At 36.6% G+C, this 288,358-nt stretch overlaps 3 protein-coding genes across 5 annotated transcripts in view; 2 read left to right on the forward strand and 1 right to left on the reverse strand.

Annotated features, from left to right (window-relative positions):
* Positions 1–8,022: 8,022 nt before the first annotated feature.
* LOC145674938 (N-acetylneuraminate (7)9-O-acetyltransferase) lies at positions 8,023–154,758 on the forward strand. 2 transcript variants are annotated; one of them, XM_081745196.1, is made up of 15 exons: positions 8,023–8,186; positions 28,577–28,673; positions 35,999–36,260; positions 51,213–51,332; positions 58,958–59,095; positions 70,873–70,992; positions 75,867–75,982; positions 89,437–89,622; positions 96,741–96,889; positions 102,046–102,215; positions 102,667–102,732; positions 132,328–132,564; positions 136,985–137,091; positions 142,414–142,630; positions 146,859–154,758. In XM_081745196.1, exons 1-15 carry the CDS (start codon positions 8,048–8,050, stop codon positions 147,201–147,203), a joined length of 2,469 nt encoding a protein of 822 aa, XP_081601322.1. In that variant the 5' UTR covers positions 8,023–8,047; the 3' UTR covers positions 147,204–154,758. The 2 variants fall into 2 exon arrangements, with proteins under 2 accessions (XP_081601322.1, XP_081601323.1); XM_081745197.1 differs by lacking the exon at positions 102,667–102,732.
* An 18,505-nt stretch (positions 154,759–173,263) lies between these two features.
* On the reverse strand, positions 173,264–190,000 carry LOC145675985 (mpv17-like protein 2). Of its 2 annotated transcripts, none has more exons than XM_081746814.1 (3): positions 189,842–190,000; positions 180,962–181,075; positions 173,264–174,017 (listed from the first exon to the last, which is right to left on the reverse strand). In XM_081746814.1, exon 3 carries the CDS (start codon positions 174,012–174,014, stop codon positions 173,361–173,363), a length of 654 nt encoding a protein of 217 aa, XP_081602940.1. In that variant the 5' UTR covers positions 174,015–174,017; positions 180,962–181,075; positions 189,842–190,000; the 3' UTR covers positions 173,264–173,360. The 2 variants fall into 2 exon arrangements, with proteins under 2 accessions (XP_081602940.1, XP_081602941.1); XM_081746815.1 differs by having other exon boundaries at positions 189,856–189,993.
* A 44,420-nt stretch (positions 190,001–234,420) lies between these two features.
* Shab (potassium voltage-gated channel shaker cognate b) overlaps positions 234,421–288,358 on the forward strand; it is a 534,267-nt gene continuing 480,329 nt past the window's right edge. The window contains exon 1 of the mRNA XM_081746248.1: positions 234,421–234,748. The gene's annotated coding sequence lies outside the window, so the exon portion shown is untranslated. The remainder of the gene's footprint in view (positions 234,749–288,358) is intronic.

Consider the following 288,358-nt stretch of genomic DNA (forward strand, 5'->3'; position numbering starts at 1 on the left):
ACGTTTCGTCTGATCAGCACTTTTTTTTTTTAAGCGTATACATACATTGGCATCAAGATACACTGGCAACATTGTGCGGTGACGGTCACTGCCTATTTTATAACTAAGGCCCGGATTTTTATGTAGTACAAAGTACCGAAATATGTACATAAATATGTAACAAAAATCAATGAAATATGTAAGAAATATGTTAAAAATATGAAAATATGTAAAAAATATTTTTTCGTGTTTATTTTGTGTCTGTGTTATATTCTTAGCTAATAAATATACTGTAACATATTAAGTAATACAAGCTTGACAAGTGTAAATAACTTCCTACAGATACGTACAAATTTTCAGGAGAAACAAATGAAAATATGTATCAAGAAAGTAAAAAATCACATTATTGAACATATAAACATAAAAAAATATTTACAGTATTTAAACAAAAGGCACTTACTTTTGGGACGAACAATGAACCACTAAATAATTTTACACAATGGAAAAACTTTGTCACTAACTTGTCACTGATACGTTCAAATTTTCACTAAGACCAAATAAAATTGTCTCGTGGAGAAATGAAAATCACATTATTGAATATCAAAAGAGAAAAAATATTTAAGAGAAAGAATGCTTACCTTTGGAACTTTCAAATTTATAACTGCGAGTTTGAAAACTTCACTAACTTTTGATAGATACGTTCAAGCTTTAACAAGGAAAAATATACTTTGTAAACACATTATTAAAACACATTATTGTATATCAATATAGAAAAAATATCTTCAAAACAAAAAGCGCTTACCTTCTAGACGAAAAATAAACCACTAAATGTTTTATATAATGAACTGCGTATTCAAACACTTCGTGTCATTAATTTGACACAAATACGTTCAATTTTTTTTTTAAAAAAAGAATGAAATTGTCTAGTAGGGAAATGAAAATAATATTATTGAATATCGAAATAGAAAAAAAAAATATATTTAAAATAACGAGCGCTTACTTTCGAAGCGCACCTTGAACCACTAAGTATTTTAAATAATGGTATTCGAAAAATTCACAGATACTTCAAGCTTTCACTAGTAACAAATGAAATTGTCTCACAGAAAAATGAAAACCACATTATTGTATATAATGAAAAAAAATATTAGAAAAAAAGCGCTTACTTTGCTGATGCACAATAAACCACTACATACTTTTCCAGGTGTTCAGGAGTTAGAGAGAGTCGTTGGTCAGTCAGGATCCTTTTATAGGCTGAGGAAGACCTCTCCACGTCGCAGGAAGCGACAGACGCGAACTTCAACAAATGACATTTACCAGGGCTGATTTCCTCAGGGGCCTTCGTTTCTTCTCCATCCAATATCCTGCATGCAGTCCTCAATATTAGGTATCCTGTGTTCATCTTCAAAACTGACTGGAACTTCCGGGCAATTTCTGCACCTGTTTCTCTCTGCACAATGTTGAGTTTCTTCTCCACATCATCCATTGTTGTCATCGCTTCTTTCAAAGTAAGTCCTGAAGTTTCTAGTTTCTCGATAACGTTTGCAATCCACCCGAAATTATTTGCAATGTACGCTAGTGAACATTGAACAACAGGATTTTTGAACGCACTTTGAGAATCACGCACTGCTGCACGGGACTCTGCAGGAAATGTGGTGAAAACTGACTTTACAGCATGAAAAATTTTCATTGTAGAAGTTAACAGCCTGTATCCAGGTGCCCCACCGTGTCAGTACAGGCTGCAGTGGTAGCGACACATTTGGTAGCATATTGTTGTAGCACTGCACACGACCAGAGGCTTTCACAAAAACTTTCTTAGTAGAAGACACAAGCTCATTGACTTCAGGGAAGTTGATCCGCACTTCCTCTGCTACACGATGTAATCCATGGACCAAACAGCACATATGAATGAGGTTTCGGTAGAACACTTTAAGCGCATCGGCAGCTTTTAACATGTACGCCGCAGCATCAGAACACATCAGAAGCACTTTTTCTGCAGGAACATTTTCTGACCACAACACTCGCAGTCCATAAGTTACGAAACGTGCAACTGTGGAATGGTTTGTTTTGTCCAAAACTTTTGAACAGATCAGAAATGGTCGTGATGGAGAATCAGGGTCAAGCTTTCCTACCACCAGATTGGCAACGAAACGTCCTAATACGTGTGTAGTTTCACCCACCGCAAACCATATATGCAAATCACCAATTTCAGCTCGAACATGTTTGATAGTATCTTCATAGCACATATCCAAATAATTCTTGCGGATAGTAGATTCGACAGGAATGTGTCTCTTGCAATATTTTTCCAAAAAGGACGCGAACTGTGGGACTTGCAATTTGTACCACGGTATGTCTGCTGCTATGAACGCATTGGCAAGGTCTTTGTAAAATTCACTGCTGTTTTCAGATGCTGGTTTTGTTTGGGTTAAAAGTTTTTGCTTTGCGGCACGCTGTAACACCTTGTTTTTCATGTGAATAGCTGTTTTCGTGTGCTGATCCAATTGCGACTTCATTGAACAGCACACTTTCTTATCGAATACTTGACAAAAAAAAAAAAAAAAAAAAAAAAAAAAAAAAAAAAACAATTACCGTCTGTAGTATAAGCGTCATCCATAGCTATCCACGATTTCAATTTTGACGCTAAAGAGGAAGCCATCATTGAAAACAAGAAACTGACTGGGTCACAAGCGTGCACACTAACAAAACGGTCGCGAAACTGAATCCTTTTCCCCTTTGTTTGAAGGAAGAAATGGCGGAGTAGCCATCGAGTCATACAAGAGCGATTTTTTATTCGATTTATGAAACAAGTGATAAAGCCTAGCCGCTCCAATCACCTCCGTCTCACCATCACCCCCACCCATAGAGGTTGCACATACAAAAAAAGGTGAGAAAGCCAGCCAACTGTGTGAGTTTCAGTTTGTTTTGTCGGCACACATCCAAGTGGCGTCTGCTTGCAAAGGCAATAAGCACAACAAAAACCCTTATATTGTTTTCTTCCTTTATATATATATATGTAAAAAAAACAGATCTTTTTCCTTTTTTCAGGATTAAAAGCGATAACTGACGACGTTTCTTTGCATTGTAGAGTGTACGATTTGTTTTAATCCAGCTTTCCCGCAATGCAAATCGGTTGAACCAAGTGAGAAAAAAATACAGATACAGAGAAAAAAATAAAGTTTTTTTTAGTTATTGTTCAATACATAAGCCTATTTTTATTTGCGTATTATTTAAAGAAAATTAGCGAAAAGGAGCAAGGGAATTGAATTTATGTAAAAATATGTACAGTAGACGGGAAATATGTAACAGACTTCAAAATATGTAAAAATATGTAACGTGATTTTGGTTTATATGGCTCCTTACTTCGTAATTTGCGAACATTTCATATTTTCACCAGTGTACATACAAAGGAAAAAATATGTAAAAACATAAAAATCCGGGCCTTATTTATAACATCCTTGGTCACTGTAGCAGTGTTGCCACACTTGGTACAATTGTACCAAATTCAGCCCTTTTTGTCATTCATCGGCCCGTTGGTACATTTTCGACCTCTTTTGTGAAAAAGTTGGTACAATTCTACCCAATTCAGCCCTATTTAGCAAATACTTGTCACATTTTCAAAAGTGTCAGTACTATAATCCTCGTTCGGTCGTGAAATAAGCAAGAATAAGGTGCAATAATTTATATTTTAACACACGAACTCGGAGATGATTGACTTATTCCTCGTTTTATATATATTTTTTTCATATATGACTATAATACCGTTTTGGTTTATTGGTCACTTTGAAATAGAGGCGCGTTTGGTTTCTTTATAATATATACCAAAGATGGTAACTGTTTTCCCCTTTAATTCGCGGCCTCTGTTATACTTCCTACATGCGAGAAAAGTTTCATCTACTTCCACGGTTGTTCGGTGTCCTCTTATTTGACCTAATGTTTCTAAAAAGTAATTTTTGAAAGGAGTACTTTCTTGATTTTGACTCTTGGAGGGGGGGGGGGCTAGTGTTGTAGAACTTTACCTCTTTTAGTTTCGTGTTATAAAGCCATGTATTAAATGGGTATAAAATAATGAATTCAGCCCTTTTTGTTTCAATTTGGTACTATTTTTCAGCCCACTCCAGAGCTAGGACTGTGGCAACACTGCACTGCAGTGTCCCCGTACGAAGGCTACAATTTAAAGCAATACTTTTCCTCGAGTGACAGACCTGAGAGTTGCTCGAGACAGTTGAGCGAGAGGGGTCAGTGACGGTGACCGTTTTAGTGACGGCAACTGCAGTTACCTCGTACGTACGCAACAATTTGAAGGAATGCTTCACAAGCAGTTGTGTCACCGAGTTACGTCACTCAGTGACTACATACGAAGGCTCAGTTAGTTCGCTACGTGCAACACTCTTTGAATGCAAATTTAGAAGCAAAACCGGTGGACCATTTGTTATCGGTTTCAACAACTGGAGACACAACTGGCATTAATACATATAGTCGTGTAATTAATTCTTAAAAACATCTTAACATTAATCTTCAAGATATGATCGGTCAAAGCATGGACGGAGGTGGTACATAAGTTGTATGTGTGGTGTTACGCGCACAAATTTGCATTAGTTCTTAAAAAATCAGTAGATGTTTGTGCAGAAATGAAGAATATGTTTTGTTTAATAGAGGAGCTATACGTTTCCTTTTCTCATCATCTCCGACAATCCAAACTTACAGACAACTTAGAGAAGTCTGAAGAAAATACGAACAGAAGAAAGAGATTAAAAAGAGTGGATACTACTAGATGGACAAATAAAAACGATGCTCTAAGAACTGTGTTGTCCTGTTTTAATGTGACCAAACAAATTCTTTTTGAACTGAATTCATATGGCGATACTATAGCTACTTGCTCAAACAAGTTATGATATCTCTAAGATACCTAGGTATTTAAAGTTCTTAACCCTGTGGCTATTTGTCTTCAAGGCACAAAAGTTGATTATAGAATAGTTTATTCAGTGATTGATGGAATAAAAAAGAAGCTTAGTTCAGTAATGAATGATGAATCGAGGAATAATAAATATTCAGAGATTTGTTGAAAAATGTTAGGCTTTAAAATAAAATATGCTGCTTCCAAAAGGGAACCTTGTCCGTTACAATTGTCAAGAAATCGTGTCATATAAACCAAAGGTAAAAGAAAGTTCTACAACTATGCACACATTATATGTAAATAAAAGTAATCTTTAAATTAACAAAGTCAAGACATTACAATAAATGTGCACATACCCACAGTAAATTGAGAAAATTAAAATTATTTGTGATCACAGTTACTAATGTGATCTAATGGGATCAGTTACTACATCTAATCCTCTAAATGTACGCAGTGCCCTAAAAAAAAGTCTCAAAAAACATGGGCCAAAAACATGCCTCTTTTTACAGCTTTTCAGTTATGCTGAAAACGAGAAAAATCACGTTAAAACTTCTTAGGTTGAAAACTATAGGACTTATTACAAAGGGTCGAAGTAATTAGACAGGAAGAAGTATGCGTTTTATTTAAACACCTATGTTTTACGATCTTATTGTCATCCTTGATGCATTGCACATGCGAAATATTTTTCTTTTGCCTGTCTCTTACCTTCGAAAGCTTGTATATCATCTTCTCTCCCTGGTTTGTTTCCAGGTTGTTGTACAAGTCATCATAAGCTTTGCCTTTTTGGTACAAAGTCTCCTTCGTTTCCTTGTAATCCATCAGATCTAGTCGATTGCCAGAGCTCTGCTATTTTTTCTTTTTTGTATCGTTCCTTCTTTTCTTTACAGTTGCTTGTACTTCTTTATCCCACCACCATGTTTCCGTATCATTGAGGCCTCTTCCTTTTGTTTCTCCTACAAGTTTTCCTGCTATTTTTCTGAGTGCTATTGATTCTCTGATCCAATCATCTTCTACGAGCAACTCTTCTACTTTATATGAAGTACTTGGGATGTGATAATTTTCTTTAGAATCTTTTCTGCACCTGTCCCATTTAGTTTTCACCACTTCGTTCGAACAGGAACATTTTTTCTTTTTGTCAGGAACATTGTCTTTCTACTTTTTCTAGATGTGTATATTGGGTACTTCAAGGCGGTGTTGCTCCGTTAGACTTTCTCCTGGTATTACTTTGCAGTATTTTGCATCATGTGGGTTTTGTCTCCTCCATAAGATGAAGTCGATCTGAGATCTTGTTGTCCCACTTTTGTATGTAATAAGATGTTCTTTCTTTTTGTAAAAGGTATTCAGGACAGCCAGATAGTATGCTTCTGCCACTTGTAGTATGTTCTCGCCTTCCTTGTTTTTGTATTTCAATGTATATCCTCCTTGTATGTTTTTATATTCTGATCTTGATCACCCTACATGCCAATTTAGATCTCCTACTCGGACAAGATTCTCATGTAATAAACAATTCTGCAGAGTACTATTTAGTTTCATCCAAAATTCTTACTTTGTCTCTTCATCACACCAAACTTGCAGCTGCTGATTATATTCAAGGTTTCTCATTCTAGCATGAGTTTGACTATAATAATTCTGCCGCTTACACTCTTCACGTCCACCAATTTTTCCTTCAAATTCTTATCCAAGATAATTCCACGCCATTCTTTCTGTTTTTGCTCCCGTATATATAAGCTTGTATCCATTTCCTATTTCCACTGATGTTGAACCGTTTTATTTACTCTCCTGGATGATGCATGCTATGCTTTCTAGTGGTGGGCACAAAAATCGTTTTTTCGTTTTTCGTTTTTTAGAAAAACCGAAACCGGGTTTTTAAAATTTTCAAAAATCCGGTTTCGGTTTTTCACCGGATCCGGTTTTCTTCAAAACCTTTTCAGGTTTTTTCCAAAAATTAATCTATTTCTGAACAGAATAGTGTTTCGTTCTCCGGAAACCGATTCCGTTTCCACAGAAATAGTTGTATGTGTTTTTCAAAAGTTTTCACCGAAACCAGTTTCCTTGCAAACCGAACCGGTTTTGGAGAAAACCGAAATCGGTTTCGATGAAAAACCGAACCGCTTTTGGAGAAAACCGAAACCGATTTCAGTGAAAAACCGAACCGGTTTTGGAGAAAAGCGAAATGTCGGTTTTATGAGTTTCGGTTTTTCTAGAAACCGGTTTCCGGTTTTATAAAAAACCGGTTTTGCCCATCCCTAATGCTTACTCTTCTTCTTGCTAGCGTCTCTGATAACTCGTAGGTCCTCCAACCTGTCAAGATTCTAAGATTCCGCGTTCCTGCTCTAATCTTCTGATGTTACTTCTGCTCTGCTTTTTTTTTCTGTTTGTTGCAACTGAAAATGTAAACCTCCCTCTTTCTTTCAGTTTTTAAATGTTTTTTTTAAAGGGATGCATCAATACTGTCTTGCGCTCAAGACCAAAGATTTATTTTTACTGAAACACTATTTTTTAAAAACAAATCTTATTATTAAAAAATATCCGGTTTCAGAACCATACAACATATAGCACCAGCCGCCTCTTATTTTCAGGTTTATTAATCACAAATATTACTTAAGACTGAAATTAATATAGGAAAGAAAGAATGAATTCATTCATGTAACTTTTAGTTTTCTTATACACATGTTCCATAATAACTTTTTGGGGTTGTCATAAAACATTCAAGACGTTTTTCTTTTCCTTAATATTTGAAATTCACCACAATTCAGTGGCGGATCTAGGTCAAGGCCGGGGGACCTACGCCCTCAGTTTTTTTTAGTGACAAAATAATTTAAGCTATTATTTATATATTTTTGAAAGTTTATATATATACCTATCATAGTCTGGGTACTGCCTGTCCCCCCCCCCCTAGTTTTTACCTTCTAGATCCGCCACTGCCACAATTACGTGTAATTGAAACGGTCAAATATAAAGGATATAGTAGTTCACCAACTTCAAAATAAATAACTGTTTAAATTTCGTTAGCTTCAAATAACTTCAATTAAATTTCGTTAGCTTTCACTATGTATGGCGATTACATACAATATTTATTTTACATATAATATTTATTTTTCGCAATTCGTATGTTATTTGTTTCCTGTGCTGCGTAGTCTTCAGTTGTTTTCTAATTCAGAATTAAGAAATGGGAATATGTCGGAAGCGTCGTGTAAACAGGGAAGGTCGGCAGCGGAAATTATACAACAAATTAATGCTAAAAATGCTAAAATACTTGCCCTAATCCTTGTAGTTGGTTTTATTGTGTATCATGGAATGTTACATCTTAGATACGGTAAGTATTTTTACTAAATATACTCGTATGTTCTCTTTCTGTATAGTGACATGGGCGTTTACATTTTATATATACGCATTTAAAGATTTTTCACCAGGTAACAAAATTACCCTAGAGGTAAATGCTACCGCAGTGTAGTTGAGGGAGGCACCACTACATGGGTATGAATATATTTCCTTTCTGTCAAAAATTGTCAACTATTACAAATTCGTAACCTATTAATGACTTACCGTTTACGCTAGGTGTAGATAAAGCTGAGGGGAGTCACTATAGACATAGTTGGAAATAGACCGGGGTGAGCTTTACAATGCCCAATCCAGTTAGTTTGTAAGCAGAGGAGATAAGGGAAATTGCACTGGATTAATTTTTACAAAATGGATGCGAATTTCCCTAATACCAAACTAGCCCGATTCTACTGCGCCCTTTTTAAAACAGTCCTACTTCTCGATTTACAACTGAAGTCTATTTTGAAGTTCATCCGATAGTACTTTGGGGTTATGTGCAGGAGAAAGGTCTAGAAATATGAAACATAATAAAATGTATAGGAGAGAAACAGTGAGTCGTTTTTTTTTTTTTTTTTTTTTGTTTTTGTTTTTGTAAAATTCATATAAATAAAACAGGCAAGTGTGTTATTTTGACTTTAAAGCAGCATTTTGTTGGTATTATTTTAAGAAAGGCATGCTGATGTCAGACATTAGGGCACTATTCCGAAGTTGGACGTCCGCCTGGTTTTCGACAAAAGCGTAATATCAGCTAAGAAAATTTAAAGATAACGTAATGAACTTTTAGAATCGCTTTAAAAGGGTATAATAGGGCAAAGTAGGGTGGGATAGGGTTAGTTTTGATTTGGGGGTGTTTTCACCAATTTTGTTAAAATTAATAGAGTTAATTACTCGTTTCTGCGTAAGGATTCTAAGTGCGTCATCTTTGTACACTTGCAGCCATGTTCAGATACTCGTTACTTTACCACAGGTCAACCATTAGGTAACCTTGCGCGAAGTAGTTCCTTCCGCTTCACAGATAATTTCATGTTTATAACCGCTTATATATATACCACCAAGCACACAAACGATACTACCAAGCACACAAACGATCAAACTATCTATTTATTCCTGGCAAATTTTTAAAATTTTGCTAGAAACAGACAACCAGCTTTGGAACTTAACTCGACATTAGTGTGTAATGAAGCAGTTAGGGTGCTGATATAGCATTGGTACACCAGATTTTGGTAGATTTGTAGTAAAGCTCAATACTCTGCATGAAGAGAGATATTTATAAGGAACAAATTTCTGCAGGCGACAGAATTAAATACGAAGAAATACAGCTGTATTTTAGGTTTACAAGTGTAGGGTTATTAGTGTAAAACCATTATAAGTGCTTTACAATGGATTTAGCAGGTGAGTAGATGTGAAAGATGACTCCATTAGATGCTATTTTCCATCATCGGTGTGTTTCTGCAATAGTGTACAGAAGCTGAATTTATGTTTACAAGTAGAGCGTTACTAGTGTGAAACCATGACAAGTGCTATTGAAACTCATATCACTGCCAAAATGCAATTCTTTTCACTACCCTAGCTGATGCGCCTGCTCCCTTCGCACGCACTACCGCGCGTTCTCACCAGCTTCACCATACCCTAACTCGTTTAGACAGCATGTGTGCTTTTTACGGCCACCTAACACAGGTTGATTTGCGTATTTTGAGTGGTGTGCCAAAGATAAACCTGCAATGAAAGATGGTAGTTCCATGTGACTGATGTGACATTTCGATTCTCAGTTTTATAACCACGTATGGTGGTGAGGAACAGGAGTGAAGTTTTGTAAAGAGGCACAAATTATTGATATTGAGCAGAACGTGAAATTGCAGTTAATCTATTATGAAAGCAATTTGAACATCAAATCTTGATGGTGTTAGCATGGAACCATTGATGGCACGTGGAAAGTATTTATCAGAATAGTTATTCTACTACAACGTAGAAGCAAATGATGTCAGTGAGTATGTTAAAAAAGAAACTAACCTAACGTAAACTAGTGTTACTAGCGACATCCTCATTTATGCGCATACCCACCGTCGCGGACGCGCCTACTCCCTACGCTTGCCTCGCTCGTTATTACTCGGACTACCTGCAGTGTGTGATTGGATGTGTAGTAGCTGCCTTGATGAAGAAATTATTGATTATTTGCTTAATACTGAAATGGATGAAACTGTCAGTATTAACCCTTTATTTGGCACTGTTGCTTACAAGCAACATCGCATTCTATTGCGTTATCCGCACGAATTATAACTTCAGTGATCATTTAATTGGCATTATTGCTTTCATACAATATTCATATACATGATTAACGGGTCTCTAGTGTAGATATTTCTAATTTTCGTCAGCAGCGAACAGTCAAATTTAGTATTGTAGAAGCTTTATCTACGTTCCGCGATTTTTTTATTTTTATTTATTTATTTATTTTTTTTAATTTGTTGTTTCTTACTCTGTAGGAAGATATTTCAATGAAACTGCTACTAATTACTGAAAATATTTGTATGATATTTGATCATAATAGGGCAATGCTGCTCAGTAGCAACACATAAGACCTATTTTATGGCAATGTTGCTTTGAAATAAACATCCTTTATTTAGTAACCAGAGTACAAAAATATTTTAAAAATTACGAAATTATTATCAGGAAGTCATAGTTCAACCATAAAAACAAATTAAATATTTTAATGGAAATGCTATCAATGCTTGCCAGTTAAAGGGTTAAACAGTGGATGAGTACGGACAAGTCCACTTTATCAGACACTTTTATACTCCAATGAGTTCATTGAAAGTCTTATACAGAAATTGTTAGCCCTCAGACAGCATCACTATATATCAAAAGCTGTCTGCGTATGTAGAGAAATGTAAGGTCCACCTCGGTGATACTGATTACATAGTAGTAGCTGATTTTGCAGAAAATTACACGTTCGTAATTCAGGATGAGGTACAAAGTTATTATGGGTAAATTCTGAAGCCACATTACATCTTTGTGTAAATTATTACATGTTCCATGGTTCATTATTCAGTCACAGTGTGTGTATTATAAGCGATCATTTACAACATGATACCACTCGATTTGCTGTGTATACATTTCAGGTACAACTCATAAACCATTTTAAGAAGGTTTTACCATCAGTATAAATAATTGATTTATTCCAGTGGTGGAGCAGCTGCCCAGTACAAAACCAAAGACTAAACTAAACTTCGGTCATTACGAATCTACTTTGTCTCTCTGCTAAATGAAAGTTTTTTTCGTCTGCCGACGACAAAGGCTCGTTCTATGGTGTAAGTGGTACAACCAAAGGGGAAGCATCAAGAGCGAGGCTTCAAAGAGCGTACACAAACCAGATCATGAAACCCAAGATTTGTATGATTTTCGTATAAAACATATCACAGAAATCAACTAGATATTTGTGTCCAGGAAGCTGTACAAGCTAATGCTCCTATCTGTAAGAGAAGGATTGTCAAATATAAACCCATACCTCATATTAGATCAAAACACAGATTTGTACCGCGTAACGCAAGTACACTGCAATGTTACAGAACATCAAATTCAAATGAATATGAAGATGTACACAGGTAACACGAATGTCTACAGAATTCCACTGTTCTCATTTTCACATCCAGGACTTCGTTGCGTGCGTTTATGATCACAAATGGTGGCTGGCAGTGATTGAAGATGTAAATCTGAAGCATAGTGATTTATACGTTCGGTTCTTTAAACCAGCAGAAACAAGAATATCATTTGTAAAGTCAGCTGATGCATCCTAGATACCTTTATCACATGTTTTGCGAATACTTACAACTTTAGAACTGGCAACACTCACAAGAAGCTATCGTATTACAAAAAAGTTGTGCAACAAAATTTCTCTGTTACCAGTGCACCTTTATTAGACTATCACGTACGTGCTTTTTAGGATCTGTTTTTTGTTCATACTTTGCTAGTAACATGGTATTTTACTGTTCTAGTCATATTTGGTTCCATTTTTACGTATTGTACATGTTATAGCTGAGAAATACATGCAATTGCTCTGTCAGTTTGTATACCAACTGTAAAACTCCGTTTTTATTTTATTTTATTTTATTTTTTTTTAAACCATAAGCACATTCTGAACTAAAGGTCATTTAGCCTAAGACCGCCCACCATCGAGATCATCACTATTCATTACTACGATCTCCTATTTCGTCCAACTGTACATGATGTGGAGACAAATACCAAGTCCATATAAGACATATTTGGCTCAACTCCTTTCCAGAATTTTCGGAGCTTAAAAATGGTAATTTGGTTGATGCTCACTTATGAATTTGGGTCATTATTTGAGGCAGTTGAAATGGAGGTGGTAAAAGGTTTCTAGCCCTGTATAGTCGAGACGTTCTATTGGTCCCCATCCGGCTTCCTTTGTACTCAAGCAGAAAAATTACCCTACCTGCCCTCATAAATAACACTTCAAATAAGCCAAAAACGGCACATATTTTGTGTCGAAATGATACGTTGTTGTCATCGCTAAACTTATATATTATCGATGGGTACATTATGTAATAATAACAACAACAGTACAATCATTAAAGGAATTCAACATAAGAGTATGGACAGGGGTGTTCAAGGATGGATTTCTGGGGGTGGCAAAGAAAGATTGTATTTTTTTCTCATCAGGCTTTCGTGGCATTGATGCCTTACGTGGAGGGGAAGGAAAGGGGCGAATCACTTAACATGTTTGGTTCGTACAAGCGTTATCGTAATGGAAGTTACACAAGATTAACAATATGCTATATTTAAGAGTAAAATAAGCACATATCATGAAAGTGATGATTGATTTCTTTTTTCTCTTCATTATAGCATATCCAAATTGGATTAAAATTAAATGAAATATTTCAGTTTAACGCCCCATAACCATGTCCTTCAAGCTAAGGGAGACGACGGAAGGAGGAGGATGCAACGAAAACAAAAATAACGAAAAAAAAACTAGATAAATCTGTCTTTCTGCGAAGACTAAAGAATCAGTAACGGAGAAAGTGAAAATTGCAACATCGCTTTCTTTTTCAACAGGTCAACTGGAAGGACTTGTTGAATTCTCTGTCCCATGTAACAAAGAAACATGTGGTTTTCTTCAATGGTGTTCCGCTTCCTTTGAAGCCGCCTGGGGACGGTTTGAGCGATTTTACTTTATTAAACCACTGGTGTTTGTCTCATATCTGTGCCCCTCTTGGTTTCTGAGATATTGTATTTCGCGTGCATCCTGATTTTCTTGCATTCGGAATGGAATTCGTATTTCTAATCATATCAATGTGTTTACGAAACATGTACCAATACGTGCAAATTATCAGAATTTTTAAAAATGGTCGTGCAATCACCATCACGCGATACCTTCAAAACAGTGTTTTTAAATCGATGTCCCATTCCTTAGTGCAGGTTTGCTTTATTAAACATTACCACTATTGGTATGAATAGAACGTTTTTTGGACAAAATTCAACTCAAACTACTTAAGAAATATACCCATGTTTACTAGAATACTTGCACGAGGCAATATTTCGTAACATAGCGGAGAATGCAAGAACGAAGAAAGGAGTGTGGAACACACAGGATTAGAACGCTGGGTGGGCGTTATTTGCAGTCAGTTTTACTTAAAATACACTATTTTATCTAACCTAGAACGTGTTTCCCCCGTATTTCTGTTTTTTTTTAATATATATATATATATATATATATATATATATATATATATATATTTGTGCTACATGTTCTCACACAGTAACACACTAAGGTATCAGTTGGCTTTTCATGCAGAATTTTAGTACTGGTGTACACTTTGCAAACTTAGAGGTAAATATTTCAGACAAAAGAATGAAACATCTTTGACATTGTACAATACTTTTCTTAAGGAAGATTGGAATGTATTGATTTTTGTTCTCTGAAATATTTTTGCTATGACTTACCTTACATACATACATATTCATGAATTACATGCCTAAACAGTATTTTCTTTCGTGTAATATAACATATTTTACCTGTGTAAATTTTCTAAATACTGCGTGTTTATAAATGAATGTGTGGTTTTAAAAATTAATAATAAATCTATTACTTTATATGAGCAAACCTTACAGCATATGAAGCGACAACTTCCAAGTTTCTGATGCATTATTCACAATCCTTCAACATGTGCACACTTGGTCACCTGACACACATCTACATGTCAATCAAGTTCTTCCCATACTCGGTGTAGGTCGTCTGCCGTGATGGTCTGCAGTGCATGCGGTATCCGATCACAAACTTCCTCAGGGAACACGGACATTGGCAGTACATAAACCCCCAATCCCGAAAGAAAGAAATCACATGGTATTAAATCCGGCGAATAGGGTAGCTAGGAGGGAAGGTTTTGTCTTCTGTTGCAGAACGTTCAATCCAGTGGTGGTGAAGAACACGATTAAGAAGCTGTCGTACACTTCTATGAAAATGGGGCGTAGCACCGTTCAGTTACAAAATGTAATAACTTAATCATAATTGGTGTTCAGCTGGGGTAACGATCAGGTTTTCAACATGTCTAGGAATGAATCACCGTTCCTTGTTCGAAGAAAAAATGGGTCCTGCACTTTCTCGCAAGACACGCTCACAGAAAACGTTCAATCTTGAAGAGTTACGCTGAGTGGTTTCTCGCTTCCCCAGATACGAACATTATATTTGTTCATCTTGCTACTTACATGGAAAGGGGCTTCATTGCAGAAGATAAACCTTTCTACAAAACCGTTTTCTCCATTTTCAACTGCATCACTTAACAAAAGTCACGCCTTTTCGTTTTGTTTGCTGGTGTAAAGAAGCCTGCACTAATCGCACTTTGTACGGTTTTAAAACATAATCGCTTACGCAACACCTCCCATACTGTATTCTTTGGTATGTCCAATTCCCTGCTGCTTTACTAAGTGGCTTGCGAGGACTTCGCTGAAACGCCTCGCGCAGTCTTTCTACGTTGGCATCAGATACACGAGGTAGACCAGAATTCTTGTCCTTATAGAAGCATCCAGTTTCCACGAACTGTTGGTACCACCTATTTATGTCATTTTTGTGATTTTTTTTTCTAAATCCTGCACTGTAACCACAGGGCTAGACACTTCAAAACGGAACACCAGAAAGCCTTTTCCTATTGCGACGCCATCTTGGAAACTAACGTTATAGTCCTGCATTAAGCATGGCAAGCAAAGATCAGGTAGCGCAATAGAAACTTGGGCAGTTCCCATTGCTTACGGTGTAGTTTTACCCATGTAACGTAATAAATAGATTTTTAATTATTTTTTAATTCCGCACCATTCATTTATAAACATGCTATGTAGCGACTTAAATTAAAGGAGCAGTTCGAGTTAAAAACAAGTTTGGTGGTTTAGAAATAGTAACAAAAAATAAGACTCCCGTATTTTTTTATATCTTGATAGGCCGTCTCGTTCAGCTTCTACAGGCATTTGTTTTTGATGAATCGTAAATGCTGACGTCACTGGTGGGATACGCGAGAAACTCAATGTGAGTCACCACTCCCTTGTACGCAGCTGATAAACCTTTAATAGTGCATTGGATTTAATAGATTGTGTTTTGGATTTGTTAGCAGTCTTGCTCTGTGTTAAATTCTTGAGGGACGTTTTTGTTAGTTGTTTTTCCTACAGCATTAGTATAAAAAAGAGTAGAGAGAGAGCAGTAATTACGTTTGTTGTGCGAAACAGTGTTTCTTCCAGACATGTTTTTAGGATGGAACTGTCTCCCGGAGCTCTAAGAGATTCCCCCGGAGGAGACCAAAATAATACGTCTATAATATAATAAATATAATAGTACTGTGTAAATATAATGTGCCTCTCCGAATACTAAGTGCCCTTCCCCCCGGATTTTTTTTCTGAAAGAATCACTAGTGTGAAGTAGAAAACACGTGGTAGTACGAGGGCCACTACGAAAGTTTTGAGATACGCATTGTTGTGGCACAGTATTTGAATTCCAACAATTGCGTTCGGTAGTGGTATCCAGAGCGTTTCAACTCGCCTCGCTTATCGGCGTGGCCGTATCGCCTTCACTTGTTTGTTGATGTGAGCAGTATTCGGCTGTCTAGAATGGAGCTCGAAAGGAAACATTTTCGGGCAATGATCCTTTACGATTTCAAAAGTGGTTTGAACGAAACACAAAGCCTTGACCGTTTCCAGGGAGCATTTGGGGACCTTGCTCCTTCCCGTCCTACAAATTTTCGGTGTTTTGGTGAATTCAGAAGAGGACGGACATCGCTTAAAGATGAAGAGAGAGCTGGACGTCCAGCAACAGCTGTGTCAGAAGAAAACATTGCCGCTGTGGAACAAATGATTCGAGAAAATCCTCGAATAACTTTCAAGGACATTGAATCTACAGTGAACATTGGATCGCCAGCAGTAACAAAAATTCTTCATGATCATCTTTGGCTCAGGAAGGTTTCATCTCGTTGGGTGCCTCACACTTTGACTGAACAGCAGAAGCGCATGCGTGTGGAATGGTGTGAAGAAATGCTTGCAAGATTTGATGGAGGCAATTCTCGACGCGTCTCTGACACTGTTACTGGTGATGAGACTTTGACCTATCAATCTGACCTTGAAAGTAAACGCCAGTCTACAGTTTGGATCTTTCCAGACGAAAATCCCCCCACGAAAGTGGAGCGACCGCGAAGTGTGGGAAAGAATGGGTCGCAACTTTCTTCTCCAAATCTGGCCATGTTGCAACTGTTCCACTTGAAGGACAAAGGACTGTTATTGCTCAGTGGTACACCATTGTTTGCCTAACAAAAGTGTTCCAGAAGCTTCGGGAACGGCGTCCAAGAACTGGATTGCGGGGGATCCTGCTTCATCATGACAACGTGTCCGCACACACGGCCAACATCACAATTCAGTTTTTAGAATCTACGGAGGACAAACTTTTGACTCATCCGCCGTAGCCCTGACCTGGCCCCGTATGATTTTTTCTGTTCCCCAGGATCAAAAATCGCATGCGTGGGAAGAGATTTTGCAGGCCTGAAGAAGCTGTAGTGGCTTACGAGAATGAACTTTCAACACTTGAAGAAAAAGACTGGCAACACTGCTTCCAAAAGTGGTTTTCGAGGAGGCAAAATGTGTACAGTGTAATGGTGAATACTTTGAGAAAATGTAAGTGTTAAATTGATTTTAAGTATGTAAGTTATTTCACATCTCAAAACTTTCGTAGTGACCCTCGTACAGCGCGTGCTGTGTCTGTGAAGTGAAGTAGAAATGCCTAACACCTGCTGTGTTTTCGGTTGTAATTCTTGTGCAATTAAAGCTGAGGACATAAAGTATCCTTACGTACGTTTCGAAGTCGTGAGAAATCACCAGGTCGATATAAATTATGGCTCAAGAAAATCAATGGGAAAAGAATGTACCAAATGAAATCACTCGTGTTCCAAACATCTTGAAGAGCCTGCCTTCGAGAAGTCAAGTTTACTGACAGAAAAGTTAATGCCAGTGGCGGATCCAGGCTGGGGCCGGGCCTAGGCCCCCCCAGTTTTAAGTAAACATGATATAAGTATCATAGTCTGGGTTCTGACTCCCCCCCCCCTGAGTTTTAACCGTCTAGATCCACTTCTGGCTAATGCCAGGAGAATTATTTACACGCAAACTGAGAAAAAAAATGCTGTTCCAAGTATATTATTGAAAAGTTTAAAATTCAAGCCATTGAACAAGCCCCGATCTATGTCCAGTTACCAATGTATAAATTAATATCGTACAAGACGCAATTGACGGTTGTAGTCAAGACGAGGCATTAGAGGGTAATAGAGACGATGTCACTCATGATTCTGAAGATACTGCTTTAGAAATAAGCTATACAATGTGAATTAGGGAGTGAAATATACCGGCATGTAGAAGGAATCAGTGACGATGACTGTTCCTCAAGACATTGATTCATCGTTTAATTTCTCTCTATCATGTGACAATGATGATGAAACGGGTGATGAGAATTGTTCCGCGGACAGCTATGCGAATAAAAGAAATTTAACCGGTGTTTTTCGTATTCTGGCAAACTTTACAGATGTTATTTCATTTATGTTTCATATGTTGCGCTCCAGTACATACCTTGAAGCACAAAATTACAGGGTCAGCGTTAAAAATTGCAACAAATCGTGAAAATGAACATACTTATGTTTGGGAATCGGAAGAATGACTAAAGAAAAGGTACTTAGGTGTTGCACCAATCTCGTCCGCCATCTATTTACATATTGGTTTCGATTTTTTGTTTTGAAACGCTGAACTCATGCTTTATAGGATACGTTTTATAATATTATAAAAACGTTTGTACAGCCCCCCATCAGATATAATTTTCTACATGCAGATGATATTTGTAAGTCTTTGCAATCAGTTCTGGAAAAGAAAACCGCACTTAGAACATGCCACCGCACCTCTCACAAACGAAATGCTTAGCACTGTGTACTATGTAAGCCAGCTCTCGCTCCTTGACCACCTATGACGTCATCAGAAAATCTTTTTCCCTCTGTTAGTCGCTAAGGACTGAACGTATCGCGATCAAACAAACACCATTCATTTTAAAATTTTCAACTCTACAAATGGAAATAAATTGTAAAAAATGCATTTCTAAGTCGAACTGCTCCTTTAAAGATCCAAATTCACCCACATTTCATTGAAACCTGCGCCTAATTTATGCTCAATCAAGTGGCGAATCCTCTCAGCTTAGTCTGTATTTTTTTAAAATGAAATGTGAGTTTGCAAATATATGTAGAGACATGTCCTGTATCAAATGGGTGTAAACTGATGTGGAGGATGCAGATTTTTTTTTTTCCCCAAAAGGTATAGAGGTAATTAATGAAGAAATTTTTATTTTTGAACATCCACAACAATGAATATTGTCCATTGTTGTGTGAGGGATAACATAACTTTAAATTTCATTTTCTCGCTTATTGTGTTGAGTATTTCTGTCGCCTCCAGAACTTAGTTCCTTACAAGTAGTTTTTCGATGCCGAGCATATAATTTGCCTTTAAAATTTCAATTTGTGGTATTAACTTCTATAAGATATTGAATATTTCAAAATACTGAATGTGTAATAACATTAGAAATATGAAAAAAAGAAAGAAAAAAAATAGAATGTGATTAGGTAAATTTGAATGTTGGTTTATACAGTAAATAACAGATAAACAAATGGGGTACGGAAATTCACAAGGTATAATAGCTATTGTTCTTGGAATTATAGCCTGAGGCAAAATCAAACTTTGTTAATAATGCTAAAGTAAGTTTTGTACTTATCCTTACTGTGTCCAATATTGAATATGCTACAGGGTGAGTGTCTAACTTCGTCCAGTGACTATAAATCAGAAACTGCTGGAGATAAAAACTGAGATAGAAAATTGATAGGGGGTGCATCGAGTGGAGCATTTTGCTTTTATCCTCAGGATCCACTAACAGGGATTCCTGAATAACTGGGGGTTGAACATTTCAAATGCCTCGGTATGTCGTGAAGTATATCGTTGGATAGGTTAAAAATAAATAAATAAAGAAAAAAAAAACTTTCACAGGAAACATTTTTTCGTGTGGACCATCGTTTACGAAATGGCCACTGTTTAACAAATGGCGTTTCAGGTAAAATGTTCAGTGCTTCTAAAAAAGAAATGACTGGAAACAAAAGAGTGAAAGGGAAAACTGAAATAGAAGTGTCTGGAGATGCATTGAATGGAGCATTACGCTCGCCCCTTAGGGCTCTCTAAAATGGAATTCTTAGGGATCACTCGAGAATTTTAAATCGTAAGGTATGTCTTGTGACTGGGTGTTTGTGTAACTTCGTCCAGCGGCCATATCTTCGGTAGCCTGAACAATAAAACCAGAAGTGGAGGACAATATTCTAACTTAACTATTTCAAGTAGGTATATAGTCAAGTGACAAATAGTTTGAAACGTCCCAAACTGTTGGAAAACACGCAGGACACAAAATATATCCACGAGGTTCAAGGGCAATAGGGTTCCCACACACCTGGAAAATCAGGGAATGTCAGGGAAATTATTCAAAAGTGCTTTAATGTCAGGAAAACCAAGTCATTCTTGGTAATGAAGGCAATTTCGAAATAATAAGGTTTTTTGAGACTTAGAAATCATGCAATACAACAATACAGAATAATAGTTTACAGTTACATCGAGATGTGTTGTGTCATGATTTGTGATTCGGTTCTTAAATCTGATATCAGTTGAGCTACAGCATCTTAATGTAGACAAGGTCTGGCGTCTCGACCTGAAATAAGATACATACGTCTTTTTAACTTACTACAAAAAGAGAAAGAAAGAACAGACGAGGTTCTCAATATATGGTGTTTCAAAATAACACCATTGCGCTGTCACTGGCAGGCGGATTGGGACCAGGCAGTTAAGTCGCTCCTAGAAACGCGGTATACGTCCTCTTGCTCTTGTCGTCGAGATGAGGTGCTCCTGGCGCGTCTGCGTATATCGTACACTCTCATCTGATGCATAGTTACTTGTTGCGTGGTTTGGACCATCCGTATTGTGCGCAGTGTATTGTTTCCCTAAGTATTCAGCACATTCTTGTGGAATGTCCTGACTCTACTTATCCGTGCCTTGGGGAATGCTAGTGATATTGTTGGCCGAGTGTTTCAGTTTATTCGTGCGTCAGAGGTTGCTCACTTTCTCAGCTATTTTAGTTTATTGTTACTGTTTTACGGTTGCTAAATTTTTATATTTCTCTGAGCTTTTATTGTTTTTTTTTCTCTATATATTGTTATATACAGTATTTTATCTTCTTTGCATTTTTCTTTTTATTTAGCAGAGCTTTTGTTTCTTCAACGTATATTCGTTTTAGCCTGTTCCTCTTAATCTTGCAGTCCTGAGCAACCGTGTTTATCGTGACGGTATATAGCGTATATAGCCTTGATGTTGACGTCCCCATTAACCCCACACACATTCATTCATTCATTCAGAACAACAACAACAACGTTTGGGAGATGATTCCTGACACCAAGATAACACGAAAAGTATAGATTAACTTGGGTGCACAAATGCTTCATTTCGGAGTTATAGGCTGCCAAAATCATGGAACACACTGTACACCCATTGAAAATTAATGAAATATGCACTTTTGGATTGCGTGTGCGTGACTTTCTGTGCGTGACAGTTTCTGGAATTCTAAATAGGGCCTGTTGAAATTTGACTTTTTCGCGATTTTGGACATCCCTAGCTCTGAAAATATGCGCTTTTCACCACAGGCCATGGTGTTGGAGGAAGATGGAAAAGATAAAATGGACAGAGAGAGCAACAAACGAAGGTGTTTTAAAACGGATAGAAGAAAAGAGGATACTTCTAGCCACCACCCTTCGTAGAAAGGCGAATTTTGTTGGACAGATCTTGCGAAGAAATTGTGTTCTTCACACCGCCATAGAGGGAAAAATGGAAGGGAAGCGAGGAATAGGAAGAAGAATATAACTGATCGATGATATGAAAGATAGGAGAAAATATTGGGAGTTAGAAGAGGAAGCTGAAGATCGACAAAAGTGGAAGAAACATTTCCAGGCCAAAATCTAAAATTGAAAAAAAAAAAAATCCTCATTAGTCCCAGGACCTGCAAAAGGCAGAATACTTAATAATAATCTACACACACACACACACACACACACACACACACACATATATATATATATATATATATATATATATATATATATATATATATATATATATATATATATATATACATATATATATATATATATATATGTACAATAACACACTGAGCAAGGCTATGTGATATGTAAAAAAAAAAAAAAAAATCCTGAGAGGAGTGGAGGTCTGATTTAGACACAGTTATTGTGTTGAAACTGTTACGTGATTATGTGTTTTTCTTTTCACATATTATCACATTGCCATTCCCAGTGTGTTATTGTGTATTAATACAGAATGGAAAAAAGGCCTGATATAATATAATATAATATATATATATATATGTATGTATGTATATGTGTGTGTGTGTGTGTGTGTGTGTGTGTGTGTTTGTTTGTTTGTTTGTTTGTTTTGTTTTATGCGTATGTTCAGGCATAACTCTTCGACATACCTGTACCGATTTTAATCGGTTTTTTCTTTTTTTTGAAAGAATGTTCTTTTCCGGTTGTTTCACGTAAATTTCATGGCGGTATAACTATAGTCTTCGGATCTAGACCATGAAACCTTTCAATGGCTGACAGTGTTCATATAATAATCCTATGTATGATTACACATAATTTCAACATAAGTTTATTAGTTTTCTTTATTTACTTTTTGTTTGAAAAAATACGTTCTCATGGTGCTTTCTTCTAAATTTTGTTAGGATCTGATGATAGTCATCGGAACTAGACGATGAAATTCCTAAATGGTTGATAGTGTCAATACAGGAATGTAAATAATCAACTTAAGTTTACTAGCCTAAGGAAAAAGGTTATCAGCCGACATTCCTCAATAGAAATCACTTACCATCGGTGATATTAAATACCCGCCCTGTCTGATGAACCACTCGCTTCGGACTAGTGGTTATTTGCATCCCTGTGTTAATATCTTATAAAACTGATTCATTGTGTGCCACTCACGCATAACGTCAACACAGATGTACTGATTTTGTTTATTCTTTTTTTAATTTCAAAGCTTGTATATTTTGTATAAATTTTATCAGGATCTAATGACAGCTTTTGGATTTGGGCTCTTGCAAATCCTCCACAGTTAATAGTGTTAATACCATGTGTATGTTAACGTATAATTCCGTATCACATAGATCGATTACATATATACGAGGTATGGTCAAAAATACGGTGAATAATTTTATTAGAAACAAAGTAATAAGCTTAGATGGAATTTGATTTAGGGGCCAGTTTCCCTCAGCCAATCACAAGCCACTATTCATTGCTCTGCTCATAAATAGTAACCGTATATACATGCCCACATCTCCGGTCTTTTCATTATAATCCCTGGAGGTGAATGAAATGTTCGCATTCGAAACGTCGGATGTCAACATCTTCACCTGGCTGATATCGCGAGAAGACTTACTAAATTCGCGTCGCCAGGAAAAAATCAATTCTTTTTTTACAACAGGAGTCCTATGTACACTATATGTATGATGAATGGGTCCAGTACGTCACAGCTGGTCACCTAACCATCGAAATACATGACACGAGAAAGGACGTCTGTCAGAATAGCATTCGGCGTATAACACCCTTGCCGCATTGTAATTTTAATGACATTCGCCCAATATCAATAACATATTGAATGCTTCCTCATTCTTGTACAACTTGTATTGGAATTGCTACTTGGATACATCCTTGCATCAACACTATTAGCGACAAAAATAAATATTACAGAAGGCTCCCCCTGCAGTTTCAAAGTAAATTATCACTAGGGATCTAAAGGAAGGGTAACTTGTGATTTGAGAAAACAATAGTTTACAGATACAAACAGCGTCCAGAAACATGTAGAATAGGACAAGATCACACCATCTGTAGTGTTTGCTTTCAGTGCATTTCTCTAAAAAGCTACGCTGTCATTATACCTATCAGGAAGAAGCCCGTTGTTTCATTTTATACCATACCGGTACTACTAAAGTGATTGGCTCTCCCATATGTTTGTTCAATAAAATGTGTTATAAATTATTCTTTTCGCATAACTTGATATGAACGACTCATGATTTTCACAATCTGCTTTGCACATTTCAATCATATTAACACATACCCTAAAGCCTCTCATTTCAAGGGATTCTTCCAAGAACATTTCACCTCGGCGGAACATTTTAAATGATAACACACTTGCCCTATCTTCTGATCTGTAGTATTAAAATCAGGTTCCGTTTCACTTCAAGGATCTTCTTAGGTAATTTCTCCGTCGTTCACGGATTGCTCCCATTTCGTTGTGATATTCAGTTTTATGTTTGATCAGGATATCTTCAACGAAATCAACTGGACAAAATAACAGATAAGCTATTACTGCAATTATCCCGATTATTTTGCCCTAAACCGTTCATGGGCTTATTGATTGCATAATGTTTCCAACAAGTTTAGACGTTTCCAACGATATGTTACTTGCATTGTGCTCTTATTTGAAATATCGAACTTAAGTTGCGTGACTCCAGGAACCCAACGAAGAAGTTTTCCAGTCCCAGTAGGTTTTCCCTTCCACTTTTATATATATATATATATATATATATATATATATTTCGATTTTCATTTGGTTATGATATCTTCAACGAGCTCGGAGATATGGCCATTGGACGAAGTTACCCAAACACTTGAGGTATATCATGAGGTATATCTTTTCATTTTAAAATTTTCGAGTGATCCCCCAGGATCATGTTAGAGGACCTTGAGGGTAAAGCAAAATGCTCCATTCGATACGTTCCCAGAGACTTTTTTTATCTTAGTGTTGGTTTCATCCTTTTATCTCTAGTCATTTCTGATTTATAAGCACTGGATATTTTATCTTAATCATCACCTGATAAATGGTGGCCATTTCGTAAAAAAAAAAAAAAAAAAAAAAAAAAAAAAAAAAAAAAAAGCGATAGTCCATACGAAAAAATGTTTTCTATATATATTTTTTTTCCTTTCTTTCTTTTTAATGACTTTTCAAACGATATATCTCAAGACATACCTTGGCATTTGAAATTTTCGAGTTTTCCCTAAGGCTCTGCTGCAAAATGCTCCACTCGATATACTCCCTTCCCTCCTCCGTCATTTCCCTATCTCAGTTGTGTTTCATCTTTTTATTTCCAGTTGTTTCTGATGTATAGGCACTGGACGAAGGTAGAGACTTACCCTATATTCTAACTGCTACCTTCTCCAATAGAATTGGCAATTTAGTGGCAAATCTTTTCACTTCTTACGATGTTTTACATTTTTGTGTATACATAGCTGAAGAGTAATCAGGTCGAAATACTTTAGTGATTGAAACAAGAGCATTCTTACTGGAAATTTGATGATTATTTCGAAAATGTGTAAAATGACATGAAAGGATCAATCTAAACTGTTCCAAACTGTAATAATCGATTTTGGAAGCTTATAAACATTTATTTAGGAAAATTGTTATGTCTTTTTTCTGTCAAAATGTAGAACAGTGATGTAGATGTCATTTCAAAACAGATTTTCGTATTAAGGGGTTATTTAAAAAATATGATTGAAAAATTTGTTGCTACTTGCTAACAATCTATATAAAGTGTAAAAGTCAGCAATGACAATCATGAACCAAAAGAACCCTAAAACATACGACTAGTATCCCGAAATATGGTGAACTTAGAATGATCAACACCTCCTCCGTTTCGAAGAAAGTAGTATATCTAGTGACTGAACTCAGTCTATACATTATGCCATCTGTAGATTGCTAATAGCAAATACCCAGCAGTAGTTTTAAACTTCCTAATAGTAGTTCATGTGCTCTTTTAAATATTTACATCAAAATCATACATCTTGACAGGAAAATATACAACTTCTTTTAGCGAATTGAGTATATATTTTTTCAAAATTAACTATCACAGTTTGAACAAGTATTTTATGAATTAGGAATCCATTCATTTCGTTTTGCTTTTCATTTTCGAATTCATAAAATTTCCAGTGAGGTAAACTTCTTTACATTTTTATTAGTCCTCAGCTAAAGAAAAAAAATATAATTAATAACTGTACTGAAAATGTAATATTAATGTACGGTTTACAAAATAAGTACATCACCAACTTAGTCAGCCACATGTTTCAAGAACTATAGTCACATTTTAAGATACCCTCACGTAGCTATATGATTAACATACGCATCTTTGGTGCGTGTCACCTGTGTTCAAATGTCGGCGGGAGCTTATGTGGTTCGGGTCCCACGTTAGGCTGTAGTCTACTCTTTGCACTTTTTCTTCTGAAGAAAACGCTCAGCTCATATCCAATCTAATAAATCCAATATACTTAACAGGTATTTCATTATAGAGTTCTTTGAAATGGTAGAGGAGGTTATTTTTATGCTATTTCCGAGGTATATTTCAAATATGTTATTATCGTATATCTGTAAAGAAAGATAAATGATTGAATATCTACTGATAGATGCTGTGGCGTGCATCTTAAATTAATAAAATACTAAAGCTTACCTTTGCACACATGATCCTCTTCATTTTAGTTTGTATTAATAATAGTAGAATATCCGTTCTTGACATGGAGAGAATACGTTTCATTTTGGACATAAAAGGGGTGAATTTAGATTTAAACGACATCGGAAGTGTATTGTTCATCTCAGCGACCCCTAAAACTATGGATTCAACACTACTTTCAATCATTTATGTATGTACAGGGTGTTTAAAAACAAGACCCACAACGTTTGAGAGGTGATTCCTTACAACGAGATAAGACAAAAAGTATAAACCAACCGGGGAGCACAAATGCTTTCTTTCGGATTTATAAGCTGCTGAAAACATGAAGAAATGAAGTTTAAAGGTCCATAGCTTCAAAACTATAAGACCTACCGCAGTCGGGTCAAGATTTCACTTAGGAACTAGTATGTGCCCTATCCAAATATACACGTTTCAGAATCCTGCAGTACTTCCGCAACAATTTTTATAGAGGTAATTGGTGAGTACTTCAAATTATATGCCTGTAGACAAACTCCCTTCTCCTGTTTGTAAACAACCATCAGATGTACTTTACGATGGAATACTACATCTCACGTTGGATTACTACAGAAGCAGACAACGGGCTAACAGCACCACCTAGAGTCACATGATGACAAGGGAGCAACAGCGCCATCGCCGGCCGGAGCGCCTATGGAACGAAGAGGATTCAACGGACAGCTACCAGTCTGCGATTAGTCACGCCTCCTCTAGCTTGTCTGGTGCTCTAGGAGAAACCCAACCTAAAATCTTCTAGTTTGCTGCGGAACTCTAGGTTCCCTTCCTCCCGCCTTAGCTTGAACGGAGCTCTGTTGGGATCCCAACCTCAATTGCTTAGCCTGGTTCGGGGCTCTGTAACTCTTTACCCTCTCACTGCTTGCTTCGGAGCATTGGAGTTTCCTATTCCACTCTGCTTAGTTTGCTCAGAGCTCTGTGAAGATCCTGCCCTAAGGCTGCGCGGTCTTGGGCCACCTTTTCTCTACCTCACATCAGAGAAAGTTATATTTCTGTAAATACTGTTATATTTTATTAGAGAAGTTTATAATAAAAACCGTTAGTGGGATTTGATTCCGGACTGTAATTTACTGTACCTAACTTTACCTATCCCCACAAAGGGAAGAGCTTTACAATACGCAAATGCATAGAATTTCGTGTGAGAAGTTCCTGGGACGAAAGCCTTTAAGTATAATAATCAAAAAGAAAACGGGGAGAATGATTAAATGAGCTAAGTCATAACTATCCCTTACATAAGTAATTGCAATGCTGACTGGAAATTTTATTTTTGTATCATTGAACGTCCCGTTTGTTAACTGTATAGATTCAATCCAGGGGCTTTCAAACTGTGAAGCGCGCCACCCTAGGGAGACGCCAAAGGTTGTCAGGGAAGGCGCGAGGATTTTTTAAAAAAGATCCTACAAGGGAACATATGTATTATGTAAAACGCATACTTAAGTATGCACCCTTCTTTTGTAATACATAGTGGACTAAGTCTTTGTATCACCTCTGTTCCCTTTCACCTTTGGCTTCAACGTGTATAATGCTTGTTAGATGGCCACTAAGGATCTTCTACTTATCTCTGTACAATAGTATATCTTCTTAAATGTCTCTGGAATTTCTCGCGACGCCATGAGAGCTGAATTTTTCTTTCTCTTAATTGCTTATTATTATTTTTGGGATTCTTGAGTTTTAATCTTCCTAAAGTACTACTGCCATTCACAAATAGTCTTTATGTTTTATTTTCATTAGTCGAAGCCTTCTTGCGTCTTGCAATTTCAAAATATGTACCGAGATTTAATAAATTGTGTGACCCAAACAAGGTCATACATCCCATTGATTTTGCTCAACGTTTAAATATGTCGGTTTTTATTATTTAAATTCCCTTTCTGCTCGTATTTTTCTATTTTAACATAAATATTTTTCTTACCACAATTTATAATTATTAACACTGGCCAATAACATTAAAAGGTGTAGTCAGTGTGTACAGTTAAATCACCTGATTAATGAGATATTTCCATTAGTGATTAATAAATGAAACATAGTTTATCATAGTGATAGTCTTTCTTTTATGTACATAACATATTTATGTGGGTGACACATTTCATTTTTGAGAGGGAAGGCGCGTTCAGATTTTGGTAGTTGAGGGGAGCCTCAACTGCAAAAAGTTTGAAAACCCCTGGTCTAGATAGTATAGTTAGTACAAGTTCATACTGTTTGTTCTAATATGGTATGCTTAATTTTTTTTTTTTTTTTTTTTTTTCCTCCAGGGATAGACTCCTGTAAGTGGTTACTTTCTGATGGAAGATATAAAGGATACGAAGTGTGGCAACCGTATGGTTGTATGATGCATCATTATTCACAAACGTAAGTATGGATACGCAGTTGTAAATAAATAAATAAAACAATATTTTTAAAGAGTTCTAAATACATTTTTATTTTCTTTTTGGTTAGTGGGACATTGATCTGTTCCTGGCATATCCGAAGATAGTTTACTTTTGGAAGGGTTGTACACTCATGTCCAAAATGATTGTCGCATATCTATAACTGTCTTCTTGTAAGAATATAACTTGATAATGATTTTGCAGAGTATTTTTAATACTTATACTATGTGTATAATCGGTAAATGTATATTTGTGGTAAATTTCACAAGAAAAGAATTATAAATACGAAAATTAGAATGTGTAAAATAAAAAGTTGCTAAATGGACAAGAAAGTTTTATTTTTGTTCTATTGTTCTTATTTACTGCTCTTGTGACATGAAATTTGCTACATACATGTCTTTGCCGATTATACACATACTAATATTATAAGAAATACCGGACGAATTCGTTATCAAATTATATTCCTATAACAACATTTTTATAGATATGCAACAATAATTTTAGACATGAGTGGACATAGAAAGTAAAAAATACAATTTAGCTTTTAAAAGAATATATTGATATGATTCTTTAACCCTCACACAACATAGGTATTTTTTGTAACGCGGGCTATCAAGAGTGGAGGGCACATTTTATGTCCAGCTGTTAAGGTTGAGTATATCTCACAAAAGAAACAAATTAGAGTCACAGAAATCTTCAGTGACTGAAGTGAACGGTACACGGATAAGACTTAAGAACTATTTATTACACTGCCATCTAGGAGTGGCCTTCTAAATGTCAGTCACATCTTCTACCAACGGGAGGGGGGGGGGGATATTTTGTGCCCATCAACATAATATAGCAAATTTATAAGACACACTAATGTGAAACTCTCAAAATGAGCAGTACATGGGAAAAGACTAACCACCAAATTCCAAGATGGCCTATTTATTATACTGCCATCTTGGAGTGACATTACTAAATATCAGTCATTTTCTACCAACGGAGAGGGGAGGAGGGAGGTTGTGAGCACCAACTTAAAATAGCAAATTTTATGAGATACACTAACGTCCAATTTCAACCACCATAAGGTATACGCTTTTATCTAAACATGTTGAGCAATAACGTATTTTCTCACAATTTTAAAGAAACTATTAAAAGAGTAATTACAATATATATACTGAGGTGGGCACAAAGAATTCCCCCGTTGGTAGTCCGCTGTAGTTTTTCAGTTGTGACGATAATTGTTTATACCTCTACACCTTTCTAATGAGAGCTTTCGTATTGCTACAGCTCTGCGCTTAGGGGCTAATATTTGCGAGCCTCACTACTGTTCTGCTTGCAACGCATATGTTGATAATAAAGGATTACATGGTCTTTCATGTAAAAAGAGTGCGGGAAGACAATCTCGACACCATAATGTGAACGACATCATTTGTAGAGCCCTCGTTCCAGCAGGAGTTTCTTCAATAAAAGAACCAAATGGTTGTTGTCGCTTGATGGTAAAAGGCCTGACGCCATGACCTTGGTATCGTGGAAAACCGGAAAAGCACTGGTCTGGGATTTCACATGTTCCGATACGTTTGCTCCTTCTAACATAACCCATTCTTCAATTCACTCAGGTCTCGTTGCCGCTCACAGAGAATCCGACAAAAGGCTAAAATACACAAACCTATTGGACAAATATTGGTTTGTAACAGTAGCAATAGAAACCAGTGGGTCTTGGGGTCACGAAGGATCTAATTTCATTAACGAAGTTGGTCATCGAATAAGCGATCAATACTGGTGATCCCGGAGCTACTGCATTCCTTTTCCAACGTATCAGCTTCGCCATCCAGCGCGGGAATGTGTCATCGATCTAAAGCACATTACCTTCTGGTAAAGAACTGGACGAGATTTTTCTTCTATAACCCACAATAAGACGGAAGTACATACATCCTAGAAGGCTGACAACCACTTTGACGATGTTCTGAAGAATGTTTTGAATTCAAGAACAAAAAATACCTGGAAAGAGACAAGCCAAGCCAAGTGTTTCACAATTTTAGCTAATATTTGTTTTAGTGATATATTTAATGTTTGTAATATTCACATTATTAGGAACGAAAATCTTTATACTGTCTTAAATATATGTCTGATTTGACAAAAAAAAGTTATAATATTATCAATATACAAGTATCTCTCAAATATATTATTACAATAATTCTAATTTTTAAATTAAAGTTTTCTGAATGAATCACAATACTTTAACATCAGCTTTTTTCTAACTTTTTTTTTCATGACAACAAGCTATTCTACTTCATTCGCTGGAACTGTAAGGCTCATTTCGCGGTTTTTTTTTTTTTTTTTTTTGTGTGTGTTCCTGACACACAGACACACACACACACACGAACCGAGTTGAACTTGGTTTGCTATGCAAACACGAGGAGGGGAGGAGTAAGAATACATAAACTGAAAACAATCGCTCTTACCAATAGTACTCTAATCCTGAATAAATACGTCGATTAAATTACACGATCAATAGGTTATTTCCTTATTATATTGTTTCGGTCCATGTTAACATGACAATTATACACTTCCTACAATATTTTGTAAAAAAATAATAAGAAAAAAAAAAAAAAAGATGGTACTACAACTTGGCATCATATCCAAACTACATAAGTATCTATTGGAAATTGAACCGCGTTTTCCGCTTCGATGAATTGTGTGTACCATATAGAGGTGTGCACGGGCCGGAATTTTAAGCACGGGCCTGGCCCAGCCCGTGTGCTAATAATGAGAAGCTCGAGCCGAGTCCGAGATATGTTTTAGCCTTTAGATCCGAGCCCGATCCGAGCCTGTGTGATGATCAAATAAGCCCGAATTACAGTAACTTAATAATGAACGCAAAATTGTATTTTTATTTACAACAATTAGAGGATTAATTTTGCAGTTGTGTTTAGAAGTTTTCCAGAAAGAACGGACCCATAAATATCGTTTTACAATATATTTACAAAGTTAGGCCCGAGAAATATGGTTGTATATTTAAAAATTTACGGCCCGAACTTGGCCCGAGCTCGAAGTGATCTATGCTTTGTAGGCCCGAGTCCGGGCCGCGGGCTCAGCCCGAGCCCGTACAGACCTCGAGTACCATGTAGCCACACGAGAATTCTTAAATTTTGAGGTAGTGTCATCTAATAAGTTGTTAAGCGATACAATTTAGATTAAGTGAGTTTATAAAGAATGTAGTGTAGTAATAAAGTATAATTCAAACCACAACTTCATAGTTTTGGATCCTAAATTATTTTTCCGGCAAGAATTGAATATGCGAATACATGCACTCAAAAGGATAGAAGGGGCGAGCAGGACGACGACTCGGGCGCCAAAATAAGGTTGCACAAAATTCAGGAGAAATAAAGAAAAGGAGGGAAGAATAAAGAGAGAGGAAAGTTACTTGCAATATTTCTAGTATGTACTTAAATCCTTTTCCGGCTTTAGGAAGTGGTCCTATAGTGTTACTCATGTTAGGAAAATGCATATGCACATACATAAAATAGGACAAATGTAGTAAAAAGTGCTGAAAATCAAGGAAAAGCAGGATTTATTTTTGAAAATTTTCTTACACCTCCAACCACGCTGGCTCTTCGCGGCTGGTCTGTTTGCCTCACTCATATATACGGGGGCGCCTTCGTATACTCTCGCCCCGGATTTTTCACCACGCGGCATTGAGTTTCAGCGAACTTTATTTTCTGAAACTTCTGATCAGGAATTCGACAAACCACATTTTCTATATAATTGAATGAGAAGCAAATATTCGCTTAAATATAATGGCTAATAGAAGTTCTAGGATATATATTATGTAAGAACAGTGGACTCACCTTTATACCGCGCTTTTTTCTTTCTTGTTTATGCACTAAAAATAAATATTTCGGTCATTGAGAGCAAGGTCACCGAACTGATCTAAATATTGATGTTACTTAGTGCGTAGACAAGATTTTTTTTTTTTTTTTAAGCGATACAAAGGTGAGCCGTTGTTCTTTCATATCTAAAGGGTTTAGAAAACTCACTTATAACCATCCTGCAATACTGTAGACCAGCGGTTCTCAACAGGTATGTCGTGGCACATTGGTGCGTCACGCAGTCCCATGAGATAGGCACATGATCTTAAAATTTAAAAATCATTTTAAATTCATTAATTAGTTAAAATCAATTTTGAGATAGATTGTACCAGTCAGCACCTCCAGCGACAGCAACAATACTTAGTAATACATAGTCAGGATTTCATAGAAATTTATAGTCTAACACTACTATAAATTATGTTATTATTAATAAGAAATCAAATAAGTGTGTCGCAGTCTCATGGATGTTCAGTAGAGTGTGTTCTCAGTCATAAAATGTTGAGAACCACTGGTGTAGACAACGACAAACTGTTTCAGCGAACCACCATCATCTTCATCAGTGTGATTGGAAACAAAAAAATAAGCTGCTGAGTACTTCACATAATCAAGTAGTCTTTAACTCATAGATGATGGAAAACAATGGAATGGAATTTTTGTTTTCAGTTTACACTGATGGATACGAGGGCGGTACGTTTCAACAGTTGAATTCTCAGAAGTTATATAATGTTTATTTTTATTAAGAGTATTGTATTTCGTTTAAGAAACTTTTCAACCATTTGTTGAGAAGGAGGAAAAATTAGTATCAAGAGATTCAACCCTTTATTGTGCTTTAAGGATGATTTAAAGAAACAAGTTTTGGCGATAGATGTCACTACAGTCTTCGTATCTCTCTAGTGTATTTTTTACCTTTCACGAAAATTTACAATTTTTCTTACAAATTTCAATCTACAGACTTCAAATTTTTAGAGGAGGAACTTCATAGCCTATCAAAGGCAACAATCCGTGCCGATTTTTTATTTAGAATTTTTTTCATTGTTGAAATAGTTTCATTGTTAAAGGTTTGAATATCCATTCCAACAATCAAGCTATTTCAACAATGAAGAAAATTGAAAATAAAAAATCGGCACGGATTGTTGCCTTCGATAGGTTATGAAATTTCTTCTCTAAAAATTTGAAGTCTGTAGGTTGAAATTTGTTAGAAAAATCATGAATTTTCGTGAAAGATAAAAAATACACTAGAGAGATACGAAGACTGTAGTGACATCTATCGGCAAAACTTGTCCCTTTAAAGTAACCTTAAATCACATTGTTTTTCTTTCATTTGTAAAGCAGGGTATTTTCATTAATTTTCCAGGAAATATTTGTTCATGTTACATAGAGCCAGGTAATGTAGGAAGAGCCCATCATTAGAAAATTACACAATTATAGTGGGTCCGCTGGCTACGAACGTAATTCGTTTCGTAACGTTGTTCGTAAACCGAAACTATTTTTCGATAAACGAGTTGAAGTTAATTATAAACACAATTAGTCCGTTATGCCTACAGAAACATGGTACTATATGCTGAGTTGTAAACGCTCCACTCAAACTCAAGTTTTTAAAAGGAGTACGCTCAACTCACGCTCAGCATAAGGAAAACCACTCTGATGATTTAATAACTAAAAATAGTTACAATAATAGAGATTGAGTACAGTCCGGATTGCAATTGGTAATATTAGGGTAAAATATATTACTTTACAAAGAAAGAATAATATTCAGGGAACTCATTTATACAACCAGCAAGTCTGTAATTACAATAATAAGGTAGAACGTGACCTCCATATATGCCTCTATAAGAGAAGCATTCCACGCATCTTATGTAGCCTAACGCCGAATAACCACTTGTCTGAAGTATTGTAAAGCTGTGTCACGTCGACGCCTTTACAGTATGCCACTCGCTTGCTCTTGTATCCCTTTGTATGCTATGAACAAATATCGTTGCCCAACATGTTCAGCGAAATGGCAATTTGCTAACATAATAAATGTATTTAAAGCATCAAGAGATTTATTTACCCAAAAATAAACACTATTTTGCAGCCATATTTTGTATGCTAGCCAGTTCTTGACCTTACGAAAAGATTAAATTTCTCTACATTATGCAAGGTTTCAAATACGTATTAAATGCTTTAAAAATCGATCAATCTATAGGCCTATGAACTTGCTTTTTTAATTTTTAATGATATATATATGTATAGTATTATAGCTTTTTTCTGTAGAACTTTTAATCCCAGTCGACTTGTGAGTGGCGGTCATTTTTATTGAGCACTGCGTACCAATAAGTGACTGCAAACGTTAGCTTAAACTTGTGTATGTTAGGACTGAGCTATTCAAAGAAACATTGCAACAAACATAATTTTCTTCAGCACATTCTCTTCTTTAATTTTGCCTCTTAGCATGAAAAGTCCTAATTGAATTGTAATAGGTGAAAATTACTCGCTAAAGTCAGTATCGAAATTTAACAAATTCTACTGTTTTAGAGCTGAGGTTTGTAATGGAAAGATGAAATATCAAAGTTGGATCAGGAGAGGATTTTACCTACGTCAGGTGACTCAAGTCCTTTCTTCGAAACTATTCAACTTTGGGTAAATGACAGTGTGTCCATTGAACAGAATGTCCATTGACGGGGCACCACGTCCTCAAGCCCCGAAATCATCGACCGAGTCCATGGTTTGGTTTTAGCCGACAGGCGAGTGAAAGTGCACGAGTTAGCAGAAGCCACTAGCAACTCAACTGAGTATGTTTACTTCATTCTGCATAATGAATTGCACATAAAAAAGCCATGCAAATGGATGCCGTACTTACTCCAGAGCAGTGAATAAACCTTGTCGCTGAGCAAAAATTGGCCGAACTGCGATTTGAATGCTTCCGCTTCCTGTCGATTCATCAGCTGTAGCTCCCTCGGACTGTCATGTATTTCCGAAAGCAAAACTTTCTTGGAAGATCGAAAATTTGAAAGTAAACGAGTATTTTAAAAGCCTCGAATAAACTCATTATCGCGAAGATGGAGAAACGTTGGGTCAAGTGCGGTGAACTCAGAGGGCACTATGTCGGAAAATAAAGTACGTTATGAAACTCACATTGTTTTCTTTAACACTTTAAATGCCAAGCTTCAAAATCAGGTATTTTACTTTGGATCCAGGAGCGTTCATTGGCCTGTTGAATAACACGTGAAATGTGTATAACATAAGTCTTAAAATCAAACCAAGTTACCTATCAAATCACCCTCATATATGCTGTTCTTATGAACATTTAAAAAAAAAGTAAAATGAAGAATGAAAAAGAAAAATAATTTCAAGTGTGATTATAACAGTCATTTTTTGAAAGGTAATTGCCTCTATATGTTTAAGTGTTTAGTAAGTATTTAAGGATACTTGTGAATATTCTTAATATTTATAATTGATTGCTATTTAATTTCAGTGATACAAGAAGATGTATGCGCTATCTTGCATTTTGGGGAACGCAAAATCATTTTGTATTTATTGGTGATTCTCGAATAAGGCAGCTTTACTTAGCTTTCCTGAATCACTTGGATCCGAAAGAAAGTACAGGATCAACAGTTCCTCAGGAGCAGTTTCATAGGGATCTCTCGTTTGGAGATTCACAGTTACGCTTAAAAGTGGAATTCGTGTGGAGTCCACTGGTATCCAAGAAAATGGTGGATGAATTTAATAAATGGAAGGTATGTAATAATTTCGAATAAATTAATGGCAGTTTATTTAACGCTTTGTTTTCCAGTGAAACAGTTGTAATATTATTTCCATTATTTTAGTAACTTGAAGTTTTAAATTCTTAATATGCTTTTGTGAAGATTTTAACTGTGAAACCCAGGTTATGGCCAGTATAATGACGATTATAGGGAGAAGCAGGGCCAACCCTAGGCAATTAACCGCCACGTATAATGGCATTATTTGCCGCCCTTTCTCCTCAAAAAAGAAATCTTAAAAGCCACGATTTTAAGTATGCTACCCCATCATAAACAACGAAGAGGAGGGAAAGAGTACTCGCACTCAGAAAGGCCTAAACACTACATATACAATCTCGTTGTGTCTGTGTTTTTTCTTTAAATAATGATCTATTATGTCAGTGAAAGATAAAGCAAACGCACCTGCAGAGGAAAGATGGTAATCCTTTTTGTAGAATTGAATATCGAGCTTCAAGCTCAATATATCAGTGTGGAATTTCTCTTTTATCTTTAGTTCTTGATTTTTCATCTACATCTGTTTCAAAAAGAATTAAAAACGTGTTTAATGACACGGGACTTGTTTGTGACAAATTCAAGACTAATTTTCATATCAAAACTGCCATAATTAACTAAATGGAACAGGTGTTTGAGAATTGAGTTCTTGTATTTGACAACAACCAAGCAATTCATGCTGGGATTTGTACGACCATGTGACCTTAAACGAATGCAACCTAAACATGATTTATGAATGTAGTATTCAAATAGAAGGCCAGTTTAGTAAATTTATCTACCATCATCATGAAGTCTATTTCCAGTAAAAGATATTTATTCTAAATAATATACTTATGACGGATTTTGTCGCCCTGTGCAAATGCAGGTGTTGAACATATGGTAGAGCCGGCCCTGTAGAGAAGTATCGGAGGAGAAACACCAATATTATAGTGTTTTATCTTATTCTGTAGTTGATCCCATGAGAACTTAAAGGAGATCTCTCTGAAGTAAGCTACGCATGAGACCCGGGTTCGATTCCAATTGACAGCTCATGTTAGTAGGCTTCTACGTTAAGCTGTAGTCCACGTCTCCTCTGTGGGTCTTTCAATATATAAGTTTCCCTAAGCAGAAAAAAAAGTAAGCCATACATACATGTGTAGGTGGGTCCTTCCTCACCTCTTCACATAATCCCTATTGAGATTCAGGTATTCTGTCTCACCGTTGCACCAATTTGTCTAAACCCTTTGTAAAAAATCGGGGCTTTAGCTATTTAGCACTCTCCTCACATTCAACTTCAGTTCTTTCTCATTAGTTGACGGGAGACCAGATCGCTTATGTCGAACCTGAACTCTTCTTGAGGAAAATACAATTCGATATAAGCGACCTAGTCTCTTCTTCTTGACGATAACGCGGACACCCCCCCCCTTCCCACACACACACACTCAGCACGCAAACAAAGACACAAATTGAAGAATTAGGATGCCCCACTCTCCATACAGCCTCAATTTAGCGCCAAGTTAATTCCATCTTTTTCCGTCGTTAAAGACTCCATTGCAGAGCGAAAGTTTCGAAACAGATGAAAAACGTGAAGCGGAATGTAAGGACAGGAGAGTGCTAAATAGCCAGAGCCTTGATTTTTTTTTTTTTTTTCCAAACGATTTGAACAAATTGATGCAATGGTGAGACAAATGCCTGAATCCCAATGGGAATTATGTGAAGAGATAAGAAAGGATCTACCTATACTGTATGTATAGTTTTACAAATGTATAGTAAAAAATATCTTATATATATATATATATATATATATATATATATATATATATATATATATTTTTTACAACAGGGAAACTTATATGTTGAACTCCCACGTATAACCTCGGTCCTGAAAGGGACGTTAAACTTCAGTTCAGCTAATCAAATATGATAAATTAAGTGAAGTACAATTAGGTGAAATTTATTTGCCAACAATTAAATACGCATGACTAAGAGAATTCCATTTATTGTTATTATTATTACATTCGATAGGTAAAACCATGACAAGTACATATCATTATATTAGTTATTATTTTAAATAAATCCACTCGAAATTATAGTAATTTATGTAAACTCTATTAAACTGATCCGTATTCTTTAAGGGCATAGTAGGCTATGTTTGGAACAGAGGTATTTTCCGTATATTTATTTATTTACGTGTTTGTTTTACGTACTTGCACATAGTTGCTTCACCAGCATATAGTTGCTTGTACATCCACGTTCACTTCTCTATTGGGACACAGATTTTAGGTATTGTCCCAGCATCATGAGGTGATTTATTAGCTGTCTGGATTAAGAGGGAGTGGACTCCGGTCTAGAAAACCAGAAATAATGGTACTGGGAGCCGAAGCACTGATCATGTATCACCTAGTTAACGTGCGCAATCTGGGCAGTAGTCCTGCGTGGGTCGTGAGCTAGGAAATGTCCTTTAATTCTTTTAAATTATACGAGGGAAAGTCAAAAACTAATGGGACTAGAAAAGGTACATTGTATTCTAAAACTGTACTACATAATCTCCCTGCAGTCGTCGCGAATTCTGTCGAGGAATTTGAAGCTTAAAATATTTAATATATAAAACGATAATCATGCCTGTTGTTCTGTATGATTGCGAAACATAGTCGCTTACTCGGAAGGAAGAACATAGATTGAAAGTACTTGAGAACAAGGTCCTGCGATGAATATTCGGACCCAAGAGGAACGGGAATGGGGAATGGTTGAAATTTCATAACGAGGAACTACATAATTTATACAGTTTACCCAACATTGTTAGGGTCATCAAGTCTAGGAGGCTCAGGTGGACAGGTCATGTAGCCAAGATAGAAGAAAGTAGGAACACGTTCCAAATCTTAACTGGAAGACCAACCGGAAAACGACCATTAGAAAGATGTAGGCGCAGATGGGAGGACAATATTAAGATGGATCTCGCAGAAATAGAAATACAAAATAGAAACTGGATCCAATTGGCTAATAATAGAAGTCAATGGAGAGCTTTTGTGAACGCGGCATTGAACCTCCGAGTTCCATAGACCATACAGTTACTTACTTAGTTAATCTTCCTGCACTTTAATTCACTTTCCCCAATGTTTCACAAGTTTTTTGATTCCGTCAAAGAAAAAAAAATGTTCTTCGGTTACACCTGTAACCAATTTTACACCGCATTAATGACTAGCTGATGGTTGGAATTTAAATTTCTTGACTTCTGCCGATGATGGATGTTTCCAAACCATTCTCGTAGCCTTACTTTCCGGTTCGTGATTATGTACCCATCGTTGACGTCGGTGACCTGCCCGATCTTTCCTGGTCACATAAAGAAGTTCTTCCCTGTTTGAAACGTTCTATCAATTCGTAGATCTTGCTTCGCGATAAACAGCTGTCACCATACTGCGCTTGCATTCGACGAATAATTTCTGCAGGTTTAACACCTTCCACAAACAAAAAGCGAATCACTGCCCTCATTTCCTCCTTGGTGCAGATCAACAATGGAGCTACCATGTTTAACGGTCTGCTACACTCCAACGACTAACGCGGGAATAAGAGTGACACGTTGTATAGAAGTGTTGCAGACGACATTACTTAAGTGCTGTATACTAGCATTGTTATCAAACCATAATGCGATAAATTGCGAGTGCCTGTACTTTTTGACTTCTTCTCGTATAATCTAACTAAAATACCCGTTCTTCGTATGGCAGAAATCGGTTATGGAAATAATTTGAGGCGCATTTTCCTTTTAGGATACATATTTCATTGAAAGTGCAATAAAAAGCCATAAGGAACTCTATTTTTAGCAAAAAACATAATACAATATCGCGTACGGTATCCTTTTAATCAAACTGACATAATAGAAACCATCTTATCGTAGACACTATGTTTCAAAATTTATTTCAAACAGGTCAGCTGTTTTCTTGTGATGCGGTCGAAAACAACAGATAACATTGTTTTTAATGTGGCGAACGAAATTATAGAAGTTTTCCCTATTTTCCTATTAAAACTAGTATTTGGAACATGTGTCCACTTAGTTGTAATTATAATGATTATTGCGGGTGGCAAAAGAAACTAACGTGATAACCAAGCTTGGGAATCGGACTTGGAATCCGTTTTGTACCCGTGCATTGACAGCTTTGCTTATGTCAACCTGACTGCATACAAAGCTATATATACACATATGCTATTTCCCGCAAATTGTGACGCGATTCAAACAGAACAGAGTTTTGTTCCAACCTCACCACAAACAACCGCAATAAACCACTATTTTATAGGTTATATTGAAAACGATATACTTCAGCAATCCATTGTATTATAGAAAGTATAGTATAAAGAAACTTACACTACGCGGTCTACACACACAAGAGACGACGAAGGATTCAAAGAATCCAATGCATCCACAATTCAGTTTGAGTATATTTGACAAGATATACAACTGCATACTTACGTTGTTATTCTTGGTTATCAATTTTTTTTAAAGTGTTATCTAGTAGTACGTAAACACAAAACGTGACATGTCCAATTACTCCATAGATACTTGAGCACAAGGAAATTGCAGGTCTTACTAAATTGTGTCTATCTCTGACAGAGCCGTGTCATTCTTCCCACTTCTCAGACGAAGCCCCGCCCATGGGTCTAGAACCCAAGCGTACAATGAAGTCTCATAACATATAAATTTTTATTCATGTCGTCTACATATATACTCTCAGTGGTTGGAGCTTTATCATGACGTATTAGAAGAGTTTGTGAGAGAACGTTATCACAGTGATTCCCGCGGGTAACTATTAAACGTGTACAATGAGGTCATTATAATGTAAAAAGAGAGAAAATGCAGAAGTGAAAAAATGCACTTCTTTAAGCCCACTACACAAAATAAAATGAATGTTCTCCAAATTGTTTCATAATAAAGATCACTATATAATGAGGAGGTTATAATCGAGTTTCCTCTTCGCAAAGTGACGGACTCGTTAGATACTCAATTTTTACCAAGACTTTTGAACTTCCAGTTCTTCCCTTAGGATACACATTTTAAGCAAAGTGACAGACCTAGTTCGAACTAGGTGGTAACTATATTCACGGCAACGGTGAACACTTCTTTGTAAGTTTAAGGTAATTTGCTATATACAGGGTGCGGCAGCGTTCATAGTAGGATATTAAAAACAACACACCATCAGGCAGTAACTGTAATTTATTTATTACCTCTTATGTCAATTAATAGTTAAAGGTATGCCATTTACTAATGTGTAAGTCATTGTCCATTGCGTGGATTACTTTTTGAATATGACTCCTGTCAAATGATGCCCCCTCTGCACAACACATTCATCTAGGCGGCGTTGGAAGCTTTCCATAACTCAGCGTAACGTATTCCCTGGGACATTGCCGACGGCAGTTCTGATGCGATCCTTCAGCTCAGGAATGGTGGCACAACGTGTTCGGAACACTTCTTGCTTCAGGTAGCCCCAAAGGAAAAAGTCTACACATGAAAGATCAGGTGAGCGAGGCGGCCAGGAAATGCCACCAAAACGAGAAATTTCTCTACCTGGAAATGTCTATCGCAAGAAATCCATGCAAATTTTGGCTGTATGCGAGGTCGCTCCGTCTTGTTGAAATCATAATTGTTCCACATCCACATCGATCATACCTAATTAGGAAAGAATGAAGTCTTGCATCATCTTTGGATAGCGTTCACTGGTGACAGTTACAGCCACACTGCTGTCATCCTCAAAGAAGTAAGGGCTAATAATCCCAAAGGAAGCAACTCCACACCACACTGTGACATGAGAACTGTGCAAGGGCTTGATGTGCAGTTCATGCGGGTTTACATCACTACAATAACGCATATTGAGTTGATTTTTTGTTTAACGTCCCGTTCAGCAGCGAGGCTATATGAGACGTGGACCTACTGATTAACGTGGAATCCGAACCACATGAGCTCCCGCCGGGAATCGAACCCGGGTCTCCCACGCCAAAGGCGCGTACGCTAACCGCTTAGCCACGGAGGAGCTCACAATAACGCATATTCTGTTTATTCACTGAACCACATAACTCGAAATGAGCTTCCTCTGACATCAGGATGATGTGCAACATTTGTGGATTTTGGCGAAGGAGATCATGCATGGTTAAGCAGAATGTTTCTCGTGAAACCCAATCGCGAGGCCTAATTTCCTGAAAATCTGCAGCTTATATGGGTGAAAATGGAGATCTTCGTGCAATATTCTCCTGAATGAGCGATCGGACATATGCACAGTTTGCGAATGACGACGAGCAGATCTTTTTGGGTTACGCAATATTGCAGCACGAACATTTTCCACGGCTTCTGGTGTCCGCACAGTTCTTTCACTTCTTCCCGGTTTGCCATTGCAAACAGAACCTGTTGTTCGAAATGCACGTACTCACCTCCCAATGGTCCGTCCATTTGGAACTTTCTCATGACGTCCCAAGTTGAAATGTTGCCGAAATAGACGCTGGGTAGCAATAACAGAGTCGTTATTCTTGAAATAACTTTCAACAGCAAAGGCACGATGCTGTGCACTCCACCGCTCCATATCACTGTCACACTCGAAATGGCAGCTCATTAGTACACGAATGCGGCACGAGCTGGCGCGCATTCATGCAACAATCGGTCTAGTTTGTATATCATAACAATTTATTTTACTTAGTACTAAATTAACAAACTTACGAACTTACCGATGGACCCAAGGTTCACTTCCTAATTCACGAATGCTCTTCATTGACTTCTGTCCTAGCCAATTGAATCCAGTTTCTATATTGTATTCCAATTTCTGCGAAATCCATCTTAATGTTGTTGTCCTATTACGTCTGTGTTCTTATAATAGTATCTTAACAAAACTGCGTCAGCTATTTCAGTTCTTCTATTCATCCTATTCAATGGATGCTTCAGAGAAGGATATTATCCCACCAGCTGGAAACTAGCTCACGTGACCGCAATATATAAATCAAGACTTTAGATCAAGTATCCTCCTATAGGCCAATATCTCTTCTTTCTGTAATATCTATTATCTGCGAAAAAATAATCAAAGTCAGGCTACTCAAATTCACGTCGCCTTACATTCACACTTCTCAGCACGGCATTCTACCAAAAAGCTCAAGTCTCAGAAATTAAGTACTCTTTCCTGTGCAGTTAAATGTATGAATAACAAATTCAATTAGATTTCATCTATTTTGATCTCTCCAAGGCTTTTGATTTTGTCAGTCACATTCTTCTTCTCCACAAGCTTTTTAATAGGTTTAATGTACATGGTAAATTTCTCTCTTTAAATCACCAGCTACCTGAAAGACCGTAAACATCAGGGATGACTTCTAACCCCCAACCTGTGATCTCGGGGGTGCTTCAGGGAAGCGTACTAGGGCCCCTGCTATTTGTCCTGTATATGGACAGCCTCTACTCTCACTTATCAGCTAATCCTAGTGGCCGTTTACTTTTTGCTGACGATTGCAAATTATATAGAGAAATATCATATTTCCGTGACACGATTGCCCTACAGGAAGACATAAATTATCTTGTAGACTGGTGTGAAATGTGGCAATTGAAACTTAACAGTAAGAAATGTGACAGTATTATAATTACTCTGAAAAAGTCTCTTGTGCCCCCCAAATACCATATTAACGATTCCCCTATAACACATTCTGTGAGTCATAATGATCTTGGTGTCATCTTTGATTCGAAACGCTCGTTCTCTGACCACATCTCTTCAATAGTTAAGAAATCAATGCGTATGCTGGGGCTTCTTTACTGATTCACTGAATTACGTACTGTGGCATCATTAACAACATTCTATAAAACTCTAATAGCACCCAAGATCGAATACTGCTCTCCCATATGGGCCGTGGCCGCACCTACACATCTCTCTAGACTTGAGTCTGTTCTTAATTTCTTTATTGCAACAGTACTTTTTCGTGTTCCCGCACTTTGAATATTACCTAAGAAACCAGACGCCGGAAGTACGCAGAAATAACTCTGATCTGAAATTTCTTCATAAGATAGTTAATGGGAACCTAAGATGAGAAACCCTAATTCACTAACTGTCCTTACATGTTCCTTCCCGCATAACCCGGAATATCCACCTATTCCATCTTGCACGTCCTTGGGTGACAATTATACAGAGGTCTCTTTTTCACCAAGTACCGAACTATTATAATAGTCTAACTAGTTAGGTGGACATTTTTTCGAGCCACCCGGTGTTTGAAAGAGCAATAAAACGCATGCTGACCAAATAATATTACTTGTGTACTCTTTGTTGATGTTATTGTTGTTGTTACTTATTTTTATTGTTTTTGTCCTTTTTCTTTTTTTTCTTTTCCTGCTTGTTAACTTTTCCCTGTGTAAAATGGAAAAATTATACTGGAACTGGGAATTTGTTCAATAAAATAAAATAAATAAATAAAAATAGTCTTTTTTCCGCGCTTGAGTTTCGGGTTAAAAAAAAGTACGAAAGCTTTCCTACTTTCTTCCATTCTGACAATATAACGTTGCCACCTGAGCTGCCTAAACTTAAATGACCCCAACAGTGTTGGGTGAACGGAATAAATCATGCAATTCGTCGTTATGAAGTTTCTGCCTTTCCCCATTCGTGTCTCTCTTGGGTCCAAATATTTGTCTCAAGATTTTATTTTTAAATACTTCGAATCTGCGTTATTTTCTGAAAATAAGTGACCATGTTTTGCAGCCATATTTCACAACAGGCGTAATTATCAGTTTCGTGTATAAAAAAGTGATTGGATTGAATAGGAACACGAATTACTTGTTTTCAGTCAACGTTTAATTTCTGTGTAGATTAATTTTCTTTTTTTTTATCTGTTGATCCTAGATATTTGTAAGTGTCTACTTTGTCGAAAGTACTACTTGTTATTTGAGGAGTATTTATAGTCACAACAAATTTTCATGTATCTAATATTCTTTGCATTTACTTCTAAACTCGTGTTCCCTTATGATTTTACTAAAACCTGTGCATTTCTATTCTCTAAAGTACAAAGTTCAAAACATCAAATTTTATGCTCAGCAATTCGGAACGTGATACGAAGGTTGCACTAAAAGTTTCGGGAAAATAATAGAACGCAAGAACTTCAAAGTACAGAATTTTTTATTGCTTTTCAAAGTACTTCCCCTGTGCAGCAGTGCATTGTTTCATGCGATAGAACGTCTTGAAACAAGTTATGCCACTCCGAAGTTGGTACTTGTAAAACATGCAGTTTTTATTCCTTGATGCCTTCTTCTGGAGTGCAAAAGCGCTTCCCACGCAACATCTTCTTGATTGTTGGGATCAAAAAGAAGTTATCGAGCTGGCATTGTCGTGATACAGAATAATTCGATGGTTCGGATTGACTGTTTGCTCACATTCAGTACTTGTGGTAGACATATGGTTTGTGTACCATTCTGCACTGACTGCTCTCTGATTCTCCAGTGGGACAGTTGCAATATGACCTGATTTATCAAAAAGCGATGAAATCATTTGTTTGGAGACATTGCATGCACGAACAACTTTGGTTGGTTTAGGTTCATCATGGAACACTCACACAGCAGATTGTCACTTTGTTTCCGGTTCGTATACATACATTCACGTTTCATCAACTGTTACGGTGTTAAACACAAAATTAGATGATCCCGACTTGAACCGTTTCGTCATAGCCTTGCACCACTTCACACGGGCTTCCTTTTGCTATTGAGTTGAATCGTGTGGGATCCAACAAGCGGAAAGTGTTTTCACACCTAAACGATCTTGTAATATTGTTTGTATTTGGCTTATTTCAATGCCTAAAGTTCCGTGAATTTCGCGATAAGTAACATGTCGATCGGTGTTAATTAATTCGCGAACAGCTTCAATCTAATTCGCGAACAGCTTCAATCTTTATGGGCTGTCGATGGACAACCTACACGAATCTCATCACTCAAGCTGACCCGACGACATCTGAATTCCTGATACCAGCTGTAAATTGTCTGGGGTGGGACTTCATCTGAAAAGGTAGCAGTCATTAGACGAACACACTGTTGCTGTGTTAACCCTTGGCGAAAATCATAATAAATCATGGCACGGAAGTGCTTTTGATCATGACTCCCTCACTTCGAACTGTTGCCCTGCAACGATAAAGATTCCGAGTTACATACAATTATGCATTTTGAGTGGACAAAGAGGACAGTTCGATAACCACAACAAATTCTAATAGATTACATTGTTTCCAGTACGTGCTTTCCGAAACTTTCAGTGCAACCCTCTTAATAGTAAAATTTCCTCACCTGTCCTTTGAAAGCGGAATTCCGAAATTGCTTTTAGATAACCATTCCCAAAGTTAAGACTTAGTGAAATCACTTAAATGGTAGATTGACTCTAGTCCATGTGTTGGAATCACCACATTTCATAAGAATCGTGAAACACTCCAGAAGTGTGTTTACTAGAGCTGCTCATAGATGTACAGTTCTACATCACTCATTTTGCTGTTTTTTTAACCTCTCTATATAAAAGTAGTCGTCCTGATTGAGTGAGTGAGTGATTAACTGATCAGCGCCCAGGCTAAACCACTTAAGCTAAAAACATGACATTGGACAGGACACACGGTGCGTCGTGCATATGGGAGTAATGGACAAAAATAAAACAAATCATACTGAAGCTTTTATTACATGTTTATTGTGTCCCAAGGCATTCTTTGCTCACTTAGACTGAAGCAAAGTTGTTCTTGAAGTTATCGAACTTGACAACTGTACTGATATAGAAAATAATATCCCGTTCAGGGACGTAAAAAAACTAAGTTAGACATTTAAGGCCTTATGCAGAGTAGTTCTGACGCGTGATTAGTGTCTTACTAAAGAGTTCGATTAACATATGTTTCCTGCAGTAGTCAGGCCTTTAGTATGACGCTAAACATACGTCAAGACGACTTGCATAAGGCCCTTACTGTACGGCACTCGTAAACACGAACCCATACTACATAACACTAAAATATAATGAAAAGCAGTGCATGAGATGACTGAAATAGTTCTAGAGTTTTTTTTAAAGATCAACCAGTACTATCACTGTCTAAGTTATCAAATCCCATAGCGACAGAATTATGAAGCTAGACAGCATTAGCAGCATCAGTTTTGAAATAACTTTCCAGATCCGTATCTGTCCTCCTTTTCTTTGCGTGAATCTGTATCTTGGAGGAGACAATAGGGTCAGATAGAATAAGCATATGCTTCATTAGGTCTAAATAAGTATTGAAGAGAGAAGTTATAAGATGTAGCTTAGTGTGACGGAAGACTTTATGGAGGGCTTCTAAAGCTTCTTCCGCATAACCGACAATCCTTTGGACTATTCGTCATTTCTTGGTATATTTAATTTCACTGAAGCTTCATTGGCAACAAAGGCAAGCTCCTCTGCCGATTTAGTCGCTACAAGAGGATCTAAGCCCCTTTTCTTTGTTTTTACTGAACACTCTGCGAACTGTACTGGTTCTACCGCGAGTAGAGCAAGCTACATCGGTCTTCACGTTGCTGTGATACCGAGCAGTTATCACTGTTGAGACATAGTTCGGAAGTGTATATGCACGATCAAACCACTCTTTATTTTTAGCTAGGAAAACTGACGAAGCTCTGTGCGACATCCTCCATTTTTTTTTGCTCAAGGTCATATTAATAACTTACTAAATTTCTCTAAACTGTTTTACACGTCTTCCGTGGCGTCTTCAAGTTTATAATGACTACAAATAGCCTGCATAGTTTCCGCTTTCTTCCGACTAGCGCTGGTGGTTGTTATCCATCTTTCAAAAATGTCCTTGTTTTTCATTGGGTTTTCTTTCGCAATTTCACTAATTACAGTCAATATTGCGGACACTTGGGACACTTGCACACATATTATTGCTGAATCCAAAGGAGATCATTAAAGGGAGATATTTCTGCAGAGATCTCAAGACATGTTTAGGCTTTTTTGAGATATTCCAAATATACCAGTAAAAAATGATTACCAATCGTTCGTCGTAAAGGAAAGAACGTATCTGTGCTATAACTGTCCACTAGTGGCAAAAGGCCTCACCTTTCGCTTTGGTCTGAAACACCAGTGCGATCGCTGTGGAGATAATGACTCAGGTCGGTCTAGTATAGTAGTTATGCATGCGAATTGTTATCTGTAAGAGTGTCATCTCGACTCGGGTCGGCCTAATGTGGTAGCTTTACGCGCGCCCTCTGTATGCTGACGGGTTATCATCATTTCTGTCTTGCGAATCATTTGTGCTTCATTCCGTACTACTTGCAAGTCCGAAGAAAATTGTTTCTTTTCTCATTTTTGTCCATTGGTCGACGCACTGTGGGACATGGGAATTGGGTGTAAAATACTTTCGTAACTATTTCTATGGAACCCGAAGATTCAATGTCGCGATCACAAAAGCTCTCTATTGACCTTTGTCCTTAGCCAACTGAATCCAGTTTCTACTTTGTACTCCTATTTCTGAGAGATTTATTTTAATATTGTGCTCCCATCTGCTTCTAGGTCGTCCTAATGGACGTTTTCCGATTGGATTCCAGTCAAAAATTTGAAAGTGTTACTACTTCCATTTGAAAGTGTTACTACTTCCATTCTCGTTATGTCGTCTGCCTACTAGAGCCTCCTAGACTTGATAACCCTAACAATGTTTGGTAAACTGTATAAATTATGTAATTCCTCGTTATGAAGTTTCCCCTTTTCCGTTCCTCTTGGGTCCGAATATTCGTCTCACGATCTTGTTCTCAAATACTGTCAGTCTGCGTTCTTGCCTCACAGTAAAGTACCATGTTTCGCATGAGCAATAACAGAATTTCCTGCGTTCAGTCGACATTTAATTTCTTAGTGGATATGATTTTGGTCTGTTGATATTGATCCCAAATATTTGAAAGTATCCTCTTGGTCGAAAGTATTATTTGATATTTTGACGCATCCATAATTTGCAGTATTACGATCCAGACGACCTTCCATGTGTCTTGTTTCCTCTGCATTTACTTCTAAACCCATGTCCGTGTAAACGTTTAATAAGAGCTCTGTTTTCTTTCTACTGTTCTCCTGTCATCCCGTATCAGATTTACATCATCACCATACACCATAACGTGGTGAATACCTTTCAGCTCTAGGCCTATCAGATACCACTTATGAGGATTTTTTGAAAATTCAATGGGGAAGATTGGGGGATAGGGGTGGCTATTATTATGTTTTAAATGACTATATCTCCGAATTCCTGAATGTTTGAGACATGAAATTTGGTATATTAACTTCTCATTTAAAATAATAAGACACGTGGTTCAGGGTTTTTTCGATATTGGATCTAGAAGGGAGTGAGAAGGAAGTGAGCAGGAAAAAGGGAATGAAATTAGGATTATTATAATAAAATTGCCATATCTCGGAATCCGATAACGTTAGAAACATGAAATTTAGTATTTGTTTTTTTTTTTTAAATTTAAAATAAACATTTATTCCTGCGTTTCTTGATGTGTTCTAGAAGAAAAAGAAAGTGGAAAGAAAGAGGAGTGGAGATTGCAATTGTTATAAGAAGATGCCCATATCTCGGAACCCCTCAAGCTTGGAGACATGAAATTTTGTGTTTTGGACTTTTAATATAAATTAAAACAATTAAATACATGTTTCAGCGTTTTTAGATGTATGACTTACAATTTAAGACAAAGAATTGAAGGCGTTTCCTTAAAATGCCGAATACGAGACACTCGAATTTTTTTTTGGGAGAACTCGAGTTCAGACAAATCCTATATTAAAGGTATAGGAAAGAGAACGCAAAATATTGCCCATAGTAACACAGGGATGCATTTGCTAGTACCAATATAAACAGTTGTGTATCAAAGTCACACCTTCAAGGAATCTACTAAAATACATTTACAGATTTACATATCCTGTTTCACATTGAAAAGTATTCCGTGTGAGAGCTATTGTATATACGAGGGGGTATCGCAAAATTTTAATTATAGTAAAATAAATCAGGATACAGGGATTGTTGTGATTTGTAGTTGTTAACCCTCTGTATGTAATCACCGCCCAGATTTACACATTTCTCGCAGCGTTCTTTCACTTTACGAATACCGTCATTGTAGAAGTTTGCACATTGTGCTTTAAACCACTCTTCCACCTCATAAATTACGTCACCTGTATTGTCAAAATGGCGACCATGCAACGGATTCTTCATTTGGGTTCTGGTTGCGAGGTTCTTCAACGGGTTCTGGTTGCGAGGTCGAGAGAATAAGGTGGGTGCTACAATACCTGGAAGCCACACTCCCTTGCTTTGTCGACAGCAATTTGAGATGAATGAGCTGTTGCTTTTGAAAAGGTTTCAGCAAACGAGGAACCCAGTGCACATATACCTTAGACATGTGAAGTTCGTCATGGATAATTTTCCATACACTACCATAACTGAGACCAGTTTCATTCATACTCATTTGGATGGTTGTACATCTTCGAGAATTAAACACTCCACTTTCTTCACAGTGGCCGCATCGTCTATCAGGGATGGTGTTTCAGGTCTTAGGTCGTCTGTGAGGAGCATATGACTAGTTTGGAATTTCCTTTCCCACTTTACAGTGGTGTCATAAGATGGACAATCATAACTATACACAGCCTTCATCTCGTCATGAATTTGTCTGACATTATTACCCTTCAAATGCAGGAATTTTATCACACTGTGAGCCTCAATCTTATCCATCTTTCACTTTGGTCACTTTTGGCACACCCTGTAAAAAAAATTAACAATCATTAGGAGCTAATTTCCTTAACATCATGCCCATAAAAACCAAATATAAATATAACATTGACAAAATTTCATAATCGTATCTTAATAACTTTATGATACGCTCTCGTATGTGCCTATAGAGTGTATTCATTTATTCAAGTGTGTGTATATTAATATTTTTTCTTTACATTGTCAGCGTTATTTTTTATTTTATTTTATTTTATTTATTTATTTATTTATTTTTGTTTCTAGAATGAAGAGCAGCCTCCTACTGTGATAGTAGCAGGAAGTGCAACATGGGCTATTAAGGAATCCAACGCTTCGGCTAAAGCTCTTCAGGAATATACAATGAACTTAACGAGATTAGTTCAGGTAAATATGTTTGGTTCCAATTGATTGGGATTAGAGTTTAGATTTCTGGGCTTTCGGCATCTAAGGCCATTTAGCCCGTCACGTTTTGATTGATAACGTTTCTCGGCGAGCACACTATCTGGAGAAAGGATTGGGGAGAGTTTTGAGAATACAGATTATGTTCGTGTTTAGAAGTATTGTATTTTTAGAGGTAGATTAATAGAATTGTGAAGAACCAGTGTGTTGTACCTACTGTTGTGTTTTTATTAGAATTATCAAACATACTACAAGTTAAACCTGAAAGGAACTTATTTAATATATATCGTGTTCAATTGTGTTAAGATAGAGTGAGTTTGGGGCCCATTGTAGCAAATGACACTGTTATGCTCCTCGAACCACTACAGCACTACATTGGCCTTGTGACAAGGGCGTTGTTCCTGCTGATAGATTGCCAGCTGAACATGGCCGACATGAATGGATGTATATGATCACCGATGACCTGCCGATAGCTAGGAGCCGTCATGAGCTCTCCAGATGCATTATTGGGTTCGTGGATGACCATGTGATGGTTCCCCAAATTCCAGTGGAGCCACCACTAGCGTGTCGTCCTACTATGCATATCTCGCCCAGCTGTTCTCCTGGAAGATGACGGATTCTGACCCATCGGTGTACTGATGTACTATAAAATATGTGCTCTCACACACTCTGCTTTGTCCACTGCTGAAGCTTTTTGTCCATTGTGATATAGTTTGCGCCCTAGGCTATTTTACCAACCCCGACAGTCGATGACGTCTGATTGGGATCCCGGGTTCGATCCCAGTCCTCATTAAGTGAACTTTGTGGTGGACAAACACTGTGTGCGTGGGTTTTCTCGGGGTTCTCCCGTTTCCTCCCACTCTCTTCATTCCATCATTTCATTCATTACTCATCATCCCCGTCTCCTTTAGCCTAACCGGCATAACCGTGGGACGTAAAACTTAAAGATTTCATTTCATTTTTTTTTTCGATGACGTCTGATATCTTTAATGAAGTGTTACTACTTCACGCCATGTCATTTGGTTTTGATTTCATCATTCTTTGGAAAACACTAACCATGTCAGCTCGCGAACATCCGACAAGTCGCTCTGTTACCGAGATGCTCTTTACCAGTCGTGTGGCCCTGTCAAACTCTGATGTATCGCCAGCCTTCTCCATTCTACGCAAGAATATCACACTGACTGATCGAGTGAGATCACTTTTACCGTTTATCGATCGGTTCTGCTGTGCTCCATAACTCTTACGTCGTTCAAGAAGTAGCGGGTGGTTATAATGTTTTGGCTGGTCAGTATATATAGTCATACGAGGAGTGATCAGAAAGTAAGGTTACAAAGCCTGCAGTGAAACGTGTATATATTATTTCGTACAGCCAACAGATAGTACATACATTAGGTTATTTTCTGACATAGTCTTCATGTCGGTTGAGGTACTTATCGCATCGTGGGATGAGTTTGAAGATTCCCTCCGGGTAAAAATCCTGTCCTTGCGCGTTCAGTCACGTTGTCACGAAGTGTTTCAGTCCTCGTCTGAAGCGTAGCGACGATCTCGTAGGTGCTTCCGAACAACATTCCCAATTCTGCCATCAAATGCCGTAACATGATCTTCCTGTTATCCTGAATCAGCTCCTCCACGTGAGCTGTGTTCAAATCTGTTGAAGCCGTGCTGGGAAGGCCACTGCGCCCCTCGTCGGTGGCGTTTTCTCTACCAGCCGCAAGCTTATTACACCATTCTGGAGCATGCTGACGAGACATTACAGTCTCAATGTAAACCTCTAGCAGCTGCCTGTGAATTGCAGCCGTGGTTACATGTTTCGCTCACAGAAATCGAATAATTGAGCAGACTTCTTCGCCAGACCAGTTTTTCAAACGAGTCGCCATTTGTGCTCATCTACAACTAGCACCGTATGTGGCAGGAGGCTGAAACTGCATGTTCCAACTCTGTATTAAAATTACAGCACACTTATCATTCCTCTGGGGCCACGGTGGCTCAGTGGGAGAGCGTTCACATCTGGTGCGTAGGGTTCCTGGTTCAATCCCAGCTCGCGCCAAGTGAACTTTGTGGTGGACAAACACCGTGTGCGTGGGTTTTCTCGGTATTCTCCCGTTTCTTCCCACTCTCTTCATTCGCCATTTCATTCATTTCTCATCCTCATCGTCTCCTTTAGCCTAGCCGGCATTATTGTGGGACGTAAAGCCCAAAGATTTCATTTCATTCCTCTATAACAGACGAAACTCCAGAAATATTGGCGTTTGTAACAGTTTTTGATCCTCCCCATATATATAGGGCCATCCTCCCCATATATATATAGGGTCATTGCTTCTATGATGGCCATTGTTCACATGATGGCCACAATCACGTAATTTCAACAGTAATAACAGAACGTCGCTAATTGTGAGTTTTGTAAATGAAGAGAGCCACGCTGATTTCGAGATGAAATTGTCATCGTTGAAATGTAAGTATTAACTCTCGTACACACAACGTTTTGAGAAATATGCATGTTTTAATACTTTCTTATAACATTTGAGTAGGTTCAACAGGGATGCATGTCTAGCTAAGTGTGTTTTTTGTAAACAATATTGTTGGTGTCGCCTTAACCTTTCTTCTAGTTGGTAAAACACGAAAGCCTAGCTGTGGATTTAGAGTGATCTGCCCTCTCGTCAGCGGTGAATTAAACAAGTGTGCTTGCCAATGACGGCCACAAAGTTTAGTTCCTATGATGGCCAGAGAAGTTAGGCGTGGCCATCATTGGCACAGAGCCATCGCTCCGTCTACTGACACTGGAAAGTACAAAACCATTCATTTAATGACTTACGCAACCTGGAGATTCACCAGCGCAGAAGCAAACGCTGGCGTCAGACTTTCCAGAAGTGAAAAGTATAGTGAGAATTTTTTTTCCCCTCTTACTAAATTATTGCAATACTCAGATAATAGGGTCAACAGTTATATATGAAGGTCATTCTATGCTGATCCACGGCAAATCTCTTGACGTTTGGCGATTGCCAATAGAATTCACTTGCGACGTTGTCAGATTTTTTTGTATGTTAGTATGTGACTGAAACATCTTTTTCGAAGTGCCGTTTCAAGTGAAGTGAGTCAATGCTACTATCTCTGTAATTGGCTAGCCTTATGAAGGAGACCACGCCCTAAAAGTCAAGAGATTTGGCGTTTCCTTTAAGTAGAGATGCATATAGAATAAGAATTTGTATGTAAATTAGCAAAATCAGATTTAAAACAAAATTCCACTTGGAACGTCAGCATTTAGAGAAATAGTTTTAATTTATATCGTTATTAACCATACAAGTAAGAAACGTTTTGACTGGGTTGTGAAATCAGACCTGCTTGTATTATCGATAGCATTAATCTCTAAGCGAGAGCGGATCCAGAGAAAGGATGCAGAGATCACTCCACAAAACAAAATGAAAAAATGAAATGAAATCTTTAAGTTTTACGTCCCACGGTTATGTCGGTTAGGCTAAATGAGACGGTGATGATGAGAAATAAATGAAACCTTTAAAACACTATTATAACCAGGCAACTAACATTCGGAAAAGACGCCATCCTTCAGAGGCTTTCACTAAGAGAGCTTTCCCAGCTGTGTTCTTCGAAGCCTGGTCGCAAGCAGCGACTGTATCTAACGGTGTCAGAGACTTCGAAGCATGTGGGATTTTTCCAATCAATCCTGATAAGATTCCTCCAGAAGGACATGCTTTCAGTGAAGATTCTTGTTCTGTGGACACAGAGACTCACATGGAAACATTCGGAAACCAACAACAAGAGGAATGTAATAAAGACAGTCAACGATGCGACCAGCTCTCCTCAATCCAGCACATTCACTGTATCTGACTCACCACCGGCACCCAGATCTTTGAATTTGCTAATGATATTGATTGTACGACTATTCATACACAACCTGATGAACAACAACAAGTGACATTTGAAGATATTTTGCCAATCTCTCAAGTGCAGCCTACCAACCGAAAGAGGCCTCATCGTAATGTTATTTACAATCCATTATCTCCGTCCAAAATCCAACACCTAAAAGAAAGAAAATCACGTGGTGTGGCTACCAAACCTAAGTTTTCTAGATCTCTTCATCGTCAGGAATATAGACCCACCAATACTAAGACTTCCAACGATACATCGGACATGTTTAAGGCTAGGCCTTCTACTCGCGTGATGACTAGGGAATCATCTAAGGCAAGGAAAGAAGATTTCTGTGGACAGTGTAACGGTTATTATTATGATGCCTCTGGATTCAATATAAATTTTGTAGTGCTTGGGTACATGAAACCAGTGCTCAATCATACGGCCGAATGACAAAAACTAAATATTTTTGTGGTGACTGCTTTGATGAGTAGGTAACCTATATAAATGATGTAATTATAAATGGTGAGTAGGTAACCTATATAAGTGATGTATTACTTCTGTAGTTAGCCCATGTCCAATATCTTAGTTAAGTAGTAGCTTGTGTTAGACCCTATTTAGTAGTTAGCCCTTACATATAATACTTGCAGCCTAGCTTGTATATCATTTATCCAACTATATACGCCAGGATGTCCAATTGTTGTGTATGTCCATGTGTATGTTATGAATATAACGTCATAATACTAATATACGATGGAAATAACATTCTTCGTATTTGTTCACACAATTTATTCGTTCTTTCGATCTTAGTAGAAGGGAAAATAGGCAGATCTTAATGTGGCCATATTAGGAGCATACATGTGGCCCTCAATGGAGCGTGTGTTTCAATGATGGACACTTTGCATCCTTTCAGTTTTTTTGTAATAACTTAGGATATACTGAGTGTCTTTTTTTGTTTCCTGTGGCTGTGTATAGTTGAAGTGTGTCACTTCGCGTACACAACTTTTTGTGAGTATCGTTGCAATATCCTGCATGTTATCGAGCAAACAACGTTACAGTGGCCATCATAGGGGCAATGACCCTATATATATATACTAGGACCATTCATTTATCTGAATACGCCCTTGTAATTTTTAAACTAATAAATACAAAACGCTGAAATTTTGACCTATAGAGATATCGAGACAAATAACAGTACGTCAGTTAGTTACATATTTCATATTTACATGCAAAACGAAAACTTACAAACCACATTTATTGTGCAGTATTGCAAACTAAGAACGCTACGGTGTTACAAATATCGAAAATCAGCCAAATTTTGAATTGTTCTACAACAGTAATAGTGCAGGTGACATAGATGGGGTAATGCACATCCAAGGTACTTCAGGAAATTAGGGCGACTAGGAAGGAAATTATGCCCCTGGAAGAAGAGGAAAGAAAATTACTGGAGAGGGCTGAAGAATAAGCTGAACTATTTCAAGAGAAAATTATTTCAGCTGAAAAGAAAATACATCAATGTTCGATTTTTATCGTTTTAATGATGATATGATACATTTAAAGGAAGCTATGTCAGTGTTAGATTTTTATCTTTCTTAATTGTTGTATGTGGGCATATGTGTGTAAACGAGAAAATTACTGCTTAAAAAAAAGTAAAAAGTATTAAGTGTGCATCTTGGTAGACTTCTTGAATACTTCATGTTGGAATAAGGTGAAGTCTTCCTAGTCCAGTATTGTCTTTTCAGATTGTAGAAATGATATGTGTGAATTATATAAATTGAATGTAGTATAAGTGATAGAATTATCGAGTCTTTCGATATTTTTCTACAGGTCACAGAAAAACAATGATTTGGAAATTCCGAATTCTGTTTGACATCCTACATTAGATTTCAAAGTGGAAGCTCATTTGTATGAAAAATACATACGAAATATGGAAGATCTCTCCTTAATTTTTCTTGAAGACAAGGAATGAACCGTTGCTTTTTCAACAGCAGTGCCGTCTCACCCGACTGCTGTTAATTCAGAAATGACCATTTTGTTCTGGTCAATAAACAAATACAATGATTTAGCGTGACCTGAAGGATGAAACGATTAATGCCAGTTACCTCTCTGGTACATTAGTTCTAAATGCGGCGGAAGCTGTGTGAGAAAGGGAAATGTATTTGGAAGTGTCTGTTGTTGGTGTTCAAGTCCCTGATTCAAATTCTGATTCGCTCAAACTATCTGATTCAAAACTAGATGATACCTTTCTACGAGCTTCACTCATTGAGGGCCCTGGCGTAGAACTGCTATCCCTCGTATAACTAGCATACCTTATCGTGTTTTGCGCAACTGTATTTTCAAGGGCTTTTCTCGTTTGTAAGTTAATATATCCTAGTCATTTTTCGACTAGTTCTTTGATCATGCAGGAACTTTACCTCTTGCTGTGGAACTTTACGCCTGATCTCGCTGCTACAATTGTCCAAGTTTCTATATTTACAAGCTACAGTGTCGAAGAGAGAAGTTTCTGCATTTCGTACGAACTATTCGCACGTTTTCTGTTTCACTTCCGTATGCTAAAGTGATTTCTCCATTTATCGATGTTTGTAATAGTCCTTATTGATCTTTCTATTAATAGTCCGTTTGGAAACTACAGGTATGGATTCCTTTGTCCAGATTTCAGTAAGCGTTTCACCGACCATCTTAACAAGATCATCTCTTGGTTGAAGAGAGATACGACGATTTTTGTCTGTCATGACAGCCAGTAGTAGTGGCACATGATGTGAGCAAAATTGAAAATTGCAAGTCTTTCAATTCACACAATGCGCCAAAAGGCAACTTTTCACATACGGCAGTGGTCCTTTTCACTAACCATTCGTAAAATATTCGTAAAATTGTTTCAACAACAACGCACGAAACAAGGTATTGGAAGATTTATCCTTTAACAATACACAAAACACACTATATCGCAAGAGAAGAAGTTTTCACGTGCGCACTGAGCAAATGTTGCAATCTAACAGAACAGAAAAACACCCCATATGACTGGTTTTTACCTCTCTAGCCCGTTCCACACTCTCTTCTACTTCCGGACTTGTAGTCAAGACGAGCTGCGCTATGTCACCCAAAAACAATACATTCACTCATCAAAAACATCAAACGAAGAAAGTAATTACAAGGAACATAAACAGACAAAAGAAAGATACCGGTGGGAGATCAAAACTAAACTTATAGCTTTTGCCTATTTACATGCGATAAAGTGATAAAAAAATAAAAGTTAATTTACAAGATACAGAGGACCTAATTAATAATTAATCAGAGCTTATTTAGGCATTTGGAAAACTAAATATGACTATACACGTATGCTCAGAAAAAAAAAAATAAATAAAAATGTCAAAAATGAATGTTTTAGCGAAATTTCAAAACATTTTCGGCAAATCAAGGAGTTATCCCAAAAATCTCATTTTTTAAAATGTGAACCTAGTGCACCTTTTCCAGACTATCCATGATCGAAAATCGAGAAAAAAATATCCCATCCTAATAAATATATAAGCTGATATGCAGTGAATCTTCATTCTCAAATCGAGGACATCTTCAGATATATAAAAATGGGGATAACAGTAAATCTCAATATGGTATGAGGATGTACATTAATTTCTCATTCTCTGAGCATAAAAATGTTTGAAGTTAACATAGGTTATAGGTTGTTTCTAAAATAATAATAATAATAAAAAAAGTGAATACTGACCTCAAATTGTGATTATTATTTGCAGGGAATCGATACATTAGCAAGCAAGAAGTCTAAAGTATTATGGACGTTGCAGGAACCTGTCAATACTGAGAAGTTGCATGCCGGAAGATCCATGATAACGAATGAGCAAGTTGATTTGTACAACAAAGCGGCACTAGAAGTGAGTTATATGATTTTTAATTATTCTTACATGTATATAAACTTACTGATACTGACACTCAAATATACTGTTAATCATTTATATATATATATATATATATATATATATATATATATATATATATATATATATTAGCATATATTTCCCGCTTCACTGGGTTGGAATGAAATTTTCAAATGCACAACTCCGTATGTCATGTGTGTAGTACCCGTGAAATATGATGTTTTCGATTTAAACAGCATCGGAAAATTCATTCATCATCTCGGCTGCCCCGAAAACCATGGATTCGACACTAATATTGGTCATTTTCGATCATTTATATATATATATTCCCCTCGCCCATGTTATTGGCCATGGCATCTAAAGTGTCGCCGTTCATCTCAGCAACCACAAAAAAATGTGGATTCAGCACTAATATCGGTCATTTTCGATCATTTTTAAATCTCTTCCTCCCCTCCCCCAAGTTGCGGGGTGGAATTGGAATTTAAACGGTATCAAAAGTATCACTGTTCATCTAAGTAATCCAGAAAACTATAAATTCGACACTGATAGTGACCAGTTTTGATCATTTTTATATCTCTCTTTCTCCCCCTCCCCTATGTGGCGGGGCTGATTTTGGATTTAAACCAGATCGGAAATGTCACTGTTCATCTGAGTGATCCCGAAAACTATGGATTAGATATTAACATTGGTAATTTTCGATTAATATTATTATATATAACTCCTCCTCCCCCTCCTCCGTGCTGCGGCACACGGGATCAGAATTGTCACGGTTAATCTCAGCTACTCCTAAAACTATGGATTCGACACTAAAATTAGTCATTTTCGAACATTTTAAATGTTTATCCCCCTCCCCTACGTTGTACCCTCCCCCTCACCAACTATCAGGGCTGAACTTGGATTGGAACAGCATAATAACAAATCTTTAAAAAATAATATTGATTGATTGAATGCCATAGGGCAGGTAGTATAGAGTTAGAAATTCACTTTTATAGGCTTTACATGAAGAAAACTAATTTATTACAACAATATATAACAAAGTGCATATAAGATAAACCATTACCAAAAGAGCTTATTAAATGAATGATATTTACAAGATAATTGAAGGGTTCACATTCTCGTCTTACATGTCAGGACTGTCTATGTGTATTTTTCACCAGAGTCACTAACAGAGCTCTATGCGAGCGTACTTACAGTGTCTTTACGTCCATTGCCATCAGTAACAGAACTACTCCTTCCCAATGTCACTTTTCTACGAAGCAAGAGTGGTAACTAGTAGGTTGATAGATTATCTGCACACCTAGACTGAATTGTCTACGGTTTTTATAATACTTTCATTTCACGGAACTGGAATTGTTTTTGTTTTCACTTTTCTAAATTCGTCCGCGTTACCTACAAACGTGCTGTTAGTTCTATTTAAAAATGTTTTCACTCTGCTATATTGTTCTAGAAACTTAGAGTTGATCCGTTAACTGTGTACTTCTATATTATTATTTTTAAACCTCAAAATGAGGAATGTCTTAATCCTCGGCTCAAAAAAATGTCTGTCATCTGTTCTTATGAACTAGTGACTTTTAAACCTCAAAATAAAACACTAAAGGGTGTGAACACATGGGATGAAAAAAAAAAAAACACTGACATGCGAAGAAGGTCCATGTGAAAATGCAGAAGGCTGCAAACTGGAATGCCGTGGAGAAGTGCTGGTTGCATATCGTACCGGAGCACTAGGAGCAGGGCTGGCTGCGTCGCTCTGAAGCTAGAAGTCTCTGGAGACAGGGCTGTTTGGATCTCTCAGGAACAGGAAATCTCTGGAGACATTGCTGGCTTCATTTCTCAGGAACAAGACTGTTTGCATCTCTCAGGAACAGGTATTCTCTGGAGGCATGCTGGCTGCATTTCTCAAGAACAGAGCTGTTTGCATACCCAGGAACAGGAAATCTCTGGAGACATTTCTGGCTGCATTTCTCAGGAACAGGGCTGTTTGCATCTCTCAGGAACAGGAAATCTCTGGAGACATTGCTGGCTGCATTTCTCATGTACAAAAAGTCTCTGTAGACAGGGCTATTTGCATCTCTCAGGAACAGGAATTCTCTGGAGACATTGCTGGCTGCATCCCTCTGGATTCTGGAAATGGCTGTCCCAGGGCGGGTGGAGCACGGGTCCAGGAAGTAGGACATAAATGAAAGGAACTCAAAAAACATAAAAGTACGCTTGTGCATGAGTATCTCTGTTAGGTTGTAGGCAAGGCTGTTTATAATCAAATTTCATTATATGAAAAGAAGAGAAAAAATGGAAAGAAAGGTGAAAAGAAAAAATAATGATAAGACCTGTCTGATACCATGTATGCACCACAAAATCACTGTTGACAAAGGTCACGGGTGGAAAAAAAATGTAATCGGTGACAGACAGAAAATAGTGCAAGTTGTTTGTAGGAGGCAATAATTATTGCAAGTGATTGGGGCTAATCGGGAGTCGAAGGCAGGAATTTGTGGAACGAGGGACAACACAATAAACTGCAAGGAGGAAAAGGGATAGAAGTAGGAGTGAATTATTATTATTATTATTATTATTATTATTATTATTATTATTATTATTATTATTATTATTATTGTAGTCCCTATAATCTGGTGTAGTTGTTTTGTTGTGGTCCTCAACAGAAACAAAATATTTTGGTAGAAGAGTAACGGTATGGAGAGGTGATTATGTCCACTAGCATAAGTAGGTCATACTGCATCATAGAGAATTCAGGGTAAATGACCTGTGCGAAAGTGTTTTCTTGGTGATTTGTACCGTAATTTTGTGCGAGTAGAAGGAAGGTTCAAGGGTGAAAGTTTAATGTGTATGTGAGTAGGACATAAACAGGATGTTATTATGACCGTCCGGAAGAAGAAATTTGGTACGTATTACCTAGAAATTCTCTTTTTATTTTTATTTATTTATTTTGTTGTTGTTGTTGTGGAAATAAAGTAAACACCTAAGTTTAAAGATAAACAGTATGTTACGCTGAATTAGTGAGTGATCAGATGTATCGAAGGCAAAGGGGTCGTAGGAAAGGAAAGGACATAGTGGCGGAGTAGTATTTCGTGGGGGTGGGTCACGACGTAACCGTATATTTGAATCGAAAGAAACGGATTTTAGTCGCTTTGTATTAAGATGCTATGAAAAAGGTAAAGGGTGGGTGTGTCTATTCTGATATAAACAATGTCTATTGAGCGTGAGTTGTATGAAGTATTCAACAGATTTCGTTCATGTATCCTTAGAGCGCTCAAGTTTTTGAACAGAACCAGCTGTTCAAGATTAAGATACAGGAAGAAAATACGTGAATATAAACAAGTGCTTTTCCTTGCATGCTTAGGAAAAGGTGTGTTGAGAACATTCAGTGTCGCTATTGTTTAAGTGGCGTGTTACGTACGTGAAGGGAAGGAAGGGGAAAAGGGATAAGAGGTTAAGGTGGTATGTCGGGCAGTGAACCAATGCCTCAATATGAAATCAGGATTTGGGAGGTGAGATATGAATGCATTGTATGGCCGAAAATGATTGCACGGGAGAAAGATTTGTGTGAAGTGTGTTGCCTACCTAACAGGGAATTTGAAAATAAAGTTCCTTTTGAAATATGAGTCATGGCAGCCATAACAAATCTTTAAAAAATAATATTGATTGATTGAATGCCATAGGGCAGGTAGTATAGAGTTAGAAATTCACTTTTATAGGCTTTACATGAAGAAAACTAATTTATTACAACAATATATAACAAAGTGCATATAAGATAAACCATTACCAAAAGAGCTTATTAAATGAATGATATTTACAAGATAATTGAAGGGTTCACATTCTCGTCTTACATGTCAGGACTGTCTATGTGTATTTTTCACCAGAGTCACTAACAGAGCTCTATGCGAGCGTACTTACAGTGTCTTTACGTCCATTGCCATCAGTAACAGAACTACTCCTTCCCAATGTCACTTTTCTACGAAGCAAGAGTGGTAACTAGTAGGTTGATAGATTATCTGCACACCTAGACTGAATTGTCTACGGTTTTTATAATACTTTCATTTCACGGAACTGGAATTGTTTTTGTTTTCACTTTTCTAAATTCGTCCGCGTTACCTACAAACGTGCTGTTAGTTCTATTTAAAAATGTTTTCACTCTGCTATATTGTTCTAGAAACTTAGAGTTGATCCGTTAACTGTGTACTTCTATATTATTATTTTTAAACCTCAAAATGAGGAATGTCTTAATAAAAAGTGTCACTGTTTTTTTCATCGACCCCGAAAACTATGGATTCAACACTAATATTAATCATTTTTTATCATTTTTAAATTTCTCTCCCCCTCCCCTACGTTGCATCGTCAAAGTGAGTAGCCTAAAGTAATCCTTGCCCGCAAACTCATGTATGTTGAGAATTTGATCGAGATCGGTTGGGTGTCCCCCTCTCCTCTCCCTCCCCTAGGATCTACCGTTAAAGTGAAATTACAGAAATGTTTCCAGATCCGAACCTCGTGTATCTTGAAAATTTGATTGAAATCGGTTGGATAGTTCAAGAGTTAAGCTACAAAAAAGTCACATTCAGTCTTATATAAATTGATTCTTTTATATCTCTCCCTCCTTCTCCCCTACGTTGTTCCGTCAAACTTAAATCACGGAAACGAATCCCAGGCCTGAACCTCATCTATGTTGAAGATTTGATCAAGATCGGCCGAGTGGTTCAGGAGTTATTAAGTTTTATTTATTTTTCTATACCCCCTCCCCCCTCAGTTTTACAATCAAAGTGAATAGCCTAAAACCAGCCCAGCCTCGAATCTCATCCGTGTTACAAATTTGATCGAGATCGGTTGCGCGGTTCAGGAGATTTAGAGTCACAAACATAGTGATTTTCAATTTATATTTATATACTGTTCCATAATTCGTGTAATTTTATACAGCACTGGGAGAAGATGAAGTTTTCACACTATTAATGTAAAATTTGGCATTGTTATTGAGAAATATCTGAATTTTTCAAATTTCTAAAGCAAATAAGAGAAAATCGCTGTTTAGCCCCTGTTTTGGGAGCGTAAACACAAAAGTTCATTTTCCTTATGGGAGTTTCAATGTTAAATTTTTGAAGCAGTTTTCTCCAATAATTATTCGTAAAGATTTGGGGGCAAATGAATTGTTTTTGCTACAAAATGCAAAAACATTCATTCACCAAGCTACAGCGGTCTCGAAGGTTATTTTCTGAAGGGGGTCAAGGAGCGTGAAAAGGTGATGGATGATGTGCTACCAAAATACCAAAATTTATTTTCGGAATGACAGTACTAGTCAGATTAATCACAAATATCACAGAATTAATGTTCCGATTCTCCTTACATGTGAGAGTAACTGATAATGGGATTACAGCTCCCGTCCCCAAAATAAAAATTGCCATAAATATTTTTAGTAAGGACATACGAGAAGAAATTTTTTTGTCAATTAATGTGAAATTTGGCGTCGTTATAGCAAAAATGGTGTGCGTTTTACAAATCTGGAATATTATTTTGGTAACGCTCCGCCTTAGGGGGCAGAGGGGGCAAAGCATCAGATGATGGATCTATAAAAAATTCAAATTTGTTCCGGAAATACCAGTGAGCGTCAGATTATTTACAAATGTCACAGAATTAATACTCCGATGCTCCTTGCATATGCCAGTGACTTATACCAAGCTACAGCCCCCTTCCAAAAAAGAGAAAAAAGAAATCAAGATAAATATCCTTAGTAGGGACATACGAGAAGAAGGTATTTTTTGTTAAGTAATGTGAAATTTGGCGTCATTGTAGCAAAAAGTATGTGTTTTTCAAATCTGGAATGTTATTTTGGCAACGCCTTTTTTTTAGGGGAGCACAGGGGGGCGAATAATAAGTTGTTGGATATTTATAAAAGTTCCAAATTTTATTTTGGAACTTCCGGGGAGCGTCAGATTAATCACAAATGGTACAAAATTAATATTCCAATGCGCCTTGCATGTGGCAGTGACTGATATTGGGCTACAGCCACCCTTCCAAAAATCACATAATTTACGATAAATATCCTTATAGAGGGACCTACAGGAAGACAGTAAATATGTTTTACAATTAATGTGCAATTTATCATTATTGTAGAAGAATGTTTTAACTTTATAAATCTCCAATCTTGTGTAAATGAATATCGTCTGTCAGTGTTCCAGATTAAGGATATAGCTTCGTTGTTTTGGTTTCACTGAAATATAATCAAAGAATTTTGCGTTTTTAAGAATCTAATTGGACTCTTCTTATAGCACAAAATCTCACATAGAAGTCACCAGCATAGTTTTTGCACACTTAAGCAAACCAGCTCGAAATAGAACCCAGAATGACAATGGAAAATGTCGCAGGTACCACAAAAGAAAAGTCTCAGTAAGGAGTAATATTTCTAAAATTAAAAGTCTAATAGGTGACCTTAAAGTTTCAATATTGTTTTCTTTATTCACAAAATAAGCGTCTCTTTTCCCTACTTCTTACACAATGACCATATGATTCCACTTCTCACGCAATAGCCTACTCGTGTACTGCACATGTAATCACGTCAAGAAATCGTATACTATGGGCACATGGTTGTAGTAAAAGCAAAGTCTCGCGAGGAATAAGAATCAGGTTGAGTAAGGCTATAGTACAAACCCAAGAAAACACATTATTCATTTTTAGAAACAACACTTTTGGCTCCATTGTCATTAATTGTTTAAAAATATCATTAACCTAAGTGCAAAACTGATAAAATTAACTTACTTTTATTCAGCATGCCCTCGTGAACGAGCAAAATATGAATTAATGCGATTTACTAAAGACACTGTGAACACCTTCTCCAACATTTCTGGAGTGATAATCTCTACGCTCTGGACAATGCTTTGTTTTAAGTCATGTATATTGTAACTTGATTTTTCATACAATTTGTTTTAGAGATCTAAAAAAAAAAAAAAAAAAAAAAAAATCTAAAAAATAAAAAAAAAAAAATGGAGTAAGATCTGGATTACTTGATGGCCATTCGACACTTCACCCCATAAAAATAAGTCGTTCCCCAAACTTCTCTTTTAAAAGATTTATAGTCGTATTTGAGCGATGTAGTGGTGCTCCATCTTGTATGAACCATAATTCATCATTTTGATCTAAATTTTAGCGATCTTGTTCGACAAATATCTTCTTTCTTAGTAGCTTTTCGTATGATGCCTTTGCTACATTTTTATGAAAAAGAAAGGTTCTATCACCTTAGTAGCAGTTATGCCACACCAAAGCACGATTCCTCGTTTTTGCACTAACACTTCTGACCTCACGTTCGACAGCACTGATGACCAATATCTTGCATGTGATGAGGACACTGAAGCATTTAAGAAGCATTTGGCTTCGTCAGAAAACTTAAAACAAGAGCACAGGGTTTTCATTTAATTTCTCAATGAACCAGTTACAGAAATAAACTCGATCATCATAATCACTTGCACACAACTCAGAAACCATTCGGACCTTCTATGGTTTTATCTTCAAGTTTCTTAGAATTCTTCGTAGCGTAGTGTCTTAATATTTAAGCCTGATCTTCGCCGAACAAGGGATTTCCACGGTAAACTAGTAACAGATAACAATATCTATCTTTTTGTTTCTTCTGTAAATACGCTTGCAGATCTCCCTGCACTTTTTCTAGATGCAAGATGGCACTGTGAAAACAATTGCTGCGGAACTGTTCGTACAAACGGTGAATTTGCATATCGCGCACTATTAGTCCGAGTTCTTATCTCTACGAAATCTTGGCGCTTTTGCCAATTTTTCTGATAAAATGTAATGCTAATAATATTAGCACGCTGATCCTCAGTTAAAGACTGCATGATCAAAAAACAGCACAGTATAAACGTATTCTAAAAATGTAGTGGAAACGACAAGCATTTCACAAACGATTAAGCCAGTCTACTCATCAGATTCACGTGTTATGTAATGTGCTTTTCCGAAGTCGATCGGGTGTTGATTACAGACACAAACTCCTATTGAACTGTTAACGTAGGTCGTAAATCATTGGTGTATTGCGATAAGAAAAGGTCTGAAACTGTTGTCAGTGCAGATGAATAAGAAGTTGAGTCAACAATTATAAAGTAGTTTACAAAACAAATAATTGTTGACATTGCTTGAAATCAATTTACAATGGAGCGCAACCGTATGGTTCGGACATGGAAGTTGAATGTTCCAATATATCTTAAAAACACGTGTCTTAGCCTGCATTCCGAATGGAACAAAAGGAGCATGAAAGAAAATATAAGAAAGTTATGTGGATATTTATTGTATTTTTCAAACTGATTTTGGGACCGAGAAGGGGAAGCTGTAGCCCCACAATGACCACTGGTACATGGAAGTAGCTTCTGAGCATTAATTCTGTGATATTTGCGATTATTTTTACGCTCACACCAATAACGCAAATAACGAAAAGTTTGAATTTTTCTTGTTGCTATTTTTGGCCAATAAAGAGGAATGAGCGTAATAAAATTCCAGACGCATGCACCATCATAGGTACAGGCGAATTTTCTAACTAAAATTACAAATTTACCGCAAAATTCTTACAAATAATTAGAGAAAACTGCTTGCAACATTTCACATTGACATTCCCATTAAGCAAAAGAAATTCTGAGTCCACGCCCCTAAAAGAAATCCACACATGGTTATTATTCTATTGTCACATCAGATTTTTTTTCTAAACAAACATTTTTATCTCAAATAATGCCAAATTTCACATGAATTATAAAAATATGTAGCTTCTTCCATTAGGTCCTTACGTAAGAACAATCATTGAATTTATGATGCTTTTCAAAGAGGGCTGTAGTCCCATATTAGTCAACGGTACATAAGAGTAGTACGAACATCAATTATGTGTATCTTGCAACTAATTGGACACTCAATTAATTTGACAGTCATGAGCACTCCCAAAATAAAATTTGGAATTTTTATCTCTGCCCCTATGACCCCCAAAGGTACCAAATTACCCTCCGTGCCCTGTGCCTCTTGTTAGCAAAGTAACATTCCAGATTTTTACTATCATAACGCCAAACTTCACATTAATTGACAAAAGATAGCTTCTTCTATATGTCCCTGCCAAGGATTATTATCGTGAATTTTTAATGTGATTTTTGGAAGGGGAGCTGTAGCCCAATATCAGTCACTGACACGTGCAAGAAGCATCGGAATGTTAATTCTGTGACATTTGTGAATAATCTGACGTTCATTGCCATTTCCGGAACAAAATCTGGAATTTTTAATAAAGATCAATCATCTTATGCTTCGCCCCCTGTGCCCCTAGGCGGTGCGTTCCAAAATAATATTCCAGATTTGAAAAACGCATACCTTTTTGTTACAACGACACCAAATTTCACATTAATTGACAAAAATACCTTCTCGTATGTTTATATTAAGGATATTTTTGGTGATTTTTTTTAAAAAAAATTTTGAAGGGGGCTATATCCCCATATAAGTCACTGGCACATGCAAAGAGCATCGAAATATTAATTCTGTGAAATTTGTGAATAATCTGACGATCACTGGCATTTCCGGAACAAAGTTTGGAATTTCTATAAAGATCCATCATTTGATGCTTCACCTCCTATGACCCCCTAACGGGGTGGCTCAGTGGTAGAACGTTCACCTCCGGTGCTTGGGGTTCCTGGTTCGATCCCAGCTCGCGCCGTGTGGACTTTGTGGTGAACAAACACCGTGCTCGTGGGTTTTCTCGGGGTTCTCCCGTTTCCTTCAACTTTCTTCATTCCTTCGTTTGATTCATTTGTCATAATCACCGTCTCTTTTAGCCTAACCGGCATAACCGTGGGACGTACAACTTAAAGATTTCATTTTTTTTTTTCGAATGTTTGACTCTTTTCAAAGCTAAAAATGGCCCTTTCCGTTTCGCCAACGTAGAAGAGATCAAAATTAACGCGACGGCTGAACTTCGGAAGATACCAAAAGAGGCCTATCGTCGGTGTTTCCACCAATCGCAGGAGACAAGTATGTGTGTGTTCCGAAGATGCCACCTTTGAAGGCGATCAAGTAAATGTGTGCTTATATTGTGATAATAAAGAGCTACAACAGAATTCCGGAAACTTTTTGACTGCTCCTCGTGTATATACATATATGAAATTGTAGAACTTAACTCACCTGTTTGTGTAGTTTAGAGAAAATTTATTAAGTAAAAAGTTGGTAGATTTATGTATCAGTTTTATGTAATTGCTTTGCCATGAAGCCGAATGCAGTGCCTGCCCATTTCAGCGAGTGATTTTAATAATTATTTGGTTATCCCAGAATTTATAGCTTTTGTTGTTTTTAATCACTTACGTAGGCTAAATTCTCTTTTCTTTGGTGAAAGTTGTAGTAGTATCTGAAGATTAAGTTATAAAGGATTCACTAGAGGACTTGATAACAAGGTTAGTAGATGGTAGGGTTCTCACTACTACAACTTTCGCCAAAGAAAAAAGAATTTAGGGGTCCTTGGTTCGATCTCAGACCAAGTGAGTTTGTGGTAATATTATGTCCGTAGGTTTTCTCGGGATTCTCCCTTTTCCTCCTACATTCCCATTTCACCGATTCTTTCATTATCATTCCCCGTAATTAATCATCCCGTTTCCTTTAGACACAATCATATAACCACGGATGCAAACCTAAATATTTCATTTCTAGTGTGGTTCGTCATCTTCGGTACGCACAGATAAGTAATAAAGTTTCATACGTTTTTAATAAGTTAAGTTTTTTAATAACACACAAAGAGTGTAAAAGTAAAATGACTGGACCCAGACTCGAACTTGGGATCCCTGGCATACCGTGCCGATGTGTTAACCACTATGCTTTGCAGAACAGCCACACACACACATTCCCACTCTTGAAGTCGGTGCTCTCCACTCAGACCACATGGCTTGTATCACAGCCTAGCTGCTGTGCTTGGACAATCCACTGTCCATTGCGTAGTGGTTAACGCATCGGCACGGTATGCGGAAGATCCCGGATTCGAGTCTCGGTCCAGCCGCTCAGTGGTAGAATGTTCACCTCTGGTACATGGGGTCCTTGGTTCGATCCCAGCTCGCGCCAAGTGAGGTTTGTGGTGGACAAAGACCATGTGTGTGGTTTTTCTCGGGGTTTCTCGCGTTTCCTCCCACTTCATTCCACCATTTCATTCATTTCATATCATCATCACTGTCTGCTATAGCTTAGCCGGCATAATTGTGGGACGTAAAACTTAAAAAGATTTCATTTCATTTCATTTTTTCGAGTGGCCCGGTCATTCTTTGTGTGTTATTGAATTCTTACCAACAGAGGATCTGGTGTGTAAAAATAAGTTTAAATCAGTTGTTTCCTCCTTTTATTAATATATATGTTAATTTTTTTAATTTTTTTTTTTTTTTAAGTTTAACGTCCCATGTTTATGCACCAAAGCTAAAGGAGATGGTCATGATGAGATGAAGTGAAATTGTAAGAATGTGAGTGGCCATGTTCTTTCTACAGTTAAAAAAAAAAAAAAAAAAAAAAAAAAAAAGCAATTAAGATCAAACTGAGAGCATTACCACAACATCATAATCTTGTTTCACGATCTAAAGAAAGAGATCGAAATTATTGATATTTTTTTTTTTTTTTTTTTTTTTTTTTGTTGTATAAGTATCCTGAAAATTTTTCTGTATGTTTTGTTTGTTACAAATTTACTGTTCATTGGAATATGAATGTTAGTAATACTATTTTTACTTCATTACAATGCGTAATATTAGTATATTTTTAAAAATTAAATTATTGTTTTATCGAAGGTTTTACAGCACAGTGGGGCACAATTATGGTCAAGTTCTCGTCTTATTGCGCAGGGGAATTTGGAGGAAAGTGAAGATGGCCTTCATTTAGGACCATTGGCCTTAAAACATGACACTCAGGTAATCAAAATAATATTTAAAAAAAATTTATTCTTCATTTTAGATAATTCGTTTTCCTTGTTAAAATACAAATTAAGTAATTTTATACCATTGGGTTAATAATGTAGGCCGTATTCGTTTGTAGTGTTACTGTTGTCAGTGACAAAAGCACCTTTGTAAAATGAGAGTTCGGTCGTACTCTGTAAAATAGGAGTTCAGCCATACTTTGTAAAAATGAGAGTTCGGTCGTACTCTGTAAAATAGGAGTTCAGCCATACTTTGTAAAATGAGAGTTCGGTCGTACTCTGTAAAATAGGAGTTCAGCTATACTTTGTAAAATGAGAGTTCGGTCGTACTCTGTAAAATAAGAGTTTAGCCATACCTTGTAAAATGAGTTCGGTCGCACTCTGTAAAAAAGAAGTTCAGCTGTACTTTGTAAAATGGTAGTTCAACCATATTCTGTAAAATGAGAGTTCAAACATATACCGTAAGATTGTATTTCAGTTATTTTCTCCAAATTGGAGTTTAGCCATTCTCTGTGAAATGGAAGTTCAACCACACTGTAAAATGATAGATCAACCATTCTCTGTGTAATGCGAGTTCAGCCAATGCATGACGTAAAAGAATGAAAATTAGTCCAAAACTAGAATAATAATAATAATAATAATAATAATAATAATAATAATAATAATAATAATAATAATAATAATAATAATAATACAATAAAGAAAGATAAGTTGTTTTCATTTAGACCAAGGGCCCTATATTAAATTCAGACAGAGGAGGGTGCGGAAATTCCGTTGTACACACGTACACTCAGAATTTTGTATTATGCACAATAGGTGGAAGTGGTACTTTTGACACCGCTCACAAGAAAATTACTGAATTTTGAATTTGAATCTACTTATCTGGGCTCGTTTTTTACTTCGTAATTTTATTTCTTTCCACCAATTGAAAATGCTTCAGGTTCTTTAAGAATATAGTATAGATAATTTGGTCAATTTAAAAAAATAAATGTCATCTCACAGTGTGAAACTAAGACTTTCAAACTATGTGAATTCAATGCTTAAACTTCAAATAGTGCATCCATACGTACTGGTTGCAATAGAGTAATAAGATCAAAGATAGAACCTGTTCCTTGGACGCTGAATCTATATCAAGAAGCCATCACTCGCCTTACCTTAGTGTTTTTGTTCTATGACGATAAATATTGAAATCAGAATTAGTTTACTTTAAATAGAAGGCTAAAGAAGATATTAAAACTATTGTTGGGACGCTGAATCCACCGCCTAAAAACACATTTTGATAGTATTTATCGCTTTTGGTTTACGGGAATATCTATTACTGGAAGTAATAGTAAATTTGAAGCACTTTCGGTTTCGGTAGTGTGTTGTGAATAGTCGTAGTATTTTGTCTTGAGACGCTGAATTGTTAATATATATATATATAAAAAAAACTTGCTACTATCTATTAATGTTTTCGTTTTATAGCAATAAACGTTAAAACCCGAAGTGGCTAATTTTAACCACTTTTACTTTAAATAAAGGTTAATGAAGAAGGGGGAAACCACTCTTGAAACGCTGAATCAATTGAAAAAAAAAGCATCTCGATATCTCTTACTATTTTTGTTCTATGAAAATCAGCACTGAAACTGGAAGTAGTAATAAACAACCACTTCCGAGTTTTGTAGAGAGAGTTCTTGATAGTCATGATATATTGTCTTGATATGCTGAAGCGTTTACAAAACATCGCTTCTTTCTGGCTGTTACTTTTTGCGTTCTATGACGATAAATGTTGAAACCGGAAATGGCTAAATGTAACCACTTCCGGTTTGAATAGAGGTTTAACGGTGCAGACAATCTTATTCTTGGAACGCTGAATCGATTGCGGAAAAACCGCATCTTGATAGCATGTATCATTTTTACTCAAGGGAATTCAGTATTGAAACCAGAAGTAATAATGAATGTGAACCACTTTCGGTGTTGATAGAGCGTTCTGGATAGTCATGATATGCTGTCTTGAGACGCTGAATCGTTTACAAGAAACTGCTTCTTGCTATCTGTTAGCGTTTTGTTCTTTGGCGATAAACATTGAAACCGGTAGTGACCAATTTTAACCACTTCCGATTTAAATAAAAGGTTAAGTGAGAAGGAGGAACCTATGCTTGGCAGTCTGAATCAATTGCAAAAATCCTCATCTCGATATCTCGTACTTTTTTAGTCCTATGGAAATTAGTATTGAAACCGGAAGTAGTAGTAAACATCAGCCACTTTCGGTTTTTGTAGTGTGTTCAGGATATCATGGTATGTTGCCCTGAGATGTTTGCGAAAAGACAGTTCTCGCTATCTGTTACCATTTTAGTTCTATAGTGATAAACACTGAAACCGGAAATGGATAATTTGAACCACTCCCGATTTGAATAGAGAGTTAATGAGGAAGATTAAACCTATTCTTGCGGCCCTGAATCGATTGTAAAAGACCCTTTCTTGATAGCATTTACCGTTTTTGCTCCACGGAAATTAGTATTGAAGCTGGAAGTAATATTAAATTTGAACCATTTCCGGTTTTGTAGATAATTGTGAATTGTCATGATATAGTTTCTTTAGATGCTGAATCGGTTACATAAAATAGCTCCTTGCTATCTGTTTCCGTTTTCGTTGTATGTCGATAAATGTTGAAACCGGAAGTAATAGTAAATTTGAACCACCTTTTGGTTTTAGTAGTGTGTTTGTCACGTACATGAATTGTCATGGTATGTTATCTTTAGACGCTAAATCGTTTGCAAAAAACCGTGTCTCGCTATCTCACCATTTCGTTCTTCTGGTGATAAACGTTGAAACCGGAAATAACTGATTTGAACCACTTCTGGTTTGAATGTTGAGTTAACGGAGGAGATGAAACTTGTCCTTACGACGCTGAATCGATTGAAAAAAAAAGGCATCTCGAAATGTACTACTTTTGTGAAGAAAATTCAGTATAAAATTTTGTTTTTTGGCGTATCTGTATCATTAAGTTTTATTTGATTATTTTTGACAAGAATTAATGTCCAAATCTATTAATTATTAGCTATAATTGGTTATGTAGGAAATTATCGAGTAGTATCTTAGAGAGAATGGATTTTTTAAGAAAATTGTATTGTACCTTGGAGATTGTATTATTTTTTTAACATTCAAATTATATTAATGAATTTTGCTTATATAACATTATCAACAAAAGTACAAAAGGAAGTACGAAAGTTTCAATAGCGTTACATGTATAATTATCTTGTTCAAAACATGCTGACCATTTAGGTAAGGATTGCATGGTTTTCCAGATGCTATGTATGCTACATGCAAGAAAGGTAAAAGCTGGAAAATAAGAAATAGTATGGACACATTGTCTGTAAGTAACAAATGAAGTACGTTGATAGAATTCTTTGTAATTGATATAGGGTGTCCCAGAAATAAGAGGCAAACGTACACAATCCATTAATCGACACAAGGTTTTTAAACTAGGTATACATACCGATATGTTTATTTATTTGTACATATATCTGGGCATTACCAGCATCTATAGCCGTTACGTACGAGAGTGACGTCCCATGGCAAGCATACTATCCGTGAAGGGGAAAGATAAAAGGAATGGAGAGGGAAAGAAGTGGCCTTGAATCTGCATGTTAGGTACCATCCTGGCATTTGCCTGGTGTGAGTAAGGAAAACCCAACAAAGACCCTAGGATGGTTGGTCTGAAAAAGCTATTATACCATTTCGACCAAGTGCGTATCAGGAATCAGACCCGGAACCGCTTACACAAAAGGCAAGAGTGAGCGACTGCGCTACGCGGGGTTTTTCATATAAATATAAATTGTAGTACATAGTACATAGCAAGTCCTCGAATAATGCTCCAATGCTTTCTAGACATTTAAAGCTTTGTGACGACTTATACAGAGACTTTGGTACACAGATTTACAGGAATGTTTACCCCTGCGTATTCGGTGTTACGGTTCAGTTCATCACTCATACATGGTTTCTTAGAGTTGATCTCATAGTAAAATGTACGGAGGAGTAAGATTGGAAGAGCGAGAAGTATTTCGTTTCCCAATCCAGCGATTAAGGAATTGTTTGTTCATTCAACCATTTGCGTGCTGGGATGCTGCAGAGGTGTTGCTTCATTCTCGACTACCATTAACATTTTCCCAATTATCAGCACGTGAAAGGAAGTCTGTATCAAGCCTATTCAAAGTTTTCTTTTATTACTATTCTGTGAAGAAAGAAAGGTCCAGCGGTACTGTCACACAAATTCTGGTATGTTCCCTTCTTTCTCAATAATCTCATGTTGCTTAGAATCCTATGAATGATACCTAGGCATGTTCCCTACATTGGAAGATATTGAACTGATCCGCCACTTTAAAATCCCTTTATGAAATTAGCAACAGTATCTCTTCTAATAAATATATATATATATATATATATATATATATATATATATATATATATATATATATATATTTTACATGGAATTGATTTTCATATGGACTATACGTTCTCTCTCATTTTTAATCTTGTAGAACCGTTTTGTGGAACTCAAATCAAGTGAATTATGTGACGAAGAGCATTCGTACAGCGTAAGTATATTACTGAAAACTAGAACACTTGTGTGTAGTAGTATTTTAATTGAACACATACGAGAACAAACTGCGACATCAATAAAACATACTGTACAACCTAAAACTAGATGCGAGAATGCTCCTTTTCCAGAGTGCTCGCTTATTTCTGGGACGCTCTACATATATGAGAAATTCAACTCCTTAGCGTAGTTACAGTCTTGTGATTTTCATATATAACTTTTATATTATTATTATTATTATTATTATTATTATTATTATTATTATTATTATTATTATTATTATTTTACAGATTTTACTTAATATGTATTGTAATGATCATATGAATTTCAATGACGGAACTTGTTGCAGTAGTGCAGAACCGGCAACAACATTGCAAATAGTTACTTTTGCAACATTAGGTGTATGGTAAGTAGAAAATTGTTTATTATTATTCCAACATGTGTCTTAGCCGAGTATTTTTTGGAGTATTCCCATTATGCGACAGGATCAACACCGACAACGTTTCGGAGGTGATTCCTGACACTAAGTTAAGACAAAAAGTATAGAACAACTTGGGTGCACAAATGCTTCCTTTCGAAGTTACGGTCGGCCAAAAACAAGAAATAAAAATAATGAACTTGAAAGGTCCATATCTCCTAAACTATGGGACCTACCGTAGTTCAAGACTTCACTTAGGAACTAGTATATACCCTATCCAAATATCTATGTTTCAGATTGCTGCGGTACTTCCGCAACAATTTTTATAGAAGTAGTTGGTAAGTACTTCAATTATATGTCCGTAGCCAAACTCCCTCTATAATAAATATACAAATTTTTGCGTGGGTACCTTAGGATTCCGAAACATGAATTTTTTGGATAGGGCACATGTTAGTTCCTAAGTGAAGTCTTGACCTGACTACGGTAGATCCCATAGTTTTGGAGCTAAGGACCTTTAAAGTTCATTTTTTTATGTTTTCGGCAGCCTATAACTCCGAAAGGAAGCATTTGTGCGCCCAGGTTGGTCTATACTTTCCATGTTATCTTGGTGTGAGGAATCATTTCCCAAATGTTGCTGGTGTTGTGAAACACCTTATATATATATATATATATATATATATATATATAATGGATGTAAATAAACTAATTAATTGACGAATGAAAGAGTTGTGTTTGGACGTGTACGTGTTTCATATGTGATACTAAGGTTGTAAGAAAATAAATATTATTTTGTGGTAAACTTTTTAAGATGTTTCAGTTTTGTTTCTAGTAGATATACAGAACTTTGGCCTTTACAAATCAATGTAAAATTACAGAATGAACCCTAAGACAAAAATGGCGGACTATTTAGTGTAGAAATAATAGGACGATTTTAAGACAGTTGATAGTCATATTAAAAAGGGATTATACAGAATATTTGTTGGCTTTGAAAGTTTCTGCGAATGCCGTGCTGCAATTCATAGTCATTGTTGCAGTCATACTAAAATTTTCTGAAATTCGCGATCTCAAATCATTCAGTATTTTCTTGAAAGCTTTTGTATCACCCAAGATTGAATAATGCTCACCAGTATGGGATATGGCCTGTGCTCCAAATTATCCCGTTTTGATTCTAACTTTTTTTTTTTTTCATTGTGAAACAGAGTTTCTTCAGTGCGTATTTTTAATACAAGACTGCTCCTGAACAAACTTAATGTTCAGACTTCAATTACTCGACTCGTGGTGGCAGATCTGCTGTTTCTTCATAAAATTATCAATGGGAAAATTTACTCCGATTTAATTGTTTCTATTCTCAGTTTTCGTGTACCTTCTCGCTTTACTCACAATGATACTTTACTATCATATGTGTAACATCAAGATGATCAATTATACAACGTTCCTTATATTTCAAGCTGGCATCATTGTATAATAGTTTGTCATTAGATGTTGATATTTTCGACTCTGAAAATCATTTTAGAAACAAATTGAAGTTTCTGTAAATGTTGTACATACTTTATATATTTTATTTTTATTATTTACTAGTATATATTACCCGCTTCTCTGGGTTGAAATGAAACTTTAAATGCACAACTCCGTATCTCACGTGTTTAGTACCCGTGAAATATGCTGTTATCGTTTTTAATGGCATCGATTTAAACAGCATCGGAAAGATCATTGATCATCACGGCGACGCCAAAAACCATGGATTCTACACTAATATTGGTAATTTTCGATCATTTATATATATTTCCCACTCCTCATGTTGCGGGGTTGAATTTGAATTTAAAGGGATCGAAAGTATCACTGTTCATCTAAGCGACCAGAAACTATAAATTCGACTCTAATATTGGTCATTTTCGATTATTATTATATCTATATCTCCCCTTCCTCCGTGCTGCGGCACACGGGATCAGAATTGTCACTGTTAATCACAGCTACTCCTAAAACTATGGATTCGACACTAATATTAGTCATTTTCGATCATTTTTAAGTGTTTATCCCCCTCCCTACGTTGTAACCTCCCCCTTCCCAACAATCAGGGCTGAACTTGGATTGAAATGGCATTAGAAGTGTCACTGTTTCTCTCATCGACCTCGAAAACTATGGATTCAACACGAATATAAGTCATTTCTGATCATTTTTAAGTTTCTCTCCCCCCTCCCCTACATTGCATCGTCAGGATCAATAGCCTAAAATAATCCCTGCCCCTAAACTCATGTATGTTGAAAATTTTAGATCGGTTGGGTGGTTCAAGAGTGATGAAGTCACAAAGGCAGTCAGTCATTTTAATTAATTAATTTTTTTTTTTTACATATATCTCCCCCTTTCTCTTCCTAGGTTGACTCATCAAAAACGAAAAAAAAAAAAAAAAAAAAAAACAAGGCCCAACCCTCATATATGTTGAAAATTTGATCGAGATTAATTGAGTGGTTCAAAAGTTATTAGGTTTTATTAGTTTTTATTTATACGTCCCCGTCTCCTAGGATCTACCGTTGAAGTGTAACTACAAAAATGTTTCCAGATCCGAACCTAATAACTTTTGTGCACAGTGTACAGAAGTTGTATTTTATGTTTCAAGTGGAACGCTAATAGTATGAAACCGTGACAAATGCTATTGAAACTCATATCATTGCCAAAATCCACTCGTTTTCACTATCCTCATTTTTGCATATACCAACCTTCGCTGTCGCACCTGCTCCCTTCGGACGCACCCCCTTCCTAGAGCTCGGGCCCTTCAGCTTCGTGCTGACCTGGCTCGGTTAGATAGCATTTGTGCTTTTTAGTGGCCTCCTAGCACAGGTTGATTCGTGTTTTTTGCATTGCAATTTTTATGCATACATCCGGACGCTGTATTTACACGCAAATCCTAGAAGAATTTTAATTTTTCAACAATTAATTGTGATGGTCCCCTTGAAATTTAACTGTGCAATTTGAGATATTTTCATGTCGACCAACGCAAATCAATTAGCAAACATTAAAAAGGAAATTTGTGAAAGATTTGTTATTTTTGAACAATTATTTCGAGTGGGGCGGGAAAATTAAACCTGCACGAGAAATATTCCTAAATATGTGCTTAAAACATTATGTCGAGCTTCACATGAAAGGCAGTAGCGCGTTTCAAACTTATTGGATAAATTGTAACTACATATTCAATAAATGAGCTGACAAATACAGAAGATAACGTGCAGTTTGATAAGCTGGCGACAAAGTAGAAATGTAAAAAGTACACGAATTTTATAGTAAATATAATTATGTATTTCCAGAATTATACCTTTTTCATTGGTGCATAAACAGTAGGCTACAACTCACACACCTAACCTTTGCAGAGATTTATAATATGGTAGCAAAATAATAATATTTAAAAAATTACTCAATGACGAAAATTTTAAGTTCGTAACTGAGAGTTCACCTGTATTAAGTATACCACACAAAGAAATTTGTTTCATGACCTAATGGGTAATTCGAGAGACTTGGGGGACCATTCCGATATGGATTGATCAACGCAAAGCAATATTTACCATTTTGTTAGCGATCATCGGCATAGGAGTTATAATGACTTCTTGCATTTCTTGTATGTAGAGTTTCTTGAACATTGCTTCCGAATGATCCCCTTTGACGTGTGTTAGCAAGCAAAGGAAGTGAGGGATTTTCATGATTACACCCACTTGGCTACATCTAGCAGCTACCACGTAGCCAAAGAAATTGTGCGTGCAAACCATCCTTTGTATTGCTTCAATTGCAACAAACTGTTACTTATTTCATTCATTCGTGTTTAAAAAAGAAATGGTAACAAGTCGGTAATATTTACAGATAATATTGAATTGTTTCGATATTACTCCCCTAAAGTTGCATGAGAATAAGTATATTCCCTGCACGAAAGTGGCTATTAGCTAACTCTCGTAAACGTATTTGTATCATCGTATTGAAATGTGAATTCGTATTACTAACTCAAGAAACATTTATATCCATAACATTACGTTTAATTAGTATTTTCAAGAACTTAAATGGATTTAATTTCATTGTATGTCCATTCATTAATGTTTTATTTCGTTTTAATCATTTCTTCACGATTTCTCCAATGCTGAGGGAAAACAGGGAATTTTGAAACAGCGTTACCATATTGTACAGCATAAAATTCTCAGATTTTACAAAGTACCGAATAACTCGGTAAGTATTTGACTTATCAATCTCAAATAAACGTGACAATTCTCCTTATGACATACTGCTTTGCTCTATGAATTTTATATCATGGGACCTTCTGCACGTTATTGCACTATTTTCAAACTCAACTTTTCTCCCTTCTGTTGTAGCAACACTGTTTAACTGATCATTTTTAAACTTGAAGTCATCTTAAAGAGTTCTTACCAGTATTTAATTTAATGTGCACAAATACAGGGTTTTTATAAAGTCTGGACGGATTTAATTTGCTTATAATTTTCATAAAAATGCTCATAATGAAATCAAATAAAGTGCAAACGGTAACGGAAGGATTAAATTTTTAGTTGGCAACACTGTTAGATAAGCGGCAACTCTGAACACGTTGACAGAGGGAGAGGGAGGGCAAGGGTCAGTTTCTTACCAAATTTCAAAAAAGAACGGTCCAATCAGATGATCATAGGACATAGCGCACCAAACGTTCACTATAGGGCTATCTCTCTCATGTGTCTCAAATTCCTTTGGGTTTTCCGTGCCTCAAACGCGACAGTTGTGTCGGTTAACCTTCCCGGAGACATGGAAAGTTGCCTCATCTTCGAACATGATGGCTGAAAGGAGAACGTCGCCATGTTCCAACTGCTTGAGCATCTCGTCACAGAAGTCGAACCGGATGTCCAAATCTTCATCATGCAGATCCTGGACTATCTTGATTTTGTAACCTTTGGCCTTGATCGTCTTCTTGGATATCTTAAACACGGTTGTCTGTGGAATTCCGAGTTCCATGGACCATCTAGGAATCGACTTCTGTGGGCTGCTAATGATGCTTTCCCTTACCCTGACCTTACCCCCTGCGACTTCTGGCTTTGGGGTCATGTGGAAACGGAAGTTTTTGCAAAGAAGCAAAGTGGTTTGGAGAACTTAAAGGACAAAATCAGGGCGTCTGTGGCTGGCATTTCGGATCAAACACGGCGGAACGCTGTGATTGTATTCCAGCGCCTCCTACGCAAATGTGTGGACGTAAATGGCGCCCAGTTGGAGGTGTGGCGGTGAATGAACTGAGCTGGTGCAGATTACAGGTAAAAATTTAATCCTTCCGCTACCGTTTGCACTTTATTTGATCTCAATATGAGCATTTTTATGTAAATTATAAGCGAATTAAATCCGTCCATACTTTATGAAAACCCTGTAGTTACTACTTCATTCCTAGTGTGTGTTAAAAGCGTTTAAATTTGACACATGTTTAACACTATTTCTCAAAAAGTATGCAACATTGATCTGCGAATGTCATCTTTTTCGTCTTTGTTTTCATTGCGGATTCGAATCATGAAATTAAATTTAGGTCATTCCATTTAAAAAAAAAAAAACGTAACTATATTTGGTTGGCAACACTGTTCATCTGGTGATGTTATCCAATATATGGATAGATGTCCCCCTGCGTATAGTTGCTTTCTGCAAAGTTTCGCTTCTCTCCTTCTCTTGGTTCCTCTGGTATAAAGGTGGGACATTATAAATGGTGCACCCGGTATATTTTATTTTTATGATAATCTGTATTAGTACCATCTGTGAACAATCATGAAATATCATCTGTAAGTTGCATCCATTTTTTTTAAAATAAATGTCAACATGGAAATTAACAATAGGAGCGATACTTTTCAAAATAGAAGGTTCTATGTTTAATTTATGTAGTCGGATAGCTAACAGTAATATAATCGCAACCATAAATACACATATATGGATTAAAACTAATTACAGTTCCACATCACAAATTATAACAAATACTATGTAGTATTACTATTTTCACTTGAAGGGATGAAAAATAAAATTTAATTTAAATATATAATTATAAGGTCAAAGAAAAACGATTGTCCAAGGACTAATATATATAAAGCTATTCTTATCAGAGTATAAACACCTCATCCAGTTCCTTTCCAGGAGGTAAAGTGCCAAGGACCGACGAGATGTTACCACGTTGGATATATTTTCTTATATACTTTGTTACATTGTTTGTGTAAAATGGACTTAGATCTGTATCTGAAACATTTATAAATAAATAAATAAATAAATAAAGTAGCTCCTTCGCATGAAGCCTCAAAGGGCTTATGCCAATCGTCTGACAGTTTTAAATTAGTGATCAACAATACTCAGAACATCATCCGACATTGGCTGTCATTTGTACTTACCTACACTTGATTGGAAAGGTGTAAAAACCTTATCGGCCAACCAATCTGAGTGAACTTTATCCTTAGGGTTTCTTCATTCACGACCAGCAAATGCCGGAATGATACCTAACTTGAAGATCCCAGTCCGCTTCCTTCCTTCCCCACTTTTTTTTGGGTAGTGTGATCACGAAGGGACGTCATCCCTCATCAGGGCCGGACTGGCTACTAGCTGACCCCGGCGGATGATATATATAATCTATTGGCCTCAAATTCTCAATCCCTCTAACCGCCATTACCCCAACTGTCCACTGTTTTCCCACGATAAAAGCACACTATAATTAAGTAGCCACACTGTACATTATACCATAAGGATCATAATATAAAATTAGGGTACGTCTTATTTAACAATATTTATGAGAATAACACAGACAATAATCATTAGTGTATTTCTTTTTCCATTTGGCCTTGGGATGGCTGAAATTTATAATTTGTTAATAAAGAACTATGGACAAATTAATGTAAAGTATTCGTGAACAAGGGGTACGATGAGCTGCAAAGGAACGCCCACTGCACGTAGCCCGAAATATTTTTTCGGAGAGGATATACTTTCTGGAACAAGCACGATAAAATTTTCTCGTAAGGACATCAATATCAGTAAGCAATTGTGGTCCACGAACTATGTCAAGTACTCATATTGTATGTAGCCTATTTATTCAAATTGTGTGCACACATAGGCGTATAGGGTAGTCGTAATGGAATTATCCATTATGGTTGCTACGTGATGAAAGATCAGGAAAGAAATCATCAATATTAAATCCTAATATTGCTACCAGAAATCGGTGTAATGACTTTTCGTTTCCACTTACCTAATTTTACTCCAAATTTTTGTGTAGGCCTATATACAGTTTTTACTGTAATTGCAATTGTAGTATATGAATACCCAACGACAATGGTGAAGCCAGACTTAACAACAGCTATAGTTTTATTTAAAAGAAACACGTATGTACAAAGAATTTAATAATTTTTCACTTATCAGTGCTGTAGATTCAAGAAGTCCGAATTTATAATCCACTCGTTACAATGATACTAACCTCCGTTTCCACGGTAATTTTCTAAACAACGCGTTAAGGGCATACACTACCTTACAGTAACGGACTTTGAATAACTGACTGCGGCTCGACTTCTTGGCTGATAAATTTGGCAACTATTGGAAGATGAAAGCAAATACTCATGAGTGACTCAACAATGGCAAAACCACAGGACCTTATTACAGAAGCGACGGCTTGACGCCATGATATTATAAATCTTGAAAGTGAACCTAGATCTCTGTTGGGTTTTAAATTGTTATTTTTCCTGAGCCAAGAAACTAAGCTCTCAAGAATTGTATTGTCAGGCCACTATACTTTGGGCTCCCTTTTATATTTCGAGATAGGGAAGCTTGTTGGCTTTCACTATTGTTTTTACTTGTATCGACATGACTCTGAAGCTGGCATGCCCCACTCTTAAAGTGGACGTGAGTCGCAATAAAATTTTAATGAAATGCTCAAAGAGCTTGATGTATGCAGATTGCCACCGTGACTGTTCACAAGAATTTAGTTGTCGCATACGTTTTCCACACTTTTTCGCTTCTTCCTGACTCATCTCTTCATTAAAATTTTTATTTGGTCCCCCTTTGGTTTTCCCCTGTCTGGGCGGCGATCGCCACCTAGCCACCTGGGCCAGTCCAGGCCTGTCCCTCATACGTAATAAGCTTAGAAGACCATAGATGGCTAATGCTCAGAAATATATTTCCTATTTGTACCTTACCTTACAAATACAAAGGCAGCCACTGTTGTATGATATTTTAGTGTATTAAAAACTTCTCTTCTCGAAGCTTGATACAACGTGTGGTGCATGGGGTTCCTAAGTGAACTTTGTGGTGGACAAACACCGTGTGAGTGGGTTTTTTCTGGGTTCTCTCGTTTCCATCCACTTCATTCCTTCATTTCTCATTATCACTGTCTCCTATAGCCTAGCTGACATATGCGTGGGACGTAAAACTTAAAGGTTTCCAAGCTTGATACAGTTACTTATTTGCTGTTTTTACAAATAGAAGTGCCACAGTACAAATGAAGAAGTTAAAAGTATGAAAATAAGTGTAGTTCAGTGAAATTCTGAGAAACTCGCTGGAGGACTACTGCAAATATAAGGACGAAATATTGCTAGAATTACGCTTCAAGGTGAATTAGAATTACATTGTTCATTTTCACAAAACTGTGTAAATATTTGTACTGTAACTTACCAAATAAAAACTAAAATAAAGGCGAGAAATGCGTTCTGTCCCTCGTATAAAATATTCTATCCGGGTGATTTGAAAGTGTTGGCGAAAAAAAGTGTAGGTAAAATAAAACACTGTAACATTTTGTACCAAACTTCTTCACTTGTAGAAAGACAAATGTACAAATTCGTCCTCATCAGGTTTAATTAAAACCTGGATAATGGTAGTCCAGACAAGCAATGGGACTACATCATAATGGGACTACTACATTTATAGCAAACGATAAAATTCTATACGTACTGTTACTGCACCAGAATTTCCACAGTACACTTCACAAAACATTTAGACAGTTCAATGTTAATGGATATGGAAATATTGTTTCATTAAGGAAGATTGTGAAACTGATGTTCATCATCAGTCTTCGAAGTGGAAAAAAAAAAAAAAAAAAAAAGAGGCGGTATGTTTCATATCGATTTTGACTCGACATATCGGCTATCTAAATTTTGAAATACAGTGAGAGTTTCTCTGTAGTTACGGGGGCAAGGGAATGAAGAAACTTTGATCCCCCGGCAACAACTCTGAAAAAATAAAAAAATAAAAATATTTTATGATGTGTTATAGAAAATACAAGAAAATGCTCAAAAATCGAGATTTTATATTAACAATTTCCTGCGGGAAAACTCCCGGACCCCTCACCCAACTGAAAGGTACTCCAAATCCCCGGAAGATCCATCTCCCACATCAGACAACCTCTAAATCCACCCATGCTCAAAACATGACATATACATTAAGACAAGAAGACACACACACATTTAATAAACAAACAATTCAATATGGCATATCTTAATATAAACTAAATGAACTTCTGTAAAGACACCTCATTTTAAATACAAAAGGTAGGAAAAATATAACAAAAATATCGGTGTTGTCAACTTAGAAATTATTTCTACATAAAAAATAAAATTTCATTGCATGCAAAGCTATTCGTCAATTGCTATGTATAAAAATGGATTTATTAAAGGTATTTAGCATCTACTCTCCAGTGATGGTATGTCTTGATCACTGGCAAAACAGAGGCGGTATGCCTTCATCACGGAAAAAACAGAGGCGGTATGGCATACCACTGCTACGTTTCGGGAGCACTATGCGTAACACGGGGAAGTAGGGAGGGGGCCAATTGCCCACCTGAGTTTGAGAACTAAATATATTTTAATCGATTGTGTACTAATATACTAGGAAAAAATGTGAAACTCGTATGTCGGTGGAAGATCTTGCCCCGTCTTCTCAGGCAAATCTGAAATTACGCTCCTGCAAACACACGTTGTATATTTGTACTCTCATTTCAGCTTAACTGATTTCATTGTAGAAAAAATGGAAATATTCTGTTTTATTTGTGTACGTTTTTACTTGAAAGAAAATGTTGAGACAAGCTGATGGCTGATGGTTGAAGCTGATGGCAAGAATTGCAGAGTGGCGAATCTTACGTGATACGATAAAAACAAAAATTTAGCAGTGAATCTAACCTTTTATTCTATTCATAGGAATAAAAGAAAGTATTCTCTTGACCTACCTAATTTCCCGGGCTACTTATTCCCCTCTCTTGATTTTCTTTAGTTCAAACATTTACCTTTCTTTATAACTAAGCGATGTAAATATTCCTTTGCTTATAATAACTAAAGTCCCGTTATGTTGATATGCATGCAAGTTGGTGTGGAACACAAGTTTCGATTATCAGCTGCTCTTAGTTTTGGTGTTACTGATGACGGCCGACTTGAATCACTACTGACAACGGTCAAAAGTATGATAGGAGAAACGAAAGAACGTAACTAGTAAGAAAAAGGAACAGAAGAGTAGAATGGACGAAAAAAGAAAAAAAGAACGCAGTTCTTACATGAAATGAAATTTGGCAAATACAGTATTATTTCTGAATAAAGACCATAAGAAAATGAGAAGTCAGTGACATTCTTAGAAATAGTAAGAAGAGTTATTGGTGTATGTGGAATGCGAAAAACTAACGAATTTATTTCGGTAGTGGGGGGGGGGGGGCTTGAGCCCGATAGCCCCCCTAAATACGCCACTGCATATTAATCTTCTTAATTTCGTCCATAAGTGCTGAAGTTATCCCTTTCCCGTAAACAAAAGAAAAAGCATGACTTAAGAAGCGGTTGAAGAAATAATCCGGAGAATAGGGTTACACGAATAAGCAAACAGCGGAGTTTGCAAAATATAGTATTAAAATAATACCTTTTGACGCACCACTCAGGTAACAATATTTGCTCTTTTATTACTTTCGAGTGACGAAAGGAGAGAAGAAAGTATGGTGATTGTGAAAAAAAAAAAAAAATCGAATTGAGATTTCAACGGATTTACACGTTTCCTGCCCCATAGATTCCGAAAAAGTGATTTTTTTCGACGTATGTGCATCTGTTCGTTCTGACGTTTACTCGTCTAGAGGCCATACAGTTCAACAGATCTCAACCATATTTTAAACTTAAGGTTTTTATATAATTTTCGAAAGGAATTTTTCAAATTTTCCTCTTACCCTTAAAAATAAGGGTAGTTTATTTAAGAGTAAAAATTGGAAAAAAAAAATACGATTTTCTCAAAAATGGCTCTAATGATTTTGTTTATATTTTATGAGTCAATTTTCCAAAAACAACCTCATTGTGTGGTATGTCATTTCTCTGGGAAAAATCGAATGGGATAATTTATTCTTGGGGTTGAGTTCTTTTCGGACGGTTTTCTCAAAAGCTACTTACGCGATTTTGTTCATATTTCATAAATATTTCATTAATAACCTGAGAATATGGCATAACTCATTTTTTTCTGAAAAAAAAAAAAATGTATGAGAATTAGTTTATTCTTAAGAGTGAATTTTTCGGAAGATTTTCTTTAAAAACGACAGTTGAATTTGTCCATATTTCATTAATAACCTGCCAGTATGACGTAACTAATTTGCCCTGAAAAAAAACTACGGCTACTTTATTCTTGGGGATGAGTTTCTTTCGGACGATTTTGATCATATTTCATAAATAAATACGTCATTAATAAGCTAATTAAGCATAACTCGTTTATCCTGAAAAATCTACGAGGGATACGTTGTTTTCGTCGGAGTTAGCTTTTTTCTTACAATTTTCTCGAAAACAACTGAGTGAATTTTGTTTCTGTTTCATAAATAAATATTTCATTAATAACCTGACAATATGACATAACTTATTTGTCCTGAAAAAAAAAAAAAAAAAAAAACTATGTTGGATAATTTATTCTTCGGAGTGAGTTATTCTCGGGCAATTTTTTTCAAAAGCGACTCACGAGATTTTGTTCATATTTCAATAATAACCTGATCATATGGCATAACTCATTTTTCCTTAAAATATGTACGAGGGGTAGTGTTTTTTACGATTTTCTGAAGGAACGACTTCACGTGATTTCCAGTTCACCAATGCCGGATATTTTCGGTGTAGTGCACCATACGTCTGCTCCAGCTTTTTGGGATTGATGGTGCGACCATTAGGAATGAACTCGAAATTAATTATCCCCTCGTAGTTCCATCACAAACAAAACATGGCTGTGCTCGAAACAGCCGTGTTTGACGACCGGTTGTGGAAGTTGACCTTTGTTCATCCATTGATTTTGCACGTTGTGATTTCGGAGAAACACCCACATTTCATTGCATCTGACAGTCCGTTTTAGAAAACGCAGATCACGTGAATTGTGCAACAGTTGTCGACACACATCTATTCCTCTTTAACTCATGTGGCACTATACGGGAGCTCCTGATGATTTTCCTGAGTTCGTGAAGATGATGCAGTTTGATCATGTACTTACGGTCGATCACGGTGCATACACGCGCCTGCTGTTTAGGTATGAAAACATTGCAAGAGTTACACGTAACCTTGTATATGAAGTGAAAGGATATTTCCTTCTAATAATTTGTGTTACATCAACTATTTTTCCCCTGACATTTTTCCATGTTTTTTTTTTTTTTTTCATTTATTTATTTATTTATTTATTTATTTATTTTTAACGTATGCTTGCCATCCTCGCTTTCCAGAAGAAAAGGACCAACGAACGTTTCTTGGACAGATTTTTTAAAGCTATAGTAACATAATTTTTATATCGGTTGGATATCTTTCGTCATTACAAACTTGATATAAAATTCAGGTTATAAATACAAACGGCCTCTAAATAGTCTGTCGTCTCTTTTTGTTCCAGTGCCCCTTTGGAAGCGTGAACGCCCCCCGCCCCTTTTAAGGGCGTTAACGCCAACGTTGAGAACCACTGTTCAAGTTTACTGGGTACCTTTACTACTTATGTTGTTTTAAGTGTTTACGTATGCTTTTATTTATAATCCGTGTTCTAAGACCCAGCATCCTTTTGTTAGCATTATTTTTATTACCGAACTTCCATTTCTGGGTTTTGCTTAACTTACCACCTTTTTATATTTGTTTATTCTTATAATTTTGGAGGGACTGCGGTGGCTCAGTGGTAGAGCATTCACCTCTGGTGCGTGGGGTTCCTGCTTTGATCCCAGCTCGCTCCAAGTGGACTCTGTGGTGGATGAACACCGTGTGCGTGCGTTTTTTCGGGGTTCTTTCGTTTCCTTCCACTTTATTCATTCCACCATTTTATTAATTTCTCACCGTCACCGACTCCTTTAGCCTAGCTGGCATACATGTGGAACGTAAAATGAACGATTTCATTTCATTTATATTTCTTATAATTTGGGCTTCATGTCAGCCTAATTCTGACGTGGCTTGAAATTTAGTGCATGGTATCATATGATTTATTTTAATTTACATGTTGTAACCTATTCTACTTACTATTATTTGCAGTACAATAATTGCCTCAATGATGGTATTTCGAAAAATGATTAAAAGTTGGAAGGATTCTAAGCAGCAAAACAACCAGACGCTGATAAATGGAGTATATAAACCACCACCAGAATCAGATAGTTATACATTATTGACTTCATTAGCAAAACTGGCTATAATAATGGCCTACTTCTTTCTCTGTGATAGGTGAGTTTAGTTTAAGCTTTAAAGAAATTTGAAAAGCTCATCCTAGGTATGTGTGAAGTTGTATTAAAAGTATATAATTTTGTTCTTATGTGTGATGGATAACAATTTAAACAATTGATTTTATTGGGCCTGTATATATTTATCCTAGGCTATTTGGCTATAATGTGTCTTTAAAACTGCAGGTAAACATAAATTAATTTAATTTATTCGATTATTTTATGAGACAAATGGTAAATATTTTTGAAGGGTTTCAAGGTCAAATATTCCACTGTTCGCCGGTGGAAAATAGCATCTAATAGAGTCATCTTTGATATGCACTCCGAATTAAAGCACTTCAAAAATTTTACACTAGTAACCCTACACTTGTAAACCTAAAATACAGCTGTATTACTTTGTATTTAATTCTGTCTCCTAAAGAAATTTGTTCGTTATAAACATGTCTTTCCATGCAAAGTATTGAATTTTACCTATAAATTTTCCCAAATTTGCGCCAAAACTACATCAGCACCGTATTTAATTAAGAAGAATAATAGACAATAAAAAAAATTATGCAAATCTGTGATATAAGCAATTGACAAGCAAACTAACTAAAAATTCGGCAATATTATTAGCGCAGAGAAAGTTGAGACAAGTATAGATCGATAGAATTATTTAGCTGAACAAAATTGGATTTAGTGAGTGTAAAACCTCATACGTAGGTTTCGAGAAAAAAAAAAAAAAAAAAAAAAAAAACTAATATTTTTGTAAATCTGAAAATTGACACTATACGAGAATCACACCACTTACTGAGGTGAGACTCACAATGAAATATTCCTTCATTCAGTTCTTTATTATGACTCTAGCACGACGATAATGTGTAGTACGGTTAATGAGATAGTATAATTAACTAAAAGTATAATTAACTTTTAAATTTTAACTTCTGTTTAACTAAAATACGAGGGTAAATCATAAATTAACCACAATGTAGCTATAACTTTTCTTACATTGTTGATACTGACCTCTGTCCTCGTTTATTTTATTGTTATGCTGTTGTGGTCAGCTACAAAAGTTTGATCCTAATTCCTCCATTTATATTTCTTTTGCTGGAGATAGATCATTGTTGTTCCATTAGAACTTTATACCAAAGAGGATCAACGAACAGCGATCCGGTTTTGGTGGTCACAAGGTGTACTTGTATCAGAGGCCACAATCCATTCATGAAATCCATGAAAAATTAAAAAATGGTCGCACAAGTGTTACGCACGAGGAAGGAACTGAACGACCATCTGTGGCTCATTCCTCGTGCATAACACTTGTGTGGCCATTTTTGATTTTTTTTTTTTAAATCCATTCGTAAACACTTTGTTGCGGCAAGACACTGTTCCCGTATGTGCCGAAGTTCTTTGTTGGATTGCGGCCCCTGATACATCTTCCCAGCACAAAAACCGAATCACTGCTCGTTGTTGCTTTTTGGTGCAAACTTGTAGTGGAACGGCCGTGATCTATCTGCAATAAAAGGAAGACAAATGGAGGAATTGAGATGAAACTTCCATAGCATGACCACAACAGCATAACAATAAAATAAACGAGGACAGAAGTCAGTATGAACAATTTAACAAAATTAATAACTAATATTGCGGATATTTTTTTTTCACTTATCCTCGTATTATTCATGGTAAGACTTACATCAGTCGGTAGATCACATCGAGATGAACAAAATGACATATTTGAGGGTAAATTCTCATGCGAAGTTCTCGAAAACATCGAAAAAAACTAAAACTTTTGTGGCACTAAAAAGTCTCTGTCATTCGTTACCAATAATAACTGACAGTATTCATTTCGATGGAAGAAATTATTTGTATTTATGTACTGTCTAATAAGGGGACACTTTAGTCTAGTGGTTACAGCGTTGTACTCATGTCCGCGTGGTCCCGGGTTCGATTCCTGGCTGATCTTTCCCAATTTTCGGCGTCCTCCCAACGTCGTGAGGCAAACTGGGGAGTCAGGTGAATAAAAGACTTGAGGGCCACTAGGTCTATACGCACACCTATTAGAGACAAGGCAACGCAGCACACTGACCACGTGTTCGTTGGTAGATTGGACGTAGCTTAGTTTAGCTGGTCGCTAACAAGTGACGTAGGAGCGGCTCAAGGCCATAAGGACAAGAATGCCAGTGGTTAGTTAGTTAAGGTAGTGTCTTAATATGTAGCATAATACAATGTTAACTAACAAATTGTAAGTATTGTTGTGTGTCTTTTCCTAGCGTTCACACACGTACACATTTACACACATATTACTTACAAACTTAAAAATTTAACTAAATAAACTTTCAAGAAGTAGTAGCAAAACTTGTGTTCACATGGAGATTCAACAAATAGATTAGCTCCTTCCAACCAAGAAGCATGCAATATGAGCAATATTTCTCAACAGATGATTAATGCTGTCATCATTGCAGCGAAACAGTGGGTTTAATCAGTTGGTGTTGATTTTTACGAGCTTGACACATATGTTCTTGCTCATCGCGGGCAGAAATGTGTAAAGAAAGGTGATGAATACGCAGAAAAATAGCATCTTGTATCCGAAACTGTGCTTTATTCAGTGGTGTATTGCGATCTTTTGTATCTCCTGTCATTTGTCTAAAGAAAGAAAGAAAGAAAAAGGGACATTAATTTAGGAACAACCTTCGTATAAATGTAAACATTAATTTCATGGTTAGTTAAAGAGTTTCTACATCTGTATATATATGAAAAAATGTAAAGACTTTAACTAACCATGGAATTATCCAAGAAATAAATCTTTACATTTATACGAAGGTTGCTCAAAAATTAATGTCTCTTTTTTTTTTTTTCCTTTCTTTCTTTACATATATATATATGCATATTAAGAGTTCGGTGGAAAACAGTAACAACACTCATGTGAGCTGAATTTTCAAAAAAGTTCAAGTTTGAAACAACAGCATGTTCAGTATGCTATTTTTTCTATCTTGAATTGTTTCCGCAATTCAGCTCACTTGACTGTTATCATTGCTTTTCTGTAACTAACTCACTTGATTTTAAAATTAGGGTTATCATTGTTTTCCCCGAACTCTTTATATATATATATATATATATATATATATATATATATACAGGGTGGTAGGTAACACCTCCGACAAATTTTGGGAGGTGTTTCCTTATATGAAATGAAAGAAAAAAGTTCTAATAAACATGGGACGAAAAACGTCTCATTTCAGAGTTATGGACCACCGAAAATTCGAAAATTCACGTTTCGAAACGCTCTGCCTTAGCAACTACAGGATCGATCCCAAGCGGTTTAAGGAATTACAAAGAAACTAGTATGCGAACTATCTAAATATCCATGTTTTACCATCCTCCGTTATCGGCGAAACGAACTGTAAAAAGAAAATTGAGGTATAGAGATACTCCTTTAAGTACTAATGACGCGTTCGTTTCGCCGATAACGAAGGATGGTAAAACATGGATATTTAGATAGTTCGCATACTAGTTCCTGTGTAATTCCTTAAACCGCTTGTTATAGGTCCTATAGTTTTTAAGGCAGGGCGTTTCGAAACATGAGTTTTCGAATTTTCGGCAGTTCATAACTCTGAAATGAGACGTTTTTCGACCTATGTTTATAAGAACTTTTTTTTTCATTTCATATAAGGAATCACCTCCCAAATTTGTCGGTGGTGTTACCTACCACCCTGTATATATATATATATATATATATATATATATATATATATATATATATATATATATATATATATATATATATATATATATATATATATATATATATCGAGAGAGAGAGAAAGAGTAGATGGGTAGATATAACCCTGTTACGAAACAACCGTACAAGGTAGACAAAAGCAAATATTTTTACTGGATATCACAAGTGACAAGTAGGGACCTACACAGCATCCTCATACAAGGTGGTGTGATGGAATTAGGTAGCACTGAGAATATCTTGGAAACGAAATATCTAAGATAAATGGTTGTCAAAAACTATTAGGAAGATCTTAATCCAGCAATGGATTGATAATTGTTGATAATGGTATGTATATTTTTCAGAATTAAATAACCCTCAGCACTACACTCATGTAATTCAGTTCTCATTCTTGATATCTGAGCATTTGAGATTAAGAAATAAATGCTTATACCTTGCTTGTTCCAAGAGATTGTATGTTTAACCCTATAGCTGTAAAAATTTCTAAATAAGAATAATTAAAAAAAAAAAAAAAAGTTAAACTACAGTAAAACTAATTTAAAGATAGTTAAATTTTACTGTTTCTGGGTATAACTGGGTAAAATTTACTCTCATGACTGGGTATAACAAATGGTTCTGCGAACACGAAATATTTTAACAGCCGGTTCTAGCGAACTGGTGTGAACTGGCTGAATAGCTGCACTGAATATAAACATTATATTCTAATTTACTAAACTGTGACATATTCCTGTAATTACAACAGTTTTGGTATGAACTAAATATTTCATGGCATCTTGTAATCAAAAATCTCTTCGATATTATTATTGCCACTGGAATTGCAGCAACTTACCGTACGACTGACGTTTTTTCATTAGATGGAACAAATCTACTCACTACTGATGAAGTATAGTCGTGAATTCTATCCGAAATACTTAGTTCTTTCCAGAATTTATGATTATAGGATTAGCCGTAGGTTAGTATTAAATTAGAATATAATGTAAGTAAATGTTCCTTACCTTCTGTAAGCAAAAGAATATAAGCATCTAAGTTAATGTACAAATCTACATTATAACTTTAACTTCACAATGTCAGTTAAAATGTCTATACTCAGGGGCGGACCCAGGACGGACTTCTGGAGGGGGGGCGGTGGGTTGTAATACTGCTACTTAGAGCTACTTTTAAGAGCGTCAAAAAATAAACTATATATTTTATTTATATATAAAATAAAAAGTTTCCTCTTCTTGAGGGGGCGATCGCCCCTCCCTGGATCCGCCCCTGTCTATACCTAGTATAAAATTGTATCAGTGTTTTCTCAGAAAATTAAAGATTCAGCTTAACTTTTTCATAAGATTTTCTAGATAGCTCAAGTGCAAAAAATTTAGGTTATCATATTATTAAGATTTTTTGTGCACACCAATAATACAAGAGAAAATTTTGATAAGTGAAACGAGATACTTCTAAAAAATAAGTTCCGATCAACTGTAAAATGAAAGACGAACGTAAGAAAATTTTATATATATGTATAATTATTACTGTGGAGTTGTAATATATAATAATTTTGCAATATATGCACCATGCTTGTTGAGACGTTTCTTGTAACGTAACCTTAGCGCTTTCGTGTATGCCTGTGTCAAAGAATTCTGCCGCTAAGGGCCAGAACCAGGATGCTGCGACTATATGAAACTAAGCTATGCTGTCGAAATCTTATTCGGCTCAGAATTCGCTTCAGGTGGAGGTCTGGGCGCTTGGTGAGACCTATAAAACGAGGTGACGTAGAATACTCATCCGGTGCTTCGTCTCCGGTGACGATGGATCGAAGAACTGGTGACTTTTCTGGTGGTAACGTAGCTGGAAGATCACAGCTGAAGCTAGGCGCTTCTTGTGTTCCGTCATCAATTGTTTTGGAACCCATCATGCACACAACTTGCGAAACTGTAGTTGCTGACTAACAATCTCATGTAGAAAGGAACGGGAGATCTACGAAAATTGACATGAGAGTTTGGACACTATGAACCGCCGGTTCTGTAGAATTACCTGCTTCACACTTTCCACCAATTCAGACTTAATATGGACGGTGAGCCACTATGGTGTTCGTCGCGCATATTGGTACGGTCTGCTGTGAATTGTCTGCTACATCTTTTGACCATATCTTCACTCATGACATCCGATCCATACATTTCACACAAGTATCGGTGGATCTCTGACACCGATATCTTCTTAGCTTGGACAAATTTGATAACGTGCGTACCTCACACTCGTAGCAGACTGTATGTACACAGCCACAATTCTCATTCTACTGATGCTACACAACTGCGCTCGTACCAGGTTATGGTTACATATTTCTTCTCCACTTTTTGGCCCCGCTCTGACTACTTGTGTCATCTTCGTCACTTTTGGAACTTACTTTCTGGATGCGCCTTAAATGTGAGTTAACTAAATCTACCGAGAATGGTTCCAGCGACTACTGAAATAATTCAGTTGTTAATACGTTGATCGTTAAACGCAGTAAATAAAATAAAAGTTGTAAGTTTATAAATTATTACAGACACGCATCAGTTCGTATCCTTAAATAATTAAATCAAATATAAAGAAAAAATTAATGAAAGAGGGAACACCCGATTTTTAACACACCGTATCCTCTATAGATGTGAATTCAATAACATACAAAGAGTGAAAAAGTGACTGACTGAACCGGGACTCGAACCCAGGATCTCCGGCATACCATGCCGATCCTTTAACCACTACGCTTCACAGAAGAATAACCGTCATAGGTGCCTAATATATGGATACAGGGATTGTCCAATCACAGCAGAAGTCCGTGGTACAACCCACGTGGTCCGGGATGAGAGCGCCGATCTCGAGAGTGAGAGATTGAGTGGCTATACTGAAAAACAAACTGGGTGGCGTAGTGGTTAACGCATCGGCACTGTATGCTGGAGGTTCCGGGTTCGAGCTCCGGTCCAGTCAGTCACTTTTTCACTCTTTGTATATTACAAAGAAAAAATATTTTTAAAAAGCTTACAAATTATAAACTTATTTCAGTTATTATTGTATCCTTTTCTTATTTCTTCGTCTGCCTGTCTGATTAACCATTTAACGAAAGTTCTTGTTATCTTCTCTTTTAATTGTGTTAAACATGCACCAGAAATAAATTAGCATTTGCTGTTGAAATGTCGAAAAATGTACCCAATTAACTATTTTCATTGCTTTATTCGTATTCTACATACTCCAATTATTAAAATATGGGTAGTTTCATTTTCTGAGAATTCTAACTGTAGATCTGCTACCAAAGTAGATTTGAGATGTAGTGACCTATAGGTTGTTCTAAGTTCTACGCATAAACCTTTATATTTAAGCAAGAACTAAATTTTAAACTTTGTCTATTTTTTCAGCTTAACCTTCATTTTAAATAACTTTGATCTTTCTTTCAGAACTAATTTCTTCATGAAGGAGAACAAATATTTTACCCAAGTTAGTTTTTGGTTGCCCTTTGGGTATGTGTTTGCGTTAGGACTGTTCTTTACAGAAGATAGTCGTTTTACCAAAGTATTGCATCGCGACCAAACAGACGAGTGGAAAGGTAATAATAATAATAATAATATATGAGATGTTCCTGATGGGAAGGGAAAACTCAGCCAAAGTTATGTGCAATTTGAACGCTCGAAAATCACATAGGTGTTCGAGTGGTAATACCAAACTGTTCTGTGGTAGTCAGTTCTCTTGCTTATATTATAGTTTGTGGAAGTCGTGCGTGTTTGCCATAGAAAATACAGTTTTAAAATAAACGTTTTTTTTTTTTTTTTTTTTTTTACCGTTCAGAGTACGTTTTCAGGAAACATGCCTTTGTTGATTTCGCCCTTAATATTGCGAACATCTCATATGTTAATATCAAATCATTATCGTTATGCCTGTAAAAAGTACAGTAGACTATCGAGTATTGGGCCTAATGTGGAGGAAGGGCAGGCCGGATAACAATAAAGCCGGATAGGCCAAACTTCTATGAACCCATTTCTTTATGAATATTAAGCATCCCCAAATAACAATTCACGAATACAGTACTGTACGTAGGAACAGCCATAAGCGTACTGTATTGAGACCTGTTACACACTGACGAAACAATGAACAAGGAGCAGAACGCTGCTCTTTTCCTATCACAACTTGTATTTTGCACACGACACGTAAGAAAATCGTAGCAGACGTCCGCTTCCAATGCCTTGACAATGTTGCCAAGGCAACGCCTTGCCTTTCTCATTTAATTACGATAAGAGAAAACTAGGCCGGATAGTCGCCAGCCAGATACTCGGGAGTCTACTGTGTAAATAACATTTTTTGCATTCAATTTTATATAAAAGATAGTCTCTGTAGATGTGTTATTTATCGTGGATTTGATCAAGGCGAGTAACGAAACGAATGAGATGGCAATTGAGATCGTATTGAAGAGAGGTATGTATCGAGCGAGCTGGTCATCACATTGAGCACCTACTGTAACTGCTGATTTTTCACATTGATATGTGAATTACTTACAGGAATAAAATTAGGTAACGACATACAACCATGCTATTGGTAAAAATTCAGTTATATTTAAGATGGCTGCCATGATGGACATACGCTTTCGTAGGTACAAGCCTGCAGTCGTTTCCAGATTTCTAAATCAGTCTTTATATATATATATATATATATATATATTGAGTGATTGATTAAAATGCTCAAAAAAGATTTATTAGCCAGACTTGGTAATAAGAAACTCTTTGACCAAATCTTGAACTAAAATGACTTACAACAAAATAATACAACTATGCAATATTCATTAACAAATTAATTGGTAGCGAAACAAATAGTCATTCTTTTAAATGCAAAATGTCATTCCAAATTCCAGTTTACAAGACGTCTACATACAAAAGGAAAATAAGCAGCAACTCTTGAAGATAGTTATCCAAGATGTAACTACTCAGTATTATCTGAAAATTCCAACTGTAAATATCAAATTTGATTAAATTGAACTATATTATTTATTTATTTTTGCTAATTATAAATGATAACGAATAATATTTCTGTAAGTTCCAGATGCATAAGGAAGAATCAAAAAGAAAAGTTAATATTGAATTTATTCCTAAAGATGAAGGAGTACAAATATGAAATTGTGTATAGTATGTTATGGATACAGTATCACACTAAAATGGCACGTAGTCATCACTGGGGTCCAGACATTTATTTCATCGAGACAGCAATTTTTCCATGCCGGTATAATAATAATAATAATAATAATAATAATAATAATAATAATAATAATAATAATAATAATAATAAACCTTTGTGAGTTAGGTAACCGAAGCATCTTGCACTGCTTGAAATATGTTAAAATGTTATCATCGGATGTTCCGTCATGAATCCAAAAGTATGGTACTCAGAAGAGGCTAGATTAATATTGTACAGAAGATGTTTCAGGGTATACAGGGAATACAGGGTATACAGGGAATAGTCTTTCACTTCTTTTCTTCATGTGTCACATGAGCTCTCCTGCTGGAAAACGCGTGACCCCACACGTACATTTGTTTACGTATTATCACATTTTATCCATAATCCTCTCTCAGTTTTTGATGAATTTCTGTTGGTTTATTCCCCATAGGACACAAGAATTGAGTGGCACTACGCATCTCAATTTTGTGTAACGTCCTGATGTCTCAGTTGCTGTTTCTTGTTTTGAGCAGCATAGTCACCGGAAGAAACAACGTGCTGCTCTCTGATGGCTGCCAGACGTACAATATCTCGACACCTGCTACATTTATAAAATATAACTACACTGATAAATACTGGATTACACAACTAAATTCATTTTACTGTACTTTTTGATTCTTCCTTGTACTGTAAACTGGGGTTACTTGTAAAATCTGGGGCTGTTTGGAAAACTGACATTTTTTTGTTACATGGTCTAATAATGAGAGAACTATAACAGATATGTCGTTCTCTTCCAGACCAATGAAAGGTAGGCACCTGAAAAAAGCAATATGGATGGTCATAAGTGCTGTGTGGTATTTGTAGACTGGTGTAAAAATTCTCACAGCAATTGATACTTTTTTGTGTTTTTTCAATTTTCTGTAAAGTGTCCCGTGTTTTCGTAATGAAAAGTGATTTTTAACTGGTTTTGGTAAATATCCAAGAGACTTTCTGAAAACGATCATGATACCGATGGCTAAGAAATCGAACCCAAAGAGATGTGAGGATTATAGAACTATTAGTCTCATATCTCATGCAGCTAAAATTCTGCTCCGAATACTGAACAGAAGGTTATATGGAAGAACAAATAAAGATGTTGAGGAAGAGCAGTTCGGGTTCAGAAGAGGCAAGGGCACAAGAGATGCTATTGGATTATTAAGGGTGATCGGTGAAAGATTTATAGAGAAAGGGAAAGAGGTGTATGTTGTATTTATTGATCTAGAAAAGACTTTTGACCGCGTGAATTGGGAATTGTTGTTGGGAGTTTTAACAAAGATAGGGTTGGAATGGAAAGATAGAAGACTCATAAGAAACTTATACATGAACCAACAAGTAAGTGTTAGGATAGGGGAAGAACTGACGGAAGAGAGTGCAATTGGCAGGAGAGTTCGACAAGGATGCTGCCTCTCGCCAACACTATTTAATGTCTATCTAGAAGAGATAGTGAAAAAGAGCCTACATGATGATGATGGTATTTCGGTAGGAGGTAGAATGATTAGATGCATAAGGTTTGCAGACGATATGGCCCTTGTTGCAGAATCTGAAAAGAAAATCAATAAAATGTTAGAAAAAATGAGAAGGGGCTTTGAAGAATATGGGATGAAAATAAATGTTAGAAAGACAAAAGCCATGGTGATTGGAACGAAGGGGTCTGTGTCAAATATAAAAGTAGGAGGGGAGAAAATAGAACAAGTGAATAGTTTTCGATACCTGGGTAGTGTTCTTAGTAATGACATGAAATGCGAACGTGAAATAAAAGCAAGGATAGGAATGGCGAAAGAAGCCTTTAAAAGAAAGAAAAGTCTGTTTTGTGGGACCTTGAACAGAGAGTTGAGAAAAAGACTCATAAAATGCTTCGTGTGGAGAGTTGTGCTGTATGGGGCGGAAACGTGGACATTGCGTCAGGGTGACAAAAATCGAGTGGAAGCCTTCGAAATGTGGGTGTGGAGAAGAATGGAAAGAGTTAGTTGGGTCGAGCGGAAAACGAATGAGAGAGTGTTAGAAATGGTGGGTGAGAAAAGAACACTTTTAGATATTATTAGGAAGAGGAAGAGAAACTGGTTGGGACATTGCCTAAGAAGAGATTGTATCATGAGGGACGTCCTAGAGGGTATGGTGGCGGAAAAGAGAGGGAGGGGGCGAAGGAGACTACAATTAATGGATGATATTAAAACAGAAAGATCATACGCGAAGACGGAAAGGTTAGCGGAGGACCGTGGAGCATGGAAGCTTCTTAGCTGCGGCAAGTGACCTGCCAATAAAGGCAGAATACCTATGATGATGATGATTGGTAAATATTACTGATTACAGAAATTTCCTAATGAGACAAATTAATTTTACATTTCCACTTCCTTTCTGGGACAATCTGTGGCCACTTTTTTATTTCCCTCTTTTTTCTACTAAAAATGATTATATTGATCAAGGAATAGACAACGATGACATTATTGAAGTTTTGCCTGAATCTCCCCACAACCGCAGAGAATAATTTGTTTTTCCATGACTTTGCAGCAAGGAATTTCAGTATGTGAATTTCTACCGGTAGGGCCTAGCTTGACATTTATTTTTTTGTCCTTATTGTACTGTGTTACATTATTATTATAACAGTACCATACGATATTTTTGCAAAGAGTTAACGTAAATGTACACTTGTAAAAATGGTACCAGGTAATTTTGAAAACCAATGCAAGGCAATTACTGATCTGAAACATACATAAAGTTCATAAAATTACCATTCGTAGATCATGTTTAGGGTCTTAAAGAAGCCTCAAGAGCTTATGCGTGTATTGGCATTTGCCAAAGTTTCCCTTACATTGTTTAAAATCTACCACGTTTATAAAAGCATGTTGAAAAAAAAGAAGAAGAAAAAAATTGTATGCCTTCAGAAAGACAGAGAGAGACAAGCTTACCACTGTAGTTAGTTTAGATTGGTTCAACAATTTATTATGTTTAACTAAAAGGTGGTGCAGAAAAGAAGTATCTTTTTTTATTATTATTATTTAAAATAGCCTAGGGACACATTGCTATGAAAGAAACGTAGGCATGTTGCATATCAAACTTCTCAGGAAAGTGTGATCTGCAAGTGGTTCTTTCCAAATAGTCTTATCTTTTACACAGCTCTTACTACTATGAAAATACATATTTTTCAAGTAGCCCCAAAAGCGGCTTGAGCTGTTGAGAGGCTTCAGTTTCAGTAAAATTTTATGACTGCAGGAAAAGGTAACATGGACTAAGCTCTAGAGACATCACAAGAAGAAAAATAATTGCAATAAATAACAAGGGCTAGTATTAAAAAAAAAAAAAAAAAAAATCCAAGTAACCCCACTTTATGGCATATTATCTGTATATTGTCTTTGTAAGGATTAATTTGTGTCGTAGAATTTTCGTGTACATGTTTGGACTCGATGTATAATAACGTAGTCATTTCTATCTTTTGTTTAATTTATTTTATACTATATGTAGTGGCTAAAAGGTTTCTGGCTGTTCTTAGTACTAAAGATTGAAATAAATTATTCTTATATTTAGGTTGGATGCAGCTAGTGATACTAATATACCATATGACAGGAGCAAGTGGAATACTACCTATATATATGCATATCCGCGTTCTTGTTTCTGCGTATCTCTTCTTAACTGGATACGGACATTTTTATTACTTCTGGCAAAGAGGAGACGCAGGACTTATTAGATTTTTCCAGGCAAGTGTAAATTATCTTACGTTGAAGTATTAGTTGATTCTTGAATTCAAATCACAAACCCAGTTTGCAGATACCGATACCGCTATGGTTACTTATTTATTTAGTTAGAAGATTTTTGGAATTATAGGATCATAATTTCCATCGAAAAAGAAAGAAAGAAAGAAAGAAAAAAAAAAAAAAAGACACCTTCCTGATGTAGTCTCGAACTGATCATTCATTTGATGGAAATTGTCATCCATATTTTATTAGCATTATTGTTGATTATATTGTATTTATTAGAGTATTGTATTATAGAGAATATTTTGAAGTTTTTAAAAGTAATTTCCATTGCTTATTATTGTATTTGAAGAAAAAAAGTAGCACTGCTATATGCTGTGTATATTGCAGTGAAGTTTGACAGTGACGGAATAATGGTAAGTCTTGTACAGGATCATCAATCCTTCTCTTACAGAATAGAGGACGGAATTTTGCGATGTATTGGCGCTTAGAAAACTGTGGACTTCGGAGAGTGTTTGAGGTATGATTTTTTAATGAAAGTAGTTTCATAAGATTTATTTTTTATGTACAAAGCTTAGTATTTAACTTCTTAAAATAATATTATAGAAATTGTTAAGTGTTACTAATTTTATTGTTTACAACATAATCCATTTTGTTTGAGATTGTGGATCGCGCAATAGCTGTATTTTGTCTATTGTATGTCTTGCTTGTTTTTGAGTCTTTCCTTATTTTCATGAAAGATTCAAAAGTTAAATTTAGATCAAGAAAACCTGAATAAGAATTAGTACAATATGATGTTACAGCGGAAACAGCGATTACGATAATCATCATCATAGGTATTCTGCCTTTATTGGCAGGTCACTTGCCGCAGCTGAGAAGCTTCCATGCTCCACGGTCCTCCGCTAACCTTTTCGTCTTCGCGTGTGATTCTTTATAGGGTTTACAACTTCAATCAGTAACAATTCTTTATTGGAACCACATACAGACTTGTTTTATATGTCATTATACTACAAAACACTAAGTTTTTTGTGACAAATCCATTATGGTTTGATGTGTGCACCAAGGGTCATCCTGGACACATCCAACGAAAAAGTCGATTTCCTGCCAAACAGTAGCCAGCATTTCGGATGTAACGTTCCCGATGGCTGTTGTGATGCGGTTTCAGTTTATTAACTTTATCAGGTAGGAGAGGGGTGTACACCTTATCTTTCACGAACCTCCACAGAAAGAAGTCAAGTGGTGTAATCTGAAGATCATATTAGCCAGGCAATTGGTCCATCACGACCTATACACTTATCTGGGAAACGCTGATTCCCTTACGTCTATCAGGTAGTGCGGTGGGGCGCCAACTTGTTGCCGCCATAAGCGGCCATCGTGGTCATCTTCATCTAACCGTGAAACAAGGAAGTTCTGGAGCATATCCAGATGGGCGATGCCGGTGATGGTGCTCTCAGCAAAGGAAAATGGTCCATACACATTTGCTTTGGAAACAGCGCAAAACATGTTCACTTTGGAGCTGTCACGAACCAGCTCCACATGCGCATGTGGATTTTTAGTACCTCAAACACGACAATTGTGTGTGTTGAGTCGGCCGAAAAGGTGAAAATTTGATTCATCACTGAATACCACATTGTTCAAGAATGACTCATCACCACTAATGCGATCCAACATGGTAACACAGAATTCATGGGGTATGTTTATCCTCTTTACTCAGTGCTTGAACCAGGGACAGTCTCTATGGCTTCATGGACAAACGTCTGCTCAATACACACGAAACAGTCTGAGGGATACCAGTTTCTTGTGATGCACGTCGTGTAGATTTTCGAGGACTGTGAACAAAACTCTCCCTAACTGCTTCCACCACATCGTCAGTCACGAATGAGAGCCGTGGAGCCTTTGTGTGTGGCAAAGAACAACCTGATTCAACAAATGTTTGGTACCATTTGTACACTGTCGATCTGCTGGGTGGTTCGTTACCGTATTGTGTGTGAAATTTACGCTGTGTACTCGTTGCTGACTTCGTTTCTTCAAACCAAACACGCACTTAGCTCTTTCCGCACCAGTGAAAGTCTCCATTTTCAACGACTGACCGGTGGCGCTGCGTGTGGTTAACTCCGCAACTACTCACTACGTGAGTGAAACTCGAAGTGTTTTGCATTATAATGACACATAAACCAAGTCTGTATGTGGTTCCAATAAAGAATTATAACTGATTGAAGTTTTAAACCCTATATATAGGGTAGGTCAAAATAAGTGTTACAAGCCAATATTTCGCGAAATATACATCAAATAAGAAAACTGTTAAAAAGTCAATGTACAATACAGAGGGGGGCTAAAAGATGGGTCAAACACGAGGTTCTCCCATTTTGGAGGGAGGGGGTGTACGTGGAATTTTTAAATAGGAACATAGGTCGAGTGATACCTCCTTCCAAAGAGCTTGGAAAATTGAACAATTTTTGTGAGAAACAATTTTTGATATGGGTCACCGTTTTCAAGATGGCCCCTAAAAATGGTTCTGTATCAGATAAAATTCCCATACTTATAAGTCAGAAACAGCTGAGTAGAAAACGATGAAACAAAAAATGAGAAAGGAAAAAGCCACAGGCTACGTAGAATAATGTTGTCACGGTGTCCCCAGGTCCCCCATCATGGGGCCCCGGGACCAACTTGAAAATTTCAAATGGGAATATAGGTCGAGTGATACCTTGTTTGATAGATCGTGGAAAACCAAACAGCCTAGTACAAATTTGTATTGATTTCGGGCAAGTCTGTTTCAAAATGGCCGCTGAAAGTGGGTTCAAACTGTGTGTTACAAGCCAATATCCAGCGAACTATGCATCAAATAAGAAATGTTCAAGAGTCAATATACAATACAGACAGGCCTAAAAAATGGGTCAAACACGAGGTCCTAATTTTGTACTAAGCTGTTTGGTATTTCACGATCTATCAAAGAAGGTATCATTCGCCGTATGTTGCCATTTAGTTGCCATTTGAAAATTCCACGTACACCCCTTCCTCCAAAATGGGGGCGGGGAACCTCGTGTTTAACCCATATTTTAGGCCGTCTGTATTGTACATCGACTCTTAAGATATTTCTTATTTGATGCATAGTTCGCGGGATATTAGCGTGTAACACTTAATTTGAACACTGCGCTTTGTATTTAAATGTGGAACCATTTTCGGCGGCCATTTTGAAACAGGCTTGCCCGAAATCAAAACAAATTTTGTACTAAGCTGTTTGGCTTTCTACGATCTATCAAACAAGGAATAACTCAACCTATAATTAGCATTTGAAATTTTCAAGTTGATCCCGGGGCCCCATTATGGGGGCTCTGGGGACACCGCAACAATACCATTCCACATTGCCTATGGCTTTTTCCTTTTTCACTTTTTGTTTCACCGTTTTCTACTCAGCCGTTTCTGATTTATAAGTACTGGAAATTTTATCTGATACAGGACCATTTTTGGTGGCCATCTTGAAAACGGTGCCCCATATAAATTTTTTTTTTCAATTTTCCAAGCTCTTTGGAACGAGGTATCACTCGAGCTATGTTCCCATTTAAAAATTTCACGTACATCCCCTCTCCCAAAATGGTGGGCGGGGGAACCTCGTGTTTGACTCATGTTTTAGGGCCCTCTGTATTGTACTCTTAATGATGTATAGTTCACGAGATATTGGCTTGTAACACTATAGTTTTCGGGGTCACTGAGATGAAGAGTGACACTTCCGATGCAATTTAAATTCAAATTCAGCCCCCCCAACTTGGAGAGGGGGAGGAGGGATATATACATATATATAAAGGAGTTGTGCATTTGAAGTTTTTATTTCAACCTAGCGAAGAGGATAATCAACGCTAGTAGTTTATAATCAGCAACCACGCGTTCTATCGTCATGTCAGAACAGTTTTCAACATCACAGCTGCTTAGTACCATTACATTTACTAAAAGAAACAGTTGTTGACATTATTCGTTCTCTTAGCGGGATGAAGAATAAAACTTTAAAATGATTAACCATCCATACTGATCCATAGTCCGCTTCACCCAAATTGGCGTGTGGAATCAGTTAATAAGCACGCAGTGCGTGTTAGTAAACCTTCAGGGAGGAATCTAATCATTTCTAATTGATTTTGTTCGTATTTGTAGACAATTATGAATGATAGATTTTTCCCTGAAGGTTTAGTAACAGCGCACTACGTGCTTATTGGCTGATGCCACACGCCAATTTGGGTGACGCGGACTATAGTGGCTAGCGCGCGCATCTTTTTTGCAAAGGATACCGGGTCCAGTTCATTTTAGGAAAACTTTTGGTGGTTTGGAGCCAATTTAAATTATAGGTCCTCGTCTAGGTTTTCGGTGCTGAAAGAGATCGCTAAACTCCTCCCAAACAATTAACTTATCAATAGTTAGCAGAAAGAGGTTCCTCCACCAATAAGAAGTAGCAGTTGTCATTTGCTAAGATTCAACTGCAAGGGTGAAAGAGGGGTGCCAAGTATGATCAGAAATAGAACTTTATTTTGTAACGGACAGAGAATTGTAGGCTACGTAGCTTCATAATATGCTTTGTTCGCCAAACTCTCTATATGAACGTATTTAATATTCAAAATAGTTTGAGTTTCAAAAAGTTTTGGATACAGTACACACATATTTACAGTATTATGTACAAATTTCTACTAGAGCTCCTTCGTGGCTGAGCGGTTAGCTTACGCGCCTTTGGCGTGGAAGACCGGGATTCGATTCCCGGCGGGAGATCATGTGGTTTGGATTCCACGTTAATCAGTAGGTACCGTTTCATGTAGCCTCGCTGCTGAAAAGACGTTAAACTCAAAATCAACTCAACAAATTTCTACTAATATAGTAATTAGCCAGAGAACTGCCTATATATCACACAACTAAAAGCAAATGCATACAGAATAGAGATATTTTGGAGAACAAATGTATTTAATTAACATTTTAACATCTATGTTCTTGCGTTCCATGTGTAAACAAAACAGGAGCAAGAGAATCAGTAGGAGACAGTTACGATTTCATCACACAATTAATTTTCATAGACATTCCGTGTAAATTACCTTCCATTTATAAATTTTATAAATTGCTGTTGCCTATGAAAGGTGGAAGTTTTCTGACGAACTCAGAGTAGGTTCATGTCTCCTTCAGTTGAATCCTCTGTGAGTCTGATGAGGACACTGATAGAGTAGAAGAGTTTTATATTACCTTGTGTGTTGTATTTCAGTTATGTTTGTGTAACAGGAAACTGTTAACATTGTTGATTTTGGAGACCTTTAGTGTATGTTTTGCAACTCTGTCGATGGCGAGTTGTAATGATATAAGATGAAGTGGTAACCGGCGATAGTAGTTGGCGCAACTCAACCATCTTCATATACTACATATATTTCTAATTAAGGTATAATAAAGTGAAAGATAATGTTTACCTATAAATATGTAGTAATTACTCCTCTTATACATTTCGATATCCTATTACGCTGATATCCTGAGAGCAAGTAAATCCGAAGAAACTTCGAGCTAGATCGGTGAGTACTAAAGACGCACTAGGGTTTGGTAACATTGCTAGTTTCCAGTGCTGAATTAGTGTCGTCTGCAACACTCCTATGCACCGTGTCATTCTTATTCCCGCGTTAGTCGTTGGAGTGTAGTAGACCGTTAAACATGGCAGCTCCATTGTCGATCAGCACCAAGGAGGAAATAAGGACAGTGAATAGCTTTTTGTTTGCGGAAGGTGTTAAACCTGCGGTAATTATTCGTCAAATGCAAGCGCAGTATGGTGACAGCTGTTTATCGCGAAGCAAGATCTACGAATGGATAGAGTGTTTCAAACAGGGAAGAACTTCTATATGTGACAAACAAAGACCGGGCAGGCCATCGATGTCAACAACTGAGGACAATTTGAAAGTCGTTGAGGGTATGGTGATGGAAAACAGACGAATTACAGTGGACGAAATCGCGATTTGCATATGTTTGGGCCATTGAAGGAAGCACTCAGGGGAAGAAGATTTGCAACCGATGCAGAAGTCATTGATGCAGTGCAAAATTGGCTACAGGTGCAACCGAATAACGTTTTCCAACGGAATCAAAAAAACTTGTGAAACGTTGGGAAAAGTGTGTTGGAAGTGCAGGGAAATTATGTAGAAAAATAATGTATGTTTCAGTTTTCTATCATTAGAATAAATAGAATTTTCTGAAAAGTCTCTTTACTTCTTGACTTCTTCTCGAAGCATTAAAAAATGGCAGTTTATATTGCCAAAATGGCTGTTTATTGTATTTTTATGTTAATAATTTACCAAGAACTCAAATTAAATGCGCGTTAATCTACATTAAGGATTGTAAATAGCACTAATTAATAAATATGATTTAGAAAATATCAATAACCAGAACACGTCGAAACAATCATAAACATAGAACAGCAGAGAAAATACACTAATGGATACTGTGACCAGAACCTACCTTAAACAACTCAATGAATATTAGATAAACCCTATTTTGACACTTGGTAGAGCAGTCATCCCATACAACATGTAGTTTACTTCTGATTGCACGATAGCGTGAACATTTTCTTAGGTTGTCCACACACAAATTATGTCGTTTGTCCGTTAAGATGCGTTTGAGGTCTGAAAATAATTGCAGGTTTGGTTCGATATCTGCTGATGTGACAAGATCATATTTGAAGCGCGTCACAACCTTGGAATTCATAGCAACATGAATATGGCTTCCATGTGTTTTGTTGGGAACAGTGATGTATCCTCTCTAGTGAGGAGCACTAAATTCCGTATCTCATAGATAATCTGCATTCCACGATAACTGCAAGCAATGACGTTTGTATTTCCGATAGAAAGGTGAACAAATTTTCACGTTACTAAAACTAAAGTTAACCGTAAAATGGCAAATATGGTCAGTGATCACAATAAATGGCATTTATTCACGATTTCTTGTAAAAATGGCAAAATATGGTATTTTGCCAGAGCTGTCGGTCTTTAGCAATCATATTTGTAGTAGTTTCCAAACGTGGTCCTGCGTAGCGCGCGGTCCCAGGTTCGATTCCCGGTGGGGGCACACGGTCGAAAAAGTGTAAAAAGCTTTTTCAGGCCGAGTGAGGTTTTCTTGGGTTTTTCTTCATTCACACCAGGCAAATGCCGGAGTGGTACCTTACATAATGGTCTCAGGGTGCTTCCTTCCTTCCCTTTCCTCGGATAGTGTGCTCGCCGAGGGACTTCATCCCTCATATGTGACGGGCTAAATGGCCATAGACGCCGAAAGCCCAGAAATCTAAATTCTAAATCCTATTTTCCCAAACCTACGTATCTTACGAGTCTTCTTTATGTACCATAACAAGTCCTTTATCCTATGTTATAATCTACACATCTGTACAATTCAGCTTATATGATGGATGAAAAAGCAAAAATTATAAAATTTGATTGAAGCACCAAAACTTCCATTGCAGCCATCAGTGGCATATCCTGAAAATCTGAACATGTTTACCACAGCTTATACAGGGCAAAATGTTTACAGTGGAATAGCATTTCTCGATAGCCTACATATTATATTTTGGTATTTTATAACGCGTGCATAAGTACTGTCTTCGCAGTAATAATGATTTTTAATTTTCAGCTTAGCGTCCGTTTCAGCAGCGAGGCTATATGAGACGTGGACCTACTGATTGACGTGGAATGTGAACCACATGAATTCCCACCGGGAATTTAACTCGAATCTCCCAGTCCAAAGGCACGCACGCAAACCGCTTAGCCACGAAGGAACTCTTCAGTAATCATGTATTACTGTAAGTTGTAAATTATAATCATTTTACGTGAAGCTATCAAGGCCGAACCCTAAAAATAAATTCTGAAGGGATGTATCTTATTAAATAAATAAATAAAAAAAATTGACTTAGACTGTAGTTTTATACAGTGTAAATTTGAGATACGTTTTCGAGGGTTTCTCTCATAACATTCTTCCTAGATGCACCTTAGATACTTTAAATCGTTTCTCCCATCTTCAGAATAACATTTCATTATTAACGTTACATTTTGAAGAGAGACGCTGACGCAGAAACGGTTGAATTCGGCATTGACACTTGAACATACTAGGTAATAAAAAAGGAGCTCTACTACCACAACGCGTAATCAACACAAGCTTATAGTCACAACTTCTACTTTTTTCTTTTTGATCAAAATATCCAATATATTTTGATCAAAAATTTTCTTGTACGCCTTATATCTGGAGAACTACATATAGTGTAGCCAAACCCAAATTATCACTTAACTCAGTATGATATGCTTATTCCGTAAAATATACGAAAACTTGATTTAGGGGCCGTCCAAAAATTTGGTGGCCCCTAATCCAAAAACTAATTATTGGCCAAGATCGCAATCTTTTGAATTTTTTTTTTTTTTTTTTTTTTTGATCATTCCTAAAATTCTTGTTTTCTAAGTTTTCTTCTTACTCTAGTGGCCAAAGTGCGTGCGTGCTGTTGGTTCATCAGGTGCGGGATTGATCGCACTACACTGGTCACATCTCATTTTAAAGACAAGCCTCATCTTGTATAACTCCGTTTTTGATGTAGGACGTAAATACAAAACAATCAATCACTTGTTTCATTCTTCCCACTGTACTTCATCTGTTCTATTGTGGAGAGTAATATTTAAAAAGGAATCAAACTAATATTAAAACAGAATATGGGAAAGGTAAAATATGAAAAGTAAGTATTATACTCTTTCCTTTATATTTTTGAAAACATGTACTGAAGAAATTAACTACTGAAAATGATAAAATATACTAAATGCACGTAATGTTGTCTTAACAGAAGCAATAGATTTTAGGTCGTCTGCTTAAAGTTTCAAGGACGTCATTCCGTATCAGTCTTCGTAAAAATTGCCGAGCGTGCACAAATCGACTGTGTCTATTATCGCAAAACAAAGCTCAGATTTTGCATACCATTGACTCAAACTCTTACAGAATGGATCCATAAATGTTATCCAGGAAACTCCCAAACACTTCCTCCCCTCCTCCCTCCGCAGGAAAGAAAGCTTACCTCTTTGTACAATTGAGCAGAAAGCGTAGAAGTTCTTGCAGACATTTAACAATGAACTTACGTGCGATTTGGGAGGTGTTTCGTTTCCTCAACTCTTCCGCGACTCGTGCGTTGATACGGATAGGATAATTGCTCGCCGTGCTGTAGCGATATATTGGAATGATTTTTTTAGGGGGGGGGGGTCGGTAGCTCAGTGTTAGAGCGTTCACCTCCGGTGCTTGGGGTCCCTTGTTCGATCCTAACTCGCGCCGTGTGGACTTTGTGGTACACAAACACCGTGCTCGTGGGTTTTCTCGGAGTTCTCCCGTTCCCAAAGTTTTCTCATCATCACCGTCTCCTTTAGCCTAACCGGCATAACCGTGGGACGTAAAGCTGAAAGATTTCATTTCATTTTCATTTTTTGGAATGATTTTTTTAAATCTCCTACACAGTTTTGGTACCGTCTGTCTTGCACTGAAGCACAGAGAACATCGTAAAAGCAAGAAGGGCAATTTTAAGTTGTCCTTCAAGGAATTTCCGTAATAAATTGTACTTTGATTATATGTTTTTCAGCGGTAAACGCAGTAACAGAGAAATCACCACTTAGAAATCAGCCATACCATTACAGTGTTGCCGATTCCTAAGTCTGTCTTTTTTTTATAAGTGAAAAAGTCCCTAAAAGATGTTTGTTGTCAACGACTTCAAAATTCAATACGTAGTTATTTATGAATTTCCATTTTCCGATCTTAATAATGTAATCTCATTGTTTGCTCAATATTCCATTGTCTTTGTTTAATTTCGGTTCCATGGTTCTGATAAAATAAGACTCATATGTATATCTTTCAATTTGCAACGAAGTCTTGTGAAGTACGGAATGTTCACAAAGCTTTGTCCCGTGAATTTTCAACTTCTATAACTCGAGAGTGAAACGTGTGACATGAATGTGAATTGCACAGGAAGAAAGTGTGGTACTTTAACATATTTTTCTGATGAAATTAAATGATCCAGTAAGTAAGGATACACGTGAGAAGGGTAAGAATGTACAAACTGACAAAAACTCTTTCTTTACTTGAAACTGTTTCCAAAACCCAATGCCATTAAAACTTACTAGTAGTTTTAGACATATCACCGTGCTAGAAAATCGAAACAAATTGATATGGTTTTGTTTACAGCGCATGGGTTGAGAGTTAAATAGCATTTTATGACGTCAGCTTAAAAACCTAATTTTCTGAGAATACTTTGAATTTCTGAAAATACTAGCAACACTATGAACATCAAACTGCACCAGATGATGCGTGGCGGATATCTGTACATTCTACCAAAAACCAGAACCAAAATCGCGAAATGCATCTTTATTCGGAAAATTACTAAATCCTAGTTACACATTAGTGTGTGTGACAACACTTGTTTACTTGTTTTCAGTATATGCTGGAATTGTACATCAATCACTTCCATACAGCATATCATACGACGCCTAAATTACGAAATACTGTTCTCAAGAAACAAGCTAATGCTGTTAATAAGGTGCGAAAGTTGCGTACGCAAAGAAATGATTACAGATTTTACCTCCCCCTTTCCTTCAACAAAATGTTGTGAAAATGTACCCATCTAGTGCATTAAAATATGCATACAAGAATAGCGTGTGTCTTGAAACAATATGTGTGTGGCTGCTTGATTCTTCCCTTAGTGACTTCTCTGTACGCTTCTGGCATGCATATTGCTTGCGTGGAGAACTTCTAATGTTTGTTTTCGTTATGGTACACAACCTATATATTAAAATGCTAGGTTTATATGTTTGTGGTCAAGAAAAGTTTATATGTTTGTGACCAATTGTGTCGACAGTGAGTTCTCGGAAACCATAGGCTCTAGAGAGATGCCATTTTCACTGACCGATTGCAAATTTTATGTAGATTATTCAGTTCTTATTGAATATTAAAAAAAAAAAAAAAAAAAAACGCTCTTCATTTCTTTATTACATTTTGTAAGTGTACACTAAAAGTATTGAAATTAAAAAAAAAGTCAAACATATCCTACGAGTTATACATTCCAGCACCACACATTTGTATGCGGGGTTAGTATTTTTCACTCCGGCATTTGTTTCGTGGCCAAATGATGATGAAAAACGAAGGATAACCATTTCTCCATTTTAAGATGAATCTTTATTGTTTGGAGTGTTTTGTACAATGAATACCATATATCAGTGATATTATAATTAATTGTGTGTGTAATGTACTTGTTTATTACATACTGCACCCAAGAAGAAAGAAAACACTAGTTATACTTGAATTAAAACTCCACCAGAAGTACGCTCAAATCTTGCAAACGGTGCGAGATATTGAAAAAATAATCGAAAAAATCACCCCACCCACTTTATGATATCCCTTGCCGATTTTTATCAAGACATCTTTCATTTGTGTCTGTAAAGGGACATGTACAGATGTTGTGAGGAATGACAGAGAGATTCATGCTCATATGTGAATGCTGCGCTATGTAGAGAGCGTAGGTTCAGCTTGTATTTTATAAATAGCCTACAAGAAGTAATCGAGTGAAAAAGGCGAAAGGGATGAAAGGCTAATGATCAAATCTCTACAATTCATTCTACAGTGCACACATTAATTAATGTGATAAATGATTTATGGCACATCATGTTGATACAATAACTCTTTTGCCCTCCTCGTTTTCTTAGTGATTAGTTCATCCACTTTTGATGCGCGGGATCCCGTGTACGATTATTGTGGGAGAGCATTGAAGGCATTACTTTAAACTGTCGATCCACGTCTCATACAGCCTTGGTGCTGAAAAGGGGCGTTAACTTCAAACAAAAAACCAAAACCACTTAGCGTAACGGCTTGATTTGTGGACCTGTGCCGTTCCACTCCATCTGTTAGCGATTGGTGGAACTACGTCCAGCCTAGCAGTGAACGCGTCGCCCTGTGACTAACCGGCGTATCGGGAGATTTTTAGACGTAGTGCTCGTCACGTCTTTTATTCACATCACTTCCCAGTTTTGCCGCACGACGCTGGGTGGATGCCGAAAATTGGAGAAGTACCGGCCGGGAATCGAACCCGGGGCCACGCGGGCATGAATCCAACGCTCTAACGACTACACTACGGTGTTCCCCAAATTCAAATAAGTCCCATTCATTATCATCCAACATGGACACGAAGGCCTGCAGAACTCGGGTCAAACTCACAGTGGGGGATCTATGGCGTCCATATCCCCACAAAACTTCTTGCTACTTTTTTTTAAATAATATACTTGTGTCTATCTGCACCAGGGGCTTACTCAGGGGGTCTACTCGGTCCAGATCCCTTGCAATATTTCGACATCATCTCCCCAAACAAAAACTTCTGAGCACATCTGTGTGTCTGAGTGCACAATGTTTATGGAAACAGCATTAGTCGCAGTTTCGTGGAAATGAAAGACCCAGTAATGGTCCACTTTAATATTCGTGACATACACCTGCTTTCACTGACACTTCTGCAAAATATGAGAAGTGCCGCAGTTTTGGTTGTTCACATAACCAGATAAATCAAACCATGTTTCAGGAGAAAAATATATCTTGTTAAATCTGTTTTGTGTTGTCAATGTCTCACGAAACGACCAGCAAAATCGTACTTTATTTCCTTCATATACAGTTCTTTTACGACATGAACACAGCAAGCTAAAATTTAACGTATAAAGTGTTTTATGTAATATAAAGTTTGGTGTACGTTGTTCTCACAATGAATGACAAAACCATTTCCTAGGTGAATTCATTGATGTAACCAGGATATTTTGTTAGGAGAATGCATAGTTTTTTACTTCTGAGAATTGAAATAAACTTGCCTGTGTTCAAGAGTGTGCTAAGGAAGCCTGGCTTTTCCTGCTCCTGGTCCCTTCTAGTTACGCCAATGGGTGAACGTGCGTAAGGATTTTACAGATCTTCCAAAAAGTCAGGTCTCACCACAGTTGGTCTTTCACTTTGGGCCGTGTCACGCGAAGTTTTAATATCCTGAAATTTTTGATAAAGTTCCAATATTTCTTTTCTATGTTGTATAGGCCTGATAGAAAGCCTTAATACAAATTGTTCACGCACCTATTCAAAACTGTTCGTTCTTAGGATGGCACTAATGATAACACGTTCTTGCAATGTATAGTACATTTTAAAAATAAACAATAAGAATAGTGCACGTAAACGACGAAAACAGCACCATAATCAGGCCTCCTTTCAGAAAAGGTTTATTCGAACTGTGGGAGGGGAAGTCAAAATGTGAGGAGACGTACTGTAATACTATTTGGTGAAGGACGTATTTATAATCTTTTCACACAAGGGATAAGTAACAACAATTTACCTTAGCTTGTTGGGGGGATGCTCAACTCTCAGGGGGAGGGGCAAAACACTCCCGATAGTATGGCTGGTAAAAACAGTGACTACAACCATGCTTGTATCACTCCACTATAATACCGATTTGTACTACTCTGACTTGAACTGGTTCAATTTTAGCTTTGACTTGGCGAGATAGTGTTGCCAACCAACACAATTCAAATAGCTGTATGAACTATCGTTGCTTCAACTTAAAATTTAAATTAGCTGGATTTTCATTCTGTTTTGCCCCTCTAATATACAGATGTGCATCAAGTATCATCTAGTGCAGTTTTGGTAATCGCAGTGTCACTATCAGCCAAGAAATTCTCAGAAAACTAGATTTTTAAACTGATGCCATAAATGGTCGTTAACTGTCAATCCATACATTGTAAACACAATACTTCGCTTTGTTTTGATATTTTAGTACGTGTCATGTCTAAAACTACAGAAGTAGTTCTCATGGCATTAGATTTCGGACAAAGAAAGATTTTATCATTTTTAATTCCCCCCCCCCCTGACGCCATTCTTATCCTTCTCCCGTGTGTCCTTGCTTTTGTGGCGTATTTCACGTCCTCAGAAAAATATGTCAAAGAATCTACGCTTTCTTCGTGTGCAATCCGCATTCATGTTCTACGTTTCATTCCCGAGCCATATCAGTTTAAAGTGCACGGGGCAAGACTGTGAATACTTTGTATTGTCATCACGTTTATGAAATGTTTTGTTTTCATTAGGTGTTTTAATAAACATGACACCGCGAAATCATTTCCTTTAAAGTCTCTAATGTGTTCTTTAACTCTTGTCGCTACATTCCTTTCTGTTATGCCGATCTAAGCTGGCATTGGGATGCTACTTGATGTATAACTGAAAGAGCTTGGTTTTCAATGTGGTATTATTTTTATATTCCATTAAGTACTTTTCCAAATTAATAGGAGATTTTTGTGTTGTTCTAAAACTATAGGTTTGTGGTGCTATCTGCAATCTGTACGATAATCCTGGCCATCAGTTTTTTCTGTAGATTGTTTTAAATGCATGTATGTGTCATATATTTAAAGTTGATCTTGAGTATCAATTTAGGCTACTGGTCTTGTTTCTTAACTTCTTAGATATTGCAACTAACAGAAGAGGAGAATAAATTTCACATGAATATTTGATTAATAATAATAAAAAAAATACTTCAAATTTTTTTACATTACTAAAGGATCAGCCCATCCACTCAGAGTTAAGGCTAATGTTTGAATAAACTTTTATCTTAGAGTATATAAATTAGTGTCTTCAGAAGATGAAAGTGAGAAAAAAAGATAGTATATGATTAAGATCTAATATAAATAAAATAAAGAGTTTGTCTGTCCTTCTTGTCTGTGTGTACGGCCTGGGGACCAGACGAGTGAACTGAGAGTTACCAAATTTTGGTCACGGGTACCTTGGTCCAGGCCCGAGACCACGACGAAGCGTTTTTTTTTTTTTTTTTCAAAATTCGAACCAGGGGTTCTCAGGGAGGGCGTTTACCGGGACATATAAAAATAGTAGAAAATGACAGATATTAGTATCAAATTTATAGTTTTCGCAGTCCCTGAGATCAATGGTGACACTTCCATTAACGATGACTCTCAAATTCAGCTACCATTGTATGCGGGCTGGGGGAGGTTCCGAAACATGCAAAAATAATCCAAAATGACCGATATTAGTGTCAAATCCATAGTTTTCGCGATCGCTGAGATCAATGGTGATACTCTCACAGGCGTTGACTTCCAAAAACAGCCCCCATGCGAAGAATGGGTATTTCAGCTAGTATCCTATATGGGTCAAGATTATCTTACAAATTTGATTTGATTTTGAGTTTAGCGTCTCTTTCAGCAGCGAGGCTATATGAGACGTGGACCTACAGCTTAACATGGGATGCGAACCGATAAGCTCCCGCCGGGAATCGAACCTGGATCTCCCACGCCAAAGGCGCGTATACTAACCGGTCAGCGACCAGGGAGCTCTAGATAACTTCAAATAAATGGCCAACACAGGCATTTAAAATCTATACGAAAAACCGATGGCCAAAATTATCGTATAGAATAAAGAAAATAGCGCAAAAGTGTGGTTTCAAAGTAGTACACGAAACCCCCACTAATTTAGAAAATACTTAACGATCGATAACCAAATTCTTTCAGGCATTTACCAATTGAGATCCCAATGTCAGCTTACCCACATTAGGATGACAAAAAGGAATGTAAAAACAAGAATTAAAGAACACATAAGATACCCTAAAGAAAATTATTTTGCAGTGTTGCGTTTATCAAAACACCTAATGGAAGCCAAATATTCCATAAACAAAGTGAAAATACTTCTCAAGACTTCATCTCAAATTGAAAGATATACGTATCAGTTTTATTTTATCAGAACCATGGAGCCAAAATTATACCAAGACAATTGTAGTGTATAATGTGTTGTGTGTTATTAAATTAACAACATAGATACATCCGGCAGAGGAATAGACAATATTAATTATTATAAGGATTTCCTCCACATCAATTAGAATGAGTCAAGTCTTTCTCATAAAAAAAAAAAATGTAACTATTAATTGATTATTATTCGAAATTTAATAAGTTGAGGTTTTAATACCATTTTCATTTGAAGAATAATTTATCACCCATTTTTACTTAGTGCTCTTACAAGCAAACATTGCTCCCATACAGCGAGTAGGTAACATGATAACATGGCTTCTAACCTCGTCATAGATAACAAGGACCAGACCATTAGAGGGCAATACTTTATTGGATTATATAGATAGAGACATATAAGTAGAGCAAGTAGAAAAAGTTCATTAATCAATTGCTATATATATATATATATATATATATATATATATATATATATATATATATATACCGAAAAATATTAAAGAAAAAACAAAATGTAATAAACTGAATTTGCATTACGCCTAGGTTAGAATAGTAACGTAAGGATGAAACATCATACGTTACACAATGGAATATTGCACAGACAATCCGGTTATCCTCTTTGTAAAGCAAAAATATTTCAGTCTGTGAATAACGCGAACATGCAAACTTCAAAACATTTAAGATTTACAGCTTGCATGAACACCTAGGTGAGAATATTTAGATATTTTTAATTCTTATCGATAACGCAAGACGCGTTACTCTGTCAGTCACGGTAAGTTCTAATAGTTCACAGAGAAGCTAATAGTTGTCGGTAGCTATGTTGCTTCATACATGACGCCAAGAGATGTCGTTGGGGGGAACAACTAACACGTATTATTAAATACGGAAAATGAAGATACATAAATATGTACGTACTGAATTTTAAAATCAACCTCTTTTAGAGAATTTTCAACTCGTCAAAAAATTGGCAACACTGTATCACTATGGCTGCAGCCAATGAAAATTTGTAAATAGTGGTGCTTGTAATTAAATTTTATATTTTTTTTGCTATTTCATCATTATATGTCCTGAATTTTACAGATATAGATTATACAATAGGATAAAATACTTGTTACTGTACATAGAAGAGAGTCAAACACAGGATTGGGAAAATACTAGGATTGTGATCACCGCTGCAGCTCGAAGTTTCTTCGGATTTACTTGCTCTTAGGATGGTATCACTGGTCGAGTGTTGGAACATTACAAAATATAGGTAATGAAGAAAATGGCGGGAAGAAAAAAGGGTTGGGGTTGCAGTTGTTAATAAGATGACCATATCTCGAAATCCTTTAAGATTAAGTCATGTTAGGGATATGAAACTTGGTATATAAACTCTTTATTCAAAACAAGTGGGCATGTGCGACAGCGTTTTCCGAAATTCCACCACAGCATTTCTGCAAATTCCTATTTTGAGTAAGAGAGGGGGGATAAATTCTATTTTTTCTCTCAATATACGATATGACTTCAATGTTGTCAGTCTCATTATCAAGAGAAAATGGGTGATCAATTTGAAATAAATTTTTGAACACAGTTACCTTTGGGCCAACATGGATTTTTATCACTTCACGTTGAAATTTATGTTCCAAGGGATTTTAATTTTTCACAAAGGGAACAAACGTATCCTTGCCGTGCGAAGAACGGAAGCAAAGGCTGAAATATGCGGTGCGAGACCGTAGTTCGAGCAAATGCAAGGGTTTGGGGGCGAAATCCCATGCTAGCCGAAGGCTAGTATATATATATATTGTATATACTCGTATATATAGAAATTTTAAATTGCTCTTGTAAATTTTAAATTAATGTACAAGAAAACTGAAATTTTGAATCGTGCAAATATCGGCAGGGGGACATAATTTGGCATAACCTGTGATACCACGAGGGTAAGAGTGTTGTCGATTGGTTTTAGTTCTTGAGTAGTTTTCGTTACGAAAGATTTTTATCGGAAAGAAGCACATTCAAACTGTAAACTGTTTCTAACAGATTTTCTGTACGCGGGAGTAATCGTTTACTTGTACAGTGAAAAACTTAAATCTCAGTGGGTGTTGTTTTTCGAGAGAACTTACAAGAGCAAAAATAACATGAGGACTTTGTTGCTGTAGGATCCGTGATAGGAAGAGGACTTATTGCACATATAGTTTATTAGAAAAGAAGAAAATTCTGAACAGCGTGCCTTTCATATAGTAGCGACTCTTCTTAAAGTGCACCGTAGAAGGAGTGAGTTGATGTTCGAAAACAAAACATGGAAATACATTCCAGTGGAAACTGGAAAATGAGAAAAAGGTCTTCATAATTATGTAGTGTCTTGTTGACGATTGACAAATAATGTCGCTATTAGCTGAAGTGGCAAAGTACATACAGTAGGAAATCGTAAATCCGAACTAATTGGGGCCACAGGTAGTTCGGATTTTCAAATAGTTCGAATTTTCGAAAATGATCAAGAAAATGCCATTTAGGCTTAAATATACTGTACGGTATGCTCTTTTATCGATACAGTGGTCCATATGTAATTCTATATAATGGTTGCACTTGTACAACTGTTTATCATTTTGTCCTTCTGAAATGACTCTTAACAATTACATTAACAAGTATGTAAAGATCAGTAAAACGTATTTTTATCAGGAGTTCTTCGTGAGTGAGTCGGTAGATGTATCGAATTTGTGGCCAATTAGTCCCGTTTTCTAGATCAAATGGAGGACAATTTCTCTCGGATGTAAGCCGAGAAGCGGTTTGGATTCCGATTTAAGCTTATGTGACCCCTTCCAGCGTAACCCGGTTGTTACATAATAACACCAAGACGAAACAAACTTATTTCTGTCCACATGTGATACAAATACAAAAAGCATCTTATTTAACCCCTCCCCCAAGAAAACTGGCTTAAACAAAAAACGGGATTTTTTTTTCAATAAAAACCATGGTTTTTGCCAACCCTGATTATTTACGTACTAATATATGAAATACAGTTGATCCACTCATCATTGCCTATGGTACACTACTATAGGTAGAGACATGTAATTTGGACAGACTTCATTTTGACACAAAAAAAGAGATAAGGAAGGATGTTCTGAAACGTGTATCCTAATGGAATAAAGGAATCCTCATTTTTTTTATTGAAGCAATTTTTCTAATATTAAAATTTGCCAAGGGTGGGGTATCTCACGAATCATTGAAGTTAATAAAATGAAATACAGCATACAAACTTATCATCAACTTAATGTATATTGCAGACTTTCTTTAAAAATCTGCACCCAAACGAGAAAAGGGAGCGGCACTCTCTGTAATATTTAAATATCCAGATCCCGGGAGTACGCAGAAATAACCCTGACCTGAAATTTCTTCATAAGATAGTTAATGGGAACTTAAGATCGGAAACGTTACTTTAACAACTATCCTTACGTGCCGCTTCCTGCAAAACCCGGAATACTCATTTATTCCATCTTGCCCGCCCCAGTGGTAGAGCATTCACCTCTGGTGCATGGAGTCTATGGTTCAATCCCAATCCGCGCCAAGTGAACTTTGTGGTGGACAAACACTGTGTGTGTGTGGGTTTTCTCGGTGTTCTCCCGTTTCCTCCCACTTTATTCATTCCACCATTTCTTTCATTTCCCACCATTACCGTCTCCTTTAGCCTAGCCGGCATAACCGTGGGGCATAAACTTAAAGATAACATTTCATTCTTTTGCCCACCCTAGGTTGGCAATTACACAGAGGTCTTTTCTTTTTCACAGAATACCGAACTATTATAATCATCTATCAACTGGTGTTGACACTTTTTCGAGTTACCCAGTCTTTGACAGAGTAATAAACGCGTGTTGGCCAAATAATATTACTTTTGCATCTTTGTTGATACTGCTCTTGTTGTCGTTGTTGATGCTTTAGTTCTGTTTTTCTTTTCATCGCTTTTTGTTCTTTACTGTTTGTTTCCCTGTGTAAAACGGCAAAATTGTGCTGTATCTGAGAATTCGTTCAATAAATAAATAAATGAGTTTCCCACTATTTGTTGAGAAAATGTCAAATGTAAGGATTCGCTTAAGCTGGAGTTGTAAAATTCGGCATTTAAACTATCAGCTAAAAATAATGGAGCACTTATATGAGCGTTTTCGAAAATCCTGTTCAAAAGGGGTAACGGAGCAATTTCTGTAATATTTAAATTTTTCTTTATTTATCCATGTAACCGCTTTTCGGATCTGCCCCTCTGCTGTCCCACCAACGAGTACTTTCAGAAGATCTGAACGTACCTGGTTAAGTCATCAAAGAACATTTCCAAAAAGGGATTACAGAACTTTTCCCGGATAGCCCTCAGGTCTCAACAATGAGACGAGCATCAAGCACCGAGAGGTTCGGATGTCTCGTCTCGAAATCCTCACGGACATCCAGATGAAAACTCAGACCACGACACACAAAAATATCATTCACACATGCAACGAAAACACATTAAATAGAAAAATACTATGCTTATTTATTAAATGCACTATGTGTAATATATATATTAGGGTGGCCCTTATTTATATGAGGAAAACAAATTTAGAAATTTCCTTGGACTCACCCCCTAAAATGGTTCCATATGGGACAAAATTAAGCCAGGGGAAAAATTAGATCCATTGAATAATTTTAAATGGTGCCCCAAACGACCTAAAATTTTGAATGCGTTTACAATACATAGTATACGGGGAAAAGCTGGAATAAACTCTTGTAATTTACAAACGGCTTAAGGGAATGGAAAGATATCTTGGATAATGGAACTAGAGGAAATGAACAACCTAATTTTGTATAGCATTATTATGGCGGCCATCTTGAAGTCCGCCATCTTGAATTCAGGTCAAAATTTTCAAATAAGAAGAAGGTCATGTTACATATCATTTGGAGGTGGCGTTTTCCCAGAAGCACAAATCTCGTATTATTTTCAAGCTACCAATAATCTTGTAAGGGTTATTACGTGCGCAAAACGAAAGGCTTCGATGTAATGTTATTTTATTGTAGTTGTGGACCACAGATTTGTAAGAATTTTGGAAGTATTTTACATAAACTGGAAACAAACGGCTAGAGAAAGTTAAATCTTTGTTTCCCCATGAACTACCAATAAGTTTTTCCATCAAGATGATTCATAGACCATTATAAGGAAAAAGAAAAAATATAACATGGAAGAAATTGAAATATCCCGTATTTATGTAGTACTGTAGCTTTGGGGTAAGTTTTCAATAGGTTTTCAATCTTTATACTACACAGTTCACTTTTGTCACATCTAGGAAAAGATTATCTATGAGAATTCACTATGTGCAAAAGATACTCATTTTTCGTAAAAACGATGTTGTAATCTTCTGTTAGGTTCACTCCCCTTTCTGCTCCATCGTTTATTACGGAGATGAATTTAACTATTGTCTTTCCTTGAAGATAGTCATTGTTATCTGACCATGAAATCGTTATCTGACCATGAAATCGGATCATACTCAAGAAACCCTTTGGGTATTTTAAATCTTACGAGAAAAAATTGTTTGGTGTATCAAAATCACTGATTTCTCTTTTTGCAAGAATTTTTATGGTATTATCATTGCGTCAAGCCTCTTTGCTGCTTCACGGTTTCTCCTTACAGTTTTAATTCTTTCGACCAATTTTTGTTTTTCCACTATGCTAACTTCATCATCAAAAAACTCCAATGCTACGTATTCCTCCTTCAAGTACCAGAGATGCCGTGAAAATTTAGAAAGAGCCACTTCAGATAATTCATTATCTATTTGCCTATACTGTACAAAGCTTTCAAAAATTGCAGATCTTGTAATGATGAATGGGATACTTGATGACATTTAAATCAAGCTTGGACATATAGTCGTATCAGAAAAATTCATGCTCTCCGAAGACCCATTTCTATTTGCTTCGTTAAACGAAAATGTTGGCGAAAGAGAAATATTTTTAAACAGTATATTGCTTTTCCCATCTACCTTGCATGGTGAATTGTTCCAGGCAAACGAAAGAAAACTCTTCGAGGAGGTATGCCATCCAAGAATGTCAGTTATAAAAATTTACTGTAATCATCTCTGCGGTGTCCTGCTTCTACAAGTTGATAGCAAAATTCAATACTTCATTTCTTACATCTGAAATGTTGTTCCTTACGTCATTATCATCATCAATTCTGGAATAAAGTTAGTACAATCTATTTTAGACCAATCGTTCTGAAAATGCTTAAATAGGGGAACGTCCGGTCCAGATGCAAACGAAACACAACACTTGTCAAATACACATTTTAAAACCAATTCATAAATGTAGTGTCTACAAGGAAGGTATAGAAAATCATTTTGGAACATCTGCTCTAGCAGAATGAAAGCACCGTTCACATGACACATATTGCAGGGAATAGTGTGACAACAAACTGCCTGCACGAACTTTACCAAGTTCCATTCTTCAAGCTAATGAACTGTAGTAGAAATAATATGTTCGTTCTCCTCTTCATGATGACAAACTGAGAACACCAATTAGCCTCTCATGAGCATCTCCTGAAGATCTGATCATCTTCTTCGATCGTGTCTGAAGAAGGATATGCTAGATATCCGAAACAGTTACAAATTATAATTTAAAATAAAGTAAAGTTTTAAGCTTTGGTCAGTGTCTCTTTTGTTAAAACAATTAATCCAAAGCCATGAATAGTCTTACTATATGAGCATCTCCTATAATAAATATTGATAACCCGTCGATAGTCTCTCTACCAGTCAAATTCGGCAGTAGTTTTCCGTCTCATTGCACAACTAACGCACTTGATGCACTCCGAAATTGTTTTTGTGGTCTTATGCAACTTCGCTACGGATTTTCTCTCAGCATCGATGCATATTTATTACTAGTTCCTTTACGTTTGGCCTAATGTTTCTGCCGTCGCTGTCAGAATATGTATTCTCGTTCTATCAGTGGACTTGTATCGATCAAGAGCAGCAACCTGTCTTGGAGTTTTAAAATTAGTTTTTCCCCTTTTACATCTCTTGCAGGGTCCGGGCGCACACAGGCACATATTTACATACTCAATTGGGTTTTTCTCTTCATTTCTTGAAATACTTACCTCCGTGTATTTTGGTGTAAAATTCATACTAATCATTTTCAGAAGTGCATTTTTTTGCGTTCCTCTTTCTAATTAAGCCACGCATATCCCTCTTGTTCTTTTCGAGCCAAACTCATGTCTTTTCATTTAGTTGTGTAAGAGTTATTACTTGTGAAAAAGATAAAATATTTCACAGGTAATAATTCTTAGACGACTAAGGCTATCTTTAAAATAGTGCCAGATTTGTGTTTCTGGTTAAACGCCATCTCAAAAAGATATGTCACATGACCCTCTTCCTATTTGAAAATTTTGATCTGAATCCAAGATGGCGGACTTCAAGATGGCCGTTGGGACAATACTATACAATGTTAGATGTGTTTCTTCCTCTAGTTCCATTATCCAGGGTATTTTTGCGTTCCCTTAAGCCGTTTCTAAATTACAAGACTTTATTCCAGATTTTTCCCATGTATTATGTACTGTAATTGGATTCAAAATTTTAGGTCGCTTGGGGCACCATTTAATATTATTCAATGAAGTTAATTTTTCTCCTTCCTTAATTTAGTCCCACATGGAACCATTTTAGGGGGTGAGTCCAAATAAATTACGAAATGAAAAATTAAGGACCACCCTAATATATATATATATATATATATATATATATATATATATATAATATATAAGGAAAAACAAACACGACACTGAACGCTGATATGGATGTAGTCACTTAACTATTTGCACAAACAGAAAATTACACTTCACATTTACGACGTTATAGCCCGTTAGATTTATATCACACACACATATATAGACGAAACTTTATATTTGGAGGTTCGCCATAAACATTTTTGTCACACCATTCACTAAGTGTGAGTGTTCTCACTGTGGGGTAACACTAAAGTAATCCCACGACGTAAGTTCCTGGCTGGTGCGAGAAAAGTCCATATCCAGCAGAACACCCTGTACATCGAGTCACAATGTAGAATTAGGACATTGAAGGACCCGTACTACTTATACGAACAGGGTCAGCGGACCCGGGACTTCACTAAATGGTGGCTAGCCCAAGGTGACCAGACGTCCCGCTTTAGCCGGGACAGTCCCTTATTTTCAGCCGTTGTCCCGTTTTTTTCTGATTCTCAAACTGGACGCCTAAATGTCCCGTTTTTAAGGAAACATGACCCAGGTGTCCCGTAATTATTATTCAAAATATAAATGGTCAATGCTAATTCTACACTCTGCCGTACCAACACTCATTGGGAAGGTTCAGCCGTGCCTAGAACTTCTGAATATTTAAATGAAAATTGAGTGTTCTGTGGTTCAAATGGGAATTGAGTGGGAATTCTGAGTGTTGAAGTAGTTAAAAGTATTTTTGGGTAGTACTTAAGTTAGAAACGCTGTGTTATCATTCTTTCTTGTGTATTTTGTAAATTGAAAACACCACTGAGTCCCAAAATGCAATGTGGAAGTTACTCCCCCCCGCCCGTCGCCGATTCGTATGCGTCCCGTTTTTGAAAGTAAAAGTTCTGGTCACCTTGGGCTAGCCGCTGCTCAGTCTTTGATCGGTTACTAGCTCATGCCCCTTTTTGTAATTCTATATTGAGTTAAACGAACGTGTTGGCTATATCGACGCGTGGAGAAAACTCTTAGAGTCGAGGTTCTGTGGGTGTAAGCTGAATTGCCCGACTGGTCAATATTGGCAGTTTATTTTAAAATGTAATTAGGTTAAGTAACCTGTATGGATATGCAAATTGAATATAAAAGAATTTTCGTTAATTCACAGTTCACTGGCCACAATGCAACAGAACACCATAAACTTATCGTGGGAACTTCTAGATAAAACTGACTGAGCAATATGGTTGGCGCCGCTGAGTCGTTCACACACCTGACAGTCTGCTCTGGCCTGCCGCAGTGCAGTAGTTGCATAAATAATTAAAGAAAACACTTAATTTAATTCCAGATAACTATAGAACGTAGTCTTCGCATATTAATGAGTAAGGAAGAAACACTGAGGTATTCAAGTAGTAGAAATACAAGTTTCATATATATACATATATATCACCAAATGAATGTAGTCTTTGTTACGCACTAAAATTCTCTCATAGTGAAAAACGTTTCAGGTATATGTATGAGTGAACGATAAAAGACTCTTCTGTTCTGTTGCGTAGGAAAGAATTTAAATTATCAGCAATTCCCACCGAAGAAAAGAAATTATTTGCGTCGCAAAAACAAAGTATAAAATGAAGAATGATTTCTGTCTTTCCAAAATATACAGAGCGTCTACAAAAATTACTTATGTAACCTGGTGACGGTTATATCCGCACAATGCAAAATGTAAGGATTTACTTAAGTTGGTGATGTGAAATTTGGTATTTAAACTATTAACAATAAATAATAGAATCCGTATTTCAGCGTTTTCAAAAATTCCACTCGTAAGGGGAAAAGTTTAGGCAGCTTTTGTCATGTTAAAATTTCCCACTATTTATCCAGATAATGCCGAATGTGGAGGTTTAAGGTAGAATCCGCTTAAGGTGGAGGTTTGAAATTCGGTATGCAAAGTTTTAATTTAAAATAATGGAATATGTGTTTCAACGTTTTCAAAAATTTCGTTTCTAGGGAGGAAACGGGCTAATTCCTTTAATATTAAAATCTGCCACTGTTTATTCAGAAAAGACTCAATGTAAGAATTTGTAATAGTTGGAGCTATGAAATTTGGTATACAAAGGCTTAACTAAAAATAATGGAATACGTGTTTCAGCGTTTTCAAAAATTCCACTTTCCAGAGGGGTGGCGAAAATTTCTATATATTCTTTCCGTGTTATTCAAATCGACTTGGCCTTCTTATCATTTTTAAACATGGTTAGCACTGTCCTTAAAGCTTCATTCTTTTTATCATGTTGCTTTCATTATAATGCATATCCTAAGGGAAAGAGGATGAGTGCCCTAAGGGGGCAGGTTGGGGCCCGGCCCCTCCTGGCTCACGCTAATATATACATAATATAGCAAACCACGTATATTAAATACCACCATGGAGATACTCCGCCTAGATAATTTTCTTTGGGTACCACTGGGAATAGTGGAGTTAAAGATATCCGCCAAAAATATAGAATGTCGCAAGCCTCGTGTGTTAGAGAGATGAAACTCAGTGCGTATACTCCTTACTAGAAAAAATAAATAATACTGTGTCTCAGAGTTTTCGAAAATTTCACTTCTAACGGGGGCAGAGAGTGTCAATTTGTATGTTATTTTCGACCTCTCATTATCACGGGAAAACAGTTGCGGAATTTGAAATGGTTTTTGGAACATATTTCGTGAGCCCTCAAGTTAGGGACGCATACTAAATACAAGTTGACACATTTCTAAGTGTTTTTTGAAAATTTCACTTCTGAAAATTCTGCAATTTCTAAAATATTTTAATTTATCTTTTGTATTCATAAAATGGCTAAAGTAATGAAACTTTTCATAAATCTTTTAACATAACACTTGGGGTTGCCCTGTGTTTTATCAATTCACTTTGATTGAAATGCGTATCCTAATCGAGGAAGGGGTTTAAATTTTAAAGTTTTCGTATAGAATAGCGGCTACACAGTTTAGAATGTGTTTTTGAACATAACATGTTGAGTCGAGCAAAATTTTAAATTTTACTGTGCTTAAAATATAGTTTCCATAAACCTATGCTTCTGGTGCAAGAAACGAGTACTTTAGCTACTTACAGTAATAAAAGCTTACTAACTAGTAATTGCCGTTGTTAATATATGCGAGGGTAAGTCAAAAATTATCCGCAATTTTGACATAACTCTTTTTACATTGTTCATACGACCTCTGTCCTCGTTTTTGTTATTGTTATGCTGTTTTAGTTATGCTATGAAATTTGATCCTAATTCCTCCATTTGTCTTCCTTTTGTTGCAGATAGATCATGGCCACTCCATTAGAAGTTTGCACCAAAGAGGAACAAGGAGCAGTGATCCGGCTTTTATGGTGGGAAGATGCATCAAAAACCATGATTAATTTCCAAACGATGTGTCACTTCATCAGTAGTCATTTATCAGTCTTAACAAAACCATGTCAGGTGCACACTCAATATTGTTATCATTTGTGGCCGTAGATGGTCGTCTGGTTCCTTCCTCGTGCTTAAAACTTGTCCGATAATTTTTAATTTTTCAATCCAGTCGTAGACACTTCGTTCTGTTCCCGTATTATGTCAAAAATCTTTGATGGGTTGCGGTCCCTGATACACCATCCGACCACAAAAACGGGATCACTGCTTGTTTTTCCTCTTCAGTGCAAACTTCTAATGGAATGGCCATGATCTATCTGTAACAAAAATAAGACAAATGAAGGAATTAGGATCAAACATTCATAGCATGACCACAACAGCATAACAATAAAATATATGAGGACAGAGGTCAGTATGAACGATGTAAGAAGAGTTGTCAAAATAGCGGATAATTTTTAACATACCCTCATACTATCACTTAAAGGATGAAATAGCATATGAGGTGAAGTAGCTTAGCGATAAAGCGCTAAATTGTGCTGCTATTGATTCCTGGTTAGATCCTAGGCCATAAGAGTATAGAGCGTAGCATTGTGTATCTGAGTTTTGTCTTGTTCTCCTGTTTCACCCCACATTTTCATTCCACCAATTATTTTAAAATCGTTCACTTTTTAAAGTATTCATCAGTCTCTTTAGCCTACAGGGCATAAACGAGGGATGTGAAACGAGAAATTACATTTAATTTTGTTTCTATAACATACAGATACAAGCCTGGGACGTATTCAAAAATTACCACCTCAGGTTCCTCAATTTTTTTTTTTTTTTTTTTTTTTTGTTTGTTTGTTTGTTCGTGTCACTCAGCTCCATCCCTCGTGGGACATAGTGAAATATGAAGTTAATCCTTTTAAATTTTATTGTGTATTTTTAGACAATAGGGTAGTGTCTTGATTATTCGATTAAAAAAAAGTACTAATAAAGCTTTTTACTTGTTTTTTTTCAAGCCTGGAGGCATTGTAGAACAAGTTACGTATGATTTCACGCCTTTGTTACCGCGTCATAATTTAAAAGAAAATAATTTTTTATTAGGCCTATTTTATTATTTTTTTGCTGGCTTACTTTGCACCTAGAAGATTGAAATTGGGCACACACATTTAGAGCACCCCGTATTATTTTTTAGATTTGTTTCAGATCTGCGTTAACGCAGGGGGATGAAGAAAGGCTCAAATTTTTTTTAAAAAATCAGAAAAAAATCCCAATTTCTCTCAAAATTTCCCGCCTCAGGGACTAATAGGGGAATGCGAGTGGTACCATTTGAGAGACTGTTCTATTCTGAAGAGAATGAGGTACGAACCATGATCCTAGGATAAATAGGGATGATGATGTAGCTGCTCCACTGAAAATCTATAATTTACCTTAAAGAAGCCAAAATTTACAAGGGTTAATTCTACGTTGGGGTTCAAGTAAATTCTACGTTGGCATTGTTTTTCTTTCTTATAAAATAATGTGAGTCAAATGTGAAGAAACATCTTGCCGGGAGAAGTTCGTCCCACTTCCAAATTGGCTAATAGCTTGAGTCAGTGGTTCCTACATTTTAGGTAATACCTTAACTTTAATCTGAGGTAGGTATGGCAGGAATTATAAACTGCTTTTAAGGGGTTCCCAGATCAAGAGATAATCTCTGCCAGACTGTGATACAGTGGGAGTCTCGGTACCTTGCGACATAAAAACGCCTGCTGCACCAAAAATGAAGTGTTAAATCGCCTTAAAATGCTTCGGCGCCTACACTGGAGACTAGTCGACTCCCACTCGCTAGGAGAGCTCCTTTCACCAGTAGATGTAACTAGGAGATGGAGAGACTTCTTCTTCTGTATGAGAGAAGGGAATATATTTATCCTTCAACGTAATGGAAGTTTACTGGGTTCAGCGAAATTAGAGATCAGATTAGGCATACGACATATACAAAATATAAAGAAATATAAAAGTTTTTGCTAAAGATGAAAATTTTGTCAAAATATTATGAAATATGAAACACGCTATTTCGACTGAACATACCATGAAACATTAAGATCATTGTTTCCATTGCTATACAAGGCGTTGTTTCAAATATGAAATTTAATATTTTACCTCTCTCTAGTGATGACATGGGGCCACGGTGGCTCAGTGGTAGAGCGCTTACCTCTGGTGCGTGGGGTTCCTGGTTCTATCCCCGGCCAAGTAAGCTTGTTGTGGACAACATTGTGTCCGTGGGTTTTCCTGTTTCCTTCCATTTTTTCATTCCACCATTTCTTCCATTATCATTCATTTGCCTTAATCATCGTCTCCCTTAGCTTAGAGGGCATAAACGGGCATACACGTGGGACGTTAAACTGAAAGATTTATTTCTCTAGTGATCACCAATAGTTAAAAGAAAGAATTGTTGATATTAGTGATTTCTTCGGAAAGGACTAAGTTAAATAACGTCTAATAATCTTTGTGAAGTCTAGTTCTTTAGTTGGAAGTCGATAATAACAGGAGTTGAGTTTGGTTTTGAGTTTAACGTCCCGTTCAGCAGCGAGGCTGTACGAGACGTGGACCTACTGATCAACGTGAAATCCGAACCACATGAGCTCCCGCCGGGAATCGAACCCAGGTCTCCCACGGAAAAGGCGTGTACGCTAACGGCTTAGCTACGAGGGAGCTCGATGATAATAGGATTGGTTGCCGAAACCATGCCAGGAAAGCAAACATCCGAAAAAGATTCCCAGAGCACACAAAATAAATAAATAATGTTAATTTTAACATAAACGTGCCAGATTTTATCTGTATCAAAATATTAAATATAATGTTTCAGGATCAATCTAAATATTTGTATATATAAACTGTTCCGAGTAAAAATTCAAATAGTTCATAAAAGCATATGGCGCATTTCCTAATTTTGTATTCAAAATAACCAGTGCACTATCTAGCGAAATAAGTCAACTGTTTTCTTCTGTTAAAATAAATATTCAGACTATTTTGTTGTGTGCTAATTAATTGAAATTTTAAGGAACAATTTGTGTTATTTTTGTGAAAGAAACAAACACGTCAAAAGTGATAATATGTTGCTGTCCTGTAACAGTATAGATAAATGTGTTAAATAGGAAACTAAGTGAAGTATTAATTGCTATCATGGTTACTTTTGTCGTTTAATAGTTTTTGGAGATATGAAGTTATTTCATAGTGTGCAATAACTGATTCCATTCATTGTTTTAAATTAAGTTGTATGTAGATTATTATTATTAGTTGTTGCTTTAAGTAATATTTGGATAATCACAATATAACTGTCTCTGTTGCAGGTTCTTTTCCGGCTAAATTTCATGACAGTTACATTATGTTTGTGTATGAACAGGCCATACCAGTTCTATTATTTTGTTCCCTTGGTATCTTTCTGGTTCTTAATGGTGTATTTGGTGCTTGCATTACCACCTCAAGTGACGGCTAGCACAAGTGAAAGCAATCCCCTTCAGTATCTTTATTTAGTACTAAAGTTCGTTGGATTTTTCAGCGTTATTACAATTTTATACATGTCAGAGGTAAGTAAACTTACGAAAATATAGAAAATTGAGTATGCATGGGTATTGCGTGTTCTTAGACAGGTCAGCGTTAATGAGACTATTATTTTATGAGAAATATGAGTTCTGTATCCAATATTATATAAATTTCTCTGTCAGGAACTGTTACATGCAGTTTTTGACAATTGAATCTTTGTAAGCATTAGGGTAATTGACGTTCTCTTCTTAATCTTAAAAGCTGTTTATTGAATATTATTTGTTGAGTGTTGTTGAAGCATTGGCAGGGATGCCATGCTCGTGATTTTTGAAAATTTGTGTTGAAATTGTCTTTGCATTTAGGCCTAGGAGTGAGTAAATAATTCGTACCATTTTGGAAGAATGTGTGACCTCAGTTATTCATAATGTTTAAAATGTGTTATTTTAAATGTGAGGGTGGACTAGAAAGTTCGTGGCCTGACCTACAAAATTAAAAAATATTTGGATAAGTTATATTTTATTTTTTCATGTAATCCCCCTCTACCAAGCTACATGTACGCCACTTCTCCGGTAACGCTTCTATACCACTTTTAAAACAGTCGATCCCAGTAGAGCGTTTTTCACCTCTACATCTGAAGAAAATCGCTGACCTCTAAAAAACAGGGTTCATACACTACCTGGAAAACCTGGAGTACCTGGAAATCTCAGAGAAATTGATTTTGGAAGAAAAAATCCTGGATAATTCAGGAAAATCGATCATATCTAGTAAAAAACCTGGAAATATCAGGGGAATTGAGTTCAATATTTTTGTATATTTTGAATGTATTCAAGTATGGAACAAAAGTATTTACTTATTAATTCCCTTAGTAGACTTCGCAACTTAAATTTTATTTATTTTAATTATTTATTTTCTTGTGACTCAGTATTTAATTGCAATCGTTCATTGGGGAGAAGGGTGGCCATTCTTAAAATATATATTATTCTATATATATATATATATTATTCTTAAAATTTATGTGTTCTCTTACTGTTAGTTTCTTCCACTAGACCTGGAAATTGCAAAATTAATACCTGGAAAGCCTGGAAAATTCAGGGAAATTGAGTTCAATACTTTTGTATGAACCCTGAAAAACTTTTTCAGGTTTCTAAATAGGTGAAAGTTCGTGGGGATCAGATTAGGCGAACAGGGCGGGTGCGGCAACAGTTCCAATCCACAGGAATAAATTTCTGCTGTGGATGCAAGGGACGTGTGAACGCGTCTTGGTGAAACAATACCTTTCTTCGCAGCATTCCTGGCCTTTTAATTCTTATTTCCCTACGCAAACGTCACAGAAGGATGCTCTAGTATTCAGAATTGACAGTCTTTCCCTTTTCCAAGAAAGCAATCAGGATAATTTCCCTAGCATCCTAAAAACAATTACCATAATCTTGTTTGCCGACAAAACTTGTTTGACTTTCTTTGGAGCAGGAGATCTAGGTCGTTTCCATTGCTTCGATTGTTGTTTTGATTTTGTTGTATGATGGTGTACTCATTCTCGTCTATAGCTACGAATCTACCAATAAACTCCTCTGGATCACTTTCAAACAGTTTGAAACAATCACGGGAAAGGGTAAGTCGATTGCGTTGGTGTCCAACTGAAGGCAACTTGGGTACCCATCTCGCGGACACCTTAGAAAACCCTGTTTGTTTACGATAATGGTTTGTCCTCGCTTGTAGGAAGTACCCATTGTCTCAGCTATCTCTTGAGTTTGGATTCTGTGGTCATTCAAAATCAGGTCACAAATTTTATTGACATCTTCTGTAGTGGTCGACGTTGAAGATGTCAATAAAATTTGTAGTGGTCGACGTATTAGGCCCGTTTTTGCAGGTACTTAATGACAGATCGATGCTCAATTTTCTCCATGTCACAAATTTCCGTCACTTCCGCCGCCTTAGCGCCTTGTAAATTCCACACTTGAAATAATAGAGAAATTAAATTTTACAGAAACCAACGGATGTAGCTACGCAGCTAATATATACAAACATGAACTAATTACTTCCTTCCTGGTCAGACCACGAACTTCCCAATTCACCCTTGTATTGCCATCGTTCAGCGAAGTAACTCTTTCTTATTGGTACTACTGTCTACTAAGAATTATTCATAGCAAGAAAGCTTGGATTCCCTTTTCTTCATTCATGCTGTGAAATAGGGTCTAACAAAATACTGCATATAGAGTAACTCATTTAAAGAGGATAAATTGAAGGCAGAGCAGATATATGGTAATAGCTCGATTTTTTCATCTGTTTGAGTTTTTGTCAGACTACGTTCTATTCTTTGCATTTCCAACTTGAATTCGAGTTTTTCCTTTGTTGGTGGTTTCCGGCTACTGTTAGAAAACAATATGAGTTCCATGCTTCGAGTCGATCGTCTACAACGTATCGTCAGATGTAAATTTTCCAATGTACTAGACTATTCATATTCCATTAAATATAGAACATCGTGATTAGTATAAGTAACTTGAAAAACTGTCTTATAGTATAAAAATAATCAACTTTTCTTTTGCAATAACAATTTGCATTAAACTGCCTTCTTGTACATTATCTACTATACAGATAGGATAGTTTTTTACCCTTTGGTATTAATGATAACATATAAAAGGTATACAGAAATTAAAAAAAAAAAAAAAAAAGTTTATACTTCAATAGTGGTAGACGGAACATTTCAAAATCTTTGAAGTTAATTGAATGTTATGACGAGAGATATGCTCCGGGTGTATTACTTAATATCAAGAGAAGTTCAGTTTCCTCAACTTGTTGCTAATGGTGGTGGAATCCTTCCTAAACGTGCAAGTATAGTGCGTTCTCGCTATCTTACTTCTCCATTTCGCGAACAACGTATTATAGTAGCTTTTCATTAATTAAATCAGAAAAGAAAGATAAGCATTTAATTTCGTTGTCTTTCTCGTGGATAGTCACATTCATTGTTTGAACGTGAATCATGTGTTTATGTAACAGAAAGGTCATGAAATGTGACACTAACTAGAGTTACATCCGAAACACCATTCCACTATTCCAGACGTTGATTCCCAGCAGAGCTTAAACTGCGAACACACACTATCCAGACCTTTAATAATTTGATAACGAGGAAGCTCTTTATTAAGTGAGATTATAGGACTTCCATAGAAAGGGAAATTCAGTTTCTAATAAGAAGTATACACACCTATACTATCAGTTTTCGTTTTCACGCGAACACTTAAATAGTATGCCATGCTGACATTATTTGAACACTTCGGGAGAGGTGTATCAGAATGTTTTGTAGGAGTGTCCTGAAACAAGTGTGGAGTGTTATTTTAAGGATATACGTATTATTGCATTAAAATACGCAATTAACCCATTGGTGCATGTGATCTGAAAAATCGGATGTTGTGGTAATTACGTTTTAATTCATTATATCCTCACATCCAGAACGTTTGCGAACAAAACATTGTTGCTCGATCCTTTAATAGTCGTGAGAGGGTGTTATTGTTCTCGAAAAACTTGTACTTTGGTTTTACAGGGCAAATCCTTCAAAGGCGGCCATTGTTATTGAAATATCAATAATGTTTGAAGTACATGACTGTTAACGAAATGTGAATTCGTTGTGAATAGCTAAAACCGTTAACCAAAGTAACCAAGTGTTAAGGTTGTATGAAGAATAAAGTGTTATTTATTATAAAAACATTGGTGAAATATAGGCCTTTTAGTCAAATATTTCCCGTGTATATGATATTTTTCATGGCGCTTGCCGCACACTACAATCGAAAATTTTAAGTAGAATCCGCTACAGTCGTTTAAAGTGCTCTAAACATACCCCAAAATAATAAATTGTACGCAAATATTACCTCTAGGAAACATCATGCACTAATGGGTTAATTTTATTTAAACAAATACACAATTTAAGGACTAAAATTGAAAAAACAACGCTTGACGTAACAGCACTTTTTTGTGGGCCTGACCCGCTCCAACGCCATCTGTTAGCGATTGGCTAAACTACGAGCACGTGGTTAGCGCGCTGCGTTGCCCTGTCTCTTAACAGTTGTATCAAGAGCTTTCTAGACCTAATGGCCGTCGTGGCTTGTATTCACGTGACACCCCAGTTTGCCTCACGACGTTGGGTGGACACCAGAAATTGGGAAGCACCGGCCGGGAATCGAACCCGGACACACAAACGTGAGTCTACGCTCTAACCATTAGACTACGGTGATTTAGGAACAACACTGTTAGTATAATTTTGACACCAAAATTTTCCATAAATATAATTATTTACCTAGTATATGCCTTAGGGAATTTTAACAAGATAGGTTGCTATGCTTCTGAATTTTACATTACACTATGGTGAACGCCCACTGTGTTCGAATTGACATAATGTGTATGTAATTTTAATCTATTAAAACTCGATTTAAAATCAAGATTATTCAACATATAACACGCTCATTTCTATTGCAGGTATTTTTTGAGAAAGTTTTCGTAACGCGCCCATGGAAAGCGCTTTTTGTTACAACGGATGATGATATACATCAGTGGTGGTTTAGATGGAAACTCGACCGATACAGGTACGAATATTACGTCCAAATTTATTTTCTGTTTATTATGAAATAAAAATTAGTTAGTAAAAATAATTATGCATAAGTATTGTGAAAATCATATAACGCAATAATGTATTTTTTAACAAATACAAATGTGCTGGATTTCTAAGAGAGTTGGAATAGAATACTTCCGGAAACGGAATGATAATGCACGTGGCTCCTGATTGAAATTCCAGTGCTAATAGATTCTTTAGTGCTGACCTAACATCTTTGAGTTTTACGTCCCACAGTTATGCCGGTTAGGCTAAAGGAGAGTGCTGACCTAACATCATGTGGCAACTTGACACCTAACTCACTTAGGAAGCGGTAGTGAAAAAAAAAAAGTCGAAGAGCTGACTAAAGTTCAATATGTAGTCTGGCAGCCAGGGCACTGAAGTTTGCATTGTAGTCTGCGCATTGTCATTATTATTATTATTATTATTATTATTATTATTATTATTATTATTATTATTATTATTATTATTATTATTATTATTATTATTATTATTTTAATTATAGTTCTTCCTAAGTGAGAATTCGACGGGTGTCATCTCATCAGCCTTGGGCAAACCAAAATGGCCGCCATCCAATATGGCAGCTACAAGCTGACCCTAGACTTGGTTTTGAATGGCTGTATCTCCTAAACTACTTGCCCAATCTTTATCGTTCAAACACTAGTAAAAGATAAACAGAATAAAATATGATATCACTCATTACGAGGGGTGCTAATAAAGATTGAACCTTACCAAGAAAAAATTGTGCTAGGAAGCTTAAACTCCCACACTTTTCCACATAATCCCCGAGTAGGTCAACGCATTTGCGACATCTGTCCTGCAACTTTTTAAGTCCTTGTGAATAGAAGTCTTTTGTCGGTTGCTGTAACCACTCATCTGTAGCATCAGTTGCTACTTGAACACTCTAAACACGATGACCTTTGAGATATTTTTTGAGATTTGGGAACAGATGATAATCAGATGGAGCTAGGTCCGGCGAATAAGGGGATGAGGCAACACTTGAAAACCTAGGGTGACCGATGTGTCCTATGTTTCAGCTGCTGTGTGTGAGGAGGCATTGTCGTGCAAAAGCAGAACACCTTTGGAGATCTTACCACGACGTTTGTCCTTGATGTTTTCGTGCAATTCCTCAAGAGACCACAGTAATATGCTGCATTAACCGTTGCACCCACTGGAAAATAGTCCTTATCCCAAAAGATTGTTGCCATTTGTTTCTGTGCAGACCTCTGCACATGGCACTTCTTTGGGCGGGGAGAAGAACTATGCCTTCATTCCTTAGACTGTTCTTTAGTCTCAGGATTATAACAATAGATCCACATTTCATCACCAGTTATAAGTTTCTCCAAAAAAACAACCTTACTTCTTGCAAAATGTTCACAAACTGTCCGCGAAGTTCTCAGTCTTTCCTGCTTTTGTTCCTTCGTCAGAAGTTTGGGAATCCACTTTACTGCAACCTTCCTCCTATCCACATCATTATGAATAATGGTACCAACTCTCACGTGATATGACCAAACATGTAGCAATCCTTTTGTCTGATATTCGACAATCTTCCATTATCATGTTCTGGATAGCTTGCACATTTTCGGGAACAGAGACAGAAAGCGGCTGCCTCTGGGTTTCGCACTTTCAGCATCAAAATGGCCAGTTTTGGAGTTTGCGACCCAGCGTTTGACAGTTGCATATGGCGGCCCACGGTCCCGAAAAGTTTGTTTCATTTCATCGTAGATCTGTGCACCCTTCTCTTGGAGGAAGAGAAATTTCATGACGGTCCTATGTTCCTCTTGACTGAAGTTTGCTGGAAGTAGAACCATGTTCACTTCTGAAATGAAAAAGAAAAGGATGTTAGTGTCATAGAAGATTCCATTTTGCAACATAGTCTATACAGATCCTGCCCTATATACCCTGCTCATTTCCTTCCTAGCTCAATTTTTTCTTGGTAAGGCTCAATCTTTATCAGCACCCCTTCGTATTACTCATACTAAAATTAATACGGAGAAAAATAATTAAATATTTAGTTTTAAGAACAGCTTTCCAATCATATATTGGAAAATCGTAAGCAAACGGCTAGAATAATCGCAAAACCTTGTAGAATAACTATTCTAAGATTCAATACATCAAATTCGTGTTAATTTGACGTATGATTTATTTGGATATATTAAAAGATAATTAAGTTACTGACGGTAAAAAAAAACCTTAAAACCATTGTTTTTGAGTGAAGGACTTATTTAAAAGACATATCGCTATTTGTTTTAAATTTCGCTAACCCTTAAGAAATATGAAAATGATGTGTTTACTCTAGTTACATGATCAAACTAAGTAAAATTAAACGAATTCAATATGGCTGTTAAACATTTTTCTTATCTTCAATCTAAAGTTATATCTTCGGAAATAATTTAACAAACTTCCTAGCTTTACACTACATACAACAATACACAACTTTGAATATTTGTATTACATGCACATTACATACACGTAGTATACAGTTTTCAACTTACATGCTATACTTGTGGATTTTTTTTTTTTTTTGATGAATAATATACATTTTATTTTACTCTACACACATTTAAACTTTTCCAAATGATATACGTATATTCATGAATTTTCAATGCTATTATTACTCTTTTCGTCGTTGGTAGGATAAGTGTTCAAAAGTTTCATGAAGCTGTTCTCACAAGTATCGTTGTTGTTGCATCCACAGAAAAATTGTTCAACTTAATTTTCATGTGAAACAACCACATCGTGCGATGGAACTCTTAGGTTGTTGTAAATAACCGCAACGTATCATATATAGAATACTATGTGGAGGATATAGTTACATTATCTGGAAGCATCAGTGGCTGTAAGAATTTTCTTACGCCATCTCGAAACTAACCTATTCTAACGGTTGTAGCTGAGGTGGCGACTAATCCATTTCATATTTCCAGATGCAGCACTTAAAATGAGCCCTTGTAACATTCTAACGCAATTCGCCGATATATTCATCTGGTAGATAAAAATTACGCCTATATAAGCTTAAGCACTAATCTGTATTTTTATGTGCAAATATCACTGATTTGTCATACTAAAGGTAACTGGTAGAATTGAGGCGTTCTGGGAGGTAAGGGCGGCAAAAGTTATATGCAATCTGAACGCTGGGAAATCACATTTGAGGTGTTCGAGTGCTAATACCAAACTGCTCTGTGGTAATCAGTTATCCTGCTTATATATGTAGTTTGTGGAAGTCGTTCCTGTTTCCTTTAGAAAATAAACGTTTCAAACTAAATGGACGATTATTTCGACCGTTCAGAGTATTTTCAGCAAACAAGCTTTTCTTTGGGTTAACCTTTCGAAGATGTTTTAAAACTGATGGGAGAGAAGAGGACGCTTCTAGCCAGCGTCCTTCGTAGAAAAGCCAATTGGATTGTCTACATCTTGCGAAGAAATTGTCTTCTTCATACTGCCATAGAAGGAAAGCTGGAAGAAAAGCGAGGAATAGGAAGAAGAAGAACACAATTAATCGAGGATTTGAAAAGTAAAAGAAAAAGAAAATATTGGGAGTTAAAAGAGTTTAATGCCTTGTCTTCTGATGTTAATGCGCAACGGAAATAGATTTTTGGATTAAAGTCGTCCAACGCAGAATTCAAAGAAAACCGTGCTAGGCGACTTTGAATGGCCCGAGTCGCCAGCTTAGAGCATAGCTCCAAGCAACAGTAACGCATCCAAGTTCGGAATGTAGAGAGCCCGTACCCCAAGGAATCGAACAGTGAAATCACAAGTAAACATACCATGAAATCCAAGTTATAAAACGATAATTAGGATTCAATGTATTTTGTATTGAAAGCACATGTAATAAAATTTGTTATTACAAAATGTAAATTTACAAGACAAGTATATACATAATATAATATCACATTATCTGTGCATATTACTATCTCTTCGCTCGCTGACTATCTTTGATTCGCTCATATCCAACAACATATAATCGCAAGATCATCAAGATAAGGTTAAGTTCTTCATATCTTGGTAGTAGTATCTAGTTAAATACAGATCGTTAGATTGATTAGTTATAGTAATGTGTTGCCCATAATAATCAGGAAATGGCATTAATTAGTATACAGCTGTAGTTAACAATATCGCTGGTACTTTTATTGTTCTCTCAAACTTTTGCAATTACTTTCCAAAATTTCATATTTCATTTTATATCAATATTCATCATTATCAGCATACAACATTTATTAAACTTTGCAATATATTATACGAAAATTAACATACCTCAATCTGGATAGCAAACAATTAAAAGAACACGGCTCCAGCACAAAATCCCCATGAATAAACTGGTAACACAGCTGAAATATGTGTATTTCCTAATAGATTTCAGGCATCACTACCATCATTGACCTTATCATCGTGAAAGCTTGTTGGATCAAAAATTTGATAATACATGTAAAGCCATCTTCTAATTTTGCTGCAGATAACGGTTTAATGTTTACTTAAAATTTTGACCAAGCTCCAATAAAATTAAATTTCGTAAGAAGTCATCGAAGTTTGTTAACGAGAACCCGAGACGGGTTCACTTATTAGAACTCTATGATTTCAAAAGCCATCTTTCACATTACAATCACAAATACAAAATCATTGCACTTCAAAATTGTTTTCAGAATGTTCAATTACATTTCCTGATCGTTAAACCCTGCAGTTGTTTATTTTTAACAAAAGAAGATAATGTATCATAGCTACCCTTTCTTTTTTATCAACAAAATTTTTAAGGTGCAGAATTAGATTCTGTTCACCATTGCTTCGAATTAATATTGAATTACTAAACATTATAAAACATAACAAAATCAACAATACATTATTAACTCAGAATAGATAAATAGTTAACAAGAAGTTACACAAATTAAACAATTATAAAATAATGTTTAACCCTTGTAATGTCCTCGTAGAATACGGGGCATTACAAGAGGAAGCTGAAAATCTAGTCCAGGCCCAAACTGAAAATTATATATATTTCGGTCATTTCGATCATTATATATATATATATATATATATATATATATATATATATATATATATATATATAGTCCCAGGACATGCTAAAAGGCAGAATACTTAATAATAATAATAATAACTCTTACTACCCGAAACACCTTAATTCAATTTACAGAAAATTCTGACATATCATTTTTTCTCATTCGACACTATCTTAAATTAAATAGTTAAAATGTTTTGTTTATTATAACTTATCAACTGATACACGTTTTTGTATGATGAAAACTTATTCCAGTTATGATGACGATCGTGTCTTCTTTTATTTCAGTACTTCTTATGGAATGATATTCGCTTTCGCATTCCTGTTGGCGCAGAGATATAACCTGGTGGATGATAATAACCATAGCAATTTATTTTCCCCAGGGATCGCCCTGTCTGCAACTTTAGTATCTCTACTTGGAATAGGAAGTTATACTGCATTTTCATTCCTTTGTCGCAACAAATTGGAATGTAATGAAATCCATTCCTACGTTGTTTTCGTGCCTGTAAGTATGATTACTGTCAGGTTTTTGTAATATTGAAATCAGATACTAAGCTTACTTTGTACATTCTGTCTGAAGTGTTGCAGGCTTTTCATGGATTGCATCAGACTTGATGCAATGGTCTTTGGTGTTGGTACTTTTCAATGGTACGTTTACATTACAGGACGCATTGTGCCATGGTGTTGGGAACGTCTGATGAGACAAGATCCAGAAAGGTAAGATTGGGTGAGCCTCGAGGCCAAACAACAGTAGATGATCCACGTATTTACCATCCGGAAAAATACTTGGTATTCAAAAATTCTTATACCTGGACCACTAAATGTGGCGGGTTCCGTCGCATTCGAAAACGGTTTATGGAAGAACCTTGTCGCTGCTTTAAATTTTAGCATATCTACCTGTATCACCCCTAGCGAAAACGAATGGGCCGATTATCTAGTTAAGAGGCCTAATCACTGCGAAATTAAAATACCGCTAATTTTACAGTAATATAATATCTTCAAATAAATAAAAGATAATCGAAATGTGGAACAAGAGCTCGCTAGACAATATTTTTTTGCATGAGGTACCGTCATCACGAGTCACCTAGTAGCTTTCCGTTTGCAGCCATTTCTAAACGCAAAGTAAATGTCGATTTTCTAAATGGCTGGAAATTAAAAGCAGATAAGTGAATTGTGAGACTTCATAAAGATCACGTGAATTTGGACTTCCTTAAATGGAGAAGTTTTGGTTGTTTGCTGTCCCATTCACTTGAAATTTTGCATTATAAGAGAAGCACACTCTGTGTAAGGAATCATAATTTTCTTTGATTGTAACCAATATTTTGCCGTTTATATCATCGGCATGGATGCGTTGAGCCAATTGAATCTTGTAAGCCCGTGGACGCACCCAATCTTTTTGAACAGTATGAACAGTGGATCAAGAAATACGCAGCTCTAAACTAGTACTCGAATTTAAATTTCCTAGGATATCTTCGCAAATTGTTTAAATCCTTGTAATGTTTTCTTTCCATATCTTTTGCTTCAAATGCATCCCGCTGAAGAGTACTGACGTAGTTGATACATTGTCGTGACGTTCCAGGTTAAACTCACATCGAAATGCACGTTGTACAAGTTTGACAGACAAACATAGGATATTTTCTGGTACAGCGTATATCCCTATCTGTGCTCATTTTGCACATGCGCAGCACATCAACGCCAGAATCAGTACTAGCGCCACGCTGCTGTGGTTTGTTAAGTTGCTACAAATATCTTATTTATATACAGGGTTTGTTCCAGAAGTAATGCGTCACATTACTTTCTAATGCGACTACCCGTCGCAGGGCGTTGTTGCCAGATGGCTTCAAGCGCCCGAAGCGTCAGGACGCCCAATACAGTGAATTCCTGTTTCAAAGTACCGTCGAAGTCGCGATAGAGAAATTTCTGGAGCATCGATAGATACGCTATCAAATTTTGCGTCAAACTAGGCAAGAATCCAGGCGACACTTACCTGATAATTCAAGAGGCTCCCCGACAAAATAAGTTCGCGGTGGACAACATCGTACGGATTTCCTCGAAATACTTCCGTTTCCTCCCACTTTCTCATTCCACCAATTCTTCCATCTTCATTCACTTGCCTTAATAATCGTCTTCCTTAGCCTCAACATTTCGTTTTTCAAGAGGCCTTCGATGATGACTGACCAAGTCCCATTTGGACAGGTGGCACAAGTTGTTCAAAGAAGGCCGAGAAAACGGCATCGATAAAGCCCGCTCTGAACGCTATTTCACGTGACGATGACACTTTGGCCCGAGTGCGCAAGTTATTGAATTCTGATCGAAGAATGAGTGTTCGGTTCTCAGGTAACATGTTATACATTTCTGAAGGTGTTATTCACCGAATTGTGACCGGAGAGTTGCAGACGTTAACTGAATTTTACCTGGAAGTCCTCAAAAGACTAAAACAATGACTGAACCGCGTCGGGAGCGAGATCAAGGATTCGTGGAAAGTTCCCTATGACAACGCACCCAGCCACACCACCGTTGTCATGCACGACTACCTAACCCGGATCGGGGTCACAACAGTTCCGAGACCACCCTGAAGTCCGGACTTGGCTTCACCATTGACAACGTCAAAACGACTTCCACGAGGCTTTTAAAGAACATGTCGTTCAGGAATTCCAGGGGGCATACAACGCATGGAAATTTTGCTGATACAGGTGATCATACTTTGAAGATTTTTAAGTGGTTGCACGAATCTGATCAATAAACACTTAAAAAATGACGCATTACTTCTGGGACAAAACCTGTATATATCCATTACTGACTTATCCTTGGAATCAACTACAGCCGAAACTATAAACGTTTATTTTATTTAATGTATAGCCCGGCCAAGTTAAATTTAACCTAATGTATGCCCAAGACTTTCTTTCAACAAAACATTGAGAAAACTCTATAAATCTCTTCAATGGATAATGTAGAGAAAGAACATTATAATTTTAATTATACTCATCCCTCGGTCTTTTTAACGGATTTGGGAAGAAACGGGCAAAATCTGGAGCAGCTGATTGAATTTGAGAGTCCTTGTTTTAATTAAAAATGTTGAATTTACTGTATTGTAATGCATTTTTGCAATGTATGGGTACTGTCAGACTGAATAATGTGCTTGTTAAAAATATAATTCTGTATTATTCCTTTTTCTTTCGTGATGTAAATGTGGATATTAGCCAATGCAGGCTTACTGTGGGAACTTACGAATAATCAGCAACATTGGAGCGATATCGTCCTTTTTTTTATCCGTTAAAACCAGGGATGAATGCTTCAAGTTTCAATACACAGTGTGTCTACTAAATTTCAAGACTGGCAACACCGTAAGACAACCGCTGGAGCCACCAAGCGGTTGTGTGTATCTTTTAGTACCGAGTGTGTTGTGTACTGTATTAAGAGTTCACGAATTTATGTTCCGAATTTTGTTAGTTACAGTTATTTAGTGAACTACGTTTTCTTTGTTCGTCATGGATAGTAAAGTGGAGCAGAGAGTAGCCATCAAGTTTTGTGTAAAACTTGGCAAGACAGCGACGGAGACCATGGACATGATTCAAACAGCTTACAACAATGATGCTCTGAGCGAACATTTTTGTGTGGAATCGTCGTTTTTGTGAGGGTCGGGAGGCGCTCACGGACGACCTTAGACCAGGCCGTCTCCAATAACCGTTCGAACTGACGAAAGTGTTGAAAAAGTGCGGAAAAAACTGGTTGAAAATTGTTGTCAGTCCCTTAGGATGATTACGGAGGATTTGCACATTGGTAAGTATACTTTCGGGAAGATTATGGAACAAGATCTACAGAAGAGGAGGATTTGTTGTACATTGGTGCCCCACAGTCTGATAGCAGAACAAAAAGAAGAACGGGTATCGTCGTGTCAGGAGCGGGCACAACTGGCCGAAAATAACCCAGAATTATTTAAGAAAATGATAACTGATGGATGCCTTCCATGTTGAAAGGCAAACATTTTGACTCAATTTCGGACATCCAAAGGGCTGTGTCGAAAGAACTCAACATTGTTAGACAAGACTTCCAGAAAGGAATTCAGAAACTACACAGCCGTGCAGTTGCCTATATATAAACAAGGAGGGTCATATATTGAAAATTAGCAGCCAATCAAGGTAATTCGCTTTTGCATTATTTTCTGATAATGCCAGTCTTAAAATTTAATAGATGCACTTTGTATGCGGCAGCCATGGATCGTTAATGACACATTAAACACATACTTAGGTAACCTTAGTAAATATAACTTGGCTGGTAATGATCTCTCTGGGTGTGAGTGAGTTAATATTCTAAAGCGTACTTCATATACAGTCCTGTCCAAATCTCTTGGCGTGAAAGTGGGACGTTGTCGGATTTCGTTTCTTTTTTGTGTACATGCATAACGTGAGACATTAACGAAAGAATATACATTGAACACCACTGAACACAGAATTGTGCTTTATCTTCTTAATGGTTAAAATTTTTTTCTTTTCTGCTAAACACACACTAACATTGTGTCACGCAAATCCTTTCGAGCGCAAATAATATTTCATCCAAGTATCGGGTAAAGCAGACAGTATTAGACAACGTTGCTTAATTTGTATTGGGAATTGTGAAAAGGAGGACACACCTTAAACTTCAGTAAGTTTGAGCTGGACTGTAGATGTTAGTTAATATTTATTGTGTATTTGTCTGTTTGTATGTAATGTTCTGATTCCTGTATTATCTTTCAGATAATAGCATATATTGTTCTGCGAAATATCTCAGGAGTGTTAAGGACTAGATATTCGAGTTTTTTCGGTTGGTTTGGTCGCATATCATTGGAATTGTTTATTAGCCAGTACCACATATGGCAGGCAGCTGATATTCATGGTGTTTTGGTGTTAGTTCCCAGTTACCCAGTTGTGAACGTGATGGTGACTTCTTTCGTGTTCGTTTGTGCGTCTCATGAAATTCATCATATTACTCGAGTGTTACTGCCATATGCTGTGCCAGCAGATTGGAAGCTAGCTCTCCGAAATGTTATACTTTTTCTCGTAATCTTAGTTCCGATTGGAATACACGATGGAATGTTTTGATATATTTTTTTTCTGTTGTGTTCGTATTATCGAATATGAATTAACCAGTTAAACACTAGTATATACCAAAGATTTTTTTTTTTTACGTAATGCAAGTGTACGGATGAACTGTAAAGCATAGAATATGACTTCGAAGGTATTATTCTTATTAGCATTAGGGTTGGGAACAACTAAAAATGAGTTAAGTACGAGGGCTGATCAATAAAGAATGGTCATAAGTGAATAAAACATAATTATCTGTACTAATCCTCCAAATGTTGGTGGTCTTTTTCAAAATAGTGCCCATTACATGCGATGCACTTATCCCAACGTTTTTGCCAGTCGACAAGGACATGCTGGAAGCCATTTTTGTAGAGATCCTTCAAAATCACCTCCGCAGCTTTCACCACTGCCCCTGAAGATCGAAACGCCGTCCTCGGAGGTGTTTCTTCAAAGTTGTAAAAAGAAAGAAATCACAGGGGGCTAAATCAGAGCTATATGGAGGATGGGGTACACATGGAACGTTGATCTTTGCAAGATAGTCAACAGAATTTCTGTACTGTTCTTCACGTGTCACTTCCATTGTTGCCTTATGCGCAATTGAAACTACGTGTGCTTGAACGGCTGCCAAGGTCACATTCCTGACGCCATGGCTTTCAAACTTGCTCGATCTATTTGTCACTTCTCCCAATATACAGACGTGTTTCGTTTTCTGTGTCTTGCTGTTGTATTCACTTCATAAACACTGACGATCAGTCTTTATTGATCAGGCTACGTATTAAGGAAAGGAATTCTTAAGAATAAGTGAGCTTCTGTGATAACGTGTTTCCAAGTTTTGTGTACATAAGATGTTTCAAAAGATGTATTGAAATGGTTTGTGTGTCCTCGATAGTATCGCGTACTATGAACTCTTTCCTTTGAATAAATAAGGAAGAAAGAAAGTTGGGAGAAAAGAAGAGAGAAAATTAAAGAACAGAGAAAAAGCTAAGAAAAGTCTAAGTGGGGGCCATGATAAAATGCAGAACCAATGGAATTTAATGGAGGAAAATAAAAAAAAAATAATAATGTAACGGATAGTTCAGTAAGAGTATGCGGAGCAAAATAATTATAAATGTAGAGAAAATAATTGCATCATATAGGGAAAAGTAATTGAAAAATGAAGGAAGAAATTAATTAAAAATTGTAATATTTAAAAACTACTAAAATAATAAATGAATGAATAAAATATAATAATAAATAAAAGCGGAAATAATGCAGAATGAGAAGTGTAGAGGAGAAATCATTACAAATAATAATCTGTACTAATATATATATAAAAAAGTGTGTATCTGTGTCTGTTATCATATTTTCGTATTGGAAAAAAAGCCATTAAGAGCTACCAAAGTTTTTACACAAATAGATTTTAATAAGATCTAATCGCGTATGAAACCGTCTTTGGATTTTCAGTTTGAGGAGGGCATTCAAGGAGCTCCAAAATTTAAAGTGCGTGTATGTAAATGAAGGATATTGCCTGTGAGATAGGCAACCCAAACCTTTTGCCTGTGTTATAGGTTGTTGATCGGAGAATCGATAGGGATAATGCAAACATATTTCACACATTTCTTTCTGTACTCTTAAAGATTTTGCATAAACATTACAGACGGCCGTTTCTGATAGTAATACTATAGAAGAAATTAGCAGAGATAAAAATGATTAAAAACGGAGTGGATTTAGTAAGGTAGGTTATTACAGACGGTAAAGAGGACATGATAAGAATCTCTTTCTCGGGATCGTTGAAAAGACTAAGGGAAGAATTCTAAAGATGCGTAAGTTGAGGGTATGGTCAAATGTACTGTTGTGATAGGTTCTGTGTTCTGGCACAAGTAGATGGAGCACTTGAAGCTAGAGAAACTTCGGTGATTGTTGATGCTGATGGAAAGAGTCGCGGGAGCGTAGTTAGTAAGACATCTACGTGCCAACTGTGCGTCCCAAGTTCGATCCCAGGTGGAGGCTGGAAATTTTTCTTGTTTTGCCCTCGTTCCGATGCATCTGAGGTTACACGGAGCCTCTTTAAAATCGGTATCTGAGTCAGCATGAGGAACAAAGGCCAGAGCGAGCTACTGGTTACATCACCTCCATGAGTGCCGGAGCCAAGGAAATTTGGAGCCTTTTATCTCCATACACAAACCTTGGACCTTTGGCTTGTCCCGAGAGGACTGCCATGACTTTCTTGTAATCGAAAGAGGAGTTAAAGTTTCGCCAAAATAGAAGCTCGAGAGTGGGTATTTGTTAAAAAAAAATTATATATATATATATATATATATATATATATATATATATATATATATATATACAGGTATATATATATATACAGGTATATATATATATATATATATATACAGGTATATATCTTTTCCCTATGTTATTCATTTTTCCTGTTGACTTAGTATTCTTTTGCTCCCCTTGACTCTTACGAAACTATTTGTTCCATTAGCTTTATATTCCTTCACTAAACTACATCTGCTTTCAACCTCGTAACGTTATCATGTAACTCAGTAATTCGTCGGTTACTGGATGCTTCAACTTTTTCTCTGTTCTTTAGTTTTCTTTTTTCTATATTTCTTCTATCTCTTGTCTGGCAAAGTATTTTAGTGCTTTTAATTTAATGTACTTTTTTGATACGAATGATGTATGTTTTGATTATTTTCTGGTAAATAATGTGTATTACTATAAATGTAATTCAGAATACAAGGATTCGTATTTGAGCATGAAAATCATTACGAGAGGCAGTTCATATTAGGGATGGCCAAAGTTTTTCGGAATCGGAAATTTCACTTTCCGGAACTCGGAAAAATTATTCGGAATTTGGTATTACGCTAGCTAAGTAATACTGCTGAGGATAACAGGAAAGCGTATCAAAAACATACACAGATAAATGTCATAACATATTACAAGGTAAATCATAATTAATGTTAAAATTACTCTTTATCTGATATATCAATCAAAAATCTGTATGAACTGTATTATAATGAAGAGTGTGCCTTGACGTAACGCATTATAATCGTAATTGACATAACGTAACATTTTCTAGAATCAATAAAATACTGACTTCCTACAAACAAAGCAAAGAAATAAAATGAGTATTTTAGCGTTTAAGTCGAGAAATTTCGCTTATATTACACGTAGTGGAGCAAGAAACATACAACGCATACCGTTAATTTTCTTTTCAAGTATGCATATAATTTGAATATATATTGTAGCTATAACTTGACTTTAGAGTAATATAGATGAACCTGTTGCAGTTAGAATCTATTGCTGTTGATGATATAATTTAGATATTTATTGGTGAATGCCATTTTATTTTATCTTCGGTATTTCGAAATACAGGATTGGAATTGTCTCATTTTTATTTTATTTATTTTTTTGCGAGTTTTTTAATGCATGGATCGAAGAGTTTATAGCAGTTTACGTAGGAGTTTAATTATTATACATTGTTAAGTAAGATCATAATGTATAAAAACAGTCACCTACAATTTGATAAGTGTTCAGGTACTACTGCAAACGTAACCACATTGGATGAACAAATTTACTTATGACATAATAGGCATATAAGAATGAATGTGAACATATTTCTATATTATCTCTGTCGTTTGTATTGTATATTTAATAAAACGGACTGAAACCCATTAGTAAATAATATGTGTGTCAAGTAAATACAGATATTCAAATTTATTGTAATGTAAACTGCTTAAGGAGAAATCGCACAAATAAACTCAAAGAATTACTCACTGATGGCATTATGAAGACTTACGTAAGGAACATTACTTAGTAATGTGAAGCTGCGTAGAGGACGTTAACACTAGTAGAACGAAATTTTCGTCTCACCACTACATGTGACTTGTAGATTCACCATTTGAAGTCAGTAGAACCAGTACTACTTGTTCTTCGTAATATTGTTTTACAGATACGTTGCCTACAATCTTTCATACGAAGAACTTATGACACTCAAACATGTTTAAAGTAATACTCTAACAACCAACGACATTCCATTCCTGTAACAGAACAACGTAATCATTATATGTCTGTACTTACTAAACGACCAGTTGCAAAAGCACAAGTATTTTTGGAATTATTATCTTACATTCCAATTTGATTATAATTAACTTCACAAAAAACTGGTTATATTTCAACACTAGCACGTAAATTGAACACTGATATTTACACTATTTAAGCTTTACAGTGTATATTATTTCTCCATCTTTTTTTTTTTTTTTTTTTTTTTTTAAGTGCGCACATGTAGCTAACTCTATGAAGAAAGTTCTTGAATAGTTACCATATAGTCCTTTCTTTCTTCTTTATATCTGTGGGTTGGATCTAAAAGGGGCAATGTCACTTTTTGGCAAATATGAGATGTTCGTCAATTTTAACGCCTATAAAAAGAATATTTTCTCGCGCAAGAAAGGCAAATGTCAATATGAATGGTATATATATTCCAAACTATTTCGTGTTAAGATTTGCTCTTCTTGCACAAGAAAACATGCATTTATAGACGTTAAAATTGAAGTTTTTTTTTTTTTTTTTTTTTTTTTTTTTTTATCCCGAAAAGTGACATTGGCCCTTTCAGATCCAAGCCACAGAGATAGATATAAATAAAGATTAAACGTTCTCTGGTTCCTTCTTGATACACATTACACGTTGCGCCAAATGGTTTGGTTTATTAGTAATCATACGTTATGTTAAGTGCATAAAGTCCCTGTAGCTATAGTTTCCCCAAGATATTTGTCACTAATAAACCATTGCACTACCGGTTAGTTCATGTTCCTCATCCATTGACTTGCTGACAGATAGTAAACATTCTGTATCTGTATCGTAATAACACATATTCACGAAGATTAGTTGTATGAATCAATTCATGTCTATTTTTCGTTGAATCCTAATAACGTCTTCGTCTACACTATAAAGTGGAAAATGTTTATATATTTCCCAGATTAATGGAAGAGGATATTCGTCCGCATCTCCTTCTGTACACAAACTATAATCATGTGCTTTAACGAGCACAAGTTAATCTCGTTACTTTTCGAAATCTAATATGCACAGTGAATAGTACTTGTGTACTATTGTCTAGTCCGTAGGTGTTTATAGTAACCTCACGCGTATTTTTGGCATGAACTTGTTTGTTCCGACAGTAAGGCCTGCTATATACTATGCGATAAGTCCTAGGAAATATCTTAGGATTTATCAAGGAAAAATGTTATACATATCTCGTAGGAAATCCTATCCTTTTGTGCTATACACGTAACTATACTGCACATCCTACTGATATTGATACCAGGCGCTATACTGTTAAATTGCACACTTCTAAACAAAGCATAAAAATCAGAATATAAATTAGCAAATCATGCCTCATCAGTCCCTGCCACTCTTCATTTTGTCGAGTATTTTTGCCCTTTCATCCACGTACGGCTGGCGGGGAGAAACAGTTGTTTTCACTTTCTCTCACCTGATGTCTCTTAAATCGAAATCTTAACGAATTTTCTTTCCAAAATAGAGCGTGCTCTAAACAAGAAAAAATCTCATAGGATTGTTCAGAACAGGAAATGACATGCGATCTGGTGCCATTCGCGTTCAGATTTTCACTGGAGGAAAAACCATAAGAGATTTCCTAGGATCTATCCTATAGTGTATAGCAAGCCTAAGAATGAAGGAAGTCTCTTCCGCAAAATACACTGAAGAATCAACCACCCACCACTTGCTAAGATTAGCTTCCAACATGACACATTTCTTATGCCCCATCAGTGACCTAGAAAGTCTTATTTACATGTCTGCACTATGATTTTTTAAGATTTCTTTACCTTATATACAACTGACATGTGAATGCAACTAGTTTTTCTGCTATAATGTGTTATTTTGTTACTTTGTATGTTTCTCACCTATTAAAATAACGTTTCTAAATTAATAAAAACACTATAATTCCAGTGTCTTTACGATTGTTTACATAGTTTCGTCAATCACAGTGATTGATAACTACAACCTCAAGTGGCAGAATTCTGAGTCTTACTAACTCTGGCGTTAGAATACACATTTGTAATTTTTGTCAATGTTATAATAAATGAAGAATAATAAACTGTTAATATGTACAACGATAGATTCTTACATCCATTATTAAGGTATTGCAATGTATAGAATGCCATGACGACGTATGTTTGTGTAATATACATCTGTCTTTTACCTATGAACAGGAGAAGTATATTTGTAAAATGTAAAAAGCTCTTGAGTTATTTAGGTGTATCTAAGAAGTAATTATTTTGTATCTAAATGCAACTTTATAGACTCAGTTAGGTCAAATTATCTTCTAAGTTATACTTTTCGAGTACGTTTGACAAAAGATATACTCTTCTAAGGAATCTCAGTAATAAAATACGTAAGAAACATGAACATTTGAAAAAAAAAAAAAAAGTAGCTGACAGAAAAAAAAAATCGAGTAGTTTTTGAAACAATGCAGATGTTTATGCACCTTTGTGTCTTTAGGAAATATGTAAGTTTGTGAAAAAATTATCAGAACATAGTATCTATCAGTGAAGTGCCGTGGAAAATTAGCACGCGGGGGCGAGAGTATACGAGGGCGTCCCCGTACATATGAATGAGGTCGACAGACCAGCGCCGCGAAGCGTAGGAAAATTTTCAGAAGTAAATCCTGCTTTTCCTTGACTGTGAGCACTTCTTATTACTTTTTTCCTTCCATTTTATATATGTGCACATGCATTTTCCTGACATGAGTAACATTATAGGACTACTTCCTAAAGCAGGAAGAGGATTTAACTACATACTAGTAACATTGTAAGTAATTTCTCCTCTCTTTTTCCTTTCCTTCTTTTCTTTTTCCTTCCGAATTTTGCGCCCCCTTACTTCGGTGCCCAGGACCGTCGCCCCTTTCCCACGGCACGTCACTGGTTTCTGTTTTGATAATTTATACTTCTGATGATAGCAGCATGATATGTACGTAAATTTATTTTCAATATTTTAAAATGTAAATGTAATTTAAACATTTTCAACTGAACTTGGTTCGTAATGAGTTTATTGGAAAGACATCTTTGTAAATTGTATATAGAAAGTAAGAACAGTAAGTCTAAAAACTTGTAAAATAATGAATTTGGACGTACTTTACCTATTCCTGATATCTGTTTTATTTATAATTGTAAGCATCATAGGTACTGATCAATATAAGAAATCTTGTTAATGGGCGAAAATAAAATACTTCGACAGCGAGGACAGTTCCAGCGCCAAAATTCCTATTTTGTACTGAGAGAATAATTGTTCCCAACCCTAACTAATCAGTGAACATTAGCAATGCTTATTTTAGTCTGCAGAATTTATGATGCAGGTCACGCACAGGCGTACTTAAAATACATAATGATGGTAATTGTGATTATCAGTGCCACTACATACAATCATTCTTTCGCGGTAGATAAATAGTACGAAAACTAACAATCCTAGTCATTTTTGTATTTATTTTGTTTGTACAGTCACGTTCAAAAGTCTCTTTTCTATTATACACTTTCTTTTCACAGCAGTGGTCTAATAAATGAATCGATTTTAACACATTGAATATATCTTTACTTTTAAAAAATATCTCCAGAGCAAATCCGCTTTTGAAAGTGACTTAAAATGTTAAGTGGAAAAAGTACAGTTGAAGGTACTTTGCAGTAAAGCTTTATAAAGCTGGAGTATTTCTGTGTAGCATTTGTTAGAAAATTACAAGCGTAATTGTATATTGTTTAACAGTTCTTTTTTTGGGTCGAATTTGAATTTCTCAGACTTTCCATCTGTGAAATTTCTTTTAACAGGAGATTCAGTGGCGGTCACCCGGAAATGATTTAAATGTACAAAATGACTATTAACCTTTTCAGGACAGACAGGAATTTCAAGAAAATCGTAGACCTTTACGTTGGCGTCCTAGTACCCTTCCTAATTGTCACAGAGATATAAGTCATATCTCGTTGGAAAGCTTATGAGACACAGATTCCAACGAAGTAACTTTTGTGTCTCCCGTGCCCAACCCGTAAAAGAAGAAGACAATAAAAAAAATTGAAAAAATACATTTTGTGGGACTGTGGCAACACTGTTATTTGTCCTACGCAAGAAAAAAGTTCTCACATATACGTCTGACATAATTAGTTAATATATTCACTTTTTATGCTTGTAGCTCCTTTGGGGAAGAGTTTCCCCCCAAATACTGAAGGAGAGGCGAGAACTAAAAACATCCAACTTTTCCCCCTACCTTTCTACTGCGGAATCCCCGATGTGGATGAAATGCACACCGTTGAAAAGTTTCATCCTTTCTGAAGAGATAAAGACACCTAAATCATCTCTCTAGGTTAATTAGGAGCCGAGCTATGGAGGTTTAAACTGCTGGCTTAGTCCTTGAGTCGTTGGTCCTGAAAAGAATAAAATGACAGTCTTATAAATACCAATACTTACATAAGGAGACAAGATTAGTTTTATTTTATAAATAAAAAATACAGTCTTAAGTCAAATTAAGCAGTGTTAATTTCAACAACATTCATAATGAACAGTTATGTTAGCCTTTCGAAACGTATACTGGAAAAATTTTGAAAGGATAATGAGAATGCGATTCCCGAAACATCCTGCATTCTATACAAGGAAGATCTATTTAATCAGTTGTAGAATTTAATATATTACAGATTCCCTCTTCGTTGGTTGATTTCGAGTTTAACGTCCTGTTCAGCATCGGGGCTATATCAGACGTGGTCTTAGAGTCCATCATGGAATCCAGACACTGGGAGTCGAAACCAAGTTTCCCGCGCCAAAGGCGCATACGCTAACGATATAGCCAGGAGGGAAATTTCTACTTTGTGCACAGACTGCCATAGGTAATCTTCTACAAGTGTGCAAGTTATTGTAAATCGGAAAGTATAATATGAAAACTGACACATCTTCTGTATTTTAGATCTAACTAGCAGAATGCCCGTTCTTCGCACGGGGAGAATACGTTTCATTTTGGACATAAAGGGCACCAATCAACTTAGGAACCCTAAAAATTACGAACTCGACACAAATACCGGTCATTTTCAATTATTTGTACGTCACCATCCTCCTTCCCTTAGGGGGGGGGGCGATCATTTTTATTTGATCACTTTTATATATCTCCTCCTCCATTCCCAAGTGCGGGGCTGAATTTGAATTTAAATGGTATCGGAAGTGTCAATGTTCGTCTTAGCGACCCCGAAAACTATATGGATTCGACACTAATATCGGTCATTTTCGAATATCTCCTCCTCCTAAGTTATACAGTCAAAGTGAAATGATAAAAACCATTCCAGGTCCGAACCTTATCTATGTTGAAAAATTGATCGAGATCATTCGGGTGGTTCAAGAGTTATTAAGTCACAAACATAGTCGCTTTCATTTCTATTTATATAGATTCTGGAAACTTTCTGAAACAGTTGACATCTTTTGTTGAAGTTATTGACCTCTTAGAAAGTTTACGAAGTGGAAAATATTTATGAACCGTGCGCTGAAAAAGCACGATATCCCAGGTGTTAATAACTTTATATATATGGAAGAACTACTAGGAATAAAGTTTTGTGGAGATCCCAATTAGTCCAGTGACTAACTTGGATGCTTTCTTTACCGGTGACCTGGAGTTCAATTACCCGTTAGAGTGCATGAAAGACAATGGTTCGGAATCAGCTCTAAGGTATTCAGAATAATTCGATATAGAATGGAAAAGATACTAGGAATAAAATTTTGGTTGTCCTAAGTAGCCCAGTAACTGTCTAGAGTGTTTTCTTTGTTAAGTAACGTTGAGTTCAGTTCCCAGTTTAAGTGCATAGAATGCAATAATTCGGAAGCAGGTCTGAACTATGAAGTCTTTTTCGTAAAGTAGACCGTCAACATGATATTTGTTCCCTCAAGCCTTCGATTCGTCTGCAAATTGTGTGCACATTTACGCCATCTCTTGGCGTCAGATAGGAGACAACGCAGATAGCGATGTTCTCTGGTGATTATCCCAGTATCTGCTTCTTTTGTGAAATGGATACATTCCTATAACGTAATTAAACGATCTTTTTATACTGGTGCATCAGCAATTCTTTGATCTCCCAAGTATTTTAACACGGGAGCTTTCGTTGGAGTTGGTAAATCGCTGATGGTGACATTTACTTGGCGGCCCAGCATTGATATTAAAATACTCACTTGCTTCGCTGATTCTGTGCCACTAGCCACACAAAACCGCATCGTCTTTACTACACTAAAGCGTTCAAAAATTTTGACTATTTATACTCTGATTCACCTTGGCTTCAAAACTTCCTGCTTTCATCGTCGTCGCCATGTTAAAGTATTAACAAAACAATCAATTGTTATCGGTGAATCATAGTTTAAAATCTCGGTTAGTACAATGTTAAAACTTTAGCCATGACAAAGCTCTATCCCTTTGGGGATCTTATGGTACATTTTGTACCATACGCGCTTTTCATGGTACATTGCGTTATTTCTCTTCTATTTGAGCTTTTTCGTCCGGTTTTTTTTTTTTTTTTTTTTTTTTTTTTTTTTTCAAGTCCAGAGACATTGTAGAAGACATTACGTATGGTTTCAGACCGTCCTGCGTCCAGACATAGGAGGTGATGACGTCATAATTTTGAAATAGAAATTTTCCCTTATGAAGCCTATGTTCATTATTTTTTGGCGGGCTTATTTTTTCACGTAGAAGATTGAAATTTTGCACAAACATTCAGTCCACCGAGTAGTATTTACCAGATTTTTTGTTCCGAAGTCAGTGTTAAAACAGGGGGGGGGGGGAACCAGAGGGGCAAAGGGATAAAAAAAGAGATATTTTTACCCCCAAAATCCCGTTTTTCAGGATTTTCCCGCCTCACATACATGATGGGGACACGTGAGTCATACCGTCTGAAAGGCAGTTCCATTCTGAAGAGAATGACGGTCGAATTATTATTCTAGAGTAATTAGGGACGTCTCAATGAATTTTTTTCAAAATATACTTCTGTATAGGGTAACATGGGGAATTTTCTGAATTTTTTTTTCTGGAGGGCTTATTTTTGCACCTAGAAGATTGAAATTGTGCACAGACATTCAGTCCACCGAGTAGTATTTAACAGATTTTTTTCAGATTTCTCCGTTAAAACAGGGGGAATCCAGAGGGGCTAAAAGTTGAAAAAAGGGAAATTTAGACCAAAAAATCCCTTTTTCTGGAATTTCCCGCCTTAGATACATGATGGAGACATGTGAATGGTACCGCCTGAAAGGCAGTTCTATTCAGAAAAGAATATGGGCGACACATGACCCTAGGGTAATTAGGGATGTCTCAGGAATTTTTTTCCCTGAGATCATAGTGTTTTGTGGTAATTTGGGGCATTGTGGGAATTTTTGATAAAATTTCTCCCGCCTTTACTATTCAAGATAGAAACTTGAAATTTGGCACACACATTCAGTATACCAAGTACTATTTCTCAGATTTTTTTTAGATGGCTACGTTCACACAGGGGGGGTCCAAGGGGGGGCAAAGTTCGAGAAAAATTTTCCCTCCGAAATTTTCACTTTGACATTTTTTCCCGCTTCTGGTATATGGTATGAGCATGCAAGATGTACCATTTGAAAGCCAGCTCTATTCTGAAGAGAATGAGGTATGAACCATGATCCTAGCATAAATAGTGACGATGCAGTAGCTGCTTGACTAAAAGTCTAAAAAATAGCCCAAAAAGCCAAGATCCAACTATACTACGATCATAGGCATTTAAAGTCCTAAAGCAAATCTATCGAATCTATTTATCAGTCAACAAAAGACTTGGAAAACGAAATAAATAATTCTATAATCAGACTTCTTTTATTTACTTTTTATCCCTGTGCAGCTTGAGGTTGTTATTCTCTGTGTTGCTTGCGTTAGGCCACATAGCCATGCTTCTATAAAGGCTCTGTATTCAGCTTCAACACAAGCGTACCAGAAACCTGGTTCATTTGTGAAGAATCAAATTGTTCTATTGATACCGAAACTGTTAATAAGAGAACGTTTGAAAGAAGTGCGAATTTTGACAATAACTACACAAATATGAAACTGAGAAAAATTTAATTAGACAGTTAAAAGTACTATTGATACGGACAGCAAATATGGTTAACGAAACTTATTTTCAAGTCTTCTTGGTATTTAGTCTCAGCAAATTTTCGACAAATCAGCTATTGCTTTGCACGAGCAAATGCATTGAAAATATACCACTCAGCAAAATCTATTTATATTTTAAGGTGGAACACCACCCGGAAGTCAGTACTATATTTTAGCTTATTTCCTTAACTACTGCGCAATGAAACGTTACATATTATAAACATTGTACTATAAGACAGAGTAATGTTTCAGCTACAACACAAGACACCGATTCATTTGGTTGTGTCTTCTGATATCGAAAAAAGTAACAAATGAAAGAAAATATTTGATTCGTTTTACAATGAGCACACAAGATGCTTGCTGTTAGATCTTACTAGAAGTGCTCACTTTTGTGAAATGTTTATTTGTATGTGTAAAGTATGTTAAAGTAACAATCTTATTATGAAATAGATATATTGTTTGACCGTTTCTCGTGTTATGTTTCACATTATTTTTAAATATTAATTTACATTTAAGGAAATAGATTTTGAGAAGAAACTTGCGCAGAACGCCATAATGCGTTGTTGCCAAATTGGTACGTTTAATTCCTGGGCTCTAGCGTTGCAGTTTGAGAAGCGAAACTTAGCTGTGAATTCCGGTAAGGGTCTAAAATTACTTTCTGCAGTAAGTATTCACACAGAATTCCATCATAACTTCCTTTATTATCTGGTATGAGTAAACACTGGACACTATCTGGCAACGCCACACTATACAAGCAGCATTTAGCATAGCAACTAGAGCATCTGGTGATCCACCTTAAGAAAGTTTAAAAAGTCGCTCACACAAAACAATTTTTGGTATTGTAGAACATACAGAGGCACACAGAGGAAATATGTTTATAGTTATGGATAAGAAAAATATGGGATTTTTTTTTTTTTTTTTTTAGTTTTATTTTTATGTTCCATGGTTTTCGGTTAAGGTTGGTTTAAAGGGCCAAGTTTTGCCGATAGATGGCACTACAGTCTTCGTATCTCTCCCATGTATTTTTTTACCTGTCAGGAAAATTCATTATTTCTCTTACAAATTTCCACCTACGGACTTCAGACTTTCAGAAAAGGAGCTTCATAATGTATCGAAGGCAATTATCCGTGCCGATTTTTTATTTAGAATTTTCTTAATTGTTGAAATGGCTTGATTGTTGAAAAAGATATCCAAACCTTTAACAATGGAACTGTTTCAACAATGAAGGAAATTCTAAATAAAAGATCGACACGGATTGTTCTCTTTAATAGGTTATGAAGTTCCTTCTCTTAAAAAATGAAGTCTCCAGGTTGAAATTTGTAAGAGAAATTGTAAATTTTCATGAATGGTAAAAAATACATGGGAGAGGTACGAAAACTGTAGTGACATCTATCGGCAAAACTTGTCCCTTTACACTAATCTTAAAGGAAACGAATGAGTATGAAAGAATTTGTGGAATGAGAATGTGGAACGAAACGGGAGAAGCACGAATAAACCCACGGATACGGTGTTATTTACACTCACATAGCCTGAAATCGAAACTAAAGACCCCACGCATCACAGGTGAGCGCTTTTCCACTGAGCCACCGTGACCCTTAGAGGGAAATTAGTGTATGAGTTAGGTAAAGGGAATTCTTCAAAAATAGATCATATCCTCGTTCCATCATCTATGTTGTTTAGTATGAACAATCTAAAAGTTATACAGCAAATACGTATTTTCTGATTTCTTAGCCATCGTATAGGTCTTCTTAACGTTCATCAATTGGAATACTGTTATATTTGATAATATAACATAGAGTCATCCTGGTTACAAATTAGCCAAATGGCTAATAATATTTCCTGGTTACAAATTGCCCAAATAGCTAATAACATTTTCCAGTTACAAATTAGCCAAATGGCTATTAACCATATTTCCTGGTTACAAATTGGCCAAATGGCTAACAGCATTTCCCGGTTACAAATTAGCTAAATGGCTAATAATAATTTTTTCCTGGTTAGAAATTGGCCAATGGCTAATATGAGAAGTGTTGGGAAAGTCATGTCTATTGCGGGCTAACAAGGAAACCAATGAGCAATTTCAATGTAATCACCTTCCAGTTCTACACATAGTCTTCATTTTGTTCCAAGTGACTCAATGCCTTCAACATAAAAAGATTTCTCCTTAGAGTCAAAGAACTAAATCACACCATCCATTACCTGCTTGTCGCTTGAAAATCGCTGGCCCCTGAGGTATTTTTTCAAATGACGAAACAGATAATAATCACTTGGGGCTAGGTCAGGACTGTAGGATGGGTGGAAAAGTTGAGTCGTTCCCTGTTCTGTGACAGCACCCTGCGCAAGATGATATATGCGTGTGCAGACGCATCGTCATGAAGAAGCAAAATTCGAGGATTTGCACCTCCGCGTTGTTTATTCTGAACAGCTCGGCGTAAATTTTCAAGTTTTTTGTAAGCAATACCTGTGATGGTATCTGTCTTTGGTATAGCCTCAAGCAAAAGAATTCTTTCCTTGTCCCAGAAAACAGTTACCATAACCTTGCTAGCCGATTTCTTTGCACTGATTTTTTGAGTTAGTGACCTCTGATGCTTCCACTTGTTTAGAATCTGGGTCATATCAGTAGCCCGTGTTTCGTCCCCTGTCACCAAATGCTGGTAGAAGTAGTTATCTCCTTCCATAAAATACAAATTTTCCTGACACATTTGCACCCGAGTTCACTTCTCAAAAACGTTCAAATTGTGAGGAACCCATCTGGAACAATGAGCCGAAGGTGTTGGTGTGAAGAATATCCTAGACACTATGAATATGAATCCTTCCTCCGCCATTTTCGCAATCTTGTTTCGTCGATCGGATATTATCAATTTTTGTACAATTTCCATGACTTCAGGTGTTTTTGGTCGACTACTCCTAGGCTCATCTTTGACGTTTGTTTTACCACACTTAAATGAGCTTATCCATCGTGTTACCTGTCGATGCGACAGTGCATCACCATACACTTCCACCAAGTTTTGATGAATTTCATTAACACTGACGCCCTTACGAAAGAAAAAATTAATCACATGTCTCTGTTATAAATTAGTGTTTTCTGGGTTTTACTCAACTTGTGCACTTGAGGAGGTTCTGGTGACCCGGTCTCTTGACATTTTCCCTTGAAATCTTGTTCACCTTCTTAAATCTGCTTGTCCTTTATGATCAGGTTGCTTTCATTCACCTAAAGAAAATAGAGGTAATTAAACGTGACTTTCCCAACACAGTATTTCCTGGTTACAAATTGCCAAATGGCTAATAACAATATTTCCGTTTACAAATTAGCCGAATGGCTAATAATATTTTCCGGTTACAAATTAGCCAAATGGCTAATAATAGAATTTCTTGTTTCCAAAATGGCCAAATGGCTAATAACAATATTTCCAGCACTCAAAAATTCAAATGTGTTACTAACAATAGTCTTGAAGTTGCAGACACAATTGACATAGTTGGTAAATGAAAGCAGTCTCAAATATCGTCAATAGACATTGTAAATATGTAGAAGGCCTTTATAACTGCCAATCTTATGCCTTCAAATGCTAGCAAAGAATAACATACTCATGTTTAGTTGTCTTAGAACTTCAACAGCTGTAATATTTGTGATTTTTCTTTCTTATTATCATAAGCAGTCCCTGTCACGAACATTTCTGTATGAGGTGAATATACTGTGGCTTCCCATTCTTAGCATTTTTAAAGAAGGGGGCCTTTCTTGAAATCGTTTCTAGTGTTTTGTTAAAAACTTATTCGGAATTTAAACTGGTTTGACATTTTTGTTCAGAAGCATAGGAATGGTAATGCACTGCTTAATAATCACATTGAGTTCATCGTTGATAGCTTGAACAACTATTAATATAATTGCAATGACAAGATATTTGCATGAATATTAATGTGATTTATTTTGTAGTAACTTATTATGTACTTGATGTAAGATATAAATTGTGACATATTTGACTGCGAATTGTGATTTGGACGCGTTCGTGTATATTTTTCGGATTATTTTGTTTCTTATGGATAATTTTGAACGAGTAACGTTAAAAAAATGTGCAAACAGTAAAGTCCATTTCTCTACGTAAATAAACGTAAATACCTAGCAAATCATTGTATGGTTTAAGATACCAGTTGGTAAGTTGCCAAAATCTCTTGTAGGTGGCCAAAATCTCTCTAGATTTCTCAGCAAAGAAATAACCATATTCTGAGCAATATACAATTTAGGAAGTTGAGTGTTAATGTCAAAGAAACTGTGTGGACATTGCTACGAATCTGCTGGCATTATGGGTATCATTCCAAAATTAAATTAAATATGTATATGGAAGCTGTACGCATCGATGAAAGTTTTATGAAATCACGTATTGTTCTCGATTTTGCTATATTACTTTGCGTACTTGTACAATAAAATGTTTTCTATATTTATATGTCTTTAATTTACTTTTGGATATTACACCGTTTTTTGGTAAGAAACAAGTGGATGGGTATGCGTGAATTAGTTGCAGTCAGTGGCGTACGGAGAAATTCATCAAAACGGGAGCGGATTCGAGTACTCTTATTTCATATCCATTCAAGACAAGCGTGATTTTGGTATACATATCGTAATAACAGTAAGTGTTTATTTTTTTCATAATATCGTGTTCAAAGAGGAGTGTGGTTAAACCCCTAATTCCCCCCTTGCGTACGCCACTGGTTTTAATCATTGTTGTGAAATTAATGAATATTTCAATTTAATGGTGTACTTTCCATTTAATTTTCTTAGAAGATAATTCGGTGATAAACTTTTTTTTAAAGGTTTATAGAACTGAAAAAATCAATAAATGGAAAGTACATTTACTAACAATTTATTTCAGGTGTTTTCAATATACACTGATAGTTATCAAAGTAATGGAAACATAACAAAATGCAACTTACTCAATTAAAATCTTTTGTCTTTGTATCAATCACCGAAATTGAGGTATATGTGAATTCTTGAATCATTTCAAAATAAATAAATAAATAAATAAATAAATAAATAAATAAATAAATAAAATAAATAAAATAAACAAAAATAAAATAAAATAAAAGCTATTTCTTCATGTGGTGCCACCCTCTGTTCCGTCAGTGGTGGTAAAGGAGGACAGTGCATCGGACTCGTTACTGTGAAACTGATAATAGGTGTTCAGTAGTGCTCAATCGGTGGATTGAGTAGGCAAAGGGAGTTATTAAGGATCATTCTCATGTGCTTGAAACTAGACCTGAACAGCTCTTGCTGTGTGTAGGAGCAGCAGTCAAAAAGTTCCCGGAATTCTGTTGTATCTCTTTATTACCAATATATAAGTTCACATTTACTTGATCGCTTTCAAAGTTGGCAACTTCGGAACACACACACACACACACTTGTTCCACCGCTCTTGCGATTGGTGGAAACACCGACGATAGGCCTTTATTGATATCTTCGGAAGTTGAGCCGCCGCGTTGGTTTTGATCTCTCCTACGTACGCGAAATGGAAAAAGGACCATTTTACTTTGGGAAGAGTCAAACATCCGATGGTGTTAAACTGTTTTTTAAGGTTATCAAACTCTCTCAATCAGATTTTCTGTAATTTACACATGAACTTGGATGTTTGCGCGTTGCTCGATCTGTGAAATTGTGCCAATTGATCACCACACACTCTTCCGTTCAGCTACACTACTCGTACACTGCCTGTTAAGACGCGTTTCCACGGCAATCTAGAGACTGTGATTGTCCAAGATTCATTGTGATTGCGTCACAAATGCCAAACTACATAATCATTCCGGGAACTTTTAGACTGCTCCTCTTATATGTATCTTGGAAGGCTGCGTCGTTATGAAATAGTACTTGGATCATATAATTCCATAAGATGCACTTAGTCATCGAAAATGCTTTCATACCCATTGGCAGTAATTGATGCGTTGATAGTATTAACAGAGCCAACACAATACTATGAAATTGGGGTTCACATCCACCAGAGCCGCCGCTATATTTAATACAGGAATTACGACAGCTCGGAACATACACCTCTTTGAGCGTCCATTATACGAGGACTGTTTTTTCAACTTGCCTTAAGCCACCAGAGAACTACGTAAGATGACGAAACAGGGTAACACATTGTTGTTAAGTAGACGTCGCCCATCCTACACACACACACACACACACATATATATATATATATATATATATATATATACTGATAAACTATACCATTTAATTATTGTGGAGTAGAAGGCGTGAAAACGTATCGAACACCCGCCAGGTGTGAACTGCGTGATTTTTCCAGGCGGAAGGGCATAATATAGGCGCAATTCACAGTCGAATATAGTAAGAAATACGGCAGAATCTTTATAGCTAGGGGCACGAGTTTTTCGCACTAAGAATTTGAAAATTTCGCGTTTTATCACATTTTGCAAATAAAGTTTCGCATTTTTGTAGCTTTTGTGGAAAAGAATTCCCTGAGATTTTTACAATTGTACATTTTATTCATAGATCACTATAAAAATAAACCATTAATTACCTAAAAACAAAATACACTGAATATTTCACTTGACAATGTCAATTTCATTTATAGAAAATTCTATTTTTTCAAATCAAACTGAGGAACTTACTACGGGTAGGAAAGTTTTGCTGTCTTCTGAAAACATAGGTACAAGTTACACTTAAGCATTAAACATAAGCATATTACATGTTTCCACATTTTCCTTTTTCATTGTTGTACGTTTGTCACTTATCATCAGTCCATACTTGTAAAAAATCTTTCACAACTGGCATTGCTTGTTGGAAGCCACACATGTAAGTGCATTTACAACAAACTTCAAACAATCACCACTTCGAAACTCCTCATCCAGCTGCTATGGTGATAGCTAACAGGCAACATGTTCCCTATAGTCGTGTCCTAATCACTTAAAATGTACAGTTCATGCCATGTTCTACCATTCTGTCAGCAGAAAATTAGCATTTTTAAAGTAATGAAAACGTATTTTAAAAATTTCGCGTTATATCGCGTATTGGTAGAAATTTCGGGCAAAACTGCCGATTTCGCGTTTTATCGCGCAACAGAAACCAATGAAAATATACACAGAATATCACAAAACGTCAAGAAACTAAAAATTACTTAATTCTGACGCATTTCGTTTTATCGCGCATTGCGAAAAACTCGTGCCTCTATTTATAGCTGTGTGTACGAGCGCCAAAGAGAGTTTAAAGGAAGGCCTACCGACATATACGACGAGATTAGCCAAAGGCGGAAATCTGTAGCGGCAGATGACCTCGATGAATGAGTGAAATGAAATCTTTGAGTTTTATCTCCCACGATTATGCCGGCTAGACGAAAGGAGACTGTGATAATGTGGTTCGTGAAAGGCGGATATCGTAATTTCTGAACTGTTTGATCGCGGAATTTCAGGGAACTTAGCAGCTGCCTGGAGAAATCGAATTACATCATGTGATTCACACTTGGTGAATGTTTTGATTGCACTCGATATGTTTTTACGTTGTTGCTCCACAATGATTGAATGGCAAAATCTGCCCATAGGTGTGGGAGATGGGCAACGTCTAATGAAGAGCTGTGTCTTATCCCTGTTTTGTCAATTTGCGAGGTTCACCTCAGCTGGCTTAACGGATGTTTACAAATAAACAACCCTCTTTTACATATACAGTTAGTTTGTTCAACCGAAGTGAAATTCGTATATAAAGAATGCCGTCTTCTACGTAGGGTGATTCGTGCCATGTAAGTCATGGTCCGATCATACGGAAAGGGAACTTCAGGAAAACGCTGCTGGTAACTAAATAGCCAACCAGATCCTTCATTTCAAACAATTGGCATTCTTAGTCGCTTGTCAACTCCACGTGGAGTCTTAGTTGCCACAGTTCCAAACGCTGTCCCTTAAGTTAGAAGATTGTTTAATATAAATATACTGATTTGTGCTGTGTAGCATTCCTGGCAACCAACCAATAACAGTCAAATGAAATGCAAAGGGCGTAGTTGAGCAGGACCTGTTTATCGGTGTAAAAGCTTTGTATTCAGTCGAAAGTGCATGCAGTAAAGTGTTTGACGTCAATAGCGCCGTAGGTGGTGGAACTCAGTTCTGTGAAATTCAGTGTGGTGGGGCAACAATTAAGTGCATAATGACTTCAAGAAAGCATTTGAGTGCATACAATCATGGATGTGCAGTTGGATGTCTGGAAGCTGGTCACTACTGCGGCGACAGCAATGGCAGTGTCAAAAAATGTCATCTCGCGATTGAAAAAAGTCGCTGAAGGTGGAAATGCGATGGGAAAGCATGCCCGTGGTCGTCGAAGGCAGATCACACCTCAAGACGATCGATATGTATCCCTAATGAGGAAACTGAACAGACAGTGCACTCCACGTCAGATAGCTGCAGACCTTGCAACCGCTACCGGTACACATGTAGCCGTCAGAACCATTTCGCGGCGCGTAAATGAGGCTGGTTTGTATGCACAGAAGCCTGTTAAATGTATCCCACTTCAACCACGACATCGTTGCGAATCATTACAGTGGTGTCAGGAACATGTTGGCTGGAATCAGCAAAAGTGGTCCGGAGTGATGTTCACGGACGAATCCAGTTTCACTTGTGACAAATCATTCCGGTCACCAGTTACTGTGGAGAGAACGGGGAACACGTTATGCACAATAGAATGCTCATAGACGTGATTGCTATGGCCAAGGCGTGATGGTGTGGACAGCCATTATGCACAATTGTTGAACCCCACTTCACATCCTTGAGCGAGGTAACGTGACATCGTAGCGGTATTGCAGAGATTTTTCTGAATCATGTTCGTCGTTTGCGGGGTGCGCTAGGTCCGGACTTCCTGTTTGTGCACAACAACACAGGATCGGACACACTTGAATGTGAAGATATTACATGTATGTAATGGCCTGCTTACTCTCCGGACCTTAATTACATTGAGCATGCTTGGGATGTCCTTGGCAGACATCTTTCTCAACGAACTCCCTCTCCGAACCGTGCAAGAACTGACAAACGCCTTGCGAGAGGAGTAGGCCAATATCCCCCAAGAGTTCCTTACTAGTTTCGTGGACAGCATGAATAAGAGATGCAGAATGTGCATTAGTGTCCGAAGAGATCACACTTCTTACTCAGGTATTCATATCTGTGTCCTTCTGGCAGGAAGACCAATTTTTCGTGGCTATGTGGACATGCTCCAAAGAGCGTCTTTTTTTTTTTTTGTTTTCTTCTTTTTCCATGTGGTACAATCTATATCATTTTCCATTAGAATAACTGCTCACTGTCTCTACTCCATATGTACTGCGTTCCATTTTTTCTTCAATGTCTATTCTGAATTATTCTGAAAAATGGCTCTGTTCCTTAGCATTTGTCAAGCAGTGTACACAGAAAGCTGTTTCATCCTTATGGTAGCAATTTGCAGTCGCCACCAGAGGCTTTCGCGTCAGCAACGTGACGCACGCAGTACGGAGTAGCCAGACACTTGTGTACAAGCCATGCAGAGGAGAGGTATGAGAGCAGAATGCCGCCGAAAATCGACCCTTTTTGGGAGGGCTACATCGTAGCACTTTCTGATATAGGCTACAGCTATAGCCGAATAAGAACAAAGTGCAAGAAGAAAGGTTTCACAGTGTCTGATAAAGGAATTAATGCAGCCATCCATCGCAACGCAAACCCAGAGCAAACCATTGCCATGCGTCGTCAAAAGGCACAAAAGCAGCAACCGGCTCCACAACGCAGTCATCATTGCCAAGGTCCGCCGGTTTGTGACCCAGGAGAATCCACCCACCCAACATGACACAGCGAGGGGTGTTGGACGGTCAATTGCAACTGTACACCGAATCATGCGCGAATTTGGGACTCAGAAATGCATACAAGCGGCGGGTCCATGTTCTGAAGCCAACGCACATCGCAGAACGGCAGGTGGCATGCAAAAGGTTGTATGAAGGTTACCTGGCAGGTGACAAATGGCGTTATGTGATCACCTTAGATGAAGCATGGGTCTATTTGACAGAATATCAGCAGATGTGTGCAATTTACTACCGCCGCAGTGATGGAACCGATCATGCAAAGTGGGTTCGCTCCTGCAAGGAGAGTTTCCAAAGGGATTCATGATAGTGACGGGTTTCTGTGCAAAAGGAAGGCTTTCGATACACCGGGTGTCATCAAATGTCAAGGTGAATGCAGGGTATTATATCGAGCATGTACTGGAACCCATTTATCGTCAACATGCCCCGGCTTTGTATGGCAATGACACTGACAGAGCGTTCATCCACCAGGACAATGCCAACAGCCATACTGCCAAACGAACGGTGGCCTAAATGACACGTATGGAACAGGAGACAGGTATAAAGACTATCCCATTTCGAGACATCCCCGTCAAGTCCCAGATGCATCCCCTATGAACTTCTGTGCTTTCGGCCTCCTCAAACGGAACATCAATAAGCGTCGTCCGACCACACTTGGTGGCCTTTGGAAAGTGGATCAGCCAGTGCTCAATAGAGGTCTCCTTCAGTGGAAACTACGATGTCGTGCAATCGTTCAACAACTGGGCTCTCACATCGAACATGATCGCTGGTGGAAACGGGGTTTTACGCCCTAGAGCATGGTTCTGTACTTCACTACCATAAGGCTGAACCAGCCTTCTGTAGTTTTCTTAAATGTGTATGTTATACTTGATCCCTGTTTCCGAAACCAGCTTCCTTGTTCCTCTATTGCCACATCTGTTTCATATTAGCCATAGTATTGGGAAGAAAAGAAAGTACAGACACATTTGGTGTTAGACGCTGCAACCCCGCAAATGTGGTCAAAAAAGGGATGGAGGGAGGAAGAGATGTTATTGTAAAAATTAGCATGGGAACTTGAAATAAATTTGTCGAATTGCACTCCTGTTGAGTGAGCACACTATAGCCAAGCTCTTGTCGAAAACAAGATGATGAGTCATTAAAGCATAGGTCTTCCAATCATCGGCTGTCCATGTTTTATGCTTTCGCGGCATCACAATCGTAATAATCAGAAGTATCGCAATCGCAACTACACCAACGATGTTGAGGTCTTACAGTACTCATCGTATTATATTGGAAGAAACAGGCCATTCCAGATGCCAATTGAGTTCTACTCAGTTGTGTCATATTAGCATTCGGTTCTTTGTGTCAATCCTGTCGGCAACCACTGTCACCTAGGCTTGGATTCCGGCAGTCAGTTGTGTCATATTAGCTGGTGACAATTCTGTTCAGTGTAAGGTCCAAAGGTCCAGATTCTAAATTAATATCTGAAGACCATTTAGGTATTTCAAATTAACTATGTAGTTCCCTGGTCTCATTACTTTTTGATCCTTATTCGTATTTATTGAAACAGACTCGAGAATATGGTACCCACAAACCAAGTTGAAGGCGGAACATTTGCCTTCAATTACGGCTGATATATAATCTCTATGGCGTTAATTTTAATTATCCATATTATTAATACGTTATTATGAGGTTCAATTACCTTGTGCATCGAAGATGCGGTGCTAATTATCCTTTTAAGCTAATTTAGAAGAATATGTAATATTGTTTATGAACAGAACTTTCTTACAGTACTGCAATAAATTTAAAATATACCACATAGTAAGTAGTCTCCATTTAAATAAATTGACCACTGTATATGGGGCAATCCAAATGAAATCGACAATGATGATTGCTGACAAAATTTAGTTCTTTAAATTAATTTTTTACGTAAGTTTATACCACATTCAGAGAGTTGAAAACGAGTATTCATTTATTTTTTAGCCGCGCAGGTTTTGTAGTAGCGGCCATTTTATATAGACGCCTGAGCATATTTTGAACTTTTTAGTGCATTCCGTTAAACACTGTAACTTTTTAGGTTTTAAAGATATTTAGTTCCAACCAAAACCATATGAAATATAATGGAATGGACAATATTCTATGTTTTGTGCACATTGAGGTTGGAAACCTGCCATTTTGGGATGTACAGTTTGAAATGAAATAAATGAGACTCACCTTCCATTTTTTTTGTCTACATAGAGATTAGATAATGGACAACGTCTCAAACAAATTTCAGATATAAGAACCATATGCCAGTACATGATATATATATATATATATATATATATATATATATATATATATATATATATATATTTTTTTTTTTGAAATTTTTAAACATTGCTAATTTTTAAAAATCGTGTATTTTCACCATCTAATTATCTCAGGAAGGACACAAGTGAAAAATTTCAAAATTGCACAAAATAGACGACAGTTGTGCAGTAACAAGTAGGTAAAATTGCATCACTGAGACTTGAGTAGCTTCTGAGTTATAAAATTTTTCTTCACAGGACTTAATATCATGAAGCGCCATGAGGTGTGGATATAAACTTTGAAGCAAAAGTCAAAATAATACGACAGTACTGTTAAAGGGTAAATTATGCATAATTTATGAATCATATCTTGTACAAAAAAGGAAACGTGTTTGTTATTTCTTATCTGCCTAAACATCAGTGAGGTAAACAGTTGACTAATTTGTGTACAGTTTGGCACTGATATTGAAAGTACGACTTGTTGGAGTTGTGGACTCTGTGGGTGAGAGTTTCCGGAGAACCTTAGCGATTGGCACCCACACTTTGTCATTCGTAGATAGTTTAAAAGAGGTTCTTGGGCCATGAGAATGGAAAAAATGAACAAAAGAGATCGTTATTTTGCTGACTGATGTCTTCAATTCTTCCAATCCATCATTTTTCGTTGTAAATACAGGCTACGATATCATTAAGTGCAAATGACAACATGCTATGTTCTGGAAGTACTGAAGTACTGCAATCAGTAAATTCATCTGATTGTGAGTTTTCATAACATCTGATATGTGTGTGTCAGAGATACAAATGTATGATATGATCTGGTATTGATAATTCTTTTACAAGTATTGATAATTCTAGAATTTCTTGCTGTTTGACTGCACTTCTTCTGATGAAACTTAGATAAATTGTATGCCTGAGATACTATCAACACAAAACTGTACATATGTTCAACTGTTAAAATCCGAATTTCACATCATTGCAACAGCTCATAACTCAGAAAACTACTTAAGTCTCAGTGATGCAATTTTACCACTTGTTACTGCACAACTATCGTTTATTTTGTGCAAATCTGGTATTTTTCACTTGTGTCCTTCCTGAGAGATTTGATGGTGAAAATACTCAATTTTCGAAAATTCACAATGTTTAAAAATTTCCAAAAAATCAAGTATATGGTTCTCAGATCTGAAACTTATTTGAGACGTTGTGTACTATCTAGTCTCTATGTAGACCAAAAAAAAAAAAAAAAAAAAAAAAAAAAAAAAAAAAAATTGATGTCTTATTTATTTCATTTCAAACTGTACATTCCAAAATGGCCATTTCTACGTTTCCAACCTTAATGTTCAGAGCTTTTTTTTTCCCCGACGTTCTAAAGTACGTCTTAATGTGCACAGAACATCTTTGAAGTCTAAAAGTCACAACGTTTAACGGAAGCCTCTGAAAAGTGCAAAATACGCACACGCGCCTATGCAAAATGGCCGCTACAAACAAACCTGCGTGGCTAAAAAGTAATTGAATACCCGTTTTCAACTCCCTGAATGTGGTACAATCTTAGGTTTAAAAAAAAAAAGTAAATTTTGTCAGCAATCTTTGACCTGGAAATTGGTCGATTTCATTTGGATTGCCCCATATGCATTGGAACATTTTCTTAAGTGAGCAAAAATACCTGATGATGCACAAAATAAGACGCGCGAATTTTTGGGCTTCAAATGCCTCAAATATTATCGTCGTAGGATTGTGCCTCTTCGTGGAACTTTGATAAGGATCATCTAACACAATGGACTTTGCAGAGTACGGCAAGCCTCCATACCTTCTACACAGTATCAATGTTTTACATCAAAAACTTACGAAATTATGACTCACCTTAGTATAATGGATATACACGTACTCAATTAAAAGACATGCATGTAACTGCTCAAGTTTCTTAATTATATTTCATAATACAGAAATTTTTACAATAAATGAATGTTATTTAACTGTGTTACAACAACACATAAAAACTTAATTATAATCCGTCAGAAATCATCATTATATCTTCTGTTGGATCTAATGTTAAGCTTGAAGTCCTTTCTTGTAGAGGAATTTCGTGTTTTACGTACGATGTGTATATATCATATCCTAACGAAATTGTATTGTCATACAAAACTCTAAATCTTGTAGGTAGCAGATAGAAATTAATAACTTGTGCGGGTGGCCAGACCACCCACTCTGCGACGTAAAGTCTCCAGCCTTTTTGAATGATTTCCTCCGTGACATGTTTAACACTAGACTTCTCTAGAAATCCTAGAGTCACAAAGAACAAACTAATTGAAATCGGTGAGAATAATACTTGATCTACAAACACTTTTTTCAACACACACTTAAAGGTCCTTCCAGGTATAACACGATCCAAATATAGATACCAATGGTGACACATGACACCAACGGTCAGGCCAGTGATTGACATGTGCAGAGTTCGAATATGGTCCCAGTTTTCCTTTTCCCCTTTGAGGATTTCATAATGTTGCTGAATAACATCTCCAGCACCCGAAAGAGTAATTGATATTCCAACATTGGTAATAAGAAGATACTTATTAAACATAGTACGTCCTATGAGTCGACATCTTTGGATTATTTCACTTCTAAGAATCCGACCAGCAGCGACAGCCAACGAGTTCATACTCTGTAAATAGATAGAAATAATAGCTATGAGCAATAATAGATAATAGATAATAGTACTTTCCAATAGCATTTGTGATTAATCTACAGTGAAACCTCTTTGAAGATGATCACCCGAAATTTTCAACTAAAATTGGTCGTCTGGAGGGATGGTTTTCCTATAGAGGGTTAAGTGATTTACCAAGAAGTTTCCAATTATATAGGCTGTCCAGGGTTTGGTCTGTACTTTAGCGGCTTATGAGCTATTATTTCTGCATACTTACCCCTTAACAGAATAATTTCACTATTGTAGTTTATCTTAAAAGATGTTACATATTTACTGACGATACAAAAATAATTTACATAGCTTCTCTTTTCCTTATAAAGTATTTAATTAGCTTTTACAGGCTACTTTTTGTTTTTGAAACTCGAAGGGGAAAGACATGATATGCGTAACGGCAGCCAGAACGTTGCCGCTGCATTTGAATGTGACAAACTGTCTGCTTAAAGGTAGCGTTGCCAACTGCCGAGAAATTTCACCGTAGTGTCAGCCTACAGTCGTGAGCTCATTAGTGTTGTCACTTCCACTGATTTCAAGTATGTAAAAAGGTGCCTAAAAAAAAATAAAGGTACGGGCAGAAAGAATTGAATTAAATCTCTGATTTTCAGAAAAAGTAAAACGTCTTTCCATCTCTATTTCTTTCTTTTTCTATCTCAACCAAAGTAAAGGATTTTAATCAAAAACGGAAAGAGAGCAGAAAAGTGATTCTGCTTTTCTTGTCTGTTCTCCAATCTCCCTCTCTCTTTGCAAAAGACAGGGAAAGAAAGGCCGTTCCTTAACCACTCAGCCGCAAGAGGACACTAGGAATAAAAAAGCAGTAATAATTTCAGGGGATGGTCCACGGGGTGTTTTTTTTAAGTACTGAAGTATCACCTTAGGTAGTTTAATTTCATTAGACCTATTGTTATTATTTATTAATCGTCATGGTGGCGTTTTTTTTTTTTTCACTGCGTACGTTGGCAACATCAGTCGGCAGTATTAGAAGCGCGATCTGTTCTGCATTTGTTTTTAATGCTCAACTTGGCATCACTGCTCCCATAAGACCAACAGTACACCCTTAAGTCTGGATAGGTTATAGTGGGCCAGTAATTGAACTGTGGGGTTATTGTGCTGTCTGTTGGTATAATTTTAAAAGAAGTGTTTATTAAAGACGATGACTCCTGTACAACTGTTCTTACGTTTTTGACCACACAAACCTAATCGCAACTAGAACCACACACAAAATGGGAGCAAGGAGGGAGAGAAAAAGTAAGAAAAAAGATCAAAATAGTTTCTTGACAAAAGTTATCACTCAAGATTTTATTTTATAGAATTGTGTCAATCATTTTAAGAATATTTCTGGATCATATTTTCCCCCGTTGACACACACAATGTCATTAAAAAAAAAAAAAAATCCAAGGTTGGTTATTGGTTTGAGGTATTAGAATCATTGCATTGGAGGTTTTATTTTATATGAATGCACGTCTGATCACAAAATCCGATGGGACACCAAATACTTCGAAGGTCCAACCACTTGATCCACCATTAGCATTACTTGATTATTAACACTACAAGTACCCCACCAGACGAATCATTTATCGCGAACTGATCGCCTTAAATAATGTAAGAAAAAACGTTTGTGTTCGCCAGGAGGGAGGAGAGGTGGTCCTAATGAGCAGTGATCGGGTTAAAAAGAGGTTTTACTGTACTTTTTAAGAATATAATATCTTAATACGAGGAGTGATCAGAAAGTAAGGTTACAAAGTCTGCAGTGAAACGTGTATATAATAATTCATACAACCAATAAAGCGAACAGATAGTACATACGTTATTTTCCGACATAGTCTCCATATCGATTGAGGAACTTGTCGCATCGTGGGATGAGTTTAAAGATTCCTTTCTCGTAAAAATCGTAGCCTTGCGTAAAAATTCCATCAAGAACGAACTTTACGGTACTGCAGAATATTGTGCGCAATGTGACGAACGCCTCCGAATGACAATCCGAATTCTATCATCAGATGCCGTAACGCAACTCTCCTGCTGTCCAAAATCAGTTCCTCGACGCGAGCTGTGTTCAAATTTGTTTATGCTGTGCTGGGTCGGCCACTGTGCTCCTCGTCGGTGATGTTTTTTGTACCAGCTGAAACTTTCGACACATTTTGCGACATGCTGACGAGACATTACAATCTCTCCGTAATTGCTGGTGAATTTCAGCCGCGATTACATGTTTCGCTCTCAGAAATCGGTAACTGTGCGGACTTCTGTGCGAGACCAATTTTCCAAACAAGTCGCCATTTGTGTTTACATAGAACTAGCGCTTGTAGGTGGTGGGTGGCTGAAACTGCACAGTTGCCAACTCCATGTATTAAAATTATCGCACACTCCTCGTTCCTCTATAACAGACGAAACTCTACAAATATCGGCCGTCTCACCTTAGTTTCTGATCCTCCTTCGTAAATACAGCGCAGTACACAATACTAATTTGGATGTGTTCATGTGATGGTCAATTTTCCTTTAAATTCTCACCTGTATTTCTGTCAAAATTTTCGATTGCATTCTATTAGGCTGTTTTTCAGCTTAACCTCTTCAGGGAGTTTGGCACATATGTTGCCATTAATTTGAATGCTATTTTGACGGCTAAGAAAATGGGCCCCATTTGCTAAAATCTTAGGTTTGTTGCCTTTAACGATATATTTTCTGCCTGCACTTATTTTATTTTTCAGTATGCACTGGATTTGCTTTACAAACAGTGCAGCGGAGAGTTTCTGTAGAAAAGCTGCTTATTCTTTTTCTACTAGTGATTGTTGTTGGCGGTTTCTTGTGACCAGATAAGATCAAACTAGTGTTTTATTCTGTTGTTGTACACAGATTTGGTATTTTCTTATCAATGTAATCGAGTTTAGAGATAACATTTTCCAGTGTAACCGGACCTGGGTTTAACTCCACACCACCAATTATCAATAACACGGCAATTACTGTTCCCATGAAATAGACATTCCCGATTGAGACAGTTCGTTCACATTGTGTGCTGGCACACCGCAAACGCACTCTTCCATATCACAAGCCTATCCTCGCTCGCCAAGCCTGAATTTCTATTCCCATGTCGTTACGGTTCCCTGCGTTCTGGAGCTACTTGCAGTCACAACCTCTTATGGGTGATGATACATCTTACAAACGGATGTTCTCTTTTATACGTACAACATGTAAAAATTTACGGTTACTGAGTAAATATTTTTCCCGTCAAATTGATTTAAAATAAAATTTATTACAGTTCAAAATTATTCGACATTCAACTAAAATAACAACAGGCATAAATGAGGAATGGAACAATAATTGCTAACAGAATAACAGAAAAATATAATAATTTGAATAAAATTGTAACAATTGCATTAAATAAATTTACGAAACAATTAAAATAAAATAATTAAGTTAGCAGGAAATATATTTCGATAGTCGAACCAAAGGAAGGGATAGAAAACCACCTATGAACGGCATCATATCTAGTGTTACTGTCTGCTTTTCTACGCCACCCAATGATATTACACTTTATTTGTATAGTATGTCGTCCAGTTGTATAAATGTTTAGTGTTGTTCTTAGTGTTAGAGAAGAAATACCTCATCTAGTTCTTTTCCATGTGCTAAGGTGTCAAGAACCGACGACACGTTGCCACGTTGGATAGCAATAGATATGCGTTGAATTAGGAAAGATGTTGAAATGAAGAATATATTTTTGAAACCAAATACTACCTAATATTCGGAATGTGTAACGAAATATGAAATATAATAATAATAATAATACAGTGTGATGTAAGAAAATAACGAGAATCCCTTGTATGGAGTAAAAGTATTGTGATTTACCTAAGCTGCAGTAACCTCGTGGATTGAAAAGTAGAATATAAGGAAACAGAATATAACATTTACTTTTGAACAAATGGATGTCTAATCGTAACCTAGTTTTCAATATTTTTTAAAAGGCACTTTTTGTTGAAACTTCAATAACCTAATCATGTAGTGAAACTGATTAAATGTGCACTGAAAAGCATTGTGTATGTTGTCTTTCTCGTAACTTTCAAGTAAAATTTTTTCACCCTTCTTTTGTTTTACGTGAAATGATCTTTGCCACAATCGTATAAGGTGTTCACCATAGATATTTTTTTTTTTTTTAATATTGTATAAGAAAATTGTGAATTTAGCGATTTTGGCCTGCAGCAATTTTCATTAATATATTGACCTAAATTTCAACTAGAGTTGAGGGAGAAAGAAAGAAAGAATAGAGTAATGTGTGTCCATCACACATGAAATGAAATGGTATTTTAGGAACTTGAATACAAAAGGAACAGTGAATACACACTGAATGTGAAAACATGACACAAGCTGAAGGTTGACTCAAGAGAACAGTCGTTTGACTTCAGATGCTTTCGTTACCGAAGTCTGCATCGGCCGTATGTCATCCATAAAATCATTAATTATATCCTATAGTATCTTCAGGGCTTGACAAATCTTGTTTGCACGTACTAGCCAGCCAAAAAATCTACTAACCAGAATATTTTGCAGTCACAGTGTTTATGCCAATAAACAAAAATCATTTTATGTCATTTTTTATTTTATTTCCTTTATTGGCATGTCTCTTACAAATAAGAAAAAGAGGGACACCTTCTCTTTAATCTTGAACTTCCTGTGAATATATCCAGCAATATGGTGGCCACTGTTTTTGAAATACCAGTGATCGATAGATTGCTTTGGATCAAACAATTTAAGGTGACATCCATTTAGATTTATGGACATCAGCAAATCCGAATTTCTGAACTTTCCAGTGATGAACGTAGTTTAGTTTTGATGAAATTCATGTTGCTGAAACCTCTTTCACAACAACTGATGGAAACTGGCATAACACAGGCTATATTTAACAGTTTTGAAAGCAAAGGAAACCTGCCTTCGTCTCGCACTGTCTTCTGCAGAAGTTAGGAAAGACAAAGGGTTTTTTTTTTTTTTTTTTTTTTTTTTTTTTTAAATTATTATTGCTTTGAATGTGTACCACTCGCTTAAACTATCTTTAACCAGTTTATCCTCCTACATTTTTGGTCGTTTTCTGGAATAAAACACATTTTTGATTCATCGGACTTTACTCGCCAAATGTAAAATATACTCGCTACTGGCGAGCTTCAAGCCCTCAGTATCGTATGGCTGCCATCACGGTTCTGACCACACGCCGCAAAGAACCTAGAGGGTCTCAGCGGAAGTGTAAATACTTCCTTTTACGAATCGTGACTAGGCATCGAGTCTAAGACATTACTTCATCCCACATTCAAAGGCTGCCTTCGTGATGTTCAAGCATGCCATAAGATGTTTAAAATAACCACTCAGCAGGAAAAGAGCTTTTCACTGCTTCTCAGATGCCAAAACATTTTGTTGGTTCATTTTTAGAAGGAAATTGTCAATGCCAAGAGGTACTTCCAGACATTGGACCGATTGAATATTGACATTCGAAGGGACACAGCCTTCTGATAGCAAAGTCATCCTGCATAACAAATGCAAGATCCCACATGATAGTAGTAACTGTCAACCATCTTGTGAACATCAGTTGGGAACACCATTACTCTAGCCTCAATATGGCGCCCAGTGACTACTACTACTTCCTCCTAAGTCATCTAGCGTCTAATATTTTGGATTGGAGCTCTCTGAGAACACTCTAGAAATGTAAACGAGAAACAAATAATACTTTCGCAGCAAATGGCCTTACTCTTCCTTCGGAACTCTTCGTGGTATAAAGGGGATGTGAGCTTCCTGTAATGCTCCACTACCAACACTGGAGATGTCGATAGATTCCCACTTATTAGAGGAGTTCTCTTCACCAATAGGTATAACTGGTAGCTGGGCTTCTATTTCCCCCTTCTCTGGAAGAGTTTATATTTGAGTCTTGGCAACTAGAACAAACACTACTACCATATTCAATTATGCACGAGATTAAAGCTTGGTTGATTTGAAGTTTAACGTTTTGTTCACCACCGAGGCTATATTCAACTAGAATTTACAGCTTAACGTGGCATCCGAACCACAAAAGCTCCCACCGGGGATCGAACCCCTAACCATACAATCAGAAGCATGTTCTGCCAGATTAAAGCGATAAGGTATTAGCCTACGAAGAAACAGAATACACATCCAACCCACTACGGGAAAACAGAAGCTACACTACCGCATCTTACCTGCTTAGAACAAGGCACCACAACAACATTCACCGCAAATAACATGAAAGCTGCTGTGCGTACCTGCAGACTTGGAGTTTTATGTACAAGGAATAATCGAACTCTCGTAAAGCGGGAAACATAGAGGCCACTAATAAATAGGAGAATAATGCCTCTTTTGTATATCTATAAATAGATTACTAGGTAAACTTATTTTCCGACCACTCCTCGTATAAAAAAAATAAGCTGCACCTTCTACTCAGGTTATATAAGGTTCATTTTGATGATGGTGATTATTACTATGATTATGGTACACTCATGTCCAAAATGATTGTCATATTTATAACTGTCTTCTTGTAAAAATATAACTTGATAATGATTTTGCAGAGTTCTTTTAATACTGATACTTTGTGTATAATCAGAAAATGTATATTTGTGGTAAATTTCATAGGAAAAGAATTATGAATACGAAAATTAAAATGAGTAAAACAAAATCTTGCTAAATGGACAAGAAAGTTTTATTTTCGTTTTATTGTTCTTATTTACTGCTCTTTTGACATGAAATTTGCCACATACATGTCTCTGCCGATTATGCACATACTAACATTATAAGAAATAACGGGAGAATTCGTTAACAAATTCTCCTACAACATATTTATAGACATGCGACAACAATTTTGGACATGAGTGTAAATTTAATGCATTTCATTCAATGATAGTCTTCAGGAATTCAGTCATAAATCTTACCTGAAAATTTCCCAAAATGTCGTATCACTAATCGAGATACACGAATACCATTCCCTTAACTTATACGCCGGTCCTCAGAACCCATTACTCTACGCCGACGTGAAGACTGACGAGCTGTGGGTAGAAATTTGATAATTTTAGTGAAATTACAGTTAAAATTCGTAACTTCAAATGAAACCATAGATAGAAGTAAGGAATTAATTTGTATAAGCAAATTTCATTTGTACCATTTAAGTATAAATTTATTTCATGCGGTCTCAACGATTACTATTCTTATGATACACAATTTGTGTCTAAAATTAAGGTTAAGATCTCCACCAGATTAATTTATAATTAATCAAGAACATAACTACTCCTATCGTCTTACTGTAAGCGGTAAGGTATCACATAGTAAAGACACCAATAGTAAGTACCGGGCAAATGAATTCCAGCTTACGGATACAGCAACTTAATTCATTTGGAGTTAATGAACGAAATCAAAAAGATTCATACATAATTGAAACAAAAGTTTGGTAAATAGATAAAATAAAGCATTGGGTTTTAAAGGGAAAGTAGACCCTCTTTTTGAAACTGGTAAAAGCATATACCTTAGTTGAGACAACAGTCAAAGACCTCAATTTTCGTTGTTGTCTACCTGTCGAAGGAAACAGGATTCGTTACCGATATCATACCAAAAATATAACACTCCTTTTAGATTTTCTCAAGGCACATTATAAGTGGGTGTTAGTTGCTATTGTCAACCTGGGTTGTTACTCTTTTAAAATTTACTTTGGAGTGTAGCATTTCTACTAATAGAGCACTTTGAGTAGACCCAGATTGGTAGCATTAGCTCAAACTACATCTTAATTACCTATATTGGTAATTTTAAAAATGAATGCACCTAAAATGTGCTATGAGGTATTTTTCGGGATCACCACAGTTTTGAGTAGGCAAAACAGAACTGTGTATGTAAATGAGAAACATAATTCAAATTAATAGTTACATGTATTTTGTCCCATTCTTAATGAATTTAAAAGTATATTAGTTATTCATAAGAGAAAGTAACATATCATCCAACGAAACAAAACAACTATCAACATCTTCCGCAATGAAATATTGGAACATCCACTCGCAAAAGACAAAAGCGCAACTGAATAGAATTTCGAATAAAATGACAAACTAAACTAAAATAAAATTCATGTCACACAAGATCAAAAAAATACAAAAACTTCAGTAGTCTAAAATTATAATTAACCAGAAACAATATTACAAAGGGTACTAGGAAAGTTTTGCAATTACGACCTTATTACTGTTGTAAATTCAGACAAAAATATAATTGATATTCAAAGTAGAAATAGCAAAATGTTAGAGTTGTCTTCTATATGGTTTAAATGTAACAGACTTACAGTAAATCATGATAAAACAGAAACACACGTAAATCTGTAAATCTCATTCAGATACACGTAAATCTGTAAAACTGTTAGGAATGTACGTCAATTCAAAGTTAAATTGGAATGAACATACAGAAAATTTGTGGAAAGTTATCCAGAGTATTGTTTTTATTGCGTAAATTAAAAACTGTAATTAGTGAGAAATCTCTTATAACATCGTACAATGCTTTTTTTCATTCACATTTGGAGTATGGAATAATATTCTGGGGTAATTCTTCTGGTGCACAGAATGTCTTCAAATGGCAAAAAAAGCAGTAAGAATAATTACGGGATTGCGTAAAACAGCATCATGCAAGGAAGTGTTTAAGGAAATTCAAATTATGACAGTGCCTTCTTTATTTATTTATCGATGTCTCATGTATATAAAAGAAAATTTAGATAATTTTAATCACCGAAGTGATGTTCATTCCTACAATACTCGGCATAAAGGCGACCTTAATATGTCACAAGTTAGGTTAACCACTACTCAAAAATTATAAGTATACATGTATGAAATTATTTAATGTATTACCACAAAATGTACGCACAATGCCTCACAACAACTTCAAAAACTTTTGTAAATCCTTCCTTATAAGCAATTCTGTATATAGTATCTCTGAATTTGAAAAAAATATGTTATCAAGAGTTGAAAGCAAGAAAAATGATACATAGATAAAACTTGCCTGATAGTGTGATAAAACTTGTGAATATATATATATATATATATGTTATATTTAACAATGTATATTGCAACAAATGTTGTTTAATGACAATAAAGCATATCTTATCTTATCTTATTTCTCATACTTTTTCAAAGTACTTTCCACCACACATTACACATTTTTCCATTCTCAAACCAGTCGTGGAAGAAACTCTGCCATTTTTCGGCAGAGATCTGGGTTCACTCATCGTCCCAAGCCCTTAGTAGGGCATGATGACTTGTAAAACGCCTTTCTTTCAGTCTAGTCTTCACATGGAGGAAACAACGCGAAATCACAGGAAGTGAAATCTGGACTGTATGGAGGGTCCTAACAGTTTTAGTCCTGTGCTGGCCAAATACTCTGAGCAAACTTTTGAACGGTGCGCTGGAACGTTATCGTGGTGAAGAAACAATGTGTCCATCCTTGAGTTTGGGTACAACTGGTAGAACTTTAGCCAGACATTCCTCGGTATACAACTTCGCTGTGACTGTGTTTCTAAGATCACTCGCTCAACAATTCCTCGCACGCTAAAAAATACCGTCACCATTCTCTTTTTCACTCATGTGGACTTTCGAATAGCCATGGACGTCTCCTCATCTTCAAACACTCACACTTTGTCTTAAGCCTTGGTCGGGACGTCACAGTAATAGACCTAAGTTTCGTCACCTGTCACAATACTGGCCACAGAGGAAGATTTTCCATTTTTAAATTATTTCAGCATTTCACGGTACCATGAAACACGGTGTGCCATCTGCTCGTCGGTCGGCACCCAAAGGGCACAACACTTTCTAACTTGAAGGTGATCGCGGAGAACAGCACGAACTGCTGGTGCATTAATGCCCAAGCATACCACCATTTGATAGGGGTACGTAACCCGTCTATCTGTCTCAAGCAATGTTTTGTTCAGTCACAGACGAAGATGGCCGACCTGACCTTGGAGCGTCCTCAAGGCTTAAATTTCCTTTTTGAAACTCGGTACCACCTAAACATCGTTGTACGCCGAGGAGAATACTTTCCAAGCACAGAAGTCATTTCCTCTAACCACTAACACCTAAATCACTTGCAAAATTGCCCGGTAATCAATTTTTGACCACGACGACATCTCCACCTCTTTTCACTAACACAGCTGAAAATCGACTGAGACAGACAATGACTAGAGCTTCTACAGTGCAAGTTTGGACATGTTTAAATACGCGCTAAGTTGCAAACTCCTGTGATAATCCGTTCTGTTCTATTGCAAAACTTTCCTTGTGCCCTTTGTGTGTGATTAGATTTGAATTTGGGTGTAGCATCCCTTTTAGCAGCGAGGCTATATGAGACGTGAACATACAGCTTAATATGGGATTCGAACCACATGAGCTCCCACCGGGAATTGAACCCAGGTCTCTCACGCAAAAGGCGCATACGCTAATTGCTTCGCCATGAAGGAGCTCAAAAACTATTAATTTAAGTATAAAAAACAATGGACCTGTATATGATAAATATGGTTCGATATGTTAATATGCTGGTGGACTGTTGTAAGTTTAAAATGGAGCGTTGTAAGTTTTGCTAATAAAATATTTAAAGCATAAAAATACTTCATAAACTAGAAAAATAAGAAGAAACAAAAAGGAATTAAAACAAGGTAAAAAAAAAATGTTCAAAATTAAAAGTGGACCAGTGTTCTAGAGCCTTCTCGTTCATCTGCGTCTTACCCAGAGCCGCCATCTTCGGAAGTTTAACCAGACTAAATACATCTGTATCGCTCATGCATACATACACTAAATCTGAAGCTAAAGTAACCAACGGATATTAGACCGGGTTAACTGCCGCAGATTGCGGTTTCGAAATGTAGAATTCAGGAAAAATGAACAGACGAAATGCCATCGTGAGAGTAACAAAAAAGACAATAAACATTATCAGTGTAGGTTGATTAATAAGGGAGAAACCCGATGTTAAATTCTGAAATATACGAGTTCGCGGATTAATGTGGTATGAGGTGAACACGCAGTAGAGCATAATATCACAGTGTTTCAAACCCACTATGTTAATAACTAACGTAAGATGTGTATGCTGCTGTAATTGAAGCAAATACAAAAATGTAGAGTGGAAAGTATTAAAAGAGAAGTTGCATCTCACAAGCAACAGACGAACGTATCATCCGGACATCTGAAATCAAACCTAGTCCATTTGATAAACATAACAAAGATATGTTCATACGAAGAAGAAAGAAAAAAAGTTCGGTGCCATGGGCAACGGCGTAAGTCCCTGGGGCCAATTAACCCTGTTAGTGTAAAGAAAATCGTAGACTCGCAATGAAATAGCTATTGCATCAATACTGTTCATTGAAAAGTCATGGTTTATTGTTCATTCTCTTCAGCATGACACAAACTTTCCAGAGGTGCTATGTATTGAGGCCAATAACGTACTTGAACAGAGAAGATTGGGAGAATGTCGGGAAATCTATTTAAAAAAATTCCTTAACTTTGGCAGCGTCTGGAGTGGCTCCGGGTAAAAGCACGCAATCCAAATGTATCTACTGTAGGGGATAAAAAAAAAAAATGACTACCAAGTTTTGTATTGACACACGAAATAGATATGAGGGAAAAGTCTCTATACCAATACACGCTTTCTCCGCATACCTATTCCGTCTATCGAAAGAAAACTTGGCACACTCATTTCTTATCCCCTATAGTACTTTTCCAGATACATTTGTACATATATATCGGGATGTTACACATGAAGTGTATAAGGTAGAAGTACTAAGTGGAAAGTGTCCCCTGTACCACCAAATACTCACTCAAAAACAGACACATGATGAAAGGAGTGCTATATCAAGGCAGTCTGTAAACTGATAAATGCAAATGTCGCAAAGCTTTGCAAAACATAATGCATGTGTTTTACGCTATACGAAGTATTTACTATCCTCATTTATGCGGGCAATGTTCTAAAACACAGGTCTTACTCCAGGTCTACAACCCAGAGACCAAGTTGGGTGACTTACGACAAAGTACACTATATCAAACTATTAACTGACCGAAATACCACTTGCATAAAAGAATTTCTTCCAATAATCTACAGTATAAAAATAACAGGAAGGGTAAGCCCTCACACACCCCAAATGTATATTATTTTAGAATATATGTTACTAGAAGAAATCCTTCAATGCAAGTGGCATTTTGGTTAATTAATAATTTCGAATAATTTATTTTAACGTAATTCACCCAACTTGCCCTTTAAAAAAAAGTAACCAGAACATCAATAACATCAGACAATGCAAAACAATATATCCATTGCGAACAAATGAATTTCAAAGAACACTACACTGTATGCCACAAAAAAAACATTTTGTAAACTCATAAAACCCAAACACACTTGATTCAAGATATAAAACTAAAATAAACTATAAAATGTACACAGAACAGCAATATATAAATACTCTGACAGATTCACACAATACAATCGCATACTACGTCTACCACCAAAGAACAATTCAACATCGAATACGAAAACGAAACTGAATGGTATACCGAAAAAAATAGGTATACATATATATAAAGCAAACTAAAATAAAATTTATGCACGTAAAATCAAAGAAATACCGTAACAAAAAACTTCGTTTATCTAAAATTATAACTAATTAGAACATTATTATTACTTTATATATAAAACAGTAGACCCATATATAAATAGCGTGGTTAAGTAAACAAACATGGTAGTGGACTCATCAAAAATTGAAGTTCAGTGGTCTTAGTTTCGGTAATAATATATAATAATAATAATAATAATAAAAAAGTCCAAAAAGTGGAAAAAAAAAAAAAAAAAAAAAACAGAAAAGAATAAGGAACGAAAAGGAACCAAAACAAGGTACGTTAAATATCTATCTATTAAAATGCTACAACAGCAATTATAAGCGCCTGAGCTCCAACCTATAACTTTAGCTTTCAAATATTTCATTTACGGTTATGCGTGATTTCACGTTTGAGAGAAACATTTTAAGTATTTGTACTTTAAATAGTTAACTACCTTTTTCTTAAAATTTATGATATAAAATCATTGTTCAAAGCCTTCTCTAAAATCAATGCATGTGAATTGTGCTTCCATCTTCTGAGTTCTTTTAAACTATATGTTGAGGACGTTTATGTTTGTGGTCAATCCTTTCGACAATGAGATCTCGGAAACTACAGGCTCTAGAAAGATGACGTTTTCACTGATCGACTGGAAATTTTGCGTAGATGGTCCAGTTCTAATTGAATATTTAAAAAAAAAACATGGGCATTATTTCTTTATTACATTTATTAAGGGTACACTGGAAGCGTTGAAATTAACAAAAACTAAGCATTATATCCTATGCGTTATACATTCCAACACGACATCGTTGTATATTGGGGTTGTATATGTCTCGGGTGTTTGTTTCATGGCCAAATAATAATGGAAAAGGAAGGATAACCATTTCTCGAGTGTAGGACAAATCTATTTTTTGAGTGTTTTGCCCAATGAACACCATATATAACTAACATTATAATTAATTGTATATGTGATGTATTTGCTTATTACATACTGCATGCAAGAAGAAAGAAAACACTGGTCATACATGAATTAGAAACTCCAACCGGAAGTAGGCTCAAATCTTGCAAACGGTGCGAGATACTGAGAAAAAAAATAATCGAAAAAATCTCCCCTTTATGATACCCCTTGCCGATTTTTTATTAAGACATCTTTCACTTGTGTCTGTAAAGGGACATATACATATGTTGGTGAGGAATGAGGAGATTTATGCTCATATGCGGATGATGCGGTGTGTAGAGAGCGCAGGTTCAGCTAGTATTTCATTAGTTTTATAAAGAGGAGCTGTGTTCTAGAACTTTCCCACTTATGCGTGTACACAACGTCGCTGACGCGCCTGCTCTTACGGATGCACCCTTCGCTGCGCCTCGGTCTCCCTTATTGCGTTCCTGACCTGACTTGGTTAAATAGCACTGGTGTTTTTAGTGGCCACCTAGCAAAGTTACTCGTGTTTAATGCAATGTAATTCTTATGCCATACATCATACACTGCATTTAAACTCCGGTCTCGTGAAGTCAATCTGCATCTATTAATGGAGCTCGCCTCTAAGGAACACTATCTAAGGCAGTAAGCGTACATGTGAAAACAAATTTATTTTCATGAATGTAAGTCTTCCCCCATTGAATGGTTAGCACGCAGGAAAGAAGTATCTTTGTACGCGTTTTGTAACTTTCAATGTCCTAGGGACATGTCTTTGACAGAGGACTGCACCCCCAATCGCCCCTGAAACACCCAACAACGAAGGATTATATCATTTACGAATTTATTATTATTATCACCATTATCATTTTATTATTTTTAGTATCAGTTTCGAAACTAGGCTATATCCTTCATCGTAGTAAGTTAAGTATTTATTGTTTTAGCAATTTCTTAGTGCGTAGTTTGCAACACATATAACCAAAATTATTAATTTTGCGCAGTAATACTATATAGATGCATACGGATGTAGGAAAGACCAAAGGAAGAAATGAAATCTTCAAGTCTTATGTCCCACTATTATGCCAGCTAGGCTAAAGACGACGGCGAACATGAGAAATTAATGAAATGGTGGAGTGAATAAAGTGGAAGGAAACGGGAAAACCCCAAGAAAAGGTATAGTCTTAGGGAAGGTTCTAGATTATTGGTCCCCCATGTAGGTTAGTAGCTAGATTGGTTTCTTTCTGTACTTAAGTTTATACGTTTAATTTACACAGTATTGCCGAGCGAGCGTTAGCGAGTGATGGCGGGTTAGAGCCCCGCAGGGCACGTTGTTTTCTGTCTTTATTACTGCTCAATGGGAAGGGAAACCCGTAATCTAGAACCTTGCCATAGTTTCACTATACGGATCCATAGATTCTAAAATGCGGGAAAATGTCGGGAAGTTTTTTTGCCCATTTTATGCCATGAACAAAACTCAACGAATCCCTCCGGGGCTTCTAACCCGTTTCTACTCCTACTGCTGCTATGGATCCGTATAGTAAAACTGCACGCCAGAAAACCCACGCACGCCGTATTTTGTTTACCAGAAAGCTCACTTGGCACGAACTGGAATCGAACTGAGAACCACATGCACTAGACATGGACGCTTAACCACTGAGCCACCGCTGTTCCCAGCAAAGGAAGAATGAAAATAATAAATATTCGTGGTGAACAGTGAAGTCCTGGAATGAAACAGGGATAATTGTAGGTAAGGTGTATTAAAGTAAAAACAGATAAGTAGTAATACAACGTTGAAAACTGATTCATGCAAGTCATTCGGGCCGCCATCTTCGGCAGATTAGCCGTAAAACCAAAGCATTAATACTTTTTCGTGATTGCTGAGAAGGAACACCATCCATAAAGGCATTCATTACCATTGTGCTTGCCTGAAGCAAATCAGTACGGTCGTATAAAGGTGAATAGCTAGTATAAAAGTTTCTTATACAATCCTCTATCATTTGAAGTAATGTTGAATAATAGAACAACGCAACTTAAGCTTCTTTAAACTGCAAGTGTGCCACTACACTGTAGCCTATGTATTAAAATGTATGCAAAAATAAAATTATAGTATATATTAAAAACTTTTTTACATAATTATATCCGTTCAGAATTATTAACGAAACCATAAATTTTAACTAACTGGACATATATTGGTCGTTAGAAATTATTTGCCTACATACGCTACAGCTACACACGAAATGAATGAAATTGAAAAAAAAAAAAAAAAAAAAAAAAACATAGTAATTCACTAATGGACACATGCCCACCTTTCTCAAGTTACCATTTAAGTACTTAATCAATCAATTCTTATTCAATGAGTAAATCACATGGAACACTCTCTACATGCAGACTAAATTCCGGTTCAGTTTAGTTTATCTGCTGCCCTTCATGAAGAGTCTTCTGCTTCTTCTTCTAAAGCAGCGTTGCCAGACCCATAAAACGCACAAATCGTGTGCACGATTACTTCGACTTTCATGATCGCAACGCACTACTTGTTTCATTCTACAGAGAATGTGGAACAATTCTTGATATCGGGATAAATAGTACAGCGTTTATATTTTTTATATGATGTTCTCTTTATAGGTCAGGTCATAGGTTCGGTTTTGTATGTATAGAACGTATTGGTATACAACCTTTCTCCTCATACCTATTCCGTCCATTGAAACAAAACTTGGGTACACTCATTGCTTATCCCCTATAGTCAGGGGTAAACGCAAAAGTGAGGAGGAAGTCTGAAGGACGCTATCTCCTCACCAGTTCCTTAAAAAAAAAAAAAAAAAAAAAAAAAAAAAAAAAGGCAAAGATAGGCAGGGGGAACGGCGTGACGTCATGCCGCTACCTACCTTTTCAGATCCACTTTTAACCCTGCCTCGAGAAGTCCTTCCCTGATTATAGAAATTGATAACTCAGGCTAGAAATAAGATAGAAATATGAAACTGGTGTTGAATTGTTTACAAACTATAAAAGTTTTGGTCACATCAGTACACTTCCACATGAGCACCCTTGGTAACACGTAGCACATCTAGGCGATATTCAATTTCCATCCACACATTAGCCAACATCACTGGAGGATCGATGCAACGACTGTGGTTATTCGTTGCTGCAGGGTTTCAAGATCTGGTACACGTGTTTGGTAGACCTCATCCTTGACATAACCCCATAAAAAGAAGTCTAATGGGGTTATGTCAGGAGAGCGTGGAGGCCAAGCTGTTGGTCCATCACGACCAATCCATCGCCCAGGAAATGTCCTATCGAGATAGGCACGGACGTCCAAACCCCAACTGAGACTTGGTAAAACAGAACAAACCTAACACAGACAAAAACCTTTATAGTTTGTAAACAATTCAACACCAGTTTCATATTTCTATCTTATTTCTAGCCTGAGTTATCAATTTCTGTAATCAGGGAAGGACTTCTCGGACACCCTGCACTTTTCGAGATACGTTTGGATCGTGTGTTTTTTAACAGGGTCACTCCAGAGAGGGTTAAAATTGATGGGAAGGAGATTTGGACGGAATTTTCCCAACTTTTCCTGTTCACGCACGTTATGGGCCCCATGCATAGCACCTCTGGAAAGCTTATTTCATGCTGAAGAGAATGAACTATTAACCATAACTTTCCAATGAACAGGGTTGACGTGAACAGTGTTGATGCAATAGCTATTTCACTGCGCGTGTACGATTTTCTTTATACTAACAGGTTTAATGGGTCCCAGAGGCTTACTCCGTTCTTCATGGCACTTTTGTATGTATGTATGTATGTATGTATGTATGTATGTATGTATGTATGTATGTATGTATGTATGTATGTGTGTGTGTGTGTGTGTGTGTGTGTGTGTGTGTGTGTGTGTGTGTGTATGTGTGTGTGTGTGTGTGTGTGTAAATGTACATATCTGTGTTATTTTTATCGAATAAACTAGGTTTGATTCGGGTGTCCGGATGACAGGTTCATGTCTGTTCCTTCTCAGTTTGCTGCGCCCCTTGGACTGAACGCTGCATCACTCGAATATCAGTGACCCCACCCTTCCCCGCCAAGAATTTGTCGAGGTATCGTAAGACGAAAAGTCAGAAGAATATGGTACATGCGGAAGGTTTCATGCTTAACTCACTGAGAGTTTTCAATGTCATTTGCGCGGGTATTGTCGTTAAACGTGATTGTAAACTGTGGTTGGATTTCATGGAGTTCAACACCGTAACAATCTGCAGTGATGGAGAACTCCACCATAGATCAGGTGGAACTATACCAGGAATAACATCATCTAGGACTTTTGGAAACCGGCCTGGACTTTGATTAAGATTCAACACTGCCCTGTCCCTTTAGGTCAGCGTTTCCCAACCTTTTTCAACTTGCGGCACACTACGGGTGTTACTTGGATTCTCGCGGCACACTTTTGTAAATATAAAACACAGTGGCATTTTTCTGTGATTATTGATCTCTTCTTACAGAGAAGAAAGCTTTATCACTGTTTTTTTTATCGTGGTAAATCATTAGCCTTATTTTTCATTCTAATTTAAAAATAGAAAACAATTGCAATGAAATATTAGACTCAGGTTTTTAAAAATACACTTTCTTTTTAAAAACTGTATCCAACCTTTTACTAAGAAGGAAGATCACTAAATAACGGACGAACAAACAAATCTCTTTTACTTTTAAAACACAAATGTAGGTAATTTGTCGAAAGGATTGAATGATATTTTAAATTTTCAAGTTACAAAATAGTCTGCAATAATAAAGAAGCAATAATGGTCATAACAATGATAACCATTTTTTTTTCAACATTAGAAATATACAGAACAGTAACCTGGTATGAAACTTAAAATTGTAGTTTCATAGTTGAGGTTCATAGTAATGTGAAATACAAATATATATTTTCCCTACGTTTTGCAATTTGATTACTATAAAATTAATAATTTTTCGATTCTTCGCGGCACACCAGCGGCACATTCACGGCACACCGGCTGGGAAACGCTGCTTTAGGTTGTCATACCTATTTTTTTTTTTTTAACCAAAAGTGACAATCTTATACAGAAAAGTTTCCCATATATTCTTTACACTAAGAGAGCTGAACACCCCTAGACGGTGATCTTTGATTTCTTTATTTAAAGTTTAGCACCACAGCTTTACACGGGATCCGAACCAGTTTTGCCAGATTGGCTACAAGCAGGGCCGCATTAAGGAAGGCTTAGGGGACTATAGCCCATGGCCTTCAGGTGGACAGGGGTCTCCATTTTGACCAAAATCTCAACTGGCTATATATAAAAAATCATAAAGATACATTCATGATCATAAAATAAAATATTACCAAGAATACGAAATATATTCCCTTAGCTTTCCTACTGTACTTTCACAGAAGTGTATTAGGCGAAGTCAATAGTAGCCACCATTGGCGTCTCTGGCATGTAAACTTTGGGGGGGGACATCAAAGGAAATGATCTAACTGCTAATGAGTATCTAAATAAATTAAATTAAAATAAAATATTGAATATTTCGTATTTCAAAATATTGGGGGGGACGAGTCCCCCGTCCCCCCAACAGAGACGCCCATGGTAGCCACATATTTTTCCTAGCCTCGAGCCTCCAGATGGGTTAATCCAGCCCTGGCTACAAGTAACGGACTGGACGATTTTTTTAAGTGCCCTTGCTAGCAAAATTTCCAATTTGCCTACACACTACTTTTTGGGCTACTTTAATAATATGCAGGCTTTAACTCCTAAGAATACACTACTTTTTTATGTGTAAAATCACAAATTATTAGTTTTATACTGTATCTACGAAACTTTTTAACTTTTTTAACGAAATAAGGCTCAAATTGAAGAGCAGCGCGTGTTCCGGTTGCAAAAGCCGTCCGCTGTCGTTGATGCTAGGTGACATTTTAGATATGATATTTAGTAATAATCCATTGCACAGTGCAGTTCTATTTGCACTGATGTAATATGGTGTTTGTCCTAACAGATCACCGTCTATAATCCGAAACTGCTGTCGCCACCTGACCATTGCCAATTCAGATATCTTACATCTGACATTTTTTATGTTTGGACTACAAATAGTTAAAATCCGCTAGTTTTGGAGCGCAACCTTGCTACTTTTTAATCTTCAGGTTCGGTAACATTGATTCGAGCCACATGAGCTCCCACCAGAAATCGAACCTGGGCCTCCCACGCTAAAGGTGCATATGCTAACCATATAATTATGAGGAAATCCTTAGACGGTGGTTCCTGTTGGATGGTTTCAGTTCATGTGACACTCATGTATCCAACATTTTCACCTTACCGATTGCACAGAACCGCCGAACGATAATGGTATATATGGTGTATGCCTAAAGAACCGCCCAACGATAGTTTTTTTTTTATTTTTTTAAATAGCCTCCACTTTCCCCTGCCTTGGCCGATTTCTTACGGTTTTATTAATGGCAGACGTTACTTGCCTCCTGCCTTTGTCTCCTATCTGATACTTTCTTATCTCTTTCTATCTCTCTCTCATTCTTTCCGTAATTTTTTTATACCTTAGCAGGTTGAGATGAGGCATTTTTTTTTATTAGCATGGTGCCTAATATTTATACCATGCCCTTTTCCTCTATTTTATTGTATTATTATTTTTTAAAATTTTCTTTATTTCATTTTTTTTTACAAGAAAAGAAAAGCTGTAGATAGATTAATACACTAAAGAAGAGGAACATAGATTAATACACTAAATTGTCTAAAAGTAAACATTTTTCCTCTTTTTCATCAACGATAGTGATATGGTGTATGCCTAAAGAACTGCCGAACGACAAGGTGGTATGGTGTATGCCTAAAGAACCACCGAATGATTGTGGTATGGTGTATACCTAACTCGTCTGCAATGTCACGAACTCTTTTCCGAGGGTCCACTTCCATGGTGTTCCTATGAAGCTTATCTGAACATGTTGGTCGGTATCCATGGAACTGTCAGACGAAAAGTGACAAACCAATTACGTATGGTTCGTTCATTCGTCATTTCTAGCTCAAATGCACTGTTAATATATATATATATATATATATATATATATATATATATATATATATATATATATATATATATTTGCCTTGTCGTGCAGAATGTTCCAGTATGAAGTCGTACTGATAAATCACTCATAATTGTGTGATTTCCATGGTGTATTTTCATATAAGCCTGTTAAACAACTCACTGTCTCCTGACTATCTGGGTATCCCGCGTTTGTTTGCTGGATCTGTACAAAGTTTGTGACTTTAGACGCGTGACTTTAGTTCCATTCCTGTGCCGTGTTGCTGAGGTGAGCTTCCTGCCAGATGTCAAAATTGAATATTTTATTCGCACCAACCTAGTATTAGTGGGAAGTAATTTAGAAAGTCATACTTAATTTATCCAACAGTACGGGCCTGGGATGTCTTTTGTCATTTCCTTCGACGGAGCAACGTAGGGGAGGAGGAGGAGGGGGAAATGTATGTACAAAAATCAATAAATATAAAAATAAAAGTGACTATGTTTGCAAGTTAATAACTCTTGAACCACCAGATCGATCTGAATCAAATTTTCAACGTAGATGAGGTTCAAGCCTGGGAAGTTTTTTGTCCTTTCATTTTGACGGTAGATCTTAGAGGAGGGGGAAGAAAGGAGGAGAAATATATGGAAATGAATAAAACTCAATAACTCCTGAAACATCCGACCGATCTCGATCAAACTTTAAACATAGATAAGGTTCGGCTCTGGGATGTTTTCGTCATTTCACTTTTACGGTTCAAGGTAGGGGAGGGGGAGAGGGGATATATATATATATACTAAAAAAATAAAAATAAAAGTGACTGTCTTTGTAACTTCATCACACTTAAATCACCTGACTGATCTTAACCAAATTTTCAACATAGATGAGGTTCAGACCTATGGTGTTTTTTTATCAAATCACTTTTACGGTAGAATTTAGGGGAGAGGGAAGAGAGGGGAGAGATCTATAAAAATTAATTAAACTTAATAACTCTTGAAACACCCACCGATTTCGATCAAATTTTCAACATAGATAGGGTTGGAGCTTGGAAGACGATAGAGCCTAGGGAAGGGGGAAAGGAGTGGGAGATTTATATATAAAAATAAATAAAACTTAACTCTTGAACCACCAGCAAATTTTCAACAGAGATGGCGTTTGCGCCTGGGATAATACTTTTCATCTAACTTTGACGGTGCAACGTAGGGAAGGGGGAGGGGAGGTATTTTATATGTAAAAAATAAAAATGAAAATAATTGTCTTTGTGACTTCATCATTCTTGAACTACCCTAACGATCTTGATCAAATTTTCAACATAGATGAGGTTCGGGCGTGGGATGGTATTTATATATTCACTTTGACAATAAAACTTAGGGGAGGGAGAGGGCAAAGTTAAAAAAATAAATAAAACTTAATAACTCTTGAAGCAAACGATCAATCTCGATCAAATTTTTAACATAAATGGGGTTCGGGCCTGAGATGTTTTTTATCATTTCACTTTGACGGTAGAACTTAGGGGGGGATAGGAGGGGCAGATATACAAAAATAAATAAAACTTAATAACTCTTGAACCATTTGACTAACCTCAATCAAATTTACAACCTAGATGAAGTTTAAACCTGAGATGGGTTTTGTCATATCACTTTGAAGGTGGGGGACGGGAGAGATTTAAAAATGATCGAAAATAGCCGATATTAGTGTCGAATCCATAATTTACAGGATCGCTGAGTTGAACAATGGCACTTCTGATGCCCTTTAAGTCCAAATTCAGCCCTGCAACTTTGTGGGAGGATCCAAGTGGGGGATATATATATACAGTGGCGGATCCAAGGGGAGGGCTATAGGGGCTATAGCCCCCCTTGACGCTCAGGTATACACTGGATAAAATGGGCTTCAATCCTGCTTTACACTGGATAAAACGGCAAAATATGGTTTAGCCCCTCCCTTGATCATATCCTGGATCCGCCCCTGTATATATATATATATATATATATATATAATGATCGAAATGACCAATATCAGTGTCGAATTCATAGTTTTCGGGATCGCTGAGATGAAGAATGACACTTCGAATGCCGTGACCTGCGACATGAGGAGAGGAGGGGGATATATAAAAATAATTGAAAATGACCGATATCAAAGAGCGCTTTAGTAATAGAAAAAATAACTGAATAACGGAACATATTAATAGTTTTTTTTTAATTTAACCGAGCAAGGTGGATAATTGATACTAGTTTGTAATAAAGATTAAAAGAGCAACTTTTCAGGGATTTGATCAACGGGGGGTACGAAATTTGAATCTCAAGGAGAGCTATAGTCATAATTTGGAATTTCTTTTTAGAGTCGGATCTTCCAGTTTGCTCACAGAAGTGTTATCATGGGTATGAAATGGTACAAAATTGCAGCCCTAAACGATAACAAATACTTGTTTCTTATTCGCTAAAGTTGGATAATGTCAACGAATACTTGTTTGTGATTGGTCAAATATTTCTTCACATTATGTAATCAGAATGTTTCTCTAATTTAGGAATGATTTTATAAATTGCTTTCCATTAATGGATGATATGAACATTCATTTTGAAATTAAAATAAAATTTACTTTTTCTGTTAGTAGGAACACACGTAGGGAATAGGTATATTATATTTTCTAACTAATTGTCATGAAATTAATAAAATAACATAAACAAAACATACGAAGAAAGCTTTCTGAATATGAGTCGACATACAACACATACTGTCGCATTTAAAGAACAAAATCTGAACTTTTGCTCTTATATTTAAAAGCACACTTGGTACTGTAGTGTACGGCTCCTTAGAATAGTTTTTGTTGTAAAAATTATATTCCAATGAACGTTTGCAAGTATTTGGACTTGAGATAAAAGCACAGGTGCAAGATGCTAACAATAGAAACATAAGGTGAGGTCCAGTCTGATGACATTTGACGTTATGACATGTCTAACCATTGCGAGTTATCTCCACTTTCTATACATCAACTTCTAAATAATAATAATAATAATAATAATAATAATAATAATAATAATAATAATAATAATAATAATAATAATAATAATAATAATAATAATAATAATAATAATAATAACAAAGTTGTTACTGGCAATGGCCGTTAATGAACGCTAGTAGCGAGAAGTGCACTAGTGCCGAAAAAATTATTGTGAAATAATTTCTAATTATTATTTAAACAATTGCTTTAGATTCTCCCTGAGTTCTTGTAAGTAAACTACATAAAAAAGAACAACATTACTCTCAAATAAAATATATTCATCAAACTTTATTTTTCAATCATTATTTTAATTGAATCATACTAAGATGAAATGTTTCTGTTCGCAAACTACTGGTAGCCATGTATTAAATCAGTGAAGCTTGATTTATTAATTCTCCTCTCCCCCAAATGGTCAGAGGGTAACATTTCTTTTGTTTCCACACAAACATATCATTCACCATATCCTTGGCAATTCTGAGAAAATGTGTGTCTTTAGAGAATCATAAATTTCGTGACAGTTTTGAGAGGGCAACAACTACACCCTTCTTCCATGGGCGCAAATGACGTGGGCGCAAGTGACGCTACACCAGGGTTCATATTGAATTGAATAGAACTGAACTGAACTTAACAGCTCCACATGGTCTTAACTGACGCACTTGAACAGGAATTATCTTCATGTCAGCAAATTACGTGGGCGTAAGTGACGCTACACCAGGGTTCATATTGAATTGAATAGAACTGAACTGAACTTAACAGCTCCACATGGTCGTAACTGACGCACTTGAACAGGAATTATCTTTATGGCAGCAAATGACGTGGGCGCAAGTGACGCTACACCAGGGTTCATATTGAATTGAATAGAACTGAACTGAACAGCTGCACATGGTCGTAACCGACGCACTTGAACAGGAATTATCTTCATGGCGGCAAATGACGTGGGCGTAAGTGAGGCAACACCAAGTTATTAAACATTTATTTTATTTAAAGTATGACCAAAATCTATTGAGTCGTGTTTGAGAAAATCATCTAAAAAGCAGTAATTTTGAAGAGTAAACTACCCCTTAAGAGAGAAATGTGTTACATTACAGTATAAGTTTATTATTGAATTTTTGATGTATGATATATAAACAAAATCGTTAGAACCGTTTCGAAAAAATAGCATTTCATTTAGTGAATTACCCTTATTTTTGGGGATAGGAAGAAAATTCGAAACTTCCGTATGGAGAACATTAGAAACCTTTGTGTTTAAAACCTTATCTTCCATTGTCGATCGAAAGTGAAGACCCAATGTTGGGTTCACCCTTATTACCCAGAATGTCTCAATGCATACAACGCTTAGATATCAGCAGATGTGTAAAGAGACGTTCTATAATATTGACTAATTTATAAAATTGAAATAATATTTTAAACGTTTTACAACACAGACAACGTAAAACAATTTAAGCTGGAAACTGCCACAGTAAAAAATCTCTAAGCACTTTTTTAAATTTTGTTTAAGAAGTGCCACACCCTCTTTTAGTTTAGGTACACACCCAGTGAGAAGTAAATGACATAATTCACCTAAATAAAAACACACAAACTCCATTGCTGCCTACACAGTTCTATCTAAACTTGTCTCAACTTCCTAACATTGATAGAAAATGAAACACGGTTTGAAATACATTTTGCAGGTCTACGGACCAGCGAATTAAATCTACGGTACTCTATTGTGGTTAAATGGTTTACGCGTCTTCGGTGCTGGAGACCCAGGTTCGATTATCAGTGGCAGTTTATGCGGTTCAGACCCCATCTTAAGTCTTAGATCCAAATCTTATGTAGCCTCGGTGTCTAATGGGACGGTAAACTCCAAACCAACAAACAAATTAAATGTACGGATTTCAATATTAACTTATCTATAATTAATTGTTTGTTATTTGTACTTTATGATCAGCGGGGGGGAGGGGAGGTCAATTGCTCCCTCTGGCTTTTTTCATGTGGTTCGATTCTTTGAAATAGATCTACATCTCGAAATCTATACATATAAAAATAAAAGTGACAATATTTGTGACTGACAGCTCTTGAACCACTCAACCGATCTCGATCAAATTTTCAACATAGATGAAGTTTGAGCCTGAGATTGTTTTTATCATTTTACTTTGCCGGTGCAACTTAGGGGAGGGATAGGTGTATTTATATAAATATGATCGAAAATGACCGATATTAGTGTCGAATCCATAGTTTTCGGGGTCGCTGAGATGAACAGTGACACTACCGATGCCGTTTAAATCCAATTTTAACTCTTCAATTTTGGGGTTATATATATATATATATATATATATATATATATATATATATATATATATATATACAGGGGCAAAAGTGGGTCTGAAAAGGTAGGGAGATGGTAGGTAGCATGACGTTAAGCCGTCACCCTGTTTATCTTTGCCCATTGTAATTTTTTTAGGAATTGGGGGACTCCATACATATTTTTTGGAAGCCGCGTTCTCCCGCACTTTTACCCCTATACACACACACACACACACACACATATAATATATATATATATATATATATATATATATATATATATATATATATATATATATATATATATATATATATATATATATATATGTATGTGTGTGTGTGTGTGTGTGTGTGTAATCGAAAATGACAAATATTAATGTCGAATTCATAGTTTTTGTGGTCTCTAAGTTGATTGGTGACAGTTTTGGTTCCATTTATGTCCAAAATGAAATGTATTCTCCCTGTGCGAAAAACTGGCATTATGCTAGTACTTTATACTCACGTAATTACATGTTATATTTACTTACTTACTTATTTAGTATACCATAAGAGGGGGTACTTTGCACATCAGGGGTTACTTTGCACAAAATATGAAAAGACTTTCTCAGTCCTCTGTCGGTAAAACAATGAACTGTAAAGAGGAAGTTTCAACTGCCACCGTGAGATAGAACATCTAATTGTATTTGGCTATAATGTTGGGGGTTAACATCAGTTCTAATTACCCGGAGGGTTTGTTCACGGGCGTCTCTGGAGGAGGGTACGAGGGGGACACGTCCGCCCCAATAATTTGAAGTACAAAATATTCAATATTTTATTCTAATTTAATTATTTACTAACGATAGAATAACATATAAATAATAATAATTTTTTTATTTGGAATATAATATTCAGGCTTTGAAACGATTATAACAGAGTTCTTTATATATCTCAGAGGATCCGTGAAGGTAAGCAGAAGGGTAAAAATGGAGTCGAAGATAATAAACAGGTTAGACTGGGAAGTACCATTTAAATCAATTTCTTTGATGTCCCCCCCAAATTTTACACGCCAGAGACGCCAGTGGGTTCGTTGTTGTAGAGGTATGGAAAGCAGTCACTGTAAAGGCCGCCAAAATTTGAAAGATATCATCTATAAGAATTTCCGTCAAAGTTAACTCAGTTTCGTAGAATACTACTGTGTATAATACGACTTCGATGCATTATTTGAAATTGAAATGTGAAGTGTTTTAAAGTCATAAAGAAAGTAAAACTTGGAGAAGATGATTTCAGCCTCTAATTGGGGTTACTTTGCACGGGTCCAAAATACCGCTTAGATAGGAAATTATTGCTACTGGAACCTCCTACATTCTAAATTTAGGTAAATTTCCTACTTAGGAAGGTACCGGAATGAATTTCTTGTTATAAAATAAATTATGAACAGTGGCGGATCTAGAAAAATAGTTTGAGAAGAGCTTCACTCACAAAGGCTTTGTCTTTTTTAGAAATCACTAGACTTTTTGTGGGCTTGGGATTGAAGGTTATACGCATAGGAAGACTAATATTAGATATTTTTAAAAAGAAATCATGTAGTTTGGGTGGACCAGTACACCTCATTCTCATATCAATATTTGCAGACTGCATGGTGTTTTGTGTAGAAAGTAAAATGTATAAATACTTAAGGGAAAACGTTGCACAGAAAAGTTGTGTTCGTATGTCGAACATACTTTTTTGTATGTTGTGCAAAGTAACTCCACCTATGGGGTTACTTTGCACCAAAGTTTATATTTCAATAACTATGGTCGTACTGAATGCTTACTAATGAACTTGCACTAATGTTTTTCTTATATATCTAGATATTATATGTTTAAAATACAGTGTTCTAAATCATTACATTTGTAAGTTACATGTGATTTTCTTTAAAATTCCTTAAATCTTGGGCAAAGTACCTCGTCTTACGATATTTACTGCGGTTAATGAAGTTGTACAGTGTGCGTCAATAATAATTGTGTTACATGAAGTATTATATCAATCAAAATGTGTATTAATATGTATTATTCTTTTTTTCTAATAGAGTAAATCTGCATTTTACTTCAATCTACAAGAAAGTGCCGTAAGTCTTGCAATATTCTGGTACACGCAGGGCCGGCCTTAGATGGTGCGGGGCCCGATTGGGGATATTTTGCCGGGCCCCAGGTTTACAACTATCTTGCACCAAGGTCTGTAGAACTAATATATATATATTACAGAGTTTTATTTGTAAAAATACAGAAATAAAGGTGCCGGTTCGCTGGAGCCTCAAATTCATAATGATTAATAAGCTGCATACCTTTCATCGTATTATTATTATTATTATTATTATTATTATTATTATTATTATTATTATTATTATTATTATTATTATTATTATTATTATTAATAATAATAATAATAATAATAATAATGTCCAGCAGTATATCAGTGCAGTCTTGTAACTAAAAGCTCTTACTTAGGATCAAGATGCTTTCAAAATCTCTGATTCTTATTCTTAATTTTGTAATACAATAAACGCAATGATAATCACTATTTGTTAGTGACTTGTTTCTTGCTATTTTCTCTTTTTGTAATTGGGCGAAAGTAAGCTGCTACTGTTTGTTCTCAAAAGGCATGAAGAGTTCCACAAATACTGAATTTCAATAACAACACACTCTTCATTGTTCACATAATGTTCTTCAGAATAGTAATCATACTACCAAAATGTTCTACAAACCTCTACTAAATTAATGGACAAACTTTGCGAAAAGTATCTAAGGGATGTTTTCAATTAATCTTCTTCCTAATAATGAATGAAAATAATTAATTGGATACATTAAAATAGGAACTGAGCAAAGACTCAGCACAGACTGCGGAGAAAGTACAGAGGTGGAGTCCCAACAGAATTTCTGTACTGGTTTCCAGTTTAGTCGAACTTCAGCGACACACAAATTTGTTAAAATTATTTCGTTATGGGAGGTCAGTCTTTTCAGATAAAAAAATCAGGTCGGTTCAGAGCCTTTATGCTTTATATTACCGTGCAGAAAAGGAATTTGAAGAAGGAGGTGTGAAGATGTGCCAGCGAGCGAGAGACAGAAGGCCCCAAATATTTCTAGTCCCTGAATACAGAACTGACTTCAAGAAAAAAAAACAAAGATTCGCGACTCTTTCTTTAGAAAGAGGCAAAAAAAAAAAAAAAAAACAATAAAAACTCTGATATTCAATAAACTATTTATATATTTACTATTTGGTATTTTCGAAGTTTCTCGTCAACCTCTTTTTAAGACAGAAGAGGAAACATTCCGTTTTTATTAAAAAGATGCCAGTACACCGTGCCGTTGCGTACCATCAGAAATAAGACACAATATAGTGGTTACTGTGTACGTCTATGGTGTATATAGTCTCGATCCTGTTACTAAAGGCATACTTGAAAATGAATGAATAAGAAAATGAATTCATCTTCATTGTTTCAGTCACACTCAATGATAGGCCTATACGATAATCTTTTACCTGATGTTTTATTCACATTCTACTGCTCTTTATCCTATTCTTTCAAAAATCAGTGATTTCATATTTGAGATACATTGTTTATATATTGATCACTAAAACTTACCTCAATTATATTTTAATGATATAATAATCGTTAATACCAATCAACTGTGTTCTCAGCACGAAAACGCACTCGAGTCATACCCTCTCTTATTCTGTGTGTGTTTCAAGTTCGAAAATTGCATTTTGTTTGTAAAACAGAACAAGGGATGAAAAACAAAAACACATTTACCGACACCGGGAGGAAGTAGATATCTATTTGAGGGTATGCTTGTCATGGCTACCATCTTGAAGTCGGCCATCTTGTATCTCGCTCGATTTTTTTTAAATAGGAAGGTTGTCATGTAACATATCAAATTGGGCTAGAATTTTACGAGAAATACAATGGTGAAGTCTATGTTTCCATAAGTTTATATTTATAAGACATAATGAAATGCATACTGATATGAATTAATCGGTTTAAAGATTTCTTAACAGCTGTATCTTTTTAAAAAGAATTCAAGCCAGGGAAACCTAATGTACGCCAGTAAGAACATCGTAGGTAGCTACTTATGAAAGGTATAATCAGCTTGAAATCCTTATCGACTACAGACAAAATGAAATGTTGATGAGACGATGACAAACCTTAAGAAACTGATGGAAAATGGATGACATATTTTCCATTAGATGGAAGGCAAACTTTCATAAGCAGCCACCTTCGGTTTTTCTGGCTTGATTTTAAAAAATCCACGGGATTTTACGCAGGAGAGGGCAAAGTTTGTCCTTTGGTTTTGTATTTTTAACATAGCTATAGTAAGAGAAAAGATATGCAATGAAGTCGCACTGAGGCCGATTTATTTGATATCATCTCGGTATTCAAGGTGGTATCACATGACATGATCAATAAGAACGCCAGGAACTTTTACGTAGTGAGGTCTCAAAATAAAAGAGAGTGTGCACCCAGAATAATGATATACATTTTCACACAAACTCAAAGAACATCATGGGCCTTATGCAGATTCGTTCTGACGCGTGATTAGTGCCTACTGAAGAGTTGGACTAACATATGTTTCCTGGAGTAGTCAGGTCTTTAGTATGACTCTAATCATGTATCAAAACGACTCTGCATAAGGCGGCATATTTTTACGCCCAGGTGTGTGTATAAGAAAATTTGAGAGAGTGTTAGGGATGTTGGGAGTGTGCACAATACTCCCTGGACATAATGGGCCTTATGCAGATTCATTCTGACGCGTGATTAGTGTCATACTAAAGAGTTCGACTAACATGTTTCCTGCAGTAGCCGGGCTTTTAGTATGACGCTAATCATACGACAAAACGACTCTGCATAAGGCGGAATATCCATTTTTACAACAGAAGTTTTGAACGTAAAAAAATAAAGAAACTACTGCAGCATTAAGTTCAGAAAATATTAGCTTATACTCTGAAATGTAATACAAACTATTCATTTACTTGTTAGGGAGAAACCATACTCTCTCTTCTGGAGTCCATGGATATACCCGTATTGCAATATGTTGTTCTGGGTACTTCATAACCGACAGTAGCAGAGCCATCTTAACGGTATTATAGAAACTTGGTTGGGGGCCTCGCGAGCAGAATGGCATGTATTAATTACATGTATTGTTAGCAAAATTTAGTCATATGGACTACAACACACTTGTTTGCTCTGGAACCTAATATGCGGCACTGAAAAGTATATCTAGACTGGAGAGTAGAGTAGTGGGCACTAGCGTGGGGCCTCCTTAGGCGCGGGGCCCGATTCGGAGCAATCGGTCCAATCGGCTTAAAATCGGCCCTGGCTACACGATATACCTGTCTTTATCAGGGGATGATCCGATCTTTGTTTATAATATGTTATGCTTGGTTTTTCTTAGCTATTTTCTTATTTACAAGGATTTTATTTTTATTGTAGGCTACTAGATCATCATCAAAGGTATTCTGTTCTTACTGGCAGGTCACTTGCAGCAGCTAAGAAGCTTCCATGTTCCACGGTCCTCCGCTAACCTCTTCGTCTTCACGTATGATATTTCTGCTTTTATATCATCCATTAATTGATTAATTGTAGTCTCCTTCGCCCCCTGCCTCTCTTTGCCCCAACATACCCTCTAGAACGTCCCTCATGATACAATTTTTTCTTAGGCAATGTCCCAACCAGTTTCTCTTCCTCTTCTTAACAATATCTAAAAGTTTTCTTTTCTTCCCCAGCATTTTTAACACCCACTCATTGGTTTTCCGCTCGACCCAACTATTTCTTTCCATTCTTCTCCACACCTACTTTTTGAAGGCTTCCAGTCCACACGAAGCATTTTTTGAGTCTTTTTCTCAACTCTGTATTCAAGATCCCACAAAACAGACTTTTCTTCCTCCTAAAGGCTTCTTTTACCATTCCTATCCTTGCTTTTATTTCACTTTCGCACTTCATGTCATTACTAAGAATACTACCCAGATATCGAAAACTATTGTTCTATTTGCTCCCCTCCCACTTTTACATTTGACACAGACCTCTTCGTTCCAATCACCATGGTTTTTGTCTTTCTAACATTTATTTTCATCCCATATTCTTCAAAGCCGATTCTCAGGTTTTCTAACATTTTATTAATTTGCTTTTCAGATTCTGCAACAAGCGCCATATCGTCTGCAAGTCTTATGCATCTAATCATTCTACCTCCTACCGAAATACCATCATCATCATGTAAAATCTTTTTCACTATCTCTTCTAGATAGACATTAAATAATATTGGCGAGAGGCAGCATCCTTGTCGAACTCCCCTTCCAATTGCACTCTCTTCGGTCAATTCTTCCCTTATTCTAGCATTTACTTGTTGGTTCATGTATAAGTTTCTATGAGTCTTTGATCTTTCCGTTCCAACCCTATCTTCTTTAGAACTCCCAACAACAATTCCCAATTAACGCGGTCAAAAGCCTTTTCTAGATCAATAAACACAACATACACCTTTTTCCCTTTTTCTTTAAATCTTTCACCGATCGCCCTTAATAATCCAATTGCATCTCTTGTGCCCTTACCTCTTCTGAACCCGAACTGCTCTTCTTCAACTTCATTTGTTCTTCCATATAACCTTCTGTTCAGTATTCGGAGCAGAATTTTAGCTGCATGAGATATGGACTAATAGTTCTATAATCCTCACATCTCTTTGGGTTCGATTTCTTAGTCATTGGTATCATGATCGTCTTCAGGAAGTCTTTTGGCCACTTCCTGCACAGTCGGAACAATTCTTTCTTTCCCTTGTCTCCTATATTGTACTAGAAGGCTAGGTTTAAATTCTTTCCATTGTTGCACTTGAATTGTCGCTTCATGCTAACATTGTTTTCATTTAATAATTTAACGATGATAAATTAAGTTGCGATGGAAATTAACTGTCTCTGTTTTGAAAATTGAAATCTATAATATCAACACTTGATTGGAAGCATAATACAATCTCTGTTCAAGAAGTTCGGTGAATGACGCCTCGGTCGTAAGAGTGCATCGTTGCTGCACCACACACCGGACAGTTCAAGGCATGTCTGACCAAATTTCCGAGCGACGGTGCTGCGAGTGTGTTTATTGTGTGTAAAAAACACATTGATGAGTGAAGGTGTAGTGCGCGCGGTTGAAAGCAAAAATGGATACCAAAACGATGCGCGATCGAATATGCTATTCTGGTTCGAATTTGGAAAATCAGCGAAAGAGATTGATGAAATGCTGGCGACAGTTTACGAAGAACGTGCTGTCACCTTGAAGTGTCTTTATGAGTGGTTTAAACGTTACCTACAAGAGCCAGACACTAAGGAAGACACGCCTCGAATGGCCGGTCTGCAACTACACGTAACCCGAACAACGTAGAGAAAGTGAAGAACTTTTCACTCAGGATCTTCGTGTGATGGTGCGAATGATAGCAGAGGAAGTGAGAATTGATCGTGACACGGCCCTCCTCAAACTAACCAGGGACGGATCCAGGGGGCGATCGTCTCCCCAGAAGAGGAAACTTTCTTATTTTGTATATCAATAAAACCCATTCCAGAGTTTGGAACTCTTAAAAGTAGCTCTAAGTAGCAGTGTTACAACCCACTGCTCCCCCCAGAAGTCCGTCCTGGATCCGCCCCTGATACTAACCTAGGACTTGAGTAAATGCATACTTTCCTCCCTACTCGTGCCTCCATACTTTGATGCAGGAAAAAATTGGCACTTGGACTTGACAAATGTGAAGACCTCATCGACATAGCGGATCGAGATCAAAATTTTCTGAAAACCAAGTCACGACAGATGATACCTGGTGCCTGAGGTAAACCCCGAAGGCAAGCATCAAAGTATGGAGTGGCAGGATCTAGGGTAGCTGAAAAGAAAGAAGGTTCAAAGTGAGTGATTCCGCATCAAGACAATGCTCTTCGTGTACTTCGATTCTGAGGGGCTCATCCATAATGAACTCTACCCTTAGGGCACCACGTTAAATGCCGCTACGTACGTGGAAATATTGAAAGGTCTACTGCAAATAATCAAGCTATGCCTCCAGTACGACAAAGTAAACGATTACGCCCTGCTCCACGACAATAAGTGGCACATACTGCCTTTCTTCTGCACCAGTCCCTGGCAAATAGGGGAGTTGTGTCACTCAGTCACCCACCATACACTCCAGATTTGTCTGCACTGGAATTTTTTTGTTCCCCAATTGAAATTGGAGGGCCAGAGGTTTTCGGACATCCAGCGTAATTTTACGAGCCAGCTGAAGGCCATTCCTTAAGATGAGTGTGCCAGGAATTTCCAGGACTTGTACAGTGGTTCTCAGAAGCGCATCATCATCAACGGGGATTACTTCGAAGGACAGTAACTGCTGTTTCAGATAGCAAACAATCCATTCGAAATACAGACACATTCACTGAACTTTCTGGACAGAAGTTGTAATAATTGCTGCAAATATGGAATGTGTTTTTCAAGAAGAAAGGAGGTCATTTTTAAAGAGCTCTGAAGTGTGATGTTGAAGGAAAATGCAGAAGATAAAATGGAGGGAGAGAGTATCAAACAAAGATGTTTTAAATCGAGTAGGAGAGAAGAGGACGCTTTTAGCCAGTATCCTTTGTAGGAAAGCGAACTGGATTGAACACATTTTACGAAGAAATTGTCTTCTTCATACCACCATAGAGTGAAAGATGGAAGGAAAGCGAGGAGTAGGAAGAATAATACATGTTATCTACGTTTTGAAAAATAGAAGAAAATATTGGGAGTTAACTCTTTGAAGCAGGCCCGTATCCCGATGGGTCTAGGCAGGGCCGGGCCTTCCTAAAATTTTCACGGTAGGCGGGCAAATGAACTATAATATGGTGATGAACTGTAATATTGTTGAATCGGGCCCCCCTTAACTTCAGTCGGGCCCTCCTAAACTTTTGGGCTGGCTACCGGCCTGCTTTGAAGCACGGTCGTGCTAATATTATGCCACATTTTATATACCACCGTGCTTCAAAGAGTTAAAAGAGAAAGCTGAAGATCGAGAAACGTAGAAGAAACATTTCCACGCTCAAACCTAAGGGAAGAGAACTCATTAGTCTCAGGACCTATCAATAAGCAGAATACTTAATAATAATAATAATAATAATAATAATAATAATAATAATAATAATAATAATAATAATAATAATAATAATAATAATAATAATATCAACCTTTGATTGGATAATCATCATTGCTGCAAATATGGAATGTGTTTGTCAAGAAAGCAGATGTTGCAAACTTGCTCAAAATAATGCAGTATTTACCCACTATATCCGTCATTAACACATTCATTCTGACGTGCGTCACCGATGAAAATGAAATGAAATCTTTGAGTTTTACGTTCCACGGTTATGCCGGTTAGGCTAAAGGAGGCGGTGATGATGTGTAATAAATGAAATGGTAGAATGAAGAAAGTGGGAGGAAACGGGAGAATCCCAAGGAAACCCACGCACACGGTGTTTGTCCACCACAAAGTTCACTTGGCGGGGGCTGGGATCGAACCCAGGATCCCAAGCACCAGAGGTGAACGATCTACCACTGAGCCACCGCGGCCCCTTGCGCCACCGATGATACACGATGTTTATTTCTGTCTATAAGTTGCCTTTGGGTATTTGGTTAGAAAAGTAGAACAGTGTTACGGACTTTCTATGTTATTGCACTGTGTTAACTGTATATATATTGAATACGCTTAAGGAAGAACAGCATGCGTCACCGGTGGCTCACGTCGGGAGGTACGAAAAGCGTAAGTATAGCTTTTTCATTACTGTCAGATGTCGGGCTGAACGTGTTAATGCACATGTCTAACAAGTAATTAATGTAATGAAAGAGACGCAGAATGTCAACAGACATAATTCGCAAATGCCTCAGAACGGTTCTGGAAAATAAAACTCTTTTTCAGCAGCAAGAGTTCCAGTAAGTTTTGCCAATAAGACAGGCGTCTACAATCACTATTTTGTTTTTCGGTAATTATTTTTTATAGTATACATTTGATTAGTAATAATGATAATTTTAGCAGTTATTAATAGTAATTATTAAAGTTAGAACTAACTGTAGTAATAACATAAAAAAAGTTTCAATAAACTTGTGTCCCTAATTCCAGAAATGCCGGTTGTTTCCGGGTCAGTGTTATCGAAAACAATAGAATGCAGAAAAAAAAAAAATCGCACTGAACACCTTTGGTGACTACTCTCGATAAGCACAAAATAGGGGAAAAAAGCTTTAAAATAGGGACTATAGTCGACATTCGCTGGGTAGGGAAATTTTCTTTCCGCCGATAAAAGTCGACTAACGTAGTAAAAGGATTAATAGATAGATAGAAAAAAAGAAAGTAGGCTATTTATGAATAGAATATACAGGTGAAATCTGCAATCAAACTATGTAGTGTGGGTTATCTAATTTTCTAGGCGTTTATGTATTTCCGCTTCTTACACTGAGAAAAAAATATATATGACGTACGTAAAATTGTGTGTTATATTTGCAAATCCTGTAAGTTTTGGACTTAACGTACAGCAAACGTATAACGTATAACGCATGTTTTATAATAATTTATGTGTAAGTGTTCCATCTGTACGTACTTTCCGTATGAAACTTTATAGGCAGTCAGGATCTCACATAATTATGGCCGTATATAACATGTGGCTGATGAAGATAACATACATATATTGTATGTAATATAAGGGAGATTGTTAGATGTCAAACATCCTGCAACGGCATAATGTAATATCTAAGGACAGTGCCTATGTAGCATATGGATAAAGTATTCTCTGTACTGATTTATGTAGTAAGCAAGAGGATTCCATATATTTGAACAATATACCGCTGTCCGGAGAACGAATTTTTCTCAGTGTATTCACTGCCTATGATCAATTATATCAACTTATGCATAGTTCATTATCATATTGAAATAATGAAAACTCAGCTCGGCCAAAAATTCATATCAAATGCCTCTACCATTTTACCGTCAAAAGGTGACATACAACATCGTGTTCATCTATTCTACATTGCTATACGAGGGATAACCAAAAGTAAGGTAACCAAAAGTAACCAAAAGTAAAGCGCCTGCAGTGAGACATGCATATATTATTCCATACAATCAATACAGCCAACAGACAGTACATACAGCATATTAGGTATATGCTGTTGGTTTCGACATATTCTCCATATCCGTTGAGGCACTTGTATCGTGGGACGAGTTTGAAGATTCTCTCCTGAAAAATATCCTATCCTTGCGTATTCAGCCATGTTGTCACGATGTGTTCCACCTCCTCGTGTATAATTCAATGTACAAAGACTTAAACTGAAGATAGTGCAAGGATCATTTTCTAGAGCAGCTTCGAGAGTATGGGATGCGACACCAAAAGCTCTCCCGAAAATAGAGTCATTTAATTCAATTCGAAATTCATTAAAATCATATTTGATGAAATCCCAGCGACTGGCCTCTGGCACTTACGACATGTACAGTTTTATGTAACAACTTAGCTAAATCCAACAATATCGATACTTTTTTATTGCATATGTGACTTGTTTATTTTCTGATTTATTCTTTTACTTGTATTTTTTTTTAATTTTTCCGTTCTTTTGATGTGTAATGTTTAATATTGTATTCTTTTGACAAGGCTTAGGTGGTACAGCAGCCATGGCTGAACCTCGCCCACTTCAATAAAGACATTTTCATGTCCTCGTCTGAAGCGAAGCGACAGCTTCCTTTGCCATTAGATGCTGTAGCGTGACCCTCCTATTGGAATCACCTCCTTCACGCGAGCTGTGTTCAAATTTGTTGATGCCGTGCTGGATCGACCACTTTGCTCCTCGTTGCTGACGTTTTCTCTACCAGCCGCAAACTTTCTGCAACAAGCTGATGAGACATTACAGACTCTCTGTAAAACCTCTACCAGCTGCCGGTGAATTTCAGCCGCGGTTATATGTTTCTCCCACAGAAATCGAAATTCTGAGCGGACATTTTCGTGAGACCAGTTTTCCAAAGGAACGCCGCAGGTGGCGGCTAGCTGAAACTCTGCACAGTTGCCAACTACATGTATTAACATTACCGCACCATCCTCATTCCAGAAATATGGTCCTCGTAACCTTACTTTCTGATCCTCCCTCGTAGCGTAACTCCCAGAGCATACTACTATATCCAGAAACGTGAAATTTGGAAATAAAACTTTGTCACAGAAGCAAGAGAGAAAAAATATTTAAAAAATACATATTCTAACAGTGGGGAAGGGATTTTTTTTTTTTAATTTTTAAGAACAGAGTACTTCAGGAATTCCGTAAGTTGAATTTATGAAACTCGGTATATAAACTCTTAATTATAAGTACGGGACAACATGTTCCAATGTTTTCGAAAATTTCACTCCAAAAGGGAGAAGAGGCAATTTCATTAATATAGAAATTTTGGATTATTTATTCTGAAAATTCCCCATGCGAAATTTCTCTTAATTTCGAGGAATGAAATTCAGTATTTAAAAAAAAGTAATTAAAAAACTAAGAAAATATGTTTCAGCATTTTCGAAAATTCAGCTTCTAAACGGGGAAAGGATACAATTTTTAAAATATTCAAATTTATGTTTCATATTCATTAAACCTTATTCTTTCCGTACGAAGGATGAGTATTTCTGTTAGTATATATGTATAGAGATTTTTAATATGTATTATTCTCTTTTTCTAATAGAGTAAATCTATATTTTATTTCTATCTACAAGGATGTTCCATAAGTCTTGCAATTTTTGATACACGACATACCTGTCTTTATTACAGTACAATGAAAGCAGGTTTACATATAGCCCGTTGTATTGAGTTGTATGCAGCCAACTTCTTCTCAGTTCCTCGATTCCACATTTATCCTTACAGGTAAAGAAGTCAGTCACTTCCGTTTCAGCTTCCCGTTGGTTGGTGAAGCATTGTGATGTCAAGAAGTGCACTATAGACTGGAACAGACATTAATCCGAAGGGGCAAGGTGAGGACTATATGCCTGATGCGGCATCAATTCATTGCCATGAAGTTCGCTGCTCTTTATTGTGTTTTTCCATACGAATGTGGTTTTGCGTTATCCTGTTGTAGCAAGAATACTTTCAGTTCGCTAATTGAGAAAAGTTTGATGTGGTGCAGCATATATCAGCTCCAATCGTTCGGAATAACGGCTTCCATTGATAGTACGATCGTTAGGCACAAATTCGAAGTGAATTACCCTCCGTAGTTCCATTACACACAGAGCATGAGTTTATGTTCGGAACAGCACTGTTAAACTACTGGTTCTGGAAGTTGGCTTTTGTTCAACCATTGTTTTTGTACATTCATATTTCGAAAAAAGAAGAAAGAAAAAACATCCACATTTTGTTGCATGTGACAATCTGTTTCAGGAAACTCACATTACAGGAATTTTGTAGCAGCAGTCGACATGATCCACACTCCTCTGAACCTGAGCTAGGGTCAACTCATGTGACACAATACAACAGCTCCTAATGATTTTCCCGGGTACGGTGGATTTGGACATGGCGAGATGGTTTGAGGAATTTTGTAGCAGCAGTTGACATGATCCACTCTCCTCTGAACCTGAGCTATGGTCAACTCATGTGACACAATGCAGCAGCTCCTAATGATTTTCCCGCTACCGTGGATTTGGACATGGCGAGATGGTTTGAGGAATTTTGTAGCAGCAGTTGACATGATCCACTCTCCTCTGAACCTGAGCTAGGGTCAACTCATGTGACACAATACAACAGCTCCTAATGATTTTCCCGGGTACGGTGGATTTGGACATGGCGAGATGGTTTGAGGAATTTTGTAGCAGCAGTTGACATGATCCACTCTCCTCTGAACCTGAGCTAGGGTCAACTCATGTGACACAATGCAGCAGCTCCTAATGATTTTCCCGCTACCGTGGATTTGGACATGGCGAGATGGTTTGAGGAATTTTGTAGCAGCAGTCGACATGATCCACACTCCTCTGAACCTGAGCTAGGGTCAACTCATGTAACACAATACAACAGCTCCTAATGATTTTCCCGGGTACGGTGGATTTGGACATGGCGAGATGGTTTGAGGAATTTTGTAGCAGCAGTCGACATGATCCACACTCCTCTGAACCTGAGCTAGGGTCAACTCATGTGGCACAATACAACAGCTCCTAATGATTTTCCCGGGTACGGTGGATTTGGACATGGCGAGATGGTCTGAGGAATTCTGTAGCAGCAGTCGACATGATCCACTCTCCTCTGAACCTGAGCTATGGTCAACTCATGTGACACAATACAACAGCTCCTAATGATTTTCCCGGGTACGGTGGATTTGGACATGGCGAGATGGTCTGAGGAATTCTGTAGCAGCAGTCGACATGATCCACTCTCCTCTGAACCTGAGCTATGGTCAACTCATGTGACACAATACAACAGCTCCTAATGATTTTCCCGGGTACGGTGGATTTGGACATGGCGAGATGGTCTGAGGAATTCTGTAGCAGCAGTCGACATGATCCACTCTCCTCTGAACCTGAGCTATGGTCAACTCATGTGACACAATACAACAGCTCCTAATGATTTTCCCGGGTACGGTGGATTTGGACATGGCGAGATGGTTTGAGGAATTTTGTAGCAGCAGTCGACATGATCCACTCTCTTCTGAACCTGAGCTAGGGTTAACTCATGTGACACAATGCGGCAGCTCCTAATGATTTTCCCGGGTACGGTGGATTTGGACATGGCGAGATGGTTTGAGGAATGTTGTAGCAGCAGTCGACATGATCCACACTCCTCTGAACCTGAGCTATGGTCAACTCATGTGACACAATGCGGCAGCTCCTAATAATTTTCCCGGCTACGGTGGATTTGGACATGGCGAGGTGGTCTGAGGAATTCTGTAGTAGCAGTCGACATGATCCACTCTCTTCTGAACCTGAGCTAGGGTTAACTCATGTGACACAATGCGGCAGCTCCTAATGATTTTCCCGGCAACGGTGGATTTGGAAATGGCGAGATGGTCTGAGGAATTCTGTAGCAGCAGTCGACATGATCCACACTCCTCTGAACCTGAGCTAGGGTCAACTCATGTGGCACAATACAACAGCTCCTAATGATTTTCCCGGGTACGGTGGATTTGGACATGGCGAGATGGTCTGAGGAATTCTGTAGCAGCAGTCGACATGATCCACTCTCCTCTGAACCTGAGCTATGGTCAACTCATGTGACACAATACAACAGCTCCTAATGATTTTCCCGGGTACGGTGGATTTGGACATGGCGAGATGGACTGTGGAATTCTGTAGCAGCAGTCGACATGATCCACTCTCCTCTGAACCTGAGCTATGGTCAACTCATGTGACACAATACAACAGCTCCTAATGATTTTCTCGCTACCGTGGATTTGGACATGGCGAGATGGTTTGAGGAATTTTGTAGCAGCAGTCGACATGATCCACACTCCTCTGAACCTGAGCTAGGGTCAACTCATGTGACACAATACAAGAGCTCCTAATAATTTTCCCGGGTACGGTGGATTTGGACATGGCGAGATGGTTTGAGGAATGTTGTAGCAGCAGTCGACATGATCCACACTCCTCTGAACCTGAGCTAGGGTTAACTCATGTGACACAATGCGGCAGCTCCTAATAATTTTCCCGGCTACGGTGGATTTGGACATGGCGAGGTGGTCTGAGGAATTCTGTAGTAGCAGTCGACATGATCCACTCTCTTCTGAACCTGAGCTAGGGTTAACTCATGTGACACAATGCGGCAGCTCCTAATGATTTTCCCGGCTACGGTGGATTTGGAAATGGCGAGATGGTCTGAGGAATTCTGTAGTAGCAGTCGACATGATCCACTCTCCTCTGAACCTGAGCTAGGGTTAACTCATGTGACACAATGCGGCAGCTCCTAATGATTTTCCCGGCTATGGTGGATTTGGACATGGCGAGATGGTCTGAGGAATTCTGTAGTAGCAGTCGACATGATCCACTCTCCTCTGAACCTGAGCGAGGGTTAACTCATGTGACACAATGCGGCAGCTCCTAATAATTTTTCCGGCTACGGTGGATTTGGACATGGCGAGATGGTCTGAGGAATTCTGTAGTAGCAGTCGACATGATCCACTCTCTTCTGAACCTGAGCTAGGGTTAACTCATGTGACACAATGCGGTAGCTCCTAATGATTTTCCCGGCTACGGTGGATTTGGACATGGCGAGATGGTCTGAGGAATTCTGTAGCAGCAGTCGACATGATCCACTCTCCTCTGAACCTGAGCTATGGTCAACTCATGTGACACAATGCGGCAGCTCCTAATGATTTTCCCGCTACCGTGGATTTGGACATGGCGAGATGGTTTGAGGAATTTTGTAGCAGCAGTTGACATGATCCACACTCCTCTGAACCTGAGCTAGGGTCAACTCATGTGACACAATACAACAGCTCCTAATAATTTTCCCGCTACCGTGGATTTGGACATAGCGAGATGGTTTGACAATAATCATGTGCTGGTGGATTGATTATCGATAATGATGTATCGTGTGACGTCAAAGTCAGCTGCCGTGGGCTGCCGGACCTTGGCTGATCTTCGACAATTTTACAATCTGCACGAAATTTCTCGAAGCAAGGAGTTTGCTGTGCTTCCAGTACACTGTACCTTCCCTTTTCCCATGACAAATGGTTTGATTGTTGCTGAAGAGTGTTATGCCCGAGTTCGAAACCTAACAGTTCACGTATGTTGTTGAGCACTTATCGTTCTGCCGTTAGAAACTAAGTAAATATACTGATGTGTGGTAGTCTCCGTCTTAAATATTCCGCTTACCACATTACGCAGTGTTTGTATGTTTCCTGATAAAAAGTTTCCTCGATTCACACAAAATTTCCCCTTTTCTTATCAAATTTTCCCTAGTTCGTTGAGTGTCCAATTTCTATGACAGAAGCTACGTGATAAAATTAATTTAGCTATATTAAAGAAAGTGCCAACCACATTTGTTTTATCCATTTGCTTTTTGCTTCTTTTTTTTACTATTTTACTTTTTTTCACTTTTTTCTTTACAAAAGATACAAATACACCCAGCAAGAAATGGGTGCAAAGTACGCTACTTTGAACATACACATATACATAAACTCCTGCTATTGTATTGGGTTATTTCTGAAGAACAAAGAAAAATTTAAGCATTTATATTGGTCACTCAGTCAGCACGAGAATTTCCCTGGATTTTCACGTCTTATAGAAAAATTCTATTTTCCCCCCTTTTTGCTAAATTTCTCTACAAAATTTCCCTAGATTAGGGAAATTTCCCTCAATCTACAAACACTAGCTCTTGGACCAGTTTGACTTATATCTAGGGTCGACCATGGCGTATACCTGTGCCTGCTGATTGGGTTGTAGTTATATTGCAAGACTTATTATTTGTCCTTGTACTTCACTCACTAATACAGAAGCTGTCAAACTAATTAATTACCTATGTATTAACTGCTTATATTAAATTTAGTCTACCTACATCAGCTCAAGTTAGAGCCAAAAAAGAAAAAATACAGCAATAGTGGAACATTCCAATAATGTTTGTTCTTTCTCTCCCCTTCCCCTTGTTCTATTCTTCTCACTTTTAAAAGGAAGACCTTGAAAATGCGGATGCGAAGGAAAAGTTAATCACTTAGAATGTTGTCTTTATAGCAACTATTGAACGGACTACTCAACAACACAGGTAGAAATGGTCGGAGATCGATAGGCTGTTCATTATGAAGGTTTCAACACACGTCACTCGTCCATGCTTTTTTATGTAATTTCCAACGAAGAAGGAAAAGGACAAAAGTATGATATTATGGTTGATAAGTTTTTTTTTTTTTTTATAGAGTAACCGATAAAGGGTATACCGTATCTCCGGTTGTAATTTATGGCCATCCTGAGATTTTAAGGGATCATTCTGTGAGGTCGAAAAGTTCATTTAATAAATTAACCATGTATTTACACATTGGAAACGCATTCAACGAGGATGAACTAAATTGCTTTATTGAAGATGGAGGGGTAATTAAGGGGAGGAGATCTTGAGATAGAATTGGAAATTTGAGTTTGAAAAGCTATCTATTCCCTGTTCAGCGTAAGCTCTAAACTCCGATAAACAAAACATTTCTAGACTTCCGCTTGTCATAAATGCGATTGGCTAGTGATGTATCACTCCCACTCTCCACGGGGAGGAGCAAATTATACAAGTGCATTTTGACAATACTGTCTCATGTTGTCCAGATACAGCAGCAGCTGCAAAGAAAGAAAAAAAACTCGAAAGACTAAAAAGAAAATATTTGAATTTCCTGGTAAACAATTGTTGCTTAGTGAGTAAAGGTTTACCTTGTTGATGTTTCACCACAACACTCGCGGAACCGGGATTCATGACAGCTGTCTTTCAGGCTTGAAAGCAGAACACGCCTCCTCAGTTGAATTGGTGCCATAATTACTGCGTATGCTTAGTGTCTATTTGTATTGTTTCATTACCCATACTCGATTACTGTATTATTAGCTGTAGTATTATATTTTTGTCATTTATAATAATGTAGAAGTTTTATATGGAGCTTCATAGGGAAAGTAATTACCAAATCTTATGAACTATTTTGCGGAATAGTACAAGCGTCGGTAGGCCAACAGCAAATCAGCGATATTTAGTTTCACGTGGCTTTCTTTATCGCAGTTTACAGTTTAGACCGAACAGGGTTTATATGTTAGGTTTATATGTTTGTGGTCAAGAAAACTTTATATATTTGTGGACGTTTATATGTTTATGGCCAGTTGTTTTGATAATGATATGTTGGAAACCACAAGCTCTGCCTGCTGTCTTTTCTTTTGATAATGATATGTCGTTTCGGTGTTCAATTGCAGATTTTGTGTACATTGTTCAGTTTTGAATATTTAAAAAGTGGCCGTTATTTCTCTATCACATTTTTTACGAGTACACTGGAAGTATTGAAATTTTAAAAGGTAAAGCAATATATCCTAATAGTTATACAAACCAACACCACACATTTTGTATGCGGGGTTAGTATATCTCTCAGGCGTTTGTTTCATGACCAAATCATAATGAAAGACGAAGTACATTCCTCCAGTGCATGTTCGATTTCAGTAGAACTATGTAAAGTCTTCACGCAATCGCCCGTGCCGTAACTAAGTTTTTACAATTTCAAGATTCAGTTAAATTCTATTTTCACCTTAAACAATGGTTTCACTTCAATTTATGTAAATGGTTAGTCAAAAATGTACACAATCATCCCATGAAACATATTTTGTCAGATGCGACCCTAAATCAGTTTCGTCAAGCTTTACACTTAGATCAACTCAAATCTCCTTCTTGCACTCGAAATCAGAAAATTCTCCCAGTTGCATGTTCCGGATCATTACTCAAAATGCTTATCTCCCGAAATGAATTCTCCAAATTCACCCTTAAATGCCATCTCACACTGTCATTATTTATCTTCTTCAAACCGTAACCCCCATACTACTTTTAAGTGCAGGCTTTAGTACTAAGGAACAAAAACTGTAATTTTCAAAATTCCTAAAAGTCATAAATGGCTGAGATGGCCTTTGGAAAACTTGTGATTCTTTGCAAAGACATTTTTTTCTGTTGTAGAACATTGTATAGGAACTACTGAGAAATGTTCATTTCGAAATCTCAGAGAATGTATTAATAGTATATAAGCAGTGGCGTATTTAGAGGGGACTATTGAGCTTAAGCCCTCCCCGAAATAAATTTCTTAGTTTTTCACATTCCACGTAGAACAATAATCCTTATTACCATTCCCAAGAATTTCATTGTCTTTCCGTTTTCTTATGCTCTTTGTTCAGAAATAATACTGTATTTATCAAATTTAATTTCATGTAAGAACTGCGTTCTTTTTTCTTTCATCCATTCTACTCTTCTGTTTCTTTTTCTTAATTGTTACTTTCTTTCGTTTCTCCTATCATACTTTCGACCATTGTTAGTTGTGATTCAAGTCGGCCGTCGTCAGTATCACCAAAACTAAGAGAAACTGATAAACGAAACTGGTGTTCCACACCAACTTGCACAGATATCAACATAACGGGGCTTTAGTTATTATAACAAGGGAATATTTACGTCGTTTAGTTATAAAGAAAGGTAAATGTTTGAGCTAAAGAAAATCAAGAGGGGGAAATAAGTAGCCCGGGATAATAGGTAGGACAAAAGTATGCTTCCTTCTTCTTCTATGAATAGAATAAAAGGTTAGATTCACTGCTAAATTTTTGTATCATATCACACAAGATTCACCAGTCTGCAATTCTTGCCATTAAAACTGCAATCAATAGGCCTATATTTCAGCTTCAACTTGTCTCAACATTTTCTTTCAGGTAAAAACGTACACAGATAAAACTGAATATTTCCATTTTTTTTCTAAAATGAAATCAGTTAAGTTGAAATCAGATTACAAATATTAAACATGTGTTTGTAGGACAATTTTTAGATTTGCCTGAGGAGCGGGGGGAGGGAAGGGTTAGATCCTCCACCGACATACAAGTTTCAAGTTTTTTCTAATATATTAATAGACAATCGATTAAAAATATTTAAATCTCAAATTCAGGTGAGCAATTATCCCCCCTTACTCCGTGTTGTTCATAGCCCACATCCCGAAACAAAATCCTAAATACGCCACTCTATACAACTATGAGTCTCACGTTGATACTCATTATTGTTTTAGAGCAGCCTTTCCCAACCTGGGGTCCGCAGACCCCTAGGGTTCCCCAAAACGATATCAAAGGGTCCACAAGCCAATCTGAGAGATACAGATAATGGTGAGAAATACACCATTTTAAGTTAAATGATCGAATTAATAATGACAAGTCCATTTGGGTGAGAAGTGATATTCGATCTACAAAAGTTACCTATAGTCAAACGGATTTTTTTTTTTTTTGACAGATCCAAAAAGCGTGTAGAGACTGGTGTAAGTGTTTATAAAATATCTTGAAATGAAAATCTTCGACACAATAGGTGATTCGAAAAGGAAAGAGGGAATGTGAAATTCTTGCTCGGCATTCTTTGATTTGTCAAAAAACCCTTGACGTTATATATTTGTTACATCTTAGTCATGGTATCCGGCCCCAGGTTTAAAAGCCAGGACCACCCGATTACGCAGTAGGCATCATGCAACTTTAACATGATTATGCCACTGCAAAGCAAAAAAATAAAAAAAAAAGCTCACACCAATATATTTTGTAAGGATCCCCACATTACAACAAAAGCACAGGTATAACGACACGTGCCATTATTTTCAAGAGCAAACGATACACTAAAGAGGAAGACACGAAGGAAACCGAAAGGAGACGGACCACACGAAAGGATCCGAAGGAGGACGAGTCACCCGAAGAGGACAAATAAAAGAGGGACACGGAAGGACCTGTCATCACTCGATAACTGATCGCAACCTGTCCTAATAACCCTGGAGAGGCTGCTATGAAGCGAAGGGATTCTCTTAACCACAACTAAACCTTGGAGGCTGCTATGAAGCGAAGGGGCTACCCGTACAGAACGTTATAACCTATAAACCTTGGCCATTATAGAGACTTTGTTATAGGGCCTAAGAACTTTTGTAGACACAAAAGAATAATAATAAATTGGTGAAGGGATGTCCCGGTCCATTATTTGACTCTACCCATAAAAAACATTTACGAACCTCAATTGAGTAGGAGTGCGCTGTAGAGGTTGTACTGCGGAATATGGCCATACATTAAAAATCTGTTTTTCTTCAAATTTTTCACGTTTTTTCTTTAAAAGTAAGTTCAGACTCACTTTTGGATTACGGTATTTTTTAGTCAATATGTATAAATAGTCGATTTAGAATAAATATAGGGTTAGTATTTTGTTTTAATATTTATTTATGCCAGTCAAGAACAAAAAAAATCAAGAAGGCCTGATTTGGGATAATAGCATCACAAACACAAGATTGCGTGTGATTACCCCATTGAGAAGATAATTTAGAAATTTCCATAATTACTCTAAACATTAACCCTAGGAAAACGGAGCTGTCACATGGAAGAGAAGGGGGTTCAATTTTTCCCACGTTTGTAAAATTCATTTTTAACTCCTTCAAATATTTTTAAAGTTATGTAATGACTTCTGCTAATAAATAAGAGCTTTAAATTTATGTTAAATGTAGCTTACACTTCCTTGGTCATATTTGAATACATATTTTTAAATTTAATCTTCCTGTACAACCCTCTTACTCATTGTTGCACGAAAAGACACACACACACACACACACACACACACACACACTCACACACACACACACACACACACACACACACACACACACACACACACACACAAATAATAATTCTAAGCCGGTAAACTTGCTCGGAAAAGTATTGTGCAATAACAATATCCTGTGTTCAGTGTTTTCTTCCTTCTTCTCAGAATGTTCAATTGTTACAGCACCGTTGTCATATTATAAAGTGTATAAAGAAATAAATTGATTTTAATTTCTTTCTTTAGCAGATGGTGCGACATTCTCATCCAAGGACTACTAACAAAGCAAACTGGACAGAAGACCAGCTGAAGGCGGCGTTGGACGCTGTAAAAGCTGAAAGAAAAATCCGAAAGGTTGCCAAATCTTTTGGTATTCATAGAACAAGATTTTTTAAAAAAGAGTGTTTGGTGGATCTAGGATGGGAAGAAAACCAATGTTTACGCCGCAGCAAGAAGAAATCAAATCAAACCTCTACTATGGGATTACTGTAATGGAGCTTCGTCGAATTGCCTTTCAATTTGCTACACTAAACAAGTTATTGAACAATTTTTGTACAAAAGCTAAGATGGCTGGTAGAGACTTAGTCCTTGAAACACACTCCACAAGTAAGCATCAGGAAGTCAGAAGCAACATCTCTACCGAGAACTACAAACTTCAACAGAGACGCAGTTAACATTTTTTTTTGACAACTACAGACAACTTATGGACAAACACCAGTTCCCTCCTTTTAGGATTTTTAACATGCATGAAACGGGAATCACAAAGTTCAAAAACATCAGAGAATTCTTGCTCCTAGAGGACGAAAACAAGTTGGAGTAGCAAGAAGCTTCGAAAGAGGAAGAAACATTACAGTGATCTGCACAGTGAGTCCAACTGGAATTTACTTTCCCCGCTGTTTTTTTTTTTTTTTTTTTAAATCCAGAACAAATTAATTACGAATAGAAACGAGAAGGCCACACGGACGTCTTCAAAAAATGGATGGTTAAATGAAGATCCCTTCGTGCTTTGGTTAAAACAGTTTATAGAGATTACTAAACCATCTATTTAGGATCTCATTCTTCTCATTATGAACAATCATCAAAGCAATACGTCACTTTCTTCATATGAACATGCGAAAGCAAATGGTATTATCATGTTTTCTTTACCGCCACATTGTAGTGCTGAGTTGCAGATTTTAGATGTTTTAGTGTCCAGTCTCCTCAAATGTGCATACAAATGATGCTTATTATTCATGTATGCACTGACATGGACTCTGTATTCATGGATGGACTCTGTACGAACAAATTGAACTTGGCGATATTCCAAAAATTTTGAAGTTGCGTTTGAGAAAGTGTGCAGGATTAAAAACGCATAATCAGGCTTTGAAAAGTGTGGTATTTTCCCCATGAATCCAGACGTCTTTATAGATGCTGATTTTGCTGCAAGTGATCAGTGCTGTAATCAGACTGAGGAAAATATGGAAGACCTTCCTCATGACTTGACAAAACAAAAATCTAGTGGCGTTTCTGAACTAGTAACCGTTGGACCATCAAGGAAAGTCACCAGTTCAGAAGAATCCTCAGTGATAGTTAACAGTAATTTTTCCAATTCCTAGGCAAAACCATCGTTAATGAAGGAGAAGGAAAGGCGCCAAAGCTAAGAAATTCTAACCGCAACATGTCGTAAGGGTCTTCTGCAATGAAAAGAGCGAAGAAAGCAAATGCGTTTAGGGAATATCATCATAAGGAAGGTTTAAACTCGAATTAAACTAAGAACTCAACTGTTGCGTGCTATTACCCTTAACTGCAGGGTATTGCACGCAATGTAAGGTTTCAGATTTCTGTTTGCTGCCTTATAACGAAAAGTAATTATGCAACAGTTCCAAGTTATTTCATAATAAACATAGTAGGTATGTACAGCACTATTCATTAGATTCCTTGGTGCTCTCTCATTCCTGTTCTGAGCAATTTTAAAAAACCGCTTGTCATTACCCCCTTTTCCCCTATAACGTGGAGAAGAAATATAAATACTAACCGTATATATTGCAAGGGGTCCTTTACATGTATTGTAGACTAAAGGGGGCCGCAGTGTGGAAAAGGTTGGGAAACGCTGTATTAGAGGAACGAATAATCGAAGAAGAAGTTAACGAAATACACGAAAGAGGTGCATAAGATCAAGAGGAAGGGGAGAAGAGAAAATGAAGCAGGCGAACTAAGGTTGAAGAAAATCGATTCTCCCTCTAGCAATTCCCATGCGGGTGATAATTTACACCCACAAACCCTCTCCTTTGCCCCCGCTTCATATCATACCATAGAGTTCATAGAAGTTAGTTCCTTTGAGTGTTTCGCTTAGCCTAGTATCAGTGTTTGGTGCATGCCTCCAAATACTTTTCTTCCACCTCGACTCACGCTTACCATCTAGTTACTTCAAAGGATGGTATCCAAAGTCGTGCAGTTTTCCTAAAAAAAAAAAAAAAAAAAAAAAAAAGAAAATAAATAAATAATAAAATAAAATAAAAATAAATAAAATAAAAATAAAAATAAACCTTAATACATACATTTTCATGAATGCAAGAAATGAGGCAATTTAATCTAAAATAACTTGAAACCATTGACTCTAACGTTTAGCACTAACACACGATAACCTTCATTATAGCTCAGATCTTTTTCTAAAATACATATCCAGATTTACAAATGTTTATTTTGAAGATTACTATGTATTTTATGGATATTCGAATATTCCTGTATATTTTTCAAGTTACGAATTATTTTAAACGTTAAGCGATGGCTATTACAATATTTTATTTGGTACAGTTCAATAAAAGTCCGGGATATAAAGCCATTCACATACAAAATAAATTTCTATGACAGTTTTACAAAGTTTCTTTGTAAATTGCTAAATATTTCCAGAGTTGGCATATAGAATAATGGCTTCATAAATAAAGGTTCAATATGACTTTAGGTTAGGCGGAAACTCCTTTGCTCATTACAGCCTCCGGAGTAGGTGATTAAAGTGAGTCTCTTTCGCTCATTGCAGCCTCGGAATATTATTATAGGATTTCTCCGTAGCTCATTGCAGCCCCGAGGGAAATGGTTATAGGATATCTCCTTCGGTCATTGCAGCCTCCAGAAACAGGTTTAAAGAAACTTCATAGCGCATTGCGGCCCCAGGAGAAAGGTGTTGATAGGTTATTGATCAATTGTCGACTGATGTCTCTGTCCTTTTGAAGTCTTCTTTTATAGACGCCATCTAGAAGGGGAGGTCCGTGAGGAGAGGTCGGTTATCTTCGGTTTTCATCCGATCCTTTTTCATATCCGTCTTCCATCGTCTACTGGTGTTTATGTTTTGAGCACATTAACACGTGTTCGGGAATGAAGCATGTGTTTATAGTAGTTGCTGACACATGAGGTATGGAACCTTACACTATTTTAAATCATTATTTCTTCAGAAACAGAAAAAAATAAATGAAAATTTTCAAACAAAAATATTATATTGCAATACATAGAGTAACTTATTTTACAATTTAAACGTAAATGTGGCATACTCTCATTTGTACCTTTTAAAGAAGGCTATCAGTCTTTCTTCAGAGATGCAAAACAAAAATGAACGCCGTAAAAGCCATCAAAATCTATGATTGGGTATTGAATGATTTATTTAACAAATTAAACGAATATGTTATTTATAAACCGCACCCTTTTCTCCTTCCAGATGTTGTTTATATACCACACTTGTTTCCAATTGAACGATTGGTCTGTGCTTATATGCCACGTAACTCTAAGGCTAGTTTTAGACGGAAGCATTTATCGTAGCATTTCTCGTAACAGATGTGCTACCAAAAATTTCATATAATATTCTATAGCATCAAAAGTATATGGTGCTTTTAAACGGTAGCATTTTGATAAGCATCTGTCGTGACGTAGCAAAGAAATCACTGGAGACTAGCGTAATTATGGCTCCGAAATTAAGCGTGAGGTAGCTAAAGCTATAGTAATTGTAACAACAGTTCTCGCCGGCCATATTAAAAAACGAAAATCACAAAGAAGTATGTGGGCAAACAGCATCCCTACTCCAACTCATTTTTCTTTACTACAATTCAATTTCCCACACAAAACAAAAAGCATGGATATTTGGCACAAAATCTTTCGCTTCTTTTTAACACACCACGGCGCTGCAATCGGACCAGAAATGCTGGGGAAAATACTATGAAATAGAGCAGGTTCTATCGACAAGAAATGCCATAGGATATGCCATGGCATGGGAAATGCTATAGCATTTGCTACTTTCCACGGTAGGATATCGATGATACGATTTTTGCTACGAGAAATGCTACGATAAGTGCTTCCGTCTAAAACCGGCCTAACAGTAAATATTCTTACCGTTCTGAATCGGTAGTTTCGTGTCTGAGCGGGAGTATTCTTTTCTAGTATGTCTTTTAAACAAAACAATTCTCCTTACAGAATCACACACAAGTATAAGTAACAGGAGTACTCTATTCTATGATACTTTTCAGACAAAAGAAGCCTCATACCACTCAAAGGTCCTTACCACCACTATACCCAAACAGAGAACTAGTGAGTACATGGTGGTGTTTGTGCCAACTTTCAATAATTACAAAATACTACCTCAGTTAAGTCTATTCAAAATCCATTCCTTGAGAATTAATCAGTAGCATCTTCTTGTAAATGTACGTATACGAAGTTGCGTTGTATAGTGAAAAACAAATGAAGTATAGGTTGAAGGTACAGTATAAGAAATGATAACTCTTTCCTCCAGGAGAATTGTTTCACTCTACACCTGATAGTCGGGCAACCAACATGACAGTATAGACATGTTTCAAAATATGACACGCTAAGATATTCCTCCATTTGGAGCGTGAAAAATTCGTAGGTGAGCATCACTTAGAGAAAGAACCAGGAGATAAATAGGCATAAAACCCATTCACGTTAAGTGCTAAGAGATAGGAATTAATGCAAAGAAAATGACGACAATAATATGCATTATGCAGAGACAAGAAAAGTTTGGAAGGCGAAATAAGAGGTAAAAGAAGGAAAGAGAAGAGCGAAAGACATAGAATAAATGACATTTTAACGCTTAAGGATAAACAGTATACGTTCTCTCCTCGTCTCCTCTCTCTATCTTGTTTTTTTCCCCCTTTATGAGATAAATCTCTTTCAGTAGCAATTGATAACATCATTTACAATGCTTAATTCAATGAAAAAAAACTGTAAATTTAGACTTGGAATCGAACCAAGAAACTTTAGAATGAGAGTTTCACACGTTGTCTACTTAGCTACAAAGATTATATCAGGTGTTTTTATAAACCAGCTATTAAATTCGAAACTCTCAGCGAGTTACTTCCGGTTCCATTTGAAGTTTGAATTTTATTTACGGCCTTTAGGCGTCTATGGTTCAACCTCTTCTGGTTTCATAAAAATGCATTTGATCTGTAGATTAAGGTCAAGGGAGGATAAATCCCAATCTTGAGAACTTATTGTTGCACCAACACATACACACACACATACACACACACGCTCGCACGAGAGAATGACATCTTGTAGGTTTGTTACGCAATACACGTGCAGTATAAATAAACCTTCGAAAACTCTTTAAGCAAATTCTGACTTGGATAAGTCAGTAATGTGTCGGCTTGTTGAGTAACACAAGCCAAGTTCAAATCTCTGCCGGTACGAGTTTTTTTTTTTTTTCAAAATAATTTCTATGTTCATGTTTGTTATTAATAATTGATTTCTTAAAATTTTTGTAGATTATCTTAAATTAGTGACCATTGGTTAGTATAAGATGCGTGTGGTCACTTATCTTTACACTTTTGTTTCTGGACGTATTCTCAAAGGGAATGTGTTGTATATAATAAGCAGACGCTTTTTAAGAACGATCGGCTCCGACGCCATCGAGATGGTGTAAAATCAAAATTGGGAAGGTGTAAGTGTAATTTTGCACGGTTTCTATCACTTTTTCACTGCAAAAGTTTCGCAGTTGGGGTGTTGATGAGATTTTTAGGGGTAATATTCCCACAGGGTGGATCTGGTTGAATCAGTGGTGGAAGTAGAGTAACTCCGGCCAAAATGCACATTTAGATCACAGTACTCCCGTACTCCCGCTTTCGGCCACCTCTGTCTCCCATGCAAGATGTGGTTTTATGAAAACTGTGAGTCAGTAAAGTCTGTGTCAGTAGCTGGACTGTCAGGAGTGTCAAGATGACTGTGCACTGTTGGACGATCATTTTTTTTTTTAGATTGCATCTGAGTTATGTGAATCCACAGAGGAAGTCCATTGTTTTAATACTTACTGGTCATATTTTTAAAAATTAATGTTTTATTATGTAATTATTTGCTGCAAACTTGTTTATTGTATTTTCAATTATTTTTCTAACATTAGATTAGTAACCTGCCACTCAAATATATGTATCTATTTTGTAAATCCTGATACTTGTAAGTGGCGATATTATGTTCAGATGCTTACATATGGCCGTTTCGCCTATTGTAACAAAATCATTAATAAACTGTAGCTGGTTTCTCATATTGAAAATTCAGCTGATGGACATTTTACTATAAGGTCCCAGGTAGTTATGTAGAATTTATTTATTTATTTTTTTTTGCTGAAGATCAATGAAATATTTCCAACACAGAATTCCGAATTGGTGGCAATATTCGTGTTAACTGGCCACCATTCCTCAGATATTGGCCAAAAAGTTCGAATTTCTGGAGATTTAAGGAGTCATATCTCGGAAACCGTAAGTCTAGAGAGATGATATTTTGCGAATTTTTGCGAGAAAGAGAAGAAGGTGTGCATAAAAAGATTTACTTTTATATGTTGGAACAATCAGTTATCCTTCCTGCTTCATCTGTCCATTCTTTTTACCGTTGTGTCAATGCTCTTGAAGCATTCTCAACTGGTTTTATTATTACTTTTGTAAAATATTAAGTATAAAATTTTTAAAGAAAGAAAACTAAAATACAGCTTAAAGTTTATTACGAATTAGAGGCAGTTTTTACGACTGAGGATTACACAACATTATGATATCACGCGTTTATTGCTGCAAACAACATAGGCAAACAATATAGAACTACACAACTTGTGGGTTTCGGTACTTAAGCTTTAGGCTTTACACACGTATACACAGGCGCGCGCGTGTATGCGTGCGTATACAAGCATAAACAAATAAACTGATCACAATGTAGTCATTTGTGCCTCCAAAAGAACTTGCAAAAATCAGGGCCAGTGTTTCTCGCCATTATGTGTGACAATATTGTTTACGTTCAGTGGTTATATTACACACACCTTAAATTTGATTTAGGATTATTTGAAGATAGTCATTTGCATCTTACATAGACTTATTTTAATGAGTTGATCAATCAGGTCGGGTGTTTAGATATTCACTAGTAGGGTTAGGATTTTTATGTGTATACTTTTAAGAACTCTCCAAAGATTCCAGATCTAAAATTGTGATTCCAGTTCGGAATAGAGATAATTTCCCGCCCCATTTATCCTCCTTTTAGGTTCTTTATGCATTTATTATTTTACCATACCCATAATTCTCTTCTGTCTTCTTCTGCAAAGACAGAAGAGAATTATGGGTATGGTAATTTTCCAGTTTATGTTATGTCAAACAGATTATGTTTTCTCCGGATCCAAACGACGCAACTGGAATTTCCAAAACTGAACCAACTTCTTCATCTAGAGAAGATTCATGTTTCGCAGTCAGAAATTGTTTGTGTCTATAGTTACAAACGTGTGACGACTGCCATTAAAAACTTAAAATAACAACACTTAGGAAAATAAGAGTTGGCTATCTGCTTCCGTGAGGCAAACAGTTAGATTTGCTTTGGCGAAGGAAAACTTGAGGTTACTCTTCAAAAGAATCCGAATGTTGTTCAATTCCTAACATCTACAGAGTAGCCATTCCGAGTGAATACAAAATTTGCGCCATTCGAAGATGTCATAAAAACTCTCATCGCTGCTATCCATTAGCATCTACAAAGACGCTTTATCTCTAAATACAAGGCGCTTACATTTAACAAATTAGATTATTCATTTGAAGTTTATCGTCCTATTCTTCAGCACCAATTGCATATGAGATGTGGAGCTATAGCTTAATGTAGGATACAATACCACATTAGCTCCCACCATAAGTTGAATTCGAGTCTCCCGTGGTGGTAGAGCGCTTACCTCTGGTGCGTGGGGCCCTGGTTCGACACCAGGGCAAGTAAGGCTGTGGTGGACAACATTATGTTTGTAGGTTTCGTTGCAGTTCTTCCGTTTTCTCTTACACTTTTAATTCCACTAATTCTTCCATCATCATTCACTTGTCTCAATCACACGTCTCCTTTATCGTGGGATGTTAAACTGAAAGATTTCATTTCTAGTCTCTCGCCCCGAAAGTGCGTACGCTATCCATATAACCATTTACAGCTGTTTAATGCCGTCAAGTAACAGCAGTCTTTTTGTCTTTCTTAATATTGATGTGTGTTATCCAATATTATAGAGACACATAGTCCATATTAGATTAGATTCAATTTGATTTCAGTTAGACGAAAGGACAATCGCCAATATAATTGAAGAACCTTTTTGTCCTCTTTTCGCCTTATTTCAGCACCTTTTTGTCCCTTCCCTTTTCTTGGTATGAAAACTGTCTCTAAAAATCCTAACCCTGTTCATTAAACCAGACCACCGTGACCTAGTGCAATGGTTCTCAACGGTTCCTTCCTGTTCTGCTTAATGACCCTCTAGCACTTTGTAACACAATTTTTTTCTAATATCTTTAGGCAGGACAGAAATTCCTGTTCTGCCTAATTCCTGTTCTGCCTAAATCTCGCAAAAGAGATATATAAATTTGAGGGAAATTTATTAGTACCTATTTCCCCTTGATTTTCAAATATCATTCCAGAATTCTTTAAATAAAATTTTAACCTCCTCAGACCTGCGGTGTCATATGTGATAGCTTGGATTTTGGGTCGTGTTTTGAAACGTTCTTATCGAAGAAAGCTGTGCCTGTGGTATCACCAACTATACGGCGTGCGCTGTGTGATCGTAAATTGTTCTGTTGGTTTCGTACAGTTTGGAGCCCTGCAAGAGGCATAAGAATGGCAGAAAACTCTGGGCAAACACACGTGAGGAGTTCTGGTGCTAAGTTTCACTTACTTCATTATTTGTAGTTGATATTACTGAATAATATTTATGATCTATAGTTTTACAAGAAATGCCATGTGTTTTTATGAAATGTCATATAAGTTATTACATCATAATAGTAACAAATAGTGAAGGTATAGAATATGATACTTTATGTCGCAACCGATACAAATGGAGTTATAGGAGGGTGTTTTGTAGTTACGAATTTAGTTACAGAATCCAACTGAGTACTTCAGTAGATACTTCGGGGATTACTTTTTTGAAGACGTAGCAAAGTAAACGGACATGCGAGGTGTCCGAGATTTTGGGAAATCTTTCAATATAACGCCACAAAAGATCAAAACTGTAATTGGTTGTTCTATTGCAATGAACCTATTCGGACTACCAAGAATGAGAATGTTCTGGGACAGAACTAAGATACCTCTTGTGTCAGACAATATTAGAATCGCACTAGTGATACAAGTTGTACCGGTTTTGCCGACAGTCGACTGACGTGGGTGCAATACATTTTCTTGGAATGCTGTAGAGGCAAAAACACAGGAAATTAGGACCTTTTTAGGACCAAAACCCTACTTTAGTACTTCGGCCCTTTTTAGAGCCAAACCCTCAACAACAGACAGAAATCCGTTCAAGATGTCGAAACAGAAGAAACCAACCAAGATGAAGGGGGAGAAAAAACCCTATCATGGAGAAGGAACTCATAAGCCAAGATCAGCAGTATCCACAAGCAGATAAATGCCTCGCAACTGACCCAGAAACGAGCAGAGTGAACTGCAACTGCTACCTGTAGTGATGTATCGTGTCGGCTCTAGATTTAGAACGGGTAAGGAGATGGAAGTTATACATCTCAGAAAATGAATATACATGATAGCTTTCCCGATTCAAGCAGCTCGAGAAATATTTCTACATATCTTCGAGGAGGAAGAGTTTGGTCTATGCTCGACGTTCGGCAACCGAAAGCTCCGAAGGAGATGAAGAAACTGGCTCTAGAGCAAGCTAGACTCACACAGAAAGAAACCTCACAGGTGAGAAACCACAACGCATAGGCACAGAGAAACCAAACTGATGATTCCGGTCAGGTGAAAAAACAAAACCCGGAAAAAGACGACGACCAGCAGAAGAAGAAACTGACCGGAATCATCATACCATATCCCACTAACCAAACTTTTCCACCAAACTACAAACATATAACAAATTAAACTCACACCCAGCTTTTTAAGTTAGAAAAATTACAGACAGTGAAGTATGCTTTTTATATGTTTTTCCCACCCCTTCTTTGTGTTGTTTACCATGTAAATAACTTGAGCATGTACATGACCGATAAAGGTGGTTTCCCTGGACTCCATGTGTTTCCGGGATTTTTCCTCCTACTACCCAAGCCAATGGTGAAGTGAAAAATTCTTCACGCGCTTTCCTATCTTCTTTCTTACTCTTCTTTCCTTCTCTAATACACACTGTCCGGTAAATGTCTAAGGATAAAAACTTAAATATCGTGAACAGGCGTTCCACCAATCAGGGATAAGCATTAGTTTACGTTTTCTAATTTTGATCAATCACAACCAAGCATTTGTTTATATTTTTCAGATGGATAATTCTTTTTACCATTGGTAAAATACTACATATTAAAACACTTAAATTTCACACAACTGAAGAGTTTTTATATACAGCACCTTACTGTACCTATCGTAATAATTGTTATTTAGTGTACCGACAGAGATCGGTAATTTAACCATACAGTAGAAGAATGGTTGTCCATAATTGCTTATATAATATGCAACCTAATCTGTTAGGTATTATTGTTCCATTTATGTATTTATGTTACTATTATTCTTAATATTTCAGCTTCTGTATAAGGAAATGTTGACTGAATTATCAAAAGTCACTTTCTTAAAAATAAAAATTTTCCTATTATTATTTTCAAGAATTTTCCATGTCATAAGAATCCACATTTTCGTAGGAGAGTTATAATGTCTTTAACTATGTTATGTTTAGTTAGCAACCAGAAGGATAAGATCTCCTCGCTAAAGTTGTTGACGGCCAACAGATATCGCGTAGCTATACTCGTAGTAAAATAATGGTGTTTCAGAGAAGCTGAAACGATATAAGATTATCAAGAGATCCTCAAAGCAACTGGAATTGTCGGGAAAATAGTTAGTATTAAATTTCAGTTAAATCTAAATATCCTTTTTTGCGTGAATTAGGTAGAACAGGAAGTAAGTGCAAGGGAGAAAAAGATACCTAATATAAGACAAATTATACAGGGTGTTTCAAAACAACACCGACAACGTTTGGGAGGCGATCCCCAACACCGAGATAAGACAAAAAGTATAGACCAACCTGGGTGCACAAATGCTTCCTTTCGGAGTTATAGGCTGCTGAAAAAATGAACTTTAAAGGTCCATAGCTCCAAAACTATGGAACCTACCGTAGTCGGCTCAAGACTTCACCTAGGAACTAGTATGTGCCCTATCCAAATATCCAAATTTCAGAATCCTGCTATAATTCTTCAACAATTTTTATAGAGGAATTCGTGAGTACTTCAAATTAGATGCCCGTAGCCACACTAACATCTCCAATATATATACGTATATATATATATATATATATATATATATATATATATATATATATATATATATATATATATATATATATATATATATATATCAGAGGGGCACTAAGGACAATTCATCCAGCTTGGCGTGAGGTTCGAAAAGGTTGAAGGTTGAGAACCACTGCCTTAGCGTTTCCAGCAAGGTCTTTTGGAGAGCAAATCGCATAGGCTCTAGATATGTAATACAAGTTTTACATCAAGACATGATGAAGTAGTGTAACATGTTACCATATATATCCCAAACAGCCCAAGAAATTAAGAAAAGAAAAGCATACCTACAATTCAAATGATACGCCTGTATTAAGAACCACACATTTTGGCAAAGTTGATCGACTGGGAAGATTAGATCGAGGGGGAAGAGATCGTATTTGTAATGTTCTCTAAGAATTAAAAATACCATAAAAAAAAGATAGTAGAAGCTCTCTCTGACCTCCTCGAGAGTCTGCAACTCTTTAACTATCTTACAGATCTTTACAATAGTTTGACATTTTTCTTCTGGATTGGAAACACTAGCAATAACGACAGAAAACAGCAGTAGTTCATGCAGTTGCCGTTTGAGGCCGCTGGTGTTCCTCTCGTAGTTTCATCACTGGAGCAAAAAGAAGTCTCGGAATCGGGCGTGAAGCAAACAAAATACACACACACACACCGAGAACGGTCTTTAGCATCGCAGGACATTCAACGGCTCACCTCCGGCTGATACAGTTTTATCTTCTCTCCTTTATGTTTTTCGTTAGCAGAGAAGAAACTTCAGACTATAGAAAAGTGTGGCTGTAGAACTTCATTGCTCCAAGTGTGTTTAGTGAAGTTATCTGTGTCTAACAAGTGCTAAACTTCTACCTTTTTACTACTACTATTATTATTCTTCCCGGAATTAGAAAAGGTTCGAACAGTCAGTGGAACATACGCAACCACCTTCAAAGCACGGAGCGCACATGAGGACATGAGGTAAAACCCACTTGTTATCTCATCCACACACCTACCTATGATCAATAACGTTGACAAACCGTGTCGCCTATTTGTGCATCTGTTCACTTTTTAAAAAGGTTTAAGGAACATATTTTCATAATAATTTCCCAAATAGTTATTTATTTTAATACATCACGTCACGTACCGTATAATTAATCGATAGTTCTGTAGCACAATTTCTTTGAGTATTCACCATTCCATACAGCTACAGCTTATGTGATATGAATAGTTTAGTTATGCAGGCAAACACTTACTTATTCTGAGGCGAGATCTTTCGTGGCTATATCCTAACTATATACCTAGGTGTAAAATTACATAACTGACAAAATAACGGGTACTTCCGGTTGGCATGGCAAGTTGAAATTTGGCATGATTGTAGCTTTTCGGGACTAACCCACAGAAAGAACTTCCAAAAGTGGATATTTTTAATTTTAGGGGGTCTAAAGGGGGGATGAAGAAATTACCTATGTTATTTAAATGGGCCTTTTCTTGGACATTTAACCCTTATCCGGGCAAGACACTTTTGTAACTTAAACGGGCAACCGGGGCCTGTGAGGCCCAGTATATATTTTAAGTGCAGAATACACAAAATCAATGTCTATTGTCACTTACTGTTTAGACTATTCTAGAATGTACCGGTATATATTTTTGTCAAGTAGCGAAACTTCGTGTCACGCCTTTGTAAGCCAAGCAGAATAGCAAATCCGGTCCAGACGTTTTTGTAACGTAAACGGGCAACCGGGGCCTGTCAGACCCAGTATATATTTTAAGTGCAGAACACTCAAAATTCAATGTCTGTTGCCGCATACTGTTCCGACTAAAGGTTACAATAGTCACGTGTTCAATATATAATTATGTGACAATTTGATCTAATATTTGACAGGAATTTCACTAAAGTTATACGGGCCCTCCTAGGTCCCGGTTGCCCGGTTACGTCAGGAAAAGATTTTCAAATTAAAAAAACAAAAACAAAAAAACATTAGCTTTACGAACTCGATATGTTCATGATTTTAACTTCGACGAAAGATAGAAGAATTCAGTATTTTATGTCTTCGAAATGTGTATGGTTATTGAGAAATTTTAGAAAAATGAAGCTACTGGGCCTGGGAGGCCCCGGTTGCCCGGATAAGGATTAATTATATGTTTTAGGTGCTTGGAATTGGAACAAAACCTTAAAATTCGGTATTCTTGTACGTTTTCTATAAGATTATTTAACATCACTAAAATAAAAATTTCCAACTTTAGAATGGTTTTATGGGGAACTGAAAATGAAAAATTTTTCTCATGTTATTTATATGGGATATCTTCTACAGCCCAAAATGTTTAGGCACTTCTGGCAGGATTAAATTGATGAAATTTGGCACGATTAGAGCCTTTCGGGACTAATTCACAGAAAGACTGCAAAAAGTGAATATTTTCTTATTTTTAGCGGGTCTAAAAGGGGTGATGTAAAAAAAAAACTCCCATTTTATTTAAATAGGCCTTTTCTTGGGATACAAAATTTTATCTTTTAGATAGTTAAAACATTAAAAGAAACATGAAATTTGATAGAATTGTGGGTTTAAAAGGTGCGAGGCCATAGGCCAAGTAAACGCGGGGGTCTGGGGGTGGGGCCCCCCAGCTGGCCAAAGACTACTCATCAATATATGTTCCTTTGGCACGAGAGATTTAGGTTTAATTTTCAATGGGATCTTGTGTGGTTTGGATCACACATACTACGCTCCATATAACCTCGATTCTAAAGATTAGGTTAAAATACAGATGAACCAAACATTAATTTAAAGGCACCATTCTTCTCATAATTGAATAGACTATCTAATCGTTTGCATCTATATATTAAAGAATGCATTTGTACAGAGAATATTGTTATATATATATATATATATATATATATATATATATATATATATATATATATATATGAATGAATGAATGAAATATCTTTCTAAATTTTGAGAAGAGTTTCATGTACTTATTGTATGATCTGTAAATGCCAACATTTACAAGTGATACTTTTTTTTTTTTTTTTTTTTTGGCATGTGTCCATCTTTTGGTTGATTTTACGCATTCATTATATAGTTAACCAAAATTAACGTTTAAGACTTAAAGATAATTTTAAGTTTTATGTCATTAATGATAACGTAACATGTCTTGCAAGTATCGTAATGGAAACCTTCATCGATATATTTTTTTAGTTTCATCTTAATATGTGGCAGGCGCGTACCCAGAAATTTGTGTTGGGGGGGGGGGTGATGTTCAGGGGATCCAATACTACAAGGCAGTACATTTATGTATACGGTGGCTCAGTGGTAGAGTGCTTACCTCGTGCGTGGAGTCCCTTGTTCGATCTCCGGCAAAATAAATTTGTGGTGGAGAACATCGTGGGAATGAAAAGAAATATTTGAGTTTTATGTCCCACGGTTATGCCGGTTAGGCTAAAGGAGACGGTGATGATGAGTAATGAATGAAGTGGTTTAATGAAGAAAGTGTGAGGAAACGGGAGAACCCCGAGAAAACCCACAAACACGATGTTCTCCACCCCCGCCAAGTGAACTTTGTGGTGGACAAACACCGTGTGCGTCCCACGCACACGGTGTTTGTCCACCACAAAGTTCACTTGGCGGGGGTGGAGAACATCGTGTTTGTGGGTTTTCTCGGGATATACTCCCGTTTCCTTCTCCTTTCTCATTCCACCAATTCTTCCATCATCATTTACACTTGCTTTTATCATCGTTTCTCTTAGCCTAAAGGGCACAATCATGGGACGGTTAACTCAAAGATTTCATTTATTCATCTTAATCGGTTGCAGGCGGGTATTCAAAAATTTGTGTTGGGAGGGATGGAGTATCCAATATTCCAAGACACTACATCTCGTAGTATTGAACTGTTATTTTACACCCAAAAAAATGAAAAGTAATTTTTAACTCAGAAAAAAATAGTTGCAAATGCTCGAAAAGCACTGCCAGAACGAACTTTAAAAAAGAATTATTATTTTCGAAATTTATATGAAATTGTATATTAAATTTATTTGGTTAAATTCAATAGATTATTTATTTGGTTAAATTCAATTTGTTTGGTGTATAAGGAGATCTATTGAATCAGCTATATTGAACTGTCACTTTTTATCACCGTATATATGCTGAAAATATAGATATAACCAGTGACAACCGGTTACTATTTGGTACCAAAATGTTCACACTTGGTATTCATCAACACCAATATCATCTCTCTATGACTTACGGTTCCCGAGATATGGCTTCTTAAATCTCCTGAAATCAGAAATTTTTTGGCCAATATCTCGGGAACGATAAGAGTGACGCGAAAAATTCCAGCACTTCTTTAGATAGTTTTTGATGCTCTATTGCATGGAGAACTCAAAATTGAAAATTTCGAAAATAACACACAAACACACCCCAACACACACACACACATAGAGCTCCTTCGTGGCTAAGCGGTTAGCGTACGCGCCTTTGGCGTGGGAGACCCGGGTTCGATTCCCGGCGGGGGCTCATGTGGTTTGGATTCCACGTTAATCAGTAGGTCCACGTCTTATATAGCCTAGCTGCTGAATGGGACGTTACACTCAAAATCAACTCAACACACACACACACACACACACACACAGAATTCAATAACGAACTTTTTAAAGTCGTTGAATATGTAGAACTAAATTGTTTTTATAAGGAAAGAAAGATGGAGTGTAAGATCAAATCCTTGTGGTACTAATCCAGCAGCTAGAAGAGTCCTGTTGGAAGTTTCAGAGCCAGAAGGTTTGTTTGTTTTACCGAGTTCTACTATATTTAGTGTTTTTGACAAAGTTGGTCACATGTTCTGAATCATGGTTATTATTGCGCGATGGCCGCCACCTTGAATATTCCTTTCGTATTCACTACATTTTTTTTTAAATACATCTAGCTCAAGCTGTAATTGTCGCAAAGTTATCAGTTATACCTCGTTCGATTAGGTGACGTTATTCACTTGTCAGTAGTACACACAAGAGGGAAGTAAAGGAAGGAAATTTCGAAAATTTCCCTCAAATGTTCGCTTTTACCGATTTTTAGCCTTTGTTAGATAGCAACCCTGGGTCATTGTGTATTAAGGTCAGTTTAAAGGGACAAGTTTTGCCAATAGATGGCACTACAGTCTTTGTATCTCTCCCATATATTTTTTACCTTTCACGAAAATTCACGATTTTTCTTACAAATTTCAACCTAGAGACTTCAAATTTTTAGAAAAGGAACTTCATAATCTATCGAAGGCAATAATCCGTGCCGATATTTTATTTAAAATTTTGTTCATTGTTGAAATTGCTTTATTGTTGAAATGGTTATCTAAATCTTTAACAATGGAACTGTTTCAACAATAAAGAAAATTCTAAATAAAAAATTGTTCCCTTTGATAGGTTATGAAGTTCCTTCTCTAAAAATTTGAACTCTCTAGGTTGAAATTTGTAAAAGAAATTGTAAATTTTCGTGAAAGGTAAAAAAATACATGGGAGAGAGACGAAGATTGTAGCGACATCTATCGGCAAAACGCAATTCTTTCTGTCCGTATGCAATAAAGCTAGTTTAAATATTTCTGTCCGTATGCAATAAAGTTAGTTTAAATCTTTCTGTCCGTATGTAATAAAGTTAGTTTAAATCTTTCTTTCCGTATGCAATAAAGTTAGTTTAAATCTTTCTATCCGTATGCAATAAAGTTAGTTTAAATATTTCTGTCCGTATGCAATAAAGCTAGTTTAAATCTTTTTTTTACGTTCTACAATAATGCCCTTTAGGCTAAGGGAGAATGATTAAAGTAAGTGAATGATCATAGAAGAATTGGTGGAAGGAAACGGGAGTACCGCGAAAAAACTCACGGACATAATGTTGTCTCCACAAACTTACTTAGCTTAGGATCGAACCAGGAACCCCACCACTACAGTTAAGCGCTCTAGCACAGAGCCACTGTGCCCTCCCCTTATAGAGTTAGTTAGTAAACTGTTCTCCACGTATAATAAACATCAGTCGATAGAATAACCCCAGCTGAAGAAGATATCATACTTCAAGCTAAATTCACGTCTGTAGTTTTTGAGAAACTTAAAAGAAAAAAAAAAGTCTCTGGCGCTGAAACGTACTTATATCTAGGGATGCACACGAGACAAGATTTGTGGCTGTCTCGTCTCGAAAATGTGCTGTAAAAGTGATGTCTCGACTCGAAAAATGTATATTTTTTCTATTGGAAGAGCCGTGTCTCGACTCGAATTTTGTCAGAAAATTCCTGTCTCGATTCGTCTCGTGCGCATCCCTACTTATATCATTCGTTGCCAATAATAATTGACAATTTTTATTTTGCTAAAAGAAATTTTTATCCATTTATGTACTATGCATGTAGCAAAATAACTGTTAGCTAATAGCTTATTGTTTGTATTTTCCTAATGGCGATGCAATACTCTTTTTGTACATGCTACTTGTAAATATGTTGTAGTTCCTTAAATAAAAAGTTGAGAAAAATACTTATAAAATGTTTCGTGTGGAGTATTGTACTATAAGGTTCAGAAATATAAACTTTACGCAAAAATGATGAAAAACGATTGGAGGCTTTCGAAATATGGGTGTGGAGAAAAATGGAGAGAATTATTTGGGTCAAGTTGAAAACGTATGAGAGGGTGTTGGAAGTGGTGAGGGAGAGAAAACAATAATTTTAGATATTATTGAAAAGCAGGAAAGAAACAGGATGAGACATTGGCTAAGATGGAACTGTATCATGCGGGACGTTTTAGGGCCTATGGTGGCACAAGAAAGCGGAACGGGGCGAAGAAGACTACAATTAAAGGACGATATCATAACATATAAATCGTACGTGAAGACGAAGAGGTTAGCGGAAAGACTGTGAAAATTCGAAACTTCTCAGTAGTATTATTAGTAGTAATGAAGCTGTGGTTACAGTTCATCATTTTTAAATCATTTCTTCCCATACTTCATCGAAACTTAAATTGAGCTTATTGCAGAAGTACTCACTACCAAAAGATAGCTTGTAGTTATGAAATATATTATATACATTGTCTATTACTAGGGACTATCGCAAACTTTGTAAGGGTTAGTATTCGTAACAGATACTAGCAAATCATATACTAATTAATGCGTGCCTCGAAAAATGAAGACTAATGTGATCTTTTCATATTAATTTTCAGTGAAACCATTTTTTAGTTCGTCCATTATTATTTTAATAATAATCATCATCATAGGTATTCTGCCGGTATTAGCAGGTCATTTGCCGCAACTGAGAAGGTTCCATGCTCCACGGTCTTCCGATAACCTCTTCGTTTTTGCGTATGACTTTAATGTTTTGATATCGTCCATTAATTGCAGTCTCTTTCTCCCTCTTCCCTCTCTTTCCTACTACCATACCCTCTAGCACATCACTCATGATACAGTTATTTCGTAGTCAATGTCGAACCAGTTTCTCTTCCTCTTCTTAACAATGTTTAAAATTGTTCTTTTCTTCCCCACGGTTTCCAACGTCCTCTCCTTCGTTTTCTTCTTGATCCAGCTAATTCTCCTTATTCTTCTCCACACCCACATTTCGAAAGCTTTCGGTCGTTCTTCATAATTTTTGCGCTATGTCCATGTTTCTGTTCTATACAGAACAATACTCCACATGAAGTATTTTATGAGTCTTTTTCTCAACTCTTTATTCAAGGTCCCACAAAATCCTATCCTTGCTTTTCTTTCATGTTCCCTCTTTATATCATTACTAATAATATTATCCATGTATCGAAAAGTACTCACCTGCTCTATTTTCTCCCATTCTACTTTTATATTTGACACCAGCCCCTTCGTTTCAATCACCATGGCTTTTGTCTTTATAGCATATATTTTCATCCCATATTATTCATAGCCCTTCCTCGAGTTTATTTAAAATATTTTATTGATTTTTTTCTTCAGATTCTAGAACATAAAACAATAATGTTGTAGATTGTTTCAAAATTTTAATCTGTTATTTCCTGAAGGAGAAAAAGAATCAATTAATTCAATGTCAAATTAAACTTACGGTTACGGCGCAACATTGCTTGTTTTCCGACCATTTTCTATTTTCGTTCATAAGTAGAATATTCTTTCTGGATATTATTCAGACAAATGAATAACGTCTTTAATAATACTAGAATGATGTATTGATCGACAAAATACGTATATACAAAATTGTTAGAGCTACTATGAGAAAATAGCAAACTTCTATCTTCAATAGTAATTTAACTAGTGGCATATTTAAGGTTTATTTACTATTTTAAAATAAATTAAATATCTTGCAGAATTGTCACATTCCCAGGAATAAAGTTACAAAGCTTCACCCCCAGAAACAAAATCGTAAATACGTCACTGAACTCAACTATATTTGTCAAACAAAGGATTTTTTTTTTTAAAAAAAAGAAAAGAAATGTTATTCTTTACAAATCCTAAGCGAAAATGTTTTTAATATTATTGAATGGTCTCAGACCGGTTGAAATAACATACCCTTGCTCCGAGACTAGGCTTGGTGTATCTGATGTCAAGAAATAAATATTTTCTAAAGTTTTAGAGAGTTGTCAGCATGAAGGAGGAAAAGAGAAGAGTCGAATGTTAATGGAATGAGATAAACACTGCGGTATGTGAGTTCAGTAAATTCTAACAGTTTGAAAATTGTATGAGTTTGATGACCAGTAATAAAAAGAATTAAAAATGTTTATTTAACTCTTGTGTCATCTTTAAATACTCCATTTCAATGTTTATTTGGAATTTGTTAGGTTGTGATGCAGAATAAGAGAGTGAAAGCATGAGTTCCTCTGTTTCTTTTATATGTTTACTTTCTTCTACAGAATAAAATAAACTTTACTTTCTCATTATTATTATTATTATTATTATTATTATTATTATTATTATTATTATTATTATTATTATTATTAACAATTAATGTCCCATAATTATGCTTCGAAACTTAGGAAAACGATAATTTATTTATTTATTTATTGAACAAATTCCCAAATACAGCATAATTTTGCGATTTTACACAGGGACATCTTAACAAGCAGGAAAAAGTAAAAATAAAAATAAACAACAATAACACCAATAGTGTCAACAAAGAGTGTAAACGTATTATTTGACCAGCACCCGTTTAATTGATCTACCAAACACCGGGTAACTCCAAAAGATGTCCACATCAGTTGCTAAATGATTGTAATAGTTCGGTATTCTGTGAAAAAAGACCTCTGTAGACATCTATTATTGCTAACCTAGGGCAGGCAAGATGGAATTGGTGGGTTTTCCGGTTTCTCTCGAAGGGACACACAAGGATAGTTCTTGAAGAAGGGTATCCGATCCTAAGTTTCCATTAACTATCTTATGTAGAAATTTCAGGTCTGAGTTATTTCTGGTACTTGAGAAACCTGAATATAAGATGCCGCAAGAAATGAAATGAAATCTTTAAGTTTAACGTCCCACTGTTATGCCGGTTAGGCTAAAGGATACAGTGATAATGAGTGAAATGGTGGAATGAAGAAAGTGGGAGGAAACTTGAGAACTCCGAGAAAACCCACGAGCACGCTGTTTGTCCACCACAAAGTTCACACGGCGCGAGCTGGGATCGAACCAGGGACCCCAAGCACCGGAGGTGAACGCTCTACCACTGAGCCACCGCGCCCCCTTAAGATGCCTCAAGAGTTCCTCCTTAGCTAATATTCGAAGTGCGGGAATACGAAAGCGTACTATTGCAATAAAGAAATTAAGAATCGAATCAAGTCTAGAGATATGTGTAGGTACGGCCATGGCCCATATAGGAGAGCAGTATATGATCTTGGGCGCTGTTAGAGTTTTATAGAATGTTGCTAATGATGCCACAGTGTGTAGTTCAATGAATCGGTAAAGAGGCCCCAACATACGCATTGATTTCTTAACTATTGAGGAGATGTGGTCAGAGAACATGAGTTTCGAATCAAAGATGACTAGCAAAATGTGTTGTAGGGAAATCGTTAATATGGTATTTAGAGATAACAGGAGACTTTTCAGAGTAATTGTAATACTGTTGCATTTCTTACTGTTAAGTTTCAGTTGCCACATTTCATACTATAGTCTACCGTACAAGGTAATTTACGTCTTCCTGTAGGGCAATCGTGTCATGGAAGCACGATATTTCTCTATATAATTTACAATCGTCAGCAAAAAGTAAAAAGGAGCTAGGATTAGCAGATAAGTATATATAGAGGTCATCCATATACAGAAAAAATAGAAGGGGCCCAAATATACACTCCTCTGAGGCGCCTTGAGATCACAAGTTGGGGGTTAGAAATTGCCCCCTGAAAGAACAACTTTCTGTTTACGGCCCTTCAAGTAGCTGGTGTTTAAAGAAAGAAATTTACCACCACGTACATAAAACCTATTGAAAAGCTTGTGGAGATGAATGTGACTAACAGAATCAAAGGCCTTGGAGAGGTCAATATAAATGACATCAAATTGAGTATTGTTATTCATACATTTAACTGCACAGAAAAAAAGAGTACTTAAGTTTGTGAGACTTGAGTTTTTTGGTAGAAAGCCATGCTGAGAAGTGTGAATGTAAGGTGACGTGAATTTAAGTAGTCTGTCTGATTATTTTTTCGCAGATAATAGATATTACATATACTAATGACGATAATCCACAAAATATTGGAATGGAGAAAGTGGAAGGAAAAGCAGAACCCAAGAAAATCAACGCACACAGGGTTTATGCACTACTAAGCTGATTTGGTGCAAGGTGAATCAGGGATCCAACCCATCACAGATGTGCGCTTTATCACTGGCCCTCATTAATTTTTTCCCACTTCTTGTTAATGTAGTGGAATGTTTCCCGGTAGCAATTCTTTGAAATTGGACTTTAAATAATCGTAGCAAATTAACTCTCTGAAATATACGTTACAATGTAATATATGTTTTTGAGTGCGGAATAACATTTGTAAATACAAATGTGGTCGTGCAATATCAATGTAATCTAGATTTTTACAAAAGTTAATAATGAAAAGTATTTAACATCTTCGTTCACTCTTAAAAATGTTTCCTTAATCATTTGTCTTTAGCAGTATCTCACTGCATGAATCATTTTCATATTATCTTTCCCTGCACTAAGTTCTATAGTAAGTAAACGATCCTTTTCTTAGTTCTATCTTGAAGAGGAGTAAAACTAAATGGATATTGAAATTTTAAGAAGGAGAAGAAGGAATTATAAAGGGTCGAGTAAAAGCCGATCCGCAGATAGAATGAACCTTTTCATAAACATATTTTTTATTTAATAATCAACAACTATGATTATTGGGGTAAAAAATATAATGGAATTTAAATTTTAATATCTGGATGCATAAATTAGTTTAATAACATTCTCTAGCTACTTTTGTATGTTGTAAGAGAGGTTTCGGGAGGAATTAGGGCGAGTATTAGTGAGTGTCTATATAAGTACAGATAGGGATGATAATAAAGTGAATGGTGCAAAACTGAAGCGTATTTATTTTGAACTGAAATGACATTCAAAAGCGAAATTGGATGGGAAAAAGAAAGGAAGCTTGTTGGATCTTCTGGACATTAAGTGTTGGAAATGAGCACACTAGATAACATGACAGACTTCGAACTGATAATCTAGCTCTTGTCGATTAGGACTTTTCATGTACCATAAACATCCATGGATTCAAACTTCCACATCCAGGGCGAAATCCAGTTCCTATGTAGTGATTTCTCCTTGAGTTTTATGCGAAAATGTCTCTGTGTTGTTACAACAGACCCTATTCGACCCTATTTGTGGCATCACATAATACACAAACACTACCTTTGTGGTCACCATTTGCATGAACTGTTCCCACAACAACTAGATTTCCTAGCGACAGGGGTCTCTGTTTCGACCCCAGACCATGTAATTTTGTAATGATCGATGAACAACATCGTGACCTTGAGTCTTCTTGAAGTTTTCTCATTTTCTCCAAAATTCTTGTTCTTCCAAATTCTTTTGTAACAATTCAATTCCATTAATCATTTGTCTGCTCGATTAGCGTACAGGGCATAACAGTGTAACGTAAATCTAGAGATTCAATTTCATTTCATGAATCTGGAATAGTGTTTTGGTATTGGGGATCGTTAGAACTGATGCTATGACGAGCCAATATTTTCTCCTAGTTTCATTTTGATTTCAAATGTGTCAATGCCTGAATATCTTTTCAGAAATGAAGTTTAATACATATTCTTTTTGGTTATTTTTCCAATGGATATAATCCACATCTGTGTGCCTATCATTTGGATGCGAATTTCTTTTCGAACTATACAGCTCCCTCACTTCTTTTGCTCCTAGCTGGCTCGTAAATTTTATCACTCAATCTTCTGCTTGCCCCCGTTTCTCTCTCTCTACGTAATATCTTATATTTTTGTGTGTTTATGACGTTTATTCCTTTCTCCTTTAGAAATGTTTTGCGTAGCATCTTTTCTTCACTTAGAAACAGAAAATCATCAAAAATCTCTCTGCATCGCTTGCAAAAGAAAGAGGGATTTGGACATTGAAATTCACGGAGAGGTCTTCATCCGACGACAGAGTTTTTTTTCTTCTGGAATCTCATAATCGTTGCATAAAATCTTTCAGGAGGGAAAAAGAAGAAAAAGAAACTTCATCAATATTTTAACATTTAACAGCTCTTGATGAGGCGAGTCCTCTCTTTGAATACAGAGAAGTGGAACTGAATGTTTTGAGTCGATGAAGGTGCTACTATCACCTGTGCTCAGCTTATACAGTGCACACGTTTTTCCCGATAAGTAAATAAAAATGACAACTTTAAACAATTTTCTTCAATATACAGGGCGTTTCAAAACAACACCGAGAATGTTTGGGAGGTGATTCCTGACACCAAGATAAGACAAAAAAAAATATAGACCAACCTGGGTGCACAAATGCTTCCTTTCGGAGTTATAGGCTGCTGAAAACATGAAAGAAATGAAATTTAAAGATCCATAACTCTAGAACTGGGACCAATTGCAGTCGGGTCAAGATTTCAACTAGAAAATAATATGTGCGCTATCCAAATATACATGTTTCAGAATCCTAAGATACTTACGCAACAATTTTTGTAGAGGGAGTTTGGCTACAGGCATATAATTTGAAGTACTCAGCAACTACCTCTTTAAAATTGTTGCGGAAGTACCGCAGGATTCTGAATCATGGATATTTGGATAGGGCACAAATTAATTCCTAAATAAAGTCTTGACCCGACTAAGGTAGGTTCCATAGTGTTGGAGCTATAGACCTTTAAATTTCGTACTTTCATGTTTTCGGTAGCCTATAACTCTGAAAGAGAAGCATTTGTGCACCTGGGTTGGTCTATACTTTTTGTCTTATCTTGGTATCAGGAATCACCTCCCAAACGTTGTCGGTGTTGTTTTGAAACACCTTGTATGCAAAAATGAGCTATAATTTCGTTCGTTTTTAAGAAGTTTGGTTCACCGAAACAACTTTATATATTTACGCTATCTGTTCGTCTACGAGACATGCAACCTTAAGATCTACGAACAGATCACTACCAATTTTGATCAGGGTTTAAATGGTCAAACTTTTAGAAATCGAGTTCGTCAGTGCTGGTGATATTCAAACAAACGGAAGTGGTAAAAATCAATTATTTTTTTATTTTCTATGTAGTGAAGTTGCTGATATATTGATGTCAATGTGTAGGCCTCAGATCAGGGATTAATTTGTAATTTCTGATCAGTTTTCATGTATAAACGACGTCTGCTCTGATAGTACACAGAAGAAAATAACACCTTTAAGGTGTTCAGAAACTTTTAACTATAAATCAATTTTTAGGTAAAACCGCGTCTTTCCTTCTAAACATTGACAGAAAAAAATCACTAATCTTAAAATACATTTCGAGAACTCACTAAGAGAATCACCAAAATTTCTAGTTCAGTTTTTTCCAACCTATCCCTTATGGCAACACCCTATTAGTACACACAATTTTACACGACAATTATTCACTGTTTTTTCTCCATCCATCAAACACTCCAGTGTAGAATATTCTTCATTGCTACATCACGTGAAACCCGTTTTTATTTTTTTCTCGTTTTACAATCTCACTTTCGTGCTCTTACAACACTAACGTAAGCACACAGACATCTAGTAAAAATGTACTATCATTGATTTTACTTGCACAAAATTGCAGGAGTCAACATCTCGATCACACAGTTAATGCGCTGAATGAAAAGGAGAAAATTGTATTTTTTAATCACAAGTTTTTCCGTTCTTTTATATTCTCAATTTATTATAAAACATCTTCCGAGACCGTAGTTGGAAAGCTCTGATGTAGTCTTTTTTTGATTTAGTAACGATTTGATAGACTACTTTGCCACTCTTTCAAATGAGAAGAAGATGTAGAAAAGTTTCCCAAAGGGCCAAACCACCCTCTCTAATTTAGTTTTTAGACAAAATAAAATAGATTTTCATACAAATGCGTTTAAACTTTGAGAAACTGTTAGCTTTTCTTTTTGTAATTCAGTCAAGCAAGTTTAACATTACGTAATAACGTTTCTAATTTACTAAAACAAATAATTGTTACAATTTTCTAATTTAAATCGCAAACAAGTGTTACAATTTTTAAATTTAAATCACAAACAAGTGTTACAATTTTCTAATTTAAAGCACAAACAGTGTTACAATTTTCTAATTTAAAGGACAAACAAGTGTTACAATTTTCTAATTTAAAGGACAAACAAGTGTTACAATTTTCTAATTTAAAGCACAAACAAGTGTTACAATTTTCTAATTTAAAGCACAAACAAGTGTTACAATTTTCTAATTTAATGCACAAACAAGTGTTATAATTTTGTAATTTAAATCACATACAAGTGTTACGATTTTCTAATTTAAAGCTCAAACAAGTGTCATCATTTTCTAATCTAAAGCACCAAAACAATCTCTTCCACAGTTATTAATTGTACAATATCATTAGCACATAAAAAATAAATCCCAAAGATGAGACACATACCAATATATAGATCTCACTGAACTGAACAAAATAACGTGGGTGAATGTAAATCCTCATGCGTAGTTATTGAAAAATCGAAAAAACTAATTAAACTGTAGAATAGTCTTCTTTCGACAGCAGGTGCCAATCACTATTTGTTACCGTGTGATTACTCACTTATCTAAAGGCGAGATGTTGCCGAAAGTTGTCATTGACCTCGGTAACAAAAAGATGCCTCTTGGGATACCATACATTTCTTTGTCTCTATTCTGAAGATTTATATACATCTAATTCCGACCAATGTTTCTCAACGAAACGATTCCATTCAGACACTCAAAACGTATAGAGAGGTTCTACGACACATACATACATACTATTAATGACTTGTGTGGTTCCCTCTTCAGACTCAACATAATATCAGAAAATGAGTCTTCTGATCCTCAGTAAGCACGTTACCAGTTTCTTGTCAATTGACTGAGGAGAAAATATTTATAATTCAAACTCTCCAGTGAAATCTTCACCTCGTAAAACTGTTCGCACAACTTACAAATAAATTTCATCAACTTGACCACGAGTTCAAGTTCGTGAATGAATTAGATAAAGAGAATGTTGCGTTACTGACTTTTACAACAACAGTTTACTTAATTCGATAATCCTCCTGGGCGCATTGACGTCGTGACTTCTTTCCATTTGCATGAATTAATTACTGTTGGCACATTCATTGAGAATTCAGTCGTTGACTGTTAACATGTCACAAGCGACAGGTTCAGTAAACCTTCATGGTTTACGTTCGAGTCCATCCACTTCCCAGGATTACTTGATTAACCAAAGACTGGGATTACCAAAACATTGACGGAATACTTAACTGTGATGTCATACTCCATCCACATTGTAAGGCGGAATCCAAGTTCATTGGCACTTAATTATCTGTGACAAAAGGACAAATACAATAAACTATATTGATTCACGAAAAAAAAAGTCAAACTCATTCTACGAGAAGAGCTCCTCCGTGGCTAAGCGGTTAGCGTACGCGCCTTTGGCGTGGGAGACCCGGGTTCGATTCCCGGCGGGAGCTCATGTGGTTCGGAATCCACGTTAATCAGTAGGTCCACGTCTCATATAGCCTCGCTGCTGAAAGGGACGCTAAACTAAAATCAACTCAACTCATTCTACGAGAAAAAAATATTGTGATTGATTTCGGTGATTTCTTGAGGAATTGTTTTTAAGCTCATTTTCGATTACCATAACACACCATCACAAAGTTATAATCCTGATTGTGGTGTTTTAAAGCTCATTTTCGATTACCATAACACACCATCACAAAGTTACAATCCTGATTGTGGTATTTTAAAGCTCATTTTCGATAACCATAACACACCATCACAAAGTTACAATCCTGATTGTGGTGTTTTTGTGATGTCGTTCTGTAAAATAATATCTGAAAACATTCTTATTTACAAACAATGTGTTCATGGTTGAAGACACATCTTAACTTCGTGGTTTGTTAGCTTCGAAAATAATATCTGTAAATAATTGCCCAATATTTCAGCTTAAGAGATTAATTCACATTGCATAATGTTCTTTGTATCACGCAGATGCTCTTTAATGATAAATAATTTTTCATATAACTTCTTGGAAATCAATAATATACATCATAAATTTGATTTCATTGCCTAATTGTTCTTAAGTTTATTTCTGGTTTTCTTAAGTCCGTCTCCCTCTTCTCTATCAGTGTGCTCAGAACGTCTGATTCGATCCACTTCCCGTCTTTTTGTTTGAGACTTAAAGTCCAGAGATCAAAGCCCGACTACGGATACAGAAGGAACGTGAATTAGCCACTTGAGCAAAGAAAAATATTTCAAAGTTCATCAGTAATACTTGTAAAAGTGCCGCGTTCAGTCTATACACAAAGGTAACATTCATTTACACATTTTCCTGCTTTCATATACTCTGAAAGTGTTTGCAAAGAAGATACACAGTACAAGAGTGAAGTACCTTGTTTGCTTGGAGTTTTTATAAAGAAGTTAGTTTATGTTTTCTTTGCTGGATGCTTGATAAAATTCCATGTTTTATGGACTTAAGTTGAGAAGCTCAGTTACAACTTTGATAACGATTTTGCATTAATTTAACCGAAGGAAGAAACTCTTTGACATATCATTTTTAACATATGGATTAAATTACACCGCATTTAAAAGAAATTTAAAAGTCGTTCATGTGTAAAAGTACTCATGTTTCTTCTCAACATAAGATTATCATATTTGTTTTCTAAAACTTCAAAGAAGTTTGGAAATACTAGAAGATACTAGAAAAAAAATATATGCAAAAGTTAGAATAACCTAGGAAGACAGAAACTAATTTTCGTGGCGTGATTATTTGTAACAAGCATACAACAGTTTGAAAACCAGATGGAATATCACAACCGATGCTGTCTCAAAAATTCAATTTCCTATCAAACCAAACCACAGTAACACACAACACCATCATACACACAAAAATCCAATTTAAACCATTAGTACAGTTCAATTTGCGTATTTTCATGCAGATTAAAATAAACATTTAATATTTTATTCCTGTAGCTTTAATATGGAAGGGACGAACAGATTCACATTACTAACATTTAAGGGGGAAAATGTCGAAACGTGAATCATATGTCAATCGATATGTGTTTTTGGACTGTATAGAATGATATTTGTAAGTGTAAATTATATAACGATATCATTTATAAATATATGTATATATGTTGATATGGACAACAGTCCATATCGTATATATCATTTTTCTTTATGGCTAGACCTGAACGTTGAACTTGTTAAATTTTGTGGCCAGACGTGTATAAACATGTTTTTCTAAACAGTTCTGATATAATACGTAAAGAAGCCGTTAATTGTGAATGTATTCTCAATTATAAAGAAGGAATTTTGTGAAAAAATAAAAAGGTAAATGCTGAAAATCTTCGGAAAATACATCATTTTAAATATATTTTATCTTGAGTGTTATTATGGTACATTTACTGAGTCAGCTACGCTTTAATTAATTCCAGAAATTATAATACTATAACGAACTTGGAGCTAATATATAGATGTTATAATTATCGTTGATAGTTTCCGACAAAAACGAGTAAAATGATTTTCCCCCCTAAACTTAAAAATTGATCCTTCACAAGAACAATGCCATTTATCGAGACGAAATTAATATTAAAACGTACGCTCACCAACCAGTTCATTAGCACTATTGCAGCACATAGTGTTTCTACTGAGATATGACTTAGAATTATTATAAACCCTTAAATTTTAATTTCTGCTTGACCAAAATATTGCCCAAAGATAAGATTATATGGGGCATTCAGAGCACAAGGGATGCAAGTAAATTACTAGTTGTGAGAAAACGAGATAATAAATTTGTACGTTCTGTTTAAATACATGGACAATTGAACACTTTTTTTTTTTACTTTTAAGTTATTTACAATATCTGGATATGAATGTTGTAATGCAAGGTAGAAAAGGTATACGTGATTTTCTTTTCCCTCATCTTTTTATTATAAAAATTTCTCTACAAGCTTTTATGTACACTGTGCTACAAATGTGTAGGTATCTCTAATAGTAGTTCTTTCTCTGTGAGCTTGGACTTCTTACCCGTAGCAGCCCGGAAGTTTTAAGGTTGACGGTTAGGAACCTCCTGCCCGTAGCAGCATGGAGATAAGGTTAGAGTCTCCCCTGCCCAGAGCAGCGCGAAGAGAATTGTAGAAATGATCATGACTTCTTCTGCCTCTTGACATGCTCTTTTAAAGCCGAATTTGCAGATGGAACCTATGTGACTCTCCGTATCTGACTCGTACTTCTTTGTAGATGGCGTCTGTTATCCTAGTGGAGAAGTAGATGTTGTTGTTTATAAATATGAGGGGATATTGCAATATTTTAAGCACTGAAAGAACCATCAGCTATAGATTTTAAATATGAAATATGTTCAAAATAGCCAAAAAGTTAACTTGAATCGTTTTTGCACTGAGCGCCCGATATATCACTCAATAAGTCACATCAAGTTGAAGAAAAAGACTTATTTGGTGGTAAATTCTCATGAGCATTTTTCGGGAAAATCGAAAAAAAAACTTTTTTGGCGCTAAAAGATATATCGTTTGTTGCCAATAGTAATTGTTCTGCTAGATACTTTATAAAATTCCATATTTTATTGATCTAAGTTGAGAAGTTCAGTTACAACTTTGCTCTGTTAGTAGAACTGATTATTTATGTATTGTACGAGCAAAATATACTGTTAACCAACATACTCTATTGTTGTTTGTCATTTCCTAACAGTAACACGCCTTCTCCTTTAAGTTCACACTCACACTGCTAGTAATATGTGTGCTATATTGTATCCCAGAGTAGCTGTCTAAATAAAAAAAAAAGTGTCCCATAAACAGCGCAACTTTTGAAATACGTCCCAAAACATACAGTTTCTTTTAAGAGAATTCCGATGATCCCCTTAGTTTTTGGATCAGGAGCCAGAAAATTTTTGATTGGCCCTTAAATCGTTTTTTTTTTTTTTTTTTTTTTTTTTTTTTTTTTTTTTTTACGGAATAAGCACATCATGCTCAGTTAAGTGATAGTTTGGGTTTGGCCACATTATATGTAGTTATCCAGCTGTAAGCCCTACAAGACAATTTTTGCCTGAAATATATTGGATCTTTTGATCCAAAAACCAATGTATCTTTTGTTGTAGAATTTATAACTTCCTTGCTGCAGTTGCTGAGTTTTCGAAGTATTTTCACTTTAGACTGCCTTGCTAATCAACCTGTAAACTTCGACGGTTATCATACGCGCCCTTGCGCGGGAGACCCGGGCTCGATCCCCGGCGGGAGCTCATGTGGTTCGGATTCCACGTTAATCAGTAGATCCATGTCTCATATAGCCTCGCTGCTGAAAGGGGCGTTAAACTCAAAATCAACTGTAATCTTCGACTTGTCGAAGGTGTATCATTACACCGGAAGGTAGAGCTAGTTGATATGGTAAGAACACAACTAAACACGTGGCATGAGAGAGTATAAAATAAAGGAAGGGTATGTAGAAAGGAGAATAGAGCGCGCTTGTGTCTATGCTGTATTGTCCAGGAATTGATTTCCTGCTCAGCCAACGACGCAACATTACTCGCTGAAGGTCATTTATTTAATTTATTCAACGAAACAACGTATGAATTGATTGTTTCAATTACCATTACATAGCATATATTGTTATCGTTCCAAATAAACATGAATACACACACGCATACCTCAATAGATACAAAAGTATTTGTATATAGTAGATTTTGTCTTCTAATTAGAATATATGTACTATATACTGTAATAAATAGTAAGTCACATTTGCTATTAAGATCTTTATCACTATCCTCTGTTGTTTATGCTTGCATTATTATTCGGAAATATCAATTAATCTGGTAAAGTAAGCATGCGAAACAAATATGGTATTTGAGTACGTATATTTGTATTCTGCCCGAATGTAGGTTCTATATGGGCCTTACAGAGATAAATCGAGCCACTGGCCTGGGCCGGACTTATGCCAATTTAACCGGTTGCTTCGAATCGGGCCCCGCGCTAAAAATGAAATAAGATGAAATCTTTCAGTTTTACGTTCCACGCTTTTGCCGGCAAAGCTAAAGGAGACGGTGATGATGAGGAATGAATGGGATTGTGGAATGAAGAAAGTGGAAGGAAACGTGAGTACTCGAGAAAACCCACGGACACGGTGTTTGCCTACCACAAAATTCACTTGACGCGAGCTGGGATTGAATCAAGAACCCCATACACCAAGAGGGGAGCGCGGCTGTCAAGATACACACAAAAATACACTGTAATATACGTTTTTCTTGATAATCCCAGTCAAGAGTGGACTGCAAACTTTTTTCCACTTGGCTTAGCTACAGACTTGATCCACCATCAAAATTGCACTTTTCTTTATCATGTTGGCGATTACTGGATAGCTAGGTGGATCAATCCACTCCTAATCCAAGTGACTATAACATCTTGAGAAGTAATTTTTTCCAGATTGAAACTAATTGAAACTTAGTTTAGATCATGCAAGAACGTTTGAACAGTTTGGCAATTTTACCCATAGAATCTGAAATTAGCTGGAGCTTTAACTTAGACAGAGATTCTGTAGTAATTTGTAGTGGAAAACAGCAAGAAAAATAACCTTAATAAAAGGAACAATAATGATTCATTTATGGCTAATGAAAGTTAAGCGATTTTTAGAAGTTCAAAACATACCTATAATTTGTTTCAAACAATACACTTAAATTTTTTAATTTTTTCTGCCACCAAAAAGGTTGTATTATTTAAAGCGTGATACCCTACCATATTTTTCCGACATAACTAAAAATTTTGTATGCATCTGTTAATACATTAGTGGGCGGGACTTCTTGTGATTTTACACACTGAGCTTTCGTATGATGGAAAAGATTGGCTGGCTTTAATTTTGGCGTAGAACCCGTGTGTAAAAGCGGTTCAGATGCAAGAACTTTGAAGCAGCACATAATCTTTTGCTCTTTCCATGGCCTTCTCCTTCTGTCTAGTCTTACTGGGCCTTCCAGTTCTGACGCGTGATTAGTGCCATACTAAAGAGTTCGACTGTTTCATGCAGTTGTCAGACATTTAGTATAGCGCTAATCATACGTAAAAAAGAATCTGCATAAGGCCTTTGTTTTTAGAAGAGAAAAGCTGTTATTCACTTGTTCCTTACGAATTATTGTATTTTTCTCAGGTTTACTGATAGAAACATAAGGAAATTCATTTTAATTATAGTTTCAGTAGGTTTTATGCAGAGCCGTTTTAACGTATGATTAGCGTCATACTAAAGGCCTAACTACTGCAGGAAACATATATTAGTGCAACTCTTTAGTATAGCACTAATTACGCGTCAGAACGACCCTGCATAAGGCCCAGTGTTTCTATACAATAACGATCTCGCCTGAATCAATGTTTCCTATTACACAAAACAGGTATTATATCACAATTAGAATGTATTATTTATTTCTATTGCTTCGATTCCCGGCGGGAGCTCATGTGGTTCGGATTCTACGTTAATCAGTAGGTCCACGTCTCATATAGTCTCACTGCTGAATGGGACGTTAAACTCAAAAATCAATCAATCAATTTATTTCTATTGCACGGAGATAAAACAGATATTGAAATCTCATACTTTCTAATCAGAATTCACAAATGATGAGAGCTCCTTAATGACTGTATGATTAGCGTTCTCAGCTTCGACACAGGAGACTGGCTTGATTGGCAGCGGAACTCACGTGGTTCGGATCCTACATCTCATGTATCCTCGCGGCTGAAGGGGCCGCTATACTCAAACCCAATTAAATCGAACATGATGCCTTTCAACATTAAACTTTTTTATTAGAGAAAAAGCCGCTTATAAAGATGAACTCTGCATTTCGTACTTTCAGAGTTGCCTGTGTTCTGATATAATCGGTGACATAATCATGACTAGGTAATCCTTGTTTTTTATATCATTGATGGATTGTGTTACAGATTTTTAAAACCAATTTTAACTAAATATATCTGAACCACCTTAATATCAATCACCTTGTAGTCAATCAAAGTAAGACAAATGAAAGGACGAAGAGTGGGGAAGAGGGTGAGGAAAGGGTTGCGGAAAGCCAAGTATTCATTTCCATATTGGATAATCCATCATGTAACTTTACAAACACGCTGACGCTTCACTATAGGGTTTATGATGTCACAAAACAATAATGAAGTAAAAATAGTTAGAAACCTTAACCTTTGCCTTTGACGTCATCCCCTACTAGTGATTGTACAGTTCGCCGCAATAAAAATGTTACAAAAAAGTTTAAGACGAAATTAATAACAAATTCTTGCACCATGTGCGTATGCATTCAGGAATACACGTCTCGATCGACTAAGTGCTCTTAACACTCAATCTAACTCGTCGTCCTCCTTCTCTTCTCCTTATCTAAAGAAATCTGTAACGTAAAATATTCTTTCCATTTAGACGAAAAAATCTAGGAACTAAGTTTAGAATCTTTATAGCCCTAAAACCGTCTGCTTCATTCCTTTATTCTGAAATGCCTTTTTAGAACCCAATAAAAAAAGGTCACAAAATGTTCCCATAGCTTCATACACGCCTTTATTTCCATTCTTTCCTTTCTTCAAGGACTGCATATCACATCAAGCTAGGAAGATGCTCCTTGTGAAATCTATGGAAAGTGTCAATCATGGTTGTAGGTTTTGTGCCTCCCAAAACCTGTAATGTTAGTAATATGAACTTGAACTTTTTGTAACATTTTCATTGCCGCGAACTGTACTACGAAGAAACCAAGCACATTATATTCAGTAGTCCTTCCTAGAACAGGTGGAAACGAAAAACACAGATTTTGATGAATCTATGGACTTCTTCAGCCTATCAATGAGAGAAGTACCTCCATCACATTCCTCTGATGATACTCCAAAAGGTTAATCGCCATTGGCAAGAACCCGGTAAGTTAGGGGTTTGTTGTCCCTTTCAGAATCAAGAGTATATGAACCCAAGATCTTCAAGTTTAACGTGGAATCTGAACCACATGTGTTCTCACTGAGAGTCGAACCAGAGTCTGTTATGAAGAAAGTGCATACTCTAATCACCTAGATGCAAGAGATTACTAAGAATGGCAACTGTTTTGTCGCAAGGAGACTAATACGCATATTTCGTTGTTGTATTTATGAGCCCACTTGTATTTTACCTTTTGTTTTGAGTTCAGTTATTTTTATGCTTATCCATGTTATAGTTTTAGTGTAAACTAGTGGTCGGCAAACTTATCAAGCTTCTGGACTACCGTATCGTTTTTAAGTCCTACTGTGAGCTACCAATCAAAAGAACTAGCAACTTTTTTCTTTAAAAAAATCTTACACTTGTTTATTGCCTATAAAGTTACATTTATAGTAAATATGAAATAAAACTATCAAAGTTACCAAATGTCTAATATACACACGAGATCATAACGTTTAGCAAATGTCTAATATGCACACGAAAAACATAACGTTTACCAAATGTCTAATACACACACGAAAAACATAACGTTTAGCAAATGTCTAATATGCACACGAGAATCATAACGTTTAGCAAATGTCTAATATACACACGAAAAACATAACGTTTAGCAAATGTCTAGTATGCACACGAGAATCATAACGTTTAGCAAATGTCTAATATACACACGAAAAACATAAGTTTAGCAAATGTCTAATATACACACGAGAATCATAACGTTTAGCAAATGTCTAATATACATACAAAAAACATAACATTTAGCAAATGTCTAATATACACACGAGAAACATAACGTTTAGCAAATGTCTAGTATGCACACGAAAATCATAACGTTTAGCAAATGTCTAATATACACACGAAAAACATAATGTTTAGCACATGTCTAATATACACACCAGAAACATAACGTGCACAACTCCGCGCATAGACAATCAACTGTGAAATGAGGCTGACAATGGCAGTTGCGCAGGAGAAACAAGCAGTTGTTGTTATCAGCACCACGTGTCGTTAGCATGGCCTTAGTGGAGGAATCAAGGTTAGCCACCCGGAGCGTTAATCGATCTACTGAAAATGTCCTCGCGAGCTACTAGTAGCTCGTGATCAACCATTTGGCGATCACTGGTGTAAACTAATATATGCCAAATCTGAGATACTTAAATAATAAATTAAAACTAAACAAAATAATGCAATATAAAAAATTTGCCATTCTTCAATGGAGTGTTGTCCCAAGCAGTGATGCTAATCTGAAACGAAATCCCTTCTCAAGAGGCAGAAACTTCCATTTTGGTCTTGAATTTCCCACGTTATATCAAGTATAAAACTATATATAATGAAAAATGAAACTACTGTATGTCCAGTATGTCACTATATCACTGAATTATTCATAAATTTCGATCTTCTTCTACGTTTATCAAACGTTAAGGAAAACAAATGCATTTTGCTGTCAAGATTTAGTATTTGCATTATTCCTTTGAGCCATATTCTTCTAATGAACATAACGACACTATAAGAATAGTATTCTTTGGTCATTTTATGTGGAACGTTTTCCAAGTCGATTGTTTCTCATTTCGTTCTTTACCTTTTCCCGTTAATTATTATCTTTTTTTTTTTTAAAAAAAAATACTATTGCACGATTTTCGTTTCTAGCAGGCTTTTTTTTAAAAAAAATCATAAGTTATTTTTGCACTGACATATGTGCATTTTTCGGAAACAAAATTTGACAATTAGCACTGACTAGCATATATTACCCGCTTCGCTGGGTTAAAATAAATAATTTAAATGCACACTAATATTGCTTATTTTCGATCATTTTAATGTATGTCACCCCTCCTCATCCCCCAAATGTCGGGGCTGAAAATGGATTTAAACAGCATCAGAAGTGTCACTGTTCATCTCGAAACCGCAAGAACTATAGTCAGCATTAATATCGTCATTTTTGACCATATATATATATATATATATATATATATATATATATATATATATATATATATATATATATATATATATACGTGTTGCGAGCCATGGCTTCGGAAGTCTCACCGTTCATCTCAGCGACCCCCAAAATTGTGGATTCAGCAATAATATGTCATTTTCGATGATTTTAAAATATATCTTCCTCCCTCTTCCCCAAGTTGCGGGTTTGAATATCGATTTAAACGGGATCGAAAGTATCACTCGACGCTGATAGTGGCCATTTCGATATATATCCCTCTCTCCCAAGTGTGCCGGACTGATTTTTGGATTTAAACCGTATCGGAAGTGTCACTGTTCATCTGAATGATCCCGAAAGCTATGGATTCGACACTAATATTAAGCAGTATGGATCATTTTTACATGTTTAGTCCCCTCCCTGATGTTGTAACCTCCCCTCCCCAACTATCAGGGTGAGCTTGGATGGAAACAGCATCAAAACTGTCACTGTTTCTCTCATCGACCCCGAAAACTATGGATTCAATACTAATATCGGTCATTTTTGATCATTTTTATATTACTCTTCCTCTCCCCCTCCCTTACGTTGCATCGTCAAAGTGAATAGCCTAAGGTAATCCCTGCCCCTAAACTCAAGTATGTTGAAAATTTGATTGAGATCGGTATGATAGTTCAAGAGTCACTTTCAGTCTTATATAATTTGATTTATATATATATATATATATATATATATATATATATATATATATATATATATATATATATATATATATATATATATATATATATATCTTTCCCTCCTTACCCTCCCCAACGTTGCTTCGTCAAATTTAAATCATAGAAACGATCCCACGTCTGAATCTCATCTATGTTGAAAATTTGATCATGATCGGTCGAGTGGTTCAGGAGTCATTAAGTTTTATTTATTTTTTATATTCCTGCCACTCAGTTCCACCATCAAAGTGGACAGCCTAAAACCAGCCCAGCCTCGAACCTCATCCATGTTACAAATTTGATCGAGATCGGTCGGGCGGTTCAGAAGATTTAGAGTCAGAAACATAGTGATTTTCAGTTATATATATATATATATATATATATATATATATATATATATATATATATATATATATATATATATATATAGACACTGGCGTCAATGGCATGCAAAATTTGGGGGGGGGGGCATTAAAGAAAATGATTTAAATGGTCCTACCTAGCTTAACCTGTTTATTATCTTCGATTGCTTTTGTTACCTTTCAGTTTACCTTCACGAACCCTCTAAGGTAGATCAAGAACTCTGTTATAATCGTTTCACAGCCTGAATATTATATTGCAAATAATAATAATAATAATAATAATAATAATAATAATAATAATAATAATATATTACTCTGCCGTTAGTAAATAAATTAAATTAGAATAAAATTGAATATTTTGTACTTCAAAATATTGAGGCGGACGCGTCCCCCTCGTCCCCCCCGCCAGAGACGCCCGTGTATATAGATTTCAATATTATTGAGAACTCGCTAGTATACTTCTTGTTCTTAGAGAATTCTGTTGCTGTCGATGAAGTATGTGTATGAAAAATCCCATATATGCTGCTAATTGCAACGAAAATTCCCTTTATCTTTTTTTTTAAGTCAATAAATCTCATAAAATGGGGGGTTTTCCCATGTGTTGACATCACTGGTCCAAAGTGTTCTGTTCTCTAGGGGAAAAAATCTACAATATTGTTAGTATATAACAGAAAAGAAAATTTTCAAAACATAGGACGCATACGAATTGGTACGTCTTATTGGACTGAGTAAAATAATATGGGTTAATTATGAATCCTCATGCGTAGGTTTTGACCAAATCGACAAATCTAAAATTTGATGCTGTATTATAACCACGCGACTTGTTAAGATGAAACTGACCCTGAAGTCAGAGATGAAGTGGGTCGTTTGTCAAGTAAATAAAGATTTGTGAGTCGGCCAGTAGGTCGTGGGTCAACCCATTGATTCACTTTGCTCAGTACATTGTAGAGAGTATCTTCTGAAGACTGGTGAATTTATCTACGATTTACCTTGAAGGTTTCCATTTTTCTCCCTTTTTCATTTGTTTCATTTGTTAGCTGACGGGGCGCGGTGGCTCAGTGGAGTGTCTAGTAGTCCTGAAAAGTGGTTGCAGTAGAAAATAAGTCAGGAGGTTTTTTTTTTTTTTTTTAAAAAAAAAAAGTGGTAGAGCGTTCACCTCCGGTGCCTGGGGTCCCTGGTTTGATCCCAGCTCTCGCCGTGTGGACTTTGTGGTGGACAAACAACGTGCAGGTGGGTTTTCTCGGGGTTCCCGTTTCCTCTCACTTTCTTCATTCCACCATTTCACTCACCTCTCATCATCACCGTCTGCTTTACCCTAACCGGCATAATCGTGGGACGTAAAACTTAAAGATTTCATATTTTTTTCATTTGTTACCTGAGATGATTATATCTGAGTGAAAAAAGAACTTCAGGCACTTTTGGATATTGATATAATAATGGCAATAGGACTTACTACTTGGCTTTCGAGACAGATGAATTTTACAGTTTTTGTTTCTTTTTACGTTGGGTTACTTCACCTTGAATTGAGACTTTTAAAATACTTCCATTTTCCACTGAAAAGTCTTTAATTCAACAAAGAATTGATTATATATGACAATTAAATAGAAATTCATCGCAATATGGACACACTCTGACCATTTGTGACCCACTTTATATTGTAAAGTATCAACTACCCACCAAACCCATCGTCCTTAACTCTGACCCATGATCCACGCCCTCCTCTCCACTGACTATAAGCGTTTGCACTTAAATATTTTAAGTGCAAACGCTTTAGTCAGTGGAGAGGAGGGCGTGGATCATGGGTCAGAGTTAAGGACGATGGGTTTGGTGGGTAGTTGGTCAAAGTGGGTCACAAATGGTCAGAGTGTGTCATAGTGAATCGGTGGGTCAGAATGGGTCACGTTCGTTCGTGGTTCCAGTGGATCGTGAGTCACGGTGGGTGGTGGATCAGTGGGTCATGGATCAAGTTTTCATTGTTCCACGCCATCACTGCCTGAAACATAAATTACCTTCATTAAGATTTCCATTATGACAACAGTTCATAGTATGTTTTATGAGACATAGCTTGGAATTACTATTAACTCTAAAATGTTTATTTTGTTACAGTTAGTTTGTTAATTGTAAAATTGCCTAAGGATGAGGCATGTATCAATCAGGAGATCAAATTATGCTTAATAAAATGAGATGTTTGAGGGAGAATTTTCATGTGTAGTTTTTGAGAAAATCGAAAAAGTTAATTTTTATGGCTCTAAAGCAGTGGTCGCCAAACTTACGAAGCACCTGAGCTACCGTACCGTTTTTAAATACTACTGTGAGCTACCAACCAACAGAACTACCGCCTTTTTTTAAAAAAAATCTTACATTTGTTTATTGCCTATAAACTTACATTTCTAGTAAATATGAAATCAAACTATCCAAGTTAGCAAATGTCTAATATACACACGAGAAACACAACGTTTAGCAAATGTCTAATATACACACGAAAAACATAACGTTTAGCAAATGTCTAATATACACACGAGAATCATAACGTTTAGAAAATGTCTAATATACACAAGAAAAACATAACGTTTAGCAAATGTCTAATATAAATTTTACACACGAGAATCATAACGTTTAGCAAATGTCTAATATACACATGAGAAACATAACGTGCACAACTCCATGCGTGTACAATCAACTGTGAGATGAGCCTTAGAATAGCAGTTGTGGGGGTGAAACAATCAGTTGTCGTCAGCGTCCCCTGTCGTTAGCGTCAGCTCAGTGGAAGAATCAAGGTTACCCAACCGGAGCGTTAAGGTGATCTACCGAAAATGTCCCCGCAAAGCTACTAGTAGCTCGCGATCGACGGTTTGGCGATCACTGGTGTATACCTTGAGGAAAGAATCTTCCACACCCACATTAAAGCCAAATAGTGCGTACGTTGATTACAGTCAATAGTTTTTTTTCTGTTCTTGCTATATACTAGGTAGGCTATGGTTTCAAAGTTTATATGAAGGGGTGGATTCCAAAAGAGCCTAAGTCAAAAAAGTAAGTTTTTCAGGAGACGATATTTTGTGTGCGTCTCCATCATTCAATGTTCGTAAAAGAAAAGTAATCTACGTAAAAGAAAAATTGTAATTGCCTACGTTTCGAAAGATAACGGTGAAATTATCATCTGAGGCAAGAATTTTTTTAAGTGTTTGTAGGCATGAGTCAGAAAATAACTTCAGAGAATACAGTTGACTAAGGATATTTTGGAAAACAACGCCGTTTTCTTTTGCCATCAACTAATTTGATTTATGTAGTTTTGGCATGAAGCCCTGTTCAATATACGAAGATGCTGATAAGGAACTTAGTAGAACCAATATCTCAAAATTGACAAAAATTGACTTAGGCTATTTTGGAATCCACCCCTTCTTATTCAATTTTGTTAGAATGAAGAAAGAGTTTACCTTTCACCTTTCTTTCCTGTTGTCTTCATATGAAAAAAAGAAATACTGTTTATATTGCTGTTTGTGTTTCCCCAACGGAGACACACAGGCCTAACAGTGGCGCAAATTTACTTGTAAATAGTATGAAATGGTTGCCGAGAAAAACCAGGGACTGAAAGAGTTCAGAAAACTTCCCTGAACAAATACGGAAATAACACTTTAAGGGCAAGGCCCTTTGAGCTCTGCTATCGAGCATATGTCCTGTGGTGTAAGTAAAAAAAAAAAAAAAAAAAAAGTGTATAAATGGATATTATTTCAGTGCTCTCTAAGGTGGAAACACGCCATATCATGTTTAGGATATCGATTACGATCTCATCCATTATCACGCAACTACCGCTATTACAGGCTACTTATAGCTTCATGTTTTCAAGGTAAAAGAAAAAAAAATCAAAGAAAAGGTTCGAGTTTATTTATTAAAACAAGTAGGAACACACATGCAGGCATAATAGCAGTTTATCGATGAATAATAAAAAAAGAAAACAAGAAACAAAACTTAGATTTCTCAAAAGACCAGTTACAAAGCTTTAATTTTTATACACTCGTACTATTACAATCAGACACGTACACTGGAATTTATTTCTGGGAGGGGGGGGGTCCAAAGCTTTTTTTGGGGTCCAAATTCAATATGAGAATAAGTTATAATTAAATTTGTACTATTACCCCTAAATTAAGTCTGAATTTGGAGAATTCTCGGGATTTTGGAAGAGGTCTCGATCCCAGGACCCACCTCCTGTGTTCGTCCCTAATTGCAATTACTGATTACGACTGGAGTGTATATTTTAAGTGAATAAGAATGCTTGAATGAGGTCTTGAAAGAACACATGCTACTTCAACACCAAGGATATCGGCTTCCAAGCATATTAGAAATAACTAGTTACTGGCTGTGAGAATTTGCATTGGATTTAATTCTTTGATACAAGCAAAACTTTACGCAGTATATTTGACATTTACACCAAACAACAAATAACGTTCTATGTTTTCTGTAATCGGTCAGAATAATAGTTTCGTAAACTTGTGAATTGTCTGACAACAGTTACATGAGTAGCAATTCTCCATCTTCTATTCTTACGTGCTAAGACATAAGAATAACAGATGGCATCACTGCTATTCACATAGACTACTAATTTTGACAGATTTCACTGAGTTCAACAAAATTACGTAAATGAGTGTAAATCCTCATGCGTAGTTTTCGAGAAAATCGACAAAGCCTGTTGCGTTTTAAACCTAAAGATTGGTGTTGTACAGTCACCGACAAAAGTTGTTTCCGTTTCCTAAAATTTTTAGGATAACAGTGGTATGGCTGGTATTTGGGGAATAACGGTGGTGGTAACGTACAGAAAATTATTTTTTTTTAATTTATTGAAAACTATACTCAAATTGTCCTTCCATTCTGAAGTTATTTACAAAACTAATTTCATCAAACGGAAAAAAAATGTTGTTGTTGACTGTACAATAAGTATGTCATTTACTAAGATGAAGCTCGTATTGAAACATACCCTCATTAATATTTTTACTACAACACTAGCAAAACGACATCACACAGCATATTGAATGAAATGTAGCACAAAATCATGATTGACTATAAAACATCTGTTTAAATATAAAGTTTGCCCGAAGCTTAGGGGATGGACAGAGCAATGCACAATCTTCGTTGTTGGGTAGAAATCCATTTGCTCAGTTCATTCATTTTCCCTTTCTTTCTTAATTCTCCGTGCTTCTTTCCATTTTCTTATTGTTCTATTTTCTTTTTCCAGACCTTGGACCCCTTCCCAATCTATACCATGCACCGTTTCTTCTCTTCTTTAAGCTGTACATCGTCCCTATGTTGTTTCACTCTTTCCTTAAGCTTTTCCCCCCGGTTTCTTCAATGTATATGATATTACAATTTTTACACTTCACTTCATACACTACTCCTTCATCTTCTTCATTTATGACTTTCCTCCTTTTTCTCATTTTCTTAACCACTTCAAACGTATTCTCGAGAGATGCTTAATCGATTCCAGGAACCAGCTTCTTGCTATGTTATCTTTTTTGCTTTAAAGTGACGAACGTTAAAACCGGAAATGATGAATTTCTACCACTTCCGGTTTGAATAGCAGCTCCATCTATGAACGCGATCTCTAACTTTAAACCCTCTACATCCTGGTCAATATGAATGGTGATCCATCAGGTGGTTTCTTAGATTTCTTGTCTCGCGAATGAACCCACGAACAGAGTAAATTTCTTTTTTTTTTTTTTTAATGATTCATTTGCTTTATGCATATGTTTTGGCGCATGGAGATTATATAAATCTGATAGGGAATGAAATGAAATCTTTGAGTTTTACGTCCCACGGTTATGCCGGTTAGGCTAAAGGAGACGATGATGATGAGAGATGAATGAAATGGTGGAATGAAGAAAGTGGGAGGAAACGGGAGAACCCCGAGAAAACCCGCGCACACGATGTTTGCCCACCACAAAGCCCACTTGGCGGGAGCAGGGTTTGAACCCGGGACCCCATGCACCAGAGATGAACGCCCTACCACTGAGCCACCGCGGCCCCTTATAAATCTGATAGGGGATGCTAGGACAACAATATAAAGAAATACAGAGGTATTATTAAACGCTTGCAGGGACATGGGTTTAGAAATAAATGCAGAGAAAACAATATACATGGAGGTTCGTCGGGATCGTAATACAACAAATTAAAACATCAAATAATACTTTTGATAAAGTGAATACTTTCAAATATCTAGGATCAATATTAAGAGACGAAAACCATATTCACAAAGAAATTAAATGTCAACTGAAACCAGGGAATTCGTCTTATTCAGTTCAAAATCTTTTGTCGTCGCGAATTCTGTTGACGAATTTTAATCTTAAAATATATAAAAGGATAATCATGTCTGTTGTGCTGTATGGTTTCTAAACGAGGTCGCTTACTCTGAGGGAAGACCGCAGAATGAAAGTATTTGGGAATGAAGCCCTGAGGGAAATATTCGGACCCAAGAAGAATGGGAATGGGGAATGAGGAAATGAGGAACTGCATAATTTGTATCACTTACTAAAGATTGCTAGGGTCATTAAGTCTAGGAGACTCAGGTGGACAGATCATGTAGCCAGAATGGAAAAAAGGAACACTTTCGAAGTTTTAACTGGAAATCAAATCAGCAAACGACCATTAGGAAGACCTAGGTGCAGATGGGAGGACAATATTAAAATGGATCTCGCAAAAATACGAATCCGAAGTAGAAACTGGATCCAGTTGGCTAAGGACAGATGCCAATGGACAGTTTTTGTGAACCTCGGAGTTCCATGCCCATAGTTAGTTAATTGTGCTTTCGAAGAAGACAAGAGTAAGGTGGTTCGTAGTACATTATGATTAATAAAAGTGGTCCCCACTTGAAAGAAGATTGAGAAGCACTCTTCTAGGCTAATGTGGAATCTTAAACTAAAGTTTTATTTCTTTTTCTCTTAACTTCAGAAGAAATTCTCTACATAACAGCGTTGTGTAGCGTAATATCTTGTATGGACTGTTATTTCTCCATAGATCGATACATCTTCTTTAATCATTTATATTCCATAGCACAGCAGGTATGAATTCCTTCTTCTGGACAAGAAGAGTGGTTGCAGTGTTTGGTGGTTGCACAACTGACTTTGAATGTGCGTGACAGCAACGCATGAGCAAATGAAATTAGGTTATCAAAGAGCGAGTGATGTGGAAGAAAATATGGTAGCGGCCATGCTACTGTGTAAAGGAAGGGAGGGCACTGCGGAAACACTAACAGCCACGAATTCATTAATATTAGAGATGAAGTTCCTTGTTTACCATTAGATGGATAGTTCAACGTTTGATCAACAATGGAGATACCGTGACGTACGGAGCCTCGTGATATCATGTAGAAATATTCAACGAATACGAAATAAACTTTTAAGGTACTTGTAGTTCAAAATATATAGGGTGAATTCCTTATGATGTTATAATTTCTTACAATATACTGGCTGAAGGAAATGTTGCTCACAGGACGATAGGAGACGAGAAATACATTTTTCTAGTGTTGTTCGGTATACGAGGTGCGAACCAAAAATACGGTGAATAATTTTATTAGAAATAATGTAAAAAAGCTTACATAGAATTTGTTTTAATCACCTTCAAAGTACTGTCCTTGGTTAGCAATGCAATTATCCCAACGTTGTATCCATGACTGGAAGCAATTCTGGAAGGCTTCTTTTGGAAGGACATTTAGCTACTCTGTCATGGCACTCTCAATGTTAGAAATGGTGTCAAAACGTTTTCCTTTATCCACGATTTTAATTTTTGGGAAGAGCCAGAAGTTGCATTTGGAGAGCACAGTGAACGTGGACAGACAGGAATACTTTTTTGGCCCAAAACTCGCGGATCAAAAGCAAGGTGTGGCACGGCGAGTTTTTGTTGTGAAGAAGGAACCCATTTGCTCATTTAATCGTCAATTAAAATGCTTTTCACGGATCCATACAAGATATTTTATTCTTCGGAAATCTCTGAAATAGTGATTTGCCTGTTTGGAAAAAAAATAATTTATACCACTTTTTTGCACGTTTTCATCTGCTTTTGACGTCGAAGAACGTCTTGATCGTTGCTCGTTTTCAACGGACTCCTTGCTGCTTTTGAATCACTCATACCACTTTTAAACAGTCTTCAACGCCACCGCTTCATCGACATATATTGATTTTGATGTCTCGAGAGCTTCTTTGGCACTCTTTTGCAGCTTAGAATAAAACCTAATGTTGGCGCGCTACAGATACTCTTAACACGTCTTCACTCTTCTGCCTCTGGAAGCCAACTAACATGTCACAACTCGTTCAAAGTCGATACTCGATACTCGTTCAAAGGTTTAGGCTGCTGGGCTGACTAATTGAAATGGATAAAAAAAAAAAAAAAACTATAGACGGGACCCACTGTGCGACTATATTCACAGTACTTTTTGATCGTACCTTGTATTTTTGTAGAAGTTTCATATCGTCTCGATTCTCGAAGAATTCGTTTTCGTTTTGTTTTTCGAAAATCTTTTCTCGTTTCGTCTTGTTTTGTTAATTTATGTCCTGCTTTTTCCTTAATGAGATCTAGAAGTTATCAAACCACTTCCGTGTCAGAAGAGGTCCACGAAGGGTATGGCGTAGCAACAATTAAACCATGTTTCTTATAGGAGTATATTGTGATATGGTTTGTGTGTGTTTAAACACTGATGAATGCTTTTAGTTGTGCTACTACAATCACCTTGTCAATTTATAGTTTATACCACACAATATATAACGCTGAAACAGTGTTTGAAACTAGGAGAAGTAGTTTTGCCTACGAAACTCGTGACGTTTCTTGCCTCCTCTCGAATTTAACACTTTTCGTCTCATTTTCTTGACAAAAATAGAAAATGAAATCTTTCAGTTTTACGTCCCACGGTTATGCCGGATAGGCTAAAGGAGACGGTGATGATGAGTAATGAATGAAATGGTGGAATGAAAAAAGTGGGAGGAAACGGGACAACCCCGAGAAAACCCACGCACACGGTGTTTGTCCACCACAAAGTTCATTTGGCGGAGGCCAGATCGAACCCGGGACCCCTAGCACCAGAGGTGAACGCTCTATCACTGAGCCACCGCGGCCTCTTGACAAAAATAGAGACGAGACGGGGGACGATAATACCTGATATCCCGTTCTTCACACGGAAGAAGAACTTTATAGAAAATATTTGAACTCCCTTTCCCCATTAGGATACGCATTTCAGTTAAGATAGAAACCCAGGTGAACCCTGGGTTCAAAAATTTATTTCAAACTGTTCAATCGTGTACTCATTCTCGCCACTTTATCAATAGAAAGTGGGAATTTAAAGTATTATGGAAATTACTCCCTTGGCCTCTTAAAGCGAAATTTTCGAAAACATAAGGTGTGATCAAAAAGTACGGTGAATGTAGTGCCATATGTAGTGCATAGTGCCATCTATCGATATTGTATTCATTTCAACTAGTAAGCCCGGTAGACTAAACCTTTGGTACAGTCAGTGTCAAGTTTGAACGAGTTGTGACATGTTAGTTGGTTTCCAGACGAAGAAGAGTGAGGACGTGTTAAGAATGTCTGTCGCTCGCCAACATTAATTTTTGTTTTAAGCTGTAAAAAGAGTGTCAAAGAAGCTCACAAAGACTGTTTACAAGTGGTACGAGCGATTCAAAGGCGGAAAGGAGTCAGTTGAAAACGAGCATCGATCGAGACGTTCTTCGATGTCAAAAACAGATGAAAACGTGCAAAAAAGTGGCATAAATGATTTGCTCAAACAGGCGAATCAGTATTTCAGAGCTTTCCAAAGAGAGTTCCTTCGTGGCTAAGCGGTTAGCATACGCGCCTTTGGTGTGGGAGACCCGGGTTCGATTCCCGGCGAGAGCTTATGTGGTTCGGATTCCACGTTAATCAGTAGGTTCACGTCTCATATAGTCTTGCTGCTGAACGGGACGTTAAACTCAATTCAACTCAACTCAGCTTTCCGAAGAACTAAACATTTTGTATGGATCCGTGAAAAGCATTATAACCGCCGATTAAATGGGCAAATGACTTCTCTCTTCACCATTAAAACGCGCCGTGCCACAAATTGCTTTTGATCCACAAGTTTTTGGTAAAAAAAAAAAAAAAAAAAAAAAATCTGTGTATCCACATTCGCTGTGCTCTCTAGATATAATACCATGCGACTTCTGGCTCTACCCGAGAATTAAAACCGTGCTTAAAGGAAAACGTTTTGACACCTTTCCTAACATTGAGAGGGCCACGATAAAGCAGCTGAACGCCCTTGCAGAAGAAGCCTTCCAGAAATGTTTCCAGCCATGGATTCAACGTTGGGATAAGTGCATTGGTATCCAAGGACAGTACGTTGAAGGAGATTAAATTCAAATCCATTTAAGCTTATTACTTTGTTTCCATTAAAATTATTCACTGTATATTTTGATCACACTTCGTATGTGTCACCTTATTATTATTAAGGTGTTTACATTCCATATTTCATCTAACTAATGTGAGGAGTTATTGAGATATTCTATTTTTGGTATAAATTGTAATCTCCACTCTTCCCATTAGATATTTCAATGTAGATGTCATGATAAAACCGAGTTCAAAATAGGCACTATGTTCCAAAAATCACTTCGAATGGTTCAGCAAATTTCACGTGATAGTGAGATCGACCAGCATCGATTTGAATGTGCTTATTCATACCTTTAGAAGCGAAGTTTTTGAAAATGCTAGGAACGTGTTCAATTATTTTTAATGAGGAGCTTAAGTAGCGAGTTTCATTTTCTAATTTGATTGGCTTCTGAGATATCGTATTTTTTATGTACGTTTTGGACTGTTATCTTCTCCGTAAGATATGCATTTTAATCTAAATGTAATGAAAAGTACCCATATTGAGGTACGTGCTAACTATGTTTTCATTTCAAAATTCATTTCAAAGAGTTCAACAGTTTCCCACGCTGATGAGACAGATAATGTTGATTATATATATATATATATATATATATATATATATATATATATATATATATATATATATATATATATATATATAGACTTACGTATATTTATACAAATTATACACCCTGTATATAAATTATTGAGCATATTTAAGACTCTTAATTGATTTCAAAAAGGAGAATATTATCAATTCGCTCCGTTTATATATATGTACTATATGTTCACGCATGACTTCAATATACAATCATCGGTGTATTCTGCCATTATTGGCAGGTCACTTGCCGCAACTAAGAAGTTTCCATACTCCACCGTCTTCCGCTAACCTTTTCGGCTTCACGCACAACTTTTCTGGTAGTCTCCTTCGCCCCTTCCCTCTCTTTCCTTCCACCATACCCTCTAGCACGTCCCTCATTATACATTTCCTTCTTACAATTAGCCAATGTCCCAACAAGTTTCTCCCCCACCATTTCTAACATTTCTCATTCGTTTTCCCCTCGACCGAAGTCGTGGCTACCGAAATTGTAAGGAATAGTGAATACTTTAAACTGCGTACACTCATGTCCAAAATGATTGTGGCATATCTATAACTGTCTTCTTGTAAGAATAGAATAGAATGAATAGAATAGAATGATTAATACTGATACTATATGTAAAATCGGGAAATGTATATTTGTGGTAAATTTCATAGGATAAGAATAAGAAATACAAAAATTAGAATAAGTACAACAAAATGTTGCTAAATGGACAAGAAAGTTTTGTTTTCGTTTTATTGTTCTTATTTACTGCTCATTTGACATGAAATTTGCCACATACATCACATTGCCGAGCACACACACATACTAACCGTATATTATAAGAAATACCGGGCGAATTCGTTATCAATTTATATTCCTACAACAACATATTTATAGACATGCGACAATAATTTTGGACATGAGTGTACATAGCTTCCCCATTCATGTTCACACTATGACGTATCGAAAACAATTACAACTCACTGGAATACCCTTTAAATGAAAGACTTACGGAGGGTACGGCTGGGGAGTTATAATCCCCAACCTATATGCCACTGTATCCAATAGAAGAGCTTCACTTCAGTCTTGTGACTAGTTTTCTCAGTTTTGAAATGATAATTTTTCTCAATTCTTTTACTACGGAAATGAAATGAAAGTTAAACTAAAGATAAAATTCTTCCCCTCAGTTCCCTTCTTTCCTCTCAGTTTCCACGTTTTCACAGTTTGAAAACCGTTTGAAAGCCGAAAGCCTCGGATACAAAACGAAATAGCGTTAGATCTATCTCAAACCATAAAGTGTTTAGTGGGATTTCTGTGTAGCATACGTACGAGATTTTACAATAAAGTGGAATGGCGAGAGAAAGCCACCTCATAACCAGATATTCTCTGTCCTTGTATCCGGTGTGTGCATTAATTTTAAGGGATATTCAAGAGATGGTGTAACTGGTCTTATATTGCGTCTGGGCATAATGTTTCTAACTTCATGTCAAAGCATCAACATGTGGGGTTAGTTGCCAGTACGTATTAGTTTGCGGAAATGTGAAATCAGTGTTTTATCCAGTTTGCTCGTTTGGGGGGGGGGTAATCTGAAGTTCTAGGGGGAGACCATTAAAAACGTGGAAAGTAACCATGTACCTTATGCAACCCATACCTTTTTATACTGTGTGCAATAAAACTATGTATATACTTTCAGAGAACTGTATCTTTTTCCTCTACTGCTACACTAATTTTTAACTAGAGAAATATAAAGCTTCTTTATATCCAATGATTATTACTAATAATATTTTGATCAGATAAAGATTGATATTTATTCAATTATTAAAATATTAAGACTAATCTGGAAGGTTCTTACTTTTCATGAACTAAATACTTAAATACATATTTTTAATAAACCAACATATTTTACATTTTAAGTTTTAAAAGAAGGCAATGCAATTCTTCTTGGGGATGCATTATAACAGATTTTTATAATATTTCTTATATGGAAAAGTTCCAGTACACGAGGACCTTCCATGGATATTAAGATAAGTGAACTTAAGTGATGTAGTGTAAGTTGTTGTCTTAATTTAGTACAAATTAGTGCCGTACTTGAAAATGATCTTTCAACTTTGGAGGTACCTATAGGGCACACACTTAATATGGCAGCTAGACGTCGTAGTGTAGGAAAACCGCTCCCAATATCATCCACTTGAAGTGTACATATTACTCAACTTCATATTCTTCTCTGCATACTTCATAAAAATTGAATGGGAACACATATTCAGTTACACACTCTTCAAAATTTAAAGAAAAAATCACACAAGGATTTGATTTCTTGTTTTGCATTATCTATAGGCGACGGTAAAAAATATTTGCAACGTACATTGTTCCATTATTCTTTTAGCCTCTCAATCATTACTAAGAGCTTTTCTATGAGATTCCATGTTTTAAAAGTGTATTATCTTTTGGATATTTATCTGTAATTTAATTACAGTTTGTGAAACCTTTCGTTATGAAAATACCATCAGAACCTTTTGAAAGTGGTTTCTTTTTATAAAGAGCACTACTATTGTCTAGTGGCAAAAGCCACGTGTGAGTTTTTTTTTCCTCTTTAGCACGACATATTATAATCAACGTTCTAGTCGATTAAATTTCAGGTACTTCAAATAACTCTATTATAAAGAAATATAACACCCCAAACATTACATCTCAAAAATTACAAATATATCACATTAAAACCCGATCAACAGACTGATTTTTTCTGTCGTTGCATCGTGCTGATACATATTACTTAGTGTTCAGCCTCTCACAAGTAAACCTTACGTTTGGGTGAATCGAGTTGCTTACTGTGACACATATGAGAAAGTAGTACTAAATGTGGTCACTATTTCAGTGAAGTTGTAGGTGCGAAGCTCCAGGGGTTTAGGAGATACAGCTACCAGAACATCACATGGAAGTATAGAATAGTCTTCATACAGTTGAAGGTAAAAGCTCTGTAAGACCTCTTGTAACGACGAAAGGTGAATAACAAATATATGGGTACATATTAGGACTAGGGGGAAGTCATATAGTAACGGTATACCTGACGGCGGCCATCTTGAAATCCGCCATTTTGAATTAAGGTTAAGTTTTTAAAATAGGAATAGGGTCATGTGATACATGATTTAAGGCGCAAATTTAATCAGAAGAACAATGGTGACGTTAATTTTTATTTACGCACAATTGGCAAAAAGTTACAGGGAAATTTAATATTGTTGCAGCATATGTATTAGTCCTTTATCCCACCTTGTAAATTTTGTCTTAATGATAATAATTAAATAAAAAGCAGGTGAATAAATATTAGATCTATGGTAAGAGTTGCCTTGATGGCGCCCATGTTCAAATCCGCCATTTTGAATCGGACAAAAGTTTTAAACAAAACGTATGACAGTGACAACTTATTAATAGCAAAGTTTACCATAAATACAACGGTATAACCACTTTTGCTTTATCATTAACCAGCACAAAATTAAATGGGAATAGAGTAATGCAATAGATGACTTGGGCTAGAAGTTATTCAGAAATACAACGGTGGCGTAACAAATGCTGGTTAATGGTAAAGAAAAAATGGTTATACCTTTGGATTTTTGGTAAAATTTTGCTATTAATAAGTTGTCACTGTTATGCGTTTTGTTTAAAACTTTTGTCCGATTCAAAATGGCGGATTTGAACATGGCCGCCATCAAGGCAACTCTTACCATAGATCTAATATTTATTCACCTGCTTTTTATTTAATTATTATCATTAAGACAAAATTTACAAGGTGGGATAAAGGACTAATACATATGCTGCAACAATATTAAATTTCCCTGTAACTTTTTGCCAATTGTGCGTAAATAAAAATTAACGTCACCATTGTTCTTCTGATTAAATTTGCGCCTTAAATCATGTATCACATGACCCTATTCCTATTTTAAAAACTTAACCTTAATTCAAAATGGCGGATTTCAAGATGGCCGCCGTCAGGTATACCGTTACTATATGACTTCCCCCTAGTCCTAATATGTACCCATATATTTGTTATTCACCTTTCGTCGTTACAAGAGGTCTTACAGAGCTTTTACCTTCAACTGTATGAAGACTATTCTATACTTCCATGTGATGTTCTGGTAGCTGTATCTCCTAAACCCCTGGAGCTTCGCACCTACAACTTCACTGAAATAGTGACCACATTTAGTACTACTTTCTCATATGTGTCACAGTAAGCAACTCGATTCACCCAAACGTAAGGTTTACTTGTCAGATAAAAGCAAATTTTGCAAAGTAATACGACAGCTCCCTATTAACCCAGGAGGAACCTTTTAAATAGAACGGCTCAAATTCTAGCATCAGACGATATAGCAATCCTAGCACGGAACACACACACACTAGAAGAGAACTACAATGTAATGAAAAATAAAGCAAGGGAAATAGGTCTAGAAATAAATGCAAAATATATGAAACTCGAGGATTCCAAAAGGACCAATCAGGAAGGAGATTTAAATATGGATGACCATACAATAGAACGAAAAAGAAAGTTTAGGTACCTGGGCACGACAATCACCGAAGACAATAAAACAGCAGAGGAGATACAGGAAAGAACAAGAAACGGAAATAAGGGCTATTATGCATTACAGTATGTATTCAAATCTAGAAACGTCAGCAGAAAAACAAAGTTAAGCATGTACAATACCATACTAAAACCAATAGTTATGTATGGTTCGGAAAGTTGGGTAATAAATACGAGAGCGGAGGAATGGCTAGCGAGATGGGAAAGAAAAATCCTGAGAAAAATATATGGACCAATAAGGGAGAATAACGCATGGCGCATAAGAACGAATTTAGAATTGCAGGAACTATACGACCGAAATTAGGAATTAGAGGCTGGAGAAGAAAGGCAGAGAACCGAGAAGAATGGAGGAGAGTGGTTAGGGAGGCCAAGGCCCTTCAAGACCTGTAGCGACGACCAGTAAGTAAGTAAGTAAGTAAGTAAATTTTCTCGAGATGACAAGGGAAGTGGGAAATATAAAAAGGTACCATGAAAAAATAAATGTGACTTTTTGCGGAATATGAAAAAGGACATCGACTGAAAACTAGCAAATTGGAATAAACATAAACTGCAAGTTAAATTTGAAACCGGAAATATATATATGAAACCGGAAATAAATATATATATGTGTATATATATGACTACCTATATCTTTAAAATTTGGGGGGGGGAATTCTACAACTTTGGGGGGATTTCCCCTCCTAAGATGCCTGGATAAAACACTGTGTGAAATATATTACTTTTTTGATCGTTGAATATGTCAACTTCTGTGCCTACGAAACGCAGTTGGCGGAAACCTTTGTTTTCTGGTTTCCATATGAAGAAAAGTGCTACTAAAAATCAACGAATGATGCCGGAAGCTTATGATGACTGTGCTCCATCAATTACGACAAGTGGGTTCTGGTTTCGTCGCTATAGAACTGGAAGCTTCACTCCAAGAAGACTCGAGTCAAACGCAAGAAGAACTTGCATCATCATTAAATTTTGAACGATCAACGATTTTCAGACGTTAAAAGGCCATTGGAATGATTCAGAAGGAAGGAATTTGTGTGCCGTATCAGTTAAAAACGAGGCACTTTGAAAAGCCTAAAACGACCTATGAAGTGTTACCTCAAAGACACAGAAGAAAACTTTTTTTTTTTTTTTTTTTGCAATGTATCGTGATAACTGATAAAATGAATACACTAAGATAATCCGAAGCCAATAAATAGATAAATAAATAAATAAATAAATAAAAGTCATGGCACAGGCCAGACAAATCATCAACATCGACGGCAAAACCAAATATTTTTGGAGACAGGATCATGCCGTATATTTGGCGATATCAACTAAGTGTAGTGCATTATGAAGTACTTCAATTCAAGGAAACCAACACTGGGGAAGGCTGTCAACAATAATTTGATACAATTAAGCCGAGCATTTAAGCAATAAATGGCCAGATTACGCAAAAAAAAGTACGGCAAAGTGATCTTTCAGCATGACAACGCTCGACCTCACGAAACCGATCAAGGAAACGTTAGAAGCACTTACGTTAGATGTTCTACAAACACCCGCCATATTCACTAGATATTGCGTCTTCCGATTACCACATATTTCGATCGATTACTCACGACTCATCTGAGTAGCATTTGTATTCTTATGAGGATACCAAAAAATGGGTCGGTTCGTGAATAGCCTGTAAAGATGTCATTCTTTTGATGTGGAATCTACATTTTACCAGAAAAATGGGGAAAAGTAGTGAGTAGCGATGGACACTATTTTAAATTATTGATTTGTAACCATTTTTACACAATGAAGTGTAACTGTTACCAACAAATCCCTTAAAATTAATGCACACTCCTAATATTTTCTTTATATCACTCCTACAAGAAAGGCGGCGCAGCGTATCATGATTATTATGTTTTCAGGTAATTTTTATTGAATACTCACATATTCACATATGAATTTTAAGACAAAGCTGTTGGAGCCAGTCACGAAGCAGATGTTAATCTTCAAAGAATAAATAGACAATAGTTTGTTTCGAAATAACTTGAAATTCCTGTTTACGACAACTACCAGTGTTGCCAATGAGATCGCTCAAAATTTCGCCAGATTCACGTACAAAACCGCTAGAATCAAACTGTTGATAAAAGAAGTGCGTAAGGAAATGGAAAATTGAAAGTTCTAGTGTTCGTCCTACGTTTATGCTGTTTAGGTTAATGAAGGCGGATGGTTAATGAAAGTTGGCTTGGTTGATTGATTGATTTAGAAAATTGAAATCTTTGAGTTTAACGTCCTACGATTATGCCCTGTTATTCTAAGCGAGACGATAGTTAAAGCAAGTGAATGATGATGAAATAATTGGTGGAATGAGAAAGTGGTGGTACCCCGAGATAACCCACGTGCACGATGTTGTCCACCACAATTTACTTGGCACGGGATTGAACCAGGGATCCCACGCACCAGAGGTAAGCCCTCTACCACTGAGCCACCGTGCCCCCCCCCCCCGCCGATTGATTTGGAGTTCAACGTCTTGTTGAGAACTGAGGTTATGTGAGACATGGATCTACAACTTAACGTGGGATCCAAACCACATGAGCTGAAGCTGGGAATAGAACCAAGCTCTTCCGTTTCTATCATTTAAAGTGAAAGGAGTTTCTGGAATGAATTTCTGGAGTTTCTGTTTGTAAATTGTCAATAGGAAATTCGTTGTATAAAGTAATTTTAACTCATAGCCATCACTTAATTCTAATACCTTGTGAGGTAGTGTATGAGATTGATAGGATCTGGCAATACTAGTTGAAAACTGACTGTGGACCAGCGCGACACGAATGTGAACATCTAACGAATGAAGACTAGTGTACGTTGTATCATTGTACTGTGTGCTTCCGATGCTTTTGTTGTCACCAGGGTAGGCACGATTATATCAAGTTGGTTAAAACGGAATGTTTATCCCCCCTGGAAAAATCCCCTAATTCGCACCCTGATCTCCCCTCTCCTCCGCCTCCAGGTCACTGCGCTGAATTTGAATTTAAACGGCATTAGAAGTGTCACTGTTCATCTCAGCGACCCCGAAAACTTTGGATTAGACACTAATCCATTTTCAATATTTTTATATACAGGGTGGGCCATTTTAATTAATCCATGGAAATATCTGAAAAATGATAAAACATAGAAGGAATTTTTGAAGTACACGTTATATATTGCTAAGGGGGAAAACCAATTCCGCCAAAAGTACCCCTCCCTGCCCCCCGTAAATGGGGGTAACGGGGGGTAACTTTGAAATGTCAAATGGGAACATGGGTCGAGTAATACCTCGTTCGAAAGGTCTTGGAAAACTAAGTAACGCTGTACCAAAAGATGTTTCATATTGTGCACCAGTTTCAAAATGGCCGCCATGATATGGTTCGGAAACTCCAGTACCCGTAGTATGAAAACCATGGAAGGTAAATTAATGGAACAAAATTGAAATACGTAAATATCATAGGGCATATCGAATGATGTAATCCCTGTGATCCCAGTGGCCTCCCTGAAGGGGTCTTGTGGGCTAACTTCAAAATTTCAATGTCCGACCGGACAACGGTTCGGGCGTACGCTTGACCTACCCAATGCTGTTTGGAAGGCAGACTTTATGTATAGAGAATTGGTGCACTAAGTTAACGCGGATGGCCACAGTTACATTTTGATTAACTATTAGCATTCATGTCATATTGTGAGCTTGAGGGACGAAATGGTGTGTACGTATATCCCCGAAATGCTTTCTGAATAACCAGCACGCATTGCATAAAAGTTTCTCTTTTTTTAGTCACTACAGCGTCATCCTTACAAACAAATGTTTCAACCACACCATACCTATTTGTAAGGTTAGCCTTAATTTACGAATTAAAGTAGAGTTCTCGTTTGAACTTTCACTTTACTTTCCACCCCACTCACATACAGAGCGCAGGGAGAGATTATTTTGCAGGACTTGGATTTCTCTCTATACATTATGGCAATTTTACTCTAATATTTTTATCTCTGTTGTATTATTCTCGAGCCTTGGAACGCCTCCGTGGTTTTCCTATTTAATTTTCGTTATTTTCATTTATGTGTAACCGTATTCATACTATGGGCACTAGACGTTTTCTTAGACACAGTCACCATGTCTTTGCGATCATTTTGAAAACGGTGTCTCATGTCGAAAATTTTCTTACAGAAGCTGTTTGATATTAATTTGTCTATGTAACGTGATGTTACTCGCTTCAAGCTGCTATTTGAAATTTTCAAGTTGGCCCCGGATACCTTTCAGTTAGCCCTTGGAGTCACCCCGACAACACCTCTCGATGTGCCTTACGTCAGTTAGCTACTCCAGTTTTTCTTTTGTTGATTTATCTCCAATCGCTTTCATACTACGGGTACTAAACCTTTTCTCTGACACGGATACTATGTTTCGGCGGCGTTTTGAGAACACTGCCATTTCACATCAATCGTTTTCTCCTGCAATATGTTAGATTTTGCAAGATTTATCGAACGAGGTACCACTCGACTCATGTTACTATTTGAAATTTTGAAGTTAGCCCCCAAGACCCCTTTAGGGAGGTCACTGGGATCACAGGGACCACACCGTTCGATATGCCCTATGATATTTACGTATTTCAATTTTGTTCCATTCATTTACCTTCCATGGTTTTCACACTACGGGTACTGGAGTTTCCGAACCATATCATGGCGGCCATTTTGAAACCGGTGCACAATATGGAACATCTTTTGGTACAGCGTTACTTAGTTTTCCAAGACCTTTCGAACGAGGTATTACTCGACCCATGTTCCCATTTAACATTTCAAAGTTACCCCCCGTTACCCCCATTTAGGGGGGGCGGGGAGGGGTACTTTTGGCGGAATTGGTTTTCCCCCTTAGCAATATATAACGTGTACTTCAAAAATTCCTTCTATGTTTTATCATTTTTCAGATATTTCCGTGGATTAATTAAAATGGCCCACCCTGTATATATCACACCCTTTGCCCTCCCTAAAGTTTCGGGGTTGAATTTGGATTTAAACTGCATCGAAAGTGTCACTGTTCACCTCAGCGACCTCGAAAACTATGAATTCTACACTGATATCGGCTATTTTCATTTATATATTTATATATCCCCTTCCCCCTCCCCTAAGTTGCAGCCTGAATTTTTATTTAAATAGCATCGGAAGTGTTACTGTTCATCTCAGCAACCACGAAAACTATGGATTTGATACTAATATCGCTTATTTATGATCATTTTCTGTATCTCTCCTCCCCCAAGTTGCAGTGCTGATTTGGATTTAAACTGCATCGGAAATGTCACTGTTCATCTCAGCGGCCCTGAAAACTATGGATTCACACTAATATCGATCATTTTGCGTCATTTTTATACATCTCCCTCCTCCCCCAGTTTGCGGGAAGTAAAATGGTAAAATCCTTCCCAGGCTCGTACCTCATCTATATTGAAAATTTTTTATCGAGATCAGCCTGGTGGTTGAAGAGTTGTTAAGTTACAAATATAGTCACTTTCATTTTATATATGTAGATAATTTGTCGCACTAGAAAACAGGTATTTGTTTACATACAAAATTTTGTACATAAAGTTTATATTAAAGTCTGTATTTGAATATTAAATAATAGTAATTATATGTCTTAGTGCATCAGTATTAGTGAAATTTGCCTACTGCTCTTTCCTTTTAGAAGTAATTTGGTTAAAACTAACAAAATTTTACCAGATCAAAGAGCACATTAAGAACTCAGTTTCATTCAAGAGCCCTATTTGTTGCAACAGAAACGCTTCATGATGGTAATTGTGTATACAATCGTAAAAGTTATAATTAATGCACAACCATGAGTAAACAACTAAAAGGCACATAAAGGAAAAGAGTGCAGACTATTAATTTTCAAGAATAATTACAATAGTTTTATTTTCTAATACTTCTTTTCTAAATATTCACAATATTGAAATTTCTCAAGTTACATTTTTCACGCGTTCGAAAAAAAACGGTTCCATTACTAGTAAAACTAAAATAATACGAAGACTTTTGTTATTTTCCCAATTTTTCTGGAAAGAAACCGGAAAAAACGGTTTTTTTATCAGCCGGTTCAAAATTTCCGGAAATTTTATAACACTAGTCGTACCATTGTGGAATAAACACCGAAAAACGGGATACTCATAGACTTAACATTGGAAAAGGATTTGGTACGCGAATTTTCATTGTAAACAATGGAAAATAGAATTTCCTGCATTGGAAATAAGGCAAAACCCTTTTCATTTTGTTCTGCGAACACATTTGTTCAAAGTGACGGTCATCTTTAATCAACTTAATCATTCGTTTGACCGGATACTGCTTCGAGATGCCGTGAACCGTACTTAACTAAATTTGAAATGGTGATTCGGGAGTTCGCGATAGGATTAATGATGTAAGGTAAAACTAACTTAATATATTTAGGGAATTCGACGCGCAAGGAAGGAGGTTGCAATTTTTATGATAGTATAACCATATCTCGGCATACCTTACAGTTAAACCCTGAAATTTGGTATTTGGACTCTTGATTCAGAATCATTAAACATGTGTTTTTTTTTTTAATATTTAACCTAGAATGGAAGGAAAAGTGGTGGAAATAGTTTAAAATGATACTCATATGAGATGTTCGAATTTCTTGTAAGAGTTCAAGTTTAAGACGAATTATGTATGAAGGATGCAGGAGGTTGAATGAAAATATTGTTCTTAGTAACACATGGAGGCGTTTCGTAGTCTTCTTATGCAGCAGCTATGTAAAAGACAAGCGGAAGTCTCAAGTCAACGTAGGAACGTTTTTAAAGAGCCCACGCATCAGCTGAATAAAGAGAGAAATAACACATGCAGACTAGAAAACGGAGAAACTGCGTGAACCACACCGCAATATTGTCTACACGTGACAAATACTACTATTTATCTCGATATCCAAGTTCATGCTCACTCATGTGCATAGGCGTTCATCAGAGACGGAGTGCGTCAGTGGGTTGTGAGTCAGGTGGGTCAAGATTTGTGAGTCAGTCAGTGGGTCAACAAGAAGTGACCCACTGCGACCCATCACCCATTGTGAACCATTCTGACCCACTCTGATCTATTGAAATTGGACTATGAATAAGCAACCCGCCATGACTCACCATGAACCAACGACCCACCAGAACCCACAGACCGATTACGACCCACAGAACCATTCTGCTGAGTACAGCATTCTGAATACTAGTGATTTTGTCTACATTTTACTTTCAAGGCCTCCGTTTTTCTTCCTTTTCCATTTGTTTTTATTTACTTACTTTAGATGAGTATATCTAAATGAAAAAAAAAAGAACTTCAAGGACTTTTGGATATTGATATTTGTAATCGTAACAATAGCAATAGGACTTACTACTTGGCGTAAGAGACACAGTCGAATTTTACACTGCTTTTATTTATTTATTTTTATTTTTTTTACGCTGGCCTACTTTACCTCGATTTGAGACTTTCAAACTGTATCCTATTTTCCACTGAATGAATTCCTGTAATTCAAGAAGGAACTAATGATATATGATAATCAAATTGAAATTCATCGTAATATGGCTTATGACAAAAATTGTACCATTTTTGTATCGTGAAGTTCAGATCCACCGGTATTGTAACAGACCGATACTTGAGCGATTGAGCGTAGAAATTCAAACTCCGATTAGTGATAATTTCACAGTCTTGTTTTATTACAAGTGTAAACTCTTTAGTCAGTGGAGAGAAGAGCGTGGATCATGGGTCAGAGTTGTTCACGATGAATTTTGGCAGATAGTGGATCAGAGTGTTTCACAGTGGGTGATGTGTCACGTTGGATGGAGGGTCAAGTTTTCATTGACCGACGTCATCTCTGGTGTTCATATGGTTGGTCGCCAAGGAAGAAGGGCAAAACGATCTTAGAAGATTTATAACATATAGCACTGGTATTATTGCCCACGAAATGAGTGTCGGGATGAGACGTAGATGTTCAAATTACAGACAAAATACGAAACATGACAATTGTCGTCCTGATTCCGAGACGAGACTATAAATTTCTAGAATACTAGTTCACCTAAGTCGTACGCTTCGATCACTGTTTTATTGTTACATCATTCATCGTATATATAATGTAGTGACTGTACCATCACAGTGAAATGCATTTGTTAACTTCAAAGATACATAATATACTCCAATCTATTCTATCTATAATAACATGTATAAGAGTGTGGCTATGTATCTATCTGTCATCAGTTTTTCACATACAAAGGACTTACATAGATCACCAAAATTTTGTACATGAGATCTAATTGAGTACGAAGCCATTTTTTGATTTTCGACTCGAGGGGGGATTGGGAAGTCAAAATGTATGCAAAAGTTATAATGAACTATACATAGTACCTCTGAGATAGTGAACCTAACAGTTTCCCACGGTGTTTCAGGTTGCATAACTTCCATGTCTGAATTAAAGTGCTTTCAAAACTAGAAACGAATTGACAGCTCAAAAACACGTGCAGGTTTGTTTTGAAGAAGGGAATCTACATCACATAGTAATTGCGGTTACTCAGAAAGGGCCGAATCATAAACGTCATTTTAGTAACAGGCGAAGAGTTTCCTTGGCAACAGCCCTTAACATTCCAATGTTGCCGATAGTAAACACGTGTTTTCAGAAGAAAAAAGGCTATTTTAGTCTTTCGTTTCTTTGCGCGCGGAAGTGATTAAAAATACATACAAGGTCTGTATGATAAGTAATGAGACTCGCCGCGCCGCGGCGCGCGTGTCGCTGGAGCGGGTTTGTCGGTGATGGAGGATGTAGGGGGGGGTAAGCAAAGCAACGCACCGCGCGTCAGTTGGCTCCGAGCCTTAGTGGAGCGCGGACAAGCCTTGGACAAAGCCCTTGTGAACATTCTTGTCACGGCGGAAAATCAACAAACATGGAGGGTTCCATCGAACAGCGTTATGCGATCAAATTTTGCGTTCGCCTGGGGAAAACGGCTACTCAGACGCTTTCTCTCATCACGGAGGCCTACAAAGAGGAAGCCCTATCCAAAGCCCAGGTGTTTCGTTGGCACAGTGCGTTCCGGAACGGCCGGGAAAGCGTTGAGGATCTGGAGAGGGCTGGACGCCCGACAACAGTGACTACGGACGAAACTGTGGCAAAAGTGAGGGATCTCCTGAACTCAGACCGTCGATTATCGTTGAGATTGATTGCTGATGAACTCGATATGAACCACACAACAGTGCACAAGATTGTGACGGAACAATTGGGAATGAGAAAAATCTGTGCGAAACTGGTGCCGCGAGTGTTGACTGACGAACAAAAGCAACGACGTGTTGATTGTTGTCAGGAACTGTTGAACCTCATGAACAGTGACCCTAACTTTGAAGATGACGTCATAACAGGTGACGAGTCGTGGGTGTTCCAGTACGACCCTGAAACGAAACGTCAAAGCGCGGAGTGGCACACTCCTGCGTCCCCGCGCCCCAAGAAGGCCAGAATGTCGAAGTCAAAGGTGAAAACAATGTTGATTGTTTTTTTTGACAATGTGGGGGTGGTCCACAAGGAGTTTGTACCCCAAGGACAAGCCGTCAACGCCGCCTTCTACAAACAAGTCCTTGAGAGACTGCACAGGAGCGTCAAGCGGAAAAGACCGGCGATCGCTAGCCGGTGGAAGTTGCATCACGACAATGCCCCTGCCCACACCGCCTTCTTAGTGACCTCCTTTTTGACCCGGATTGGGGTGGAAGTCCTTCCACAACCACCCTACAGCCCAGATGTGAGCCCGGCCGACTTCTTCCTCTTCCCGAAGCTGAAGCCACGCTTGAAAGGAACCCGTTTTGCAGACGTCACAGCCATCCAAGCAGCCGTGACCACATTTCTAAAGGACATGCCGGCTGCTGACTTCCAGGGGGCGTTTGCAGCGTGGAAACATCGATTGCAGAAGTGCATCGACGCAAGAGGAGAGTACTTCGAAAGCTTTTAAGTCCCTGTACAGATCAGATCAATAAAACAATGTTTCCAGACCTGGTCTCATTACTTATCATACAAACCCTGTACACAGCCCTCCCTTCCCAACATGCACAAACTGAGACCACAAACATATCCTTTCATCCATCCAAACAAACCAATATTTAGAGATTTTACTTTTCGTTAAGATCCACAGGACAGTTCCAGCTGATGACTCACCGGGATGCACACGAAGTAGCAACAGCGTACCACGTGCTTCTCCAAACGTCAATTTGTTTCTAGTTTTGAAAACACTATACTTCACATTAATCTTATTCTCCACATGTGAGGAACAGGTATATCAACTGGCGCGACAATCGTTAGGCATAATGCCAAATTCATTAGTTGTCGTTATAAATTCCATGCATTTCTTTACGTTCAAAGATTTAGCATAAACATTATTCTTCCCGTTTATATATACAGGTATATACAGTGGCGGATCCAGGATATATGATCAAGTGAAGGGCTAAACCATAGTTTGCCGTTTTATCCAGTGTAAAGCAGGATTGAAGCCCATTTTATCTTGTGTAAACCTAAGCGTCGAGGGGGGCTGTAACCCCTATAGCCCGCCTGGATACGCGTCTGTATATATATCGATATATATATCGATATACATATATCGATATACATGTATATCTAGATCACACGGGAGGGTGGCAAAACAAATAGAATTTCATCAAATTCTAACGGTGGGCGGCAAACAAACTAATGCAAAATAAATCTTAAAAATGAGAAAAATCGAGGATATATTTCAGATATGTGTGCATCCACACAAGTTAAAACCACATCTCCGCCATGTGCAGTCGCCCCTTGTCGGTCTGAGAGCTCAGATGATGAGTTAATGATTGACGTGTTTGGGGATGTCAGATCCGACAAGTTGCGCCCAGGATTTTGTAAATATAGAACTTAACAAAATGTGAGGTACGGGATCTAACCTGGGTTGCATTTAAATGAAATCCAACACGTACAAAAGAAACAGACTGTGATGTTAAAGGGGGTGAAAAGGGGCAAGAAGGGAGTAACTTTCGGGATAGGTTAATCTACTCGCACTTACTTGCAGGTCTGATCGTTGTCCTCTCCACGATTCCTCCAACGGGCCGACGTCCGTCCATCCCTCTGTTTGGCTGGCTGGTCGTTCAAGTAACCAAAGTTAAGAGTCGGGGAAACCCGGACTGAGTAACCAACTTCGCGAAGACCGCAACTTTAGACAAACTTATAACTTCTTCTTAAAAAGCAATACATCGTCGTTGAATCAAAGGTGCTCTCTAAGATAGAGCAAGGCTATCAATCGTCAATTTCAAATGTAGCTAGCGGTCTACCTTCTATCTCGTCCCTCGCTCCATGTCGACTGTACCTTCCAATAGTCTCTCAATCCATTTTGTCTGGCCTTCTTTCCGGGTTCATGTCCTGGGTTATTCACTTTGATTTGTGTCTCGATGAAAAAAATGCATGCTCGTAGATTAACCAAGGTAAGGTGATGATAGGAATGCGGACGGGGAAGCAATCTGTTATTTTATTAACTGAAAAATTTACAACGTAAGAAATGAATGACAGACAGCAAAGGCAAATGAACTTAGAAAAACAAGTCGATAGGTGATTTAATTTGAAACGAATGATGATGCTTTTGACTGAGATGTTCTTTTAAAATAAAATGTCCCATTGTTCAAAATAAGAAACTTTTCCATATGTCCAAATACACATATCTTCACATATATATATGATCTAGATAAGTGAACCATCATACCGTACTTTCAAATCTTTTGGCTCTAAACTTCAGGGATTCCAACATATGAATATGTTAATATAATAATTGCAACCCCCACCCGTTTTTCTTCCCTTCTAGATCAAATATTAAAAGGACTCTGAAATACGTATTCAATTATTTTAAATGAAAAGTAAAAATGCCAAAAATCATGTCTCTAATTTTAAGGGATTTCAAGGTATGGGCAATGTTATTATAATAATTGCAATATTACTTTCTCTCTTCTCCTTTGAAGTCAAATTTTTAATTTATTTTTTTTAGTAGTACCTTACATTACAAATCCTTTGTAATGCCTAAATTTTAAGTTTCTAGCTTATGCACTTCTACTTAGGCGTTGATCAGTTATTCAGAATTTCTTTCACATATGGAAATTAGAGGTCATTAAATTCCATGTAAACCTATATAAGAACTAATTGCTTCACATGAACACTTAGTAAGTTTTTGTGCAAACATAAATGATATTTCATAGCCCAATAATTATCTGCTTTATTTACATAAGCTCGGAACAACTGTAGGTCTTCAATCCAACAGAGATGGAGTTGGACATTGGTTCGTGGATCAGTAGGTTAAGATTTGTGAGTGGATCAGTGGGTCGTGGGTCAAAAGGACGTGATCCCGTCTGACTCACCGACCCATTACGATCCACCGACTCACTCTGCTCAGTGCATTGTTGACAGCATCCGCTGAACACTTGTGAATTTGTCTACGTTTAGCTTTTAAGGCTTCCAGTTTTCTTTGTTTTCCATTTGTCTCTATTTACTTTCACATGAATACTTAGTAAGTTTTTGTGCAAACATAAATGGTATTCATATCCCAAT

Source organism: Thermobia domestica, chromosome 18 (genome assembly GCF_964235325.1).
Source record: "Thermobia domestica chromosome 18, izTheDome1.hap1.1, whole genome shotgun sequence".
Taxonomy (NCBI): Eukaryota; Metazoa; Arthropoda; class Insecta; order Zygentoma; family Lepismatidae; genus Thermobia; species Thermobia domestica.

Coding starts and splice junctions, on each gene's coding strand:
- LOC145674938 (XM_081745196.1), top strand. CDS start 8,048: ATGTCGGAAGCGTCGTGTAAACAGGGAAGGTCGGCAGCGGAAATTATA. Junction 89,623..96,740: donor TACTTCTTTCTCTGTGATAG/GTGAGTTTAGTT, acceptor TCTTTCTTTCAG/AACTAATTTCTTCATGAAGG. Junction 137,092..142,413: donor TGGAAACTCGACCGATACAG/GTACGAATATTA, acceptor CTTTTATTTCAG/TACTTCTTATGGAATGATAT.
- LOC145675985 (XM_081746814.1), bottom strand. CDS start 174,014: ATGAACTCGTTGGCTGTCGCTGCTGGTCGGATTCTTAGAAGTGAAATA.